General features: G+C 37.5%; 1 non-coding gene across 1 annotated transcript; it reads left to right on the plus strand.

Annotated features, from left to right (window-relative positions):
- The first annotated feature begins 126,187 nt into the window (after positions 1-126,187).
- On the plus strand, positions 126,188-126,260 carry TRNAC-GCA (transfer RNA cysteine (anticodon GCA)). Its single transcript has one exon. It is a non-coding gene; the product is annotated as a tRNA-Cys (tRNA).
- Positions 126,261-288,358: the final 162,098 nt, after the last annotated feature.

Raw genomic sequence — 288,358 nt, forward strand, 5'->3', positions numbered from 1 at the left:
ACAAAGATAATTATTGGACTATTTGGATTTGTTGATGAATCCTAGCAAGTATTTAAGAATATATAATATCAGTCTTCAAACTCTTCTAAAAAATTGAGGAGGGAGCACTTCTAAATTTAATCTATGAGGCCAGCATCAACCTCATAACAAAGCCAGAAATAGACACTACAAGAAAACTACAAATCAACATCCCTTATGAATACTTATGCAAAAATTTTCAACAAAATACAAGTAAACAAAATTCAATATCATATTAAAAGGAATATACATTATAAACAAGTAGAATTATTCCTATAAGAATACATATATATATATATATATGCTTAAAATAGCCACATGAACTGTTTCCTGCTCTAGCTGTTAATACTGTAGCATGTTAGTCACTCAGTTGTGTTTGACTGTTTGTGACCCCATGGCCTATAGTCTGCCAGGCTTCTGTACATGGAATTCTCCAGGCGAGAATATTGGAGTGGTTTGCCATTTCTTCCTCCATGAGATCTTCCTAACCCAGAGATCAAACCTGGGTCTCTTCATTGCAGGTAGATTCTTTACCAGCTCAGTTACCAGCCCCTATTAAAAAAAGTTGTCTCACTACTTAGTAAATGAACAATTACAAGAAATCAAATCACATCACCTCTAAAGAGAATACTCAATGCCTCTCTACAAAACAGAAATTAATTCTCTAGAATCATTATTAATGTATAACTATAGAACATGGGTCTATGATGACTTCTCAAATGTGAAATCAGCATGTCAAATGTTAGTAATGACCATTTTAACATTTACATTTAGAATTAATCTCTGGTTATATAATCAAAGTATAGGTTCATTTACTTTTAGGATAATGGTTTTAAATTCTAACTCTGTCTTGCATCTTATCTTTTGTAAATCAATATGTCTTATCAGGAAAAGCCCTTTCCCCAATGAACACCCTGAATTTATTAGCATCTACAAAGCAACCTTTCATTGTTTCTCTTCCCTCATTAATAAACAGGTGGTTCAAAAATTCACCATATAGTAAAATAGTTATCTTTTCCCATATTAGATAAATTGCACATAGGCAATTTAAACAACAGAAAATGTTATTAACTCTACCCTTATCCTTACAAAAAATCAGGGATGAAACAATAATAATTGGTCTTTTCTGGGTCTATATTATCTGTCTGTCCAAATGATGTCTATTAATTCTTAGTTTATCCTTTAGAGACTATCCTTTCCCCACTGATGTTCACAGTTCCATTATTAAATATTAGCTGACCTTATAACTGCTAACTTCAGGGGTTTTTTTTTTGGCTCATCTTGAAAACATATTCTTTTAGTCCACAGATGAGCCCCCCAGGCTGGACGGTGCTACTGGAGAAGAGTGGAGACCAATTACTAATAGCTCCAGAAAAAAATAAAGAGGCTGTGCAAAGTCAAAATGATGCTCAGCTGTGGCTGTGTCTGGTGGTGAAAGTAAAGTCCAATGCTGTAAAGAACAATATTGCATAGGAACCTAGAATGTTAGGTCCATGAATCAAAGTTAATTGCACATGGTCAAGCAGGAGATGGCAAGGGTGAACATCAACATTTCAGGACTCAGTGAACTAAAATGGATGAGAATGAGTGAATTAAATTCAGACGACTGGTACTACTGTGGGCAAGAATCCCTTATAAGAAATGGAGTAGCCCTCATAGTCAACAAAGCAGTCCAAAATGGAGTAATTGGGTGCAATCTCAATAATGACAGAATGATCTCTGTTTGTTTCCAAGGCAAACCACTCAACCTCACAGTAATCCAAGTCTATGCCCCAGCCACTGATGCCAAAGAAGCTGGAGTTGACGGGTTCTGTGAAGACCTAAAAGACCTAGGTGGTGGTGGTAGCCTGTCAAGCTCCTCTGTCCATGGGATTCTCCAGGCAAGAATACTGGAGTGGGTTGCCATTTCCTTCTTCAGGGACTTTCTAGAACTAACACCAAAAAAAAAAAAAAGTTCTTTTCATCATAGGGGATTGGAATGCAAAAGCAGGAAGTCAAGAGATATCTCAAGTAACAGACAAGTTTGGTACTGTACTAAAGAACAATGGAGGACAAAAGCCAACAGAATTTTTTTGAAAGAATGCACTGGTCATAGCAAACACCCTTTCACAACAAACCAAGAGACGACTGTACACATAGACCTCACCAAATGGTCAATACAGAAATCAGATTGATTATATTCTTTATAGCCAAAGATGGAGAAGCTTTATACAGTCAGCAAAAACAAGACCAGGAGCTGACTGTTGCTCAAACCAGAGCTGACTATGGCTCAAATCATCAGCTCCTTATAGCAAAATTCAGGCTGAAGTTGAAGAAAGCAGGGAAAAACCACTAGGCCATTCAGGTATGTCCTAAATCAAATCCCTTAGGATTATACAATGGAGGTGATGAATAGACTCAAAGGATTAGATCTGGTAGACAGAGTACCTAAGAAATATGGACAGAGGTTCATAATATTGTACAGGAGATGGTGACCAAAACCATCCTGAAGAAAAACAAATGAAAGAAGGCAAAGTGGTTGTCTGATAAAGCTTTACAAATAGCTGAGAAAGAAGAAAAGCAAAAGGCAAGGAATAAAGGGAAAGATATATCCAGCAAACTGCAGCGTTCCAGAGAATAGCAAAGAGAGATAAGAAGGCTTTCATCAAGGTACAATGCAAAGAAGTAGAGGAAAGCAATAAAATGGGAAAGACTAGACTCTCTTCAAGAAAATTGGAGATACTAAAGGAACATTTCATGCAGGATGGGCACAATAAATGACAGACATGTTAAGGACCTAACAGAAGCAGAAGAGATTAAGAAGAGGTGGCAAGAATACACAGAAGAAGTATACAATAAAGGTCTTAATGACCAGATGACCACGATACTTTGGTCACGCATCAAGAGCCTAACATCCTAGAGTGTGAAGTCATGTGGGCCTTCAGTCAATTCAGTTGCTTAGTCGTGTCCGACTCTTTGCGACCCCATGAATCGCAGCACGCCAGGCCTCCCTGTCCATCACCAACTCCCAGAGTTGACTCAAACTCACATCCATCGAGTCGGTGATGCCATCCAGCCATCTCATCCTCTGTCGTCCCCTTCTCCTCCTGCCCCCAATCCCTCCCAGCATCAGAGTCTCTTCCAATGAGTCAGCTCTTCGCATGAAGTGTCCAAAATTCTGGAGTTTCAGCTTTAGTTTCATTCCTTCCAAAGAACACCCAGGACTGATCTCCTTTAGAATGGACTGGTTGGATCTCCTTGCAGTCCAAGGGACTCTCAAGAGTCTTCTGCAACACTACAGTTCAAAAGCATCAATTCTTAGGCACGTGGGCCTTAGGAAGCATTAATACAAACAAAGCTAGCAGAGTGGGTGGAATTCCAACTGAGCTACTTAAAATCCTAAAAGATGATGCTGTTCAAGTGCTGCACTCAATGTTAGCAAATTTTGAAAACTCAGAAGTGCCCACAAGACTGCAAAATGTCAGTTTTTGTTTAATCCCAAAGAAGGGCAATGCCAAAGAATGTTCAAACTACTGTACAATTGTGCTCATTTTGCATGCCTAGTAAGGTTATGCTCAAAATCCTTCAAGCTAGGCTTCAGCAGTACGTGAACTGAGAACTTCCAGATGTACAATCTGGCTTTAGAAAAGACAGAGGAAGCAGACATCAAATTGCCAACATACACTGGATCATGGAGAAAGCAAGGGAACTCCAGAAAAACTTCTGCTTCACTGACTATGCTAAAGTCTTTTACTGTGTGGATCACAACAAACTGTGGAAAACTCTAAAGAGATGAGAATACCAGACTATCTTTCCTATCTCCTGCGAAACCTATATATGGGTCAAGAAATAATAGTTAGAATTGGACATGGAATGACAGACTGGTTCAAAATTGAGAAAGGTGTATGACAAGTATACATATTGTCACCTTGTTTATTTAACTTATATGCAGAGTACATCATGCAGATTTCTGGGCTGGAAGACTCACAAGCTGGAATCAAGATTGCCAACAGAAATACAAATGATTCCAGATATGCAGATGATACCACTCTAATAGCAGAAAGTGAAGAGGAACTAAAGAGCCTCTTGAAAGTGAAAGAGGAGAGTGAAAAAGCTGGCTTAAAACTCAACATTCAAAAAACTAAGATCATGGCATCCAGTCCCATCACTTCATGGGACATAGATGGGGAAAAAGTGGCTGACTTTATTTTTGGGGCTCAAGCCAATTTTTTCACTCTCCTCTTTCACTTTCATCAAGAGGCTCTTTAGTACTTCTTCACTTTCTGCCATAAGGGTGGTGTCATCTGCATATCTGAGGTGATTGATATTTCTCCTGGCAATCTTGATTCCACCTTGTGCTTCTTCCAGCCCAGCATTTTTCATGATGTACTCTGCATATAAGTTAAATAAGCAGGGTGACAATATACAGCCTTGACGTACTCCTTTTCCTATTTGGAACCAGTCTGTTATTCCATGTCCAGTTCTAACTGTTGCTTCCTGACCTGCATACAGGTTTCTCAAGAGGCAGGTCAGGTGGTCTGTTATTCCCATCTCAGTAAGAATTTTCCACAGTTTTTTTTGTGATCCATACAAAGAATTTGGCATAGTCAATAAAGCAGAAATAGATGTTTATCTGGAACTCTCTTGCTTTTTCGATGATTCAGTTGATGTTGGTAATTTGATCTCTGGTTCCTCTACCTTTTCTAAAACCAGCTTGAACATCTGGAAGTTCATGGTTCACGTATTGCTGAAGCCTGGCTTGGAGAATTTTGAGTAACCCTTTACTAGCGTGTGAAACGAGTACAATTGTGAGGTAGTTTTAGCATTCTTTGGCATTGCCTTTTTTTGCGATTGGAATGAAAACTAACCTTTTCCAGTCCTGTGGCCACTGCTGAGTTTTCCAAATTTGCTGGCATAGTGAGTGCATCACTTTCACAGCGTCATCTTTTAGGGTTTTAAATAGCTCAATTGGAATTCCATCATCTCCACTAGCTTTGTTCGTAGTGATGCTTCCTAAGGCCCACTTGACTTCACGTTCCAGGATGTCTGGCTCTAGATGAGTGATCACACCATCGTGATTATCCGGGTAGTGAAGATCTTTTTTGTACAGTTCTTCTGTGTATTCTTGCCAGCTCTTCTTAATATCTTCTGCTTCTGTTAGTTCCAAACCATTTCTGTCCTTTACTGAGCCCATCTTTGCATGAAATGTTCCCTTGGTATCTCTAATTTTCTTGAAGAGATCTCTAGACTTTCCCTTTCTATTGTTTTGTTCTATTTCTTTGCATTGATCACTGAGGAAGGCTTTCTTATCTCTTTGCTTTTCTTTGGAACTCTGCATTCAGATGCTTATGTCTTTCCTTTTCTCCTTTGCCTTTAGCTTCTCTTCTTTTCACAGCCATTTGTAAGACCTCATCAGACTACCATTTTGCCTTTTCTCATTTCTTTTTCTTGGGGATGGTCTTGATCACTGCCTCCTATACAGTGTCACAAACCTCCATCCATAGTTCATCAGGCACTCTATCAGATCTAGTCCCATAAATCTATTTCTCACTTCCACTGTATAATCATAAGGGATTTGATTAGGTCATACCTGAATGGCTAGTGGTTTTCCCCACTTTCTTCAATTTAAATCTGAATTTGGCAATAAGGAGTTTATGATCTGAGCCACAGTCAGCTCCCAGTCTTGTTTTTGCTGACTGTATTGAGCTTCTCCATCTTTGGCTGCAAAGAATATAATCAATCTGATTTCAATGTTGGCTATCTGGTGATGTCCATGTGTAGAGTCTTCTCTTGTGTTATTGGAAGAGGGTGTTTGCTATGACCAGTGCATTCTCTTGGCAAAACTCTATTAGCCTTTGCTCTGCTTCATTCTGTACTCCAAGGCCAAATTTGCCTGTTACTCCAGGTGTTTCTTGACTTCCTACTTTTGCATTCTAGTCCCCTATAATGAAAAGGACATCTTTTGGGGGGTGTTAGTTCTAAAAGGTCTTGTAGGTCTTTGTAGAACCATTCAACTTCAGCTTCTTCAGCATTACTGGTCGGGGCATGGACTTGGATTACCATGATATTGAATGGTTTGCCTTGGAAATGAACAGAGATCATTTTGTCATTTTTGAGATTGCATCCAAGTACTGCATTTCAGACTCTTTTGTTGACTATGACGGCTACTCCATTTCTTCTAAGGGATTCCTGGCCCACAGTAGTAGATATAATGGTCATCTGAGTTAAATTCACCCATTCCAGTCCATTTTAATTCACTGATTCCTAGAATGTCGACATTCACTCTTGCCATCTCCTGTTTGAACACTTTCAATTTGCCTTGATTCGTGGACCTAACATTCCAGGTTCCTGTGCAATATTGCTCCTTACACACACACACATATATATATATACACACAAATACATATATATACAAATAGATGTATATACACTAGTAAGGAGGTGATATTTCAGTCTTGCTCTCTTTAGTCATTTGTTAACCAAAGGCAGAGTATTCATACATTGGTAAATGTTTCATGTGCATTTACTATGTGCCAGGCATTAATCTAAGTGCAGGAAATACAGAAATGAATTAGAAAGACAAATTCACACCCTGTTGTCCTCACATTCTATTAGAGAAGGACAGGCAATAATCAAAATAAACACACAAATTCTATAAATATTATACAGAGAAAGTTAAACAGGTAAGTGCTGAGGTGGTTGTTAGGGTGCTATGGAAATATCTCACTGAAAGCATTTGATGTTGGAGGAAATACCTTAAGAAAATGAAGAAGTAAGCCATGCAGATAACTGGGGAAATACAGTTCTAGGTAGAGGAAGCAGAATGTACAAAGACCTTTGGGTAAGAGGATTTCCCAGGATCTGCACCAAGATCAGGGCAATATGAGTAAGAGCAAAGTGTTAGTCACTCAGTCATGTCCATCTCTTTGTGACTCCATAGACTGTAGACCACTAGGCTCTTCTGTCCATGGAATTCTCCAGGCAAGAATATTGGAGTGGGTAGCCATTCCCTCCTTCAGGATATCTTCCCAACCCAGGGATCAAATCTGGGTCTCCTGCATTGCAGGAAGATTCCTTACCATTTGAGCCACCAAATGGGAAAACAACTAATGATGAGGTTGGAAAGATAACAGAAAGCCATATTGTACAGGTTTGGTATTTACTCTGAGCAACATGGGCTGTCACTGGAGTCTTTGTTTTAAAAGGATCAATCTGGCTATTGTGTGAATAGAATGAAAATTAAGGCCAGGATGAAAGAAAAGAGAACAGTTAAGAGGATATGATCATCGGAGGTCTGAGATGGACAGTGATTTAGATGAGAGTAGCAGCAGTGAAGATGGTAAAAGTGATCACAATCTAGATATTTTTTGAGAGTAGGGCCAACAGGAGGATTTACTGATAGACTAGCTTAGAGGATGTGAGTGAAAGTAGAGTTAAGCATGTTTCCAGGATTTATTTTCCTAAGTACTTAAAAGGTATAGTTTCAATAACAGACAGGAAAGGTACTAGTAGACAGAAAATTATTGATTTTAGATGAGGAAATATTAGCAATTTGGTTTTAGACATCCTAATTTTAGATACATGGTAGATAAACAATCTCAGATAGAAACTTGGCAATTGTATATATGAGGCTAGAGTTCAGAAAAGTGTTCCTAGCTGGACATATAGATTCAGGATTTGTCAGTATGTAATATTGTCTAAAGCCATTGATGCAGGATGAGTCCATCAATAGAGTGATTGTGCACAAGGAAGACAAGATGTCCCAGCCCTGAACCCTGAGACACTCCAAAGTTAAGAGGTTATGAGGATGAGAAAAATGAATAAAAGAGACTAAAAATGATCAGATCATGAGATGAGAGAAAATTCAAGAGAGAGCTTTTGAGATCTGCAGACAAAATGAAAATATTTAGGGAGGATAAGTGTTCAATCATGCCCAATGGAATATACACTCTATACCATATATGTTATTTATATTCTAAGAAGCATGGCATAAATTACCATAGATAATAAAATCATGATACTATTCTACTAATCAGAATAATAACAACCTACTTTTATTGAGTACTTTCTATGTAACAAATGCAATAATTAGTTTTATATGCATAATCTACATGCATGTATCCTTGCAGCAACATCAAAATGGAGTAGATACTATTATTACTTCAATTTTGCAGATAACAAATAATTCATATAGAAAACAGTATTCTCATACTTTAATATTTATTATAAAACAATTACAATGAGCTTTTAGATCTAATGAATTTATTTTTAAAAACAAGTGTGTCATGACATCTCCTGTAATATGCTGAAATTAATTTTATAGTTCATCAAACCTATGTGTAATCATAATTAAAAATTCAATTTAATGCCTCATATATAACTTAAAGGTTAATTTAAAAAGTATACTATAATAAAATGGTAAGTGTTTCACTATGTAGATATTTGAACTCAGCTACAAAAGATAACACAATGACGTAGTTGTACCTATAATACAATGTCACTGCAAAAGCAACAGCTAAAAATGCAAACCAATTCAGGAATTTTGAATTGCCAATTTAAATATGTGTAATTTTCTGAATGATGGGCCTGTTATTATAAGTTTTAAACAAACAAGTGTACAATGTACATTTTTCCCCTCAATTATTCCAATTTACGTGCTACCTGCATTATTTAAAATGTTTATTAAAATCAATCAAAATCACTTTGTATGTCTCCTGGAGTTAGGTTCTAAAGTCACATAGTTTTCCAGGCTCAGATATTCATTTAGCACAGAAAATATCACATGTTTGAATGTCTAATAGGACATTCAAGATTTGTTCAAGACATAGGACCATTTTCTGTGGTTCCTGATCATCGCATTCTGTCAATGAAATACCAGTTGAGCCCACTCTCCCGTTTTCATGACTCAAGACTGTCTCCCACAAATTACCAAAATGATACCTTGGGATTAGTATCAGTTTTTCTGAGAATCACTGGACAGACTGAATGGAGAAGGCAATGGCACCCCACTCCAGTACTCTTGCCTGGAAAATCCCATGGATGGAGGAGCCTGGTAGGCTACAGTCCATGGGGTCACTAAGACAGACATGACTGAGAAACTTCACTTTCATTTTTCACTTTCATGCATTGGAGAAGGAAATGGCAACCCACTCCAGTGTTTTGCCTGGAGAGTCCCAGGGACAGAGGAGCCTGATGGGCTGCCGTCTATGGGGTTGCACAGAGTCGGACACGACTGAAGTGACTTAGCAGCAGCAGCAGCAGGATAGACTGAAATGTACTTTCTACTTTGTACTCTCTTCCCCATGCAAATGAGTCATAGAGGGCATTATAGCTAAGACATTAACTTTCATCCAATCAAAATGTCTTACAATAATAAATTCCTCCAGCTCCATCCACAGGACCCAGCAATCCCACTACTAGGTATATATCCTGAGAAAACCATAATTCAAAAAGACATTCATTGCAGCACTATTTTCTATGGCCAGGACATGGAAACAATCTAGATGTCCATCAACAAATTAATAGATAAATTGTGGTAAATATATACAATGGAATATTAGTTATAAAAAGGAACAAATTTGAGCCACTTGAGCTGAGGTGGACAAACCTAGAGCCTATTATACAAACTGAAATAAGTCAGAAAGAGAAAAACAAATATTGTATATTAACACACATCTAGAAAAAATGGTACTGATGAACCTATTGGTACTGATGAATAGAGACACAGACGTAGAGAACGGACTTGTGGACACAGAGTGGGAATGAGAAGGTGAGATGAACTGAGAAAGTAGCATTGAAATATATACACTACCATGTGTAGAATAGACAGCTAGTAAGCAATTGCTGTATAACACAGGGAGTTCAGCTCAGTGCTCTGTGATGACCTGGAGGGGTGGGATGGAAGGGTGGGGTGGGAGGAGAGAGGGGACATGCATATACTTATGATTGTTTGTTGTTGTAGAGCAGAAACCAGCACAACATTGTAAAGCAATTATCCTGCAATTTAAAAAAAATAATAAGTTCCACTAGCATGGAAATAAACTCAAACTAAAGCTATGAAACAAATGTTTGGTCAGAATGTGAATAACACAGCTTTCTCCCTAACTAAAAGCACCAAAACTAGTCTTGCCAAGGCATTCAAACAAAATAATTCTTTGCTGTCACACAGACTCACTGTAGGCTAAAAGCCAAATAAACTATTAACCTAAAGCAAAATTACTTGTATTTTTTCTAGAAATTCATAAACTATCTTCTAAACACAAACAGGGGCTTCCCAGGTGGCTCAGTGGTAAAGAATCAACTCATCTGCCAATGCAGGAGATGTGGGTTCAGATCCCTGGGTTCAGAAGATTCCCTGGAGAAGGAAATTGTAATCTACTCCAGTATTCTTGCCTTGGAAATCCCATGAACAGAGGAGCCTGGTGGGCTACAGTCCAAAGTGTCACAAAGAGTCAGACACAAATGAGTATCCAAATCATGCCAAGCACAAACAGTAAGAGAAGAACCTTAGGTTGTTGATATTTAAAAAATTTTGATTGGTTCATATACTAGAATTAAAATTTTATTTTAAAATTTCTGAATTGGAGAATAGGAAAATTGTTTTAACCTTATAGGCTGAATATCACAGATAAAGTTCTAGTGTCATAAAGATTTATTGAATTGAAAGGCCATGCTAAATTAGGATATTTTAAGTTTGCTTTTACTCTTTAGTTTTTAAAATGAGTCAATAATGATAAGGACAGTTTTGTAAAGTGCCCTTAAAAAGCTGATTATGCCAAGACCCATGATTATCTGGAGGAAGAGGTATTCCAAATGAAGACTTTTATTTTCAGGCAGTCATTATCTCTTTTTATTGACAGTATCTTGGATAAACAGACTCAAATGTTATACCCTATATAACTGTCAAGCTTTAGATGGTTTGCAATTTGATATATATTTCTAAGAGTATCATTTTCAGTGTAGTAAATATATCATCAATAGCAAAGTACAGATGACACCTTACCTGCCTCCTGAGAAATCTGTATGCAGGTTAAGAAACAACAGTTAGGACCAGACATGGAACAACAGACTGGTTCCAAATTGGGAAAGGAGTATGTCAAAGCTGTATATTGTCACCTTGCTTATTTAACTTATATGAGGAGTACATCATGTGAAATGCCAAGCTGGATGAAGCACAAGTTGGAATCAATATAACCGGGAGAAATATCCTCAGATATGCAGATGACACCATGCTTACGGCAGAAAGCAAGGAAGAACTAAAGAGCCTCTTGATGAAAGTGAAAGAGGAGAGTGAAAAAGCTGGCTTAAAACTCAATGTTCAAAAAACTAACATCATGGCATTCAGTCCCATCAATTCATGTCAAATAGATGGAGAAACAGTGACAGACTTTATTTTCTTGGGCTTCAAAATCACTGCAGATGGTGACTACAGCCATGAAATTAAAAGATGGTTGCTCTTTGGAAGAAAAGCTATGACAAACCTAGAGAGCATATTAGAAAGCAGAAACACTACTTTGTGACAAAGGCCTGTCTAGTCAAACTTATGGTTTTTCCAGTAGTTATGTATGGATGTGAGAGTTGGACCATAAAGAAAGCTAAGCGTTGAAGAATTGATGCTTTTTGAACTGTGGTGTTGGAAAAGACTCTTGAGAGTCCTTTGTACTGCAAGCAAATTAAACCAGTCAATCCTAAAGGAAATCAGTCCTCAATATTGATTTGAAGGACTGATGCTGAAACTGAAACTTCAATACTTTGGCCACCTGATGTGAAGAACTGACTCATTCGAAAAGACCCTGTTGCTGGGAAAGATTGAAGGCAGCAGGAGGAGCGAATGACAGAGGATGAGATGGTTGGATGGCATCACCAATTCGATGGATATGAATTTGAGCAAGCTCTGGGAGTTGGTGATAGACAGGGAGGCCTGGTGTGCTGTAGTCCATGCGGTCGCAAAGAGTTGACATGACTGAGCGACTGAACTAAACCAAACCTGTTATTTTTGTGGCTAAAGCTAGGAACTGCATGACCCCTATCCTTACCCTTGCCCTTATATCCTGGCCTTCCAAAGGATAGGCACTTTCTTTTAGATCCAGTGAATGACATTGGAATATTCAAGCAATGATATCCAGGTGGAGATGCAAAACATACATACTTGTGATGACAATTAAAGCTAGACACCAAAAGCACAGATATAAACTTCTAGCAATAAAATATATAGACCATGGGGGTGTAATGTACAGCACAGGGAATATAGTCATTACAAATTTGTAACAGTAACAAATTTGCATGGTGACAGGTGGTAACTGATCTTAATGTGTTGATCATTTCATACCATAAAACAGGGGTGCCCAACTGGGCTGCACAGCAGGAGGTGAGCAGTGGGCAGGTGAGCCAGCAAAACTTCACCTGCCACTCCCCATTGCTCCGTATCACTTGCATTACAACCTGAACCATCATTCACATTACCCCTCACTCCCATCTGTAGAAAAATTATCTTCCACAAAACTGGCCCCTAGTGCCAAAAAGGTTGGGGACCACTGCCATAAAAGATATTGTATATCTGAAACTAATATTGTTTGTTAATTATAACTCTATAATAAAAAATTTGATCTTAGACCTCTACCTCTGTATGTTCCCTGAATTAAACAAACAAACAAACAAAATTTTGGAACTTTATGCAAGGCAAAAAAAAAAAAAATGGGGGTGGGGGGAAGAACTAGTGATACAAACTAAAACATGGCCAAATCTCAAAATAACTATTCTGAGAAACAGAATCCAGACAAGTAGGATATTTTGTATGATTTCATTTACTGAAGTTTCTAGAAAATGTCAATTAATTGATGGTAACAGAAAGCAGATCAGTGTCTGCCTGGGGATGGTGGAGTGAGGACAAGGGAGGAAGAGTGAGAAAATGTGAAGGTTATGAAGAAACTTTGGGGGTAATAGGTATGTTCACTGAATGGTAGTGATAGTTTTATAGTATATCCATATGTCAAACTTAGCAAAATTTACATCTTAAATATATGCAGTTTATTATAGGTTAATTATATCTCAATCAGGTTGTTAAAAAATTGAAATGCTTTTTAAAAAAATGTGTCCTGGAGACCTAGCAATGATAAAACAGGTAGATAAGCCATTTTCATGTAGAGTTGCTATATTTTAACAAAAAGCATAATGAAGCTGCAGACAATGGCTTAGTTCTATTGACCAGTTTGTAACCTTTAAGTCATCTTCAGGTTTTTCGTAAGGCAATGCTAGTGCTTTGCTATACACAGATTTAATGGCAGGTAATGACAGGTAATTTCTACTTTCATATATGCAACAGGAATTCTGCTGGTGCCTTTTTGTCAACAATAAAGGAGACTGGACCACTTTCTTGGCTACCTTGCTTGTTTTCTTACATCACGAATTCCCAGCAATTAACATGAATTAGTAAACCATTCTTGAGCTTACTAAAATATGTTCCTACCACAAAGAGATAATGAAATTCCAAGCTAGCAATAATCTTTATTGAAAAGTGAACTTCAGGCATGAAATACACTTCTTTCAAAAAAGTTATCTTAAAATTGTCTTTGGGAAATGTACTCGAAATGCATGTGAAAGCCTTCTAAGATCTATTTGTTTGTTTTCCCAAGTTGAACCAAAATCTACTCAATTTGAATGAAAAAGTTGACTTTCCCCTTGAAATGAGCTTTGCCATATGGATGTTCTAAGCTACATTTTATAACATATTAAGGATATTGTTTTACTCCAGAGAAAAGATCTGTTTCAACACCCTACAAAAAAAAAAAAAAACATTAGAACAGGCTGTTTGTGATTATAACTATAAAAAAAATGAATCCAGAATGTTTAACAATGTATAAATGAATAATACACAGAGCATATAAAGTATTTAATAGTACCATTCAGAGTACCTTAAAAATAAACCTAACTGAAAATATCATTGATTAAACGTGGATCTGCCCACAAACTGCAAAGGAACTACTGAGATTTATGAAAGCCGTTGACTGTGTGGATCACAATAAATTGTGGAAAATTCTGAAAGAGGTGGGAATACCAGATCTCCTGACCTGCCTCTTGAGAAATCTGTAAGCAGGTCAGGAAGCAACAGTTAGAACTGGACATGGAACAACAGACTGGTTCCAAATAGGAAAAGGAGTACGTCAAGGCTGTATATTGTCACACTATTTATTTAACTTTTTTTTTTTTTCACTTACATTGTCTTTTTTTTAATTTTTATTTTTACTTTATTTTGCTTTACAATACTGTATTGGTTTTGGCATACATTGACATGAATCCACCATGGGTGTACATGAGTTCCCAATCCTGAACCCCCCTCTCCCACCCCATATCATCTCTCTGGATCATCCCCGTGCAACAGCCCCAAGCATCCTGTATCCTGTATTGAACATAGACTGGTGATTCATTTCTTATCTGATAGTATACATGTTTCAATGCCATTCTCCCAAATCATTCCACCCTCTCCCTCTCCCACAGAGTCTAAAAGTCCGTTCTATACATCTGTGTCTCTTTTGCTGTCTCGCATAGAGGGTTATCATTACCATCTTTCTAAATTCCATATATATGTGTTAGTATACTGTATTGGTGTTTTTCTTTCTGGCTTACTTGACTCTGTATAATAGGCTCCAGTTTCATCCACCTCATTAGAACTGATTCAAATGTATTCTTTTTAATGGCTGAGTAATACTCCATTGTGTATATGTACCACAGCTTTCTTATCCATTCATCTGCTGATGGACATCTAGGTTGTTTCCATGTCCTGGCTATTATAAACAGTGCTGCAATATGCAGAGTACATCATGAGAAACGCTGGGCTGGAAGAAGCACAAGCTGGAATCAAGATTCCCGGAAGAAGTATCAATAACCTCAGATATGCAGATGACACTACCCTTATGGCAGAAAGTGAAGAGGAACTAAAAAGCCTCTTGATGAAAGTGAAAGAATAGAGTGAAAAAGTTGCCTTAAAGCTCAACATTCAGAAAACTAAGATCATGGCATCCAGTCCCATCACTTCATGGGAAATAGATGGAGAAACAGTGGAAACAGTGGCTGACTTTATTTTTCTGGGCTCCAAAATCACTGCCATGAAATTAAAAGACGCTTACTCCTTGGAAAGAAAGTTATGACCAACCTAGCATATTGAAAAGCAGAGACATTACTTTGCCAACAAAGGTCCATCTAGTCAAGTCTATGGTTTTTCCAGTGGTCGTGTATGGATGTGAAAGTTGGCCTGTAAAGAAAGCTGAGCACCAAAGAATTGATGCTTTTGAACTGTGGTGTTGGAGAAGACTCTTGAGAGTCCCTTGGACTGCAAGGAGATCCAACCAGTCCATCCTAAAGGAGATCAGTCCTGGGTGTTCATTGGTGGAACTGATGTTAAAGCTGAAACTCCAATACTTTGGCCACCTGATGCGAAGAGCTGACTCATTTGAGAAAACCCTGATGCTGGGAAAGACTGAGGGCAGGAAGAGAAGAGGACAATAGAGGCTGAGATGGTTGGATGGTATCACCAAATCAATGGACATGGGTTTGGGTGAACTCTGGGAGTTGGTGATGGACAGGGAGGACTTTTAGTGCTGCAGTTCATGGGGTCGCAAAGAGTGAGCAACTGAACTGAACTGATGAGCTTAAATTTTTATGAGGGTACATTTGGAAATATATTTGTGCTAAAGAATCCAGGGCTATTTCTATTGAGCTCATATATTTTAGTTAAACCCATGATGTTGGATCTACCTGAAAAGTCTTGTGAAATTACTCCTTCTTAAACACTAAGGTCAATTTCAACATAAAAAGAATCATTTAAACTGCCAATGAGGTAAAGTCTAAAAATGAAGGTATTGACATTCCCATTTAATTGAAAGTGAATTTTTTTGTGAGTTGCAAATGTGTTATAAAACATAATCTGTGCTGAGATGATACTGGTAGCATTTATGTCTGAGTATGTCAAGGCTTGGAAAGAAAGTTATGACCAACCTAGCATATTGAAAAGCAGAGACATTACTTTGCCAACCTAGGTTCGTCTAGTCAAGTCTATGGTTTTTCCAGTGGTCGTGTATGGATGTGAAAGTTGGACTGTAAAGTTATGACCAACTGATGTTCAGCTTCAACATCAGTTCCACCAATGAACTGTTCTGTATATTATCACCCTGCTTATTTAATTTATATGCAGAGTACATCATGTAAAATACCAGGCTGGATGACTCACAAGCTGGAATCAAGATTGCCAGGAGAAATATCAATAACCTCAGATATGTAGATGATACCACCCTTATGGCAGAAAGCAGAGGAACTAAAGAGCCTCTTGATGAAGGTGAAAGAGGAGAGTGAAAAAAGCTGGCTTAAAACTCAACATTAAAAAAAAAAAACTATAGTCATGGCATCCAGTCCCATCACTTCATGGCAAATAGATGGGGAAAAAGTAGAAATAATGGCAGATTTTATTTTCCTGTGCTCTAAAATCACTGTAGACAGTAACTGCAGCCATGAAATTAAAAGATGTTTGCTTTTGGAAGAAAAGCTATGAAAAACTTAGACCACATATTAAATAGCAGAGACATCATTTTGCTGACAAAGTTCCATATCGTCAAAAGTATTGTTTTTCCAGTAGTCATGTACGGATGTGAGAGTTGGACCACAAAGAAAGCTGAGCACTGAAGAATTGACGCTTTCAAATTGTGGTGCTAGAGAAGATTCACGAGAGTCCCCTGGATAGCAAGGAGATAAAATGAGTCAATCCTACAGCAAATCAACCCTGAATATTCATTGGAAAAACTGATGCTGAAGCTGAAGCACCTATACTTTGGTTACTTGATGCAACAGTCCGACTCATTGGAAGAGACCCTGATACTAGGAAAGATTGAGGGCAAGAGGAAAAGGGAGTGACAGAGTGTGAGATGGTTAGATGCCATCACTGACTCAATGGACATGAGTTTGAGTAAACTCCAGGAGATAGTGAAGGACAGAGAAGCCTGGCATGCTGCAGTTCTGGGTTGCAAAGAGTTGGGCAGGACTTGTGACTGAAAAACACCCAAATATCCAGCAAGGCATAGTCAAAGAAATTCGTTTGTCAGTTTCAATTATCTTTTTCAATATGGGCTGACTCAATAGATATCTAATAATATGTTACAATTTTCCTCAGAGTAAGAATTATATAACTTACATGTATATAAACTTCATGTCACTATATATTTGGGTAGTAAAATAATAATTACTGTATTTGCCTTAACATGCAGTAGAAACTTTATGTATGAAAATATATATTTGTGCTCATATTTATTAAAATTTTGGAAAGAAAAAAGACTAGAACTTTTACTTCAGAAAATTCTAGGGTGTGCATGAAATGAAAACAGAGGAAAATAGTTTTAACCTGTGTATAAGGTACATTGCCAAACAGTGGGAAAGTTGGTATGACAGAGTTCTTAATTAAAGGTGCCTGGACCTCTAGGGAGACCATGGGTGATAAAAGTATCTTTCTCAAAAACTTTCCGATGTATACAATTTAGTGTATATACACTCATGCATATTTATATTTATATATTTTGGGTACTTTTAACCAAAACAATGAGATTATACTCTATACACTGTTATATAAACTCAACTTTTCACATGTATTTTAGGCATCTGTCTATATAAATGTGTAAAATAGACATCATAGTTTTTCATGATCCATGATATTAAATGGATGCACTATAATTTAACTAACTCCCTAATGATGAGCATATTGTTTTTTTTTCAAAATTATAGAAAATAATATAGTGAATTTCTATATTTAAACCTATATTTATAATTCCAATAGAAAAATTCCCTAGGTGTCAACTATCTATCTTAAAAGATATGCCCATTTTTATTAATACAAACATTTGATAATTATTGCTGAATTCACCTCCAAAAATACTGCACCAACATAAAATCTCACAGCTACTCTATCAGGTATCTTACTTCTCCATCGTCCTCTCCCCTAGGTATTATCATTCCTTTACATTTTCCTAATCTGATATGTAAAATAAATGTTTTTTTTGGGGGGGTTAGAATTGACTGTGAATATGAACTTTGGAAATTAAGGCTAGTCTGAATCCCATCTTTTCTTCTTGTTAGCTTGCAAACTACTTTAACATTTTGTTGTTGCTTTTTCAGAAAAAGGAAAATAGGTGGCTTAGGGCTTTCTGATTCTTTACTGTAGACTGGCCCCCATTTCAGTGTGTTTATCCTGCTTATAGAAGATTCATAGTCTCTATCTTTAAGTACCAGTCCTAGCACATGTTCGTGATGACTCAACATTTTGATTTCTTGCAAAATCTGAATATAGTATTGGTTTCTGTGTATGTTGAGTTGATATAAAGCCTGGTGTCTAGTTGCAATTTGCTCCCAAAGAATCAATTTTTATTGAAAACAATATTTACTATCAGAGTCTGAATCGGGCAGAGGATAACTGTAATTCTCCTGGATAAATGAAATTTCAAGAATGATAGACTTCAGGGGCTGAACTACTCACAGGAAAGACCATCTTGGTACTCCTGGGAAATTGCATGTCATTGAGTTTATGGGATGAGATGGAATTTAATGGAAAGAGATTGAAGTAGGGAGCACCTTTCATGGAATCATGGTAATGGTAACAAATCCTGTTTCACAATATACAGTTGACCCCCTTCTTTATCCATAGTTTCACTTTCTATATTTTCCATTGCCTATGGTCAACCTCAGTCTGAAAGTATTAACTAGAAAATTTCAAAAATAAGCAATGCATAGGTTTTAAATTATGAGCCATTCTGAATGGCATAATAAAAGCACTCACTATAATACTCCCTCCCATGGGATCCCCAACCATCAACACTATACGGTCTGAACATCCAACAGTTGACATCATCAAAGGCTTGATGATCCAGGATCATGTGAAGCAGATGATCCTTCTTTTGACTTATCTGTCATAGCATAATGCCTACATTGTTCAACTCACTTCATCCCACCACATATGCATGTTATCATCTCATATTATCACAAGAAGAAAGGTGAGTTATAGTACAATGAGATAATATTTTGCAAGAGAGACCACATTTACATAATTTTATTATAGTATATTGTTATAATTGTTCTATTTTATTATTAGCTGTTACTCTTTGTGCCTAATTTATAAATTAAACTTTATCATAGGTGTCTCTCTCTCTCTCTCTATATATATATATATATATATATATGAAAAAGGAAAGTGAAAGTGTTAGTCATTTGGTCATGTCCAACTCTTTGTGACTCTATGGACTGTAGTCTACCAGTCTCCTCTGTCCCTGGGATTCTCCAGGCAAGAATACTGGAGTGAGTAGCCATTCCCTTCTCCAGAGATCTTCCCAACCCAGTGATTAAAGCCGGGTTTCATGCACTGCAGGCAGATTCTTTACCTTCTGAGCTACCAGGGAAGCCCATGTATAGGAAAAAGCATAGTCTAAATAGGGTTTGGTACTATCCTTGGTTTTAGGCATCCACTGAGGGTCTTGGAACGCATCACACTTGGATAGGCGGAACTACCATATGCATGGTATTGTGGTCCAGATTGTTAATATAACCCCTTGCTTTAGGATGTGGAGATACTTGGCACCTATTGGACTGTTCTCAGCCGGTCTGCCTCTGCATAAACACTGAGATCGCAAGCATTTTTAAAAAAAAAAAAAGTATTTTCAACATGGCCAGGGAAACATGAGCTCTGTGATTCAGTTACTGTTCAGTTTCCATAGGCATGGTTTCAAGACCTCATTTACCCTCTGTTGTAGAAGAAGGTGGGATACAAATAATATAGAAACTCTGCTCTGGATAGGTTTGCAGTTTACTTGGAGAGACAGGCCAAGCATAGAGGATATAATTGAAGGGTAGCTCTGTGGAAGCTGGCTAAGTTTCTGTCATGATTGGTTCTGGGAAGTGGAATCCTGCTACTACTCTTGTTGCTGGGACTTGTTTTTGGCCTTCTCCTGTCGCTTGAGGCACTTGAATATGGCATTAGATTCTAGACAAGGCCAAATAAGCCTCAGAAATTTTCAATGGTTACACTAATTAGAATGAGAAAAATATTATTTTCTGTAAGTCATCAAATATGAAATTTGACTACCAGCCACCTTTGCAAAAACCACGTAATTTCTGAAAAAGAGCCACCTTCAGTGACCTACTAAAACATACATCTTTCCTAAAGGTCATCTCATAATCATTTCATCAATTTTCCATGTAGGCCCTGTCTGCTATCAAAAGAGAATCTTTACTCAAAATGTAAAGTACAGTGCCTCTGAAGCTATCCTTGTGCAGGAAAAAATGTCTGCCTTTAGAGTAAGACCATCTTGTTTTTGCGCCTCATTTCTGCTCAGACCAGGATTCACTAGTGGTAAAGAACCCACTCACGAATGAAGGAGACATAAGAGATGCAGATTCAATCCCTGGGTTGGGGAGATCTCCTGGAGGAGAAATAGCAACCCACTCCAGTATACTTGCCTGGAGAATCCCATGGACAGAGAAGCCTGGCAGGTTACAGTCCATGGGGTCACAAAAGAGTCAGACATGACTGAGCAACTGACACTTTCACTTTTTTCTGCTTCTTACTACTTAGGTGAGTTTAAATAGTGATTAAGAGGACAGAAACTAGAGACAAAGCAGCCTGATTTCAAATTTCAGCTTTGCCACTCTCGGCAAACCTTGAGCAAGTTACTAAACCTCTTTGTAACTCAGTCACTATATCTGTAAAGTGTGAATAACAACAGCTCCTACTTTGTAAAGTAAACGGGCTTCTATATGTAAAACACTTAAAAGAATGTCTAGTAACAGGTAAACACTGTGGATGTTTTGGCAATGATGATGATGACTATGATGATTATGGTGGAGCCAGGGATAATTTACAATGTAGAGCTACAGGTTTCTTATCTGGAAAACTTGAGACAGTACTCCCCATTTCCCAGAATTACTGCAGGGCTTAACAGATAAAGGTATAAAGGATTTAGTATTAAGTATCAACTAAATAAATGTGTTCCCACCACCTTACCCCAGTTATTCTTTCCTTTGTCTATGGAAAAGTGGGAATGGCAGATTCAGAAATTGAGAGCCTGGATTGTTTGTGTTTCTCTTAATGTCACTGAGCCTACAAGCATATACATGGTCTTTCAGTACCTATACTAGGTTAAGTGAAAGTTGTTCAGTTGTGTCCAACTCTTTGCAACCCCATGGACTATACAGTCTGTGGAATTCTCTGGGCTAGAATACTGGAGTGGGTATCCTTTCCCTTCTCCAGGGGATCTTCCCAACTCAGGGATCAAACCCAGGTCTCCTGCATTGCAGGCGGATTCTTTACCAGCTGAGCCACAAGGAAAGTTGATACTTAACATGTCCAACAAAGTATTTATGCTACCTCAGTTTGATAATGTAACATTCATTGGAGATATTCCCAATATCACAAACACCAAGTCACTCCTCTTTTCTTGGAAGGAATGTTCCTTAGAAAAGCCATCTGACTGGCCATTAAATAGGTCCACCCAATCTGACTGACAGACAAAAACTTCCCCGATCCATTCTTCTGCAAGTTAGCACCACTGCAAAATCTTCTAGCTATCAATAAACATCTACTGAATTTCTTCTACATATCTATCATTTTGTGATAGACATGAAAACATGTCCAAACCCTCCTTCAAGGAAGGACTTATTTGTTGACCAAGCTGCTAGAAGTGTACTCAACCCCTTCAAGGACTGTCCAAGGTCATACTCTTTTAGGGGAAGCCCAAATAATGGTGGGGGTTATAATATTATAATAATTTGGCTAATTGAGGGCCATTATAGTTCTAGAGTTCCCTGTGTGGTTGGGTGAGGCTCTGAGATCTGCAATGTAGCTCAATCTTTTCCTCTACTCAGTTCTACTTCTTTTTCCTTCCTTCTGCAGATTTAGATCCCAAGGCCACTTCCTAGCAAACATCCACCCCATTAAACTCCAACTAAACATCTGCTTTTCAGAGAATTTAACCTGAAACATACATGAATTTGCCAGGCACTCTCTGGAGGGTCTATGTATTTTTGTGTTTGGACCAAAAAAAGAAAAGCCCCTGCCTTCTAAGAACTTAGACTCTCACTATGGTTATAAGACAAGTCCACACAAAATAGCACTTCTAAACAGTCTCAGCATTCAAAAAGAGAGAGATTTCTCAGTCTAAATCAGTTAAGTAAGAGACAGCTTCAAGAATGTACTAGGCTTGAACAGGATGTTAAAGATAAATTAAATTCAATTAGTAAAAGAAAATTGGGAGAACATACTACTACGTGAAGAAACAGCATTAATGCAGGACAATGGGAGATACTGAAAAAATTACCAAATCATGTTGATTCTCTTATCCAACCATCTAAGATGCACACATTGAGAATGAAATAGATGATTGATGTTTAAGGTTCAGAGTTTGAGGATCTTTGCTTTGTGTATTATCCAATCTGAGTCTAAAAGTCTTTGGTTAGAAGCAGTATTTAGAACACTGGTTCTTAATCACGGTTGACATACCCCCAATCTCCCAGGGGACATTTGGCATATTCTGGAGGCATGTGTAATTATTATCTCTGGACAGAAACCTACTGACATCTAGTGGATAGAGGCCAGGGACAGGACAGACCCTCCACAACAAAGACCCATCTGGCCAAAAATGTCAATAGTGCTAAGGTTGAGAAACCTGACTTTAGTCTATTTTTGTCCTCAATGTATATGAACATTCATATCCAAAAGCACAAAATTGTACCTTCATCCTTTTCCAAGTAATACTAGCAGTTCAGTATTTCCATGACCATATATAAAGCACTCTTTATTAAAAGTTCCAGCTAGTCTGTCCATATAACAGATACTGAACAAATGTGGCTATTTAACAGTTGAAATATGGTTGATCCAAAATGTAATAAATGCAAAGTATTCACCAGATTTCAAAAATTTACTATTAAAAACTTAAAATATATCATAAATAATTTTAAATGCTTCTAGAGTGTTAAAATTGTTGTTTAGTCACTAAGATGTGTCTGGCTGTTTTGCAACCCCATGGACTGTAGCCTGCCAGGCTCCTCTGTCTATGAGATTTCCCAGGCAAAAATACTGGAGAGGGTTGCCATTTCCTTCTCCAGGGGATCTTCCCTACCTGGGGATCTTCCCAACCCAGGGATCAAATTTGACTCTCCTGCATTGGTGGGAAGATTACCACTGAGCCACCTGGGAAGCCCCAATATTAAAATTATTGCATGTTGAAACATATTGGGTTAAATAAACTGAATTCATTTTAGTTGTTTATAGTCATTTTTAAAGTATGCCTATTCACAAATTTAAAATTATATATATGGCTTATGTTATATTTCTATTGGACAAAGCTGATCTACATGACTGCTCATCTTTATCAGTTTCCATTTAGTCTCTGAACAGATCCAGATTCTCATGCCAATCATTTGGCATACCCAGAATCTAAGGGGAATCCTCTTTAATCTCCTAGAGCTGCTGTTCCAAACCCTCTGCCTACTGATTACATGAAGCATATGACACAGTGTTATACAATTGTTCTTGTCTGTCCAGAATTGTCCATGTTCTATCATAGTGACTTGATGATGAACTGCTGTTTCCAGAGTATTCCTCCTACAAATATAAATATTTACCTATATCTATCAGTTGTAACTTCTCCTTTTTCATTTCTAACTTTATCAAGTCTTCTCCTTTTTCTTTTTTCTTGATGAATCTGGCTAAAGGTTTATCAATTTTGTTTATCTTCTCAAAGAACCAGTTTTTAGCTAGTTTTACACTATTGACAATAGCCAGGATATGGAAGCAACCTAAATGTCCATCAGCAGAGGAGTGGATAAAGAAGATATTGTATAGACATACAATGGAATATTACTCGGCCATAAAAAAGAATGAAATCGGGTCATTTGTAGAGATGTGGATGAACCTAGACAGTGTCATACAGAGTAAAGTAAGTCAGAAAGAGGAAAGCAGATATCGTATATTAACACATATATTAATGTGTTATATGTGTTAATGGAATCTAGAAAAATGGTATAGATGATCTTATTTGCAAAGCAGAAAGAGACAGACATACAGAACAAAGGTATGGGTACCAAGGGGGGTGGGAGGAATTGGGAACTAGGGAACTAAATATGTTAAAAAAAAAAAAACTTATAAAATAAGGATAAACTTCTTATATATGTCTTATAAAGTATAAAAAAATAAGATCATGGCATCTGGTCCCACCAGTTCAGGACAAATAGATGGGCAAACACTGGAAACAGTGAGAGACTTTATTTTCTTGGGTTCCAAAATCACTGTAGATGGTGACTATAGCCATGAAATTAAAAGATGCTTGTTCCTTGGAAGAAAAGCTATGACCACCTAGACAGCATATTAAAAACTAGAGACATTACTTTGCCAACAAAGTAATCCCGTTATGACAGTCCTATTTTCATGGCCTCATCTAAACCTGATTACTTCCCAAAGCCACACTCTCCAAATACCATCATGGGGAAGGGGTAGGGTTTCAGCATATGGATTGGGGGCAGGGGCACAACTCCAGTCCACAGTAGTTAGTAACAGCTAAAGTGTCCCTAATACTTTGAAACCGTAGCAGAATATATACTATTAATATAAACCTGGTGCTGTTTAAATGGAAGTTACTTCAATGACTCCCTGTTGTTTATAGTATAGAGTTCCAATTTCTTATGCTCAATACACATATCCCCAGTCTGATCTCTTACTAGTCAACTTCATAAACACTGTTTTCAAAGTAGAGGATTCTCCTCATTGACACCTAAACACAGTTCACATTCTTTTCATAGCCTGAGTTCCACATATTTGTTCATTCAATTTGCTTAAAATGGTCTCCCTAATTCTTTCTCCTTGTAATAAACATTATCAAGAATTTTGATATTGAATAATTGCATTGAGCAAATGGTAAGCACACAATTGGTTTTAGTTATGTACTTATCATGGATTATCTCCTTTAATTCTTGCAACAACCCAAAGAGTTAGGATCCCTATTTTCACAGATATGAAATCTGCCACTATAAAGACTAAGTAACTTGTTCAAAGTCCCAGCACTATATATTACATGACGGAAGAACTTGAATTCAAACCGAGTTTTATCCTGCTATACGAACTAAGTTTTAACACTTGTATTATGCTTTCTGGAGTCAGAATTCTCAAAACAATTTTGTTTTCATAATGTGATTAATTAAAGATAGTGAATGGTTCCAGACAATCATTTCCACTGATGATGATTCAGTGACTTTATTATTTTTTAAGAATTGGAAAATATTAGATATTAGTTCTATGGACAAAAGATATCTAAAGGGAAACATCCACCACAAACAAAATTTATTCAACAGGCATTTCACAGCCAAATGGGCATCTTTTAAAAAATAGAATATCGCTGTAAGTTGATGGAAATAGCTTCTCAGACCTTCTTAAAGAAAGCTTCTCAGCAGCAAATGTTTGCCAGATTGTTTTAAAAAATTATAATTCCCATGATCTATTGATATCATTTAATTTTAGACAACATCAAGTAGATAGAAGTGAAATGTCTGCATTAGCACTGACTGCTTGGGACTCATACATCTCTCATTCTCAATCAAGATACTGAATGTACAACATGGACACATGTGCAAAGTGGCTACAATGTGCATAGATCTCTTTCAAGCATGATGGCATTTAAAGTCATACTATAACACCAAGTGAAATATTTTGTACCACAACACAATAACCATTTCTACACAGGCTAGGCACAGACTCCTTACCCAATAGTACATTTACTTAAATTAATAGGTGAATGTTATGAATGCCTACTATATACTCTCACCATTGAGGACAAAGTAGTGAACAAAAGATAGCAATTAGACAGCTATCAGTACAGAAGAAAAGACACAGTGTAAACATGTGATTAAAATGACTGAGATTAAAATTAACCCATGTAATTAAAATTACACAATTTTGTAGGTGTCTGTAACAGGAAGACCTGATGTAGTTGCGGATTCCTGGTTTTCTTCTTTAAGAAGTCATGCTTGAGCTGAAACCTGAAGGATGAGTAAGAGTTGGTCAGGGATGAAAGGGACTCACAGAACACAGGAATATTTCAGACAGAGGAAACAGCAGATGTTCAAGGGCCAGGGGAGGGTTTGGAACTTTCTAAGAATGGAGCAAAGCCTAGGATGGCTAGAACAGAATAGTACGTTTGAGTCAAACATGAGTGGAACTTGTAAATATATATTTGTGATAGTTCCTTTAGAGATCTGTAGGCTAAGTTACATATTTTATACTAAGACAAAGAGGAGGCCACTGAATTCCTTCTTAACCTATAAGAGAAAATGATGATATCCAGCTCCTTTCTCTCTTTCATTCTATAGGTGTTCACTGAAAATTGTTTAGGTCCTATATGTTTTATTGAAAATAGAGATTAACAATGTGGTTATTGTCCTCAAGATGCATACAGCCTAGTTTGAATACTTTTAGCGTCCGTTTACTCATTTGTAGAAGAGAAAAAATAAGATAAAAATATATCATAAACATAATGGGTAATAATAAAAAAGTTACACTTTAAGCACTCAAGAGAAACTGAAAGTACTGTTATACACCAATGATTAAACAGTAATTTTAATAACTTTGTATACAGTATTCCCTCTGAATATTTGAAGACTGAGTTCACCAGGTTGATGGGGGCTGGAGGTGGGGGGACAAGGGTGGACTTCTAAGCTACAAATTCCTCTGTAAAGATTTTTCCAACCCTCCAAACTGCCTTTGTTCCACTATTCTGCTTACCTCTCTTTTAGTACAAATCACACTTCATCACTATCATTAGTCTGTATTTATTGCCACTGTGAATAACTTGAGGGTTGAATTATAGCCTATTTATCTCTGTCTCCAGAATCTATCACATGGCCTTGCATCTAGTAACAATTCAGTAAATATTTATTCACTGAGAGAAGATACACACACATGACTCAATTATTAAAGATCAGTGAATTAATATCTAAAGTGGTATATTATGTACTTTAGACTGTAACAGAATCAGAAAAATAAAAGTGATAATGGTAGGCTATAATAAAGAAGCCCTCGCAGAAATGTTGGGATTTGAAATAAATGTTTAAATCATGACATGTTGTGGAAAAACAGATTTTCATAGATAGAGTGAGAAGCATGCTAGCTACATCAATGCTTTGGTAGAGTTTACATAGGTAAGTAAAAATTTGAAATGTTCAGGTCAAGCTATATTAGGGAGGATGGGGAAATATCCTTTTTAGGCATCTATTATACCCCATAGATTGTAACAGACTTTTTATTTACATTTGTATAACTTCACTTTTGATAATAAGAATCTATCTCAAAACCTGGTGATGTAAAAGATGTATTTAGTTCATGACTCTGCAAGTTGGGAATTTGGGCTAGGCTCATCTGGACAGTGCTGATGATCTTGGCTGGGCTCATTCATGTATCTGCAGCTAGCTTCTGGAAGTTAGCTTCTTGTCAACTGCAGTTATGTGGGTGAATTTTATCATGTTTCTCATCATTCGGCAGGCTAGCTTAGGCTGTTTACACTTTATGGCTAGGTTGCAAAGGAGAAGGAGAGGGAAATATGCAATGTGCAAGCAGTTTTAAAGCCTTTGCTTGAGAAGGAAGACCCTCTGCACCATGTTTGCTAATGTTATTTGATGAGTTTATCACATGGCCAATTTCAGACCAAGAAGTAGACAGATTCTACTTTTGATGGAAGGGGCTAAAAATTTGGGTTGAAAAAAATGGCATGCATGTGGAAGTAGGAAGAATTATTGAAGCCCTTTTTAAACAATCTGTATCAACATTTTCTCCAGTATTGAAAATAATCATGGAGGCAGAAAATGAACTTCAGAAAATTTGAATGACTTGCAAACATTACACATTAACAAAACACAGATTAGAGCCCGGCTCTAAATCCAAATCCTATGTTATTTCTTCCATGTGAGGCATTGTTCTGGAGAATAATTAGTTTCTAGTTGTTGAGAGCTATTATAGATCCTTGATTTTGCTGGTAATATGGTGAAAGCATTGTTCTATGAAGATTGCTCCATGGGTTGGAGGGAATGGAGTGAGATAAGGGAAATTTCTCTGTGTTGTTACCACATCCATGTATAGGATTTTAGGTACAAATTCAAGCAATCTTCTAGAACCCAGGGAACACAGCTAAATGCTCAGGACCCTACACACAGCTATTTTCTACCTTAATAGCAGAAAAAGCCTTAGTATATTTGCACAGTGAATAATTTTCTTCTCTAAAGATGCTTTTGGGGAGCAGGTTTAGAAACTCAAGTTCTTATGGTTCTCAAGTCCTTGTGTGGTCACAAATAATAAAATAAAACCCACCATAAATAATAAAAATTAGAACCTCATTAAAAGGAACTTATTTTATTGATAGACATGTAACTCACTCCAAAATATGCTGAATAAGAAATATTTCATACATCTTCTGTTTGAAAAAAAAAGTCAGTTTCTTTTAGTGAACAAAGTGGTCCTATTACAGAATACACATATATAGGGAGAATTAAGTTTAATATCCAGTTGTCCCCTGAAGACCCCTTTTCATAAATGTGTGCACATTGCTTATTGCATCTAAGTATTTGGTTCTGAGTAAATCATGAAGTATAAATATCTCACAATTCCATAAAATGAATAGTTACTTCCCTAGTGGATTGAGTTTTCAAAAGGATTTGTGGAAAATAGCCATCGACCTTCATTTCCTTCTGCTTCCCCTTTGTAGCCAGCATTTCCTATCTCAGGAAATAATTCTGTTTCTAAGCATAGAACTTTTTGTTAGTTTCTTTCCCACCCTGGTTCTTTGAGTTAATAGCTCAGCTCCTATCACTGTCTACCACACATACTCTAATTATAAAACACATACATAACTCATAGAGGTTTTAATTCATTTTATTTTCAGAGGAGCTAATCTCAGTCTCCAACCAGTATATCTCAGAGAGTTACTCACAGTCAAGGGTAGACAAATAAAAAGCAGTGCAGCAGTAAGAGTAGTTTGTTCTCTATTCCACAGTTTCATAGTTATATGTCCTTGAAGAAGATATCACCCTTTAGGGCTTTATATATCTATTTGTGAAATGGGAATAACAGCAAGAACAATAATAAAACTACCAGAAAAAGTTAAGCTGGATGTCTCAGAGACAAAGATGTACTCTGAGTCCTTTGAATCCATTAAGCTTATTAGTAAGATGGACTTCCTTGGTGGTACAGTCCCCTGCCAATGCAGGGGACATGGGTTAGATCCTTGGCCCAGGAAGATTCCACATTCCGTGAATCAGCTAAGCTTGTGCACCACAGCTACTGAGCCTGCACTCTAGAGCCCGGGAACTGCAACTACTGAGCCTACATACTACAACTACTGAAGCTCATGTGCCTAGAGCCTGTGCTCCACAGCAAGAAACTGTGTGTGTGCTCAGTCGTGTCTAACTCTCTGCGCCCCCATAGACTCTAGCTCGCCAAGCTCCTCTGTCCATGGAATTTTCCAGGCAAGAATACTGGAGTGGGCTGCCATTTCCTACTAGCACAACAAGAGAAATCATGACAATGAGAAGCCAGCAAACCACAATGAAGAGTAGCCCCTCTTACCACAGCTAGACCAAGCCCAGGCATAGCACTGAAGACCCAGCACAGCCAAAAATAAATAACTGCTTTTAAAGGTCATCAATAAGAAACCAAAGCAGTTACCCAACAAATACTACCATCAGCAGTATCAAACATTAGAAGGAAGTGTTTACTGCATGTTGAAGACTGAGCATTTCAGAGATGAATAGTGGTAAATGTAATTTCTAGTCACCATAGGAAGGCCTAGAACTCTGGAAAAAATAACACATCTTATAAGGATGGTATTAGACTTTTGACACTTGATCTTATATTCTGCCAGTTGCAGAATGAATTAGTGATGTTAGGAAGATGCTCATGGATAGGATTCCTAGGACCTGGATGCTAGTCTTGTCTCTCCACTCCCTGACAAGGAGATGTTGGGTTAATGTCTTCCTTCTCTGAGGCTGTTTTATCATCTGAAGTTAGAAGACAAAATGGTATTGTATGAGTATGACTTACTAAGCAGGATATTGCCTGCCATTGCAAAATAACTGGCAGCCTAATTATACCTTTTCAAGCAAAATTAGTTCCAAGCTTTCCCTTCCACAGTGTTACATGGTGAATATGCAGGTCAGATTGTTATAGTGTCAGCTCTCAGTAAGTCTGTGAGGTGAGGCAGGTAATTTCTGAGGGCTTATATGTGTACTTTCTGTGTTGTGTGTGTGCTAAGTCACTTTGGTCATGCCCGACTCTTTGTGACCCTATGGACTATAGGCTGAAAGGCTTCTCTGTCCATGGGATTCTCCAGGCAAGAATATTGGAGTGGGTTGCCATTTCCTTCTGCAGAGGATCTTTCCAACCCAGAGATCAAGCCCACATCTCTTATGTCTTCTGCATTGGCAGGTGCATTCTTTATCACTAATGTCACCTAGGAAGTATCATGTGTACTTTCTGATCAGGGCTATATGTGTACTTTGGACATGATTAGGCCCTATATGTGTAGTTTCCTCAAATCCAAAGCCTTTCAAGGTAGCCACTAGACTGTCCCACTCATTTCAGAGCTACATAGCTCTACTCAAAGATTACTTAAACTGCCATTTCCTAAAAAGGTGAGGATGAATAAATTAGCTGGTGGAAGTGAGGACTCTACTCTGGATGCAAAAGTTACTTGCAATATGCCCTGTCCCTAATCCTACATGGGAGAGTAGAAAATAGATATAAAGATGCTAATGAATAAAAAAAGTAGTATGCATCTTTATCATGGTCTTAAGAGAAATAAAATATTCTCACTTTTATGGTCAATAATTAACCAAAGTGTTAGATGATGATGATGATGATGATAATTATGATGGAAGAAAGTCCATCTGATCTCAAGTACTAGGTGTATCAGGTTTGCTGAAACTCAAATGACTTATTCCATTATAAAAAGTTTACAAAATCCATACAATTTTCTTAAACAGCTTTGACTGATAAAACTTGACACAGCACAATGATGATGTGTGCTGTGGTTTAAAATGCTCATTTTGTTTTTCCTTTCTATTTGTCAGCAACCAAACTGAATCTTCTGCCTTCAGACCATAAGACTTCTGGTAAGCTTTGTGTCTTCTGAAAAATTGGTTTTCCTGGGCACGTTGCTGCTAGTGTCTCATGCTGATGAATGACCCTGCTAGTGAAACACAATTTCTACTAAATCAACAAATAGTTGTTATAAAGGCTCTAAGTCTTACTCTATTCCTGCAACAAAAGCTTCCATCTCTTGCTCATTAATCCTTGTAAGTGAGATTCAAACAATGGGGAAAATTCCAATAAACTCTCTTCTCTTCTTAACTATTTTCTAGTTATTTCCTAAAATTCGGAGTAAGAGGCCTAATGCTAAGGAAGGAATGGTGAGACTTAAAGTGGGTTAGGGTATTTCTTAGGGGACATTTAGGGAGAAGGCAATGGTACCCCACTCCAGTATTCTTGCCTGGAAAATCCTATGAACGAAGGAGCCTGGTAGGCTGCAGTCCATGGGGTCGCTAAGAGTCAGATACGACTGAGCAACTTCCCTTTCACTTTTCACTTTCATGCATAGGAGAAGGAAATGGCAACCCACTCCAGTGTTTTTGCCTGGAGAATCCCAGAGACTGGGGAGCCTGGTGGGCTGCATTCTATGGGGTCGCACAGAGTCAGACACGACTGAAGTGACTTAGCAGCAGGATCATTTAAGTGTCATTTAAGTGGAAATGTCCTCCCATTAGGATATGCTATCCATAAGCCTATTAAATTGTATTTGATGAAGGAAGGGAGGGAAGAAGCAAAAAAAAAAAGAAAAAAAGAAGGATGGGGGAAGACTAATGTTCAGGGAGCATCATGTGATTGTTGGATTTGGATCTGTATAAAAATGAGTCATTCTTGTTGGATTCAAAGGACAAAGGTGTTTCTGTGTAGTATATTCTTTCTCAGTGGTGGCCATACCAGTGTTCTACTGTTTTGGAGATTAAAGGGGATCATCATCATCATTATTATTATTACATCAGTCCTAAGAATTATGCTTGGTCATATCCATTCAATATTTACTCCCTGTATTTTTCAGGAGTCACCCTGGTGTTTTGCACTCCTGAAATAATGGTTTTGTTTAGTCAAGCAATACTTTGTAAATGATGTGAGGGGTGTGTAGACAGGCTTCTGGTAATAATGATGTAACATCATACTGGTGGGTTTCAGGTCTTAATTAGCAATAAATTGATCATCTTTATTGAGGGGGTGGCTAACAAAAACAGCAGTTTCTCCTCATTCATTATGACCATGAGCTTTTAAATGGTAAGGGAGGATTGGTACCTGAGTGATCTCTCTATGAAACAATGAAGGTATCTTTCTGTCTAAAATATTTGAAAATTGTTGGTGGAGACCATACATTTACTGAACTCAACATTTTCCTTTTTTCCCCCAGATGCTGTTTTCCAAATAAGTAGACCCAATTTCTCTACACTTTTCTATGCCCCCACAGTATCTCAGTATTGAGAAGCTATGAAGAATAGTGTTCACTGCTACTGTGTCTCTGTTTTTATCAAAGGAAAATCCTAGGTCTCATTACAGAAATTTCTATATTATTGTCTCTTTTCTTCCAGACTTCAGCTTCAAACAAATGCCTTCATTTATTCATTATGTACAACTGTGAAGGGTCCCAGCAAGGTTCTAGGGATCTTTCCTTTGGATCCATCTCCCAAGGAGAAGGACTCCTGAGAGGTCTTCAGGTGAGCAGTCATTATTTTAATTATAATAAGAAGAATATTATGCAAAAGTACAGGAAAAAATAAAAAGATACAGCCTTTGCATCTCTCTACTCTAATAATGGGCTTCCCTAGTGGCTCAGATGGTAAAGAACCTGCCTGCCAATGCAGGAGACTGGAGGCCAATCCCTGGGTAGGGAAGATACCCCAGAGAATGGAATGGCAACCCACTCCAGTATTCTTGCCTGGAGAATTCCATGGGCAGGCTACTATCCATGGGGTTGCAAAGAGTTGGACACGATTGAGTGACTAAGCACACACATACTCTAAAAATACCTTCTGTGCAGTTCTAAGCTAGGAGAGAAAATCCAAGTCTGGTCCATCCTGAAATTATGTGTTCTGCAGTGTTCCAGCTCTAGGGGGATACACCATCAGATGATATGCCAGAAAATAACTGGCATCTAGTCACACAAAGCTCCTTCCTAAAGGTGGCTCATCAGAGCTAGAGCTTTAGCCTAGGGCCCTATAACACAAAACTATGCTTAGGTGGCAACAGAGGATGAGATGGTTGGATGGCATCACTGACTCAATGGGCAGGAGTTTGAGCAAAGTCTGAGAGCTGGTGAAGGACAGGGAAACCTGGCAGGCTGCAGTCCATGGGGGTTACAAAGAGTCAGACATGACTAGTGGCTGAACAGCAACAACAATGCTTAGTGAATATGAATCTCGCTTATTTAATTCTCTTATCCACAGAAATAACCAGGCAAAGTAGGGGACAATGGATCTTATCAATATCTGAAACAGAAACTCTGAAATAATCTTTCTATTAAATGCCTACAGTACAGTGATAATGCCTCAGGCTTTAGTAATCAACCATCAGATTACTAAATTTCTTCTGAAGCATCAAATGTCAAGAATAAAATAGTGTGCACTTATCATCAATAATATATGCACAGTGTAATCTACAGGAAACCTGGAATTTCATTCATAGTTTATTTTGCCCAAGGAACTAGCTTTTAAAATTTTATATTAAAATCTACCTTCCAGATAAAGAGATAAATACATTTCCTTCTGGCACCAAATTCACAAAACTAGAGGTACAAGTGGAAATATAGTAAACAGGCACAAACACACATACACACCATACACATAAACACACATACATGTGGAAAGGTGGAGCAAGACAGACAGATGTTGAAAATCAATGAGATATTCTCAGTGGGCCAGAAACTATGAGGGATCATTGAAAACTGGAAAGCAGACATTAAGCCTCCGAGGGAAGACAGAGTCTTGGAAGGAAGCTTTGGTCAAGGTTAAGGGTGAGAACATTGTGCTACCCAAAAGAGAGGATCAGTACTAACAGTGCTCCACATCTGGAAACAGAAGAAACTAGGAGCTTGCAAGGACTTAAGAAAAACTAGAAAGGTAATTAGATGGCTCTCTCTACACACTTACCCAGTGAATTCAGTCCCAATACTATAGATACCTGCTTCCTCTTTCAGGCCAAATGACAGAAATACTTAGAGATTATGGGAAAATTATTGAAATTAGAAACCCTCAAACCAAGTGTCAGTCTATTCAGACTACTTTAACAAGGTACTAAAGATTGGGTGGCTTATAAACAACATTTACTTCTCTGAATTTTAGAGACTAAAAATCTGAATCTGGGTGCCAAAATGGTTGAGTTCTGATAAAGGCCCTCTTCTCAGCTGCAGACTGCTGACTACTTCTCGTAACCTCACATGGCAGAGAGGAGAAAGGGGGAGGAAGCCCTCTTCTGACTTTCACAAAGGCACAGATTCCATCATGAGGCTTCCAACCTTATGTTTGTATCTAATCCTAATTACCTCCCAAAGGCTCCACCACCTAAGACCATCAAACTGGGGGCTAGAGTTTCATTATATGAATTCTGGGGGTGGGATACAAATATCCAGTCCACAACACTCTACCACAAGCCCCCTCAAATTCATGTCTTTCTCACAAACAAAATATTCCGCCCCTTAGTCCTCAAAGTTAACTTGATCCAGCATCAACTCTAAAGTCTGAAGTCTCATCTAAAAATAACAGATAAATCAGATAAAAAAGGGTCTTGAGTAAAATTCATCCTGAAACAAAAATCTTCCCCAGATGTGAACAAGTGAAACCAACAAATTATACAAAGCCAAACCAAAATGAACAGTATGAAAAGGTATGATACTGAAAGGTATGATACTGAAAGATGAACTCCCCAGGTCAGTAGGTGCCCAATATGCTACTAGAGAAGAGTGGAGAAATAACTCCAGAAATAATGAAGAAACAGAGTCAAAGCAAAAAAACAAACAAACAAACAAAAAAAACACCCAGTTGTGGACGTGACACGTGATAGAAGTAAAGTCCAATGCTGTAAAGAACAATATTATATCTACTACTGTGGGCAAGAATCTCTTAGAAGAAATGGAGTAGCCATCATAGTCAACAAAAGAGTCCAAAATGCAGTACTTGGATGAAATCTCAAAAACGACAGAATGCTCTCTGTTTATTTCCAAGGTTCTATACACATTCAATATCACAGTAATCCAAGTCTATGCCCCAACCAGTAATGCTGAAGAAGCTGAAGTTGAACAATTCTATGAAGACCTACAAGACACTCTAGAACTAAAATCCATAAGATGTCCTCTTCATTATGGGGGACTAGAATGCAAAAGTAGGAAGTCAAGAGATACCTGGAGTGACAGGCAAATTTGGCCTTGGAGTACAGGATGAAGCAGGGCAAAGGCTAATAGAGTTTTGCCAAGAGAATTTACTGGTCACAGCAAACACTCTCTTCCAACAACACAAGAGAAGACTCTACACATGGACATCACCAGATGGTCAATAGTGAAATCAGATTGATTATATTCTTTGCAGCCAAAGATGGAGAAGCTCTATACAGTCAGAAAAAACAAGACCGGGAGCTGACTGTGGCTCAGATCATGAACAACATAATGCCCAATTCAAACTTAAATTGAAGAAGGTATGGAAAACCACTAGACCATTCAGGTATGACCTAAATCAAATCCCTTATGGTTATACAGTGGAAATGACAAATAGATTCAAGGGATTAAATCTGATAGAGTACCTGAAGAACTATGGATGGAGGTTCGTGACATTATATAGGAGACAGTGATCAAGACCATCCCCAAGAAAAAGAAATGAGAAAAGGCAAAATGGTTGTCTGATGAGGCCTTACAAATAGTTGTGAAAAGAAGAGACACTAAAGGCAAAGAAGAAAAGGAAAGATATACCATTTGAATGCAGAGTTCCAAAGAATAGCAAGGAGAGATAAGGAAGACTTCCTCGGTGATCAGTACAAAGAAATAGAGGAAAACAATAGAATGGGAAAGTCTAGAGATCTCTTCAAGAAAATTACACATACCAAGGGAACATTTCACACAAAGATGAGCGCAATAAAGGACAGAAATTGTATGGACCTAACAGAAGCAGAAGATATTAAGCAGTGGCAAGAACACACAGAAGAACTATACAAAAGAGATCCTCAATACCCAGATAACCATGATGGTGCGATTACTCACCTAGAGCCAGACATCCTGGAATGTGAAGTCCAGTGGGCCTTAGGAGGCATCACTATGAACAAAGCTAGTGGAGGTGATGGAATTCCAGTTGAGTTATTTCAAATCCTAAAACTGATGCTGTGAAAGTGCTGCACTCAATATGCCCATTCATCTGGAAAACAGCAGTGACCACAAGACTTGAAAAGGTCAGTTTTCATTCCAATCCCAAAGAAAGGCAATGACAAAGAATGTTCAAACTACTGCACAATTGCATTCATCTCACACACTAGCAAAGCAATGCTCAAAAATCTACAAGCCAGGCTTCAATAGTACATGAACTGTGAACTTCCAGATGTTCAACCTGGATTTAGAAAAGGGAGAGGAACCAGAGATCAAATTGTGAACATCCGCTGGATCATGGAAAAAGCAAGAGAGTTCCAGAAAAACATCTACTTTTGCTTTATTGACTATGCCAAAGCCTTTGACTGTGTGGATCACAATAAACTGTGGAAAATTCTTAAAGAGATGGGAATACCAGACCATCTGACCTGCTTCCTGAGAAATCTGTATGCAGGTCAGGAAGCAATAGTTAGAACTGGACATGGAACAGCAGACTGGTTCCAAATAGGAAAAGGAGTATGTCAAAGCTGTATATTGTCACCCTGCTTATTTAATTTATATGCAGAGTACATCATGCGAAAGGCTGGGCTGGAAGAAGCACAAGGTGGAATCAAGATTGCAGGGAGAAATATCAATAACCTCAGATACGCAGATGATACCAATCTTTTGGCAGAAAGCAGAGAATTAAAGAGACTCTTGATGAAAGTGAAAGTGGAGAATGAAAATGTTGGTTTAAAATCCAACATTCAGAAAATTAAGATCATAGCATCTTGTCCCATCACTTCATGGGAAATAGATGGGGAAACAGTGGCTGACTTTATTTTTTTGGACTCCAAAATCACTGCAGATGGTGACTGCAGCCATGAAATTAAAAGATGCTGGCTCCTTGGAAGAAAAGCTATGACCAACCTAGACAGCATATTCAAAAGCAGAGACATTACTTTGCCAACAAAGGTCCGTCTAGTCAAGCTTATGGTTTTTCCAGTAATCATGTATGGATGTGAGAGTTGGACTATAAATAAAGCTAAGTGCTGAAGAATTGATGCTTTTGAATTGTGGTGTTGTAGAAGCCTCTTGAGAGTCCTTTGGACTGCATGGAGATCCAACCAGCCCATCCTAAAGGAAATAAGTCCTGAATATTGATTTGAAGGACTGATGCTGAAGCTGAAATTCTAATACTTTGGCCACCTGATGTGAAGTACTGACATTGGAAAATACCCTGATGCTGGGAAAGATTGAAGCCAAGTGGAGAAGGGGATGGCAGAGGATGAGATGGTTGTATGGCATCACCAATTTGATGGACATGAGTTTGAGTAGGCTCCGGGAGTTGGGGATGGACAGAGAAGCCTGGAGTGCTTCTGTCAATGTAGTCGCAAAGAGTTGGACACGACTGAGTGACTGAACTGAACTGAAACATTTCCATTTCAAAGGCAGTAACAGGAAAGAAGAAAGGTGACTAGTCTCTAGGAAGTTCAAAACCTCACTAGGCAAAATTCATGAGATCTTAAGGTACAAAGATAATCCTCTTTGGCTCCATACTCTGCCCCCCAGGCCACTGAAGCAGTAGTCCACCTATGTGGATTCCTCCAGGCTACTGGGATGACCACTGGGATGACCCCCAGGCCACAGGGATGGCAGTCCTGCCCCCAAACTTCGCCAGGCAGGGGTTATGCTCCAGGGCTCTGTGGAATTACCTCACTCTCAAGGTTTTAGGCAGAATTCCCTAGTCTGTTAAAAGCAAGGCAATATCCCACATTTTCAAACTGAGATGGCAGCCCTGTGATCTCTGAATCACCTTCAGGCTCATTCTTTCCTTGTCTTAAAGAAGAGCTTACTTTTGTAGCCAAATGCTCCTGTCTTATACTGGGTTTCCCAAGAAGTTCATTCTGGTTTTTCTATAATATCTTAAGAAAAACCTGAATGAACTTTTTGGCCAATCCAAAGAAAATTCAGCAAGTCCAACAGACTTTCTTCCTTCTTCTCCTACTTCACTTCTTCCCATCTTCTCCCACTTCACTTCAAACTGGCAGTTTTCTTACTGGGATGATAAGAACATGGCTGACATCCCTACTAATATTGTCAAAGGGTCATTTGGTCCCCTCCTTAGTGTTCTCAAACAAAAATGTTTCCCTATTTTTTTGCAACAGGGGTAGACAGATAATTTTCAAAACCTTTATGTTTTAGATGCTTTTTGCTTAACAATCCCATCTTTAAGTCATTTTTCTCTTTTCACATTTTACTATAAGCATTCAAAAGGAGAAAGCCATATCCTCAACACTTTGCTCAGAAGTCTTATCAATTAAATATCCAGTTTCATTGCTCACAAGTTCTACCTTCCATAAAACCCTAAAACATGAAGACAATGCAGCGAAGTTCTTTGTCACTTTATAACAAAGATCAGCTTTTCTCTAGTTTCCAATAACATGTTTCTCATTTCCATCTGAGAACTCATCATAATAGCTTTTATCATCCATATTTCTACCAAACTCTGTTCATAATTACATATTCTCTAAGAAGATGGAAGCTTTCCTTATTGCTGCTCCTCCTTTTCTTTCTGAACTCTCCACAGAATCACCTTTTAAATTCCCTTCATGGCTATATTGGCTTCTTCTAGCATGCACTTCATACAAACAACAAATTAATTTCTGACAGTACTAGAGGCTTAAACTCTGAAATTCTGGTAGGACTCTCTGATACATTACAGTCAGCTGACTTCTCATTGTATCCTCATATGGCTGAGAGCAGAGAAGGGGAGTGAGCACTCTTGAGATTTTTATTTCTTTTTTTTTATCTCAGTTTTATTTATTTATTTTACTTTACAATATTGTATTGGTTTTGCCATACAATGACATGAATCCTCCATGGGTGTACATGTGTTCCCCACGCTGAAACCCCCTCCCACCTCCCTCCCCATCCCATCCCTCTAGGTCATCCCCTTGCACCAGCCCCGAGCACCCTGTATCATGCATCAAACCTGGACTGGCGATTCGTTTCACATGTGATAATTTACATGTTTCAATGCGATTTTCCCGTATCATCCTGCCCACGTCCTCTCCCACAGAGTCCAAAAGACTGTTCTATACATCTAATTTACAAGTTTCAATGCAATTTTCCCATATCATCCCGCCCTCTCCCTCTCCCACAGAGTCCAAAAGACTGTTCTATACATCTGTGTCTGTTTTGCTATCTCACATACAAGGTTATCGTTACCATCTTTCTAAATTCCATATATATGCATTAGTATCCTGTATTGGTGTTTTTCTTTCTGGCTTACTTCACTCTGTTTAATAGACTCCAGTTTCATCCACCTCATTAGAACTGACTCAAATGTATTATTTTTACTGGCTGAGTAATATTCCATTGTGTATATGTACCAAAGCTTTCTTATCCATTAGTCTGCTAATGGACATCTAGGTTGCTTCCAAGTCCTGGCTATTATAAACAGTGCTGTGATGAACACTGGGGTACACGTGTCTGTTTCAATTCTTGTTTCCTTGGTGTATATGCCCAGCAGTGGGATTGCTGGTCATATGGCAGTTCTATTTCCAGTTTTTATTTTTTTATTAATTTTATTTTTACTTTATTTTACTTTACAATACTGTGTTGGTTTCGCCATACATTGACATAAATCCACCATGGGTGTACATGCGATCCCAAACATGAACCCCCCTCCCACCTCCCTCCCCATAACATCCCTCTGGGTCATCCCCATGCACCAGCCCCAAGCATGCTGCATCCTGCATCAGACATAGACTGGTGATTCGATTCTTACATGATAGTATACATGTTTCAATGCCATTCTCCCAAATCATCCCACCCTCTCCCTCTCCCTCTGAGTCCCAAAGTCCGCTATACACATCTGTGTCTTTTTTGCTGTCTTGCATACAGAGTCATCATTGCCATCTTTCTAAATTCCATATATATGTGTTAGTATATATGTATATATACAGTATATACTGTATTGATGTTTTACTTTCTGGCTTACTTCACTCTGTATAATCGGCTCCAGTTTCATCCATCTCAACAGAACTGATTCAAATGTATTCTTTTTAACGGCTGAGTAATACTCCATTGTGTATATGTACCACTGCTTTCTTATCCATTCATCTGCTGATGGACATCTAGGTTTTTTCCATGTCCTGGCTATTATAAACAGTGCTGCGAGGAACATTGGGGTACATGTGTCTCTTTCAATTCTGGTTTCCTCGGTGTGTATGCCCAGCAGTGGGATTGCTGGGTCATATGGCAGTTCTATTTGCAATTTTTTAAGGAATCTCCACACTGTTTTCCATAGTGGTTGCACTAGTTTGCATTCCCACCAACAGTGTAGGAGGGTTCCCTTTTCTCCACACCCTCTCCAGCATTTATTGCTTGCAGATTTTTGGATCGCAGCCATTCTGACTGGTGTGAAGTGGTACCTCATTGTGGTTTTGATTTGCATTTCTCTAATAATGAGTGATGTTGAGCATCTTTTCATGTGTTTGTTAGCCATCCATATGTCTTCTTTGGAGAAATATCTATTTAGTTCTTTGGCCCATTTTTTGATTGGGTCATTTATTTTTCTGGAATTGAGTTGCAGAAGTTGCTTGTATATTTTTGAGATTAGTTGTTTGTCAGTTGTTTCATTTGCTATTATTTTCTCCCATTCAGAAGGCTGTCTTTTCGCCTTGCTTATATTTTCCTTTGTTGTGCAGAAGCTTTTATATTTCCAGTTTTTAAAGGAATGTCCACACTGTTCTCCATAGTGGCTGTACTAATTTGCATTCCCACCAACAGTGTAAAAAGATTCCCTTTTCTCCACACCCTCTCCAGCATTTATTGCTTGTAGACTTTTGGATAGCAGCCATTCTGACTGGTGTGAAATGGTACCTCACTGTGGTTTTGATTTGCTTTTCTCTGATAAAGAGCGATGTTGAGCATCTTTTCATATATTTGTTAGCCATTTGTATGTCTTCTTTGGAGAAATGTCTGTTTCATTCTTTGGCCCACTTTTTGATTGGGTCATTTATTTCTCTGGAATTGAGCTACAGGAGTTGCTTGTATATTTTTGAGATTAATTCTTTGTCCGTTGTTTCGTTTGCTATTTTTTTCTCCCATTCTGAAGGCTGTCTTTTCACCTTGCTTATAGTTTCCTTTGTAGTGGAAAAGCTTTTAATTTTAATTAGGTCCCATTTGTTTATTTTTGCTTTTATTTCCAATATTCTGGGCGGTGGGTCATAAAGGATCCTGCTATGGTTTATGTTGGAGAGTGTTTTGCCTGTTTTCCTCTAGGAGTTTTATAGTTTCTGGTCTTATGTTTAGACCTTTAATCCATTTTGAGTTTTTTTTGTGTGTATAGTGTTAGAAAGTGTTCTAGTTTCATTCTTTTACACGTGGTTGACCAGTTTTCCCAGCACCACTTGTTAAAGAGATTGTCTTTTCTCCATTGTATATTCTTGCTTCCTTTGTCAAAGATAAGGTGTCCACAGGTGCATGGATTTATCTCTAGGCTTTCTATTTTGTTCCATTGATCTATATTTCTGTCTTTGTGCCAGTACCATACTGTCTTGATGACTGTGGCTTTGTAGTAGAGCCTAAAGTCAGGCAGGTTGATTCCTCCAGTTCCATTCTTCTTTCTCAAGATTGCTTTGGCTATTCGAGGTTTTTTTGTATTTCCATACAAATTGTGAAATTATTTGTTCTAGTTCTCTGAAAAATACCGTTGGTAGCTTGATAGGGATTGCATTGAATCTATAGATTGCTTTGGGTAGTATACTCCTTTTGACTATATTGATTCTTCACATCCATGAACATGGTACATTTCTCCATCTATTTGTGTCCTCTTTGATTTCTTTCACCAGTGTTTTATAGTTTTATATAATAGGTCTTTTGTTTCTTTAGGTAGATATATTCCTAAGTATTTTATTCTTTTCGTTGCAATTGTGAATGGAATTGTTTCTTTAATTTCTCTTTCTGTTTTCTCATTGTTAGTGTATAGGAATGCAAGGGATTTCTTGTGTGTTAATTTTATATCCTGCAACTTTACTATATTCATTGATTAGCTCTAGTAATTTTCTGGTGGAGTCTTTAGGGTTTTCTATGTAGAGGATCATGTCATCTGCAAACAGTGAGAGTTTTACTTCTTCTTTTCCAATCTGAATTCCTGAATTTCTTTTTCTACTCTGATGGCTGTAGCCAAAACTTCCAAAACTATGTTGAATAGTAGTGGTGAGAGTGGGCACCCTTGTCTTGTTCCTGACTTTAGGGGAAATGTTTTCAAATTTTCACCATTGAGGATAATGTTTGCTGAGGGTTTGTCATATATAGCTTTTATTATGTTCCTTCTATTCCTGCTTTCTGAAAGGTTTTTTTTTAATATCATAAATGGATGTTGTATTTTGTCAAAGGCTTTCTCTGCATCTATTGAGATAATCATATGGTTTTTATTTTTTAATTTGTTAATGTGGTGTATTACATTGATTGATTTGTGTATATTGAAGAATCCTTACATCCCTGGGATAAAGCCCACTTGGTCATGATGTATGATTTTTTAATATGCTGTTGGATTCTCTTTGCTAGAATTTTGTTAAGGATTTTTGCATATATGTTCATCAGTGATATTGGCCTGTAGTTTCCTTTTTTTTGTGTGTGTGTGGCATCTTTGTCAGGTTTTGGTATTAGGGTGATGGTGGCCTCATAGAGTGAGTTTGGAAGTTGATCTTCCTCTGCAATTTTCTGGAAGAGTGAGTAAGATAGGTGTTAGCTCTTCTCTAAATTTTTGGTAGAATTTAGCTGTGAAGCCATCTGGCCCTGGGCTTTTGTTTGCTGGAAGATTTCTGATTACAGTTTCAATTTCTGTGCTTGTGATGGGTCTGTTAAGATTTTCTATTTCTTCTTGGTTCAGTTTTGGGAAGTTGTACTTTTCTAAGAATTTGTCCATTTCTTCCAAGTTGTCCATTTTATTGGCATATAGTTGCTGATAGTAGACTCATGATTTTAAAAAAGGCTTTTATCCCTTTCTCTTGAGAGTCCCTTGGACTGCAAGAAGATCCAACCAGTCCATCCTAAAGGAGCTCAGTCCTGGGTGTTCATTGGAAGGACTGATTTTGAGGCTGAAACTCCAATACTTTGATCACCTGATGCAAAGAGCTGACTTATTTGAAAAGACCCTGATGCTGGGAAAGATTGAGGGCAGGAAGAGAAAGGCATGACATAGGTGAGATGGTTGGATGGCATCACTGACTCAATGGACACGGATTTCAGTAGACTCCGGGAGTTGGTGATGGACAGCGAGGCCTGGCATGCTGCGGTTCATAGGGTGGCAGAGTCGGACAAGACTGAGCGACTGAACTAAACTGAACTATCCCATTCGTGGCTTCCACGAGCCACCCTCGTGACATCTGCTGCTGCTAAGTCACTTCAGTCGTGTCCAACTGTTAGCGACCCCATGAACTGCAGCCTTCCAGGCTCCTCTGTCCATTGGATTTTCCAGGCAGGAGTACTGGAGTGGGGTGCCATTGCCTTCTCTGCTCGTGAACTCATCCAATCCTAATAACTTCCCAAAGGCCTCATTTCCTATTACCATCATATTGGGAGGTGGGGTTTCACCATATGAGTTTTGGAGGGGCACAAACATTCAGTCCATTATACCAAACCACTATCATCTCTTGCTGGACTTAACATTGTAGTCTTCTAATTTGTCTCCTTTCTCTCATTCTTCTCCTTGTACTTAAAACCTATTCTCAACAGAATAGCACAAGAACCTCTCTTACAATATAAATCAGATCATGCCTCTCCTCTATTCAAAGCACTGCACTGGCTGATTGTCAAACAAGAATAAAATCAATTGTCTTCCTGATGATATTTACTAATCTGCCCAGTTTCACCTCTTTATTTAACCCTAATTCTTGTCATTCTTTTCCTCCTGAGTAGGCTTCAGTCTCCGGAGAAGGCAATGGCAACCCACTCTAATACTCTTGCCTGGAAAATGCCATGAACAGAAGAGCCTGGTATGCTGCAGTCCATGGGATTGTTAAGAGTCAGACACGACTGAGCAACTTCACTTTCACTTTTCACTTTCATCCATTGGAGAAGGAAATGGCAACCCACTCCAGTGTTCTTGCCTGGAGAATCCCAGGGACGGGGGAGCCTGGTGGGCTGCCATCTATGGGGTTGCACAGAGTTGGACATGACTGAAGTGCAGATGGTGATTGCAGCCATGAAATTAAAAGACGCTTGCTCCTTTTAAGGAAAGTTATGACCAACCTAGATAGCATATTGAAAAGCAGAGACATTATTTTGCCAACAAAGGTCCGTCTAGTCAAGGCTATGGTTTTTCCAGTAGTCGTGGATGGATGTGAGACTTGGACTGTAAAGAAAGCTGAGCGCTGAAGAATTGATGCTTTTGAACTGTGGTGTTGGAGAAGCCTCTTGAGAGTCCCTTGGACTGCAAGGAGATCCAACCAGTCCATTCTAAAGGAGATCAGTCTTGGGTGTTCTTTGGGAGGAATGATGCTAAAGCTGAAACTCCAGTACTTTGGCCACCTCATGTGAAGAGTTGACTCTTTGGAAAAGACTCTGATGCTGGGAGGGATTGGGGGCAGGAGAAGAAGGGGACGACAGAGGATGAGATGGCTGGATGGCATCACGGACTCGATGGACGTGAGTCTGAGTGAACTCCAGGAGTCGGTGATGGACAGGGAGGCCTGGCGTGCTTCAATTCATGGGGTTGCAAAGAGTCGGACACGACTGAGTGACTGAACTGAACTGTCTGAACTGAAGTGACTTAGCAGCAGCAGCACCAGCAGCAGCAGGCTTCAGTCTCATTTCCCTTGTTACACATTTCCCCTCAGTGCTGCTGCTGCTGCTGCCAAGTCGCTTCAGTCGTGTCCGACTCTGTGCGACCCCATAGATGGCAGCCCACCAGGCTCCCTCATTCCTGGGATTCTCCAGGCAAGAACACCAGAGTGGGTTGCCATTTCCTTTTCCGATCCATGAAACTGAAAAGTGAAAGTGCAGTCGCTCAGTCGTGTCCGACTCTTAGCGACCCCATGGACTGCAGCCTTCCAGGCTCCTCCATCCATGGGATTTTCCAGGCAAGAGTACTGGAGTGGGTTACCATTGCCTTCTCCTCAGTGCAATTGCATCTAATTCCTCAGGTAAAGGCAGCATCCTCACTTGCACTTGATTCAAGCCTCTGCTCAATTGTCACTTTCTCAGAGAGGCCTTTCTGACCCCTCTAGAGTAGTATCTCCCTCACTTTCCATTCTCAAAGTATCCTTTTGTTTTTCTTCTAGCACTCATTAATATGTAACAGGCACGTATTGTTATATATTGTTATATAACATCATATGCATTCAATACATAGTTACTGAATAGTAATTGAATGGATTATACAAAAAAAATAGCACAAATAAATGAAGCAGAAGAGTGAAATAATGAATTGGAGAGCTAACTTGTGAAATTTTACCAGAAGATAGTATAAACAGATAGAGATGCCATATCAAAGAAAGATTTATGAAACAAACATATAATTCTCAATATCTTTCAAATCAAAGTTCCAGATGGAACAAATACAGGGAGTGGAGCAAAATAATATTTTTAGGAAAATAACTAGATAATTAGAATTTTCCATAAAGGAAGAAAGATTTGAATGCTTGAATGAATGCTGAATATCCTTTAGGACATGTCAAAAAACTTAAATAATAAACCCACATAAAGATACATTGTGATGGTATTTCAGAAATGTTAAATACTCAAGAATAAATCTAAGCAGAAGAATGCCAAATCTTTATTTTAAAACTACAGAAATTTAGTGAACAGTACCAATGGAACTTCCCTGGTAGCTCAGATGGTAAAGCGTCTGCCTACAATGTGGGAGACCTGAATTCAATCTCTGGGTCTGGAAGATCCCCTGGAGAAGGAAATGGCAACCCACTCCAATACTCTTGCCTGGAAAATCCCATGGACGGAAGATCCTGGTAGGCTACAATCCATGGGGTTGCAAAGAGTCGGACATGACTGAGTGATTTCACTTTCACTTTCCTTCACCAGTGGATACCTGTACATATTGAAAATTATACCATGGTCTTCCAAAGGAATATTCACATTTTATCATTTATATTTCTCTACTTAACTTGGATTTAATTTTCTCTTTTAGCTTCTAAGGTATAAGCTTAGATTATTATTTTTAAATCTTTCTTTTTATCTAATATATGCATTTAATGCTGTAATTTCCCACTATGCATTTCTTTTGCTGGATCCTACAGAATTTGAAAAGTTGTATCTTAGCTTTCTTTCATTTCCTTAAAAATATTTTAAAATTTCTTTTGAGACCTTGTCTTTGATCCAGGTGCTCTTATTCAGATGCTTGTTACTTAACCTGCAAATGTTTGGGCTCTTCCAACTATTTTAATGCTGTTGATTTCTAATTTAATTCCATGTGGTTTTAGAGCATACACTGTATAATATCTATTATTTTAAAATTGTTAGGGGGTGTTTTTGGCCAAGATGGTGTTATATATTAGTGAATGTTCCACATGAGCTAGAGAAAAATGTCTCTGTAAGGATAGCCTTTCTAAGAGGCGTGAAGTGGTATCTCATCATGGTTTTGAAGTTACCTGATGCTTAGTGATGTTGAATATCTTTTCACATACCCTTGGCTACTTGTAGGTCTTTGGAAAGATGTTTATTTACTTCTGCCCATTTTTAATTGGATTTCTTTCTTTCTTTCTTTCTTTTTTGCTGTTTTGTTGTATGGGTTCTTATCAGATGTATAATAGTTTGCATTTATATCAAATTTATCCAATATATAATGGTTTGCAGTTATTTTCTTCCACTGTATAGGATACCTTCTCATTTTGTTTTTCATTTTTCCATGCAGAAGGTTTATAAGTTTGATGTAGTTCCACTTAAATTACTTTTGCCTTTGTTGCTTACACTTTTTGGAATCATATCTAAAAAAGCTTTGTTGTTGTTAGTCGCTCAATCGTGTCCGACTCTGCAACCCATGAACTGTAGCCTGCCAGACTTCTACATCCATGGGATTTTCCAGGCAAGAATACTGGAGTGAGTTGCCATTTCCTTCTCCAGGGGATATTCCTGACCAAGGGATCAACCGAGGGTCTCCCACATTGCAGGCAGGCTCTTTTTGTCTGAGCCTCCAGGGAATGCTAACCCAACCCCCAACAACCTTGCAAAAAAAAAAAAAAGGCATTATCAAGACCAAAGTCAAGGAACTTTTCCCCCATATTTTTTTCTGGGCTTTTATGATTTCAGGGCTTATTGTAAGTTTAATTCATTTTGAGTTAGGTTTTGTGAGTGGTGTAAGATAGGTATCCAGTTTCATTTATCTGCATGTGGTTATCTAGTTTTTCCAACACTATTTATTGAAGAAACCATCCTTTCCCAATTGAGTGCTCTTGGCTTCCCTGTCAAATATTAGCTGATCTTACATATGTGGGGTGGGAGGGTTATTTTTTTCGTTCTTGCTTCTGTTTTAGTGGTCTATATGTCTATTTTTATGCCACTACCATACTGTTTCCTGGCTCAGTTAGTAAAGAGTCTGCCTGTAATGCAGAAGATCTGGGTTCAATCCCTGGGTTGGGAAGATCCCCTGGAGAAGGAAATGGCAGCCCACTCCAGTATTCCTGCCTGGAGAATTCCATGGACAAAGGGGCCTGGTGTATTACAGTTCATGGGGTCACAAAGAACCAGACATGATTGAGTGACTAAGACTTACAGTTTCATTTTCATACTGTTTATATTACTATTTTTTTATAGTCTAGTTTGAAATCAGGAAGTGTGATGTCTTCAGCATTGTTCTTTTTCAGGACTGCTTTGGTTGTTTGGGGTCTTGTGTGGTTCCATACATATTTTAGAATTGTTTTTTTGGCAAAAACAATACAATATTGTAAAGTAAAAATAATAATAATAATAGAATTGTTTTTCCTATCTCTGTGAAGTAATGCCTTTGGAATTTTACAGAGATTGCTTCAGATTTATATATGGCTTTGGGTAGTATGGATATTTTAACAATATTAATTCATGTAATCCATAAACACAGGATTCCTTTCCATCTGTGTCTTCTTTGATTTCTTTCACCAGAGTTACTCATGAGGCTGCAGTTAAGCTGCAACTGGGCATGCAGTCATCCGGAGAAGGAGGCTTGGTTTCCAAGTTCATAAGCAAAGTTGTTGGAAGGCCTCAGTTCCTCACCTTGTAGGTCTCCCATAGGTTTTTTGAAACTCCTTATAACATGGCAGCAGGCTTCCCCCAGAACATTCTTTACCACAGATCATTTTTAAAAGTACATGTTTTCTTTCTTTTTATAATACTATATGGCATATATGAATTACTTTCGGGAATGAAGAATGTTAAAAATAAATAATAAATAATGTAATCAATCTCATGAAAAATGAGCATGCCTGTCTTGTCAGGCATTACATTTTCTATTTAACACTTATTAAGTGCTAAGGCTAAGGCTGTGTTGTGGTGTAGTTTATTGCATATACTTTGTTGCCTCTCCAACCCCTTTTTACTCCTTGCCCAATTGCATAGCAGTCAGGTACTCTAGGTAGCATTTAATTTAGGAGGGATTCATGGGTGAGTGGAGAAGGCGATGGCACCCCACTCCAGTACTCTTGCCTGGAAAATCTCATGGACAGAGGAGCTTGGTAGGCTGCAGTCCACGGGGTCATGAAGAGTCGGACACGACTGAGCGACTTCACTTTCACTTTTCACTTTCATGCATTGGAGAAGGAAATGGCAACCTAATCCAGTGTTCTTGCCTGGAGAATCCCAGGGATGGGGGAACCCGGTGGGCTGCCGTCTATGGGGTCGCATAAAGTCGGACATGACTGAAGCGACTTAGCAGCAGCAGCAGCATGGGTGAGACCTAATTGGCCAAAGGCAATTATTTCAGTCACAGAGATTGTTTCGGGGGAAGCACCTGATTTAAGTTAATACATTCATGGAGAATATCGTGGAAATTTGATCAGTGTTTAGAAGTGACTTTATTTTATTTTATTTTTTAATATAAATTTATTTATTTTAATTGGAGGTTAATTACTTTACAATATTGTATTGATTTTGCCGTACGTCAACATGAATCTGCCACAGGTATACACGTGTTCCTCATCCTGAACCCCCCCGCCCCCCCCCGTACCATCCCTCTGGGTCATCTCAGTGCACCAGTATCATGCATCGAACCTGGACTGGCAATTTGTTTCATATATGATATTATACATGTTTCAATGCCATTCTCCTAAATCATCCCACCCTCACCCTCTCCCACAGAGTCCAAAAGACTCTTCTATACATCTTTGTCTCTTTTGCTGTCTTGCATACAGGGTTATTGTTACCATCTTTCTAAATTCCATACATATGCATTAGTATACTGTATTGGTGTTTTTCTTTCTGGCTTACTTCACTCTGTATAATAGGCTTCAGTTTCATCCACCTCATTAGAACTGATTCAAATGTATTCTTTTTAATGGCTGTGTAACTCTCCACTGTGTATATGTATTACAGCTTTCTTATCCATTCATCTGCTGATGGACATCTAGGTTGCTTCCAAGTCCTGGCTATTATAAACAGTGCTGCAATGAACATTGGGGTACACGTGTCTCTTTCTATGAGGCCACCATCACCTTAATACCAAAACCTGACAAAGATGCCACAAAAAAAGAAAACTACATGCCAATATCACTGATGAACACAGATGCAAAAATCCTTAACAAAATTCTAGCAATCAGAATCCAACAACACATTAAAAAGATCATACACCATGACCAAGTGGGCTTTATCCCAGGGATGCAAGGATTCTTCAATATCTGCAAATCAATCAATGTAATACACCACATTAACAAATTGAAAAATAAAAGCCATATTATTATCTCAATAGATGCAGAGAAAGCCTTTGACAAAATAGACGTGACTTTAGAAAACACTCCTTGAACTCTCCTACACCTAGAAACTCATTGAGTTGAATGGTACAATCAAAATCTTGAGGACAACTTTTTTCCTCTGGACTCTGTGTGAGGTTATAAGCTGCATGCAGTAAGGCTTTTTAATAGTGCATTTCTCCCACTCTCAAGGGCTAGAGAAGTTGCACATCTCTTTGTATTGGTTTTGTATGATACTCACTAATTTAGCTAATTAATTGCTTTGCTGTGCACATATCTTGCTCAACTCCATAAAATGCAGTCACAGAATGCTAATTGTGACTAACCCAAGGAGAAGGAGGAACCCTAGATACACATGGAATAAGCTTTTAAGGACTGATGTGGCTATATTGATGACAGGAAGATTCAGAAGCAATATTTCCAATTCAAATTTGAATGAAACTTGTTAGGAAATCAGCTATTCATTGGTCTCTTTGCAGATCTACACTATTTAGTGTGGCATTAGGAAACTCATCCTCCAAAACAATGGAAAAACAACTGATGGCTGTCTCAACAACAACAATAAAACAGAAAAATTTAAAAACTGAGTTATCAGCCACTTACCGAAGTAATGACTTCATATCATTCTGGAGACCTTTCAGTATTATTCTTCTCACATCGTGATTTATTAATGTTTCCACTAAATTATAAAAGCTTACTTGGCAAGTTATCATAGCAACAACTATGAACACTATATTCCTTCTAAACAAAGACTCATAGGATGCAGAAAATGTTGATTGTAAACAGAAAAAAAGAAATGATTTTCTAAAGGTACAATGACATTATTTCCATTGAATATGTATGGAAATCCCACCTTTTAAATGATAGTTTTAGAAGTATTCACCAAGCTAGAAAGCTATCAGAAAGAAACTGATAACATTCTACTAAAGCAAAACATATTTTGCTGTATTTATTTTTGATGTATCCAGATCTGAAGGAGGTCTTAGACAGCCCTTGTGAACCATGATTAATTTGGTGATATTGGAAAAATCATGGCCCTACACTTTCTCTTAGTACTATTTCTTTCAACAAACCTGACTACTAGAATCAACCTTAATCTAAGAACTGTATGGTGTACATGCCTAAATAGCACTATTCTCCCTGGTTTCTTATCTTCTAGAAGCAACTGACATCTAGTGTAGTACTAGAGGAATACTAAAGATTACTATATTACCATGGAAAGTGAAAGTGTTAGTTGCTCAGTAGTTTCTCACCCTTTGTGACCACATGGACCCTGCCAGGCTCCTCTGTCCATGGACTTGTCCAGGCAAGCATACTGGAGTGGGTAGCCATTCCCTTCTCCAGGGTATCTTCCCAACCTAGGGATTGAACCTGGGTCTCCTGCATTGGAGGCAGATTCTTTACCATCTGAGACACCAGGGAAGCCACACATTAGCATCAGTTCAGTTCAGTTCAGTTCAGTTCAGTCGCTCAGTCGTGTCCGACTCTTTGCAACCTCATGAATTGCAGCACACTAGGCCTCCCTGTCCATCACCAACTCCTGGAGTTCACTCACATTCACGTCCATTGAGTCGGTCATGCCATCCAGCCCCTTCTCCTCCTGCCCCCAATCCCTCCCAGTATCAGAGTATTTTCCAGTGAGTCAACTCTTCACATGAGGTGGCCAAAGTACTGGAGTTTCAGCTTTAGCATAATTCCTTCCAAAGAGACCCTAGGGCTGATCTCCTTCAGAATGGACTGGTTGGATCTCCTTGCAGTCCAAGGGACACTCAAGAGGCTTCTCCAACACCACAGGTCAAAAGCATCAATTCTTTGGCACTCAGCTTTCTTCACAGTCCAACTCTCACGTCCATACATGACCACTGGAAAAACCATAGCCTTGACTAGATGGACCTTTGTTGGCAAAGTAATGTCTCTGCTTTTCAATATGCTATCTAGGTTGGTCATAACTTTTCTTCCAAGGAGTAAGCATCTTTTAATTTCATGGTGGAAGTCACCATCTGCAGTGATTTGTAGCTCCCAAAAATAAAGTCTGACACTGTTTCCACTGTTTCCCCATTTATTTCCCATGAAGTGATGGGACCGGATGCCATGATCTTTGTTTTCTGAATGTAGAGCTTTAAGCCAACTTTTTCACTCTCCTCTTTCACTTTCATCAAGAGGCTTTTTAGTTCCTCTTCACTTTCTGCCATAAGGGTGGTGTCATCTGCATGTCTGAGGTTATTGATGTTTCTCCTGGCAATCTTGATTCCAGCTTGTGCTTCTTCCAGCCCAGCATTTCTCATGATGTACTCTGCATATAAGTTAAATAAGCAGGGTGACAATATACAGGCTTGAAGTACTCCTTTTCCTATTTGGAACCAGTCTGTTGTTCCATGTCCAGTTCTAACTCTTGCTTCCTGACCTGCAAATAGGTTTCTCAAGAGGCAGGTCAGGTAGTCTGGTTTTCCCATCTCTTTCAGAATTTTCCACAGTTTATCATGATACACACAGTCAAAGGCTTTGGCATAGTCAATAAAGCAGAAATAGATGTATTTCTGGAACTCTCTTGCTTTTTCGATGATCCAGCGGATGATGGCAATTGATCTCTGGTTCCTCTGCCTTTTCTAAAACCAGCTTGAACATCTGCAAGTTCACGGTTCACATATTGCTGAAGCCTGGCTTGGAGAATTTTGAGCATTACTTTACTAGCATGTGAGATGACTGCAATTGTGTGGTAGTTTGAGCATTCTTTGGCATTGCCTTTCTTTGGTCTTGAAATGAAAACTGACCTTTTGCAGTCCTGTGGCCACTGCTGAGTTCTCCAAATTTGCTAGCATAATGAGTACAGCACTTTCACAGCATCATCTTGCAGGATTTGAAATAGCTCAACTGGAATACCATCACCTCCACTAGCTTTGTTCGAGCTTTGTTCGTAGTGGTGCTTTCTAAGGCCCACTTGACTTCACATTCCAGGATGTCTGGCTCTAGGTGAGTGATCACACCATCGTGATTATCTGGGTCATGAAGATCCTTTTTGTACAGTTCTTCTGTGTATTCTCTCCACCTCTTCTTAATATCTTCTGCTTCTGTTAGGTCCATACTGTTTCTGTCCTTTATCGAGCCCATCTTTGCATGAAATGTTCCCTTGGTATCTAGGTCCTCTTAAGAACAATCTGGTTACTCCAAACTATTCTGTGAATAAGTAGACATTCTCAAGAAGCTGTCTTGATAACTTAAGATAATTTTTTACCAATGAGAAATGAATTACCTTAGGATGAATGCCTAAATGGATAAACAGGGTTAAATATCAGGAGTGAGCTGGTTAACTCCTGCAAGATTTTAGCTCCAAGGTGAAATTTGATTAGTTTAGTTAGTTAGCACTATGGTATGAATCATTTATTCAGGTCACTCATTTCACAGTCTGAACTATAGAACTCTAGAGGGGTCAGTGCAACCAATGACTCACATGAAAAATACCCATAAGGTCAGGAGAGAGACATACCCTCAACAATGGTTTTTACTATGAGAAAACTCTCCAAGAAAAAATAACACATAGAGATTTTTTTTCTCTTAACTCCTTAGCAAAGAAACATTTGTCTGATCAAAGAGGAAAAATACACAGTAGAAATGGGAGAGAAAGAAAATAAGTCTGGATAAAAGGAAAGTAGAAACATTTCAAATCAAGGAAAGAAATAACAGCATTGTACAGCATTGGTGATTCCATTTTCAAGCTATCAACTGAAGTCACTGAATGAGTTGGGAAGAGATGCATGACAGCATACCCTTATAGAGTATTTCCACCACACAGATGGAAGAGATATACATGACCTCAAGATACTGAGGGATAATTGTAAAGTTATAAATTTTGACTATTCATTTTCTTTGTTTTTAAAATAATTTATTCAATTGTAAACTTACATAATTTATATTTTAAAATAATAACTGTGTTTTATACTTGGCTTGTACAATTATTGAAAATTTAATAATAGGCCCTGCCATACCAATACAAGACAGCTTTAGCAAAGTACTGGTTACAGTAAGTGGAACAGGGGTAGTGAAATCTTAAAAACACAGTTATTATATTTGAGGGAATAGGTAAACTTTCTGAGCAAGACCATTTCCTTAATTCTCAATATTGGGCAGCTCATCCTCAATTTTGGAAGGAGAGCTTCAGAGGAAAATGTAAAATATGAATTAGACTATCCAAATAGGAAATCTGTTTTGACACACCATCTGGGAGTTGGTAGCTCAATCTTTTCTTAGAGATTAACATCTAGAATATTAATACCACAAAAGGTTTAAGAAATCCCAAGGTCTATTTTGAGTTATAATTCACAAAACATAATAAGAAAAGAAACTGGAGTGTAAATCAGTGGCTTAAATACTTTTAAAAATATTTTTTCTGTTGCTAAAAGAACAACAACAATGTGCTTGGCAACTTTTCACTTCTTTATCTTTTAAGTTTCAAAGCACATGCACAGGCATGGGTGGGGAGCCTGGAACCATACCTATCAGCCCCTGAGGTAGCCCTTGAGACCCCTTCATAGAATCCCAGGGTTCCACAGAACTACTCGAATACATAGGTAAGAATATTTGAAACCTACTATTCAAGGAGGCCTGTGGATGCTGGGAATCAAACACCACATATCTGGAAGTATTAAAGACACAGTTATAACTCATAATTTATTATCCACACGCAAATAAACATATTAGTCTTGTCACAGAACATTTACCTGCAGTAAGTCTAGCAGTGGAAAAGAGATAACACTTACTTAATCAGTAGGCTGATGTTGTTTTGCAGACATAAACTGCTCCATAATTCTGACAAGAGTTTCACATTTATATGTGGTTCAGTGCATATACACCCTCACCCCATACGAAGTACTTGCAATGACTAGAAGATCATAGATTTGGAATCAGTAGACAACACTATCTTTCCACAACAGACACGTTAATCAACCAAGGCAGCCTTTCTCATTTACTTTAAGACTGCCCCAGGATCTTGCTAAACACAGTTTTTTGAGGGGGCAGCTACAGAAAATCAGAATTGGCAGCCCAGCTGAAATCCATGTATTCTTTGTGGACCAGGAAACCATTCAGGTCACATGCAGCTATAATGTCTTAGCTCTGCACAAATATCAACCTTGTCTTTTCAATTCTTACTGCTGTTATTTTACTCTTTTTATTAAAGCCTGCATCACTTAAAGAAACAAACAAACAAATACAAATATTTAAAAATCTGGATACTTACAGAAAAGAAAAAAATATCATTAATTTCCCAGCAGAACATACAGAACATTTCATATGGTGCTAAGGCCTGCTCAAGATTAACGGAGAAAAAAAAATTCGGATCACTTCTTCTACCCACATCTGCCAAAAGGAATAGGGTTCACTCACTTCACTCATGGTGGTAGAGTTCCTAAACTGAATAATCACAGAAGGCCAGATGCCAAGGACTTATTGCATGCTTATAGAAAAAAAAAAATTAGGAATGCCCTGTGCATGGGTGATTATAAATTGGCTATGGGGTTTAATTAAGGGGTTTTCATTTCATCATCTAAACAACTGGGTTTTGGGATTAGCAGTTACTGTCTGTTCACATCAGTAACTGGCAGTGATTCTTCTAATCATATGAGGACATATTAGCATACTGTGAATTACAAGATGGTGCTCCCAATAAAAAGTGACAAAAGGTTACTGAACTCAGCATCTGTCTCCCAGAATGCATATATGATTTATTTGTAAAACATCTTTATTTCTAGGAGATACTTCTTTATTTTTGAGAAGCTCCTAAAACCTAAAACAACCAATATCCCAAGGGTACTTTGGAGAACAATCATTCGTTAATCATCATACAGTATTTTTGACTATATAGCTATGTCCACATGACAACTGAAAAATGTTTCATAAGCAGAAGAACTACAAAGTCAGTGTTTAGCTGAAGTAGTCTATTTACATAAGATTCTATCTAACATGTCTCTGCAATTTTGCTGTTGTCTCCATGCTTATTGTTGCATCTTAACAATTTCTCGCATCTGTGTATATGCTACCAATATAAATTTTACCAAAATGGCAGTTCTGAGTTACAGAGTCAATACAAAATATAAACATGATAACTAGTTAGCTGGCATTTGACAGAAATATTTGCTTAATGTAGCTGAGAAATATGTTCCATAAACATCAGCCCTTCAATATGGTTGTTCATTTTACAAATATTTAAAGGGCCTAATAGGTGCCAGGCAAAGCAGTGGATATGGAGATGTATCAATGAACAACAGACATAATCTCTACTCTTACAGAAGATCCACGGTCACGTAGGGGAACAGATAATATATAATACGGATGTCTTGTATAGATACAGAATTCATATTGACCTATTTAAGCCTCTGAGAAGTTCTACAATAAGAAACAAGCTAACAGCAACAACAATGATAAAATCTGTTGCTTAACTGGGTGTTTCTCAAGCCAATTCAAATGAAACAAGTGGTCTGAAGAGCCCACATGGGGACAACTATATGAAAAAAAAAATGCAACTGGGGAGGGAGGTGGGAGGGGGGTTCAGGATTGGGAACATGTGTACATCCGTGGTGGATTCATGTTGATGTATGGCAAAACCAATGCAATATTGTAAAGTAATTAGCCTCCAATTAAAATAAATAAATTTAAATTAAAAAAACGCAACTAGGTAAAAAGACCAAGAAATTCAATCCAGCTTTAATATTAAGTATACTTTATTACTTGAAGAATGCAATGAGATGACCAATTCTATAATAATCAGACTGTCTGAAATTATAGATGGCAGTTTATTCCATATGTACATGGACCTAAGCTACAAGAGGAAGCTACTATCAGCTATCAGCCACGAGCTCCAGGAATCACAAAGGCTGGAACATGTTGTATATCAATACAGATTCTCTACTGGACTGTCCTTGCTGGAGGGCTTGATAGATCTCCTCCCCCAACTGGTAGCCAAACACAGTCTTGGTGTTCCTCTTTCTCAGTGGTTAATTATATTTTTAACCCTCAATCATAAATAGGGAAAAAGGAGTAGTGAGGGATCTTTTTTTTTTTTTTTTGTAACCCACAAATGTCCTAATGCCTGGGCTGGAAGTCAATCTTATGTAAACTGAATGTCCCCAGGCCTTATAAGTATAAGGGTGTAATGAAGTCACACTGGCATCCATGCCCAAATTAGGCTGACTCACTGCTACTACTTGGCTATGCAGTCCATCTCAGGGACGATTTCTTGAGGTTTCTGGGATGGCAGTGGGACTCATTTTTTTTTTTTTCTCTTTTTTGGCATATCAGTCAGGGCCAATGTTTATTCCACAACTGCTGACATTTCTGGTCTCCCCACTCACACAGCGACTGCAACACACTCATACTAACTGCTGAATGTGGTCAGTGCTGTCTCTTTCTCCAGCTGAACTGAACTTTCCAATCCCACGAAGGTGCTATCCCTCCCTTTCAGTAAACGTAGACCAAAACCTTAGGCCTTGTCACCTTGCTACTTCCTCCATCTGAACATATTTTGTTCAAATCTCATGTCAAGTGTAACTTATTGGAGGAAGCATTATTTGACTAGACATAAGAGTTAGGGGCTCCTCTAGTGTGCTCATGGAACATAGTGTACTTTTTCATATTTTAGCACTTATATTGTTTAATAATCTGTTGGGAGAGAAATAGGTAAACAGCAAAAGCCTTATGGAGAAAAATTCTTTATTTATGTATTTAATTTTTTGAGAAAGTCTTTTTTATCTGTGTGCCTTAAGACTTGACATAGAAGCTTGCATATAATAGGACTTTTTATAGGAGGGTTTGAAGCTGCCCTTCTGCCATTTAGGAGATATTCTAGCTACAACTTGGCTATAGATGAGCCAATCTTGATTATCAGTTTTCAAACTGAAATCATACATACCAACTCTTTCCCTTTATTTCTCATATTTAAAACATCACTGTATAACCTACCCCTGGCAATTTTGTGATAGAGAATGATCTATTGACTTATTCTATTCCTTTAGGCACTCAGAGTCCTCATTCTGAGCTTTGACCACGTGAGGCCTCCCACAATTTTACCAGGTCATCCTAGACATTGCTTTGTACTCTGGATTTTCCTCCCCTATCATGTTTTTTTTCCTATCTTTGGTTTTAATTCCTTAGAGCCTTGCTTTCTGCTAAGTTGCTACTGACTCAAAGTCCTTATAAAAGCACATTTTAATTAACTTGTGGGAGGAAGACATTTTTTAAGATTCAGGATTAAGGAAGGCATATGCCCAGCCCCTTTTTTAAAGCTGGTGATAAGAAATGAACAGACTAGAGTAATATTCTGTACCAGGCCTTGCAGTGGTCAACATAGGACCCTTCAACTCTCATTCTCACCCTGGAACAAATGATAACACCCTCAAACTAAGATATATAGATGGTACACATGCATCCCTCTAGAAATTAAGCGTCCTTGCCCCCAGCCCCCCCTCATACTGCTCCTAACTTCTTCCAATCACAGTCTCAAGAGGAATCAAAGAGCCAGGGTCTCTGAATAATTTAAAGTGAATGACATTTCTGATTGTGAGCTACTCAACCATGGTTGGGATGAGATGACTGCTCCCCTGATTCAATGACAAGTACTGAACTATGCTTGATGAAGAATGCAGGGCAAAAAAGAAGAGGAAATGGTGGAAGACAGAACCTTTGACAGAAAATGAGCTAGTACAAGTGAATAAATAACATGTCTTAGAACAGGAGAAAGAGTGGGCATGAGAGCTGAGAGCAAGACAGGTAGAAGATGAGGAGAGGAGGAGGAACAAAGCGAGAGAGAGAGGAAGACATAGAGACAGGATAAGAGGGAGGGGGCAGGGAGAGATCAAGAGTGCAGGAGAGAAGGATAGACAGACTGAAAATCATGAGCATTCAATTAGGAAAAAAAAAAAAATAAGGGCAGGCATTATGCCAAGATCACTAATGGCGTAGAATAGACAAGACATCTTCAAACTACACCCTGTGACCCAAATCTACCCAGATGTCTGCTTTTGCAAATAATATTTTATTAAACCACAATCAATGGTTTATATATTGTCTATGGCTGTTTTATTGCTACCACTGAAATTGGTAAAGTTGACAGTGGTCTTAGAGCCCATTACATCAAATATTTAGCCTAAAAGATTTACTATTTGGTGCTTTAAGAAAAAAAAAACAATTCTCATTCAAGAAAAGAAAATTAGAAAAATAGTTCATTTCTCCAGTCATAGGGGTTGAGTTCCAGCAGCAGGCCCATAGTCTATACTTTAGGGAGTTCACAGACTAGAAACAAGAAACATGCAATCCTCATGCTCTGAGAGTGGGGAAGCGGTGGTGTGCCATAAGCCCTTTTAAGCCACTTAGCAGTCTAACCATAGTAAATAGTCTGCAAGTGTGCTAGTGTTAGTCGCTCAGACATGGCCAACTCTTCATGACCCCATGGACTACAGACCACCAGGCTCTTCTGTCCATGGAATTCTCCTGACAAGAATACTGGAGTGGGTTGCTAAATTGTTTTTGATGGTGATTCAGACACTGGTGAGACTTCTGCTGATGAAGCCACTGAATGTATTCTTTTCAGAAAGCCAACTCCACTTCAGTCTTTCCAGAAAGACTATGCCATAATTTTTGAACCCTCCCACTGACAAGGTCTCTTTCAATTTTGATGACCTTGAAGACACAGACTATGGGTTGCATAAAGGTACATTTCAAAAAATATTTCTAAAAGTTCATGGTCACTTGGGTTTATTTAGATGTGAAAAAAGGATTACTCTAGCTCAGTTCTACTGACTTCTGAATTCTCATCATTTTAAGTAGTTTGCCTCTGGTAGATACAACAGGGTTGTGTGTGTGTGCTTGTGTGTTTCACCATTTATAGCATTTGGAAGTCATTGATGGATTTGGATATTTTGAATATCTTTTTGTCTCCCTTGTTAGTTCAGAATTCTTTCTCCTTATCTATGAAAATCTTATCCTTATAGCAAAGATAAATTCAAGCATCCTTCTTTATCAAAGTTGCCACAAATGTATATACCAATGACTAGAAAATTTAGGAAAGTCAAGAAAGATAATATTTATATTTAAGCACCACTTAAGTACTGTTTCCCTGGTGGCTCAGATGGTAAACCACCTGTCTGCAATGCGGGAGACCCGGTTTTGATTCCTGGGTTGGGAAGATCCCCTGGAGAAGGAAATGGCAACACACTCCAGTACTCTTGCCTGAAAAATCCCATGGACGGAGGAGCCTGGTAAACTATAGTCTATGGCGTTGCAAAGAGACACAACTTCACTTTCACTTTCACTTTAAGTACTGTTAGTCAACCTACCATAAAAGGAAATGCTATAATGATATAATAATAGCAACAGCAACAGTATTGTTAAGACCCAGTCAGGGCAGTCAGTCATGTGCTCAAATATAAAAGCAGAGCCTTATAGGAAACCAAAAATTCTACTGAAAATTTAATTAGAATTAGTCCTACTCACAGGCTGTTGGGAGCTATTCTCCCTCTCTCTCTCTCTTTTACCATTTATGATATTTATAAAGAAACATGAGGTTCATAATAATGAACAGAAAACTGTTCACAGGTCTGTGACTGTTCCTGAATAGCAGAGACAGAACACATTGGCTTATTTTAAATCATTCCTCAATTTGGTAACCATAGAAATTCGGACACTTTGGAAGACACTGAGAATTTTACAATGTGAAGGGCATGAAGAATTCAAAGCAATGTAAGTTCACTAGAGACTGTTGTTGTATCTCAATCCAGTAAAATTTTAGCAAACTGACACGATAAGGGAATGGATATTCTAGTATTTTATTGGTAGCCATATTAGTAATTTTCATGGATTTTTGGCCATGGAAATATTTTCAGAAATTCAAAATATCAAAGAGCTAAAGCAGACCTGATCTGGTTGAAGCAATTGTAGACAAAGCATTCTGTCATCACGATGTTTCTCTTCTCGTGCTCTTTTGACACGTATCATTTAACATTGTGTCTGGTACATAGCAGACATTTAAGTAAGATTTTTGAATTAGTAAATGATTAAGTGAATGAGACACCTAGGAAGAATCACTAACGGTCTGTGAAACAGTTTTAAAATCTGCTCTATAACTCATTGGGCTTCCCTTGTAGCTCAGTTGGTAAAAAATCTGCCTGCAATGCAGGAGACTCAGGTGCAATTCCTGGGTTTGGAAGATCCCCTGGAGAAGGAAATGGCAATTCACTCCAGCATTCTTGCCTGGAGAATCCCATGGACAGAGGAGCCTGGAGGGCTACAGTCCACGGGGTCACAAGAGTCGGACACAACTTAGAGACTAAACGACCACTGTAACTCATTAGTTTTAAGGATGAGAAATACGGAAGATATAAGAAACGGTAAATATAGACCTAATACCATTCCACATTTGTTTGAGGATTCAGAAGGCCTTCTCATTCCTACTACTACGAAGTCGCTTCAGTCGTGTCCGACTCTGTGCGACACCACAGACGGCAGCCCTTGGATTCTCCAGGCAAGAATACTGGAGTGGGTTGCCATTTCCTTCTCCAACGCATAAAGTGAAAAGTGAAAGTGAAGTCACTCAGTTGTGCCAGACTCTTAGCGACCCCATGGACTGCAGCCTACCAGGCTCCTCTGTCCATGGGATTTTCCAGGCAAGAGTACTGGAGTGGGTTGCCATTGCTCTCATTCCTAGCAGAGCTTAAATACCAAGCATCATTATTTTAATGCTACAATACTCCAAAAGAGGTTTCCTATATTTTGGTTGTATAAAAAATGCATTTTATTATCAGACTCCTGAGCATAAATTGCATTTTCAGAAAAATGAAAAAGACCATAGCTATGTGATATCACACATGAAGACAAAACAACACAATTGACATCACGAATTTCATTTTATCTATAGATCTTGGCTTCACATATTCAAAATCTAAGTGGCTTTGAAACTGATGCATGCATGCTAAGTCACTTCCATGGTGTTCGACTCTACAACCCCATGGACTGTAGCCTGCAAAGTCATTCAGTTAAACTATTCAGATTATATTCCATTATAGGTTATTACAAGATGTTGAATATAATTTCCTGTGCTATATAGCAGATGCTTGTTTTTTATCTATTCTGTGTATAGTAGTTTGTATCTGTTAATCTTATATTCCTAATTTGTCTAGCCCTCCCTCCACCCTTTGCTAGTCATAATTTATTTTCTGTGTCTATTTTTGTTTTGTATATAGATTCATTTGTATTATTTTTAGATATGACATATGTGATATCATAGTATTTGTCTGACTTCACTAAGTATAACATTCTCTAGGTTTAGCTGCAGACAGCAATATTTCATTTTGTCTTGTGGCTGAGTAATATTTCATTGTGTATGGGTATGTGTATGTTTGTGGCATATATTTAGCCAATTATCTGTTGATGAGTACTTGGAATGTTTCCATATCTTTGCAATTGGAAATAGTACTGTTTGTTATGAACATTGGGGCCCATGTATCTTTTCAAAATAAAGTTTTCATTTTCCCTATATATCCCTTACCTTTTATAGCTAGAGGTCAGTTTTATGAGGATGATAAGTTTGTTTTGTTCACCTATGCCTAAAATGGTACTTATAATGATACATTTCATAATAGGCACTCAATAAATATTTATTGAATGAACAACAGAGAGTCAATAAATATCATCTAAAGCTAGAAAATCAATAAATAGAGGTTGACAGGTGTTCTTTAAATTTTCAAGAATATTTAAAGAAACATTCAATATTCAAGAAATTTAAATTCTCAAATTATCAGTGGGAAAAAAATCAAACACAAACCTTATGCATATGCAGGTACATTAAGTATGAGATTACTAGCTAAGATGATTGAATAGCATTTCAGTGATGTACACAGTACATTATACAGTGAAGTTCTAGTGTATGTCTTTATGCAACAAAATAATTTGACATTAAAATACATAAATAAAAATTTGAAACAGAAAGAAATAGCCACTGATGCTCACTGCTGTCCATTCCCAGGCCATCCCCTTTTCCTGCTCCCCTCAGCTTTATTGAGATATAATTGATATATAACTAAGGTATACAATGAGTTGATTTGATAAATTTACAGATGACAATATGATTACCACCATAGTGTTAGCTAACATTTCTATCATATCACATAATTACCATTTCTTTTTCATAGCTAGAAGATTTAAGATATATTCTCTTAGTAACTTCCAAGTATATAATACAGCATTATTATTTCTAATCACAATGTTGTACATTAGATCCCTTGGACTTATTCATCTTGTTGGAGAAGACTCTTGAGAGTCCCTTGGACTGTAAGGAGATCCAACCAGTCCATCCTAAAGGAGATCAGTCCTGGGTGTTCTTTGGAAGGACTGATGCTAAAGCTGAAACTCCAGTACTTTGGCCACCTCGTGCGAAGAGTTGACTCATTGGAAAAGACCCTGATGCTGGGAGGGATTTGGGGGCATGAGGAGAACAGGACGACAGAGGATGAGATGGCTGGATGGCATCACTGACTCAATGGACGTGAGTTTGAGTGAACTCCGGGAGTTGGTGATGGACAGAAAAGCCTGGCGTGCTGTGATTCATGGGGTAGCAAAGAGTTGGACACAACTAAGCGACTGAACTGAACTAGAAGTTTATACTCTTTGACCAACACTTCCCCATTTCATTCACCCCCAGCCCCTGGCAACCACCATTTAACTATATATCAATATGGCTTTTATAGATTTCACTTAAAAGGAATATTACACAATATTTTTCTTTCTATTTTATTTCACTTAAAATATCCTCAAAGACCATTCATGTTGTCCCATAAGGTACAATTTCCTTCTTTCTCATGGCTAAATTTATACATTTATCACAACTTCTTTATCTATTTATCTATTGAGAGACATATAGGTAATTTCCATATCTTGGTTATTATAAATAATGCTGCAAAAAACATGGTGTAGAAATCTCTTTGATACCCTGTTTCCATTTTCTTTGAATATATACCCTGATGTGTGATTACTGGATCATATGGTAGGTCTTTTTAAAATTCTGTGAAGAACTTCAATTCTGTTTTCCATCATGGCTGTACCAGTATACATTCTTACCAGCAGTACACAAAGGTTCTTTTTTTTCTACATCCTAAGCAACACTTATTATCTCTTATCTTCTTGATGCTAGCCTTGCTAACAAGTGTGAGGTGATAACTCATTGTGGTTTTCATTTGCATTTCCCTGATGTTTAGTGATGTTGAGCATCTTTTCATGTCATCCCCTTTATGCATACAGTCAAAATGATCAAAGAGGTGAATTCTTGTGCACCTCTAAGAAACATATAATGTGAATATTATTAATATATAAAACTTTCAAGATCAAAACAGGGCAAAATTCAAAATACAGTTTACAAATTTGCGACCCCATGAATCGCAGCACGCCAGGCCTCCCTGCCAGGACCAAGGTTTAGTTTATGTTTAATTAACTGCCTAATTAAAACTAACTACAAACCCTTACAAAAGGGTACTCCTTACATATATATACAATGGAATGTTACTCAGCCATTAAAAAGAATGAAATAATGCCATTTGCAGCAGCATGGATGGACCTAGAGACTGTCATATTGAGTGAAGTAAGCCAGACAGAGAAGGAACAATATCATACATCATTATTTATATGTGGAATATAAAATGAAATGATATAAATGAACTTACAAGTAGAAAGAAACTCACAGACTTAGAGTACAAACTTATGGTCACCAAAGGGAAGAGTAGGGGAAGGTATAGTAAGGCGTTTGGGATGGACATGTACACACTACTATATTTAAAACTGTCACGGACCTACTAAATAGCACAGGGAACTCTGCTTAAAGTTATATGGGAGCCTGGATGGGAGGGGAGTTTGGGGAGAATGGATACATGTATATTTATGGCTGAGTCCCTTCACTGTTCACTTGAAACTATCACAACATTGTTAATTAGCTATACCCTAATACAAAATAAAAAGTTTTAAAAAAGGATACCCACCAAAACATAGAAACTGTCTTTAAATATTATTCTCTTTCTAACTATGATTCAAATATCTTAAAGATAACATGAGAAGATGGAATCACGCAGTTAATTAAACATAAACTAAACCTTGGTCCTGGCAGGGAGGCCTGGTGTGCTGCGATTCATGGGGTCGCAAAGAGTCGGACATGACTGAGCGACTGAGCTGAACTGAACTGAAACCTTGGTCCAGTGGAGTATTTATAAAAACTATAAGGATAATTACATATTAAGAAATCACTATTTTAATTTACCATATCAGGAAGCCAAAGGAGGAAAAACTTAGTTATCCCAATGAATTACAAAGTGTATTTAATGTGATTAATATCTATTATGATTTTAAAAGCAAACCTTATAGAAATACAGTTGACCCTCCTTGAATAACACCAGAGTTAATCCACGTATAACTTATAGTTGACTCTGTATCTGTGACTCCTTCACATCCATGGATTCAATCAACTATGGACCATGTACTACTGTAGTATTTGCTAATGAAAAATATTGGTGTATAAATGGGCCTGTGCAGTTAAAACACACATTGTTCAATGTCCAGCTTTATTTACTTATCATCAGTGATAAATTATAAGCTTTTCCATTAAAATAAGAAACAAGAGAAATCTACTTACTAGCACTGTGTCAATTGAATAGGTTTTATAAATACTAGCCAGGTAATCAGACTAAAATAAGTCATATTGGCAAATGAACAATGGAGACAAAATTATCATTGTTTATAAATGATACTCTTTTGAAAATACAAGAGAATCAACTGAAAAGTTCTTAGAAACAAGAAAATCCAATAAGGTGACTGGCCATAAAATTAACACACTAAAGTAAATTATCTCTTCTATAAATAAAAAAAATAGTTTGAAAAGATTATGGAAGGAAGCATCTCACAGTAGCACAACATCAACAAAGTTTATATATATATTTAACTTGGAATGTCCATGGCTGATAAGAAAAACTGTAAAACCCTACTACATTATATAAAAAAGCTACTTTGTTCTTGTCTAAGATGATGGTCTATTCCAAATATTTAGTCTCTTTAATTTTTAAATCTAATATGATCCTATTAACATATTAGTAAGGTTTTTAATTTTTCATTGTGTTTTAGTCTTGGCAACATGAGTCTAAAATTATCTTGAAAAATAAATGTGAGAATAATGAGGATAAAAAAGAGGAGTAATGAGGCAAGACTAATTCTATTATATATCAGTTTGGTTATATTCCAAGAATAGATCAAACAACAGAAAAGAATAGAGAAACCAGAAACAGATACATGGAGATTCAGTGTATTCTAAATAAGTAAGAAAACATGGATTATTCAATACATTTTGTTGGGACAATTGAATGACTAGCCATTTGGGTAAAATCAATAAACTTGGATTTCTTTTTCAAAGCTTAAGCTGAGATAAATTATAATTCAGAAAAAAATAGTTCTAAAAATATGATTCCAAAAATGACTTCTTTGATCTGAGTTGGGGAAAAGCATTTCAAAATAAGACATGGAAACCATAAGTACATAAAAGATAAATATGTTACATGGAAATAACTTTAGCTGGGAAATAAAAGTGAATGAGTATCCTGACTTAAAATTTTAACCCATTAACCTTAGCCATTAAATCTATGTTAAATTGCTCGTTTGTCTATTTACCTCAATGCAAGAGGTCAGCAATCTTTCAGGACAATCCTGCACCCACCTTCATTAGGCTGACTCTTCTATACCAACCACTAATTCATTTGATATCCTTCTGGGACCACAGTTGGTCAGTAGAGAGTTTATGTGCATAAAGCTCAGAAATAAATCAGAAGCCTTGGCCAGAATTATTCCTTATTTTATCTCCCAGCTAAAGCTATTTCCAGCCACTATAATCAACATTTCCTCTCAGTGACTCTGCAGTGAGAATATAGGGCATTAGTAAAATACTCCAATAAAATACCAACCATAAGATCACCCACATTTGAATATGTTGTCCCATTATAAAATTCTGAAGGAAAAATAAAAGTCCAAAAATTAATTTTCCTAGAAAGGAAGTGTCCAAAGATATTAAAGTCCAAAATACATACTGCAAATTAAATTATTATGCTCTTGCAAAAAGTTCAAATCAAAATTTTCTCCAGTTTTTTCTTTTTCTTAGCCTCTAAATCTCAGACAGAGAGCATGTCAATATCTGAGTAGACTTATTAACATTCCTTTGGCATCTTCAACCTGGCCCCTCAGTGGAATGGAACATAATTTCTTTAGATCCTCACTTCATTTCCAAGTCTTTCATGAGCCTTCACTTTTAAATAATTCCAAGAGCTCAGAGGACACACGATTAGCAGAGTGCCAACCACAGACATGCCAATTTTTTTCAAAGTCTGTCCTATAGTAGCTATGCCAAGCAAAACCATGTTCCCTGAGTGTAGTATGTACTTAATGGCATCAAATATCACAACAAAGTCTCAGTGGTGTCTGAAGAATGAAGGGTAGAAAAAGACTTTCTTAATTTTTGTCTTAATACATTGGAGGCCAGTTGTACTAATTCTATTGTACAACCCATAAGCTTAACAGGAAGAAATATTCTTACAAAAAGCAAATTTTGGCACTATCCAAATAGACAGCTTCTCTAGGGAGAAAATTCACTTATACAAGTTGGCATCTCCCTTAGAGAGAAACATTGAAGATTTCTTAGCCCTTTATTCTAAGGTTTTATTTAAATGAAAATGTTTATACAGCAAAGTTGAAAAAATTTATACTGAACATTTAGATAACCAATGTCTAGATTCTACCATTAACACTTTACTATGCTTGATTCATAACATATCTATCCATTTATTCATGTATGGATGTGAGGGTTGGACTGTGAAGAAAGCTGAGCACTGAAGAATTGATGCTTTTGAACTGTGGTGTTGGAGAAGACTCTTGAGAGTCCCTTGGACTGCAAGGAGGTCCAACCAGTCCATTCTGAAGGAGATCAATCCTGAGTGTTCATTGGAGGGACTGATACTGAAGCTGAAACTCCAATATTTTGGCCACCTCATGTGAAGTGTTGACTCATTGGAAGACTCTGATGCTGGGAGGGATTGGGGCAGGAGGAGAAGGGGACGACAGAGGATGAGATGGCTGGATGGCATCACCAACTCGATGGACTTGAGTTTGAGTGAACTCCGGGAGTTGGTGATGGACAGGGAGGCCTGGCATTCTGTGATTCATGGGGTCGCAAAGAGTCAGACATGACTCAGCGGCTAAACTGAAATGAACTGAACTGATCTGATCCATTTTTTCATTCCTGTGTCCATCCATCAATCTATTTATTTTTGTTGAATTTCAAAGAAAGTTGTGAAAGTGAAGTCACTCAGTCGTGTCCGACTCTTTGCGACCCCATGGACTGTAGCCCTCCAGGCTCCTCCATCCATGGGATTCTCCAGGCAAGAATACTAGAGTGGGTTGCCATTTCCTTCTCCAGGGGATCTTCCTGACCCAGGGGTTGGACCCAGGTCTCCAGCATTGCAGGCAGATGCTTTAACCTCTGAGTAAGTTGAAGACATCACTATAACATACACTGGTAGCTTCCCAGGTGGAGCTAGTGGTAAAGAAGCCACCTGCCAATGCAGGAGATGTAAAGAACACAGGTTCAATCCCTGGGTCAGGAAGATCTCTTGGAGGAGGGCATGGCAACCCACTCAAGTATTCTTTCCTGAAGGATTCCACGGATAGAGGAGTCTGGTGGATTATAGTCCACAGAGTCGCAAAGAGTTGGACACAACTGAAGCGACTTACCAGGGCACAGTATATGCAATCATTAACAAGAATTCAGTGTTTGTTTACAGTAATTTTTCTTCTGATGTAAAATGTATTTGCAAAAAGCACATGTTTTAAGAATGTGATCATTAAGTTTTGACAAGTACATTCACCTGTATAGCCCAAATTTCTGTCAAAGTATAATATATCAGGTGGGCCTGGAAAATCCTGTGGCCACTAGAGCAGACTTCTTCCTGCCCTGCCTTGGGGACGAGCCTGCATTGTGCTCCTCACAAGTGGACTCCAGTCTTCCCATTGCCCTTCTATTAATCCCAGTGGGCCTCCAACCAGCCAAAGGTGCGTGCCTCCCAGTGTAGGACACCTGGACTGGGGCATCAGTGGTTCAAACCCATTTACTCGCCTGGATGGGTGTCCACCTGTGTGAACTCCCTTTACTTCTGTGTCCGATCCCAAGGGCATGGGTTCCGATTTGAGTGCTTTTCTTTCCTTCTCGCCTCATGACATGTGTACCTTTCTTACAGTCTGACTGCCAGTTTCCAGTTAGTTTTCAGTGAGAATTGTTCTATATGTAGATGCATTTTTGATGTGTTGGTGGACGAAACTGAGCTCCATATCCTCTTACTCTGCTCTCGATCTGACCTTGATCTGAACCCCTCTATCAATTTTGTATATCATTTCCAAGAATCAGCTTTTGGCTTTGTTATTTTTTTCTGTTGTTTGTTTTCAATTTTACTGATTTTTTTCTCATATGTTTACCATTTTCTTTCCACTTTCTCTTCTTTTCCTATCAAAAATCTAAGTTCATTTTTCGATTTGTCTTTTTTCCCATATAAACCTTTAATGGTATAAATGTTTGTCTAAGCACTGCCTTAGGAGTATCTCATTAATTTTGATGTTTCATTTTCATTACATTTTAATAATTCATTTTGAAATGTTTTCTAATTTCTCATGATTTCTTCTTTGACCTGTGGATTATTCAGAGGTGTTTCTACATAAATAGATTTGGTGTTTGCTATACATTTTATTTTTATTTACTTCTAATTTAATGTAATTGTTGCAAGAGAACATACTCTACATTTCAGTCCTTTTAAATTTATTGAGATTTGTTTCATGGCTTAACATAGGATCTATCATCACATCTTTGTAGGTGGGCCATATTCACTTGAAAATAATTATATTCTGCAGTGTTAGGGTATAGTGTTTATAACAATTAGGTAATGTTAATGATGAAAGTGAAAGTGGAGAGTGAAAAAGTTGGCTTAAAGCTCAACATTCAGAAAACGGAGATCATGGCATCCGGTCCCATCACTTCATGGCAAATAGATGGGGATACAGTGGAAACAGTGTCAGACTTTGTTTTTTGGGGCTCCAAAATCACTGCAGATGGTGACTGCAGCCATGAAATTAAAAGACGCTTACTCCTTGGAAGAAAAGTTATGACCAACCTAGATAGCATATTCAAAAGCAGAGACATTACTTTGCTGACTAAGGTCCGTCTAGTCAAGGCTATGGTTTTTCCAGTAGTCATGTATGGATGTGAGAGTTGGACTGTGAAGAAGGCTGAGTGCCGAAGAATTGATGCTTTTGAACTGTGGTGTTGGAGAAGACTCTTGAGAATCCCCTGGACTGCAAGGAGATCCAACCAGTCCATTCTGAAGGAGATGAGCCCTGGGATTTCTTTGGAGGGAATGATGCTAAAGCTTAAGCTCCAGTACTTTGCCCACCTCATGCGAACAGTTGACTCGTTGGAAAAGACCCTGATGCTGGGAGTGATTGGGGGCAGGAAGAGAAGGGGACGAAAGAGGATGAGATGGCTGGATGGCATCACTGACTCGATGGACATGAGTCTGAGTGAACTCTGGGAGCTGGTGATGGACAGGGAGGCCTGGCATGCTGCAATTCATGGGGTTGCAAAGAGTCGGACATGACTGAGTGACTGAACCGAACTGAACTGAACTGAATCAACAGTATTAGTTAGATCATCTGTGTTTTTATTGATTTTATTTATCTTGGTCTACTGTTTGCTGGGAGATAAATGTGTTAGAATCCCCAACTGTATTCATGTAATGCACTATTTTCCCCTATGAGTGAGTGAGTGAAAGTTGCTCAGTCGTACCTGACTCTTTGCAATCCCATGGACTGAATTCTCCAGGCCAGAATACTGGAGTGGGTAGCCTTTCCCTTCTTCAGGGGACCTTCCCAACTCAGGGATCGAAACCAGGTCACCTGCATGGTGGATTCTTTACCGGCTGAGCCACAAGGGAAGCCCATTTTCCCCTATAATTTGGGCAAATCATGCTTTATGTATTTGGAAGCTTTTTTTAAATCAGACACAGGTGCATTAATGATTTTTATCTTTCTGATGAATTGATCTTTCTATTGTTATACAGTCTCACTTTATATCTCTTTATCTCTATCTTGAACTTTTACCTATTATCCATATAGCTCCTCCAACCTTCCTATGCTTATACTGTATAACCTTTTTAAGAAGTTTATAAATTTACAGAGTTGTGAATCCTATTCACCAGATCTCACTTGAGACTGCTTGTTCAAAACATCTTTATTCACATTTATATTTTGAATCTGTGTTTCTTCATTAATTGGAGTCTTTCTTACAATGCAGTGTAAATGTTGTTTTGTAAACAGGAATTTTCAGTGCTAGGTCACAGTTGTAACTTCTATTGCTACTTGATAAAGAATAGCTTAATTGTCTAAAATCTATCTAACAGAGAAGACTTTTCCCCCTTTATAGTTAATCCAGATTCATGCTGAGACTACAAGTTTGGAAATGACTCTTGAGCCTGTGGACTAGCTCCAGGAATCCAGATGTGTCTCCTTCACTATTGTGTCTTGGGTGCTGAATACAATAACTATCGGCCTGCCTTTATAAGGCCATAATTTTGTTTCATATGAAACTCTAGAACTTCATAAGGTCTGGGGAATTCAGCGGTATTTTCAGTTTAAAAGCAACAAATCTTGTTCTATCAATGGCTAAAAAGTCTATATATGGAAAGACTCTCATTCTCTCAAATTTGAATCTTTGCCTCAGTTGACCCCACTCACCAAGGCCTTAGTACACAGTAACAGCTGCCGAGGCTTCTTCAGCTCTGCATACATGTACTAGTGAAGTGAAGTGAAGTGTCCGACTCTTTGCGACCCCATGGACTGTAGCCTACCAGGCTTCTCTGTCCATGGGATATTCCAGGCAAGAATACTGGAGTGGGTTGCCATTTCCTTCTCCAGGAGATCTTCCCAACACAGGGATTGAACCTGGGTCTCCTGCATTGTTGGCAGATGCTTTACCGTCTGAGCCACCAGGGAAGTCCAATAAGACAGTTCAAATCACGTTCTAGTCAGCACCCTAAATTACCCATCATTTTGTTAAGGTGGTTCACTAAGTATGAGACTCTTCTGAGACCCATATCTTTGCTGAAGCCAGTTTAGCTAGCATTTGTTTGCGAAACCCCATGTGACCCTTATTTACTCAGGCCAGTCCATGGCTGGTGGCCCCTGTATCCTTTCTTTGCTGAGGTCCAAAAGCTCTAAAATTTTCTACTTATGCCTTTGATGAAATATAAAGCTCTAGATTTCTGTGTTTACTCAAAGCTTGGTGCCTGCAGCACCTCTAAAGAAACATTTGTTTATGAAAAGGCTACATAAGCTATATTCACCTGCCAAGGTCAAAATGCAATATAGCCTAAGATCACAGCAGTTAAAAATCTACCTTCACAATATAGGCCACTGTAAACTTCAATCAAGGGCTTCCCTGACAGCTCAGTTGGTAAAGAATACATCTGCAATGCAGGAGACCCCAGTTTGATTCCTGGATCGGGAAGATCCGCTGGAGAAGGCATAGGCTACCCACTCCAGTATTCTTGGGCTTCCCTTGTGGCTCAGCTGGTAAAGAAGCCGCCTGCAATGCAGGAGACCTGGGTTCAATCCCTGGGTTGGGAAGATCCCCTGGAGCAGGGAAAGACTACCCACTCCAGTATTCTGGCCTGGAGAATTCCATGGACTGTATAGACCATGGGGTCCCAAAGTGTCGGACACAACTGAGTGACTTTCACTTCACTTCACTTCAAACTTCAAGGTCAAAAACCCATGTGTGCTGCACTTATATAATGCTCCCAAAAGTTAAAGTCATCCATAAAGAGCATGTGAGAAGCCGTAATCTCCAGGAATTACCTTTCCCCTAGAAGTCTACTACTCAGTATTTCTGGCTGAACCAAGTGGAAAATAAGACAAAAAAGAAAGAAGATGGGGCTCAAAATATAACCTTTATTACTGAAAACTGATGTTGGAGAAGGTGAATATTTATGAATAAGTGGGATTCCTAATATATATTCCACTAGAATGCAATGGCAAATGATTCTGATCAAGGAGGGGAATTTCAGTGTTAAAGATTATAGAACTGGAGTGGTTTCTGATTTCCTAATACTGATATGCCAGTTGTGATAGACTGCCCCTAAAGTAGCAGGAGAGTACTCTGCTAGTGATAAAAATTTTCTCCCTCCAAAAATCACTAATCATGTTAAATTATTCCTCATCCCCTAAGGCAAAATGAGTAAAGAAATGGGAAGAAACCAAGAATGTTATGCTAATATATGTCTCTTCACATAAAAGGAAACATTAGAAATGAGGAAGAAGCATTTTCTCCCAATTCCAAATCCAAAATATATTATTACAATGTAAAAGCAAATTGTAAGTGTGTTTTGGCCTTATTTGTTTAAGTAGGAAAGAAAATGCATACAGATAAGGCAAGTAGAAAAGAATAAGGTCTTAAAGGATAGCAGTTTGTTGAGAAATAAGTTCATGTATTTTAGACGACTTTCTCCTTATTTGGTCATGCAAGAATGAAAAAAAAAATATCAGAGTATATTGAGGGCAGCACAACCAAAGCAATGTTCATTTAGACTGGGGAAGATTCACTAGGGCTTCCCTGGAGGTTCAGCTCTAAAGAATTCACCTGCTAATGCAGGAGATGCAGGTTTGATCCCTGGGTTTGAAAGAGCCCCTGGAGAAAAAAAATGGCAACCCATCTTAGTATTCTTCCCTGGGAAATCCCATGGACAGAGGTGCCTGGCAGGCTACAGTCAATGGGGTCACAGAGTCAGACATGACTTAGTGACTAAACACACCCCTCACACACACACACACACACACACACAAGATAATCATTATGGCTAGCAGAGAAAGACAATATCAACGCTAAAGAAGAGACTGAAGACTTGAAAGGAAAAAAGAAATTACTGTTGGACTCTCATTTTCTCCTTTCTAGGATCTTAATACATACATATTCTATGGAGTTTAGTTTTGGGGAAAAATAGAGTATTCATTACTTGAAACAGGTATAAAGAAGTGTTAGGAAAAAGTGGAGCTGTAAGTCTTTAGGTAAAGAAGAAAAACATAAATCAAGGTCATATTGATTGCAGAAAACATTGTCTTCTATTTTCCTTAAAAAGGCAGGCTAAAAATGTTGAAAATTGTACAACTGGGGAACTTGAGAATGACAGTGAATTTAGAACTACTGTAGCAAAACAGTTTTATGATGCTTTCTGTCTGCAGCTCCCTTTTCTTATAACTGATACTACCCAAATCTACTGAAGCCGTCAGCTTAGATGAGCATGTTTGTAATATTATTTGCTGATTAGCTACTCAAGCCAATCAAATATGCCATCTCTTCACTAGAAATTTAGGTTTGAGACACTGAGAGACTATTCCAGGTAGCTGTGAGAATCTGAGGGGATAATAGTATACTGAACAAAGAGAAGCAGAGAAAGAAGATCAAGTAGGCTGAGAGGTAGCCAGAGACAGAGAGGATGAAAGAGACAGAGAAAGTCACTGCCAGAGTTCATGATAGCATCCAATTACCAACTTTGAGCCACTTTGAGTCCAAATATATTAATTTCCATGGGGTCTCTGTACTTTTTCAATACTTTATTCATCCCTAGTTCTTTCAACTTAACTTGGACTTTTTAAAACCAAGCTAATTTTTTTTTTTTAAATGAAACACCAGAATTGAATGAAATAATTACTTAATGATTGGGTTTCCCAGGTGACACAAGCAGTGAAGAACCTGCCTGCCAGGGCAGGAGACATGAGACACAGGTTCGATCCGTGGGTCAAGGAGATCCCCTGGAGGAGGGCATGGCAGCCCACTCAAGTATTCTTGCCTAGATAATCCCATGGACAGAAAAGCCTGGCAGGCTACAGTCCATAGGGTCACAAAGAGTCGGACATGACTGAAGTGACTGAGCATGCAGACATAGAGGTTCTACCCGAAATATTGGAAATGATATATTTTCACTGGAGTCAATCACCATGTGTTGTGTGACATTCTGAGGCACTTTGCCGAAGCGCAAAAGTAGTCAAAGAGAGAAGAGACATGTTGACTAAAAGGGGTTTTAGACTAATTGACTGCTGCTGCTGCTGCTAAGTTGCTTCAGTTGTGTCCGACTCTGTACGACCCCAGAGACAGCAGCCCACCAGGCTCCCCCGTCCCTGGGATTCTCCAGGCAAGAACATTGGAGTGGGTTGCCATTTCCTTCTCCCATGCATGAAAGTGAAGAGTGAAAGTGAAGTCGCTCAGTCATGTCCAACTCCTAGTGACCCCATGGACTGCAGCCTACCAGGCTCCTCCATCCATGGGATTTTCCAGGCAAGAGTACCGGAGTGGGGTGCCATAGACTAATGGACTAGGCATATACTATAGGAAGAAAAAGAAATGCAAGTTGCTAGTGAAAGTGCTCTTTAAGAAGCTTATCATAAATATTTAGGCAATAAAGGAAGTTATTGAAAGGAGGGGTAAGAGTAGATTGAAAGTTTTGATGGAAAAAAAATAGTCTATTGAAGGTGCAAGAGTAGGAGAAGCTAAAGGGTAAAAGAATGTGTTGAGAGAGAAATTTCATTGTTAAACATTATAGAGGTATCGGTAGAATTGTTATGGTTGATGACAATTTCTAGTGATTTTCATTGTTAGTGAATTGCAGAAATAGAACGTGGAAGATGGTCAAGAAAATTTAAGGGAGTCATGGACTTCCTTAACTGTGCCATCTGTTTTTTAGTTGCAATGCCATAGGATTCCTGTGGTAATGAAGAAATATGTAGCTGTAAAAATGATGCCAACATGTGCAAAGATTGTGGGAGAGTGACTTGAAAATGAAATTGGACAGGAAGAGGGTAGTTTTGTAGGCTTCAAAAGAGTATGAGATATTGAACAAAGGTCTGAAAAATAGTAAAGGGGAATCAAGTGTATTCCAACCCATCTCCCTGGATCTAATATATGTCCACAATGGGAGAATGAGGAAATATCAGTTGATAATATTATAGGGGAATCATTGTCCATGAAGGAGAACCAGGTCCCAATCAAGGAAAAAATAGTGATGGATGGAGAAAATAGTCCAGAAAAAAGTTAAATATATTAACATGTATCTTTAAAACAATTAGGTTAGAGGTTGTAGGTATGACATTATTAGTATAGTTTGAAGTCTTATATATGCTTTAAATTACATTTACTTTGAAGAACATACTCTTTCACTAAATAAGAGGCTTTTCTCCTCAAAGCAATCCAATTTATTGAAACCTCAAGGCACTGATCTTTCCTGTCATTCATGTAGCCATGTAGTACAAAGCAACAAATTAAATTAATTGAAGTTAGAATCCAATTTTCTCACCAATAAATTTGGAAATAAAAAACTCATCCAACTCCATTTAAAACTTATTCAGATCACATGGCTTCAACATGAGTTGAAATCATATATTCTTTTTTTTATTGTTTTATTATTTTACTTTACAATACTGTATTGGTTTTGCCATACATCAACATGAATCATATATTCTTAAGTTCAATTAATCACCTTGATTATGTAACACACTATTCAGCACCTGTAAAGTTAGGCGCCTTAGAGATAATTAGCAAAATCTACAATTTGCATCAAATTTTCTCCTTTTTCTTTAAAGGAGGTAATAGACGCAAAAGAAAAAGATAAACTATATAGTACACAATAGATTTATGCTAACAGATAACATCATCATTAGTATTAGTAATTTTATTGTCAAAGGATATAAAGTAAAAGACTATTGAGTTGTTTATCAAAATGTCTGGGTTATACCTCTGATCTTGTCTTCTTTGGACCAGTCCCTTTACCTATATAGACTTTAGTTTTCCCATCTATCAAATGTACAGGATAATCTGAATCATTTCTATATGATCTTGCAGCTTGACACTGTGTTGGCTTCTCTCACTTTGCTCTTCGGTTTGCTCAAAATATAAGAAAAAACACAAAAGCAGCCGTTATATTGGTCAGGGTTCTCCAGAAAAATAGAACCAATAATATATATATAGATGTGTTTATTATATTTAATATTTTATATCATATTATATATTTAACCGATTGATTTCATATTTATATATTTTAGGTATATAAATATTTGTATATATTTTTGATATAAAACCCAAATATATATAATGAGATATATTATAAGGAATTGGTTCATGAGATTGTGGAGGCTGAGAGTCTCAAAATCTGCTGTCTGCAAGCCAGAGACACAGGAAAGTGAGTGCTATAAATTCCAGTTCCAGTCTTAAGGACTGAAAACCAGGAGTGCCGATGATATAAATCCCAGTCCCAGAGCAGAAGACTAAGATCTCAATTTACACAGTCAGGCAGGAAGAGAGAATTCTTCCTTCCTCTGCATTTTTGTACTATTCAGGCCCTTAGTAGATTAGATAATGCCCACCCACCTTGGGGAGAGCAATGTGGTTTTCTCTGTCCCCTAAGTCAAATGCTAATTTCTTCCCAAAACACCCTACAGACATACCCAGAAATATGTGAGTATCTCTTTGCCAAGATGACAAGGGATAGAACTCTTATGGCTAACTTTTTTTTGTCAACTTGGCTGAGCATTCATGCCCATCTCCTTAAACCGTGCTTAATCTCCAAATGAAGACAATTCTAATTCTAATGTAATACAACTACCCTACATACAATAAAAAATGCACGAACCACTTCCCCAGAATAGGAAGTAAAGTCCTTGAGTGGTTTACTCTTCTTTTTGATATCCCATAACTTAAATATCTTGATGTAAAATTAACAGTGTTTAAATTGTGTGATATAAAGTTCATGATTCTTCTTACATTACATGATAAAGGAGTGAAAAGGGAAAGAAAACAAAGATATTTGACACACACACAAATATATCCATAAAAAAGTGAGGAAGAATTACAGTTTCTGCAACTGGTCTCATAGTCATAGCTGGTATTTATAACTACCTTTTCCCAGTACTCTTTCTGCGTTCCCTTTGCCTTCAAAAAGAACCTCAGCTGATTATGGTTCTTTGTCTGATGTGGTGACCTAAACCCTTATTCCTAAAAATGCTGGGATGTTAGTCATCCTCCCTGGATTGAGTTGTAGTTTTCCACTGACCTTAGTCACAAGGCATGGTGATATTAAGAGACACCCTAAGGGATTTTCTGTATTCCACACATTCTTCTTTACCACCATTGTGGAGTAGTAATCCAATTTCCCCTTGGTAGCTGAGATCCATCACCCCAACCAGCACAGTAACTCCCTTCTTTTACTGTTGATTCAGGGCATGAGGAACCCAAAGTGGCTGCATGGAAGCCTTAACTTTCAGTTTAATAGAGTCATTGTTGTGTCTCCAAGTGGAAGAAAATTTCCCTTTAGAACTAAGACTTCTAGTTTAGCAGAGCATAGTGTCCCCAAAACAGGCAGCAAATATATTGCTGAAGGGTCACTAAGGGTTAATAGTGAGTGGTGTCATTCTCATTTCTACCCCCTTGATTCCTGGACCCATTGATCCTATCATAGAAACAGCACAACATACTGACCACTCATTCAGAGCATATACAGTCTTCTGGAGAACCTTGGCCCAGCTCTAGAAGGTGTTGCCACCTAGCTGGCACTGTAATGGAGTCTTCAAAAGGCCATTACATGATTGAGTCTAGGCAGCTGCTTTGGATCATGGGGAACATGATAAGCCCAGTGAATTCAATGAATATGGGCATGTTGCCTCACTTCTATTGCAGTGAAGTGAGTTCCTTGATCAGAAGCAATGCTGTGTAGAATACCATGACAGTGGGTAAGGCAATCGGTAAATCCGTGGAGGTAGTTTTGGCAGAAGTATTACAGGCAAGGAAGGAAAATCTCCATATTCAGAGTATGTCTGTCAGTAAGAACAACATGCAGCCCCTTCCATGATAGAAGCAGTGCAGTATACTCAGCCTATCGCTAATAGCTGGCCAATCACCCAGGAAATGGTGCCATATAGGGAACTCAGTGTTGTTCTCTGCTGCAGGCAAACTGGACACTCACTGGTGGCCATTGCCAGGTTATCTTTGGTGAGTGAAAGTACATGTTACTCACCCTATGTACAAGTCCTCTGGGGGCACTAGTTTTTTAGATCCCTCCAGGAATTTTCTTTTTCTATTTTTCTTGGTTTTGACAGTCATAGTGGCTTCCACTTGACTTCTACTACCATAATAGCACTCACTCCACAGTTCAAGGGACCATTGTGAGGGATTTCTGTCAGCTTCTAAGTATATATATTCCAATTATATATTCTAGAACTGTGGAAACAAACACAAGAGGGGTTCAGGGACCTCTCACAGGGATACTGTGAGATGTGTCTGAGCTAAAGCTCCATTGATAACCTGATTTCCATAAATCCCTACTCTGGTGGAACATAGTGGCATTTTGTCTTCTTAAATTAGTGTCAGTTCAGAGTCAATGTCCAGTAGTCCCTGAAAGGTCTGATTATTTCCTTTTCTCCAATTCTCAGTTACCCTGCTAAAAGGACATAGGTCCCTTTGGAGAAGGCTGGGGCAAAAATTAATAGTTATACATTTTTGATAGTGTATCAGAGTCTCCAATTCTCAGTTACCCTGCTAAAAGGACATAGGTCCCTTTGGAGAAGGCTGGGGCAAAAATTAATAGTTATACATTTTTGATAGTGTATCAGAGTCTCCAATTCTCAGTTACCCTGCTAAGAGGACATAGGTCCCTTTGGAGAAGGCTGGGGCAAAAATTAATAGTTATACATTTTTGATAGTGTATCAGAGTCCTCCTTCAGTGGGACCCAGCCTCCCTTTCATTTGTGGGGGTTTCTGTGCCTATAAGCTCTCTTTAGGAATTGATTAAGGGGTGTGACTTTCTGTTTTTATGATTCAGTTTAGACTTTTTCCACTTGATCTGGAACTTTTCTGTTTATACACATCAAGTAAGACTTTACTAGGCTTCTTATTTCTTTCACTTCTAGGAATAGCATGATTAGCTAATTTCATAGGTCTACATGACAGATTATTCTGATTGCTGCTTTGACAATGCTGTCCATTATGGTAACCATGCCCCCCTTGCCTGTAGCTATTGAATGCCACCACTTTACCCCTGCCGACTGGTATCCAATTACTTCCATTGCATTTAGGTTTCTCAATTCAGTGTCTGCCATTCCCACTGTAGGATTGGGCTTATAGAGTAGAACAATCATGGAGCTCTTCAAGGATGCTCAGGCTTCCCTCATAACCTCATAAATTTATTTCTCACAGCATTGGTTATAGCTATGTCTTCTGGTCCCTCCCGGTGTGGGTTGTGCTGTGCTGTGCTTAGTCACTCAGTCATGTCTGACTCTTTGCGACCTCATGAATTGTAGCTCACCAAGCTCCTCTGTCCATGCGGATTCTCCAGGCAAGAATACTGGAGTGGGTTGCCAAGCCCTCCTCCAGGGGATCTTCTCAACCCAGGGATCAAATCCAGGTCTCTGGCATTGCAGGCAGATTCTTAACCACCTGAGCAACCAGGGAAGCCCCCAGTGTGAATTGAGTTCAGTTCAGTCGCTCAGTCTTGTCCAACTCTTTGCGACCCCATGAATTGCAGCACGCCAGGCCCCTGTTCATCACCAGTGTGAATTAGTAGTTCTTAAATAATTAATCCATTTAGACATTCCAGTCTCCCTAAGCCTTTGAATCCCTTTCTCTACTTTAAACCAAGATATGTCCTATATATCCACCAAATTCACCTTTTCATCCATCAGCTAACCATCCAAACCTTTAGAGCTTTTACTAATTTCCCAATCTGGAACATTAAATGCAAATTTTCTGCTTAGTGAGCTCATGTGAATAAATTCAACCTGATCCAAGTTTATCTTCCTTCCTCTATTATCTCAGAGTCTCTGAGTCCATTCCCACACATTTCCCTGGATTTTTGTTTGTATAAATCAGAAAACTCAAGTAATTCTTCTGGAGTGTGTTGTACCTCCTCATGGGTGACACTGAGTACCTAACTTTTAGCAGGTCCACTGAGATATTAGTCTTGTAGGTATAGAAGCAAATAAGGATGGTGGCGGTGGGTTCTGAAGAGAATCAGCATTGTTTTACATAACAACTGCCTCAGGGAAAGCCATTATACTTTCTTCAGGCAGTTCAGGGTTCATTCCCTCAGGCAGAAGTGGAAAGGCCAGTAAGACTGGGGGTAGAGAGGCTGACAGCGGGGAGTGGAGGGGGAGGGCAGGGGTGGTGGTGGATGCTGCTGCCACTGTGGGTAGAGAGGCTGTTTCTGTGGGGGTTGGGAGGCTACCTCTGCTAGAGTGGGGAGACCACTTCTACTGGGTGTGAGGAGGTCTCATCACAGACACACACAGAAATGTTTAACCAGATATTCTGGGTAACCCTCGGTCCATTCAAGTTAATACATAAAATTCACCAAAATTGTAAATCAGCTATCAATTCACTTCAGTCGCTCGGTCGTGTCCAACTCTTTGCGACCCCATGAACAGCAACATGCCAGGCCTCCCTGTCCATCACCAGCTCCCGGAGTTTACCCAAACTCATATCCATTGAGTCGGTGATGCCATCCAACCATCTCATCCTCTGTCATCCCCTTCTCCTCCTGCCCTCAATCTTTCCCAGCATCGGGGTCTTCTCAAATGAGTCAGCTCTTCCTATCAGGTGGCCAAAGTATAGGAGTCTCAGCTTCAGCAACAGTCCTCACAACGAATACCCAGGACTGATCTCCTTTAGGATAGACTGGTTGGATCTCCTTGCAGTCCAAGGGACTCTCAAGAGTCTTCTCAACACCACAGTTCAAAAGCATCAATTCTTTTGCACTCAGCTTTCTTTATACTCCAACTCTCACATCCATACATGACCACAGGAAAAACTATAGCCTTGACTAGACAGACCTTTGTTGAAAAAGTAATGTCTGCTTTTGAATATACTATCTAGGTTGGTCATAACTTTCCTTCCAAGGAATAAGCATCTTTTAGTTTCATGGCTGCAACACTATCTGCAGTGATTTCGGAGCCCCAAAAAGTAAAGTCAGCCACTGTTTCCACTGTTTCCCCAACTATTTGCCATGAAGTGATGGGACCAGATGCCATGATCTTAGTTTTCTGAATGTTGAGCTTTAAGCCAACTTTTTCACTCTCCTCTTTTACTTTCATCAAGAGGCTCTTTAGTTCTTCTTCACTTTCTGTCATAAGGGTGGTGTCATCTGCATATCTGAGGTTATTGATATTTCTCATGGCAATCTTGATTCCAGCTTGTGCTTCTTCCAGCCCAGCATTTCTCATGATGTACTCTAAGCAGGGTGACAATATACAGCCTTGTCTTACTCCTTTTCCTATTTGGAACCAGTCTGTTGTTCCATGTCCAATTCTAACTGTTGCTTCCTGACCTGCATATAGGTTTCTCAAGAGGCAGTTCAGGTGGTCTGATATTCCCATCTCTTTCAAAATTTTCCACAGTTTATTGTGATCCACACAGTCAAAGTCTTTGACTAGTCAATAAAGCAGAAATAGATGTTTTTCTTCAGTTTAAAAAGGTAACAGAAATTACGATTCCAAATATCTTCCATAATTTCTTCCTTTGACCTTTTAATTTTTGTTAGGCATATTATCCATTTACATTGCCAATTACTATAATTTTATCTTCTCTTCTTGGATAAAAAAAAACCCATAAATTACTTGACCTTAAATATGTATTTTCTTTAAGGATTCCTGCAGGTTCTTTCATACCTGAGTCACAAATACAAGAGCTGACTTTTAAATTTTGATCTACTGACTAATTGTAGAAAATATTTCAAACCATGCTTGTGTGTACTGTTACTTCTCAGTACAATTTTTTTATGTTGACAATATTCTTTGTCAAAATTTTCATAATATTAATACAACAGTAGCTTGATTAGGTACGAGATTCTTGAGTCATACATCTTGGCTCTCTCTACCTTCCCATTCCACTGTAGTTTTATTTTGGCAATGGTTTTTTTCTGTGAAGTTCTGAAGCCAGTCTCAAGTTCAGGTGATTTTTATTGCCTGGATATTTAAGAGGATACATGCTTTGTATTTAAGCTTCAGCAAATTATGAAGAATACATCTAAGTTTAATCAGCCTTCACATTTTCAAATAGACTTTATATTTAGAACAGTTTTAGATTATAGAAAAACTGAGGAGATTGTACAAAGAGTTACCATGTATCCCACACACAATTTCCTTACTATTAACAACTTGCCCCATTGTGGTCCATTACTTGTATTTACTTAATTAATATTATATACATATATATATATATATATATATATACATATATATAATTACTAACTAAACTCCATTCTTCATTCAGACTTCTTTCAGTCAGTTCAGTCACTCAGTCGTGTCCGACTCTGTGATACCATGAATTGCAGCACACCAGGCCTCCAGGCTGAAAGAAGCACAAGCTGTAATCAAAATTGCCAGGAGAAATATCAATAACCTCAGATATGCAGATGACACCACCCTTATGGCAGAAAGTGAAGAACTAAAGAGCCTCTTGATGAAAATGAAAGAGGAGAGTGAAAAAGTTGGCTTAAAGCCCAACATTCAGAAAACGAAGATCATGGCATTTGGTCCCATCACTTCATGGGAAATAGATGGGGAAACAGTGGAAACAGCGTCAGACTTTATTTTGGGGGGCTCCAAAATCACTGCAGATGGTGACTGCAGCCATGATATTGAAAGACACTTACTCCTTGGAAGGAAAGTTATGACCAACCTAGATAGAAAATTGAAAAGCAGAGACATTACTTTGCCAGCTCCCAGAGTTCACTCAAACTCATGTCCATTGAGTCAGTGATGCCATCCAGCCATCACATCCTCTGTCGTCCCCTTCTCTTCCTGCCCCCAATCCCTCCTAGCATCAGGGTCTTTTCCAATGAGTCAACTCTTCACATCAGCTGGCCAAAGTATTGGAGTTTCAGCTTTAGCATCATTCTTCCAATGAACACCCAGGACTGATCTCCTTTAGGATGGGCTGGTTGGTTCAAGGGACTCTCAAGAGTCTTCTCCAACACCATAGTTCAAAAGCATCAATTCTTTGGCACTCAGCTTTCTTCACAGTCCAACTCTCACATCCATACATGACCACTGGAAAAACCATAGCCTTGACTAGATGGACCTTTGTTGGCAAAGTAATGTCTCTGCTTTTCAATATGCTGTCTAGGTTGGTCATAACTTTTCTTCCAAGGAGTAAGCATCTTTCAATTTCATGGCTGCAGTCACCATCTGCAGTGATTTTAGAGCCCCAAAAATAAAGTCTGCCACTGTTTCCCCATCTATTTCCCATGAAGTGATGGGACCAGATGCCATGATCTTCACTTTCTGAATGTTGAGCTTTAAGCCAACTTTTTCACTCTCCACTTTCACTTTCATCAAGAGGCTCTTTAGTTCTTCTTCACTTTCTGCCACAAGGGTGGTGTCATCTGCATATCTGAGGTTATTGATATTTCTCCTGGCAATCTTGATTCCAGCTTGTGCTTCTACCAGCCCAGCATTTCTCATGTACTCTGCATAGACGTTAAATAAGCAGGGTGACAATATACAGCCTTGACGTACTCCTTTTCCTATTTGGAACCAGTCTGTTGTTCCATGTCCAGTTCTAACTGTTGCTTCCAGACTTATTTAGCATTTACCTAATGTCTTTTTTCTGCTTCAGGACCTTATTCAAGAGGCTACAGTATATTTAGTTATATGTCTCATTTGGCTTCTCTTGGCTGTGTCAAATTTTCGAATTTCCTTGTGTTTGAAGAACTTGATAGTTTTGAGGAGGTCAGGTATTTTGTAGAATGTCTCTTAATTAGAATTAATGTGATGTCTTTCTCATGTTTAGACTGTGGTGATGTCTTGTTGCAAGGAAGACTACGAGGTACAGTGCCGTTTTCATTGCATCATATCAAGCGTACATACTATTAACATAATTTGTCACTGTTAATGTGACCTTGATAACTTGGCAGAGGTATTTTTCCTGATTCCTCCACTGTACAGGTACTTTTAAAAATCTTTCCATATTGTACTTTTTGGAAGGGACTCATTGTACACATCCTACACTTAGAGTGGTGAGTATTAGCTACTTTATTTTCCAACTTTGGCCCTTGGGAGCAATTTAAATTGTCTCCTGTGTCCCTCTGACATACTCTCATCAAAGTAGGCACTTCCTTTTGGAGAATCTATGTACTTTAAGAAATTATACGATGTTCTAGATTCATTTTCTGTATTTCTTCTAATAGTCTTAGACTCAGCTGTTTCTCCAAAAAGTCTTCATTTCTTTTATTAAAAAATGGTATGATAAATCAACACCTGGGCACTAAGTGTTTGATCTTACTTAGGTACCATTTATGCTAGGAACTTTCAAGTGACAGAGCAAGAAAATATGTGTATTAACCTGTGTATCTACATATATCTATAAATGTTTATCTATATAGCCTTCTGTGTGTATATTAAGCTGAATATGAGTTCACACTGATATCTCCAACTCTAATCCATTAGCACATGGATCATTCCAGCTTCCTGTTCATACCATATGAAAATTCCCACTTTAAAAGTGAAATAATTGGCTCACAGCACATGTAATTCATGTATTAAATTATTCAGGGATACTATATTATAAAGCAGTACCTGTACCCCTCTGAGAAAAAAATGCACCCACTACAGTGGAGTGAATTTCATTTGCTTTTTCTTTCATACTCTACTCATTTTCAAACTACAATAAAATTGCAATCATTTCACATGCTAGCAAGATTATGCCCCAAATCCTTCAAGCCAGGTTTCAGTAGTATGTGAACTGAGAAATTTTGGATTACAAGTGGGATTTAGAAAAGGCAGAGGAACCAGAGGACAAATTGCTAACATCCATTGGATCATAGAAAAAGCAAGAGAATTCCAGAAAAACATCTATTTCTGCTTTGTTGACTACACTAAAGCCTTTGACTCTATGGATCACAACAAACTGTGGAAAATTCTTAAAGAGACGGGAATACCAGACCACCTTACCTGCCTCCTGGAAAACCTGTATGCAGGTTAAGAAGTAACAGTTAGAACTGGACATGGAACAATGAACTGGTTCAAAATTGGGAAAGGAGTACATCAAGGCTGTATATTATCACCCTGCTTATTTAACTTATATGAAGAGTACATCATGCAGAATGACGGGCTAGATGAAGCACAAATTGGAATCAAGATTACCGGGAGAAATATCAATAACCTCGGATATGCAAATTATACCACACTAATGACAGAAAGTGAAGAAAAACTAAAGAGCCTATTGATTAAGGTAAAAGAGGGGAATGAAAAAGCTGACTTAAAAGTCAACATTCAAAAAGCTAAGATCATGATATCCAGTCCCATCACTTCATCACAAATCAGTTCAGTTCAGTTGCTCAGTCATGTCCAACTCTTTGCAACACCATGGACTGCAGCATGCCAGGCCTCCCTATCCATCACCAACTCCCGGAGTCTACACAAACTCATGTCCATTGAGTCAGTGATGTCATGCAACCATCTCATCTTCTGTCATCCCCTTCTCCTCCCACCTTCAATCTTTCCCAGCATCAGGGTCTCTTCAACTGAGTCTGTTCTTCACATCAATGGCCAAAGTATCGGAATTTCAGCTTCTACATCAGTCCTTCCAATGAACACTCAGGACTGATCTCCTTTAGGATGGACTGGTAGGATCTCCTTATAGTCCAATCATTGCAAATAGATGGGGAAAAATAGAAATAGTGGTAGATTTAATTTTCTTGGGCTCCAAAATCACTGGATGGTAACTGCAGCCATGAAATTAAGACATTTGCTCCTTGGAAGAAAAGCTATGGCAATCCTAAACAGCATATTGAAAAGCAGAGACATCACATTGCTGACAAAGTCCCATATAGTCAAAGCTATGGTTTTTTGCAGTAGGATTTGAGAGCTGGACCATAAAGAAGAGTGAGTGCTGAAGAACTGATGCTTTTGAACTGTGGTTTTGGAGAAGACTCTTGAGAGTTCCTTGGACTGCAAGGAGATCAAACCAGTCAATCCTAAAGGAAATCAACCCTAAATATTCATTGGAAGGACTGATGCTGAAGCTGGAGCTCCAATACTCTGGCCACCTGATGTGAAGAGCTGATTCATTGGAAAAGACCTTGATGCTGGGAAAGACTGAGGGCAGGGGGAGAAGGAAGTGAAAGAGGATGAGATAGTTGGATGGCATCACTGACTCAGTGGACATAAGTTTGAGCAAACTCTGGGAAATAGTGAAGGACAGCAAAGCCTGGCATGCTACAGTCCATGAGGTCATAAAGGGTTACATGACTGAGAGACTGAACAACAACAGAGCCCCTAACATGTTAATCACAATTGTTTTATTTATTTTTTTTAAATTTTTTTATTTTTTTTTAAATTTTAAAATCTTTAATTCTTACATGTGTTCCCAAACATGAACCCTCCTCCCCTCCCTCCCCATAACATCTCAGTGGGTCATCCCCATGCACCAACCCCAAGCAAGCTGTATCCTGCGTCAGACATGTACTGGCAATTCAATTCTTACATGATAGTATACATGATAGAATGCCATTCTCCAAAATCATCCCACCCTCTCCCTCTCCCTCTGAGTCCAAAAGTCCTTTATACACAGCTGTGTCTTTTTTCCTGTCTTGCATACAGGGTCATCATTGCCATCTTTCTAAATTCCATATATATGTGTTAGTATACTGTATTGGTGTTTTTCTTTCTGGCTTACTTTACTCTGTATAATCGGCTCCAGTTTCATCCATCTCATCAGAACTGATTCAAATGAATTCTTTTTAACGGCTGAGTAATACTCCATTGTGTATATGTACCACTGCTTTCTTATCCATTCATCTGCTGATGGACATCTAGGTTGTTTCCATGTCCTGGCTATTATAAACAGTGCTGCGAGGAACATTGGGGTACATGTGTCTCTTTCAGTTCTGGTTTCCTCAGTGTGTATGCCCAGCAGTGGGATTGCTGGGTCATAAGGTAGTTCTATTCGCAATTTTTTAAGGAATCTCCACACTGTTCTCCATAGTGGCTGTACTAGTTTGCATTCCCACCAACAGTGTAGGAGGGTTCCCTTTTCTCCACACCCTCTCCAGCATTTATTGCTTACAGATTTTTGGATCGCAGCCATTCTGACTGGTGTGAAGTGGTACCTCATTGTGGTTTTGATTTGCATTTCTCTGATAATGAGTGATGTTGAGCATCTTTTCATGTGTTTGTTAGCCATCTGTACGTCTTCTTTGGAGAAATGTCTATTTAGTTCTTTGGCCCATTTTTTGATTGGGTCGTTTATTTTTCTGGAATTGAGCTACAGGAGTTGCTTGTATATTTTTGAGATTAGTTGTTTGTCAGTTGCTTCATTTGCTATTATTTTCTCCCATTCAGAAGGCTGTCTTTTCACCTTGCTTATAGTTTCCTTTGTTGTGCAGAAGCTTTTAATTTTAATTAGGTCCCATTTGTTTATTTTTGCTTTTATTTCCAGAATTCTGGGAGGTGGATCATAGAGGATCCTGCTGTGATTTATGTCTGAGAGTGTTTTGCCTATGTTCTCCTCTAGGAGTTTTATAGTTTCTGGTCTTACATTTAGATCTTTAATCCATTTTGAGTTTATTTTTGTGTGCGGTGTTAGAAAGTGATCTAGTTTCATTCTTTTACAAGTGGTTGACCAGTTTTCCCAGCACCACTTGTTAAAGAGATTGTCTTTACTCCATTGAATATTCTTGCCTCCTTTGTCAAAGATAAGGTGTCCATATGTGTGTGGATTTATCTCTGGGCTTTCTATTTTGTTCCATTGATCTATATGTCTGTCTTTGTGCCAGTACCATACTGTTTTGATGACTGTGGCTTTGTAGTAGAGCCTGAAGTCAGGCAAGTTGATTCCTCCAGTTCCATTCTTCTTTCTCAAGATTGCTTTGGCAATTCGAGGTTTTCTGTAGAGCTGGAGCGGTTTGTGCACCGCAAGAAGGGACAGGTCAAGCGGGGCGGAGACACTGTGTGCACACGACAGTGCTATTTGTTTGCAGCATCCCCCCTCCCCCCTCCCCACAGCACGACTGAACTAGTGAGCCTAAAAAACCAGCAAATGGAAGAAGTTAAACAGAGGGAACCACCTTGGAAGTGATCCCACATGGCCCAAAACATCAGAGAAGGGCCAGATATATTTTTACTATTTTTAAAATCATTCCTTTTTTTTTTTCTTTTTTCTTTTTTTTCTAACTTTTTTTTAATTGTTAAGTCATTTCTCCTCTAATTTTTATTACTATAACCTACTATTACTATTTTAAAAAAAAAAAGTTTTTTTTTTTGTTTTTTTTTTTAAGGCAAACACAATATATAGCCTTTGGATGGTTGTTGGTTTTTTGTTTTTTTTTTTGTTTTGTTTTGTTTTGTTTTGTTTTTTTGTTTGTTTTTTAATAATTCTTTTTTTTTTCTTTCTTTCCTCCTTTTTCCTTCTGCTTCTTTTCTTTAATATTGTATTTTTGAAAATCCAACCTCTACTCTAGATTTTTAATCTTTGCTCTTAGGGTTTTTGTTGTCAATTTTGTACTTTTAAAAACCCAAACTTCACTACCCAAGTTTACCTGAGAGCAAGATTACTGGCTTGACCACTCTCTTCTCCTTTGGACTCTCCTTTTTCTCCACCAGGTGGCCTCTGTCTCTTTTCTCCCGCATCTCTTCTCTATCCAACTCTGTGAATCTCTGTGTGTTCCAGACGGTGGAGAACACCTAAGGAACTGGTTACTGGCAGGATTTGTCTCTCTCCTTCTCATTCCTCTCTCTTATCCTCCTGGTCACCTCTGTCTACTTCCTCCCTCTCCTCTTCCCCGTATAACTCCATAAATACCTCTGAGCAGTCCAGACTATAGAGCGCACATTAGGAACTGACTACTGGCTAGCTTGCTCTCTCCTCTTTTGATCTCACTGCATCTCATTCCAGTTACTTCTAACTACCCCCTCCATCTTCTCTTCTCCTTGTAACTCAGTGAACCTCTTTGAGTGTCCCTCAATGCGGAGAAACTTTTCATCTTTAACCTAGATGTTTTACCATCGGTGCTGTATAGATGGAGAAGTCTAGAGGCTACTGTAAAAATAAAACTGAAAACCAGAAGCAGGAGGCTTAAATCCAAAGCCTGAAAACATTAGAGAACTCTTGAATTAAGGGAACATTAAGCAATAGGAGCTCATCAAATGCCTTCATACCTACACTGAAACCAAGCTCCACCCAAGGGCCAACAAGTTCCAAAACAAGACATACCACTCAAATTCTCCAGCAACACAGGAACACTCCCCTGAGCTTCAATATACAGGCAGCTCAAAATTATTCCAAAACCTTTGATGTCTCATAACCCATCACAATTGTTTTAAATTGTTTAAGAGTCTGGGACTTATGCTTTCTTTGTAAACTAGTGGGGTTTTATTCCCTTGCCTGTCACACGCCTTATATCTTGGGTGAAAGCCAGATGTGATGCATTGAGTAATAGGAACTAAGATAAAGGATCTTCTGTGTGAGGTTCTATGTTAATCTGGCTAGGAGTCTGGCTATGTTTAATGACTTCTCAGGTTGTAAGTACTAGAGGTCTTAAATTCCTCCAGAGTCCTTGTTTTTCTCTCTCTAGTCTTTGGGTCTCTGTATGAATCCCTCTTTAAACAGGATCTCTGGCTTTCAGTTCTATTCATTGCAACCCACTATTACTATAATGCTGCTGCTAAGTCGCTTCAGTCGTGTCCAACTCTGTGCGACCCCATAGATGGCAGCCCACCAGGCTCCCCTGTCCCTGGGATTCTCCAGGCAAGAGCACTGGGGTGGGGTGCCATTTCCTTCTCCAATGCATGAAGGTGAAAAGTGAAAGTGAAGCCACTCAGTCGTGTCCAACTCTTCACAACCCCATGGACTGCAGCCTACCAGGCTCTTCCATCCATGGGATTTTCCAGGCAAGAGTACTGGAGTGGGGTGCCATTGCCTTCTCTGATTACTGTACTAGTGCTCTGTAAATGTTAATAATGTGTGAGGAAGGGGAATCATTCTACAATCTTATTATCAAATAACAGTGTTTCATCTTTTGAAGCACTTCTTAGACATTTTCCCCCACACTTATGCAAGATATGAAGCCCCCAGGGGGCTAGAATTAGTTAATTGCCCTTCCCATGGGTTAGATAACGCTCTGGTAAAGACTTTTTTCCTTCGAGAGTTGGCCTTTTTATGGAGAACACTCATGGTATATTTCAAAATGGTTACTTTTCCCCTGTCCTTGACTGAAATGTGAGGGGATTTTTCTTGGATACTTCCATTGTGAGAACCCAGAGGAATACCTGGAAATAAAACCCACATAATGTAGGAATACTCTTAGGACTGCACGTTGAAAAGTTTCTCACTCTCAAGTTAGTCCACACTTGGCCTTCAGTTATTTCCCAAAATTACCACTTTAATTTTACCATCAAATTTTGACGCCAGTAGCCTCTTTTCTAGGTAGACTGATGTCTATATTTGCCTGTTTATCAGAGTTTGAATGACAGCTTTTCCTGTAATTTCAGTTATCTGAGGGCCCAAGAAAAGTAGTCGATTTTAGGTTTGTTCAACTTTTTCTTTTTTTGCTGTAAGAAGTAGAGATTTATTAGCTGAAAATGACCATCACTTTTTTTTACTGAAAAGCAATACCACTTGATTTGGAAAGTAAAGTCTTAATTTTTCTCCTACCACTTTTATGAATGCTTTTATATCTAGTTTTGTCAGGTATATAACTTATGTGTACTTCGGACATCTCAAATTAATTTGATCTCATCTTTTTCTCAAATATGCCTGATTCTCTCAGGTCTTTTAACTGTAGCACTGAATCTTTTTGTAGCAGAATATGCTGCAAATCTTTTTTTAAAATTAGTTTATTTACTTTAATTGGAGGCTAATAACTTTACAACATTGTAGTGGTGTTTGCTTTACATTGACATGAATCAGCCATGGGTGTACATGTGTCCCGCATCCAGAAACCCCCTCCCACCTCCCTCCCCATCCCATCCCTCGGGGTTGTCCCAGTGCACTAGCTTTGAATGCCCTGTTTCATGCATCAAACTTGGACTGGTGATCTATTTCACATATGGTAATATACATGTTTCAATGATATTCTCTCAAATCATCCCACCCTTGCCTTCTCCCACAGAGTCCAAAAGTCTGTTCTTTATATCTGTGTCTCTTTTGCTGTCTCACATATAGGGTTATTGTTACCATCTTTCCAAATTCCATATAGATGTGCTAATATACTGTATTCATGTTTTCCTTTCTTATTTACTTCACTCTGTATAATAGGCTCCAGTTTCATCCACCTCATTAGAACTGATTCAATTGTGTTCTTTTCAATAGCTGAGTACAATTGCACTCATCTCACACGCTAATAAAGTAATGCTCAAAATTCTCCAAGCCAGGCTTCAGCAACACGTGAACCGTGAACTTCCTGATGTTCAAGCTGGTTTTAGAAAAGGCAGAGGAACCAGAGATCAAATTGCCAACATCCACTGGATCATCGCAAAAGCAAGAGAGTTCCAGAAAAACATCTATTTCTGCTTTATTGACTATGCCAAAGGCTTTGACTGTGTGGATCAAATAAACTGTGCAAAATTCTGAGAGAGATGTGAATACCAGACGACCTGACCTGCCTCTTGAGAAACCTATTTGCAGGTCAGGAAGCAACAGTTAGAACTGGATATGGAACAACAGACTGGTTCCAAATAGGAAAAGGAGTACATCAAGGCTGTATATTGTCACCCTGCTTATTTAACGTCTATGCAGAGTACATCATGAGAAACACTGGGCTGGAAGAAGCACAAGCTGGAATCAAGATTGCCAGGAGAAATATCAATAACCTCAGATATGCAGATGACACCACCCTTGTGGCAGAAAGGGAAGAGGAACTAAAAAGCCTCTTGATGAAAATGAAAGTGGAGAGTGAAAAAGTTGGCTTAAAGCTCAACATTCAGAAAATGAAGATCATGGCATTTGGTCCCATCACTTCATGGGAAATAGATAGGGAAACAGTGGAAACAGTGTCAGAATTTATTTTGGGGGGGGGCTCTAAAATCACTGCAGATGGTGACTGCAGCCATGAAATTGAAAGATGCTTACTCCTTGGAAGAAAAGTTATGACCAACCTAGATAGCATATTCAAAAGCAGAGACATTACTTTGCCAACAAAGGTCAGTCTAGTCAAGGCTATGGTTTTTCCAGTGGTTATGTATGGATGCTAGAGTTGGACTGTGAAGAAAGCTGAACACTGAAGAATTGATGCTTTTGAACTGTGGTGTTGGAGAAGACTCTTGAGAGTCTCTTGGACTGCAAGGAGATCCAACCAGTCCATTCTGGAGGAGATCAGCCCTGGGATTTCTTTGGAAGGAATGATGCTAAAGCTGAAACTCCAGTACTTTGGCCACCTGATGCGAAGAGTTGACTCATTGGAAAAGACTTTGATGCTGGGAGGGATTGGGGGCAGGAGGAGAAGGGGATGACAGAGGATGAGATGGCTGGATGGCATCACGGACTTGATGGACGTGAGTCTTAGTGAACTCCAGGAGTTGGTGATGGACAGGGAGGCCTGGCGTGCTATGATTCATGGGATTGCAAAGAGTCGGACACGACTGAGCGACTGAATTGAACTGAACTGAATATTCCATTGTGTATATGTACCACAGCTTTCTTATCCATTTGTCTGCCGATGGACATCTAGGTTGCTTCCATGTCCTAGCTATTGTAAACAGTGCTGCGATGAACATTGGGGTACACGTGTCTTTTTCAATTCAGGTTTCCTCGGTGTGTATGCCCAGAAAGCAATATGTTAGGCAAATGCTAACAAGTATGAAAGGGGAAACTGACAGTAACACAATAATAATGGAAGACTTAATACCCCACTCTCACCTATGGATAGATCAACCAAACAGAAAATTATCAAGGAAACATAAACTTTAAATGAGACAATGTACCAGTTAGACCTAATTGATATCTATGGAACATTTTACCCCAAAACAATGAATTTCACCTTTTTCTCAAGTGCATATGGAAGATTCTCCAGGACAGACCACATCCTGGGCTATAAATCTAGCCTTGGTAAATTAAAAAGAAAAAAAAAACTGAAATCATTTCAAGTGTCTTTTCTGATCACAATGCGGTAAGATTAGATGTCAACTACAGGAAAAAATCTATTAGAAATACAAACACATGGAGGCTAAACAACACACTTCCGAATAACCAACAAATCACAGAAGAAATAGCAAAAGAAATCAAAATATGCATAGAAACAAATGAAAATGAAAACACAACAACCCAAAACCTATAGGATTCAGTAAAATCAGTTCTAAGGGGTAGGTTCAGAGCAGTACAAGCTTACCTCAAGAAACAAGAGAAAAATCAAATAAGTAACCAACTTTATACCTAAAGCAACTAGAAAAAGAAGAAATGAAGAACCCAGGGGTTAGTAGAAGGAAAAAAATCATAAAAATTAGGGCAGAAATAAATGAAAAAGAAACAAAGGAGACCATAGCAAAAATTAAAAAAAAAACTATACTGTAATTCTTGATGTATCAAATATAGATTTTATTTTTGATAGTTAATTGTTTTCTTCACGTTTTCCATGAGAAAAGGATGATCACAAACCTCTTGTGTAGATCTGTTTTTTACATCACTACTCTTATACATATATATATATAATCCTATTAGTGTCCATGTTCTGTTTAATGACAAAGTATTTTTATATAAATATTCTATGATCAGTTTTCTCATGAAATTATTTTTTAAAGTATATTCTTTACATACTCTTGTTTACCCTGTTCCTTTCCTTAATTCCTCCCATTCCCTTTTAATTTCTGAGTACTAATCCATTGTAAAGATTTGTTACAATTTATCACATCTGTTGATCATTTATTTTGTTTCCAGTTTTGGGCTATTATAAATAAGTCTGCTATGAACTCTGTAGATGAGTCAGTGTGGACATATACTTTCATTTCTCATAGGTAAATACCTAGGAGTAGAATTCTACATCATATAGTAAGTATATGTTTAAGCCTAAAGAAACTGCCAAATGACTTTCAGAAATTGTTTTACCTGTTTACACTGCTATCAGTAATGAATGAGAGTTCCAAATCTTTGTCAACACTTATTATTTGCAGTCTTTTAAATGTTAGCCATTTGAGTGAAAGTGCATTGGTATCATATTGTGGCATGAATTTGAATTTCCCTCTTTATAAATGATGGTGATAATTTTTAATGAGCTTATTCATCATTCATATGACTCCTTTGTGAAGGGTCTATTCAAACTGTTTGCCAATTTTCACTTGGACTGCTTGTCACCTTACTGACTTATAAAGGTTCTTTTTGATCTGAGTCTTCTGCCAAATATATGAATTCCTGGAGTAACTATTTCTGAAGCACATTTTTCACATGCTATTGTTTGCTTAAGTGTTCCTTTTCTTACATAATTTACTTTCTGTCATGATCAAGATAAAAATGGAGAAGGGCAAAAGCAGTGAACAAAGCTAGCCAGAACTTCAATTTGAGGATGTTGTCATGGATTGTTGTTTGTCTTATAGTTATTTGTGTATCCATCCCCTCACTAAAGTGAGTTTTCTATGAGTAATTGTGACAAATTTTTAAAAAAATTTCTCAAGCAAACCTCGTCCTGGCATCCATTTCATGCCAGTTGATTTTAGAAAGCAGTTAACTCAATAGCAGCCATTAAGCAATTAGAACTTTGACTTCAAATCCTACCTACAGTTTAAGATGACTCTTGCCATAAAAGAAATTCTACCATATGAATTTACTGTGGCTATCTATCATACCTGCAAAAGTGTTAGGAACAGAAATTGGCTTTAAAAAAAGCCATATTTTCAAGGAGATACTTGGCCATCTCTTAGGGGAAACCTCTTAACATAAATTATTGTGATATAAAAAAATCTTTCTAGCTTTCTACATATCACTAAACAAGTTATCTAAATTTGATATCATATTCAAAGAATCTAATAGACATTTCAATAAATAATGATAATGGTGACGATGGTGATAATAAATACTACCAATTGAACTACTCATACCACCTGATTAGAGAAAGTGATTGTAGAATTCAATTGGAATGTTAAACTTAATGGTAATTCAGAATATAGTCATAGCATTTATACTAAATTTAACAACTCACATGTAGTCAATTTGCTTCTCTGAAATGTCAAGACAAATTTTTTCAATTAGCTATAACATTTATATATACATAACAAAGGAATCTGCTTTTGAACTCAAAACTTTGTAAGAAAGTATTCTGTAAATTACTCTTCATCCCAATATTCATAATAATCCACTGCAAATTATGGTTCAGTATCACCCCAAATGGCAAAGCTAGAGAACATGGGAAGAGGGACAAGGTTTCTGTTTGTTACAAAAATAAGTGCTTTAGCACTTCGATAGTGATGGGAACATTTCTTAAAGGCCAGTAAATATGAACTGGCTATAATTTCCACACTGTGTCAACTAGCAAAATAACATGATATCCAGGAGAAATATCCTGGCAGAATTGAATCAGCTTCTTGCAGGCCCTTACTCCTCTATTGTATTACAAGAACTGATATCATGTTGCCTTCCAAATACTCTCATCTAAAGGGTTACAAAGAAAGCCAACAATCTTTTCCACACCTAATTCAAGACATACCAAGAGGGAAAATATTTAATTATCTCAGCAAGACTTTGCATATTCTCTGTGATACTTCACTCACACCCTCCTCCGTGACTCAATCACTTAACATGGTTTTGAAAACAAGCTAAATAATGAATGTGATCTTTACTGTAAAGTAAGCTGGATAAAAAGGCAGACCAGAGTTGATCAATTTGTTCCCCAAATAACATAATTACAAATAGTTATATGGAGCTTTGTGGACCAAAGATCAAGCAGAATCATCAAGCAAAGATCAAAGATCAAAGATTGTTAGCTGTTTCATTCAATGTATTGACATTGTAAAGACACAGCCTCAGTGGAAGGGTTTTGTTTTCAAAAACCAGAGTCTAGTATATGGTATATAATCAACAAATTATAGCTATTGTTACGAATAAAGTGAGGTTTAAGAGATTTATGATAGCTATCTGTATAAGTCCCAAACCCTCATTTATCCTCTCTCCAGTCCAAATCTTAGAAAGACTTCATTTAAGCATGCAAAAGAAATGTTCTTAATGCCTTGTATGTGCTACAAAATGTACTGGTCACTGGGGATGAAATAATGATATAATTTGCCCATTCAAGGAAATCAGCATATTATAATCTCCCTTTCACTTTTCTAAGAACAATACTAGGGTCAAACATACTATGCTTTTGGGATAGTAGGTGTGGTCGTGAGAAAGAAGCAGAGGTTTTCTAGATGAGGCAATAGGGATACAATGAGGAATTTTATATAGAAGAACTGTGGTGTTGGAGAAGACTCTTGAGAGTCCCTTGGACTGCAAGGAGATCAAACCAGTCAATCTTAAAGGAAATCAACCCTGAATATTCATTGGAAGGACTGATGCTGAAGTTGAAACTCTAATATTTGGCCACCTGATGTGAAGAACTAACTTATTGGAAAAGACTTGGATGCTGGGAAAGATTGAAGGCAGGAGGAGAAAGCAACAGAGGATGAGATGGTTGGCTGGCATCACCGACTCAATGGACATGAGTTTCAGCAAGCTCCAGGAGTTGGTGATAGACAAAGAAGCCTGGCGTGCTGCAGTCCATGGGGTCTCAAAGCGTCAGGCACATCTGAGTGACTGAACTGAACTGATGTAGAAGAAAATGATCATATCTGTGTTTTAGGAAGATCACTCCATTATCACTATGGGGTATGAATTGGTGAGGGTTATACAATAGGCAGGAAAGGGTATTGCAAAGCTTCAGAAAAGAGTTCTTATTGACACAGTCTAAGGAAATGGTGCTGGGAATGTATATATAGGGAGAAAAATAAAATAAGGATATTTAGGAGGCAGGATTCAAGGATTTCGATTAAGTGGATGCACAGAATTTGGGAGCAGCTTCTTAGTTTCTGAAAGGTGGACTTCAGAAAGTTTTCTCTGAGCTAGTCCGATAACACATCTAATCCCAGATTATTTCTTTGAAGAGGGCAGACTTGGGGGTAATGATAAATGTCAATGTTAACATTCATCTTCCTTTATTGACCAATTAAAGAGCATTCATAAATAGGTTCAGGTAAATTGATAAGATATAGTTTCCCTTTCCGATGTTGGATACTATAATTCTTCCATTTACATGTATAATATTGGTCTCTGCTTATTTGGACAGATTTTTATTTGTCTGGAATTTACTTTAGCTTTCATGAGGATTGATTTTCCCAATATTTTGAGATTTGATGATCAAGGGTCCCCCTTTCCCACCTCCATATATATTTAGGAAATTTGGGATCAATAGGATGTGTTAATAATTTGTTAGAAAAGGGTCCTTTCACCATCCTGCCTATTAGCACTCAATTTCCTGTTTTATTGTTGGAATAATTACACCTCTAAAGGAAGCATAATGGAGGGAAGCATGAAGAAGTGTACATGGCAAAGGAAATAAAATATATTTAATAATCTTAGCTCCTTCCGTAGTAAAGATACATTACTACTACTGATGCAGCTTCAGGTAAATTTTTCAAAAAACAGAATATTTCCTAGTACTAAGTGTGCACCAGCATCTTGGATTAACATATGACAAAAAATATATGCATTGCTCACTGCTCAGTGAAAACTTATGGGGCCTCTTGTATCACTAAAGTATAAGTCATGATTATAAGCTTAAATTAGTAGTGTTCATTAATTAGTGCATTTCTAAAAGAAACAGTGAAAATGTTCAGTGTAGGAAAAATTGTGAATAGTAGCCTTGGGGGAGATTCAGTTTGTAAGTTTGCACAAGGATAGTTAGCATGAAGCAGAGAAATCAACTTTAATCTGGGAGAGAAATGGAGCTCATAGGTTTGATAGGAAGGCTGCCATGGTTTCTATTGGAATACCACACACACAAAAAAAAAAATCTGTCCCTTCAAAGGTCCGTTCCAGTCTGGATATTCTTTGTATCTGAAGTTCTAGAATGGGGCTCTAGAAACAAACTCTAGAAATAAAGTTGATACATTTCAACATTTTGTCAGGCCTTGTAACTACCCTATGACATGGGGAATATCTCTATCCGTTTCATAGATGAGAAAACCAAAATGAAAAGAGAGGTGAAATCCAGGGTCTTACATTTAGTAACTGTTATAATAAGGTTGTTTGATTTCCAAGTCTGTGTTTTTAAACAGTATACCACACTGTATAAAATGCCACGGAGAAATTTCATATATACATCAGCATTTAACCCAGAGGGATGGGATGGGGAGGGAGGTGGGAGGGGGATTCAGGATGGGGAACATGTGTACACTCATGGCGGATTTATGTTGATGCATGGCAAAACCAATACAATATTGTAATTAGCCTCCAGTTAAGATAGATAGATTCTTTTTGGAATTTAGAAAGATGGCAATGACGACCCTGTATGCAAGACAGCGAAATAGACACAGATGTGTATAACGGACTTTTGGACTCAGAGGGAGAGGGAGAGGGTGGGATGATTTGGGAGAATGGCATTCTATCATGTATACTATCATGTAAGAATTGAATCGCCAGTCTATGTCTGACGCAGGATACAGCATGCTTGGGGCTGGTGCATGGGGATGACCCAGAGAGATGTTATGGGGAGGGAGGTGGGAGGGGGGTTCATGTTTGGGAACGCATGTAAGAATTAAAGATTTTAAAATTAAAAAAATTTAAAAATAAATAAATAAATAAAAACAAAAAAAATAAAATAGATGAATTTATATTAAAAAATAAATAAATAAAACAATAAAAAAGAGTGATTCTCTCATTTTTTAGTACACTATGATGAAAAGGAGAAAGAGGTGGTTTCACTCTAAATTACATTTCAGTGGTGAAAACTGAGGCATTTGTTAATCCATTCAATAAACAACTTTGGGATCCTACTCTGTACCAGCTGTGGGGTGGGGTGGGGTTTGAGAATACAAATTTTTACAGAGCATACCATTTATCAGGTAAGATAACTTCGGAATTGTCATTTTCTACCTTTTACTCTAATCTTTTTCTCCCTTTCTGCAGTATAAGTAGTATACTAGTGAACATGTTAGTTTGTATGACATATGTGATTTAAAGATGGAATCATTAGGAAAGGGCTCAAAATCTTAGAGGGCCTTGAATTTTAAACTAAGGAATGTAAATTGTATCCTGAGGCCAATGCAGAGTGATTGAAGAGATTTGAGAAAAAGTGAAACATTGAGTTTGGTATTTAGTTTAGCTTGCTTTTGTTTGACTTTATATATCAGTTTGACTAAGTGTATAAGGCTGGAAGTGGGTAGAAAAAACAGGTAATGTATGAGGCTATTGCACGGATAAAGTGATGTGAACCTGGAGCAGATAGTAGCAAAAATGGAAGGTAAGGTTAGATATGGAAGAATGGTAAAGATATTAAAGCTCTTTAAAGATATTACCTATTCTAATACAGCCTGTGTGCTGAAAAAAACATGATGGATTCTGAAGTTTGGCACACCCAGTTTTGTTCTCCTACCTGTCAGTTATATAACTTTGTCCTAGTTATCCAAAATCTCATACATCTAACATGGAGATGATTATGTATATTTTATCTTTAATTTTTTACAAAACACCTGCAAAATACTGGGTATATAGGAGATTTTCAAAAAGCATCAATTTCTGTCTCCCTTCCCTAACCTTTATCTTTTCACTCCAGAGATAATAACACAAGAAATAGAGTATTACTATTATTATCTATGTTTTTAATAGTAAGTGTCGTAGAAATTTAGAGGTAAGAGAACTCTAAGGGACAGAGTAATCATTCAATGATGCATCTAATCCAAGAAACAGTTTTAAATATTCAATATTTATAGACAGTTTTCCTGGTGCTGTCGATACAGTAGAAGCTTGGGAAAATATTACTGAATAAAAGTTATGGTACTGGACCTTGTAGGACATGGAAGATGAGAATTGTTAGGGAAGGAAGAATATTCTTTGCTGGGGTATAAAAAGTATTAAACTAAGGGAGATATGGATAGGGAAATGGGAGACTAGAAAGAAAAATGCCGAATACTTTAGCATTTTGGTAGATAAAATGAAATCAGCTCCTAGAAAAATAGCATGCCTGAGTGCTCAGCCGCTCAGTCATATCAGACTCTGCGACCCCATGGACCATAGCCCACCAGGCTCCTCTGTCTATGGGATTTTTCCAGGCAAAAATACTGGAATGGGTTGCCATATCCTTCTCCAGGGGATCTTCCCCACCCAGGGAACAAACCCATTTCTCCTGCATTGCAGGTGAATTTTTTACCGCTGAACCACCAGGCAAGCCCCAGAAAAATAGCATATATAAGGCAAAAGAAAAAAAAAAAAGAAGCAGGATCAACATTGACAAGTTTTCCAGCTGAGATGAGTGGATTATAATTTATTTTCCCTGTGCAACCAAGAAAATGAGGTAAAGTCACCAGTTAGAGGAAAAGTTAATGAATTTATCACTGTATATATCAAAAATGAGATATTTTAAATTCCAATTCAACTTGATAAACTAGTAACACATTTTTGCTAAACTTTTTACTAAGTTCTCATCAAGATGGTCACAAAATATATAAAGATACAAAAACTGACAACCAATATCTTTTACAATGTAAAGGTGGACCATATGGAGTAAAATATAAACTATCTGAATCAACTTTGCCAGAGTTCTGGAAAATAAAGTTTTATTGCCATCTTGTACATATCCAATCAAGAAAAAGCCATCTTTAAAATGGCAAGAAATTTTGTGACATTTTCACTAGCCTTTGCCCCACCCCCTACCTGGCATGACAGTCATTTTGGTCTTCAAGCTCTACCAGCCTGGTTCTCCATTCCCTCCCCAGAGCTGAGCTGGAAAAGCAGACCTAACCTATACATTGTTCTGTATATCTATTCTAACCTACCTGAGGGATACCCGAAAGGCTGATGTGTGGTGCTAGACTCTGTTTTGCCTACATCAGAACTCAGACAGGAAAAGCCGTGAACACTGTCCACAAAAGCTGTAAGGTAAACTATAGACCCCCAGATGCTGGGAACAAGGGATTACTGTAAATACATAATACAGACCATTCAAGGCAGGGAAGAGAAGCCACATATATGCTCAGATACTATGCATCCTGAGAAAAGATCTGACAAGGCCTTAAGCTTTTACCTAAGGCAGATCCATAAGCCCAGAGCAAGCTTAACTGAAAGAGTGCACCAGAAGAAAGACATCCCTGGTGTACAGTGGCTAAGACTACACTCCCAATGCAGGGGGCCCAGGTTCGATCCCTAGTCAGGGAGCTGGATCCTGCACGCTGCAACCAACACCTGACAAAGATCAAAGATCCTGGGTGCTGCAACTAAGACCTGGTACAGCTAAATGAATAAATATTTAAAAACAAGAAAAATTGAGTGCACCAGCACAGAACCAATCTACAAAGATTGCAAGAGGTTGTTTTTCTTCTTTTTGTTTGTCTCCTTTCTTTTTTGTTTTTAAATTTTGATGTATTGTTTGTTTAATCTCCTGCCACTCAAGGAGATTGAACAAACTGAAGAAAGTTTATACAACTTCTGAACTGTATCTATATTAACCAGTCTGCTATGGTTTTCTAAGACCTAACACACTGCCCTCACAACATTTTAAGTGCCAATTGATTCCATAAGTGAATTCTATCAAACTTTCAAGAGGCAGAAAATCCTAATGCAATTACATTTTAAGAGAACAGAGAAAAATAGAAAAAGCATTCAAGTTATATTTTCATTTTTATCCATATCTATAAAATATAGAATTTAAAGGATAAATTAATTTGCAATATGAATATTGATGCAGAAATCATGAATAAAAGCAAATATAATTCAAAAACTGTAGTAAAATAATAATTGACTGAAACTAAGTGATTTTCTTTGCACTACAGAGATATACATATGGCTCAACATTGGAAAATAGATTAATATAATTCACCATATTAGGCATAAAGAAAGGAAATGCATACTTATTTCAATAAATTCTAAAGAGTCATTCAGTTATAGCTAAACTTCATTCATGAGTAGAATGAAAAAGAGAAGGAAGTAAGGCAGAAAAGGAGGCAGGCAAGCAGATAAAAGGAAGAGTATCTGTAGTAAATATTAAAATATTTACTATTTTATTATATATATGTACTTTTTAAATATATATGTACTTACATAAAATATATGTATTCAGGCATAAAATGCATAATTATAAAATATGTCTATCATATTAAGCTTAATGGAAGAGGACTAGAATTGCTTTGTATTAAAGATGAGAATTAGGCAGGAGGACAATTAGCATTATTACACTCATCACTTCTTACCCGGAGGGAGTAACTCCAGGACCCCTGCAGATACCAAAACCCATGGATGCTCAAGTCCTTATATAAATTACATTGTATTTGCATATAATCTAAGCACATCCTCTTGTGTGCATTAAATCATCTCTAGATTTCTTATAATGCCTAATGCAATGTGAATGGTATGTAAATACAATGTAAATCCTATGTAAATAGATGCCAGTATGGGGCAAACCCAAATTTTGCTTCTTGACACTTCCTGGAAATTTTTTTTTTAATATTTTTGATCCATGGTTCTTTGAATACACAGATGCAGAAGGCCAATTATACTTAAATGTTTCCTGAAACTTTGGCTAATTATTAAGAGAAGAAATAAGCGACAGAAATGGTATAAAAGAATAAATTGGATATGACCATCTATAAGTGTGTAATTGTGTTCTTGGGCTACACAATTATTATGGATCGAATTGTGTTCCTTCAAAACTCATATATTCAAGCCCTAACTCTGACCCCATGTGTCTCTGTTTGGGCACAGGACCTTTAAAGGAGTAATTAAGAGACCTTGGTTCAATCCGTGGGTTGGGAAGATCCCATGGAGAAGGAAATGGCAAACCACTCCAGTATTCTTGACTGCAAAAGCCCATGAATAGAGGAGCCTGGCTGGTGACAGTCCATAGGGTCGCAAAGAGTCGGACTTGACTTAGCAAGTAAACTAAATCTGAATGATGTCTTTATAAGAAACGGAAGAGAAACCAGGATAACTATGAGGTTTAGAATGTATATGAAAGTGTTAGTCACTCGGTCATATCCAACTCTTTGGACTGTAGCCTGCCAGGCTCCTCTGTCCATGGAATTTTCCAGGCAAGAATTAGTATGTATCAGTTTATGGATTTTGCCAAATTTGTAGATTTGTATATTTCATCAAATTTATCCAATTTTTAAAGACTTAAAAAAAATTATTCCTGCCCCTTAGTCTCTCTCCTCTCCTCCTTAAACTCTCATAATTTGAATATTAGTAAGTTGGATGGTGTCCCACAGGTCTCACAGAGTGGTACATTTGGTACAACTGATGAACCTACATTGAAACCTGATAATCACCCGAAGTCCATAGTTTACTTTAGGGACCACTCTCGGTGTAGTACATTCTATGGGTTTAGACAAATGTATGGTGGTATGTATCCACCATTATCGTATCACACAGGGTATTTCACTGCCCTAAGAACCTTCTGTGCTCCACCTGTTTATCCATCACAACCCTCTATGCCATGGCAACAATAGATCTTTTAACTGTCTCCATAATTTTGTCTTTTTCTGAATGGCATACAGGTGGAATCATACAGTATGTACACTTCTCAGATGTTTCTTTCACATAGTAATAAATAAATAATAAAGTTCCCCCCATGTCTTTTCATGGCTTAATACCTCATTTCTTTTCAATGGTGAATAATATTCCATTGTCCAGATATATGAGAATTTATTTATTCATTCACCTACTGAAGGACATTTTGGTTGACCATGTTTTGACAATCGTCAATAAAACTGCTGCAAACATCCATGTGAAGGTTTTCGTGTAGACATATGCTTTCAACTCCTTTGGGTAAATACCAATGAACATGATTACTGGATTTTATGATAAAAGTGTGTTTGAAAAGAGAAAGTGTTTGTTGCTCAGTCATGTCCGACTGTTTACAATCTCATGGACTGTAGCCCACCAGCCTCCTCTGTCCATGGGATTCTCCAGGCAAGAATAATGGAGTGGGTAACTATTCCCTTCTCCAGATCTCCCCAATCCAGGGATCCAACCAGGGTCTCCTGCATTGCAGGCAGATGAGTCTTGTAAGAAACTACCAAACTGTCTTCAAAATGACTCTATCATTTTGCATTCCCAGCAGCAATGAATGAGAGTTCCTGTCAGTCCACATCCTGGCCAGCATTTGGTGTTGTCAGTGTTCTGGAATTTGGCCATTCTCATAGGTGTGTGCTGGTTGTTTTAATTTGTATTTCCACAATGAACTATGATATGGAGCATCTCCACATATGCTTATTTGCGATCTATATATCTTGAATGGTGAGGTGTCTGGTAAGATATTTGGCCTGTTTTTAAACAGGTTGTTTATTTTCTTATTGTTGAGCCTTAGAGTTTCTTCAATAGTCCTTTATCAGAAGTGTCATTTGCAATTATTTTCTCCTAGTTGTGGCTTTCTTCTCATTCTTTTGACCTATCTTTCACAGAGTAGAAGTTTTCACAGAGCAGAAGATGTCCAGCTTATTGATAATTTCTTTCCATGCTTTTGGTGTTATACCTAGGAAACTCACCAATATACACATACAAATTTTACCCTATTTTTTCAGAAGTTTGATATTTTTGTTTTAAATTTAAGTATCTGCTCCATGTTGATCTAAAGTTCATGCAGGGTGTAAGGTCTCTGACTGGATTCCTTTTATTACATGTGGACATACAGCTGTTCTAGCATCATATGTTGAAAAGGATATCTTTGCCCCACTGCATTGCTTTTGCCATTTTGTCAAAAGCCAATTGAGGATATATACGTGTGTCTATGTCTGTACTCCATTGACCCACTTTTCAATTATTTCAACTATATCACACTGTCTTGATTACTGTACATAATAAGACTTCAGGTCAGGTGGTGTCAATCTTCCACCTTTGCTATTCTCCTTCAATATTGTGTTGACTACTGTCTTTTGCTTTTCCAAATAAACAATAGGATCAGTTTGTATGTAGCCACAAAATAACTTGACTCTGACCAGGATTATTTTGGATACATAGATCAAGTTGGGAAGAACTGACATCTTTACCGTATTGAGTCTTCCTATTCATTAAAATGTAGTCCCTCCCCATTATTTTAGTTCTTTGATTCTGTTTATCATAGTTTCCTTCATATAGGTATTATATACTATATATTTTTGTTATATTTATACTTAAGTATTTTATTTTGGTGGTAAATTATTTGGGGTAATTTGGGGGTAAATTAAAAATAAATTTAAAAAATTGGGGGTAAATTAAAACATAAATTATTTTATGTTTTTAATTTCAAATTCCATTTTTAATTGCTAGAATGTAGAAAAGCTACTGATTTTGAATTAATAACATGACCTCCTGCAGCCATTTTATAATTGCTAATTAATTCCAGGAGTTTTTTTGTTGATTCTTTTGAATTTTCCACAAGATCATGATTTTTCCAAAGTTATCTTCTTTCATATTTTCATATTTTCCTCAACCATGTGTTATGACTAGTTTCCAAGTATTAGTTCCCAATTCATAAATTATTTTATCACCTTTGTCAAGTATAGAGCTAGTTCCTTTTATTGTCTTTTTTTTTTTTCTCCTGCCTATAGAAGGCAGGAGAATCAAGATGCCAGAGTAAGAAAACATGGAGCTCACCTCTCCCTAAAAACACATCAAAAATACATCTGCAGGTGGAATATGTCTCACTGAAAAATATCTGGAAACTGGCAGGAAGACTGGTACACAATCAAGACTGTAGGAAAAATCCATATGTAATTGTGTAAGAAAGGAAGAGAAGCGATCAGGTTGGGACCTGTGCTCCTGGGAGGGGACTCAGAAGAAAAGGGAGACATACTATATGGGTGGGCATCCATCCTGGGAAGTAAGCAGATCAAGCCACAGACTCAGCAGCCCAGTCCTGGGCTCCTACATGGGGAAGACAAGCCCAGTGACTGGTTGGAAAACAGCTGGGACAAAGAGAAGGGCTAGAGAAGCTCAGATTCCACTCATGAGGAGCCCACACACCCTGGCTAGCCACGTTGCAAGGTGAAGAGAGCAGCTGTCAGGTCCCTTATAAGCATCTTGCCACATGCTCTAGCCTGAGCTGAGCAATGGTGCAGCACTGGATCTGGAGCAGCCATGACCTGGAAAAAAACTTGGCCAGGGAATGCGAAGGTGATCAGTTTCAAAGCAGAGTCCAAGTGGGGCAGCATTGGCCAGTGTCAGTACATAATCAAGTGGGACCTCAGAAGCTGTTCAGATCTCTGTCAGTAGCCAGTTCACCATGGGTCACTCTTAATGTATGGAGAGAAACCACAAGGGACCCACCTATCTTGGGAGCGAATCCACAACACGGCAGAAGCAACAGAGGCTGAGAACAGTGATCAGTTGCAAGAGACAAAGGGGAGTTCCCCCTGAGGGAGGGTGGAAAGAGAGCTGCCCAAATAGCGGCTAGGTTTTCTGCCCCACTGCATTCCATAGCCTGAGCTGAGGAAGCGTTCCAGCCTCACTCAGTCCATGACCAGGGAAACTACTCAATCGCAGGACACAGTGACAGCATGGCCTGGAGCAGAGCCTGATGGGGTAGTGGTGGCCACTGTTGGTGCTTACTCAAGAGGGGCCTCAGAAGCCACCCAGATTACTCATAAGCAGCCACTCTACCACAGCGAACCTCCTGATATATACCAAGAGCACACGTGTGCCCCGCCAGCCCTGCAGAGTAGTATCACAGAACAGCAGAGGCAAAGGAAAGCACTTGTTAGTGAGAGACAAAGGAGAATCGCATCTGAATCTTTGTCTGAGTACAGCCATGGAAACCTATACAGGTAGTACATTGAACCTCTGTTGGAACATGTCCCTACTTCCTTCAGCACTGCCCTCTTCTGGGGCGAAGGTATGGGTACAAAGAGAAAGAAAATCACATACTTGAAAGGAACAGAGCTAGCTCAAGTCCAGCCCTCTGGGCTTCTGCTCTAGGAGTATGGGATCAGACTCGGCCCTTGACTGGGCAGTGATGGCTGCTAGCAGACAGGAGGTCTGCTCTCATACCAGTATCACCACTGCCTCTGGTACTGGCATCTCAAGCCCTAGCCCCTCCCAAGGTGAAAGCTGCCAACACACCCTGAAGAAAGATATGACTTGAGTCCATATCAAATTCAGCTCTCCTATCAAAAGCACTGAGCATGTACTGTCTACATAGGGCTGCTCTCACAAAAGAGGCTTTTCAAACATTTAAAAATGTATAAATTGTCTTCAGTTTGTTGGCTGTATAAAACATATAGTAAGTTATAGTTAAACTTATTTTCAGTTCAGTTTCAAGTTGCTCAGTTGTGTCTGACTCTTTGCGACCCCATGGACTGCAGTATGCCAGGCTTCCCTATCCATTACCAACTCCTGGGGTTTGCTCAAATTCGTGTCTATCCAGTCATTGATGCATTCCAACCATCTCATCCTCTGTCGTCCCCTTCTCCTCCTACCTTCAATCTTTCTCAGCATCCAGGGGTCTTATCTAATGAGTCAGTTCTTTGCATCAGGTGGCCAAAGTATTGGAGCTTCAGCTTCAATTATCAGTCCAACCCTAATCAATATTCAGGGTTGATTTCCTTTAGGATTGACTGATTTGATCTCCTTGTAGTCCAAGGGACTCTTAAGAGTCTTCTTGAACACCACAGTTCAAAAGCATTAATACTTCTGTGCTCAGCTTTCTTTATGGTCCAACTCTCACATTCCTACATGATACTGGAAAAACCATAGCTTTGACTAGACGGACTTTTGTCCACTAAGTAATGTCTCTGCTTTTTAATATGCTGTGTAGGTTTGTCATAGCTTTTATTTCAAGGATGAAATGTTAAACATATTATTAAGACTTGGTGCAATTTTAATTTGCTCAATTATTTGAACTTTCTTCTACATAAATTCATTTATTTCTCACCTTCTGAGTAGTTGTATTTCTTAGTGTTATCTATTCTCCTATACTTTGACATTTTATTTAGAAGGCTCATCTTGAGTGGAATTTTTTTTTTCTTTTTCCTTCACTCAGAATGACATCTTGTATCAGTGACTTGGGACTCATGAAGCTATGGTGATATAGAAAATATAACAATTCCAATATGTGTCAAACAGTTTTCATCTGACTTCTCAGATTCTCTTAGTCTCAACTGTCTTTAGGGTCTTTGGTCATTCATTCTAGCCAAAGCTGCCACTGAGTAACCAACTTCAAATGAAAACTGTCTGAATGTTCCTCACTTCATTACACCCTAGATCCTTTATTTTCTTTGCTAAGGATTCTTGACACAGAAATTTACATTAGCACATGCTCCACCAAAGTGTTTGAATTAAAACTTCCAGGGCGAAACTTTAACCAGCAGGAGATTGGAGGTGGCATATAATTCTTTTCACTTTCTCTCCAAGATGGGTTTTCCTAAGAAGCAATTATTTGGTCTTCTCCAAGAAGGTTCTGTATGATTGAAACACTAGTTGTATTTAGTATCAAGTGGTAGCAGACTTGGTATCTCACCCTGACATAGATACACCTCTCTTTATTGTGCTTTACTTAATTGCACTTTGGAGATACTGCATAGAAAAAAAAATTATAGGTTCATGGCTAACCTGTTTCAAGCAAGTCTACTGGCACCATTTTTCCTACAGTATTTGCTCACTTTGTGGTGTCTCTGCCTCACATTTCAGAAATCTCACAATATTACAAACTTTTTCATTATTATTGTATTTTTATGGTAGTCTGTTATCAGTGATCTTTAATGTTACAACTATAACTTGCTAAAGGGTCAGATAATGGTTAGCAGTTTTTAGCAATAAAATATTTTTAAAATTAATGTATGTACACTGTTTTTTAGAAATAATGCTATTACATATTTGATAGACTACAATGTAGTATAAACATAACTTTCACATGCACTGGGAAGCCAAAACATTCAAGTGACTCACTGTATTGAAATATTTTCTTTCTTGCAGTGGTATGGAACCCAACCTTCAATATCACCAATTATGCCTGAAATTAATTTTATTTTTTGCTACCTTCTAGTCTTCTTTTTCTTTTATTTCTCCTCCTACAATTGTACTCCCTAGTTTACAAAAAAAAAAAAAAAAAAAGCACTCTGCCTCACAATGTTTTCCGTGGAATCCTGGGTAAAACACAGTCACTAAGCTTGTAGTTGGCTAGTTAAGGTCCTTTTTTTCTGTGACTTTTCCTACTTACACCCACCACTCCAGTTGTTAAACTTTATAAAAGCTACTGTCCAGAAAAACAGTAACAGGATTTGGAGGGTGGGGTTCTTTTCATCATAGGGAGAATATCACTTCAGGTTCCTAGTTTCACTTAATGAACATTTCTGTAGCCCTACCAGCAATATTTTTGTCCTCCATGGTAATTGATCTCTGGGCCACTTCTACTTGCTTTCAACTGCAAAGCTCATTAGACCATGCTTTTATCCTTAGCTTACAACTGTGTATTTATTTTCAATTTCTGATCCATAGGAACCACTGGCTTGTTTTTCAGTGTCATTTTAAAGATATTTTAAGACACCATCTTTCATTGCTGCATTTACAGATGAGAGAGTCTAAGTCTAATCTGAAAATATCTTACTGAATGAAAACTACTAAACAGACATGCATGCGCCCATATTATTGACAAAGCTTATAATTTTCTCATGATTGATAAGGTGAAGAGTCTAAGAAATTTATTATTTTGAATAAATTCCAAGTTGTACATTCTCTGAATGCAATAACCGTCTACAATTTTTGGTTATATGTCTACAGAGAGCTGCCTATCTCTTCCTGAATTCTGTACTATTTCTTCATTAAGGACCTACTTTTAGTTGAAAGGTAAAAAAAAAAAAAATACTTTATAGATGTAATTAAGTATCTTGACATGGGGAGGTTATCCTAGATTATGCCAATAGTCTCAATGTAATCAGAAGGGTCTTTATAAAGTTAGAATGGAAGATGTGACAACAGAATCTAGAGACTGGAGTGACATGACTGATGTACCATAAGGCAAGGAACCATCATCCTATAGAGGATGCGAGAAGCAAGGAAATAGATTCTCCCTTCAAAGCCTTAAAGGTTATGAGCTTGGTTTGGAGAACGAATATCTCTTATCCATACCTTTGTTTTTACTTTTAAGATTCATTGTGTTTACAATATCTGACCTCCAATCTATAAGAGCATAAGTGTGTGTTGTTTAAAATTATTAAGTTTGTACTAATTTTTTACAGTGCCAATACATAAAGCTACACCAATGCCATATATTTTCTTCATTCAAAGTCCCACAAATCTATCAATTTATTGTTTGAAATTTAGATACAGGATACACAAAAGGGCACCTCAAGACACACCAAGGGTTGCATACTTAAAGGCCATATTTAATATGATAAATGTCAATCACTACCAAACTTTAGAGTTGGTAAGACAGCTAAAAGCCATGTAGATGGTGAAAGAGTGAAGAGTGCATGCATCTCAAAGGCTATTACTCAGTTCCAGCCAAATATTGTTATGCACCAATGCAGGCCCAATGCACCAGATCTTATATTTTTCTTGTAAAAATTTTTTTTTGTGGACTGGTACATGAAATTTCCTGTTTTTAAATATGTATAAGTAAATATGGGTTTCCCAGGTGGTTTGGTGATAAAGAACCCACCTGCCAATGCAGGAGATATGGGTTTGATCCCTGAGTCAGGAAGATCCCCTGGAGAACAAACTGGCAACCCAGTTCAGTATTCCTGCCTGGGAAATCCCATGGATAGAGGAACTGGCAGTCTGTAGCCCATGGGGTTGCAAAAGAATCAGACACGACTTAACGACTCAACAAGTAAATAACAAATTAGAACTTTGTATAGACTAGCACAGTATAGATGAACATATGTAACCAGCTGCTTTGTTTGATTATACTATGGCTAGTCTACAATCTCCATATTAGGCCTCATGAAACAAACTAGTCTATCACCACTTTGCAATCAATTTTTTCCTTCAGTAGATTAAAGATGGGGATGATGTATTTCAATGTTCAATGATAAAAATAATCTAATTAGTCACATTGTTTTACTATTTTAACAAGTGACTTGTATAAACTTGAGTCAAACTTTAAAAGCCACATCATTTTGTTTGAATAGAGTGTGCCAGAGAAAACTACATACCCTATGTGACCAAGGAGCCACAGACATTTTAGAAAGGTCACAGAATATTCTTATTCTCCATAGAAAATATTCCTGTGAAACTTCAGAACACAAGGAACTGAAGAGTAAGCCTCCTGGAGAGAGAAGGGAAGAAAGAGAAGAGCTAATTGGTGATGGCATCACAGCAGGTATTCTACTCAAGGACAATGATGACACTGCTCATACATTCAGAGACAACTTCATGTGCTCCTTGGCAAGCTTACACAGATTTGGTTTTTTGTAAACAAGTCAAGTGTCTACATCTGTGACAAACAGATCCGTGCTTTAAAGAGCACTTCACAGCCTAAAGGGCCCTAGAAACAAAGCCAGAATAAAACTTTATCAAGTAGGTAACATTCATGTTGTGCCAAGTGGGCTTAAAAGCTCAGGTGTGGTCAGATGATAGGAAAGATGAAAATGACTCAGAGGTATTAACAGAGGAATCTTGGCAGCTATTGAGTTTCATAAACATAAACTAAGAAATACCTTTGATGGCTTAATATTCATCACTGCATAGTTACTCTCTGACAGGGTAGGAACTGTAAACTGCCAGCCTCGGGAATCAGCACATGCTCTGGTCATCTGCTGACAGTGTCTGAAAGTATGCATATGCTCCATAATGTTCCTTCTTCAAAGTGAAAATTACTCAAAATTACTTCAGTATCTATGGCTGAAGCATAGAAAGGACTAGCATTTAAAAGAGGAAGTGTTACTTATAGTTGCCAGAGGGAAGGGTTGGGGGAAGGGATAGTCAGGGAGTTTCGGATGGACATGTACACTGCTGTATTTAAAATGGATAACCAACAAGGACCTACTGTATAGAACAGGAAACTCTGCTCCATGTTATGTGGCAGGCTGGATGGGAGGGGCATTTGGGGAAAAATGGATGCAAGTATAAGTATGACTGAGTCCCTTCACTGTAAGCCTGAAACTATCACAACACTGTTAATCAGCTATACCTCATTACAGAAAAAAAGAAGTATTAATACAACATTGTAAATCCATTATACTTCAATTAAAAAAATAAAGATGAAGTACAACTTTTTCCCCTCATTTGGGTGGGGCCACATTCACTTGCAACTAATGTTTTTTTTTCTCAGTAACTCAAGTTCACATAAGTAAATCCTTTGTGTTCCCCTGGAACTATTAGCTACAGTATTGCTAGAAAGAGGCAAATCCTGGAGCTAAACGCTAGAGTCATGAAAACCTTCATTTGTTAACTGTTATTTGTGAATTAGAGACTATGGCTGCATTTTAAATGTCCTCAATATATTAAAGAAATGCTCAACCAAAAGTTACATGGCAAGGACATTGATTATGGGATTAATTCTGTCATTTGGCAAATTATATGTGAATCCTATATTATATGATAGGGGAGAAATTGTTCAAAAACAATAGACATGTTTGCAAATGTAGGCTTTACAAGTCTAGGACAAGTAACAACAATAGGAATAATCATCATTTATTGCTTATAATGTTGAAGCACTTATTAGCAGTACTACATACATAATCACATTTAATCACTAGAGTGACCTTACAAGACAAGAATCATCATGTCCCTTTTAAAAATACTGAGTTTGACACAACAAATTAGTGATTTATCCCAAGTTACACAGTAACTACAAGTAACGTACAAGACCTTCTAGAACTAACACCAAAAAAAGATGTCCTTTTCATCATAGGTGACTGGAATGCAAAAGTAGGAAGTCAAGAGAAACCTGGAGTAACAGGCAAATTTGGCCTTGGAGTACAAAAGGAATCAAGAGTTTTGCCAAAAGAAGGAACTGGTCATAGCAAACACCATTTTCCAACAACACAAGAGAAAACTCTACACATGGACCTCACCAGGTGGTCAACTGAAATCAGATTGATTATGTTCTTGGCAGCCAAAGATAGAGAAGCTCTATACAGCCAGCAAACACAGGACCGGGAGCTAAGGTGGCTCAGACCATCAGCTCCTTATTGCAAAATTCAGGCTGAAATTAAAGAAAGTAGTGAAAGCCATTAAGTCATTCAGGTATGACCTAAATCAAATCCCTTATGATTATACAGTGGAGGTGATGAATAGATTCAAGGAATTACATCTGGTAAACAGAATGCCTGAAGAAGTATGGATGGAGGTTCCTAATACAGTACAGGAGGTGGTGACCAAAACCACCCCAAAGAAAAAGAAATGCAAGAAGGCAAAGTGGTTGTCTGAGGAGGCCTTACAAATAGCTCAGAAAAGAAGAGAAGAGAAAGGCAAAGGAGAAAGGGAAAGATATATCCAACTAAAGGCAGAGTTCCAAAGAATATCAAGGAGATATAAAAAGCCTTCTTAATTGAACAGTGCAAAGAAATAGAGAAAAACAATAGAAGGGGAAAGACTAGAGATCTCTTCAAGAAAATTAGAGATTCCAAGGGAATATTTCATGCAAAGATGGGCACAATAAAGGACAGTAACAGCAAGGACCTAATAGAAGGAGAAGAGATTAAGAAGAGGTGGCAAAAATACACAGAAAAACTGTACAAAAAAGATCTTCATGACCCAGATAATCATGATGGTGTGATCACTCACCTAGAGCCAGACATTCTGGAGTGTGAAGTCAAGTGGCCCTTAGGAAGCATCACTACAAACAAAGCTAGTGGATGTGATGGAATTCCAGCTGAACTTTCAAATCCTAAAAGATGATGCTGTGAAAGTGCTACATTCAATATAACAGGCTGGAGAACTCAGCAGTGGCCACAGGATTGGAAAAGGTTAGTTTTCATTCCAATCCCAAAGGAAGGCTATGCCAAAGAATGTTCAAATTACCATATAATTGCACTCATTTCACATGCTAGCAAGATTATCCTCAAAACCCTTCAAGTTAGGCTTGAGCATTACGTGAATCGAGAACTTCTAGATGTACAAGCTGCAGTTAGAAAAGGCAGAGGAGATCAAACTGCCAACATTCGCTGGATCATAGAAAAAGTAAGGGGATTCTAGAAAAACATCTACTGCTGCTTCTTTTACTACGCTAAAGACTCTGACTGTGTGGATCGCAACAAAGCATAAACAATTCTTAAAGAGATGGGAATACTTGACCATCTTACCTGCCTCCTGAGAAACATGTATACAGGACAAAAAGCAACAGTTAGTACTGAATATGAAAAAATAGACTGGTTCCAAATTGGGAGAGGAATACATCAAGGCTGTATATTGTCACCCTGCTTATTTAACTTATATACAGAGTACATCATGTGAAATTCTGGGCTGGATGACTGGGTGAAGCACAAGTTGGAATCAAGATTGCTGGGAGAAATATCAACAATATCAGATATGCAGATGATACCACTTTAATGACAGAAAACAAAGAGGAACTAAAGAATCTGTTGATGAAAGTGAAAGAGGAAACTGAAAAAGCTGGCTTAAGACTCAACATTCAAAAAATGAAGATCATGGCATCAGGTCCCATCACTTAAGGGCAAATAGATGGGGAAAAAGTAGAAAGTGACAGATTTTACTTTCTTAGGCAACAAAGATCACCTGTAGATGATGACTGCAGCCATGAAATTAAAAGACACTTGCTCCTTGGAAGAAAAGGAAGGACTAACCTAGTCAATGTATTAAAAAGCAGAGATATCACTTTGCCAACAGAGGTCCATCTAGTCAAAGCTATGGTTTTTCCAGTAGTCATGTATAGTTATGAGAGTTGGACCATAAAGATGACTGAGCTCCAAAGAATTGATGCTTTCAGACTGTGGTACTGGAGAAGACTCTTGAGAGTCCGTTTGACTGCAAGGAGATCAAACTTGTCAATCCTAAAGGAAATTTATTCTGAATATTCATTGGAAGGACTGATGCTCAACTACAATACTTTGGCTACCTGATGCAAAGAGCCAATTCACTGGAAAATACCCTGATGCTGGCAAAGATTGAGGGCAGGATGAGAAAGGGATGACAGAGGATGAGATGTTGGATGGCATCACTGACTTAATGGGCATGAGATCTGAGCAAACTCAGCGAGATAATGCAGGACAGGGAAGTCTGGGCATGCTGCAGTCTCAGAGAGTCAGACATGACTTGGTGAGTGAACAACAGCAACAGCAGCAGCAGCAACAACACCACAGTTAGTTGCAGAGTTTTATTAAAACTGACATTGTTCTGACTAGCCCCATGACAATAGAATTTTGTCTTCTCTTTGTTAAAAGGACAAACTTTTCTTTAATTACTGTATGAAATGTTTATTTGTTAAGTAACTCATTTAAGAAACAAAGATTTGGTTCTCACCAAAATAATTTTCTGAGTTTTATGTTGTCTTTATCAGGTCTTTAATTACTTAAGAAACTGAATCTTCTCTGTTTAAAACAAAACAAAAACTACAGTTCCTCTTACAACTATAACTTTGTATTTGCTTAATCATCACTTTGATTAAATGGATAACTTGATATTTTTTCACAGCAACATGTGGTTATGTTTAATCAAGTGCTTTAAACCTTGTGACATTTTAGATAACATCCTAAAACCAAATTCTAAATGAAGTCATTTTGATCTTGAACTAACTTTGTGATTTTCCAGATGTCCCTGGATAATCGCAAAAGAATTGGTTCCCTCTCCTTATAAAAGGAGAGTTATTAAACTATTTGAAGCTTATTTTATATGTTAAAATACAGGAATATTTTCAAATAAGAAATGAAGCTAAACCTTCTTTAGGTTATATATGATTATAAGTGTATTAACATGTGCTCCAGGAATTGTAGAAAATTTATATAAATTTGTCCTTACTATTCATGTAATCATAGTTTCAAATATTATCTTAAATGTTGTATATCACAGAAATAGCCGAATTTCCTTGTTAGTTACATTATACTTTATCTTCACCAGATCTTCATCCATGGCCATTTTGAACTCTTTTGTTATTCACAGTTATTGTTTTATTCTGATGCTTTCCCGAAAATTATTGCTACAGACAAAAGGAATCATCCTCAAAAAGAATAATGGGAAGAGCTTTGACAAGCATAGGATTTGGATAGCATTAACATCATCTCACTGAACTAGTAAAGAACTTCCAGTGCCCTAATGGAGAAATTGATTCAGAAACAGCTAACCCAGGATCAAGCAAAACAAAAACTAAGTTGGAGTCAAAGAATCAGTGAGGATAATTGTAATTTTATGACCTCTTGTTTAAAACATTATTAACAGTTTGATTTCTAAATGTAAAAAATCCCTTTTTCTTAAGCTATCTATACCTTATAGATATTTGGTAAATTATAACTGTGTAAATAGAACTGAACTATTTTTTCCCACCTGATCCCTTTAGAATGCACACTCATATTGAATACTCTTATTTCAATAGAAATGTCATTATTTGCATAAATTTAATAAGAAGCTGTTCTCCTTACAACAGGAACACAATTGGAAATGTTTTCCATTTTATTAAGACTTTGACTAGAAAGTCAAATTTGAGAATGTGCATTGAGTCAGATATAACCAGATTGCTTTAAGGAACTAAGGTTTACTTCACATAGTCAATAAAGTCATTTGAGAAGGAGAAAACAAAGGGCCTGTTACCTGTCTTACAAACTTCACAGTTTACAGTATGCTGTGGAAGAACAATTCCTAATGGTTCCAGGAACCTGAGGATACATGAGGGACCTTGAGAAGGGAAGAAATCACGCAAATCCACAGGTGGTGCAGGTGAAGTTTGATGATAAGTCCTTGGCTTAACATTCTAGAAATGAGAGATTTTTAAAAGCTCAGTCAGATATTTCTTATTAAATGTCCTAGCAAAGTGGATTTACAAATGACCTACACGGTCAATTAGTATTCTTGCTGTAGTTGTTTAAATAATCAGGCCGAGTTTGATGATATTGGACCTATTTTGCAAAAACATAGTCTGATTATCTTTGGTTAAAAGAAAAGGGGGGGCATGATTGTAGAAGAAAAACTATGTTTCAATAGAAAAGTATAGAAAACTAGTGTGCTTAGTCGCTCAATCATGTCTGACTCTTTGCCACCCCATAGACTACAGCCCGCCAGGCTCCTCTGTTCATGGGATTCTCCAGGCAAAAATAACAGAGTGGGCTGCCATGCCCTTCTCCAAGGGGATCTTCGCAACCCAGGGATTGAACCCACGTCTCCTGCATCTCCAGCATTACAGGCAGATTCTGAGCCCCCAGGGAAGCCATAAAAAAATATAGTGTACTCTTATAGATATCAAAATCTAGTTCTATTAACTGTCTCTGAGGTTTATTTTCTCTCTGTAAACTGGACTAGTTTCTGAATTCTACTTTTCCCCAATACTGTCAGGCTCAGTTCAATTCAGTTGCTCAGTTGTGTCTGACTCTGTGACCCCATGGACAGTGGCACACCAGGCCTCCCTGTACATTGCCAACTCTAGGAGTTTACTCAAACTCGTGTCCATTGAGTCAGTGATGCCATCCAATCATCTCATCTTCTGTCGTCCCCTTCTCCTCCTGACTTCAATCTTTCCCAGCATCCCGGTCTTTTCAAATGAGTCAGTTTTTCACATCAGGTGGCCAAAGTATTGGACTTTCAGCTTCAGCATCAGTCCTTCCAGTGAATATTCAGGACTGATTTCCTTTAGGATGGGCTGGTTGGATCTCCATGCAGTCCAAGGGAATCCCAAGAGTCTTCTCCAATACCACAGTTCAAAAGCATCAATTCTTTGGTGCTCAGCTTTCTTCGTAGTCCAACTCTCACATCCATACATGACTACAGGAAAAAAAATAGCTTTGACTAGACAGACCTTTGTTGGCAAAGTAATGTCTCTGCTTTTTAATATGTTGTCTAAGTTGGTCATAACTTTTCTTCCAAAGAACAAGAATCTTTTAATTTCATGGCTGTAGTCACCATCTGCAGTGATTTTGGAGCCCAAGAAAATAAAGTCAGCCACTGTTTCCACTGTTACCCATCTATTTGCCATGAAATGATTGGACCAGCTGCCATGATCTTAGTGTTCTAAATGGTGAGATTTTAGCCAACTTTTTCACTCTCCTATCTCACTTTCATCAAGAGGCTCTTTAGTTCTTCGCTTTCTGCCATAAGGGTGGTGTTATCTGCATATCTGAGGTTTTTGATCTTTCTCTCAGCAATCTTGATTCCGGCTGGTGCTTCATCCAGCCCAGGATTTCTTATGATGTACTCTGCATATAAGTTAAATAAGCAGGGTAATGATATACAGCCTTGACGTACTCCTTTCCCTTTTTGGAACCAGTCAGTTGCTCCATGTCCAGTTCTAACTGTTGCTTCCTGACCTGCATACAGATTTCTCAAGAGGCAGGTAAGGTGGTCTGGTATTCCCATCTTTTGAAGAATTTTCCAGAGTTTGTTGTGATATACACAGTCAAATGCTTTGGCATAGCCAATAAAGCAGAAGTAGATTTTTTCTGGAACTCTCTTGCTTTTTCAATGATTCAGTGGATGTTGTCAATTTGATCTCTGGTACCTCTGCCTTTTCTAAAACCAGCTTGAATATCTGGAATTTCATGGTTCACATATTCCTGAAGCCTGGCTTGGAGAATTTTGAGCATTACTTTGCTACCATGTGGGATGACAGCAATTGTGCAGTAGTTTGAACATTCTTTGGCACTGCCCTTCTTTGGTCTTGAAATGAAAACTGAACTCTTCCAGTCCTGTAGCCACTGCTGAGTTTTCCAAATTTGCTGGCATATTGAGTGCAGCACTTTCACAGTATCATCTTTGAGGATTTGAAATAGCTTAACTGGAATTCCATCACCTCCACTAAATTTATTCATAATGATGCTTCCTAAGGCCCACTTGACTTCACATTCCAGCATGTCTGGCTCTAGGTTGTTGAACACACCATCGTGATTATCTGGGTCATGAAGATCTTTTTTGTACAGTTCTGTGTATTCTTGCCACCTCTTCCTAATATCTTCTGCTTCTGTTAGGTCCATACCATTTCTGTCCTGTATTGTGCTCATCTTTGCATGGAATTTTCCCTTGGTATCTCTAATTTTCTTGAAGAGATCTCTAGACTTTCCCATTCTATTGTTTTCCTCTATTTTTTTTGCATTGATCAGGCTACAATGCTTCAAATTAATATTTCAAATTTTCTTCCACTCTTCTGACCTGGAGTGAGTTAAAATTAAAACTACTTTTCCCCCCAAGCTCTGGTAGCTGAAGCGGGATGACTTGATATAAACTTCAGAGAAATCACTACAACAGCTAAGTATGAAAACCTTCATACATGTTGCTGTAACAAGCCACTCAGGAAGTTCACCAGAACACTGATATTAGCATGAAAGACATTCAAATGGGCACGGATGCTTTGACTTCAAATCTAGAAATCTCATCTGTTTTCAGATTCAGATATACATTTCCAACTATTAACCTTTTCTTCTTTTCCATAGAAACATGTCTTATTAAGTACATGATTGCTCACACCATACAGATGCCTAACTTTGGTGGCAGTGCACCTGTAACATCTCCTGAAATCAGACTCAACTGTTGAACTGATCTCACCTGTTCCCAGGAATAATAAACTACTTCAGTGATGCACAGGATAATCTACCAACTTACTTTCTGGACTGTGAAACTTCTTAAGGAGGTTTCAAAGGCAGGAAATGTAAGGGTGGCAAAATATACCACCCCAGAACAAATCTCTTCACCATAAGGATCATGGTAAGGGGAATATTTTGAGAAACAACAGAAACAGCAGAAGCTCTAAAATCAGATTATAATTCATTCTTTTATAAGGGAAATGAACAATTATAAAAATAAGTCTCCACATGTAAAAGTATTGACCTCTCTGTGCCTGGGAAACAGATGAACGATTAAATCACAAGTCATTCATTTCAGTGGAGAAGAAACTGATTTAAATCTGTATAACAAACTTTCTTTTTGCTTACCTGTTTTCCTGTTCATTCTATAATCTGCACCCCAACAACCAGAATAGCTTAAGATATTTAAATCTGAATTCTAAGCCATCTCTTACACAGTTTATCACTTTACCCTCTGTTTCTGCCAAGTATACATGAGATACACATGTTAAAAAACTTGTTTGTTATTTTATTTTATTTAACAAACAAGTTTTTTAATATATATATTGCATGTATGTTCTGCTGACTGTAAAAAAATAAATAAATAAAATATGAAGGCTGAAACACACACACACAAAATAAATTAAAAAACTTGTTTGTTTTAAATCTGTATAAGTAAATAAATAGTTTCATTTAAAGGAATATTAAAAAGTAAAATATTTTAGAATAAATTTAAGAAAGGAAGTATAATACTTATAGAATAAAATCTATAAAATATAGTTGAAATATATTAAAGAAGACTTAACTAAATGGAAAGAAACAGTATGTAACAATTAGAAAATCTAGTATTGTTATTATGGAAATACTCTCCCAAATGGTGCCACAGATTCAATGTACCCTCAATCAGTATCACAACTGGATTTTTTAAATATACTTTTTAAAGGTTACACTCCATTTAGTTATTAAAAAATATTGGCTATATTCCCTGTGTTGTACATCAGTGTAGCCTATCTTACACTTAATAGTTTGTACCTCCCATGTGACCTCCCCGCTATAATGCTGCTCCACCATCCTCTGGTAGCCATGAGTTTGTTCTCTATATCTAAGATTCAAATTTTTTATGTGATATTCACTAGTTTGTTAGATCTTTTAGATAACATATAGTGTTTTTCTCTGTCTAACTTATTTCACTAAGCATAATATATATTATTTGAAATTATATGCTAACATTTCTTTATTTTCTGGAATAATATCCATTAATATCCATTATGTTGGGTAATGCTTAGGTAATGTTTGTTGAGTGCATGATTATGATCTTTTCCAGGACAAGAATTATGCTTTAGAAAAATTCACCCTGAATAATTCAAGCATTTTCCAAATATTTTTCTCTGTTCTTTTAGTTGCTTCAAAGATCAACATTCCACTTGGGAAAATGATACAGTTATCTACATGATACTATATGAGATCCCTAAAGGGCACAACTCTTCTTGCCTCAGGGACTAATTTCAGAGAACTTGAAATACCATGCATTTACCTAATAATATTAGTGGTAAGCCTTTAATGAACTAGAACTACTTCTCTGTGCTATGCATTAGTTGAGCACTTTAGATCCTATTTGACCTCTTCATACTCATCTTACCAATTTGGTTTTGGAATTTTTTCCTTCATGATTATCATTTCTTAAATAGGGAAAGTGAGGTTCAGAGAGGACTAACACATTGCCAAAGGTCACATAGTCAGTAACTGAACAGGTGCATAACCAACAGGCTAAGTAACATTTTAATTTGCTACTGTGTACCAAAATGTGTACTAAACATATTTCAATTCATGACCAAATCATCATCAAAATCAACATCAAAACTTGGAGAGTTTGGCTTCTCACATACCCTTCAACCAAGTGAATTCATTTTTAAGCTTTATACAGTTTATCTATTATGCTCCCTTGTGATATGGAGGGTTCAGTGGGACTTTAGATATTTTAGTTAACTGCAAAAGAATCATTGCAAGAATGACAGCAGTATTCTTTTCCAGAAAAGAGAATGTCAATTCACCTCTGGGGCAGGTTCTTTGGGAAAAGCTTTTCTTTTTAAACAAAAACAAAAGTAAAAACAAAATCTCCTTTGGTTTTAATTATAGTTCTGAATAAAATTTTTTCCAACTGAAGATGTATGTTAACATTTTATTTTCAGAATTTACCAAATCTAAATTATCATAAGGATCTATTTTCTAGTTTTACTTTAAGGAAATACAATGTTTCCAACATATATATGAAGTTTCTTCATATTTCCATATTACAATTGGCTGTTCCCTCTTCTCTGTGACTCATATTTTAGAGTTAATCTAAGATAGAAATTAGCAAGGCCATTTCCATTTTAGAAATGGAAATCAGTATCTAAAGTTAGTTCAAGCTAATATCTATTCAACTTTTGCTATGACATTCTTTTTAATTTTCTATTGAGTTATGATTATATTCAGTATACACACAACTATAAAGAGTACACTTTGATTAGTTTTGACAAATATCTACACCTGAATCCAATACCTCAATCAAGATGTAGATGGGCGAGGAGTCAGGATGGAATAGGAGGATGGGGAATTTGTCTCTGCTCACAAGTATATCAAGAATATATCTACAGGAACTTCCCTGGTGGTCCAGTGGTTAAGCATCCACCTTCCAATGTGGGGGACTTAGGTTTGATCCTTGTTCGGGGAACTAATATCCCACGTGCAATGGAGCAACTAAGCCCACTAGAAGCAACTACTGAGCCCACGTGTTCTGGAGCATGAGTACCACAATCAGAGAGCCTGTGTGCTGCAACTACTGAGCCTGAATGCTACAAGGAAGATCCCAAGTGCCACAACTAAGACTTAATGCAGGCAAATAAATATTTAATAAAATTTAAAAATTGCAAAAAATTAAAAAAAAGAATACATCTACAAATGGAACAATTCTCACAGAACACCTGCTGAACATTAGTTAAAGACTTTGGATACCTAAAGAGATAAGAAAAATCCCCTCACAACTGGTTAGGATGAAAGGAAGAAAAAAAGAAAAGAGGAATAAAAGTCCAGCAATTGTGGTGGAAAGCTGAAGGTGAGGAGAGTTTCTTGTAATCAGAAAGAAACACACATGGTGGGGAAATCAGCTTGGATAGAAAGGGACTTTGGGGGGATTGAGGAATGCAAAGGACAGTCTGTGGAAGGCAGGACAAAGTAAGAACTGAACATATGGTCTGTGCACTGCACACTCCAGCCAGAGTCATAGGTCTCCTGTCATGGAATGGGGCTAGTTGCTGGGAAGTAGGGTTTGGAACGTGGACCCAGGGAGGCAGCAGCTATTGGCTGTGAAGAGACAGCCTGAAGGAACAGGAGTAAGGAGCTCCACAACTGGGAAAGCTTGCAGAGGAAGTCCAGGACACCATAGAAGCAATGTTTGGGTGAGTGGTGCACAAGGGAGGGGGAGGGCTGCCACTGTAATCCTCTTCCCAATCTGCAGGCTTCAGCCTCCACAGGCATTAGAAAAAGCATCCATCTGAGCTGGCTCACCTCAAGTTGCCCCTCAAGGCAAAGCCTCCTCTACTCACAGAGGCTCCAGGGTCTTGAGCGTCACTAACCCAAAGCCTCAAAACTGCCATTGTTTGTAAATGACATGACAATAAACACAGAAAATCCTAAAGATCACACTAGAAAACTGCTAGAGCTAATCAACGAAATTTAGAAAAGCTGCAGGATACAAAATTTAAACAGAGAAAGTGATTGCATTCTTATACTCTAACAACAAAAGATCAGAAGGAGAAATTAAGGAAACGATCCCATTTACCATTACAACCAAATGAATAAAATACCCAGAAATAAACCTACCTAAGGAGGCAAAAGACCTGTATGCAGAAAACTATAAGATAATGAAACAAGTCAAAGATGCGCAGTTGTTCTTTGGTGTGTCTGGAAGTGTTGTACCGTTCATTGTGTCTGTCCTGTAAGGATGACCCCTGACCCAGCAAAAAAATCATGAGGATGAGCATTATTTATTAGTGTGTTAGAAGGGAGAATAGTTGTCCGTGTAGTTTAAAGACCAGCGGTGGAAGATGGTGGAGGAATAGGATGGGGAGACCACTTTCTCCCCCACAAATTCATAAAAAGAACATGTGAACACTGAGAAAATACCACAAAACAACTTTTGAATGCTGGCAGAGGAGATCAGGCACCCAGAAAAGCAGCCCATTGTCTTCAAAAGGAGGTAGGAAAAAATATAAAAGAAAGAGAGACAAAGGAGGTAGGGACTGAGCTTCATCCTGGGAAGGGAGTCTTAAAAAAGAAAGAAACTTCCAAACACCAGGAAACACTTTCACTGCTGAGTCTGTGGTGAGCCTTGGAACCACAGAGGGCAACATAACTGGGACGAAAAATAAATAATTAATTAAAACCCATAGATTACATGCCCAATGGCAACTCCCCCAGCAGAGAAGCAGTGCAGATGCCTGCACCTGCCACTAGCAAGCGGGGGCTGGGCAGGGAGGCGCAGGCTGCATTGCTTAAAGTAAGGACGGGGCCTGAATGCCCCTAGGGCAATCTGAGGGGACTAACTAGGGATAGCAAACCAGACTGTGGGATAGCTACCCCGTGAAAAGCCCTAACCTAAAACACTGCCAGGCCCACTCACAGAACAAAGGACTGACTAGAGCTAGCTGGCTTCAGGCTGGCCCATCCCCCTCTCGAGATAGGCAGGTGAGGGCAGCCAGAGCCTGAAGGGGGCAATAGCGGCCCAGAGAGGCACCATCTACCAAACTGCATGCAGTCTTCGCTGCTAACCAATACTTTTTGGGATTCTGGACAGTCAACATCCACCTGAGAAGGTGCACCAGTAGTACACCCAGAAAACTGAGTGGCAGGGATGGGGGAGGTGATAAGTCACAGCAACAGCACTCGCCAAACACCTGGTCACATGAGCTGCTCGAATCTGGGAAGGGCACAAAATGCAGGCCCAACCGAGTCTTGAGCTTCCCTGGTGGCTCAGATGGTAAAGCATCTGCCTGCAATGCAGGAGACCCGGGTTCGATTCCCGGTGGGGAAGATCTCCTGGAGAAGGAAATGGCAACCCACTCCAGTATTCCTGCCTGGAGAATCCCACGGATGGAGGAGCCTGGTAGGCTACAGTCCATGGGGCTGCAAAGAGTCGGGCACAGCTAAGCGACTTCACTTTCACTTTCAACCGAGTCTGTGCCTCTGAGGACTACCCGAGTACCTGAACCTAAGTGGCTTAGACCTGGGAAGTGCATACAACCCAGGGCTGGCCTCAGATAGTTGCTGGCAGAGCAACCTAGAGCCTAAGCAGTGTAGACAGGGAAAGCACACATGCCGTGAGCGGGGGCAAACCCAGTGTGGCCGAGACAGTGCACACTGTGAACATACGACAGTGTTATTTTTTTGCAGCGTCCCTCCCTCCCCACAGCACGACTAAACAAGTGAAACTAAAAAAGTGTACACCACTGCCCCCTTGTGCCAGGGCAGAAATTAGACACTGAAGAGACCAGCAAACAGAAGAAGCTAAAACAGAGGGATCCTCCTTGGAAGTGACAGGTGCAATAGATTGAAACCCTATAGATAGTACCAACTACATAGGAAAGGGCCTATAGATCTTGAGAAATATAAGCCGGATCAAAGAACCGTCCAAAAATGAATTGACCCCACACTGCCCGCAACAACACCAAAGAAAGTTCTAGATATATTTTTACTATTTTTACTATCATTCTTTAACTTTATTTTTTTTTAATTTTAAGCCTTCTATTATTCCTTTAATTTTCATTTTTATAACCTACTATTACTTTGTGGAAAAAAAAAAGAAAGACCCTATTTTTTAGAGCAAACTTCATATATATATATATTTTACAATTTTTGTGACTTTGTTTTTTTTTTTCTCTCTTTTTCTATAATATTGTATTTTTGAAAATCCAGCCTCTACTCTAGATTTTTAATCTTTGCTTTCTGGTATTTAATATCATTTTTGTACCTTTAAGAACCCAATCTTCATTACCCATTTTTACTTGGGAGCGAGATTACTGGCTTGACTGCTCTCTCCCCCTTTGGATTCTCCTTTTTCTTCACCAGGTTGCCTCTATCTCCTCCTCCCCCCCCCCCCCCCCGCCTTCTCTCCTCTACCCAACTCTGTGAATCTCTGTGTGTTCTGGACAGTGGAGAAAACTTAAGGAACTGATTACTGGCTGGATCTGTCTCTCTTTTTGATTCTCCCCTTTATCCTCCTGGCCACCTCTGTCTCCTTCCTCCCTCTTCTCTTCTCTATATAACTCCATGAATATCTCTGAGCAGTCCAGACTGTGGAGCACACAGAAGGAAGTGATTACTGGCTAGCTCACTCTTTCCTCTTTTGATTCTACCTCATCTCATCCTGGTCACCTCTATCTCCCTCCTCCCTCTTCTTTTCTCCATGTAACTATGTGAACCTCTCTGTGTGTCCCTCACTGTGGAGAAACTTTTCATCTTTAATCTAGATGTTTTATCATCAGTGCTATATAGATAGAGAAGTCTTGAGGCTACTGTAAAAATAAGACTGAAAACCAGAAGCAGGAGGCTTAAGTACCAATCCTGAAACTCCAGAGAACTCCTGACTCCAGGGAACATTAATCAACAGGAGCTCATCAAACGCCTCCATACCTACACTAAAATCAAGCACCACCCAAAGGCCAACAAGTTCCAGAGCAAGACATACCACACAAATTCTCCAGCAACACAGGAACATAGTCCTGAGCTTCAATATTCAGGCTGCCCAACGTCACTCCAAACCCACTGACATCTCATAACTCATTACTGGACATGTTATTGCACTCCAGAGAGAATATGTCCAGCCCCACCCATGAGAACACCCACACAAGCTTCCATAACCAGGAAACCTTGATAAGCCACCCCTACAAACCCACACACAGTGAGGAAACTCCACAACAACGAGAACTCCACAAACTGCCTGAATACAGAATGGCCACCCCAAACACAGCAATATAAACAAGATGAAGAGACAGAGGAATACCCAGCAGGTAAAGGAACAGGATAAATGCCCACCAAACCAAACAAAAGAGGAAGAGATAGGGAATCTACCTGATAAAGAATTATGAATAATGATAGTGAAAATGATCTAAAATCTTGAAATAAAAATGGAATCACAGACAAATAGCCTGGAGACAAGGATTCAGAAGATGCAAGAAAGGTTTAACAAGGACCTAGAAGAAATAAAAAAGTCAATATATAATGAACAATGCAATAAATGAGATCAAAAACACTCTGGAGGGAACAAATAGTAGAATAATGGAGGCAGAAGATAGCATTAGTGAGGTAGAAGATAGAATGGTAGAAATAACTGAATCAGAGAGGAAAAAAGAAAAACGAATTAAAAGAAATGAGGACAATCTCAGAGATCTCCAGGATAATAGTAAATGTCCCAACATTCGAATCATAGGAGTCCCAGAAGAAGAAGACAAAAAAAAAAAAGACTGTGAGAAAATACTTGAGGAGATAATAGTTGAAAACTTCCCTAAAATGGGGAAACACCCCAAGACACATATTAATCAAATTAACAAAGATCAAACACAAAGAACAAATATTAAAAGCAGCAAGGGAAAAACAACAAATAACACACAAGGGGATTCCCATGAGGATAACAGCTGATCTTTCAATAGAAACTCTTCAGGCCAGGAGGGAATGGCAGGACATACTTAAAGTGATGAAAGAAAATAGCCTACAGCCCAGATTACTGTACCCAGCAAGGATCTCATTCAAATATGAAGGAGAAACCAAAAACTTTACAGACAAGCAAAAGCTGAGAGAATTCAGCACCACCAAACCAGCTCTCCAACAAATGCTAAAGGATCTTCTCTAGACAGGAAACACAAAAAGGGAGTATAATCTTGAATCCAAAACAATAAAGTAAATGGCAATGGGATCATACTTATCAATAATTACCTTAAACGTAGATGGGTTGAATGCCCCAACCAAAAGACAAAGTCTGGCTGAATCAATGCAAAAACAAGACCTCTATATATGTTGTCTACAAGAGACCCACCTCAAAACAAGGGACACGTACAGACTGAAAGTGAAGGGCTGGAAAAAGATATTTCATGCAAATGGAGACCAAAAGAAAGCAGGAGTAGCAATACTCATATCAGATAAAATAGGCTTTAAAACAAAGGCTGTGAAAAGAGACAAAGAAGGACACTGCATAATGATCAAAGGATCAATCCAAGAAGAAGATATAACAATTATAAATATATATGCACCCAACATAGGAGCACCACAATATGTAAGACAAATGCTAACAAGTCTGAAAGGGGAAATTAACAAAAACACAATAATAGTGGGAGACTTTAATACCCCACTCACACCTATGCATAGATCAACTAAACAGAAAATTAACAAGGAAACACAAACTTTAAGTGATACAGTAGACCAGTTAGACCTAATTGATATCTATAGGACATTTCACCCCAAAACAATGAATTTCACCTTTTTCTCAAGCACACACAGAACCTTCTCCAGGATAGATCACACCCTGGGCCATAAATCTAGCCTTGGTAAATTAAAAAAAAAAAAAAAATGAAATCATTCCAAGCATCTTTTCTGACCATGATGCACTAAGATTAGATCTCAATTACAGAAGAAAAACTATTAAAAATTCCAACATATGGAGGCTGAACAACATGCTGCTGAATAACCAAAAAATCACAGAAGAAATCAAAAGAGAAATCAAAATATGCATAGAAATGAATGAAAATGAAAACAAAACAACCCAAAACCTGTGGGACACTGTAAAAGCAGTGCTAAGGGGAAGGTTCATAGCAATACAGGCATACTTCAAGAAACAAGAAAAAAGTCAAATAAATAACCTAATTCTACACCTAAAGCAACTAGAAAAGGAAGAAATTAAGAACCCCAGGGTTAGTAGAAGGAAAGAAATCTTAAAAATTAGGGCAGAAATAAATGAAAAAGAAACAAAAGAGACCATAGCAAAAATCAACAAAGCTGGTCCTCTGAAAGGATAAAGTTGACAAACCATTAGTCATACTCATCAAGAAACAAAGGGAGAAATATCAAATCAATAAAATTAGAAATGAAAATGGAGATATCACAACAGACAACACAGAAATACAAATGATCATAAGTGACTACTATCAGCAATTATATGCCAATAAAATGGACAACTTGGAAGAAATGCACAAATTTTTAGAAAAGCACAACTTTCCAAAACTGAACCAGGAAGAAATAGAAAATCTTAACAGAACCTTCACAAGCACGGAAATTGAAAATGTAATCAGAAGTCTTCCAGCAAACAAAAGCCCATGTCCAGATGGCTTCACAGCTGAATTCTACCAAAAATTTAGAGAAGAGCTAACACCTATGCTACTCAAAGACTTTCAGAAAATTGCAGAGGAAGGTACACTTCCAAACTCATTCTATGAGACCACCATCACCCTAATACCAAAACCTGACAAAGATGCCACAAAAAAAGAAAACTACAGGCCAATATCACTGATGAACATAGATGCAAAAATCCTTAACAAAATTCTAGCAATCAGAATCCAGTTCAGTTCAGTCGCTCAGTCGTGTCCAACTCTGCGACCCTATGAATCGCAGCACGCCAGGCCTCCCTATCCATCACCAACTCCCGGAGTTCACTCAGATTCACGTCCGTCGAGTCAATGATGCCATCCAGACATCTCATCCTCGGTCGTCCCCTTCTCCTCCTGCCCCCAATCCCTCCCAGCATCAGAGTCTTTTCCAATGAGTCAACACTTTACATGAGGTGGCCAAAGTACTGGAGTTTCAGCTTCAGCATCATTCCTTCCAAAGAAATCCCAGAGCTGATCTCCTTCAGAATGGACTAGTTGGATCTCTTTGCAGTCCAAGGGACTCTCAAGAGTCTTCTCCAACACCACAGTTCAAAAGCATCAATTCTTCGGTGCTCAGCCTTCTTCACAGTCCAACTCTCACATCCATACATGACCATAGGAAAAACCATAGCCTTGACTAGACGGACCTTAGTTGGCAAAGTAATGTCTCTGCTTTTCAATATGCTATCTAGGTTGGTCATAACTTTCCTTCCAAGGAGTAAGCGTCTTTTAATTTCATGGCTGCAGTCACCATCTGCAGTGATTTTGGAGCCCCCCAAAATAAAGTCTGAGACTGTTTCCACTGTTTCCCCATCTATTTCCCATGAAGTGATGGGACCGGATGCCATGATCTTCGTTTTCTGAATGTTGAGCTTTAAGCCAACTTTTTCACTCTCCTCTTTCACTTTCATCAAGAGGCTTTTTAGTTCCACACACATATATATACGTATATATACACACACATACACACAACTATACCCATATACCATGAAAGTCTCCCATTTGCAACAATGTGGATGGCAATATTATGGTTAGTGAAATGTCAGAGAGAAACAAACACATACATGTAATCTTAAAGATTATACAGATATAATGCAAATAAGAACTCACAGATCTGGAAAACAAGCCAACAAACTAGTGGATACCAGTGGGAAGAGTGAAGAGAGGAGGGACAAGACAGAGGTATGGGATTAAGAAATACAAACTACTATGTATAAAAGAAATAAACAACAAGAATATATTGTATAGCACAGGGGAATATAGCTATTATTTTATAACTGTGAATTGAATATGATCTATAAAAATATTGAATCACTAATGTGTACAACTAGAACTAACATAATATTGTAAATCCACTATACTTCAATAAAAATCCGCTATACTTCAATAAAAATCCACTATACTTCAATAGATACACTTCTATCTATTTACACTCTGTGTAGTATCAATATACTAACACCTCACAACTCAGAGCACAGAGGGAAGCATCTTATCAGACATTTTGAATGCATTCACCCCCAGACCTTGGAAGTTTCAGGGAAAATGTAAGCAAGATTCAAATAGGAACATGGAATTTCTGAAAGAAAAAGGATAGCCACTCTTCCTAGACGTTCAAAATTATCAGTGCCTTGACCTTTGAATTGGGTAAGACCTAAAGAAGATGCAAGACTGAGGGAAAATGCAATATATCACATTCAGCATATTTCATACCAGGGCTGTGTCACTGGAGGGATGTATGATCTACTGACTGTGCACCATTAGTGCTAAAATGTAGCTGACATCAGAAATCTTGAAACTCTGGGAAACTTTTCAAGCAAAGAGACCTTCAGATATATAAGTTGAAAGTGATATTATTAAACCTGTAATCTCTGAGGCTGGGGAAATCTTATTTTTGTGTATTTAGAGCTAGAATGGGATGAAGGCATATGCACATTTATTCCTTGACAAACCACTAGAGGGAGGAAGGGTAGAAATGGTACATAGATCCTTTTACCGAACTACTCATACTTCTTTGTTGTTTGTTGTTTAGTCACTAAGTTGAGTCCAACTCTTTTACAACCCCATGGACTGTAGCCTGCCAGGGTCCTCTGTCCATGGGATTTCCCAGGGAAGAGTACTAAGGTGGGTTGCCATGCCCTCTTCCAGAGGATCTTCCTGACCCAGGAATTCAACCTGTGTCTCCTGAACTGCAGGTGAATTGGTTTTGGGAAAACGGGCATTTATTCTGCCAAAGTGGGGGGAACCATGGCAACAGTAAGAACTGTATGTATGTAGGGCTTCCCTGGTGGCTCATGGTAAAGAATCTGCCAGCAATGTGGGAGACGTGGGATCGATCCCTGGGTTGGGAAGATCCTCTGGAGGAAGGCATGGCAACCCATTCCAGTATTCTTGCCTGGAGAAGTCCCATGGACAGAGGAGCCTGGCGGGCTACAGTCCATGGGGTCACAAAGAGTTGGACACAACTGAGAAACTAAGCACTGCACAGTACAGAGTATCACTGGATGTGAAGGTGTTTGCTTGAGCTTTCTGTTACTTCCTTTGAAAGGATACAAATCAATTATCTTTTTAACTCATAATTTTCCTTCTGAGTTGGGTGCCTTTGATGAAGCTACAGAGCAACATGCTGTGCATTTTTGTTCTTTACTTGCTTCTTGTCTTTTCCAAGGTCCTACTTAAACAGAATCATTGCAGCAAACTTATCATCAAAAAGCCACTCATCTGAGAAAGCAGACACTGTTCTTGCATGTGCTGACATAGCACAGATGTAGCCAAAAATCCCTCTCCAGCTTCAAATATACAACATCAGCATAAATGACACTGGGGTTCATATTCTTCCAACATCCTGTAGAATCTCTCTTCTGATTCTGACCTTTGAATACCAAGTTTTCCAGTTCTCCAGTTACTATTTCTTCTGGATATTATATGGTAAATAATGTTTTCTAGAAACAAAATTGTATTTTCACCTTTACCAAGGAAAGTTATCTTGATTTCTGAAAATGATTTTGTGTAGTCTAAAGAGAAGTAAGCTCATATGGGAATATAAGGCAGGAATGGGGTGGTCCCAGTAGGAACTAAGTGATCCTCTCAAGTAAATCTGCTATCTGGACCGAAGAACTGACAACACATTCATGGACTGAAAAAAGGACCATATACACCCCAAAATACCAATATGTATGTACAAATACAAAGACAGAGAAATAAACTGTAGGACAGAGATAAGTGAAAGGAGTTTAGTGGGGCTAATTGTAAAAGGCTTCATGGAAGGGATAAATTACTGCCAGGTTTTGTGAGATGTAAAAATATGTGAATTGCTAATGTGGTCCTTCCTGGATTCCCCTTCACTAAGTGATACATGAAATATTTGGGATACTTCTGAGGAGGGAACAGGAGAACCAAGCTAGATCTCTGCTAGCAGAGTGTGAAGAAAATGAACAGGAGTGGTGATGGCTTCATTGCTAAGAGGCAAGATTGATCACCAAAAACTTGATTATACAAACTGAAGAAGTTATGGATCAAACCTCATTTAATTCAGATACCTGTCAACAGGTATGGTGGGCTAGATGCCACATTAAGATTTCTGACAGTGATAGACCTCAGCATCCAGTGAAAAACAGGTTACTATACAGCTGTAACTCATGAAAGGAATTGATGAATAATAAAAAGTTTTTGTAATCTCTAGGAGGAGTCTGAGGGCTCTCTGTGAAACAACTAGTGCCCATCCAGTTGAGGGAAAAACAAAACCAGATGTCAACACCTGAAAGCAAATGTCAAAGTAAGCAAATTGACTATGGTCATCTTTGTACAGATAACAGATTCAATAAATGAAACCTTGGCTCCCAGGGCCCCGTTCAACTCTATGTCCTTGTCTAATTGGTATTTGGCATCCAAGGACTATATCTACATCCTATTTGCCAGTTTGGAGGAGACATCTTAATAGTTTATGGAGCAGTCTTCAATAAGAGATAAGCAGAAAGGCATGTGGGTTTCTGTATCCATGCCTTGGGTACTCAGAATTCATTTTAGCAGTTTCTTGCTTATTCATCAGATTCAGATGGGTGTATGTGAAGTGAAAAGCCAGTTCTCTTCCATGCTCTGCATTTAAGAAAACTGGATTAATACATGCATGCTTTTAATACCAATCATCTGATACTACTTCCTCCTGGACCAAAGAAAACATTTTAAGCCTTCTCTTTTTTTTTCTTCCTAACTGCATTAATCACTTGTTGCATTAAACGTGTTACTTGACATGAATTGCAAATATTATGCTCATTCTTCCATTATCTTTTAAAATTATCAATTGCACTAACATATTTGGAGGCCTTAATTTGTATATATGCCCTATTTAGTTTAACCAATAAGATTAACTCCAGTAATAATTTTGCACACATTTACTTTAAAAATGAACATGTTGAAATAACTGTTAAATTAGTAAAGTATTGCTTCAGATATTTCAAACTGGGGCACAGCTAAATCTTCGCTACATATTGTATTGCAATTCAAATTAAACTACTCCAAGAACGTTATTTGTTTTCTATAGAATAGATTTAGGCAAAGGAAAACTAACTTGCATTCCTTTCTAAATTAACAAAGAATCTCAGAGAATCATAAACTATTAAAAATAAATTGGACCACTACAATATTGTAATTAGCCTCCAATTAAAATAAATAAATTTATATTAAAAAAATAAATTGGGCATTAAGAGCTATTATCCCCATTTACAAATTATGCAGCCTACATCTAGGGAGGAAATAACTGGTCTAAGATGAAATAAATTAGTAGAGGAAATAAGGCAAGAACCCAGGTTGCTTGAAATCCAGCTTACCTTCATCTTTCATACAATTTGTCAACATTGTAGAAGGGTTCCTTTAAGGTACTGAGGTTGGGGGTGGGGAACATTAGTATAGTATATTAGTATAGACTGGGCAAATGGATATCATTTAACAGTACCCGCATATTCCAAAACTGATTAAGGTCATGCCAAATCCAGGATAAGGGCTAACCCTCCAACCTGTATGTATATCACTTTGGGCAGGCATTATTTGATTTTGTGGGTAGGTTGACAGAGGAGCCTAACAGAGAAGAAAAGACTGTAGAAGAAGGATGTGTGTGGAGGTAGGGTGGAGAAGGAGGGTGGTAAAAAAAAAGTAACTAGGCATCAGCCAGATTTTTTTTAATCTAGATTGGCAGCAAAAATGCACATATTTGATATGAGTATCTTCTATTCTCTCCATTAATCCTTTGGTTACAATCCACTAAACACAAGTGGGCCATTATCCTTCATCATCATCACCATCCATAACATTGTGATTGAATGAAAAGGTGAATAACTACTACTCATAATCAAGCTGGATGGTCTTGTTAAATTTAATTTATGAATCATTTCAACATATAGCAAAGGAACAATTCCTTGAGGAGAATATATTAATCACAAAAAGACTGACTCTTTGAAAACATGGAGGGGGTGGCGGATAAACTGCCTTCTGTCACTGAAGAAGATGATTTCTATGGAATGAATAATGGATGTCAAATATTAGAGATAACTAGCAATGTTATGGCATACCCACAGTCCAAAAATGAGTTAGAAAAATATTACTTCCTTTTATGTTAATTCATACTCTGGCATGATGGATTACTATATTTGAGGGCCATTTGACTCACTCATTTATTAAACATATATGTGCTGATTGTCTACGCTATGAGCAAATGTTAGTCTAGATGCTGGACATATAATAGTGAACAATAAAGACATAATTTCTGTTCTTATAATTTCTACCTTCTAACAAGAGAGATAAAAAGAAACATGTTTTACACACATACACACAAAGACTTGAATGAAGGGGATGAAAATAATAGCAACTAGCATATCTTCAACATTGTATGCCACACCACACACTTGCTAAGTGTTTAACATCCATTATCTCATCTATTCAGTCCTCTTAGATGAGGCTTTGAAGGGAATATTATTCATCCCTACTTTATAGATGAAGAAACTGATGTTCAGAGAGGTGAAGTAATCTCCCTAAAGTTTCACAACATATGGTAGAGATGGCATTCTAATCTTGATGTAACAATGAAGTTTAAATTCTTGAGCATAATTTTAGGATTTGTTCAAATCATATTCCTGCCTCACAGAAAATGGGGGCCAGATAAAATTTTTCCTTGTTAGGCAAACTGTGTCTTTGGTTAGTGGGGTTTTCTACATGCTTAAAATACACTGTTTAACAGCTCTGTCTACCTGGGCTCTAGGAAAGTTGTAGTAGCTTATAGATCAATGCTAACAATTTTTAAAAGGCAGATGGTAGCAGTTGTGTCTTGCAAGCAAAGTAAGGCTTCCTGGGCTACAGCAAAAAGGGAGCATCAATGCATGAGTGAAGTCTAATAAAAAGCTTTGGACTGGAATCCAGGTGTCTTGAGTTATAAATCTAACTTATTTGCTTATATGCTATGGACATGGAGCAAGTCTCTAAAGAGTTATTACTCTGAAAATTACAAAGAACAGACTAGATATTTTTTCCTCTTATAATCTTTTGTTTATCAGTCACATAAGAGAAGTTACAAAGACTAGGCATTTGCCTTCCACTCCAGTTAGGTTTCTTTCTAAGAAACAGCTTGTTCCTTTCCCTACCCTTTCCTTTCTGTTTCTGGGTTATCAGGGGAGGAAGAGACAGTGAGGTGAGGTGAAAATCAATCATTTCTGCACATTGATGAGCTGACAGATGGAATATACCTGGGCGTTTGTTTCTTCAAGTCTCACTCTAGGGAAGTACTCTTTGAGTTACACTTTTGGAAATGTGAATTTGGTGAATCTCAGGGCAGGCCAAGTATTGTGTCAATGGTATTTGGTAGTACCCCAGAGTAAGGTAAGGATTTGGGGTCTGGCCCATTATGGATGTTTATCAGCTGACATCTGTTCAACTGTCATTTACTGGTTGTTTCATTTTAATTCATTGACATTGTTGCTAGCCTTAACACAGGGGCCCTTTACAGACTAGGTCAAGTCTCTGATGTAATGAATGGGAAAGCATTTAGATCATGACTTTAAGAAATAAGAAATAACTCTCATTATCTATCATGTGTCTTAGAAAAGGAAAACGAGTTTACATATGTCAAACAAAATGAGAGGCTGGGGAACAGAAAGGCCTCCATGGCTGAAAATGAAATACGAGGTTGCTTCCTAAAGAAGAGGATACAAATGAACTTACAAAACAAATACAGACTCACAGACTTCGAGAACTAACTTATGGTTGCCAGAAGGAAAAGATGGGGGGACGGATAGTTAGGGAGTTTGGGTACATGTACATACTGCTGTGTTTAAAATACATTACCAACAAGGACCTGCTATATAGCACATGGAACTCTGCTCGGTATTATATGGCAGCCTGGATGGGAGGGGAGTTTGGGGGAGAGTGGATACATGTATATGTATGGCTGAGTCCCTTTGCTGTTCACCTGAAACTATCACAACGCTGTTAATCGGGATCTTCCCAACCCAGGGAGTGAACCTGGATCTCCTGCATTGCAGGTAGATTCTTCACTGTCTGAGCCACGAGGGAAGCCCCTAATCAGCTATGCTTCAATACAAAATTAAAAAGTTAAAAAAAGAATAAAAGAAGAGAAAAACTACTTTATGAAACAAATGGAGGAAGAGGTTAAAATTTTATATCCCCTAGTTCAAAGGATGGAAATCAATTTCTGTTTACACAAGAGAAACAGAAGAATCTATTTTTTTTCCAAGAACTCTCACTGCAAAAACATACCTGGTGATTCTCACAAAGAACTTCCATATAAAATAGACAAGGGATTCATGGATGCAGAATTATAGACATTGCATCTGGTGAAATCCACCTACTACATGCCACATCTGAGGATAATTATCCCCCAAAAGGTGAAGGGACTTGTCCTGAAGTGCACAGCCATGAAGTGAGAAAGTCAGGCCAAAACAAGAGAGTGATTCCTAGTTTAGTTTTCTCTCCACTTTATCACAATGCCTTGTTTTTCCCACTGAAAGATAGGGGAAAGGAAGGGGAAATTATATTTTCTCTTGTTGATCCTCATACGTCTGGTTTTATTCCTCTTAGAAAAAGTGACCCAATTCAAGTTCCCTACTTGCAAAGATGTTAAAGGAAGGTCACAAAAGATTCGATTGCTGAATGTGATTCATTTCATATGGAGGTGTATATCTGACTCAGAGGACTGCATGTTCTTGAAGGCAATCATGGGTGTGCTTTCTTGCCTTCTCTGCTTTTCTTACTGCCATAGTGTGAAATATTTAAGTACAGCAAATTTATATAAGTGAGTAAATTAACTAGCATCCTATATATGATTTTGTATTTATACATTTTACAAATATTAAATGGAAATGGGATGGTTTTTTTCAGAGAAATCCTATTACAGTATTAGTAATTCTTGCAATCTTCAAGGTTAGAAGTGTGTTAAAATGATATATGATTATTGACTAACATTTAATATGGTCCAGTTTATATACACTAAAATATTCTCAAATAATTTCTTACCATTTACCTTTACTATAGTTTTCCTTTGAATTCATATCATTTTGTTAAATCCCCAAATAACAAAAGTGGATCAATGTTGTAAAACTTTGTGCATCAAAACATGAAAGTAATGATAAAGATAATGATATAAATGCTACAGCTCAGAAAAATCACAAATGCAAATTGTCCTTTTATATATTTGTGTATATATACATATAATGGGATTATGTATTTGATAGTATATGATAGTAACATGAGACTTTGCAAGTGTGACGATTTTAAGGAAGTAGTAAAAAATGATGAGGTGGGTTAAAGATGAATTTGCTCAATTGGCACACCTCAGCAGGGACCCATTATCACAAATTTCTTATATATCAGTTATCATTTCAGGGATATATAACATATAATTTCAAGAATAAGTTATCTTGCTTATTTCTATGTTGAAGATAAAATTACAGAGCTGTATAAGAATACTCAGCTGTGATGAAAACAGTTTGATTACCAAGAGTTTGACTATTTTGGAACAATTGGTAATATTCTTTACTCAGAGCAAAAATATAAATAACACTTATTTGGGCATACTTAAAAGCCAAATATACATGTTTCAAAATAATACTGAAACACATTCCCTAGAACTGAAAGAAACCTGAGAATAGATTGGCAATCCATTTATAGCTAGCTATCAGGCAGTGTGAACATGCAACCATCCAACTTTTGCTTATGATGTATTCATTAACTTAGCTATTGACAAGTACTGAAAGTATTCTTAAGCTGGAAGTATCTTTTTAATAATTTGGGATCTAAGTTGGGCACAAATAACTACCAATTTTTGATGGAGTAATGATACAACTATATTTCATAAGGAATATTAACAAGTGAAAAATTTTAAATTTCAATAAAATTAACAGTCTCCAAAAAATGACTCAACATAAAATCTGACCTATTGGTCAAACTATAATTGAGCAGGCTATGGATGCATATGTGCAAGTCTGAAACCAAAAAATTAATTGGAAATAATACTTTTGAAAATCATAATTTCTTTTGTACTTCCCTTAAAGTGATAGACTTGCACATAGCAAATATCCTTCAACTGTTGACTATACCTAAATTTCAGCAAACACGGATAGATGAATCTCTTATTCAGTCAAACTCACTGTTGATTCTTTTCTGTCACGTTTCTTCCATGTCAAAATCTTGCTTCTCTTGAATTAGTTATCTTAGGTACTAATGCCAATTTTCTATTCAAGTTTCAAACTTTCTTCAATTTAAACTCATATCCTCTCTGTACGTATGGGCATAACCTCCTGTTGGACATGAGGTATCTAACAAAAATGTACGCACAAATGGATTCATTGATATATTCCAGGGTTTTTTTTTTAAACCTCTCTCTACCACTTTGCCTTAGCTAATTTTGAGTTCAACATGGTGTGTGTTCAAGAAATGGTGTTGACTATCTTATAACAAATACTCTGGGCTATCAGAGTTAGGTAATACCGGATTTTAAAAAATGACAGATTCTTCATGTAGGTCAGTTAAAATTACACAGAGAAAACCTATTTCTCTATCTTATATTATACCCCTAAATGAGATCAGCTGTCTTACCAATGCCTGAAATTTCACTTCCCCCTTATCTTACTAGGACATGACTTTAGACACCATAAGAATATTATTATAATGAGTAAAATGGTTTTACACCCAGCTTTCTATGTTCATACAGTTTTCCTCATACTACTTCATTTTTTCACTGCCCAGTTGACTCCCAGCTTGTTTAAATATGATCCATAGGATGACCCTTAAACAAAAAAAAATCAATCTTGCTACGCTTCTCATACGTTCTTAAAATAACCAGAAACATGTTTTGTCCCCAAACATATAAGCTCTATACCAATGGCTGTTCTACCTTCATCCTTCTCTTTGACACTGAGATGGTATGATCACTCACCTACAGTCAGACATTCTGGAGTGTGAAGTCAAGTGGGCCTTAGGAAGCAACATTATGAACAAAGCAAGTGGAGGTGATGGAATTTCAGCTAATCTATTTCAAATCCTAAATGATGCTGCTGCTAAAGTGCCACACTCAATATGCCAGCAAATTTGGAAAACTCAGCAGTGGCCACAGGACTGGAAAAGGTAAGTTTTCATTCCAATCCCCCAAAAGGGCAAACCCAAAGAATTTTCAAACTACCACACAATTGCATGCATCTCATGCACTAGCAAAGTAATGCTCAAAATCCTCCAAGGTAGGCTTCAAAGCACACGAACCAAGAATTTCCAAATGTACAAGCTGGATTTAGAAAAGACAGAGGAACCAGAGACCAAATTGCCAACATCGTTTGAATCATAGAAAAAGCAAGGGAATTCCAGAAGAACATCTACTTCTGCTTCATTGACTATGCTAAAGCCTTTGATTATGCAGATCACAACAAACTATGGAAAATTCTTAAAGTGATGGAAATACCAGACCACCTTACCTCCTCCTGAGAAACCTATTTGCAGGTCAAGAAACAATAGTTAGAGCCAGACACAGAACAATGGACTGGTTCAAAATTGGGGAAAGAGTATGTCAAGGCTGTATATTGTCACCATATTTATTTAATCTATATGCAGAATACATCATGCAAAATGCTGGGCTAGAAGCACAAGCTAGAATCAAGGTTGCTGGGAGAAATATCAATAACCTCAGATCAAATGACATCACCCTTATGGCAGAAAGAGAAGAGGAACTAAAGAGCCTCTTGATGAAAGTGAAAGAGGAGAGTGAAAAAGTTGGCTTAAAACTCAACATTCAGAAAACTGAGATCATGGCATCCAGTCCCATCACCTCATGCCAAGTAGATGGGTAAACAATGAAAACAGTGATGAACTTTATTTTCTTGAGTTCCAAAATCACTGGATGGTGACTGCAGCCATGAAATTAAAAGACTCTTGCTCCTTGGAAGTAAAGCTTTTACAAACCTACACAGCATATTAAAAAAGCAGATACATCACTTTGCTGACAAAAGTCCTTATAGTCAAAGCTATGGTTTTTCCAGTAGTCATGTATGGATGTGAGAGTTGGAACGTAAAGAAGGCTGAGCACTGAAGACTCTCAAGAGTCCCTTGGACAGCAAGGAGATCAAACCAGTCAATCCTAAAGGAAATCAAACCTGAATATTCATTCAAAGGACTGAAGCTGAAGCTCCAATCCTTTGGCCACCCAATGCGAAGAGCTGAATCATTGGAAATGACTCTCATGCTAGGAAAGATTGAAGGCGGGAGGAGAAAGGGATGACAGAGGATGAGATGGTTGGATGTCATCATCAATTCAATGGACATGAGTTTGAGCAAACTCCAAGAGACAGTGAAGGACAGGGAAGACTGGCATGCTTCAGTCCATGGGTCACAAAGGGTTGGACACATCTGGACAACTAAGCAGTCTTCACCACTCTTTCTTAATAGTATTGACTTCTTGGCTTCCATAGTAACACTTCTTTTCTTGTAGGACACAGATTATGTAATGAAAAAGTACATACCAAGACAGTTCATGATCAGAGCTACATCTTTATTATCTTATTGTTTTATTAATTTATTACTTTATTACCTTATTACTATGTGCACTCAGTTCCAGGGTGGAACCAACTGAAAGTAAAATATTTTTCTCAGTTTCTGGCTACTTGTCCCAACTGAAGAATAGAAAGTCTCTGGGAAGAAGTCCTGAATGATTTGCATAGGCTAATAATAGATGATAATTATCTTTGTAATGAATATCATTTTGCTGAGCAACATGCGCATATGAAGCTGACAGGGAAAGAAAGCACAATGAGTTTCCAAAACAAAAACAGAGGAATTAATTGTGAGAGAGAATGTCTTCTTCAAAACTTCTGTAGACCCTTCCCAAACAGTGGACATAGTTACTGCTGCTATAATCAAGGAAGAAAGTGAAAGTGTTAGTCACTCAGTAATATCTGCCTCTTTGTGACCCCGTGGACTGTAAACCATCAGCCTCCTCTGTCCATGGAATTCTCCAAGCAAGAATACTGGAGTTGGGTTGCCATTGTATTGCTAATAATCTTGGAAAGGAATGGTCTTTACTTTAAAGCAGAAAGTTTCCACATTCAGGAGAAAGGGGCCAAGTGCTTTGGAAAACTTAAAAAAAAAAAAAAAAAACACCAAGGAACAAAGCTCCTTCTGGTCGTTATTGCCCTCAGCCTTACAGAACTTCCTTGGGTGTTACATTTGACCATTTGTTCCCCTAACCAGCCCAGCTGCTCTCACCAGGATATTTTTCTGTCCTAGGAAACTGCCTGGTGTGTATTCTATTTTAGAAGTGCACTTATCATTGCTCTTGAAATGCCATTTTGCCTTTGGAAACACTCACAGGAACTAGCATTCAGAAGGTGAAAAGATTTTTGAAAGCTAAAATATTTCCCAGTAGGAGTTTTGATTTTCAAAAAGCCATTAAAGAACACAGGCTAGGTCATTGCTAATACAACAGTAAAAGTTGAAAATATCTCTCAAACCATAATATTGAGCTAAAAATATTATCGTAAGATGGCAAAAAGTAATTAGTAATAATATCTGCTGCCATGCATCGGTTTCTGCTTTTCGCCAATGCTTTACATTGATTATCTCAATTAATATTCACAGCATTTATATTCTGTATAAATGTAGAAACAGAGACTAAGAGAGGTTAGGTAATTTGCCCATGGTTACCCAATTAATAAGTTGGTCAAGATGAGACTCAAACCCAAGTGTCTTTCTCCCACCACTCTGATTTGCTTGAGTCCCTTCCATTAATGCAGCCTAGCCCTTAAAACAAATATCAGTGTGATGGACCCGCAAAATAAGCAAGCTGAGCTCTGCATTTACATGTGAAGAAAGCAGTTTCTTCTGACATTTTGTATCTGCTGTTTTACCTACATATATTTTCTGCTTTCAAGTTTTCAAGAGAAAATGGTGCAAAGTGACAGAATTCTGAGAAGATGCTAATAATTGATTTGTGCCTGCTATATGTCAAGTACTTTACATATAAAACTTATTTTCAGGACAGCCCTTCAAGTTTTATAGTATCATTGCCACTTAACACATGAGAAAACCAAAGCCTACTTTAGTATTCTAGCGATTGGAGGCATTCTGTGCTCATATCCTCTTCCCCAGTCCTCCCCTCTTCTGAAGCATAATGTCATAAATGATTTTTAAATTAAAATGAAATGGAAAAAAAGACTACTTGTAAAACCCTTTTCAGAATTATTAGAGGCAAAACTATGAAATCCTACCATTAGTCAGACTGTGAATATGCCAAATTTAATTTTTACCAAATGAAACAAATCATTATTTAATATTTTAAAGGTATCAAGCCATACTTCACTTTATTTACCAATAGCTGTATTAGTGAAATGTACCCATATCAGATACAGTAGCTCAGAAAAAGGAAGCTTCTTCATTATCTGTGGGCATCAACTGCCAAATGATACAGATTTCTCCCTTCATCCCTCCCTTGATTATACACTAATTTGTTTCTACCTGTTATTTATTGCAACAATAATGCTGTGTAGCAAATCACCCCAAAACTCAGGAACTTTAAAACACTAAATCTTTATTTAGGTCAGGAGTCTGTGGGTTGATAATCTAAGCCACACTCAGATGGATGATTCTGATGTTAGGTAGGCTTACTCACATGCCTGGCAGTTGGTAAATGATACTTAGGTCATAGGGGTGTCAGGGACACATGTCTTTCATCATGCAGCAGTCTAAACTATGAATGTTATTATGTTGAAAGGAGAGTACCGAGAAAAAAAAGGCAGAAGCAGACAAGCATTTTTTAAAGGCTTCGCTTATATTAAATTTTCTACTTTCAAATTAGCAAAATAAAGTCACAAGGCCAAGCCCAACATCTACAAAGATCAATGGTATGGGGAGGTCTGATATAGATGGCCTTTAGTGCAATCCATATATCATAGTTCACTCTTGTAATAATTATTCACAACATTCCTACATGCAAAATATGCTTTCCTCCAATGAGGATCTCAAAACTTTCATTCAGTCACATCGGACCTAGAATCCAGTATCTCATGATCTATGATCAGGTGCTCACATGGCTCCTCAGATGAAGATCCAAAGATCGACAGATTTAAATGAAAATTATCAGCCACCCACATATCCAACATTCAGTGATGACAGTGGCACTGGATACAAAAATACTCGTCCAGAAAGGGAAAGAAAATGGGAAGCTGCTAGCCCTGGTATACATCTATAGCAATTCCCACTGGGTATATATGACCAGAACCCTACAACGCAGGAATGGGGAATGCTTCTTACCTATGTTCCATCATGACTCCAGACAGTGGCTCACCTGTCCATTGTTCTCCATGGCTTTTAACTTTATTCTCTGAAATACTATTCTTTTTCCATTCTGCTCGGTCACTTCTGAAGAGAGCACTTATAAACATAATTTCTGAGTAACTTTTTAGTCTGCCTCCTGCTCACTGAACATTGAAGGACTGGTGCTTTTCTGAGTTTTCCACAATCTCATTCTCTTTTAAACCAGGCTGGTTGCACTTTTGCCCACACAATGCCCTTATTTTTCAAGTTCACTTCATTGGCAAAAGCCAAAGTCATAATTATTTTTGAGATAGGCCTCTGTCTCTAAATTTTGTTAGTGTTTCTTTGGAGATATCAGGCTGCTGCAAGGCAATACCCTTAAGATTTCTCCAAATACTTTTGTCTAGTTGAGAGTGTTTACTTTGTTGCTGTTCAGTTGAGTAAGTCATGTCCAACTCTTTTGTGACCGCATGGACTGTAGCCTGTCAGGGTCCTCTATCCATGGGATTTTGCAGGCAAGAATACCGGAGTGGGTTGCCATTTCCTTCTCCAGAATATCTTCCCAACCCAGGGATTGCACCTGTGTTTCCTTCATTGGCAGGGGAGATTCTCTACCACTGAGCCACCAGGGAAGCCTGAGGATCTATTTAGAAATTCCTTAATTCTATCAAATATCTTAACACAATCTTACAAAACTGTTTTGGTCTTTAGTACTAGATCACATCTTTCTGGGTGTTCCCTGGATTTAATCTTTTACTAGTATGAGAGGCTATAGATGAGAAAAAATGTTTCTTCTAATCCAGTGAGTTGTGGTGTTCTCTAAATTTTATTTAAAAACTGGCCATTTCTTTCTTTAACTCATTTCTTTCTTGTTATACACAGCAAGTAAGAGCCAGGTGATATTTTTAACATTCTATCTGGCAATATCTTAACTCAAGTATAAATGCTAATTTGGTATATTTTCTATATTCTATTATAACATTTTATCAAATGTTTCACTAAATAACATGGTTCACCATTTATCCAAGTGCTATAGCAGCTTTCTCACCATTGTTTCAGCCTCCATTCTTTCAACACTGTCTTCCTAGTCTCTACCTACTGCCTTTCCCAAAGCCAAGGACACATATTTCAGATTTTTATTATAATATTTTGCTTCTAAAAGGAGAAATATCTCTATTTTTTAGCTATATCTACAATAATGCTATATAACAAAACAAATCAAACTCAAGAACGCTAACCACTAAGCATTTGTTAGCTCACGAGTCTGTGGGTTAGGGATTTAGAATGAACTTCTCTGGCCCATGCTTCTGGTCTGAGGTGAACTCCCTCACATGTTTGGAGGTTGGCTGCCTGTCAACCAGGACAAAAGCTATCACTAGGCCAGCCGGTGTCTCACATCATCCAGAAAACTATCCAGGGAATTTTACCATGGTGAAGGCAAAGAAAAATAGAAAAGTGGAAACACTAAGTACTTTTTCAAACTACTGATGGCATCAAATTTTCTAGTGTTTCTCTGACCAAAACAAGTTTCATGATCAAGTCAATATGAGAAAACACTGCCAAATGATGTTGACACATAGAGACATGAAAAATTAAGGCCATTAATTCAATCAATCAAAGACACTTATTATATAATTGCCTTAAATATATTAGCAGTTTTTCATCCCAATAAGATGACAGCCATCTCTAGGGAAAGGAATTACTATGCCTTTTTTGTTTTTGCTAAGAAAACATATTTTTGTAGTGAAAGATATGGAAAACAGGAACAATTCAAAGAGAAGAGGACTTTAATGAGGATTTTCAATACCCAATGCCTCCAGGATTCTGGAAGGTAGTATGATTACTGAAGCCAGTGGGGACAGGAAATGATGGGCCATGGCAGGGATTATGATGAACTATAAAGCCTTATGTAAAAGCAGCAGCTACTCTTCAGTTCCAACAGATCACTGCCCTAAGTATGGGCAAATTATTGCCAGATGCTATAATTTTTTTCAAAAGAATGAGAAATCCAGATTTTTTTAAAATGTGAAATCTCTTGCTTTTTAATTATTGGTGACTAAGTCAATGAAAATAAATAAAATATTGAGGAGACCACTACTGTATGGTTTCCCAAAAAGTCCACAACTCCAAGCTGAATCTGAGCTTAGGTTGCCAGTTTGTGGCCTGTGCTTTAGATCTTTGTAGATAGATGTTCTTAACTTTTTTCCAGCTTTGCTGACTGAAGTATAATTAACACATAAAAGTATAAGATATTTAAAGTATACAATGCAATAATTAGACATATGTATACATTGTGAAAGGATTCCTCCCATTGAGTTAACACATCCATCACCTGACATATTCAACTTTTACTGTGTGTTGAGAACATTTGAGTTCTACTCTTGGAACTTCCCTGGTGGCCCAGATGGTAAAGTGTCTGCCTACAATGCCGGAGACCCAGGTTCGATCCCTGGGTCAGGAAGATCCCCTGGAGAAGGAAATGGCAACCCACCCCAGTACACTTGCCTGGAGAATCCCATGGATGGAGGAGTCTGGTGGGCTACAGCCCATGGGATTGCAAAGAGTCGGACATGATTGAGTGACTTCACTTTCACTTTTCACTTTTAGCAAACTTACATTATATAAGAGTAATCAACTATAATCACCATGTTATATATTATATCCTCAGGCCTTGTTCATCTTATAACTAAAAGTTGATACTCTTTTACCAATCTCTCCCTATTTTGCCCACTCCCAGCCCCTGTCAACTGCTTATTTTTGGCTATGATTTTGACTTCTTTTTCTTTTTTTTTACTACATACAAGTGGTACCATGTGGTATTTGTCTCTGTCTGGCTGGCTTATTTCACTTAGCATAATGCTCTCCAGGTTCATATTTTCTTTATCCATTCATCTGTCAAACGGACATTTAAGTTGTTTCCATACCTTGGCTATTTGTGAATAATGCTGTTTGAACACAGGGGGATGACAGATGGTTTTTCATTTTAAATTCAATACATCACAAATAAATCTAGCCTGAAAGTCAGTTGGAAATTAGCACATGATCCAGTACTTTTTGCCTTTCAATGATATTACATTTGCATCTTGATGTTTCTTTTGCTTTCATGTGTGTTGACCATGCAAATAAACAGTTTCTAAAGGTTCATCTGTGCCAAAGCCAAATTCAAAATGGTATAGGCTTAATGAGAATCTAGCATAAGACCTGATTTTTTTTCTAGCACTTCTTATATATAGACTTACTATCCCAGTTTGCTGGGGATTGAGGGAGTTCCCAGAATGCAGGATTTTCAGTGCTAAAATTAGGAAAACAAACCAAGACAAGTTGGTCACCCTAGGGAGAACTTGAATCCATGTTGTAGAAAGAAATACTGAGAGTTTCAGGACATTTACCCAGGAGAAGGCATGATAAATTCTTCTGTGCATACTTAAAGACCCTATTATTTTCTTCTTTATAACCCCAAGAAGTTACAAGGATCAGGAAGTAAAGTTACACATTGTGGTTCAATATAACGACAATAACAACAAAAAAGACTTATAATCCAAGCAGCCTAAAGGTGAAATGAGATAGATCAAGACATTCATGAAAATTCTCAGGTTATGGGCAGCAGTTGGTGTAAAGATATACAAGGAATGTTGCAGAGAGGATTCAAATTTTGGGAAGAGGAGAAGGGGAGAAGGGGTTTAGATTAGATGGCCTTTATGATTCTTTCCAATTCTGCTTATAACTTCTATGATTCTATTATGATCATAGGATATTTAAGATACAACCAAGTCTGAAGAGGAAGTTTGAAAATTTTACATTCATTTCCAAAAAGTAACAGAAGAATTTTGAAAGAGCAAAATAAGGAGAATGATAGGGCAGGAGAGAAACTGAAATTAGTCTGAGGTTAGTGTAACAGGTGATATAAGCTGTCAAGTCATTTCTGAAGCAGGCAGCCTCAGATAAGAGATCAGCCATGGGTGAAGAAAGATCATTTTAGAAGAGAATGAGAAACAGTCACTGAGGATGGTAAAGTAATTCAAGCATTAAATTAATTCTTACATGTTTACCAAAGGGATGACAAAAAATATGCCTACTCCTCTTTGTCTCAAGAAAAGTGTTTAAGTTACCAGGGTGACTGAAATGCCAAGTATCCAAACAAGATCAGTGCCAAGTATCAACCCTAAGTTTGCCTGCACCAAATTTCTATATCATCTAGCACAGAAACATTAAGCCCATCCTTGACACTTTGCTTTTGGGTTAAGTAGCACCAGGAACTAGCAAAATGGAAGTCAGAGTTATGCCCCAAGTACTTTCATCTATTTGGGACCAACCGGTTTTAGTGCCCAAGGGATAGAAGATTGAATGAAAAAGAATGGGCTGAACCTCCAGATCCTAAGGCCCTAATACAAACCTGAATTTTATTTTCAAAACCTTGCTTTTACATCATAACACAGTCTACTGTGGTCATTTTTTGATCATTTGCAAAACTTTTCTACCCCAGTTTCTTATCTATGTTAAGGATGAGTTTTGTCTTCAAAATAATCAAGGCATGATACAGGGTGCTCGGGGCTGGTGCACTGGGATGACCCAGAGGGATGGGATGGGGAGGGAGGTAGGAGGGGGGTTCAGGTGGGGAACACATGTACACCCATGGTGGATTCATGTCAAGGTATGGCAAAACCAATACAATATTGTAAAGTAAAATAATAATAAAAATAAAATTATTTTAAAAAATAATCAAGGCATGAGAGTAAATTGCAGTGGGATCCAAATAAAGTTATAAACACAGAATAACAGTTACACTTATTGAATTCTCCCTGAAGGCATAGTTCTGCACTAATTATAAAAATTGAAAAGCAAAGTTGCTCAGTCGTGTCCAACTCTTTGCGACCCCATGGACTGTAGCCTACCAGGCTCCTCTGTCTATGTGATTTTCCAGGCAAGAATACTGGAGTGGGTTGCCATTTCCTTCTCCAGGAGATCTTCCCGACCCAGGGATTGAACCCAGATCTCCTGCATTGTAGGCAGGCACTTTACCGTCTGAGCCACCAGGGAAGTTCACATACTAATTATGGAGGGACTACAAAGAAAAAATAGCTGCATCCCCTGATTTCAATGAATTTACAGTATCTGGGACAAGGCAGGACAAAATATTCCAATTTGACAAATGTTAACTAATAGGGTTTGATACTTTCACACACTCGTCTTTAAATGGATACTGTCCACATTTTATAAGTAAAGCAATATGAACTGCCTATGAAGTAACCACATGTACCTTTTTGCCCTGGCCAGTTCCAGTTTATATCTATTGTTTTGGTGTAAATTTTAACAGTATCCATCTTCACTCTCCAGATTTCCTCAGTTTTGATTATCAATTATATGTTCACCTCACAGTAGTACATGACACACCTGAGATGAAAATAATGGTCTGCTAATTTCTTGTGCTCTTTTGAATGTGGTCTTAAATTGGATATTCTATGGTGAGAATGTAACTGAGCAGGATCCTATGGGGCCATCTCATGAGAGACCCCGCACCCATGTCCTCTGTTTTAGCTCCTGTCTGAAGTACCTAGACAATAGTATTTGATGTACATTCTCTGAGTTGATTTGCAGATATAACCCCTGCCCCCTCAATAAAGGGAGATGTTACCCAATTGATGATCATGTTTGCATAGCCCCCAGGCCTACTAGAGATTGAGGACTGATAAAGTTAATCCCTGTGACACAGCCCTGCTACCGTACCATCAGTCAATCAGAGAATTGTGCACGAGCTAATCACTTATGTACCCTGCAACCCCCGTCCCTCACCTGGGTTTTAAAAGTGCTTTGCTGAAACCCTTCATGGAGTTCAGGGCTTGTAGAGCATGAGCCACTTGTTTCCTTGCCTGGCTCTGCAATAAACCTTTCTCTGCTCCAAAAGCAGAAGTTTCCATTAGTTTGGCCTCACTGTGCACCGGGCACATAAACTTGCATTAACAAGAATATGACAGGCATGAATGGCTGTCTTGTGAAAGTCCATTGCTAACACTTTCATTTCCACACGATTACTCATTCATACTTAGGTAAGCATCCTTTGTGGCCTGCTACTTGCTCATTCATCCTCATCTATCCTTTTCTACTGGATCATAGCCACTACTACACATTTTCAACGTGGGACTGTAGAACCTCAATATCTCCACCGTTCATGCATCTAAAACCTTGGTCTTAGGCTTTCTTGATTCTTTAAAATCACAATCAATCCACATGGGACACCCATTCCCATGATCATTTATTGAATGATTAACAGGAACTATACCACCTCTTCAAAACTAAAACTTCAATATCATACATAAACCAAAGCTTCCTTTTCTTTCAGTTTTCCTACCATCATTCCTGCCTAACCAACTTCCTTTAGTCTCATTCATAGTTACTGTTTGCTGACCCTCCTCCACCCCTATGATTTCCGCTGGATCATCTAACTATTTGTGACTTTACTTTGTTTTCTACTGAGCTTGGACTCCATAAAAATCTCATCCACTCCTATGATTTTCATTTTTCATATTCAAATAACATGAAAAGAGGGTCATTCGTTTGTAGCCATAGCACTTCACATAAAAACCAGAGTTATAATGCATACTCAACAAATATGTGTTGAATAAAGAAATTATGATGGGGTATTACCTGCTCTATGTTAAAATTTCTCCTTTAAATTTTCATAACAAAGTTATAAGTAGCGTATCTGAAAGGGCTAGGTGGTATAGCAACTGGTCTAATGAGGCTGCAGTAATTAGTCACAACCTCAGGTGAACCAGGTTTGTTTTGAACTACTATATGAAAATAAAATAACACCCTAATCTTTGATCAGCTATGCTACTCACTATTATTTTTATGATTATATTTTATAATATTAGTGTTATAAATATCTTTATTCCCTCCTAGGTACTTGGCAACTTATTTTAATTGCTGGCTAGTAGGTATTCAGTGGCTCCCAGCCTTTGGGATTATGCCCCAAATAGCAGGATGTCCTATAGGAATAGTCAGTTTATAGGCAGAGTTAGAATTACACACTGCATATAAGAAGTGCTTCATAATTCACTGGTTTAAATAAGCATATTTTATCACTTACATATGCACAGAAAAAAAATTAAACATAATTACAGAAAAAGAGCCAATGAAAATATTTGAAAACTATTTTTTAAAAGTATGTATCATTCATCAACCAATATTTTCAAAATATAAACACTTTCATACAATGAAATACCTTATTTGTAAACATTTGACTGCTTTAAATGACTCTCTATTATAAGTAGGTTTTTGCAAAATTTATTTTTTTACTCACCTGAACTTTTCTTGAATTCCAGCTTTGTTCATAGTTGTGGAAAATTCTTCCAGAGATGGGAATACCAGACCACCTGACCTGCCTCCTGAGAAATCTGTATTCTGGTCAAGAAGCAACAGTTAAAACTGGAAATGGAACAACAGACTGGTTCCAAATCAGGAAAGGAATACATTAAGGCTGTATATTGTCACCCTGGTTATTTAACTTATATGCAGAGTACATCATGAGAAATACTGGACTGGATGAAGCACAAGCTGGAATCAAGATTGCTGGGAGAAATATCAATAACCTCAGATATGCAGATGACACCATCCTTATGGCAGAAAGTGAACTAAAGAGCCTTTTGATGCAAGTGAAAGAGGAGAGTGAAAAAGTTGGCTTAAAACTCAAAATTCAGAAAACGAAGATCATGGCATCCAGTCCCATCACTTCATGGCAAATAGATGGGGAAACAGGAACAGACTTTATTTGGGGGGGCTCCAAAATCACTGCAGATTGTGACTACAGCCATGAAATTAAAAGACGCTTACTCCTTAGAAGAAAAGTTATGACCAACCTAGACAGCATATTAAAAAGCAGAGCCATTATTTTGACAACAAAGGTCTGTCTAGTCAAAGCTATGGTTTTTCCAGTAGTCATGTATGGATGTGAGAGTTGGACTATAAAGAAAGTTGAGCACAGAAGAACTGATGCTTTTGAACTGTGGTGTTGGAGAAGACTCTTGAGAGTCCCTTGGACTGCAAGGAGATCCAACTAGTCCATCCTAAAGGAAACCAGTCCTGAATATTCATTGGAAGGACTGATGCTGAAGCTTCAATATTTTGGCCACCTGATGTAAAGAACTGACTTATTTGAAAAGACCCTGATGCTGGGAAAGATTGAAGGCAGGAGGAGAAGTGGACGACAGAGGATGAGATGGTTGGATGGCATCACCAACTCAATGGACATGAGTTTGAGTAAACTCCAAGTGTTGGTGACGGACAGGGAGGCCTGGCATGCTGCAGTCCATGGGGTCACAAAGAGTTGGACATGACTGAGCGACTGAACTTTCTGATGCAACCTCTCTCCAGCTTTTATTTCATTTGTCTTTGGTAGACTTATGCTTCTGATGGCAGCAGACTAGTTACTTTCAGACCAATCCATCTACTAGGACACCAAAAATATCTGCATAGAACATAATTGTAAAATTTTTATTTAAAATAGTATAATGTAATATAAATTAAGCACAATGAGTTTATATTCTGAGTATCATGTATATGTATGTATACATATATATATATATATATATATATATATTTATAATTATTTTATACTAAGTAAATGTTAGTCGCTCAGTTGTGCCCAAGTCTTTGTGACTCCATGGACTGCTGCCCCCAGGCTCCTCTGTCCATGAGATTTTCCAGGCAAGGATACTGGTGTGGTTCACCATTTCCTTCTCTAGGGGATCTTCCCAACCCAGGGATCGAACCCAGGTCTCCTGCACTGCAGGTATATTCTTTACTGACTGAGCTACAAGGGAAGTCCAATTTTTATACTATGAAAAAAAAAAACAAATTGTAGTTCAAGGGTAATAAAAGAAGATTTATGTTAAACATATAAGGTTTTCAGTTGAGAATTTGAAGCTCTTTGTGTTTCACTACTACACTACATGGATAAGCAAATCACTAAAAGTACATTCAACCTTCTATGGATTATGGAAATCTGGGATTGCTAGTGCTTTCACCCAGCTATTTCTCAGAATGAAAATTAAATCATCTCTGGAGGAAAAACACATCAAATTTATCTAAAATATTATACAAAATTCTTTGGCTTTTGATAAAATAGAACCAACCTTGTACAAATAAAGGATTTGACAAGTTAATGAAAAAATACATACTACAAATAGACAAACAAGAGATCCATATGTTTAAGTTATCAGACAAGGGCTATAGAATAATTCTGTTACTGTTGAAGAATTTCAAGAAAATCAAATTTGCCACAGAGCTAGAAACTAAAACTTAAGAATCACATGGGACTTCCCTGGGAGTCCAGTGGTTAGGACTCCATGCTACCACTGAAGGGATTATGCGTTCAACCCCTAATCTGGGAACTAAGATCCCATATGCTATATGGCATGACCAAGAAATTGAAAATATTTTTGATTAAAAAAAAGAACCCCTCTAGTTTGTCACAGAGCACCAAATTGACTGAACACACACACACACACACACACACACACACACACACACGCAAACAGAGCTGTTCAACAGTATCAGAGTGTACTGACCAGACTTGATGTATCAAGGTCAAGAGAGAATGAAAGCACACTGAAGTAAACCTTAAAACTCTGTCTCTTTTCTCTTTAAAGGCATTTCACAAGTCTTGCAAGGAGCACAAAGGCTCGCAGAAAACAGATTCCCTGAGCTTGTAGCAGTCTCACTGGGCATAGAGAACAAGTTAGCATTTAGGGCTCCCAAAAGGCCATAATCTAAGGGCCAATATTTCATAGAAAAGGGAACCACACCAAAGTGAGTCTAACATTCTACACTCAGTTTTCCCTTGAAGTAGTTTTTTAAGTTTCACGCTTTACTTGTATGGAGAATGGTTCTGAGAATCCAAACTAAAAGAAGCTGTAGGAGGTGAAAAGGCTAAGAAGAGATTCCAGCAGTGTCATGGCACTAAGGAGACAAAAACATCGAGGTTAGAACCTACAAAGGAAGAATCACCTGGTAAATGAGCAAAGTCCTCTGGTAAGACTCTGAAAGAGATGTATCCTAGAGAATGGACAAAATGCAAATACATCAGTTGGAGTAGGAGCAAGGCAATTTGACCATACTCTATGCTCCTGTAAGAAGAATAATATATCCTCTCTAAAGGAAAATAATGAGATGTAGAACCTCTAAATTTTTCTTGTGCAATGTCTATTATTCAATATAAAATTAACAGGTATGGAATGAAACAGGACAAACTGACTTAAATCCAAGAGAAAAGGCAGTCAATAGAAACAGATCCAATGGTGATCCAGACACAAACTTATAAAGAACTACAATGAATATCTTCAAGAAAATAGAAAAAAATGGAAAATTTCACAAAAATAAATAATAATCAAATGGAAATCTTAGAAGTAAAACGTAAAATGAAATAACACTTAAAAATTTTAAGTAATCTAAATTAGTAATTTGATAGACAAGTTTAACAGCAAATCATTCCAAGTAGAATGGATGAATAGTAAACTTGAAGGTAGGTCAGCAGAAAATGTACAGAATGAAGCACAAGGAGAAAAAGAAAAATGTAAAAAATCTATCATACAGGTAAATGGAATCTAAGAAAAAGAGAAGAGAGAAAATGGATCAGAAGAATATTTGGAGCAATATCAGCCAATAGTTTTCCAAAAAATGATAAACACCATCAACTATAGATAAGAGAATATCTATGAATCCCAAGCAGTGTGTGTGTGTGTGTGTGTGTGTGTGTGTGTGTGTGTGTGTGTGTCTCCACGCAAAGGATATCATGGTAAAGCTTCTGAAAATCAAAGACAAGATAATATGAAAAATCAGCCAAAGGAATTTAGAGTTCCATTACTTTTCAAACAGCACCATTAGACTAATAGCTAATTTTTCTAAAGAAAGAATAAAATAGGAGTTCTTTAAAGGACTGAAAGCAAATAATGCAAATTCACATTACAATTTATAATGAAAATATCTCTACACATACAGACAAAATAAAACATATTCAAACAAACAAAAGCTAAAAGAATGAATTACTATCAAATTTTCCCTGAAATATACTAAAAAGAAATGTTTATGAGAGGGAAATGATCTAAGGTAGAAGTACAGTAATGTGGAAAAGAATGATGAACTCCTGAAAGGATTAATTTAAATGAATATTGACCTTTTAAAGCAATAATAGTGTTAAATTGTGTGGCTTTAATATTTGCAGAATTAAAACTTTTGGCAGCAAATCACATAAAAATGTAAAAGAAGTGTGAATAGAGGTATAATATTAGAAAGGTCCTTGCATGTTTGGAAAGTAATAAAAGCACTTATTTTGATTGCATTTTAATGAGACAAGGATGCATGCTGTAATCTCTAGGGTAACCATTAAACAACATGAAATATTTATTATTAACAGGGCAACAAAGGAGAAATAGGATTTAAAAAAATATTTGATTAATTCAAAAGAGTCCAAAACAGGAGAAAGAAATCGCCAAAATAGGCCAAAAAGAAAGTATATAGCAAAATGGTTCATATAAACTCAGAGACATCACTAACTACTTTATATATAAACGACCACAGACTCCAAATAAAAGACACATATTGTCAGTCTAAAAATGAAAATAAAACTCAATTTATTAGTTATTAGAGACACACCTTAAGTGTACAGAAACATAAAACATGAATGTAAAGAGTGAAAAAAAAAATACACCATGCATACAACTAACCCAAAGGAAGCTAAATTAAGAAAATGAAAGGACACCAATCAGAACGGCCATCATTACAAAATCTACAGATAACAAGTGATGGAGGGGTGTGAAGAAAAGGGAATCCTTGTACACTGTTGGTAGGAATGTAAATTGGTACAAGTATTATAGAAAACAATATGGAGATCCTTAAAAAATGCTGAACATAGTGTTACCATAAGATCCAGCAATCTTATTTCTGGGCATATATCCATACAAAACCACAATTTGAAAAGATATTTGCACCCCTATGTTCATAGCAGCAGTATTTACAATAGTCAGGGCATGGAAACAATCTCCATGTCCACTGAAAGATGAATGGATAAGGAAGAAATGATATAATACAAACACAATGGAAAACTACTCATCATACAAAAGAATGAAATCATCCCATTTGCAACAACATGGATGGACCTAGAGATTTTAAGTAACCTTGAGATTATCATACTAAGTGAAATAAATCAGAAAGACAAGGACAAATACCATATGATATCACTTATATGTGGAATTTTTCAGATAAACTCAGAGACATCAGTAGTTACTTTTTAAATATAAACGACTAAAGACTCCAAATAAAAGAAACATATTGTCAGTCTAAAAATGAAAATAAAACTCAAATACATGCTTACCAGAGACACACCTTAAATATACAGAAACATAAAACATTCTATCGTAAGTCATGATAGAAATGAATTTATCTACAAAACGGAAAAAGACTCACAAACACAGAGAACAGATGTGTGGTTGTCAAGAGGGAGTGGTGTGGGGGAGGAATGGTTTGGAAGTTTGGGATTAGCAGATGCAAACTATTATATATATAGAATAGACAGTCAACAAGGTCCTAGTGTATAGCACAGAGAACTCTATTCAATATACTGTGATAAATCATAATGGAAAAGAATATGAATATATATGTGCAACTGAATCACTTTGTTATACAGTAGAAATTAGCACAGCATTATAAATCAATTATACTTCAATAATTTTTTTAAAAAAAGAATAAGGTAGGACATAAAGGACAAATTTAATAATGATAAAATGTCAACTCAACAGGCAGATGAAAAGTGAAAGTCACTCAGTCATGTCTGACTCTTTGCAGACACGACTGCATAGTCCATAGAATTCTCCAGGCCAGAATACTGGAGTAGGTAGCTTTTCCCTTCTCTAGGAGATCTTCCCAACCCAGGGATCGAACCCAGGTCTCCCGCATTGCAGAAGAATTCTTTACTGGCTAAGCTATCAGGGAAACAGTAAGGTACATGCACCCAATAATATAGGTTAAAATATGTAAAGCACGCATTTTCAGAAGAGAAACAATATACGACCTGCAAACAAATCAGGCAACATTAAAACACCTGTCTCACTAAAACATAAAACAAATGAATAAAAAATACTGATGATCGGGCAGATGTAAATAAACTGGCTTAATTTGGGTTTTCCCAGAAACACATTTGGAGACAAGGATTTAAATGCTAGTTATTGCTTTGAGAAGCCAAGGGAATACTGGTAGTAGACAGGGGAATTGTTAACGGAAAGAAAATTCAGCTATTGCTATGTGCTGCTGTGGGCATGGGAACTTATTCTTGTCTGTCAACTTTCAGACAAAGTTAAACCAAAGAAAAACACTTCCTCAGTATTATCCCAACTAAGGAGTAATAGATTAGAATATTTATACACATACACCCACTCCCAAGAGTCATCGATTATAGGGCCAGTCTCTAGGGGAATAAATTCTCGAGCACCTCTGGTCTATAGTGTACACATGGTCAGCATGATCTTCCATCTTTCTGCTTTCAGTCATAAAGTTGTAAGTTGTGGGCAATTTGCAATCAGCCAGAGCACACTAGAGTGTTCTAAGGACATGAGTGAGGCACTGACAGCATCTGCTACAATAGCTAACAAGAATGGCCTAATTGATATTTATAGAACACTGTTCAGTTCAGTTCAGTCACTCAGTCGTGTCCGACTCTTTGTAACCCCATGAATCACAGCACACCAAGCCTCCCTGTCCATCCCAACTCCCAGAGTCCACCCAAACCCATGTCCATTGAGTTGGTGATGCCATCCAACTATCTCATCCTCTGTCATCCCCTTTCCCTCCTGCCTTCAATCTTTCCCAGCATCAGGGTCTTTTCAAATGAGTCAGCTCTTCACATGAGGTGGCCAAAGTATTGGAGTTTCAGCTTCAGCATCAGTCCTTCCAATGAACGCCTAGGACTGATCTCCTTTAGAATAGACTGGTTGGATCTCCTTGCAGTCCAAGAGACTCTCAAGAGTCTTCTCCAACACCACAGTTCAAAAGCATCAAATCTTCAGCACTCAGCTTTCTTTATAGTCCAAATCTTACATCCATACATGACCACTGGAAAAATCATAGCCTTGACTAGACATACCTTTGCTGGCAAAGTAATGCCACTGCTTTTTAATACACTGTCTAGGTTGGTCATAACTTTCCTTCCAAGGAGTAAGCATCTTTTAATTTTATGGCTGCAATCACCATCTGCAGCGATTTTGGAGCCCAGAAAAATAAAGTCAGCCACTGTTTCCACTGTTTCCCCATCTATTTCCCATGAAGTGATGGGACTGGATGCCATGATCTTAGTTTTCTGAATGTTGAGCTTTAAGTCAACTCTTTCACTCTCCACTTTCACTTTCATCAAGAGGCTCTTTAGTTCTTCTTCACTTTCTGCCATAAGTGTGGTATCATCTGCATATCTGAGGTTATTGATATTTCTCCTGGCAATCTTGATTCCAGTTTGTGCTTCATCCAGCTTCTCATGATGTACTCTGCATAGACGTTAAATAAGCAGGGTGACAATATATAGCCTTGATGTACTCCTTTTCCTATTTGGAAACAGTCTGTTGTTCCATGAACCCTGTACATTATAGCAAAACTGCAGCATACACATTATTTCCAAGTGCACATGGAACATTTATCAAAATACACCATATACTGCGCCATAAGACAAGTCTCAGCAAATGTTGACGTGATTAAAATCATACCGAAAATGTTCATTGACCACACTGAAATTGAACTAGAATTTAATAACAAAATGATATCCAGGGAAATCCACACATGTCCATATATTGAAGACTACACTTATAAATAAACCATAGTCCTACTTTAAGGAAAACACTCAATGACATAAATCAAAGCAAGATCCTCTATGACTCACCTCCTAGAGTAATGGAAATAAAAACAAAAGTAAATGAGTGGGATCTGATTAAACTTAAAAGCTTTTGCATAGAAAAGGAAACTATAAGCAAGGTGAAAAGACACCCCTCAGAATGGTAGACAATAATAGCAAATGAAACAACTGACAAAGGGTTAATTTTCAAAATATACAAGCAGCTCATATAACTCAATGCCAGGAAAACAAACAACCCAATCAAAAAGTTGGAAAAAGACCTAAACAGATATTTCTACAAAGGAGACATACAGATGGCTAACAAACACATGAAAAGATGCTCAACATCACTCATTATTAGAGAAATGCAAATCAAAACTACAATGAGGTATCATGTCACACCAATCAGAATAGCCATCAGGGTGTGGAGAAAAGGGAATGCTCTTGCACTGTTGGTGGGAATGGAAATTGACATAGCCACTATAGAAGATGGTATAGAAATTCCTCAAAAAAACTAGGAATAAAACCACCATATGACCCAGCAATTCCACTCCTAGGCATATACTCTGAGGAAACCAAAATTGAAAGAGACACATGTATCCTATTTTTCATTACAGCACTATTTACAATAGCTAGAACATGGAAGCAACCTAGATGTCTATGGACAGATGAATGGATAAAGAAGTTGTACATATATACAATGGAATATTACTTGGCCATGAAAAGGAATGCATTTGAGTCAGTTCTGATAAGGTAGATGAACCTAGAATCTATTATACAGAGTGAAGTGAGTCAGAAAGAGAAAGATAAATATTATATTCTAACACATACATATGGAATCTAGAAAAATGGTACTGAACAATTTATTTACAGGGCAACAATGGAGAAACAGACATAGAGAATAGACTTATGGACATGGGGAGAGGGGAGGAGAGAGTGAGATGTATGAAAAGAGTAACATGGAAACTTACATTACCATATGTAAAATAGCCAACAGAAATTTGCTGTATTGCTCAGGAAACTCAAACAAGGGCTCTGTGTCAGCCTAGAGGTGTGGGATGGCAAGGGAGATAGGAGGGAGGTTCAAAAGGGAGGAGGTATATGTATACCCATGGCTGATTCATGTTGAGATTTGACAAAAAAAAAAAACCAAACAGCAAAATTCTGTAAAGCAATTATCCTTCAATTAAAAAAAAAAAAAAACACAAACTGATGTTGTCAGCTATGGCAGGGAAGGCCACCTTGAGGTAGAAAAATGTATGATAAGACCTGGGAATCAGAGAAGAAGGGTATGTTCCATACAGAAGGAATAATATCTCTAAAAGTTATTTTTTTTAAATGGAAGGCTTCTTGGAGGAGGCATTTTGAAATGGGCCTTAAATGATTACTGAGATTTGGCTGGCCAGAGGGAAAATGAATAAAGGATATTGCAGGTAGAAAGAGCAATATGAGTAAAAAGAGGTATGAACATGACATGTTAGAGTCCATGAACTTTAATGAAATCTAGCTTCTTTGATGTGTAGCCATGGGGACTTGAGTTGGAGAAATAGGATGAGATCAGACAATGGTGTGGAGAGCAAAGATTTTTGGCTATGGGTCAATACACAAGAGATGAATGTATACTTATGTAGCAAGCTTCCTTTATATGGCAAGCTTCAGTAGAATATTTAAAAACCTAAATTTAATTCAAAGAGATATTAAAAGCCACTGAGTAATATATCCCTTTAATAGCACATGTAAAAGTGGTCCACCTTCTGTTCCAGGGAAAGCATTCTTCTGTTCAGTATATATTGCAACAGCAGGTTGCTATCAAGCCCAATATTATTTAGTAACAGATTGTTACAGTATAACAATCTAACTCAGGCCATTCTTGGTCTTCCAGCAGTCCAACAGGAATGGACTGCTTCCGTTAATTGAATATTCTGTACATTTGTCATGCAAATACAGAAGGTTTAGCAACATTTACAAAATCTGAGTACAACTCAAGTCACTTAACACAGATTAAGAACTCAAAATCCATGTGCTCAAATTATCTTTCAGTTCATTTCAGTTTATCTTTCTTTGATGATTCAGAAAACTCTCTGGGTCTTAAGGGGTCATCTGTAGAAATATTTTCTTATGTGTTCAGAAATGCTTAGAGTAGAAGTCCAGCCAGGCGGTGCTGGAGAAAATGATTTCTTGTAAGGTGATACTCTAATTCAGTATGGGGGGGAGGGAAGTATAATAGGGTATTGGAAAAACCTAGAAGAATATCCTGCCAACAGTTGTACAGATTTGGAAAAGGAGAATGTCTCCAGTGCTGGGCATGAGGGATGTAGGACTATGTATTCCTCTTTACAGTCTCCAAGATACTGCGTCAGGCTTAAGTCATAATAGCTACATTCTATAGCTCTGTTCATTCACAATGATTGCCCTCTACATCACCAGCCTAGGGAAAAGGAGGCATTACAATATATGCAGGATGGTATGGAGAACTCAGAATATAGAGACAAAATATACTCTACTGTTAAACTAATTTTGAGGTCCAGAAAATGTTGAGGAGAGAATTCACATTTAGTAAGGCTGAATCTCCACAACAACTATTATTCATATATTATAATGGTGAAATTATTCCAATTTTACAGACAGAGAAACTGAACTTCACTGGGATTAGCTAAACTAATGTATAGGTTAGCTAATAAATCTTTAAATCAGTATTTAAACTCGGTTTTGTCTCATTCCCAAACTACTAGCTTTTCAGTATTCTACTTACTCTCACATTCATTTTGGCAACAGCTATATGTCAGGTAGGGAATTAAGCACTTCCCATGTATCACCTCATCTCGGAGTTTTAGAGACTGAGGTCCAGAAAGCTTAGGTAACATGTCTAAAGTCACACACTAAATGGCATAATCCAAGATTTGAACCTAGACTCTGATTTCAAAGTCTCCTTTGTTAAGCACTGTGATACATGTGACTAAAAGCAGACCATACATATCCCAACCTGATTTTTGCCACTCAAAGTTAGAATGCCCAGTGTTCTTCATCCAACTAGGACATAGATACCCAATTAGGAAGCTGAAATTAGTTTTCTTGGTTTTGCCCCCAAACAATCCATTATTAATACAGCAGTCCTTAACCTTTTTGGCACCAAGGACCAGTTTCATGGAAGATGATTTTTCACAGAATGGCAATAAGGCAGGGGGTAGGGATGGTTTTAGGATGATTCAAGTGCATTTTATTTATTGTGCACTTTATTTCTACTCGAACCTTTGTCTCCTGCATTTCAGGTAGATTCTTCACCATCTGAGCCATGAGGGAAATCATGGTATTATTACATCACCTCAGATGAACTGGCCTTAGATCCCAGAGGTTGAGGACCCCTGCATTAGAAGATACTACAGTACCTAGCAAAGGAGAGAAGACAGTGTTTTCATCATGGACAATGCCACTTGGCAAAAGGCTACCTCCTGGGGCATCTAGTGCCTGTTTTGAAGGGGCACTATCTGGTTCAGAGCTGAGAGTAATATAGGGATTCAATTATGTCAACTTATGTCACATGGCCCCAGATGATCTCACTAGATTCTTCTGAACTGTTTCATCTTCTATAACCTTCCTTAGTATGTGCTTTCATTTCTCATAGAACTCCACCCTCAACAAACAATTCCCTATTCTTTCCTCTCCTCTAGGAGAGAAATGCAGTAGCGAATTGCATATATTTGTTATCAAGTTTGTGATGTGCCAGAGGGGTCTCAAAGTACTGCCTGACTTTAGAAATCCAGTTCATGAAAAAAAAAAAAAAAAAGATCAAATCTCTTACTATATTAATGGAGTATCATGTTAGCTATAATTACACTAATTGTAGAAAGGTCAGGGTTTGAAATGATACAGAGAAACGATTCCTCCTACTCACACACTGCTGCTGCTGCCGCTGCTAAGTCGCTTCAGTTGTGTCCGACTCTGTGCAACCCCATAGACGGCAGCCCACCAAGCTCCATCATCCTTGGGATTCTCCAGGCAAGAACACTGGAGTGGGTTGCCATTTCCTTCTAAAATGCATGAAAGTGAAAAGTGAAAGTGAAAAGTGAAAGTGAAAAGTGAAAGTGAAGTCGCTCAGTCATGTCCGACTCTTAGCGACCCCATGGACTGCAGCCTGCCAGGCTCCTCCGTCCATGGGATTTTCCAGGCAAGAGTACTGGAGTGGGGTGCCATTGCCTTCTCCAACTCACACACTACTCATCTATAATACTGTTGTCAGAAGGGAAGGCCTGACACCTGTGTTCTAATTAACCTGTGACCTATAACCCTTCCACCAAGGCAGTGGTCTCCAAAATTTTGGCACCAGGGACTGGTTTTGTGGGAGACAATTTTTCCACGGACTGGTCAGGGGTTGGGGGATGGTTCAGGCAGTAATGCAAGAGATGGGGAACAGCCGACGAAGCTTCACTCACCTGCCACGCAGGAGGTGAGCAGCCCAGTTCCTAACAGGCAGTGGACCAACTAGGGGTTGGAGACCCATGTACTAAAGAATTCTTACTTAGGGGATACTTTCTAATCTGTGGAATGTCTAAAACAGATACGAGGTAATAAGGTAAGACACCCTGCCTCTAGCCAATAGCTCTCTAGATGCAGGAATAAATAAACCATGGCATATGGACCAAATCCAGACTGCTGTTTATTCTTGCAAATAAAGTTGTATTGGAACACAGCCACACTTGTTTATTTAGGTATGTCTAGTGGTAAAGAATCTGCCTGCCAATATAGGAGATGCAAAAGATGCAGGTTCGATCCCTGGGTTGGGAAGATTCCCTGGAGGAGGAACTGGCAACACACTCCAATAGCTTTCCCTGGAAAATTCCATGGACAGAGGAGCTGGTGGGCTACAGTCCATGGGGCTGCAAAGAGTTGGACACGAGTGAGCACAGCACATTCTGTTCTACATTCTACTTTGCCATTGTTGTTGATGCTCTTCACTCAGTCGTGTCCAACTCTTTGTGACCTCATGGCCTGTGGCATGCCAGGTTTCACTGCCTTTCACCATCCCTTGGAGTTTGCTCAAACTCATGTCCATTGAGTCGGTGATGTGACTGAACCATCACATTCTCTGTCATATCCTTCTCTTCCTGCCTTCAATCTTTCCTGGCATCAGGGTATTTTCTAATTAGTTGGCTCTTTGCACTAGGTGGCCAAAGTAGTAGAGCTTCAGAATTGAATAGCTGTTCTAGATAACATGTAGCCTACAAAGCTGAAAATATTTACTACCTTGTTCTTTACAGAAAAAAAAAAAATTTGTAACCCCTGGTCTATTGGGAACAGTTGACTTGGAAACTACAATGAACACAAAATCAACCCATACAGATAAATGCCCCTCAGGTACCTTCTGTTCCCCACTACCCCTCCTATTGTTTTCCCTCCAAATTCACAGGAGAACTGAGAGGGAAGGTACTCTATGAAAACTAATGTGAGTTCTTTAGGGAATTTTGGGTTTCAGCAAATGGGAAAAAAAAAAGAGTGGGATAAAATTTCAGCATACAGAACACTTAAAAGTGGTAGGGCTGAACTGAGAAGATGGCAAATTTAGCAGAGTTTAAGTTAGCATGAAGACATTTAGGACCTCAGGAGAAATATTTTAGAGCATGACAGTTACCTAGGGCCTATTCATTTTTATATTTTTACTACAAACTTCCTGATTCATTCATAGCAAATAGAAAGTAAATACCTCTTCTCTAGTCCCTATTCTCATTCCATTCATTCAAAGTTTTGAGCAAGATACTAAACTGGATGCTGAGAATGTAGCATGAATAATCAGAGTTTGTTTTCTATTCTCACGGGGCCTACAGTTTAGTGAGAAAAATAATTAAAGATAAGCTCACAAGAATTTATAATTTTGATAAGTACCACACAGGAAAACTATAGGATGCTCTAAGAGTCCAAATCTAGACTGGAGGGGTGGGGATAGTGTTACAGTAACAGCAACACTGATAAAGAACACTTAAGACCTGAAGAGTGGAGAGCAATTTATGTGAAACGCTCTTTCTCCTATTTCTATTTTTGCCTAGGATAGGAATCTGGCGTCTTCAAAGACTTGAAACAAAACTAGATTCCTAAGCAAGGATAAAAGAAATAGAACATTAGGTTCAATATACAGGTAGAGTACAAATCACACTGGACAATGAAAGCTCTAGAATTTTATTACAATAATAATAAAACACAACTTAGAAGTAACAGGGACCATGATTTCACCTACAGTTTGCTCTATCGATTCAAGAAGAAGGTAGAGAATAGACAAAAAGGGAGGGAGGTCATAGTTTTCATGGGCAAAGTCTTAGGGGGCTCTTGTAGTATCTTGTGTCTCTCCTCACTTTTAGTCATCTTTTTTTTCCTTTCCTATACTCTCTCCTTTTCTGCTTATTCCTTTCCCTTGCCTTCCTCTCCTCTAGTATCAATGGTCCAGTGCCCTTGGTTTTCAGCTCTCAAGCTCATGCTATTAGTTTTATTGCTTTAGCAATCAAATCAGCTCTGTGGACTGGCCTGGGAAGTCAGACATTGCTTAAAGTGTTAGAACATATATTGTGTGCCAGGTTGAGTTTGTACATAGGGCAACTTGTATCTGGAAGCTGGAAAACATCTGTACTATAGATCTTGGTTCGGTGGATGCCCAATGCTTGATTACTCATAGGTTAACATGAACACCTTTGCCCCTCTTATTTCCAACGTAACTGTAACACTTAATCCCTTACCCAGCATTGAACACCCACATTGTGCTCTCTCTGACTTTCTCCTCCCATATTTTTTCTTTTCTTCTTTTTTTAAAAAGCATTTTCATAGCATTTTTCTAATTGAGGAACAAGCAGTTTTATCTCTAGCTAAACAACTGTGCCATTAGCAAGCAGATCAAGGGTAGGGGGAAACATCTTTTGGTAAAAGGGTCCTTTCAAGCACAGCCGCAACCTCACCATATTCACAACTGACTGCTTAGGCTACACAGAAGGCTGGACTGTAGCAAACATATACAGATACAGACTACAAGACCACAGCCTACTGTGATTTAATCATAGCTGCCCATATACTTCATACATCACTGCTGCCCATCATCATAAAGTTTAGCCATTACAGCCATAACTTGAATAATATTGTGATGGAAATTTCTGTTTAACAAAGATTTTCAAGCCTTGAGTGATGGCCTATTTATTTCAAGCAATTTACATTTATATAACTTTCATTTTCTGTCACCTAGAAATGAAAAGCCAGGGTACCAGCGAACCATCTATTAGGATTAAGCTCTCTACATTTTGGTCTTGGGGGTTTGTACTTTATCAGACCTCCTTCTTCTTCTCTCCTCTGTTGCCTGGTGATAAGTTCCATGCTCACAGTGAGAAGAAAATGAATATACAAGCACAGAATAGTATCTGCATTGTACTGGAGCTCCTGAGAGCGATCCACTGAGGCAGTCAATTTCCAGCTGAGATATCCAGGTGCCCCTCAAGGCAACAGAACCCTCAGTTGCTCTGGTAACTTGATGTATTGCTTTCCTTACCCCACCTGTGTCCTAGTCTAGCTTGACCCTGGAGCTGCTGTTGATTCTACCTCTGTGTGTCCATGCAATGCCATCACCACTTTCAGAAAGGAAGCCTACACTACTCTCTTTGATGTTGCCTTTTGATTTCAGATTCATCCTAGTTTATATCTTGGCTACAAGCTTTCTTCAGGTGTTACATATTTTCATCAGCCTCTGGCCCCTTTACTTTATACAAGTTCAGTTTATTCTTTTTAAGATTGGTATCCCCTTAAAGAGTGAGGCGGCACATCATGGTCAATTAGAGCAGTGCTTCTCACAGTTTAACGAACGTAAGAATCATCTGGGGATCTTCTTAACATGCAGATTCTAATACAGTAGGTATGAGTGGGGCCTAAGAGTCTGCATTTTTAATATGCTCCTAGATAATGCTGATAGATCCTGGTCCACAGGAAGATTAATACCTAACCTACAGAGTTGTGTATTAGGTAAACCAACCAAGCGAAAGTGCCTGGTAAGAATGAAGGGATCGAACCCAGGTTTCCCTCGTAGCAGGAAGATTCTTTACTGACTGAGCCACCAGGGAAGCCCAAGAATGAAGAGAATCAGCATTTTTTGAATACTTACTTTGAAAACTACTATGAGATTCTCATCCATGATTTAATTTAAACCTCACAAGAACGCTATTAGGAAGCTACTATTAGCGTCATTTTCATGATAAAGGCACAAGGTTGATACCTTGTCCAAAGTTCCGAATGTGTCTGATACAATGTTCAGGTTCTTAACCATCATATAAATAAGTACTTGGCAAGTAAAAGCTAGACTTTTTGATCCAAGATAGAGCCATATAATCAGGGGTGCTCACGAGAGGTTAGATAGTTATGAGTTTGGTGTACAGGCACTTCATTATCAAAAAAAAAATGGTTGAACAAGAGTGAAGATTGTCTCAACAACTAAGACTCTATGATGCTGTACTTGGTAATGGTTGCATTTCAGGTGAAAAATATTTATCACTTCTGGATTGAGAACGGGGGAAGCCAAATAAGCAGCTTTATCCATGGTAAATCTAGATTTGAAAAATAGATTTGATTCAAAAGCTAAACTTGGACTTCCTACCCCCTCAACACTCCTAATTTTAAGACAGTGACCTCCACTAAAGGGCAGGAATGACTTACTAACCTAAGTGAATAAATGGTTAAAAAAAAAAAAAAAAGTAGAGTAGTAGTTGGGAGTCACTAGAACTGATCTGTTTACCCCATAAAGATTGCAAGCACATATGAAGTTCACGTCGCCTGAGTACAAGGAATCCAAAAGAGATAGGATAGAGAGAGAGATTGAGGTAAGCCTGAATTGTCTTCTCAATACATCTATTCTGCCTTCTGATTAAAAGAAAATTCTTGGGAAGGAGTGTGTACGATTTGAAGATAAACTGAAAATATTCTCTCCAAAATAACTCTCCATATCCCCCTAACTACACAAAAGAGAAACAGAAGTCCCCTTATATATAGTACCAGGCAAGAATCATGGAACAGGTAAAAATACGTCATCTCTCCAGGTAATGATAAACATGTATTTTCTTGATTTGACAGCATGGAGTAGAGGTTAATGGGTTGGAGGTGGGAGGGGGGTTCAGGATTGGGAACTCATGTACACCCGTGGCTGATTCATGTCAATGTAGGGCAAAACCAATACAGTATTGTAAAGCAAAATAAAGTAAAAATAAAAATTAAAAAAAAAATTACAAGGGCTTAATTCAGGCTTTGCTAATTACTCTGTAACATTAACAAAGTCACTTAATCTGTGCGTCAGTTTCCCCACATCTAAAATGGTAATAACAGGAAAGAATTTGGGGGAGTTAGTGGAAACAGCAGCATTCTTCTTGGATCTCCCTGAATTTGAAAATAAAATAAAATAAAATAATACGGAACAACTAGATATCACAATAAAAAATTAGGAGCAACATTTACAACAAAATTAGGTAATAAGATACCCTCACAATCTCAAAATACCAGCAAATGAGCAGGAGAGATATCAACATGCAAAACTAGCATGGTATCAGGGAATGTGGAGAACAGAGTAGAGGGAAGCAACAGGGCATCTCATGGACCTCAGAACAAAAGAGCCCCAACATAGTTTAAAAGTGTTTATAGGAAATACAGCAGAGTAAATTGAGAATAGCAACAGAAACTGCATGTAGAATACAAGAAAGGAGATAAGCAGAAGAGGTTAAGTAAAAACTTTGTAGCCCTGAATTGGATGAAATAAGAAATATACATACGAACTCCTAAGGTTTCCCTTCTTCCCTCCCCCATCTCCTCTCTCCCCCTCCTTTCCTTCTTTCTATCTATCTATCTTCACCAGCTCTACACATGGCAAAGGCATAGAAACACTGGCCAAAGCAAACAGTAGCAAGTTGTCTAACATACAACTTGTGACTTGAAATACTGTGTTCTATCAAAAGAAACTAGGGCATCTTAGAGAAATAACTGATTCTAGGTCAGCCATATTTTTTCATATAAGACAATATATATGTTATGAAAAACTATTAGAGTCATGTTAAAAGAACTCACGGGCCAGTTTGAAAGGGATCTTACTGACCATATATGGAAAAGTTTGAGATTGAAAAAGGACTACATTAGCAAAATTGCATAGTAGGCAGCTCCAAGCTTTCATTTCACCAAAGAAACATCACAAAATCACCAGAAGTTTTCAGAACTCTAGAAAACAGTCAAAGGTTTAGAGCAATCAAGTAAACACTGAATCAAGAAAAAAAAATCTGAAACAATAGAAAAATTTTATGGAATCTATACTAGCCCTTGAGCCACTACTTTCCAGCATGGTGGCAGTTTTTCTATTAAAGATAGAAATCTGATTTCCTGGTGTGGGATCCTGATATCTGGATCCAAAGGGAGAAGACTAGGCCTTGTTCACAAATTATTATATATGTGTATTCTAACTCATTTGGAGGATACCTGAAGGACAAAGGTAAGGCAATTAACTCTGTTTCAAATAACTAAGAATTTAGGCTAGAAAAGTGGTAGCATTTGCTCAAAAGTGCTACAAGCTGAAATAACAGTCCACAGATGCTTGATGACAAAATATAAAATAGTCCACCTAAGGCCCAGGAGACAAAACTTGAGTTTCTTGGGGAAATTAGTACACTCAAAAGGATCTGTATATATAGGGAAATTTAGAAAGCCATGTGAATGCTCAGTAAAAGCTGAAGAAGATACAGTTTTCAACTAAAGCTAATCCTCCAGCTCAGTTCAAGCCTGGCCAGTTGTGGAAGGAATGTCCTCACACAGAGCAAACCAATAAGGAATAGGAAAAGTATTTTGTGTTTTAGGGATTTTTCTCTTTTTTTTTTCTTTGTTGTTGTTGTTGTTGTTTTGGCTCCTGGCATTCAAGAAAATCTGTCAAAATATTACCTGAGCACATACTAAGGAAGAGAGACTTCACTGACCACAAACAATGAATATAGTATACAAAAATAGTTTTAGAAAGTCATTAAACAAAATAACTAGTGTATCCCTCAACAATGACGACAACAGAAAGCAAATCCTAGGGAAGAGAGAAAGTCTGATTTCAAGAGTTATCATATTATAATATTCAAATTTCCCATTTTCAACAATAAAACATATCAAAAAGCATATAAAGAAGTGGGAAAGTGTGACCCATTCAGAGAAACAAAACAGAGTGACAGAAACCACACCTGAGGAAGTTAAGACATTACACCTACTAGAAAAAGACTTTAAAACAACTATCTTAAATATGCCCATATGGACCTGCTGTATAGCACAGGGAATGCTACTCAATAATCTGTAATGATCTACATGGAAAAAGGAACCTACAAAATAGTGGATATGTGTATATGTAAAACTATTCACTTTGCTGTTCAGCAGAAAGAAAGCAACATTATAAATCAACTATACTCCAATAAAAATGAAGAAAAAAACAAATAAAATGGCAGTTTTGCATCAGTGTAACAAAGTGAACAGAACAACATGCACATCATGTGAGTCCAAGAAGGAGAAGAAAAGGGAAGAAAGAATATATGAACAAATAATGGTCAAAAACTTCCCAAATTTCGTGAGATATATGAATCTATATGTTATCTACAAGAGATCCAAAGGTATAAATATTTTGAAAATGTGCTATGCTCAGTTGCTCAGTCATGTCAGTGTCTTTGGAACCCCATGGAGTGTAGTCCGGCATGCTCCTCTGTCTATGGGGATTCTCCAGGTAAGAATATTGGAGTGGGTTGCCATGCCCTCCTCCAGGGGACTTTCCCAACCCAGGGATCAACCCATTGCAGGTGGATTCTTTACCATCTGAGCATTGCAGGTGGATTCTTTACCATCTAAGCCACCAGTGAAGCCCATCTTGAAAACAGACAAATGAAAAAAGACTTTCTATCTAAATAGTAACCCAAAGAGATCTAGGGTGTCTATACTAATATCAGAAAAATATACTTCAATTCCAAAACTGTTACAGGAGAAAAAGGACATTATAAAAGACTCAATTCATTCATAAGATATAATAATTATAAAAATATGGTTATAAGAAATGATAAACCAAATAAAAGCTCTCAAATGAATCAAACATTGAAAGATTGGAGAGAGAAATAGATAATTCTACAATAATAGTTGGAGGCTCCAATACATCACATACAATAATGGACAGAATGACTATATACATCAATAATGGAATAGAGGATTTGAAAAACAATATAAACCCATGATGCATAATAATCATTCTACCAGACAACAGCAGAATAAACATTCTTCTCAATTGCACATAAACATTCTATAGGATAGACCCTATGTTAAGTTATAAACCAAGTTTCAAAAATTTAAAAGATTGAAATCATACAAAGTATCTTTTCTGACCACAGTGGAATGAAGCTAGATCAGTTCAGTTCAGTTCAGTCGCTCAGTCGTGTCCGAATCATTGCAACCCCATGGATCGCAGCATACCAGGCCTCCCTGTCCATCAGCAACTCCCGGAGTTCACTCAGACTCACGTCCATCAAGTCAGTGATGCCATCCAGCCATCTCATCCTCTGTCGTCCCCTTCTCCCCCTGCCCCCAATCCCTCCCAGCATCAGAGTCTTTTCCAATGAGTCAACTCTTCGCATGAGGTGGCCAAAGTACTGGAGTTTCAGCTTCAGCATCATTCCTTCCAAAGAAATCCCAGGGCTGATCTCCTTCAGAATGGACTGGTTGGATCTCCTTGAAATTCAAGGGACTCTCAAGAGTCTTCTCCAACACCACAGTTCAAAAGCATCAATTCCTCAGCACTCAGCTTTCTTCACAGTCCAACTCTCACATCCATACATGACCACTGGAAAAACCATAGCCTTTACTAGATGGACCTTTGTTGCAAATAATGTCTCTGCTTTTGAATATGCTATCTAGGTTGGTCATAACTTTTCTTCTAAGGAGTAAGCGTCTTTTAATTTCATGGCTGCAGTCACCATCTGCAGTGATTTTGGAGCCGAAAAAGATAAAGTCTGACACTGTTTCCACTGTTTCCCCATCTATTTCCCATGAAGTGATGGGACCAGATGCCATGGTCTTCGTTTTCTGAATGTTGAGCTTTAAGCCAACTTTTTCACTAGATCAGTAATAGAAGGAAAACTTGTAGGTTCACAAATATATGGAAAATAACACATTGCTAAACAATCAATGGAGAAGGCTATGGCACCACACTCCGGTACTCTTGCCTGGAAAATCCCATGGATGCCTGGTAGGCTGCAGTCCATGGTGTCGCTGAGGGTTGGACATGACTGAGCCACTTCCCTTTCACTTTTCACTTTCATGCATTGGAGAAGGAAATGTCAAAGCACTCCAGTGTTCTTGCCTGGAGAATCCCAGGGATGGGGGAGCCTGGTGGGCTGCCATCTATGGGGTCACACAGAGTCGGACATGACTGAAGTGACTTAGCAGCAGCAGCAGCAAACAATCAATGGTCAAAGAAGAAATCACAAGAGGTATTTGATCATACTAAGAGATAAATAAACATGAGAACACAATACACCAAAAGTTATAGGATGCAGCAAGGGCAGCATTCAGAGGGAAAGCCATAGCTGTAAATGCCAAAGGCACAAATATCTTGAAAATGTGCTGTGCTTAGTCACTCAGTCATGAAAAAAGAAGGATCTATCATAGATAAATTAAATTTATACCTTAATAAACTAGAAAAAGTAGAATAATTTAAAACTAAAGCTAGCAGAAGGAAGAGAATAATAAAGACTGGAATAGAAAAGAATGAAAAAGAGAATAAAATAAACACAGATTTTTAAAAAATAGTTGGTTCTTTGAAAGATCAACCAAAGACAAACATTTAAGTTAGACTGTCAAAAGAGAGATGACACAAATAACTAAAACCAGAAGTGAAAGTAGGAGGAACGTTATTTACAACCTTACAAAACAAAAAGGATTGTTAAGAAAAAACCATGAACAGTTGTACAACAAAATTAGGTATCCTGGATGAGATGGACATATTTCTAAAACCACAAAAATTACTTAAACTGACTCAAGAAGAAACAGAAAAGCTCAATAGTTCTTTAACAAGAGATTAAATCAGCAATCAAAAATTAAAAAAAAGAACTGGACCAGATTGCTTCTTCACATATAATTCTCACGAAATATTTAAATAAGAAATGACCCAATCCTTCTCAAACACTTCCAAAATGTAAGAGTAGGAACCAATAACTTATTCATTTGATAATACCAAAGCCAAAAAAAGACATAACAAAAGAAAGTTACAGACCAATATTCCTTATGAATACATAAGCAAAAATTCTCAACAAAATGCTAGCAAACTGATTCCAAGAGTATATTTAAATGATTATACACAATTACAAAGTGGCAGTTCTCACAGCAAGGCAAGGATCATTCTACATAAGAAAATCAATGTAATATACTACATTAAAGAACATGGGGAAAAAGACACATTTCTTTCAATTGATAAGAAAAAAGGCCTTTGACACAATTTAACATTCTATCAGGATAAAAACATACATATAACTAGAAAGTAGATAGTGGTGATAGCTACAAAACACCATAAATATAATGCTATTGAACTGAACTGTACACTTAAAAATGCTTAAAATTTTAAATATTATGTGAAATATACATATAAAATTTCAAAAATGATAAAATGAATTGAAATCTATTAAATATGTTAAGTCCATGAGTATTTAATGATATTAAATAATAAATGATTTGTTCACTTTTGGAAGTTCACCTTTCTTTATGTTAAAGTAGGTAAATAAAAGGAAAGATAATGCATGTGTCCTTCCTCTTCTATGTAAATTTTACTTCTCATTAAACAATTTGTAGAAGATACATCTATTCTAAGTATACTATCTATAAGCAATAATAGAATTATAATTTTTATCATTTCCAGTCCCTAATTGATTATTTGATATAAGCATTGACCATAAATAGCTGCTAACATCACAAAAAGAGATGGAACAAAACATGTATGTCTCATTATTAAAAATATAACTCTGACTGTAGTTTACTGAAGAGAAAAAATAAGAGTTTGAAGCAAGCTTCAGATTGATCTGCCAATTTGCAGGAAATACTAGGGTAGAGGAACACATTTAATTACACCATGAGCATGCAACATATTCTTTCAGTTCTTCATCAGATATTAATAAAGCTAACAGGTGTAAGGGGACTCCAGAATGAAATAATTATTAAAATATAAAAAGTTTAATAAAAATAGGCAAAACTGTAAATACATATGAGGAAAAGATTACTGTAAAACCAAGATGGAAATCACTGTGGGGAAAGAGAGAGGTTTTGACTTGATGGGGAAATTGAAGGGCTTCAGGGTGGCTGCTATATTTCTGTTTCTTGACCTCAGTTGGGTACACATGGGTTTACCTTATAGTAACCCTTCATGCCATATATTTGTTCAGTGTTTTCATAGTCTATGTTTTATTTTACAATAAGAACATTAAAATTGATTAAGGAGAGAAATGCATGCACAAAATTTTTTTTTAATGGTAATATTAGCATTTGAAAGACCAAGACTTTAACTGTGTGGATCACAATAAACTGTGGAAAATTCTGAAAGAGATGGGAATACCAGAACACCTGACCTGCCTCTTGAGAAACCTATATGCAGGTCAGGAAGCAACAGTTAGAACTGGATGTGGAACAACAGACTGGTTCCAAATAGGAAAAGGAGTACGTCAAGGCTGTATATTGTCACCCTGCTTATTTAACTTATACGCAGAGTACATCATGAGAAACGCTGGGCTGGAAGAAGCACAAGCTGGAATCAATATTGCTGGGAGAAATATCAATAACCTCAGATATGCAGGTGACACCACCCTTATGGCAGAAAGTGAAGAGGAACTAAAAAGCCTCTTGATGAAAGTGAAAATGGAGAGCGAAAAAGTTGGCTTAAAGCTCAACATTCAGAAAATGAAGATCATGGCATCTGGTCCCATCACTTCATGGCAAATAGATGGGGAAACAGTGGAAACAGTGTCAGACTTTATCTTTTTGGGCTCCAAAATCACTGCAGGTGGTGATTGCAGCCATGAAATTAAAACACGCTTACTCCTTGGAAGGAAAGTTATGACCAACCTAGATAGTATATTCAAAAGCAGAGACATTACTTTGCCAACAAAGGTCCATCTAGTCAAGGCTTTGGTTTTTCCAGTGGTCATGTATGGATGTGAGAGTTGGACTGTGAAGAAAGCTGAGTGCTGAGGAATTGATGCTTTTGAACTGTGGTGTTGGAGAAGACTCTTGAGAGTCCCTTGGACTGCAAGGAGATCCAACCAGTCCATCCTAAAGGAGATCAGTCCTGGGTGTTCATTGGAAAGACTGATGCTGAGGCTGAAACTCCAATACTTTGGTCACCTCATGCGAAGAGTTGACTCATTGGAAAAGACTCTGATGCTGGGAGGGATTGGGGGCAGGGGAAGAAGGGGACAACAGAGGATGAGATGTTGGATAGCATCACTGACTCAATCAACATGATTTTGAGTAAACTCCAGGAGTTGGTGATGGACAGGGAGGCCTGGCGTGCTGCAGTCTTTGGGGTCACAAAGAATCAGACACGACTGAGGAACTGAACTGAACTGAACTGATTAGTAGTACCTTAAATGGAAGACTATGACAGTTAAGTGAAAAGTATATTCAAAGCACTTCGACATGCCTGGTATGTCTAAAGTTCTTACTATCAGGTCATGCTTTATTTTTGATTCTAAAATTAAGTTTTAAATCTAGGTAGTTGTAACACCAATTTAAACACGTTTGTCATCTCACCATCACAGCAAGCATAGAGGTGAGGTACTCATTTTTTTGTTTCAGGGGTGTAACTGGCCATTGCCTTAATATGTTAAAGTGTCTGTTTTGCAATAATAATGGTGAATTGGAAAATTAATTCTATTATGAGGCCACTGACTTTGAGTAAGTTACTTTCGTCATTTATGAGCTGTGCTAAACTGTGTGTGCAAGAAATACACTTCTATTTGGTTAAGTCCTGAGTTTGGGGAGGACTTATTCATATTACAGCAGCTAGAATTATCTTAACTACGACATTTGGGCATATTGTTTAACATCTTTGTTTTTCGGGTTCAGTTCAGTTCAGTCACTCAGTCATGTCCGAGTCCTTGCAACCCCATGAACCGCAGCACACCAGGCCTCCCTGTCCATCACCAACTCCCGGAGTTCACTCAGACTCGCGTCCATCGAGTCCGTGATGCCATCCAGCCATCTCATCCTCTGTCATCCCCTTCTCCTCCTGCCCCCAATCCCTCCCAGCATCAGAGTCTTTTCCAATGAGTCAACTCTTTGCATGAGGTGGCCAAAGTACTGGAGTTTCAGCTTTAGCATCATTCCTTCCAAAGAAATCCCAGGTTGATCTCCTTCAGAATGGACTGGTTGGATCTCCTTGCAGTCCAAGGGACTCTCAAGAGTCTTCTCCAACACCACAGTTCAAAAGCATCAATTCTTCAGTGCTCAGCTTTCTTCACAGTCCAACTCTCACATCCATACATGACCACTGGAAAAACCATAGCCTTGACTAGACAGACCTTAGTTGGAAAAGTAATGTCTCTGCTTTTGAATATGCTATCTAGGTTGGTCATAACTTTTCTTCCAAGGAGTAGGCGTCTTTTAATTTTGTGGCTGCAATCACCATCTGCAAAATGGGTATCAGTCTCTACCCCAAAGAGTTGTTGTGAGGATTAAAAGGGTTCAGGTTTATAAGTGTTTTGAACAATAGCAGGCAGGCTCTTTCATTAACAGCTTTCTGGCCGCTTTTTGTCAGAACTGGCTCAAGGACTGGGCACCAATGATCCTGATGTTTGCAGAAAATTCTCAGGATTGCAGCTGACAGCTTGGGGCGAAAACTCGTACACATGTGCTTTTGGTTATCTTTTTATATTGCTTAATTTATATCTGTGCTGACCACACATTCAAAACACCTCAAACGTTTTCTTTCCCTGCTTTACTTCTTAATCATGTATGCTGCTTGATAATTTATTGGCTTTTCTTTCCACTTAAGCACAGGGGACCTGTCATATACAAAGTAGTTCCTCCTAGAAGCATTTCAGAAGTTAATAATTCCAATAATATTAACCTGAGAGAATGGCACTGTTTGACTGAGGCTGCATGGCCATTCCCTTATGTGTCACTTGCTGCTTGCAATATGCTAGGAACGATGCCTTGTTATAACTGGGCCTGCTTTCAACTCTTTCTTTATGGTCCCTCAGGTAAAATAGGTAATACGTCAAAGTAATTAATTATGGCTAAAACCAAGAGCTGTATTCTCCCAGCCTGAACTCTTTGGGAATGGGAATATGAGGACATTGTCCTCTCTGGGCAAATTTGCTTATGTTTATATATTTTTTAAATTGCTTATCCCTGAAGAAAAGAAATTAAGTCTCACAGTTACGGATTGGAAAGTCATGAGGACTTTCTATTTTGAAAAGAAGAGCTAATATGAGTGGCTAGAAGTAAATGCCCCAACTTCTCTTAGCACTGCAGTTTTTAGAAGGCAGGACTAATATCTACCTTAACAGCCATCTAGAGTTGAGAAGACTCTTGCTGTATAGAGTTATAGTTTAGGGATTCAAAATGTGACCTTTAGAATAGGCCCTGTCTTGTAAGTGGCTAGAAACATCAGTCACAGGCATAAAATGAGGGTTCTGGACTTTTCCATTACTACCCATGTATTCTTGGGTAGGTCAATCACAATTCTAAGTATAACGCAGCCTCACACACATGTTATGAACATGAAATATGGAAGGCATCATGCCAGGTATTCCAGTGACAAAGATACATAGGACTAGGTCCTTTTCTCTCTCTTATATGGGTAAGGATATTGAAGCCATTGGACTTTGGGGTCTCTAAAGCTCCTTTCAATCCAAAAAATTCTTCTATGACCATGTCTGATGTTTCATTTATTTTGAATTATTGTGCTATGCTTAATCACTTCAGTCGTGCCTGAGTCTTTGCAACCCCATGGACTGTAGCCCATCAGGCTGCTCTGTCCATGGGCTTCTCCAGGCAAGAATACTGGAGTGGGTTACCATGTCCTCTTCCAGGGGATCTTCTCAACCCAGGGATCAAACCTGCATCTCCAGCATTGCAGGCAGATTCTTCACTGCTGAGACACCAGGGAGGCCATTACTAGAAGCTTCAAATGTAGTATTTAAAAGTTGCAGCAGTTTGGGTGGATTTTCTTATTATTTCCAATGATCCAAGACTTCTGAAATGTAATGGGAAAGGCAGAAAATTTAGCCATTTCCCAAATTTGGGATCCTATCAGCACCTCTCATGTCCCCCACTGTCTCTGATGAGATACCGGGTGGCTGATTCCAAATCAGAAAGATCATCTTTTATGTCAATATGAGCATTGTTGCTATTAGGGTTTGCTACCTTCTTAACACCAAAGGACCATCTCTAAATGAGGACTATTGCTAAGGTGATCATTTGGAGTTACGGCAGGCAGAAGTGTAGGTTAAACTGCGGTGATATATTTCTTAACTTAGGTGCTTCAATGTGCAAACATATATCTTATATCAATGTGCACAGGAAAATAGAGGAGAGAGCCTGCACTCTGGACTCTGAGAGGAGAAACAAGACAAAAAAAATAGGCAGGTTCTATGTCACTAAAATGATATTTCCTTCCCTGGAGAAGGAAATGGCAACCCACTCCAGTATCCTTGCCTGGAAGATTCCACGGATGGAGGAGCCTGGCAGGCTACAGTCCATGGGGTCACAAAGAGTTGGACATGACTGAGCGACTTCACTATGTCACTAAAGGAGGAAGTCAACTTGACTTTTGAGACTACTTGATGGGAAATTAAATAATACTTGTGAAGGTCAAGAAGAGCCAACCTTAGCTAATGGCCAGGTTCACTCCATCTGTCTTAACTGAGTAGGCTTCTTTCCCAGGAAGGCTCCAAAGGGCCATCCTAAACATCTCAAGAAGTGACATCACAGTAACCTAAGTAGAATGCCAGAATGGCACTTCAGAGATAAACATGGAGATGGAATGGTAATTTTTTCATCTCTTAATGGAAAATCATAGTAACAGTATCTACTTCATAGACTGATGTGACAATGAAAGAAATTCATACATGAAAGGGTACACAGTAAGCACTATAATAGTTTGTGAAACAACAATTTTAAAAAAGGAAAAGGAATGCTACCACTGAAGACTGAATCAGGCTATAATTTTCCCATGGTTTTATTCTCCAAAGTGAGTTCAAACATACTTGTCACACACATTTGTATATTAATGTACACGTGAGTACATTTATAGTATGGCTAAGTTGGTGGGACTGTAGGTATACATATGTGTACATGAGCAGGGAGGGGGTCAAGTATAAGAGGGAGTATGTGGGTACTTAGTACAAAATTACATTGTACTTGAACATGATTGACATGGCATCATTTTGCTTATTCTGCTCCAAAACATGTTTTATTGCAACCTGTTTACTTACACATCCAGCTGACTATCTATTCTACCACTTTAATTCCTATTCTAATAATTTCCCCAGTATTCTAATATCCTTATCATTTTTGTAAAACAAACTATTTGATAAAAGAGACTGCCTGCATTGTTCCCTATGCACTAAATTTTTAAACCTCCTAAAAATGGATGGCTTCCCTGTTGATTTTTCTCACTAGCATCACGTCCTGAAGATAATCTCTTTTTACTGTGCTGGTTGACACATAGCAAAGAGGGACTTTAATGCGTTTTCTTGCCAGCTAATCTGAGTCTCCATCAAGCTGAAAGTTACTCTCTTTGTTTATCAGGAGATATAAATCTAATAAACATTTCCACTATCTTGAAATTGATATATAACAATGATACCCTAGGTCAAAATGAAAATTAAGGCAGTCATGATAACTATGTAGGAGATAGCTTCCTTATGATAACCCTCCCCATCTGTACAAAGATATGTTAAAGTTTCACCAATCCAGGGAAACAACCCTATATTCTTTTAAATTGCTTTTGGGAGACCGAAAAAAAGATTCAATTTTTTTAAACTTGGTCATTACTGATTGATTAAATCGTCACATTTCCCTTGTAAATAATGTATTGTAGCTACATTGTAACAGAGGGCACCACTATGTGTGTTTTTTAACATCAGAGTAATTGCATCAAGAGTCATGGCACCATGATGAATTATTAGGATTTCTTACAACTGTCTCAGGTTACTGCGCCAAGGATCAGATGTACTCAGTTGGAATAATGGTAGTTAGATTTTGTGATAGAATACTAAAGGTGAATAGAAGCATTTCCAGAGATTGTTTTGTTCATACAAAGACCTGCCATTCGAAAAAAAAAAAAAAAAAAAAAACCATCCCAATGAACAAAGTTCAGTTCAGTCTCTAAGTCATGCATGACTCTTTGTGACCCCATGGACTGCAGCACACCAGGCTTCCCTGGCATTAATCTATCTCCTGCAGTTAGTCTATCACCAAATCCCAGAGCCTGCTCAAACTGATGTCCATCGAATTGGTGATGCCATCCATCTTATCCTCTGTCATCCCCTTCTGCTCCCGCATTCAATCTTGCCCAGTATCAGGTTCTTTTCCAATGAGTCAGTTCTTCACATCAGGTGGTCAAGTATTGGAGTTTTAGCTTCAGCATCAGTCCTTCCTATGAATATTCAGGATTGATTTTCTTTAGGATTGACTGGTTTGAACTCCTTGCTGTCGAAGGGACTTTTAAGAGTCTTCTCCAACACCACAGTTCAAAAGCATCAATTCTTCGGTGCTCAGCTTTCTTTATGGTCCAACTCTCACATCCATATGTGACCACTGGAAAAATCATAGCTTTGACTAGACGAACCTTTGTTGGCAAAGTAATATCTCTACCTTTTAAAATGCTGTCTAGGTTGGTCATGGTTTTTCTTCCAAGGAGCAAGCATCTTTTAATTTCATGGCTGCAGTCACCATATGCAGTGATTTTGGAGCCCCAACAAAGTCTGTCACTGTTTCCATTGTTTCCCCATCTATTTGCCATGAAGTGATGGGACCAGAGGCCATGGTCTTAGTTTTCTGAATGCTAACTTTTTCACTCTCCTCTTTCACTTTCAACAAGAGCCTCTTTAATTCTTCTTCACTTTCTTCCATAAGGGTGGTGCATATCTGAGGTTATTGATATTTCTCCCAGCAATCTTGATTCCAGCTTGTGCTTCATCCAGACTGGCATTTTGCATGATGAACTCTGTGTACAAGTTAAATAAGCAGGGTGAGAATATATAGCCCTGACATACTCCTTTTCTGATTTACAACTAGTCTGTTGTTCCATGTCCAGTTCTAACTGTGGCTTCTTGACCTGCATACAGATTACTTAGGAGGTAGGTAAGGTGGTCTGGTATTTCCATCTGTTGAAGAATTCTCCAGTTTGTTGTGATCCAAACAGTCAAAGTCTTTGGCATAGTCAATAAAGCAGAAGTAGATGTTTTCTGGAACTTTCTTACTTTTTCAATGATCCAATGGATGTTGTCAGTTTGATCTCTGGTTCCTCTGCCTTTTCTAAATACTGCTTGAACATCTGGAAGTTCATGGTCCATATACTGTTGAAGCCTGGCTTGGAGAATTTTGAGCGCTACTTTGCTAGTGTGTGAGATGAGTGCAATTGTGTGGTAGTTTGAACATTCTTTGGCATTGCCTTTATTTGGGATTGGAATGAAATCTGACCTTTTCCAGTCCTGTGGCCACTGCTGGGTTTTCCAAATTTGCTGGCATACTGAGTGCAGCACTTTCCCAGCATCATATTTGAGGATTTGAAATAGCTCAACTGGAATTCCATCACCTCCACTAGCTTTGTTCATAGTGATGCTTCCTAAGGCCCATTTGACTTTGCATTCTAGGATGTCTGGCTCTCGTCCAGTGATCACACCATCATGGTTATCTGTGTCATGAACAATAGAATGGGAAAGACTATAGATCTCTTCAAGAAAATTAGAGATAACAAGGGAACGTTTCATGCAAAAATGTGCACAATAAAGGACAGAAATGATATTATCCTAACAGAAGCAGAAGATATTAAGAAGAGGTGGCAAGAATACACAGAAGAACTATACAATAAAGATCTTCATGACACAGATAACCAATGTACCAAAGATCAAGATAAACTTAGATTAGAAATTCTATAATAATTATCCCAATGAATTATATAAGTATGTAAAGTGTGTCAAGCAAGCTATGCTGCACTCAAGTCAATGATTCTGCCATATTAAAGGTCAGAATTGGCAAAGATAATATGAATCATTTACCTCCTATAAATTTCTTCCTTTTTCCCTCCTCTCCTTTCTTCCTCCCTTCCTCATTTCATTCAACATTTACTGAGCACTTGATATTTACCAGGCACTGTGCTCACTGCTATTGACAAGGGACACAATGAAGAATAATTTATAATCCCTCTTCTCAAAGAGCTCACAGTCTACTGTTCACATACCTCCTGAGCATCACTATTAACTGACTGTTAGGCAAGGGTATTACAACAGGGAGCACTGGTTGGTAAGAAGGCACATATAAGTGACACATAACCCAAATTTAAAAAAAACAACTGAAAAAGCAGTTCTAATATCTTTGTCTCTCTGTTAAATCAAACTGTCCCTCATAGTGGAAGTACTGATTTCAGCTCAATATATTAGAGAGTTTTCTCCTGCCCAGTTTTCTGAAAACAAAATGGGCTATGACTTGTATAGAATGATTATCATTTGAATAATCAAATATATGTTTATGTCTCTTTGTTTAGACTTAAACAAGCTGGAGACTGGATAACATGATGTTTAATGCCATTTCAAACTGTATTCAGTTCAGTTCAGTTCAATTCAGTCACTCAGTCATGTCCGACTCTTTGCGACCCCATGAATCGCAGCATGCCAGGCCTCCCTGTCCATCACCATCTCCCGGAGTTCACTCAGACTTGCGTCCATCGAGTCCGTGATGCCATCCAGCCATCTCATCCTCAGTCGTCCTCTTCTCCTCCTGCCCCCAATCCCTTCCAGCATCAGAGTCTTTTCCAATGAGTCAACTCTTCGCATGAGGTGGCCAAAGTACTGGAGCTTCAGCTTTAGCATCATTCCAAAGAAATCCCCGGGTTGATCTTCAGAATGGACTGTTTGGATCTCTTTGCAGGCCAAGGGACTCTCAAACTGTATAAAATGACTATATTTAAATAAAATAACAGAGCTTATTCAATCCCTGCCCCCTTCAGTTCAAGCACTGCAAATTGTTTTGGGTCAGGACCCACTGAACAAATAGTACCATCATCCTCCATGGTAAGAAGTCTATAGTACTAGGAGGCTCCTTCTTCTTCAGTGTGTTCAGTCTCAAAGCTCAAAATATACCAAAGAAATATATTTGTTGTGGGGGTTCATATTACCCTACATTTGATATCTGGCAATGACTCTAGGTATCTGAAATGGAGTCAAACTATTTTGAAAATAAATAAGAGTTATACAAAATCACTATAAAATGTATTATTTTAGACCTTGACAAGAAACATTTAGGGAAAACAAACTCCTTGACATAACATTACTACTACTGCATTTGCTTCATTTGAAATGCAGAAAAAAATTTCAGTTGAATCAAAACTACATTTTTCTGTTGATGCAAGCATACAGTTATGTTTTTTTATTTGTTGTGGGTTGCTGTTGTTGTTTATTTCTTTTTGGCAGCTTCTTCCAAATGTGACATCTAGTCAAGAGAATGATTTTCTTGCAAACTTTATGCCATTATTTCCAAGGATAATAAAATAAGAAAAAGAAAAAAGAAGATCCTATATTCACTAAAAGTACACAGAAATGTAAGCTTTCACCCATAGACACCACAAGATTCCACACACACACATACATACACATACATGGAGAGAAAAATAGTTAAAATATTTTTAAAACAGACATTTAACATCTAGTTTTAAAATCTGGATATTGTCCCCAAGCTCTGGTCCTCATTATACTATTATTTCCTGAAGAGATTTCTCCCTTAGTGATATCATCGTCTTTTACCATTTCAACCATCATTCCCCTCCATCTGTCTTTTCTATCAATCATCTTAACCTGACTTGTGCAATCTCCATCTTGATGTCTCAGTAACATATACAAATAAATTCGAAGGTACAACTCCTCTCCGTCTTCCTTATTTCTACTACTGTAAAGGAAAATCCTTTCCCTAATCACTCAAGTTGTAAACATTTGATCTCTTGCCCTTCATTTTGGCCTTTCTTATGTAGCCAATCTTTTAATGATGCTAACTCTTCACAATGGCTATCATCTTCCTTCTCTTGCTCATGGTTTCTACTCTATTTCAGGGATTTACCATCTTTAGTCTGAAGTATGGTAATAATCTCGTTCAGTTCAGTCACTCAGTCATGTCCGACTCTTTGCGACCCCATGAATTGCAGCACACCAGGCCTCCCTATCCATCACCAACTCCCAGAGTTCACTCAAACTCATGTGCATTGATTGAGTCAGTGATGCTATCCAGCCACCTCATCTTCTGTCGTCCCCTTCTCCTCCTGTCCTCAATCCCTCCCAGCATCAGGGTCTTTTCCAATGAGTCAACTCTTTGCATGAGGTAGCCAAAGTATTGGAGTTTCAGGTTCAGCATCAGTCCTTCCAATGAACACCCAGGACTGATCTCCTTTAGGATGGACTGATTGGATCTCCTTGCAGTCCAAGGGACTCTCAAGAGTCTTCTCCAACACCACAGTTCAAAAGCATCAATTCTTCAGTGCTCAGCTTTCTTCACAGTCCAGCTCTCACATCCATACATGACCACTGGAAAAACCATAGCCTTGACTAGATGGACCTTAGTCGGCAAAGTAATGTCTCTGCTTTTTAATATGTTATCTAGGTTGGTCATAACTTTCTGGGCTCAATTCAGACTCTCTTCCCAACCTACTTCACAAAACACCAGACAAATTCTACTGAAAATAATATTTACACATGTCATATTTTCCCCAAAACTTTCAATGGCATTCCCAATTATTTTAAGAACATTGTATGAAACCTATAACCTAGAATTCAAGTTCCCACATATTCGGGCTCAGGTGTTATTCTTTTACATTGATCAAAGTGGCAAATTGTTTAGCATCCCTTACCACACTTAAGAGGAGACTGAAATTGGAGAAATAAAATATTGTACAATAAACAAGAATACAGGATCTTCAGGCTAGTTCTGTGCCTCTCTGCCTATGTCTCTGCTTATATCATTTTTTTTCTACCTGCAAAACCACCTTCCTTGCTCTGCATATGCCTACTAACCCAAGCTCTCGTGTCCATATTAATCACTCTACTTGATCTTCTCTAGAGCTATCCTCTGTGTTATTTGCATTTAGCATCCTCTGCCTTATACTGGAATGATCTCTCTCTCTGGGTATCATTTTACTCCCCATTTAGTCTGTCAGCTAATGAAGGTCAGAAAAAGGCCTGGCACTTCTTTGATAACCCTTGTGAACACTAGCCAGGCACTCAATACATGCTGGTGTTTAATATGGAGCATTTACCATAATTGTGTCTTTGTCTAGTTTAGGGTAAAATTCTTGACCTGACTCAGTCCTTTATTTTACTGACGCCAGTTTGTGTATCAGTGTGTAAACCTAGCCCCAATTGGTCTGCTATTCCTGTAAATTATAACCTGCAGGGCCATGTACCTAGCCTTTCTCTGCAGATTGACTTTCAAACTGTGACTGCTTCTTTTAAGCATATCAGTCAAAATCCTGGTTCAGAGTTATTTAAAGTGGTTTGTATTTTATGGTCCTATGAAGACTTCACATTGCAACTGCTGAGCTTTAAAAACACAGAAACTAGAAAGAGGGTACAAGGAACTGCCATCTGTCCCTATAAGCAATTATCGGCCAGCCATCTGCCCTTATACTGGGTAATGATGTTAATGCTGATAATATCTGACTGAAATATTCTCTCTCCCTGGAGCCAAAGAAAGGGAACCCATTAAAAAGTGCTGATCCTTCTAGTTGTTGTTTGTGACTGTTTTCTCCCATAGAAGAGCCTATCATTTCATTTGAATCTCTATGTTCTTCCTTATGTATTGAAAAGTTATTCTTCATGACCCATCTACAAACACTGCAGCTTATCAAACAAATAGGTGCTTCTTCTTACAAATTACCAGAAAGAATTAATAGAACTGTAGAATATCATTTAAAACCATTCAAAATGAACCAAAGTGTTGAATATAGTATAAAAGAGAGCTAATAGTAAAGGGATTAATGATTAACCTCAGGTTCAAGCCAAGCAGAAATGAAAACCAGTTTTATGTCTTTCAAAATCAACTCCACAGAAGTTCACAATTCAATGTAATCCTTCTAATGGGTTCACTGCTTTATTTTTCTGTGATCAAAACTGAGGTAAATTAACATGTGAGTGATAATGAATTATTCTTTTAAGGTAGGGGACAGCTATTTGACAATGCATGGATTTCTACACGTGTGACTTAATACACGAAATCAAAGTCCTGTTTGTGGTATTAACTCTAAATCATGGTTCATTCAACTCATTCCTGTTTTATACACAATTGTCCTAATAGTTTGTAGCTTTTATCAATAACGTAAATCTCAAGGTTAGGAATATTACCCAAATGAGCAATGTGGGTTTTCAGTCAGTACCATTTCTTGAGAGACAAGCATTAACTAAGTTTCAACCCACAGTGTCCTATACTAACTCATTCGTCCTGAAATTATTGTTATTCAAGTGTAGACTCAATTTTTTAATAAAATAGGTTTCAATAAATGTGTCATTTCATATATTTAATGTGAGACAGAGATCTTGCCAACAAGTTTCATGTCTAAATTAATTCTAATAATTTATACTTAAAGAATTCAATTATGTTCAACAATTCGTTGCCTTGCTTTTAATTGTTTATTATGTTCTTTCCTCTAAGAAGCATGGCTTCTCAGAAGTCTGCCTTAAGTAATGGGAGAAGAGCTCCTACAATACTGGCTAACCCACTGAAACTAGCTAGGAAATTTTCAGCTAGCTGATAGAAGGTATGAAAAAAGTAATTCTCAGACACCCTGTATAATTTGAGCTTTGCTTGGTAAATGATGAGAGAACTTTTGCTGCAAATTTTGGATCTGGATCTACAAATAAGTATCACACCCATAGAAGCTTCAGGGACTGAGAATTTTAAGGGCTGTTAAAACCCTAAGAAGAATGCATGTTCCTCTAGAAAATGGCCAGCTTCTTTGACTTGACAAATGATGCTGGACAATGTATAAAATAAAACCTCAGTTTAGAGCTCAGAACTATTAATGAGGTGTAATTTTATTTACATTTTAGTAAACAAATTTAAAAAGAGATCAATCATAAGTCTTTTTACAGAAAAATATGAAAACAAGGCACATTTTTATTATTGCTGCCTTAAAATGTATGACTTTCTTTGTTCTGCTGTACCTGACAATTTTAAACACATGAGTTATGCTACTTATATTATAATAATCACAACATGTTGTTTAAGAATAAAAGGAAAACATAAATTTCCACATCATTCAACTTTCATTTGAAATCTTTGCTATTTTTTTTTCTAAGTCTTTTCTTGGAAAACAGAAATTTGTCATCATCTTGACACTTCAGGTGCAAAAAAGACATTAATAAGGCAGATATTACTGTCATTGTCCCACTAGGAGTATGAAAAGATAATGAGTGAATCTGGTAAAAGAAAAAAAGTGGAAACAGAAAAGAAAATCTATAGGTGACAATTTATTCACCAATGTCAATTGATGACTCATTCCCCCTAGCTAGCTCTGCAGCTTGCCAAGGAACTTTGCTGGAGAAAGGACTCCTTCTGGGCTTGGTTACTGCAGTGCGTTTTTGCTTGCTGGTGTTAAATTCCTGCAGTTGTTGCTTTTTCCTGCAGAGGGGCTGCCACTATAAAAACTCAAATGCTACTGCAGTAGCAGTATGTATTGGACTCCCAGAAAGTCTTTGGTAGAACAGTGAAGAAAGTGAAATAAGCACCTCAGCATCAGGATGAGCCAAGTTCTTGTACCAGATCATTTGCAAATTAGCTGTGAGACCCTTACTAAGTCATTTGCCTCCTGTAAATATCACTCTCCTCACCTGTAAACCAAAAGATGTGGATTCAACTACATAATTTGTACTCCTCTTACTTTATGACCCTAGGAATAGCTTCTCTGTATTTGTATTCATTAAATGGAGGATTCTTAAGATATTTAAAGAAGTCTATTTTTTTTTCTTTGGTGTGGGTACTCTTGCTTAATAACTGATGGATTTGTGACTTAAAAGCTTTTCAGACATAACTACCAATATAAATACTATGGTGATCTCAGGCCTTTCTTTAAAAACAGAATCAATGCCTGTACAACATATTTGAATACTTAACACAATATTCAGGGATTCCCTGGAAGCTCAGTCCATAAAGAAACTGCCTGCAATGCAGGAGACCACCTGCAATGCAGGAGACCACCTGCAATGCAGGAGACCACCTGCAATGCAGGAGACCACCTGCAATGCAGGAGACCTGGGTCTGATCCCTGGGTTGGGAAGATCCCATGGAGAAGGGAAGGCAATTCACTAAAGTATTCTTGCCTGGAAAATTCCATGGACAGAGGAACCTGGTGTGCTACAGTCCAAAGGGTCATAAGAGTTGGACACTACTTAGTGACTAAACCATCAAACCAACACAATATTTAATCCCATGTCTTACTTATATTTTGCCTACTTAGTAATCATTTCCTTATTTTTTGTTACCCATTTCCAATTTTTTTCAGCTATTGGGTGGCCAAATGCTCCAAGGATCTGCCCTCTTCTCTCTCAAGGGGTTCACTGTGATTAGCCTAAACCAATCAATGTAATCCTATTTCTCTTCTTAGAGAAATTTAAGGGTAGGTGTTCTTGGATAGGCTTACTTAACAAAAAAAAAAAAAAAAAGGATTTTCAAAACAAATATGTGAGAATGTGCCTGGATCACAAAATGCCACAACCATTTTACAAACACAAGCAACCAAATTGCTAAGAATGGTAGAATAGAAAGAACGAACTTGGATTACTATTGACATTATATAGTCTCTTAACTAACCAATCCTTGATAGTTCATAGTTTCATAGTTCTTAAGTGAGATAGTAAAATGTCCTTTCTGTTTTAGCTATTTATAGTATTTTTATAATTGCATCTATAAGCATCCTGATAAACATACTTAAGTAAAAGAAGATATTAAATAAACAATAGAATATATTATAGCCTCCACTCTCAAAATGATACATTTCTATTTGAAAGTTTGAGAATCTTGTTTTCTTTCCTATTATAGCATGTAAAGGACACCAAAAGTTTATAATGTACTCATTTATATTGATAGTTCCAAATAATGATATCTGCATTGTATTTGATGATGAAGTACCTGTTAATGTTTAACCAAATTTTAATAATTTGCTTGAATGTTATGTCTCTACTATCCCACATATTCACCATTATTGAATTTTATATGCAATGTGCTAAAATGACCAGCTATTTTGGAGTTCTGTATTATTTATTATAGAGACACAGTTCCAAAGTACTTTGTATCATCTTATATTTAATTCACAGAAACGAAAAACAGTAATATAATATGTCACTAGATAAGAACATCATGAGTTATGAACAGACAGTGCCAGGTTTCTCAAATGACAGCTCAAGCCATCCACCTAATTTTTTTCATAGGAGTTAGGTATGAGTTTCACTCTCAGCCAAGGGCTTGAGTTAGATCATTCTATATATTTCCCAGTATGAGAGATTCTCAGAAATGAGATCCAGACTGTCAACAGATTTAATGCCATCCTGGCCCAGAATTCTGGGATCTTCCTTTAATACTCTTTGCTCCACCTCTTCATTGGACAAGTCTCAAATTTAGTTAGAATTTAAGTTCTTTTTTTTTTTTTCATAAATTGCTGAACACTGCACTAAATTTAAAACCTAAATTTAGAGCTAAGAGCTATTAATGAGGTGTAATTTTATTTATCATTTTAGCAAACAAATTTAAAAAAAGATCAAATCTTTTTATAGAGAAAATGAAAATGAAACACATTTTTATTATTGCTGCTTTAAAATGTATGACTTTCTTTTTTCTGCTGTACTTGGTAAGTTTAAATACATGAGTTGGATGCTGGGTTTTTAATAGTGAACAAGATACATGAACTTGGTAAGTTTAAATACATGAGTTGGATGCTGGGTTTTTAATAGTGAACAAGATACATGAAATTCTGGTCTGCTGAAGTTTATAGACTAGTGCTGTCATCCTGTGTCTAGTATTATACTCTAGACCATCATTCTAGTATAGACAATTTTATGTCCTCCATACAGTCTCTTGATTAACCCATATATTACAGAAACTCGGAGAAGGGTTTTGTCAGACAATCCAGGGTAGAGTTTGGAATTTTTTAAAAGATGAATTTACCAGCAAATCCCTTGATCTTAGCCTCAAGACTCTTGAAATTTCACCCAATTCTACATGTCCAAAATGCTTTTTCCAGCATCATCTTACACAAGTCATAGCATTAGCCAGGCTGGACTATTCGTTATCCTCAGAATTGGCCACAAGCATTTGTGATATCCTGAATTGTAACTCAAACTGGCTTCGCTCATAGAAATAAATCACACTGGCAGTTAGGTATTTGTGAAATATTGCTCTAAGTAGATATATCGAGTATATTGCTGGTTAAATCTCTAAAACTTAAACATCAAGCATTTAGAACACTGGAACTCAGAATTCATTTCACCATAGAAACAAACTATTCCATTAAAGATGAATTTTGGGAGCACAAGTAATTAGTAAGCATTAAAAGTTTATTCATGTAAGATGTCATCATTCTGATTTTTGAAAAGATTAAATATCAGTATTTCTACTTTGACTATATTTTTCTAAAAGTACATGTTACCACTAAGTCTTGGCAAATGCTCAATAATGTTATGGAATAGTCTACCATGAGCTTGTTTTATTATGCTTTGCCTCTTTCTAAGTTTAAAATTCTCTCAAATTTAGTTAATTAAAATATTCTATTAATTGCTCTCAGAGTAATTAGAATTTTACTATCTTTACAAGGTCAAGATTAAACTGACTTATTCAGAAGAAACTGCTATCAATGAATGTTACAACCATTTCCCACTCAGCTATTTTGTAACAATGTTTCCATACTGGTTCCTGCCCTATGCTGTATTTCTTTGCCATCGTTTTAATTTCTGAACAGAGAATAATTTAGGGTATTTGAATAAAGAAGATGTACTCACCCCTGGGTGACAGAAAAGGGGAAATGCTTTAGCTACAAGAACTCTTTTGGTTAAAAAAAAAAAAAAAAAAGAAAGAAAAGAAAAATGGACCTAAAAGCTCTTCCTGACCTTAGTAAAGTTCAAGTCAGGGAAAACTCCAAGGATATGAAACAGCTCTGTGTGAATGTTTACATATAATGTATGGCAAAACTAATACAGTATTATAAAGTAAAAATAAAAAGTTAAAAGTTAATATGTGGAGAGTGGGAATCTTCCTAGTCATCTCTATTCACTAATGCCCCAGAAAGACACATAAAATCCACAATCTGATTTTGCTTGATAAAGGCAGCAGATTCATTCATACTTAGTAGTCCAATCTAGAGACTACCTTGCCATCAGTCCCAAGCCTCCGGCTAGCATGCTGCAAGAGTTTCTATCTTACAATCCCACCCCTCCCCCACTAAAGACTCAAATAAGCACCAGGAAGCACTTACGTAAATAGCAACTCATCAGATTCCATCCTGAAACAGAATTCTTATGATTCCAAATCCATTCTCCTTCCCGCCTCCTAACATATGTCTTTAAATTCACTTATCTGAGAGCACCATGAGTAAGCATGCTGCTTCACAGATAAAACTTGTATAAGAGGATTAAGAAATCCCCACATTTTGTCTCAGTTAAAAGAAACGGGGAAGATTTGCTTCAATTTTCAAAATCAATTCACTCTCTTTGCCTTTTTACAAATTCATATCAACAGTAGTTAAATGATGTTTATTTTATTCATATCATTTTATTTTAACCCATTTCATAGAATTTCCTTAATGTATAGCTCAGAATAAGGACCTTTTTAGTAAGTTCTGTCTTACTTGTTAAGGGAGAGCCTCATTATAGATTTTCAATTTCTTTCTGAACCAATAATTTTCACTAAATTCAGAGATGGACTGTAGGCTATTTTCATGTGACACCACTTCAATTTATCAAAAACAGAAAAATATCAATACATTCACTGACTGCTTTACATAACAAGACCCAGTCAATTAGGTAGAAAATAATGAGTGACTTGAATCTGTTTTAGGAACAGTTATGTGAGAAATAAACTGTTGCATTTCCATTTCGATAAACTGTTGCATTTCAGATTGGTTGGAAAAGTAGGTATTCATTTTGCTTTTTCAGAGCATTCTTCCAAACTTTAATCTGATTCCAGTCGTCTCACATTTCCCACATAACTGTTCCTAAAACAGATTCAAGTCACTCATTATTTTCTATCTAATTGACTGGGTCTTATTATGTAAAGCAGTCAGTGAATGTATTGATATTTTTCTATTTTTGGTAAATTGAAGTGGTGTCACTTATGGAGAAGGCAATGGCACCCCACTCCAGTACTCTTGCCTGGAAAATCCCATGGATGGAGGAGCCTGGTGGGCTGCAGTCCATGGGGTCGCTAAGAGTCGGACACGACTTCACTTTCACTTTTCACTTTCCTGCATTGGAGAAGGAAATGACAATCCACTCCAGTGTTCTTGCCTGGAGAATCCCAGGGACAGGGGAGCCTGGTGGGCTGCTGTCTACGGGGTCGCACAGAGTTGGACATGACTGAAGTGACTTAGCAGCAGTAGCAGCAGCAGCAGCAGGACACTTAACATGAGATCTACCCTCTTACTAGATTTTCAGCGTACCACATAGTATAATTATCAAACTGAGATTCTTAATTAAAGAAACATACTAAAATGAAATGAATGAGGGGAAATATGACCATACCATCCACCTATGTCACAAGGATGGGGTGGGTATGTGAATCTATGCAGAGACTTTTGCACAGTTGTATTGTGATGGGCAGACATCTAAATGGTGGAAAGTTTTAAACTATATTTTGAATCTCATCTCTCACTGGAGTCAAAAGTGTATTTATTAGAAAAAATTTATTACCTCCTAGTGTGTTAAAAATTATTGGTAACTTCTATACTTATAATGAAGTATTTGTGGAAGAACATTACCTAATTTGGCAATCAACACAGTTTCAATGTATGTTTATTGTAATTTTAATCCATCAATGAGCTCAAGTCAATAAGAATGCAATAAGTTTCTATTACACACAAATATGTACTGAGTAGAGGGTGAGTGAAAGAAAATGCACAGAGATGGCAAGACACAGGTTTTGCCTCCAGGGGCTAACAGTCTACTGGAAGAGACCTTCAACTTACTGCTACAGAAAACAGAATGAAAGTGAAGCTATAAAGGAGAATAAAAAACATGATATGAAATTAACATCTTTTTTATGGTAGAGTTATCTTATTAACCCCACACAGAACTACATTTTACACCCTGTGAGGAAAAAAGATGGGTATTATAACTATTTTTGAATTTCTAACAGTGCCTTTCATATAACTGGTTATTAATAAATATCCACTGAATTGTAAACTGCACTCAAAACAAATTTTGTGGTCTTGACAACAATAGAAGGCTGTCTTGCTCTTTATAGTGATGCTACAGTCTGTGGTATGTATAGCTTAAATCTTCTGACTTTCTTTACTTGAGTGTGCAGTAAAACAAACAAGTAAATATAGTAACTTTTCAAGTCTTGTTTAAGAAATAGCTAGGAAGAAAATCAACAGTAAAAATAAAGCCAACTGCCACCTTCCAATTTTGAGCCAGTCACTTTCCTTATCTTGACCACAGTTTTTCCACTTGAGTCCTTCCATATCCAGCAGTTTGTGATTCTCTCCCCTGACAGCAAGTATTTCCTCAAGCTACTTCCTCATTTCCCTGCTTCTCAGCAAATTTTCTCAAAACTGGGCTAATATTTACTATTAATATAGTAGCAAATATCCCTCACTTCCCAGTCTTTCACCAAACCCACTTCAGTTAAGATTTTCTTTCCACCATTTCACTGAATCTACTCTTTTCAACATCAACAGTGACCTCCAATTTATGAAACCCAACAGCTACCTCTCTGTCCTCATCTTCTGTACCTCTTAGTAGCATTAAATACTTCATCACGATCTCATTCTCAAAAGTCAGCCTTCATTTGTTCTCCATGACACCTCCCTCTTGGCTTACTTCCTTGTTTTCCTGCCCTGCTCAGATTCCTTTCCTTGCTTGGCCTCCTCTAATTGAGGGCCCTGCACTCATTCCTAGATTGTCTGCTCATTTATGTCTAGAGTTTCACACTGTGTGATTTCAACAAACCCAATGGCTCTCAGTAGCATGACATACCAAGGACTCTTTATATAACTGCATTCCTGAACAGCATACTTGTTCACAAAATATCATACTTGAGGTCTCTAGTCTATGCCTAATAGGCTACTGCGAGTTAATTTGATCAAAACTAAAACCTAATCCAGGGCAATTATCTTAAGGCTGTATTATCTTTCTCTTCACTGTTCACCTCCATGGGGTTGATGACTAAATGACTATAATATTTTTTTACAAACTAAAAATTTTGAAAATGGAATTTACCATAAAATAACTTTCTAAGCATACTGCCAAGAAACTCATTTTTTCCCCTAGTTAGTAGCAGATCTGTTTTCAGCTGTGAAATTTCCATTTTTTTCATAGTTATAATTCTCTGCTGAGAACTAGTCTCTTCCCATTCATTTTAAGAGCATTCACCTTTTCTTCATGGAGTATGCTCATAATAGCTGCTTTGAATACTTTATTTTATAATTTTGACATCTGGGTCATTTTAGGATTAGCATCTGTTTTCTTTTCCCTTCAGAACTGGCCACTTTTCCTGGCTCTTCATACAACAAATAATTTGGGATTATAGCTTAGATTCTGAATATTATGTTGTAAGATTCTAGGTTCTGTTAAAATTCTCTGGAGATGTTGATTTTGGTTTTGTTTTTGTTTCAGCTGGCAATCAAGCTGATCATGTTTAGACTGTAGGTTGTTTCTCATTTTATGCAGGCAATGATTCCAATGTCGGTTTTTGGTTTTCAAAGACTTTGTTACACTTTTCAGCTGTATTCTGCACATGAACATCCCAGTGGTTAGTCTGGAACTCGGGTGGCATTGTGTATTGCAGTTCCATCCTTAAAGCCTTTCTTGTTTCTTTGGGTCTGTTGCATGTATGCATAGGGGAATGTTGGGGATGGGCCTGGGACTTGATTAATTCATACACGGAATTTGGAGTGCCCTATTTTAGTTCTATCTTCTTCAAGAAACCTTTCCTCTCAACTCTTCAGGTCATCCGGGCTCCTTTTTCTCTCAGGACTACAGGTGCCCACATGGCCTCCTTTCCTGCCACTATAGCTGTGCAACTTCTTATCTGGGACTTGCATTGTGACAACGCCCAGGGAGAAAAGAAAAGGAAAGACAAACAACTCAAGGATTCTTCCCACATTTTTTTGTTTGTTTAGATTTACAGAATCTCCTTTCCCTAGCTCTCTGGCTAAAAAGAGGTGGTTTCTTTCAGACTTCTTGCTTTCCCCACTCAAAGTGCAGTTCTGAGGACCTTCTCTGGTGGGTCAGTGGTTAAGAATCCTCCTTCCAATGCAGGGGACATGGGTTCAATCCCTGATGGAGGAATGAAGACCCCACATGCCTTGAAGTAACTAAAACCATGCACTATAACTTGAGTCTATGGCTTCAGAATCTGTGCTCCACAGCAAAGATCCTGCATGTTGCAACTGATGCAGCCAAATACATAAATAAATGAACATTTGAAAAAAAATTTTTTTTTTAAAAGTGCAGTTCTGAGGCTTGGTTTACCCTTGGTTTAAAGCCAGGCAATAAAGAAGGGGGGAACAAAAAGAACATTCCTGTCATTATTTTCAGCATCTTTAGGCAGCTGCATTTTGGCTGTAATTAATTGGGGAAATAGATTGTAGTGACTTTCTCTCTCTTAGCCAACACCGAAAGTGCCACTATCTTTCTCAATCATTCTTTGTTTACCAGTGAAAATGTAATGTCCATATAGGCTCTCATAATCACTGCTGAATTCACAGAGCCAAGAACAGTACTCAGCACATAATGAACTCTCAGTATGTATTTGTTGAATGTATTAATCAGCTAATTAATGTGTATTTATATCCTTTCATTAATTTTTTTTTCCTGGAATGATGCCAACTACAAGAATATGGATTTCAGGATCTCTTATCTAATGATGCTGTTTCCCTTGTCATGACACTGGAAACTAGTCCTTCCATGATGTTCAAGGGAGGAGGATAGAAGTTAAGCTGGAGGGTCACTTGACAATTTTTTATGGAAGGGATGCAAAACTGAAATAAAACTGAGCTGCTCTCTTGTCTAAGCCCTAAGTCAACCTCACTGTGCTTCTATTAGCATTACAATATATTGAAAAATCTTTATGATAGTAACTCAAGACCCCTAGAGAATTTAAAAAATTCTAACGTTTTCTTAAAATTACTTCTCAGAAGCCAGCATTTTAGTAAAATACCCTTTAACAACTTAAACATTATGTAAGTTGCAATTTACCAGTTCTGAACTTTCTTCCTTTTTAGAGATAAGGTATTAAAATGGCCTGTAATTTAAAGGAAAGAACACTGTGCCTATCTTTGCCCTTGTTATGCACTGAGGCAATTGAATTGGCTTTCCATGGGCACACACTGATCATTAGGCTAGCAGTAGAGCAAGAACAAAATGAACTGAATTTAATGAGTAGCTGAGTATTTGAGAAATGCAGCACTTCTAATAGCAAGTATCATAGGACAGTATCAACAAATCTTTTCTAGTATCTGATGAATGAACATACCATCCAAGCAGTGCTAAAAATGCTTAATAGTCCAGAGGTTGAAAGGATCCAGAGCACCTACCTGGAAACACAGTATAAGGTCCTTCTACATTTAACACTTCAGCTGTCTCTATCAGGGCCTATTTAATTTATATAAACTATTTCTGGAGTTCTACTGGAGAACTTTAAGATATAGATTTAAAGTAGTGCTTCCTATAATATAAATGAATCATATAATTTATAGTCTATATAAGGACATATTAAAGAAAGGGGGTGCTATTGATAATTATGGTAGGAAAATGGGAACAAACTGGGACCCTCCTGGACAAACCAGGATGTGTGTTTTTGTGGTCTGTCTACATGATATAGAAGGTATGATGTACCATCTGTAAAACTGGTCCAGCTACACTCCCTGAATTTATGGGAAGTAAAACTCACAACAATAAAAATTCTATTGAATATATTAAAAAGCACAATCCTAATGATGTTCAAAGAAGAGAAAGCAAAAAATGCTGCTATTGTAGGTAGGGATCCAATGCTACCTTCAAGATAGATAATTCAATTTAAAAAAATTAAGAATTATTCCAGATTTAATAGCATGAACTGTCTTTCAGAGGAGCCAAATAATCCTCATTTATGAGTAAAAGTTCTTCCTCTCAATAGATTTCTTGCCAATACATGTGGAAGAAATACTAGAATTATAAAAATTATTCTTTTGGAATCCCTAATGAATTAATATATTCAAACAATAATCATCAGTGAATGAAATCATTAGATGAAAGGTTTTTGGAGAATTTCATAACAGAAGAATTATACTGGCATCTACCAACTAAGTACTCAATTCAGTAAGTTTAGGAAAACAAGGCATTATTTGCCTCTTGATGTGATGTGATATGAATTATAAAACACTATCTGCTGCTGCTAAGTCACTTCAGTTGTGTCCAACTCTGTGTGACCCCATAGATGGCAGCCCACCAGGCTCCCATTCCTGGGATTCTCCAGGCAAGAATACTGGAGTGGGTTGCCATTTCCTTCTCCAGTGCATGAAAGTAGAAAGGGAAAGTGAAGTCACTCAGTCATGTCCGACTCTTCAGCGACCCCATGGACTGCAGCCTACCAGGCTCCTCCCTCCATGGGATTTCCCAGGCAAGAGTACTGGAGTGGGGTCCCATTGCCTTCTCCATATAACAGTACCTATGATATACCAAAATAAGTTGAATCTAGAGCTAAGTAATAAATGATTTAAAGGAAATAAGGCGGTAGAGGAACAAGTTAAAAAACATCACAGGGAAGCAAAAACATCTAGATTATGAGACTGTTACAAGATAACTTGGCTTGATTTTTCAGCAAGTCATTAGAATGAAGAAAGAAAAAAAAACAAGGAAGGGAGAAGTATTGTTGAATAAAAAACATTAAACCAAATATAATGTGTTAGAATCTAATTTAAAAAATCATATCCTATCTCAAACAATCCAATAATATCTATCTTAGGGAATATGCTATTTGAGCAATAACCAATACAAGGTGTATACACTCCTGCTGATATATTTTATTTACCTCTCCTAATCCATTCTCTGTGCTTCTCTGGTGGCTCAGAAGGTACAGAATCTGCCTGCAATGCAAGAGAACCTATGTTTGATCCCTAGTTTGGGAAGATCCCTGGAGAAGGAAATGGCAACCTAATCCAGTGTTCTTCCCTGGGAAATCTCAAGGACAGGGGAGCTTAGTGGGCTATAGTCCTTGGGTTGCAGAGTCAGACAAGACTGAGCAGTTAACACTTTCAGTCCATTCTCTACTCATTTTCTGCCCATGGAGGGTAACCTGTATAACTTATATAAAAAGGTACTGTTGCTCTTAGTTTCCCATTTGGTTAATCCATCGCAAGGTTCTAGCTCAAGAGCAGAGGATTCGCCATGCTGGATGTATACCTCCACCAAAGAGAACTCATTGTCAAAGGGACCTATGTGGTCAAACCATGCCAGCTTTCCTAGGATTTTTCCAGTTTTAGCATCAAAAGTGTCACATCCAGAAAATGCCTCAGTCTGAAGGAAAATCTGGATGGTTGATCACGAGGGGTGAATCTCTCCATTTAGCTAGATTCTCAAGATTTTTCTAGTTGCTTCTTTCTCCTTGACCCTTTAGGGCTACAAGTGGTAATGGGTCCCTGATGCCATTAACTCCAGAGTAATTGTTGTTTTTCCCTATCCTTCCCCTATGCATTTGCAAACAATATTTCTATTACAGTTTGTTTAACCCTTTTTGAGGCTGTGATTTGTTTCTGCCCATGCCCTGAGTGTATGTAAAATAAGGAAATTTGTCAGTCTTCAAAACTGTGATAATGACATTTTCTTGTAAAGAAATATCCATGGTTTTGAAGATGCATACTAAAGTATGTTGAAGCAAAATTACAAGATACCTGGGATTTTTTTTTAATGTTTTACTAAAATAAGGGGAGTATAGATAAAGCAGGAGTATCAAAACTTGGTAATTCTAGAATATGGATTCTGGGTATAAGGAGGTTAATTTTACTGTTCTTTATATTGTGAATGTTTGAATTTTTACAAAAATTAAAAAGAGGTAATTCATGAAATTTGAGTTACATGAGGAAAGTTACTAGTTAGTCATATTCTAAGAAAATATTAGGTCAGTGCAAACGTAATTGCTCTTTTGGATCATGAATTACAAAATAATTATAACTAGGCTCAAACTCTTTTTATTAAACAAAATAAGAGCCATTACAATCAACACATTTTTGCCAATGAGAAATAAGTTTGTTTATTCTTGTAGCATAAAAATCTGTGCTTTGGGATTTGAAGAACTCTTGGAAAGCATTTTCTGCCTCCTGCTGGCTGTGGAAATGTTTCCTTGCAAAAAGTTGTTAAAAAGCTTGAAGAAGTGGTATTTGGTTGGCGAGAGGTCAAGTAAATATTGCAGATGAGGAAAAACTTCATAGCCCAATTCGTTCAACTTTTGAAGTGTTGGTTGTGTGATGGACAGTCAGGCATTGTCACGGAGAACAGGGCCCTTCCTGTTGACCAATGCCAGATACAGGTGTTGTGGTGTTCGGTGCATCTCATCAAAATTCTAAGCTTACTTCTCAGATGCAATGGTTTCACCAGGAGTCAGAAAGCTGTAGTAGACCAGATGAGCAGCAGACCAGGACACAGTGACCATGACCTTGTTTTGGTGCAAGTTTGGCTTTGGGGCTGTGCTTTGGAGCTCCTTCTTGGTCCAGCCAAAGAGCTAGTCATCACCAGGCATCATATAAAATCTACTTTGCTTCACAGTTAATAATCTGATCAAGAAACTGCTAATTATTGCATAGAGTAAGAGAAGGCAACACTTTAAAATGAAAATTTTTTTGATTTGCGGTAAGGCCATGAGGCACAAACATACCCAGCTTTTTCAGCTTCCCAATTTGCTTCAAATGCTGAATAACTGTAGAATAGTCGATGCTGAGTTACTAGGCAACTTCTTGTGTAGCTGTAAGAGGATCACCAGCTGGAATCAAGATTGCCGGGAGAAATATCAATAACCTCAGATATGCAGGTGACACCACCCTTATGGCAGAAAAAAGCCTCTTGATGAAAGTGAAAGAGGAGAGTGAAAATGTTGGCTTAAAGCTCAACATTCAGAAAACAAAGATCATGGCATCTGGTCCCATCACATCATGGGAAATAGATGGGGAAACAGTGGAAAGAGTGTCAGATTTTATTTTGGGGGGCTCCAAAATCACGGCAGATGGTGACTGCAGCCATGAAATTAAAAGACGCTTACTCCTTGGAAGGAAAGTTATGACCAACCTAGATAGCATATTCAAAAGCAGAGACATTACTTTGCCAACAAAGGTCCATCTAGTCAAGGCTATGGTTTTTCCAGTGGTCATGTATGGATGCAAGAGCTGGACTGTGAAGAAAGCTGAGAGCCGAACAATTGATGTTTTTGAACTGTGGTGTTGGAAAAGACTCTTGAGAGTCCCTTGGACTGCAAGGAGATCCAACCAGTCCATTCTGAAGGAGATCAGCCCTGGGATTTCTTTGGAAGGAATGATGCTAAAGCTGAAACTCCAGTACATTGGCTACCTCATGAGAAGAGTTGACTCACTGGAAAAGACTGATACTGGGAGGGATTGGGGACAGGAGGAGAAGGGAACAACAGAGGATGAGATGGCTGGATGACATCGCCGACTCGATGTACATGAGTTTGAATGAACACCAGGAGTTGGTGATGGACAGGGAGGCCTGGCGTGCTGCGATTCATGGGATCACAAAGAGTCGGACATGACTGAGCTAGTGAACTGAACTGAACTGAACTGAAGAGGATCAACTGTGATGATGGTTCTCAGTTGGTCATTGTCAACTTCTGATGGCCAGCCACTTTGCTCCTCATCTTCAAGCTTCATCTCCTTTGCAAAACTATCACTGCACCATACGTTTGTTAGCAGTTCCTGTGCTAAATATGTTGTTGATGTTGCAAGTTGTCTCTGCTGCTTGAGGACACATTTTGAAGTCAAATAAGAAAATCACTCGAATTTGCTTTTTGTCTAACATCATTTCTATAGTATAAAATAAATAGCAAGTAATAAATAGAAAGGAATGAACAACTGAAGAGCTTCTTGATGAAGGTGGAGGGGAATGAAAAAGTTGATTTAAAACTCAATATTCAAAAAACTAAGATCATGGCATCCAGTCCCATCACTTCATATCAAACCATGAGAAATTCTTAAAGAGATGGGAATACTAGACTGCCTTATCTGCCTCCTGAGAAATCTGTATAAAGGTCAAGAAGCAACAGTTAGAACTGGACATGGAAAAACTGACTGGTTCAAAATTGGGAAAGGAGTATGTCAAGGCTGTATATTGTCACCCTGCTTATTTAACTTCTATGCAGAGTACATCAGGCAAAATGCCAGGTTGAATGAATCTCAAGGTGGAATCAAGATTGCCAGGAGAAATATCAGATACGCAGATGACACCACTCCAATGGCAGAAGGCAAAGAGAAACTAAAGAGCCTCTTGATGAAAGTGAAAAAGGAGAGTGAAAAAGCTGGCTTAAAACTCAACACTCAAAAAACTATGAACATGGCATCTGGTTCCATCACCTCATGGCAAATAGATGGGGAAAAATGAATACAGTGACAGATTTTACTTTCTTGGGCTCAAAAATCACTGTGGACAGTGACTGCAGTCATTGGAAGAAAAGTTATGACAAACCTAGACAGCATTTTAAAAAGCAGAGACATTATTTGCCGAAAAAGTCCGTTTAGTCAAAGCTGTGGTTTTTCCAGAAGTCATGTATGGATGTGAGAGTTGGACCATAAAGAAGGCTGAGTGCTGAAGAACTGATACTTTTAAACTATGGTGTTGGAGAAGACTTGAGAGTCCCTTGGTCAACAAGAAGATCAAACAAGTCAATCTTAAAGGAAATCAACCCTTAATATTCCCTGGAAAGACTGGTGCTGAAGCTGAAGCTCCAGTACTCTAGCCACCTAATGTGAAGAGCTGACTCACTGGAAAAGACCCTGATGCTGGGAAAGATTGAAATCAGGAGGTAAAGGGGATGACAGAGGAAGAAATGGTTGGATGGCATCACTGTCTCAAAGGACATGAGTTTGAGGAAACTCTGAGAGTTACTGAAGGACAGGGAAGTCTGCAGTCCATGGGGTCACAAAGAGTTGGACATGACTGAGCAACTGAACAACAACAATAAATATAAGCCTAAACTGATTATGAACATGTAAATTATTACTAGTCTTAGAAAAAGCTTTATATTGAATTAATCCAATTTTCTCCAAGTCTCCTTATGACCAGGAATAACATGTGTAGAAATATTGGTCAATAATAGAGACTGTTATCTCTATTGTTATCAACAACAGTAGATATTATTCAACAATAGATATTGTTATCAACAATAGTAATGACGGATATTGAGTCACAACTATTTTTTATATGTATCAGAGAAGAAACCACTTTTAAAGGTAATAGACATTCATTATTGACAATTTAAAAATTACAAAGTACTACTGAAAAAATAAAATTCCCTCATAAATTGACCATCATATAATAGTAACTGTTAGTTGTCAGAATACTGATATATAGTCTTAAAAAAGTTTTAATATGTGTACACATAGCACACACTTGTATTAAACTCATTAGTTTAATAGTCACATTAGTTATCACAGTGAAGTTATACTTTTACTGTTTTAATGCAAATTTTCATATAATATGAATAAACCAAAAGTGATCAAATAAAAATAGGTTAAAATAATATTAATACTTAATGATACAATGTATTCTATTTTGTAAATATTCTCTATTTTACTTAAATACTGACATAATCTCGGGCATTAAGATTGTTCCCAATTTTTTTTTTAGTTGTTATACTTTAGTAAATATACTTTTACATAAACCATTATATATGTGTCTGATTATTTTCTTAAGATGAATTCCCCAAAATAGAATTGCTAGGTCATAAACATAAACATTTTGAGGTTATTTTTATATATTGGAAAGTTGCTTTCGAAAAAGTTTTAAACTTAATTATCATCCAGTAATAGATGAGAATATCAATATTACTCTGATGTACTATTTGAAGAGAACTATTGTTGTCTTAGTTGTCTACTCAGTACTACTTCTTAGTATGTTTCTTCTGATTAGGCTAGGCTGATAATAGCCTTTCCTCTTCCTAGAAAGAAGGATCCGTTCAATTGACTTAAGAAGGCAAATTGTATTCCTTCCTGTTTCCTGTGATTGTGGTTTTCAGTCAGTCTGCCCTTGTTGGAGAAGGGTAAGAGGCTTATGAAAGCTTCCTGAAGGGAGAGACTGACTGAGGGGGAGACTGGGTCTTGTTCTGATGGGCAGGGCCATGTTCAGTAAATCTTTAATCCAATTTTCTGTTGATGGGCGGGGCTGTGTTCCCTCCCTGTTATTTACCTAGGGCCAAACTAAGGACTTCTCTGTAGCTCAAATGGTAAAGAACTTGTCTGAGATGCCAGAGACCAGGGTTCAATCCCTGGGTTGGGAAGTTCCTCTGGAGAAGAGAATGGCAATCCAATCCAGTATTCTTGACTGGAGAAGAGAAGTCCATGGACAGAGAAGCCTGGTGGGCCCCAGTCTATGGGGTTGCAAACAGTTGGACACAACTGAGCAACTAACACACACACACACACACACACACACACACACAAACTATGATGGAGATAATGAAGATAATGGAGACTTCCTTCAAAAGCTCCCACGTATGCACTGCTACACTCAGTGCCCCCATCCCTGCAGCAGGCCACAGCTGACCCATGCCTCTGCTGATGACTCCTGGACAGTTACAGGCAAGTCTGGGTCAGTCTCTATGGGTCACTGTCCTTTCTCATGGGTCCTGGCGCACACAAAGTTCTGTTTGTGCCCACCAAGAGTTTGTTTCCCGGTCCTGTGTAAGTTCTGGCAGTTCTATGGTGGGGTTAATGGCGACCTCCTCCAAGAGGGCTTATGCCATAGTCAGGTCTGCTGCACCCAGAGCCCTGCCCCTCCGGCAGTCCACTGCTGACCCTTACCTCCACAGGAGACACTCAAACACAGTTCTGTCTCAGTCTCTGTGGGGTCTCTGGGTCCTGGTTGGCACAAGATTTGTTTGAGCCCTCTGAGCATTTCTGGTGGGTATGGGGTTTGATTCTAAACATGATTTTGCCCCTCCTACCATCTTGCTGGGGCTTCTCCTTTGTTCTTGGACATGGGGTATCTCCTCAAAGTCGCTCCCGCGCTGCACAGCCACTGCTCCTTTAAGTCCCAGAAACTCTGTCACAGCTGCTCTTCCTAAAGGCACTTCTTTCCATGTGGCCAGAAGTACCTGTACTCTCTTCCCTTACATGTGCTCAGGTTTCACTTAAACACCACAAACACAGAGATCTCCATTAGAGGGCAGACCGACTGAAAACCACAATCACAAGAAACTAACCAATCTGATCTCATGGACCACAGCCTTATCTAACTCAATGAAACTATGAGCTATGCCCTGTATGGCCACCCAAGATGGACAGGTCATGGTGGAGAGTTCTGACAAAACGTGATCCACTGGAGAAGGGAATGGCAAACCACTTCAGTATTCTTGCCTTGAAAACCCCATAAACAGTATCAAAAGGCAAAAAGATAGGACACTGAAAGATGAACTCCCCAGGTCAGTAGGTGTCCAATATGCTACTGGAGATCAGTGGAGAAATAATTCCAGAAAGAATGATTGATAGAGCCAAAGCAAAAACAACACCCACTTGTGGATGTGACTGGTGATAGAAGTAAAGTTTGATGCTGTGAAGAGCAATATTGCATTGGAACCTGGAATGTTAGGTCCATGAATCAATGCAAATTGGAAGTGGTCAAACTGGAGATGGCAAGAGTAAACACTGACATTTTAGAATTCAGCAAACTAAAATGGACTATATCTACTATTGTGGGCAAGAATCTCTTAGAAGAAACGGAGTAGCCATCATAGTCAACCAAAGAGTCTGAAATGCAGTACTTCCATGCAATCTCAAAAACGACAGAATGCTCTCTGTTCGTTTCCAAGGCAAACCATTCAATATCACAGTAATCCAAGTCTATGCCCCAGCCAGTAATGCTGAAGAAGCTGAAGTTGAATGGTTCTATGAGGACCTACAAGACCTTCTAGAAGTAACACCCAAAAAAGATGTCCTTTTCATTATAGGGGACTGGAATGCAAAAGTAGGAAGTCAAGAAACACCTGGAGTACAGGCAAATTGGCCTTGGAGTACAGAATGAAGCAGGGCAAAGGTTAGTAGAGACTGGCCAAGATAACGCACTGGTCAAAGCAAACACACTCTTCCAACAACACAGGAGAAGATTCTGCACATGGACACCACCAGATAGTCAATACTGAAATCAGATTGATTATATTCTTTGCAGCCAAAGATGGAGAAGCTCTATACAGTCAGCAAAAACAAGACTGGAAGCTAACTGTGACTCAGACCATGAACTCCTTATTGCCAAATCCAGACTTAAATTGAAGAAAGAAAGGAAAAGCATGAGAACATTCAGGTATGAACTAAATCAAATCCTTTACAATTATACAGTGGAAGTGACAAACAGAATCAAGGGATTAGATCTGATAGATAGAGTGCCTGAAGAACTATGGATGGAGGTTCATGAAATTGTACAGGAGGCAGGGATAAAGACCATCCCCAAGGAAAAGAAATGAAAAAAGGCAAAATGGTTGTCTGAGGTCTTACAAATAGCTGTGAAAAGAAGAGAAGTGAAAGGCAAAGGAGAAAAGGAAAGATATGCTCATTTGAATGCAGAGTTTCAAAAAATAGCAAAGAGAGATAAGAAAGCCTTCCTCAGCGATCAGTGCAAAAAAAAAAAAAAAAGAGGAGAACAATAGAATGGGAAAGTCTAGAGATCTCTTCAAAAAAATTAGAGATACCAAGGGAACATTTCATGCTAAGATGGGCACAATAAAGGAGAGAAATGACATGGACCTAACAGAAGCAGAAGATATTAAGAAGAGGTGGCAAGAATACACGGAAGAACTGTACAAAAAGTTATTCATGACCCAGATAATCATGATGGTGTGATCACCAACCTAGAGCCAGACATCCTAACAAAGCTAGTGGAGGTGATGGAATTCCAGTTGAGCTATCTCAAATCCTAAAAGATGATGCTGTGAAAGTGCTGCACTCAATATGTCAGCAAAGTTGGAAAACTCAGCAGTGGCCACGGGACTGGAAAAGGTCAGTTTTCATTCCAATCCCTAAGAAAGGCAATGCCAAAGAATGTTCAAACTACTGCACAATTGTATTCATCTCACATGCTAGTAAAGTAATGCTCAAAATTCTCCAAGCCAGGCTTCAACAGTACATGAACCATGGACTTCCAGATGTTCAGGCAGTATTTAGAAAAGGCAGAGGAACCAGAGATCAAATTGCCAACATCCTCTGGATCATTGAGAATGCAAGAGAGTTCCAGAAAAATACCTACTTCTGCTTTATTGACTATTCCAAAGCCTTTGACTGTGTGGACCACAACAAACTCTGGAAAATTCTTCAAGAGATGGGAATACCAGACCACCTTACCTGCCTCCTGAGAAATCTGTATGCAGGTCAGGAAGTAACAGTTAGAACTGGACATGGAACAGCAGACTGATTCCAATTAGGGAAAGGAGCACATCAAGGCTGTATATTTTTACCCTGCTTATTTAACTTATATTTAGAGTACATCGTGCTTGACTGGATGAAGCACAAGTTGGAATCAATATTGCCAGGAGAAACACCAATAACCTCAGATATGCAGATGACACCACCCTTATGGCAGAAAGCGAAGAAGTAAAGAGCCTCTTGATGAAAGTGAAAGAGGAGAGTGAATAATTTGGCTTAAAACTCAACAGTCTGAAAACCAGGATCATGGCATCTGGTCCCGTTACTTCATGGCAAATAGATGGGGAAACAGTGGAAACAGTGCCTTACTTTATTTTCCTGTGCTCCAAAATCACTGCAGATGGTGACTTTAGCCATGAAATTAAAAGACTCTTGCTCCTTGGAAGAAAAGTTGAGACCAACCTAGACAGCATGTTAAAAAGCAGAGACATTACTTTTTCAACAAAGTACCATCTAGTCAAAGTTATGGTTTTTCCAGTAGCCATGTATGGTGTGAGCATTGAACTTTAAAGAAAGCTGAGCACTGAAGAATTGATGTTTTTGAATTGTGTTGGAGAAGGTTCTTGAGAGTCCCTTGGACTGCAAGGAGATCCAACGAGTCCATTCTAAAGGAGACCAGTTCTGAATATTCATTGGAATGACTGATGCTGAAGCTGAAAATTCCAATACTTTGACCACTGACGTGGAGAACTGACTCATTGGAAAAGACCCTGATGCTGGGAAAGACTGAAGGCAGGAGAAGAAAGGGATGACAGTGGATAAGATGGTTGGATGGCATCATTGTCTCAATGGACATGAATTTGAGTAAACTCCGGGAGTTGGCATTGGACTTGGTGGCCTGGCGTGCTGCAGTCCATGGGATTGCAATTAGTGGGATATGACTGAGTGACTGAACTGAACTGAATTGATTCCTTCCTGTGGTTGACACAGAAATACTGGGTGAAACAAGTTTTCTATTTTAAGTAGAGCTGCTAAACTGGAGTTTCTGGCATTCATAATCAATACAACTTCAAGAGGTCCCATATATAGCAGGAACAGATAAAGGAAGAACACAAAGCAAAACAGAAACATGACACACAATTGTTAAGTCCAAAGACAAGAAAACTCAATGTCATCAAGACAGAGGTTCTCATCAAAATTATTAAACTATATGCAAGTAACTTAACCTTGTCTTAACATGTTCAATGATATGTAAAGAAATGCAATAATATTCAGCATGGAACAAGGCAAAATTCACCATGTCTGGCATCCAATCAAAAATTACACGTCGTTCAAAGATGTACAAAAATATGACACATGATGAGGAGAACATATCAATCACTTGAAATTAACATAGAAATGACAAAATGATGACAGAATTAGTTGGACATTAATAGTGATATTAAGCCAGTTACTATAATTATATTTCTATATTGAAGAAGCCAGGGGGGGACAAAAATGTTAAGTAGCAAAGGAGATAAACACATAAAAACAGACTTTTGGACTCAGTGGGAGAAAAAGAAGGCGGGATGATTTGAGAGAACAGCATTGAAACATATAGATTACCATATGTAAAAGAAATAGCCAGTGGGACTTTGATGTATGATGTAGGCAACCCAAAGCTGGTGCTCTGTGATAACCTGGAGGGGTGGGGTGGGGAAGCAGGTGGGAACGGGTTTCAGGAGGGAGGGGACACATGTATGCCTATGGCTGATTCATGCTGATGTATGCAAAAACCATCAAAATGTTATAAAGTAATTATCTTCCAATTAAAGTAAATAAATTTACAAAAGCAAAGTAATAGATGTTATATAAAAAAGAAACCTCAACTGAACTTACAGATGTGAAAAATACAAAATCTTGGAAGACAAATTCTTAAAATGGGTTAACAGCAGATTAGACACTGAAAAATAAAATATTAGTTAAGTTGAATGCAAAGCAATAGAATACTAAATTAAACAAAAAGTGAAAATAAATACAAACAATGAACAGAGCATCAATGACCTTTCACAATGTCAAAAGTCCCGATGTATATACCATCAAATATGAGAGGAGAAAAAATAAGAGAAATATGTCAAATAAGTAATAATATTTGAATAAATAACAAATTCATCAACTTTAATGAAAATTATAAACCCACAAATCCAAAAGTTTGAAGAATCCCAAGAAAAAGAGTTATGAACAAAAGTACATCACCACATCATAACTGAATGTTTTTAAAATACGATAAAGGAAAAAAAATTCTTAAAAGCAGCCATTGGGGGTAAAAGAAATCACATTACAAGAGCAAAGATAAAGAATGATGTTACACATATGATTATTAAATAAGTCTGTTATCTGACCACAATGGATTTGCATTAGAAATCTATATCTAAAAATCCAGAAAATCCTTAAACATTTAGAAACCAACAAAATACTTATAAATAACACTTTCCAATAATCTAAGAGTCTAAGAAATAATTAAAGAGAAGACAAGGATGCATTCTGAATAAAATGAAAATGAAAATATAGCATGAAAAAATTTTATAGCATTTAGAGCAATACTGAAAGGGAAACCATAGTACTATATGCCTATATTACTAAAGAAGAAAGTTCTCAAAGCTAGGAAAAACACTAAAAAGACAAGCTAAACCCAAAAAGAAAGCAAAAATAATGCAATACAAAACACAAAAGCAATGGATAAAATCAATAAAACCAAAATCAGGTTATTTGAGAAGACCAATAAAATTGATAAAATTCTTGCTAGGCTATTAAGTTAACAAAAGGAGAATCACAAATTGTCAATATCAAGAATTAGAGGGGATATCACTGCAGATACCAAAGGCAAAGATAATAAGAGAATATTATAAATAATTTCGTGTAAATACAATTGATAATGTAGGTGAAATTGACAAATTCCTTAAAAGCCACAAACTACCAAAGATTACTCAAGAAAAACCAAGTAACATACATTGTTGTTGTTGTTGAGTCTCTAAGCACCATCCAGCTCTTTGCGACCCCATGAACTGCAGCATTGCAGAATAGCTATGAAAAATATTCAATCTGTGTTTTAAAACTATCACACACACACACACACACACACACACACACACACACACACACACACACACACACGCCCCTCGAAGCCCAGATGGTTTCACTGTGGAATTCTATCACACATTTAAAGAAAAAAATACCAACTTTACAAAAAATGCCTACTAAATATTGAAAAGACCTCATTTCAAAATTCATTCTGTGACCAGAATTAACAGACAAATTCATTACAAGAGAAATTACCTACAGATCATTATTCCCCACAAACATAGTTGCAAATATTCTTAACAATATTTTAGCACATGTAATCCTACAGTACATAAAATAAATAATACATTATGATCAAACAGGAATCTTTCCTGGGAATGCAATTTAACATTCAGAAATCAATCAATGTAATTCACCATATCAATAGACTAAAGAAGAAAAATCATCTGATTGTCTTCATAAATAGAGGAAAACATTTCAAAATTCAGCATCTATTCTTGATAAATACTCTTGGCAAATTAGAAACAAAAGGGAACTTCTTACATCACACTTAATTGTGAAGGACTGAAGACCTTTCTTCTAAAATTGTAAATTCTAAGAAAGAAAAAATCTTTCTTCTAAGACTGTCTCCACTCAAAACTCAACATCATAATGGATGTCCTAGCCAGAGCCATAATGCAAGAAAAAGGAACTAAAGGTACATGCTAAATATATTCATAGATGGCATGATTGGAAATGGAAAATCCCAAAGAATCAATAAAAACCACAAAAGAACTACTAAAAGCAGTAAGATCTCAGGATAAAGGTTAATATAGAAAAGAATCAATCATATCAACATCATAGCCATCTAGTAATGGGCAATTAGAAGTCTATTTTTAAAGTACAGTTTATAGCATCACTAAAAATCAAAATAGATAATAAGCTAACAAAATATATACAGGATCTATAAACAACATATAAAACACTATGAATGAAGTCAAGAAGCTAAAAATGAGATATAGTCTACTTATGAATTTGAAGACAGTGCTAAGATGTCCGTTTTTTCCAAATATATGCATACATTCAACGTAATCTTAAACAGAATTCCAACAGGACTACTGCAGAAATTAGCAAGACAATTCTGGAATCTATATGGAAATGCAAAGGAACTGGAATAGGCAAAACAATTTTGAAAAATAACAAAACTGTACGACTCACAATTTTAAGACTCACTATAAAACAGTATTTCATACAGTTTTGTTGCAAAAGGTAAAAGGATAGATATATATTTCAGATGAAAAAATTGTAGTGAAATAGACCAGCAGACATATGGTCAATTGATTTTTTCTTTGTTTTCAATCACACAATACATAATCTATTCTTGTAAAAACTCAAATGTAGATAAATCAAAAGTCCCTCTCAAAATCTTGTCCCAGTTCTACTGACTTAACCGGTACTCACTCCATCTGTGGGTTAGCAGTATGCCAGACAAAGCCAGACTGTGCTACAGGTTCTGGCATAAACAAACATGATGCTTGATTTTGAGCCTTTTTAGGTTCAAAGAAAAGAGGCACACACACATGAGTATGTTTCATACTAAGAATACTTAAAGGAATACAAAAGGATAGCAAAGAATTAGAATGTCATATCTAGTCTCACAGAGAACTGTAATACCATCTGGAACACAGCTCAGAGTACCAATCCAGTTCTTCTTTGGTGTCCTCCACAGTAGGGATCCATTACTCCCAACTCTGGTGCTCTCCACTACAATGAACCAATAGGTTATTCCTATTTTCAATTCTCCTAATATTTTCTTAATTCTTGACTAACACTTTCTTAATTCCCAATTCTCTTCTTGCATATTTTGCTCCTGCCTTCTGTACCTCTTCAATCTACCCTTCCTAATTTCCCCCTAGTGTCTGTCCTTTCTGTTAGGGCTTTTATTTAATCTCCTTTAAAGAAAGTTTCTGATTGGCCATTATATAGTAATAAGACTTTTTTGGTGTGGTGGTAAAGCCCTCATGCCAGATGATCTCAAAGGCTGCTCACCAGCCCACAGGTAGCTATTATGGTCAACTGAGTTTTTGACCAGGGTGTAAATGCAATTAAATACCTCTTGTTGGAACAACTGGATACCCAAACTCACAAAAAAATCAAAGCAAACAGAAAGCGATTCAGCAATCCCACTTCTGGGTATATATCCAAAGGAAATGAATTCACTATCATCAAGAGTTATTGGCAACTCCCATGTTTATTTTAGCATTATTTACAATAGTCAAGATATGGAAACAACCTAAATGCCTGGCAATGGATGAATGAAGAAATAAAATATAGTATATAAATAATGGTATATGACTCAGCCACAAAAAGAGTAGAAAATCCTAGCATTTGTGATAATATGCATGGACTTGGAGGGCAGGCAGTATGCTAAGTGAAATAAGCCAGACAGAGAAAGACAAATACTGCACAGTGTAACTTATATGTGGGGGAAAAAGTCAAACTCATAGGAAAAAAGGCTCAATCCATTCTGCACCCCGTATATTAAAAAAAAGTCAAAATTAGACCATGGACCTAAATATGAAATCAAAAACAATAAAACTTCTAGAAGAAAATATACGATAGTACTTTTGTGAATGCAGATATAGCAAAAATGTATTAAGCATGATCCAAAAGGATAAAATAATATAAATTGAACTTCATCAAAATTAAGAATTTTCACCTTTATGAGACAGAGAATGAAAAGAAAAACCAGTATACTGAGAAAATACATTAGCAAATCACATATCAAAGAATTTGCATCCAAAATATATATTCAGTTCAGTTCACTCACTCAGTCGTATCCAACTCTTTGGAACCCCATGAACCGCAGCGTGCCAGGCCTTCATGTCCATCACCAGCTCCCAGAGTCCACCCAAACCCATGTCCATTGTGTCGGTAATGCCATCCAATCATCTCATCCTCTGTTGTCCCCTTCTCCTCCTGCCTTCAATCTTTCCAAGCATCAGGGTCTTTTCAAATGAGTCAGCTCTCCACATCAGGTGGCCAAAGTATTGGAGTTTCAGCTTCAACATCAGTCCTTCCAATGAACACCCAGGACTGATCTCCTTTAGGATGGACTGGTTGAATCTCCTTGCAGTCCAAGGGACTCTCAAGAGTCTTCTCCAACACCACAGTTCAAAAGCATCAATTCCTCAGTGCTCAGCTTTCTTTCTTTCTTTTTTTTAAATCTAAGAGAAATGCAAATCAAAACCACTATGAGGTATCATTTCACGTCAGTCAGAATGGCTGCTATCCAAAAGTCTACAAGCAATAAATGCTGGAGAGGGTATGGAGAAAAGGGAACCCTCTTACACTGTTGGTGGGAATGCAAACTAGTACAGCCACTATGGAGAACAGTGTGGAGATTCCTTAAAAAACTGGAAATAGAACTACCTTATGACACAGCAATCCCACCACTCAGCTTTCTTTATAGTCCAACTCTCACATCCATACCTGACTACCAGAAAAACCATAGCCTTGTTAGACGGACCTTTGTTGGCAAAGTAATGTCTCTGCTCTTTAATATGCTGTCTAGTTTGGTCATAACTTTCCTTCCAAGGAGCAAGTGTCTTTTAATTTCATGGCTGCAATCACAATCCACAGTGATTTTAGAGCCCAGAAAAATAAAGTTAGCCACTGTTTCCCCATCTACTTCCCATGAAGTAATGGGACTGGATGCCATGATCTTAGTTTTCTGAATGTTGAGCTTTAAGCCAACTTTTTCACTCTCTTCTTTCACCGTCATCAAGAGGCTTTTTAGTTCCTCTTCACTTTCTGCCATAAGGGTGGCATCATCTGCATATCTGAGGTTATTGATATTTCTCCCAGCAATCTTGATTCCAGCTTGTGCTTCTTCCAGCCCAGTGTTTCTCATGATGTATTCTGCATAGAAGTTAAATAAGCAGGGTGACAATATACAGCCTTGACGTACTCCTTTTCCTATTTGGAACCAGTCTGTTGTTCCATGTCCAGTTCTAACTGTTGCTTCCTGACCTGTATATAGGTTTCTCAAGAGACAAGTCAAGTTGTCTGGTATTCCCATCTCTTTCAGAATTTTCCACAGTTTATTGTGATCCACACAGTCAAGGCTTTGCCATAGTCAATAAAGCAGAAATATATGTTTTTCTGGAACTCTCTTGCTTTTTTGATGATCCAGCAGATGTTGGCAATTTGATCTCTGGGTCCTCTGCCTTTTCTAAAACCAGCTTGGATATCTGGAAGTTCACGGTTCACACATTGCTCAAGCCTGGCTTGGAGAACTTTGAGCATTACTTTACTAGCATGTGAGATGAGTGCAATTGTGTGGTAGTTTGAGCTTTCTTTGGCATTACCTTTCTTTGGGATTGGAATGAAAACTGACCTTTTCCAGTCCCGTGGCCACTGCTGAATTTTCCAACTTTGCTGACATATTGAGTGCAGCACTTTCACAGCATCATCTTTTAAAATTTGAAATAGCTCAATTATACATATATTTTTTATGTTTAGAATTTGAAATAGCTCAAATAAATATTAAAAGGTTCCAAAACTCAGTAAAAATAAAAATTTTTAAATAGCCAAAACATTAGCACAGACATATCAGTAAAAAACTACAAATGGTACAAATTTCAAATGGTGCATAAAACAATGTGCAAAAATATTAGTCATTGGGGAAATGAAAGTTAAACTTCACTTAGAGATATCTCTAAATATTATTAGATCCGTTAAAAACATCACTGGTAATACAAAGTGTTGGCAAAGATGTGGAACAATTATAACTCTCCTACCTTTCTGTTCAACCTGCTGCAGCTAGTTTGAAAATTATTTCACCCTTTCCTATAAATGTAAACATTCATTAAATATTTGATTCAGCATTCCCACACCTAATATTTATACAAGTGAAACAAAAACATATTCACACCAAACATGCATGTAAATATTAGTTATAACAGCTTCTTTATTCATAGTTGCCCCACGTTAGAACAATCCAAATTCAAACGACTTTCTTCTGCTGGGGAATGCATATCTATATAATGGTGCTGTATATTGGATTGAAATTATTTCAAATCCGGTTGCTTATGGCTTGAATGAATTTGTTTAAATTCACATGTTTATAACACAGATAGCAAAAACAAAAAAGTTGTTTTTAGAAGTCAAGTTGTTTTCTATAAGAGTGAAGGAAGTTGTGTCAGAACATCATCATCCCATCTGTTGTCACTGATAAGCACTTAGTAGCTCAGCTGCTAGGGCTTCCCAGGTGGCATTAGTGGTAAAGAACCTGCTTACCAATGCAGGAGACATGGGTTCCATCCCTTGGTTGGGAAGATCCCCTAGAAAAGGGCATGGCAACCCACTCCAGTATTCTTGCCTGGAGAATCCCATGGACAGAGGAGCCTGGAGGGCTACAGTACTTAGGGTTTCAAAGAGTCGGACACAACTGAAGTGACTGAGCACACACACACACACACACACACACACACACACACATGCACAGGTCAGTTGCTAAGAGGCGCAGCTGGGTCTTATGGATAAGAATACGTGGAGAACCAACTGTGGCAAAGGGATATGTAGACTACAAACACTACAGTTTGTAAGGGATACTCAAGAGATTTAGTCTGGGTTATGTCTCCCCTTTGCTGATCTGGCTATCCAAAGATCTTGAGACACTTGCTCCTGCTGTGGCCAGGCTCCTCTTGGTCAGCAGTGGTGTGAAACCATGCAGCAGTCTCAGGAAGAGAAGGGACATCGGTTGCTGCATTGGTGAGGCACTCCTGCAGGCACTCCCTCAGAGCAGCCTAGCCTGCCACCAACACCCACTCACACCTTCATTCTCTAGCAACAGGGAACTTCCATTTGCTGAAACTCACTCTTGATTGCTTAAGGCTGCTCTCCTGAGAAACAAAACTCATAAAAGGTACATCTCAACTTAATTTGGACTTCTCTGCCATCTTCCCTTGCCTGAGACAATAGTGTAATTAATCTATCATTTGTTTGGGGTACACTTCTTTATAGGCTTATTGGAACACATTACCCTGTATGTTACTGGTTTGTAAAATTCCTGAAGTGAACCTCTGCTAAATATGCTATCTCAGCCTCTGAGCATAATTTACCCCCTGCCCCAAATAAAATAAATAGAATACTCCTCAGCAACAAAAAAGGAGCAAACTACAAATGCATGCCACAATGTGCATAAATCTCCAAAGCATTATATTGAGTAAGAGAAGACAGATTCCAAGGGACATAGGCTATCTGTTTCCTTTCATGTGATATTCTGGAAAAAGGAAGACCTATAAGAGATCTCAAGCAGATCAGTAAAATTTTTATGAGGCTAAATATAAGCAACTTGAAATAGTTTCCATAATCTCTCAAATGTTTCAAGTTTCATCATATGTGGTGTTACAGTGGCAGAAAGTGCTAATTGTCATGGGCTCAGAATTTATTTAATTTTAAATAAATTAATTTTATATGACAATTTCACAATAAGCTACTTAAGACCTACCATGCACTCTGAGTTGCTCAATTATTCAAAATTTGCTATCTCACTTTTTATTCACCGGCATCCCACTCTTGTTCAGAAGTAGAATAAAGAACACTGAATTGTTATGAATCCATATTGGGTCCCAGAGTCAAATGTACTCTTAACCCAGTGATAGGTCACTCAGTTGGTAAAGAATCCAGCTCCAATTCAGGAGACCCCGGTTCAATTCCTGGACTGGGAAGATCCACTGGAGAAGGGATAGGCTACCCACTCCAGTACTCTTGGGCTTCCCTTGTGGCTTAGCTGGTAAAGAATTTGTCTGCAATGCAGGAGACCTGGGTTCAATCCCTGGGTTGGGAAGATCCCCTGGAGAAAGGAAAGGCTACCCACTCTGGTATTCTGGCCTGGAGAATTCCATGGACTGTATAGTCCATGGGGTCACAAAGAGTTGGATACGACCAAGCCACTTTCACTTCACCTCACTTCAGGCCTTAGACCAGTTTGTTCCTTAGTATTCCAATCTATAAGATAAAGATTTGCAAAATCATTCTTCATAGAACTCTCAAAGTTCAGTAAAACTGACAGATTACATTAGGAGAGTAAGCAGGCAGAAATCTAGATTCCCAAGCTATGTTTCAAGTAATCTATATTGCACATTATTATTGTATGTAAGAAAAGGGCTACCTGTGAAATAAATGCTTTGAGAACCAGCCATCTAAATGTTCCTTTCTGCCTCTATAATTGCTATTGCAAATATTTAATAAACAAATTAGTGTGCAGCCCCATGCAGATACATAATTTAGACACACAACAGAAAGAAAGCAAGATGTTCCTGGTGCTCTCTCTCCAAATAAAACAGTATGAAATGATCAGGCTTGAAACTCACAAAGTATCACCTTGGACCTTCTCTTAGGTGATGTGCTAAGTAAGATTGTTGGTAGAGGGAGGCATGTATGCAATTACCAGAGGCCACTTCAACACAAACAGAGACTACTCCGCATATCAACAGTCTCCTCACATATCTGGGCAGGTAATCAGGAGAAACTCACTGTTGACAGAAACGTAAATTAAGTGAGCCATTTTGCACTGATTTGCATTCCACCAAAGGTGAACTTACAAAGTGCATCTCAGTTCAGAACACTTATAAGAATTCCAATGTTTAATACTTTCTGGACTAGAATGAAGAAGTTACTGAAAGGCCAGAATAGCTGGTCCATGGCAAGAGATCTGGTAAATATTAGGTGTAGAAGGAGGTCATTTCACCCGCATCCTCTGGTAAATATCCAGATAGAGTACATAGTCTTTAGAGATGTCTTGCTGTATCATCTTACCAAAATAAAGCCTACTGGCCAAAAAAGAAGAGAACTAAAATAGTACAAATGAAAAGCTATTAAACTGAGTTTGACTCTTGGCCTTCACCAAATGACTCTTAGGCAAGTGATTTTCTGTCTCTAGGCCTCAGTTTTCTCTGCAAAATGAAGTATGAATAATCTCCAAATTCCTTCCCATATCCAACATATCTTCAATCTGAGAAAAGAAAATGACTTGAGTGTATGATGCTAAATCTCCCCATCTATCTATCACCAATCAAATACAGTATAGGTCAAGAATCAAAGCATGATTGTAAAATAATCTTCTTCACATGTTACATGGCCAGTTGTGCCCAGTGGCTACCTGATGGAAAACACCTCACTGTGGGCACGACTCCACAAATCAAACTGTATGCTTTCATTACAACTCAAAGACAGTTATACAGCAGTGTTTGATAAGTAACCAACCCTAATCTTGGTCAATATTTCTAAAATCTGCTAGAGGAAGGAGAAATGTATGCTTAGTAGTTCAGAAAGATCTGTACACAATACACATATTCAGAGATTTTGTTTAAGATTTTACAAAGCCCTGACCCACGTCTGATTTCTGAGGCCTGAGAAACCTTCAGTAATCTTAAAGGTGCCAGTCATTCTGGTTCGCAGATAATGTTTTAACCTACTTTGACTTGCCTAAAATTTCCACAAAATTGGGAAATAAAAAAACTATATCATTGTTACTTAGATAGCATATTATTCTGCTTTTTGAAGCTGCAAAATTTTTTTCTTATCAAATCAAACTGGAAAAGTTACATGTGGTGAAAGTGTGTTTTTAAATTCAAAATGTGTTGAAAAAATAATGGTGTTTAGAAATACTATTAGATTGAGATATACAGTCTCATAATAAGGAGAACAAAGGCCAGAAATCTGAATCTCTCTACAAAGGTCATCAAGTTATTAAATGCAAAAAAAGAGACAAGGAAACTATGTTAAACAACTTTCCACAATGAGCAAACATGTTTTCTATTCATGTACAGCCAACAGGAGGGAAAACCAGTACAGTGTCAGATTTGGGGAGATGGTGGTCACCTATACAGATATCTCCAATGGAATGATGAAGCAAACACACTTTTAAAAAAATCAACTCCATTTATTTAAGGGCATTGGGAATATTATTTACTTCAGATGAATGCAAGGTTATCTACATGGAAAATTTACACAATCAGCTCCTTGCTAGAATTTCTACTAGGATACAATTGTGCTTCATCACAATTACAAAGATACATGAAGTTGTAGAAAACTATTGGTAAAACTCAAATCATGCTTTAAATTGTAAACTTTTGAGCTTCTGGGTTGTTTTCACTGAGGAGCTTTGGTTGCTCCTGTGCAGTATTAAGTAACATTCCCAGGAATAAGGATTGGGTGGATAGAGGGTGGAGAATAATACTTATCCATGAGACTAGGCCAAAAGGCAATACATGTATACTGAGCACCTATGATGAGCAGTGGAGAAGGCAGTGGCAGCCCACTCCAGTACTCTTGCCTGGAAAATCCCATGGATGGAGGAGCCTGGTGGGCTGCAATCCATGGGGTCGCTAAGAGTCGGGTACGACTGAGTGACTTCACTTACACTTGTCACTTTGATGCATTGGAGAAGGAAATGGCAACCCACTCCAGTGTTCTTGCCTGGAGAATCCCAGAGACGGGGGAGCCTGGTGGGCTGCCGTCTATGGGGTCGCACAGAGTCGGACACGACTGAAGTGACTTAGCAGCAGCAGCAGCAGCAGCATGATGAGCAGGCCCCTGTGGTTTTAGATTTCAATTTAACTGGAGTCTTTGAAGGCATGTGATTCCACACCTTCTATGGTCACAAGAACCTGCCATATTGGAGCTATATATATTGGAGATAAGAGCATATCAGCTCTAAGAGAAATTTGTCTAACTTCAATCTTTCCTGCTCTCTCCCAGAAATGAATAGGAAGAGTGACCCAGAGACATTTCAACATAGCTGACTTCAACTGGAATGAGCATGGTAAAAGACAGGACATGGAAACCGATCTATCTATGGAGACATGAAGGACACTGAAGAGCAGGGTTTGAGAGGATAGAATAGATGCAGATGCATGGTAGGGGAGGAAGCCTAGTTCCATGGCTAGACCTCATTTAAATGGCAGTTAAAAATGCAAATTTTGTCCGAGCCAAGCAGTGAGCATGGGAAGAGAGAAACAAACATAAGGTGATGGGGTGTCCTGCCTAGAGCAGGGCCAAATACAGTTAGTGGGAATCCAGGGATAGAAGGTACAGGTAAGCTAGAGCAGTTGCACCAGCATACAGTCAGATATAAGGGGAATCACTCTGGGGTTTCAGCATTCCAGCCACTGTGCTAGGCTTAGGATAAAACTAAGCTGTCAGATAATATAAACTGGAAGAGCAAAGCAAAGAACAGTTCTAGGGCAAGGGTCAGGAAACATTTTCTTTAAAGGGCCAGACAATAAATACTTTAGGCTTTACAGGCCACATGGTTTCTGCTGCAACTGCTCAACTGTACTTTTTGTGGCATTAAAGCAGTCATAGACAATGGCACCCCACTCCAGTACTCTTGCCTGGAAAATCCCATGGGTGGAGGAGCCTGGAAGGCTGCAGTCCATGGGGTCACGAAGAGTCGGACACGACTGAGCGACTTCACTTTCACTTTTCACTTTTCACTTTCATGCATTGGAGAAGGAAATGGCAACCCACTCCAGTGTTCTTGCTTGGAGAATCCCAGGGATGGGGGAGCCTGATGGGCTGCCATCTATGGGGTCGCACAGAGTCGGACACGACTGAAGCAATGCAGCAGCAGCAGCAGACAACACATAAATGAATGGGCATAGTTGCAGTCCCCCAAAAAACTATTCACAAAAGAAGTTGAGCGCTAGAAGTCTTGGAAACGCTTGGTAGGTTATACAACAGAAACTTAAGAATAAGAGGATAAGGCTCTGATAGAAAACCAGAGAATGATAGGAGTAGCTGAGTTTCCAAAACAAGGCCCAGTTATTATTAAGTGTGGCATGAGATCAAGGCTGGCACAGCAAGAAGGGCTATACGATTGTCCTGGAATGTTTGCTTGTAGCTGTGGAAACTCCTCTATCCTGTGGTCAGATGAGTTCCAGAGTCTGGGGCAATGCTGAGCCTGCAATTTTGCAAAGTCATGAATCACAGCAATCGAGAAGGAAGAAGCAAACACTTTGAGCCAGACAAGGTCTGCTAGAAAAAGCCTGAGATAGCTCTCTGAATCCTTCAGTTTGCTCTCTGTCCACATTTCCCCTAGCACCAAAAGAGTCACATTTATAAGTCTGTCCCACAGGAAAGCACAGCGTAACTGCTGGAAAAGTTAAAGAGACTAAAATCTGGGAAATACTGATTCCAAATCCTGAGATCTACTCTTTAAATCACTGTGTTACACTGTAAAACGAAGATTGTCTTAATCCCTGAGAACAATCTTTCTTATAGTATTCTTATAAGGAACCAATGAAAATTAGAGATGAGAACATTCTTTGTAAACTATGAAGAGCTCTCCATACCCTGGTTATGAAGATCCAATTTATGATAAACAAGACTCTGGTTTAGTCATGAATTGCTCTCATCTCTGCATTCTTCTTAAATCACAAATGTCACTAAGCTAAATTGTAATACACAATCAGACAAGGAGGACTTAAAGAATAAGCTGTCTATCTTAACTAATTCAGTCAAGAAATACAAGGTGAGTAGAAGGGTCCTACCCAATATTATACAGTTGGTCCAGTTACAGTCAGTTGCTCATTTCCCCAACATATTTGTGCGTAATAAGGGTATGCTACTAAGTCACTTCAGTCGTGTCTGACTCTGTGCAACCCCGTAGATGGCATCCCACCAGGCTCCGCCGTCCCTGAGATTCTCCAGGCAAGAACACTGGAGTGGGTTGCCATTTCCTTCTCCAATGCATGAAAGTGAAAAGTGAAAGTGAAGTCACTCAGTTGTGTCCGACTCTTCGAGACCCCATGGACTGCAGCCTACCAGGTTCCTCCATCCATGGGATTTTCCAGGCAAGAGTACTGGAGTGGGGTGCTATTGCCTTCTCCAATAAGGGTATATATAGCCATAAATAATGTAACACAAGTAAGTAAAATTAATTAACAAAAGGAAATTAAAATGAGGAGAATTTAATCTAGACTCAGGACAGTAAAGAAATGACAATTGATAGCTTTCTTTCACAGAGATATCCCACTCTATATATCCAAATAAAGACTTTCCAGGTAGCGCTGGTGGTAAAGAACCCACCTGCCAATGCAGGAGACAGAAGAGACGCAGGTTCAGTCCCTGGGTCAGGAAGATCCCCTGGAGGAGGGCATGGCAACCCACTCCAGTATTCTTGCCTGGAGAATCCCATGGACAGAGATGCCTGGTGGGCTACAGTCCATAGCATCACAAAGAGTCGGACATGAGTGAAGCAATTTAGCATGCACACATGCATAGATCCAAATTAAAGTTTTCCTAAACTGAAATTGGGAGAAGAGTTGCTGGTATTTTCTGTCTGATGTCATTTCGTGACAAGGGGACCACCCCTATTTCACCCCGAGTTTTAAATGGTGGCAAATAGGAGATGGTAGTTATGATATCATGTTTAAGACCTCTCCCGCTCTGCCAGCCCCCCGCATTGCAGAAATCATGAGAAATATCTGTTTCTATTTCTCCTCCTTGGCACCAATCTCCATGCCCAGTGGCTGTCATGGCAGGTATGGAAACACAGAGGCAGTGATTGCTGCCTTAGGTGGCCAGTTCTCTCCAGGACCTGAGCAATCATGAAGGTGGTCTGGGACCAGTGAATTAAAGCCATCCGTCAGGCTTGTTGCACCACACTGAGCAACTGCTTCTGCTGACAACAGTGAGAATGGAGCTCTCACAGGGGAAATGGAAATGCAAGAACTGGAGATTTAAAATGAGGAAGGATTTCAAGAAGAAGACCTGCCAAGACAAGAACCATTATTCTATCAGATTCTGAAGCCACATTCAGGCTTTACCTAGAGACACAGCCTCATTTGTCAGGAAAAGCACTGCTATCCTATGAGATTACAGGGAGAAAAAAAGTTGGGAGCGTTTAAAGTTTTTGGCAAACATGAAAGAATGGAGCATGGCATCTTTGATCAGCACTAAACGGGCCCACTTTAATTACCCAAAACAGCAATCTTGTCCATATACTTGCTGTGCTCTTTAATCTACACTCCCAGGTGCCCAAGCCTGTTCATTTGTCAGACAGTTCCACTCTTACGCAGAGGCAAAAGATGTCACTGGGGCCAAGCTTGTGACCTCTCTATTTTCCAATCCAGTCAATCTCTGCACATTTATTGTTTCATTACAAGGAGAATCAAAAATGATAATCACGGGAAATGAATTAATACAAGGCAATGTGGATGCTTAGCTATAATGCATTGTTTTGTAAACTCTGCTTCTGCCCCAACTAATAAAATGGGTTTGATATATTTCTTATGGGCTTCCTTGATAGATCACTGGTAAAGAACCCTCCTGCCAATGCAAGAGATGAGGGTTTGATCCCTGGGTCAGGAAGATCCCCTGGAGAAGGAAATGGCAACCCACTCCAGTATTCTTGCCTGGGAACTCCCATGGAAAGAGGAGCCTGGTGGACTACAGTAGATGGGTTCACAAAAGAGTCTGACATGATTTAGCAACTAACAACAACAAAAACACCTTCACATCTGGTAGGAAAAGAATGGATTATGCCTTTCTTTCTAGATGCTAAATCAGTTGCACTTTCTGTACATGTCTGTCAGACTTCCAGGAAAGCTTCCACTTTAAATGGTTATGACTGTAAACCCCTTCCTATGCAGTGACATACCTATTCCATATGTAGCTCCACTCAAACCCAATTCTGAAGGTCTTTATGGCAATAAGAAGTGATTCATGAAATATGGTATTTGAGAAGCAGAGTAAACAGACTACCCTAATCAAAAATATCTCATGTCATGACCCTGATAATGATGTTTTATGATGCTGCTTTGACATTCATTCATCCACAGAAATCCATGGAGCAACTCCTCTGTAAATTTCTTTGTGTTCCCTACTGTGCGAGATGCTAGGGATACAATATTGTGGAGGAGGAGGGCAAGTGAATCAGTGTTTCAGCTGTGTCATAAGTGCGCCAAGAGATAAGAAGAGTGCTGTGGGAACACAAAGGAAAGAGACATGTAGCATGAGAAAGCAGCACTGATTTGTCAGAAAGGGTGGGCTAGAGACACAAAATACCAGGCTTTCCTGATTCAGAATTCAATGAGGGCCAATACTGGCAGAAATGTTGCTATCCCCAAATCACTCATTTCAGGCTGCTACATGTCTACATAGGTTTTTATAGCTAGACTGCAGTTTTCTGATAGAACTGTCTCCAGATACAGAAATGGTTTCTATCTGTATTGCCCAATATGGTAGCCATTAGCCACATGTAAATATGTAAGCATTTGAAATATGACCAGTGCTAAGGAACTGAATTTCTAATTTTTTGTAATTTTAATTAAATTTAAGTGTACATTGTCATACATTACACAGCACAAGCCTAGACAGTGTATGTTAAGGTGGGGGAAAGCAAATGGTATGTGGATCCTCACCATTACAAAAGCTAAAGCCATTCTTTTCTGGTCTTACTGCACTACCAAATTTAGCACCCTCACCACATTACACCTAAACTTCTGAGTTCACTGAATTGATCCTTCTGTCAACACTTTTCTTCTGTCATCTTCCCTTAATTCACCATATCACTACCAGATTACTTTCTAAAATGGGAAATTATGTAAAAAATGGAAGACCACAGAAGTTTACAAAAGAGTAAATGGAAATATCAAAATCTAAAATCTTGTTTCTTAATCTGATCCAACATGATTTTTCAAAATTATTTCCCATTATACCAATCATGTGGTATACTGATTCAATGGACATGAACTTGGGTGAACTCTGGGAGATGGTGAGGGACAGGGAGGCCTGGCATGCTGCCGCCCACAGAGTCACAAAATATTGGACACAACTTAGCGACTAAATGACGATGACAACAGCGACAACATACCACTCATGTAGCCTAAGCTCCAATGTAATACATTCTAACCTCAAACGTAATGAGACCTCTCACCATATTTGAAATACACCCAGCATTTCACTTTTTCAATACATTCAAGTGGTCTTTTTCTGGAATAGTCTTGATCACTTCTCACTTTTAAAATTCTCAAGGCCAAACAGAAATGACACCTCCAATTAAGCCTTCCCAGAGTTCCCTCATGTAACAGCTGAAATTAATTTCTTACTAATCTATGTTGCATATCCTATAGAAGCACAAATGCAAATAACCAACAGTTTCAGTTTCAGCCCAGGAAAGTACAGATACTAACATTGATTTCCCTTAAGCCTGTGTAAGGACCTTGGACTTCCCAGGTGGCACAAGAGGTAAAGAACCTGCCTGCCAATGAAGAAGACATAAGAGATGTGGGTCCAATCCTTGGGTTGAGAAGATCCCCTGGAGGAGGGCATGGCAACCTACTCCAATATTCTTGCCTGGAAAATCCCGTGGACAGAGGAGCCTGGCGGGCTACAGTCCATAGGGTCACAAAGAGGCAGACATGACTGAAGCAACTTAGCACGGATACATGGACCTTATGTTATAAATCTCTCAACTAACAATTTTATTTCAGCTATTAAATTCATTAGGTTTTACAACATTTTAGGCCTATTTCTATAATGCACATGTAAATAAAAAAGAGTTCCATAGCCAAATAAATTTTAGAAAGCCGTTATGAAAAAAAGTCACTCTTGGAAGTTTCAATGTGCAGGACTACAGAATGTCTCAAAACCTTTAACAGATTAATGGAATTCATTTAAACCAGACATTTTAAAACTTGAGTAATCATGAAGCTTTATATTGCACAGTCTGGCTATTAACATTCTATGGCACACTATGCTATAATGGAATATTTTAGGAAACACCGTCATTATAAAATGGAGACTCATTTGAAAATATTTCTGAAAATAATGGACATTTAGGCTTAGAGTTACTATATTAAGCATTGCTGTGTTATATTCAGAGACTGGAAACACTTGCAAGACAAAGCAATTAGTGTGCACCTACTCTAGCCCATGCTCTGTGCTAAGTGTTAGAGGAGGTATGCAATAGCATGAGTGGCGAGGATGGAGAAAAATGAGATATAGCTAAAGCTGGATGTCAAAACCTGATCCCTCTAGATTTTGGATGTCTACAAATTTCCATGTTAGTTTTCCAAAAGCAATGAGTTACTTGAAAAATATGACATATACTGCAATTAAATGTTGAAAAAAAAAAAAAAACAGAATGTTGCTCAGTACAGTGTTTTATTGGCTTTTGTCGCGGTGGTTGTTTTCTGACACTATTCTTAGTATGATTATATGGTTGAAAGGACATAATTGGGAGGAAGGGATTGAAGAAACTATAAGTTACTACTGTGAAAACAGAAGGGGATACTGACATGGAATGAAGAAGAGCAGAGATGAAGTAATCATACCCTGGAGAATTACAAAGCCTCAGTGACTGTGTGAAATGTCTGATGGCTCCAAAATGTGATTATTTTCTAGTAACCACACCACCTGGGATGGCCTAATTGCTATTCTCCAAGTCTCAAAGGAAAAAAAAAATGTGTACACAAAGACAAGTTGGCAGGGCAGTTTGGAAAGCATGATGCCTCTACTTGAACAGCAGTCAGAGCTGAGCCATGCAATTTGGAAAGGAAGCCTCAGTGTTGAATAAACACAATAAACACACAGTTTATTTATTGCTCCAATGTTTCATAAATATTATTTATTTTGGAAGGGGAGCATAATGGCAGAGTAATAAGGAATAATTAGTACTGTTAGCAAAATAAAATGGAGCCATCCTGAGAAGAGCTGGTGAGAAAGGGTGCTATTACATTCCTTTGTAGCCTTTAAGTTTAAATTTTAATCAAGGGGAATGAGGGAATCAGTCAGGTGAGAGCAACTCATCATTAAAGCCCAGCCACCTATTGGACATTGTCCATTTTAAAACATAAGTCAATCTTGGTCGTTGCTTTATTTACAAATATTTTCTCCCATTCTGTGGGTTGTATATGGATGGACCTAGAGATTGTCATACTGAGTGAAGTAAGTCAGACAGAGAAAGGCAAATATTGTAGGATACTGCTTTTATGTGGAATCTAAAAAAAAAAAAAAAAACAAATGAACTTATTTACAAAACAGAAATAGCCACATATGTAGAAAACAAACTTATGGTTACCAGTGGGAAGGATGGGGAGAGGCATAAACTGGGATACTGGGAATATTCCACACTACTACCCATATACACACTACTATATATAAAATAGATAATGAATAAGGACCTACTATATAGCCCAGTGAACTTAATACTCTGTCATGGTCTACATGGGAAAAAATAAGTCTAAATTAGAGTGGATATATATGTATAACTGATTCACTTTGCTGTATAACTGAAACTAACTAACACAACATTGTAAATCACCTTTGAAGGAAACTTCAGCAATGCCATAACTGTTGCCCAGGACCACATTTGAAAACTTACAAGAATATGGCAGTATTTATTTTTTTTTCCAAAAGGAGCTTAGAATTTGTCACAATCATAAGTTATTAAATTTATGTTAAGTTTAAAACATTCTTATAATTACACAGGGCTAGGTTAGCTTAAAACTTCACCCAAGAGACTATAGCAATAGTAGTCGACCTTCTCCTTGTTTCCATGGAAATAACATTAAAGAAAATGTATCTATTTTTAATGAACTTCTGATTCTACAGGGCTATTGAAAACTATAAAACTATTTAATAAATTTAATGACTGAAAGAGGAAACATGATTTTCTAAGCAGCAGTTCACAAAAGAGGGGTTATTTTATCCTCCTTCCTCTAGGACATTTAATACTGTCTAGAGACAATTTTAGTTATCACAGTTAGGAGTAGGTAGTGCTTGCCACTGGCATCTAATGGTTAGAATCAGGGATATTGCCAAACATCTTACAGCATCTTACAGCATAGCCCTCCCCTGATGATGTGCCCTTGCCAAAAAAGTATCAAGCACAAAATATTGAGAGTGATCAGGTTGAGTAACTCTAGAAGTTTCTGTATTATTTTAACTTCTTTATAACTAATAATATATTTGAAATATTTTAATTTTATTGGGATATATTTTTATAAGGAAAACAATAAATAGTGGTAATTTTTCATGATAAAATAGTAACACAATAGAATGAGAGAATATTATAAATAATGGTATGCAAATAAATTTGAAAATTTGAATGAAAAATGAAAAAAATAGTGGCAAAAATCACTTAAAAACTGAGATGATAGGTTCATATAATTGCCTTGCCTTTTACTATATACGTGACCTTAATTACATTCCAGAACCTCTCTATGTCTTTCTTTGCTCTTTAAAAATGGATTGTGTGAGAATTAGGAAACTGCATATGAAAGGACTGAGTATAGTACTTGATAAATAGAAAACATTTAGTGCATTCTGTGAATAAATGAAATAAATATTTATTTTTAAAACAAACACCATTTTATTTAAAGGTTATGTCACACAAGCTGAGAAAGAAACCATGTTAGTCAATTTAATGCTAATTTTTTTGACACTTTAGGGGAGGCTTGGGAGATATAGAATGGTGATCTTAGCAAAGGTCAAGTGCTTTCTATAGTCATCAATTGTGTAAATTGTGGCATTTCTTATTAACAATGAAGAAAATGCCTCTTTTTGGAGTGAGAAGCTTCCTATATACAGGTCACAATTCATACTGAAGGATTCAAACAGATTTTTGCCTTCATGTATAATGTAACAGGGCTTCCCTGGTGGCTCAGATGGTAAAGAATTTGCCTGCAATGTAGGATACCTGGGTTCAATCCCTGGACTGGGAAGATCCCCAGGAGGGCATGGCAACCCACTCTAGTATTCTGGCCTGGAGAATCCTCATGGACAGAGGAGTCTGGCGGGTTACAGTCCATGGGGTTGCAAAGAGTCAGACATGATGGAACGACTGAAGAACAAGATGCTATTTGACAGATCAGTTCATTTGTGATTTGAAAACTGGTTGTTTAGGATTAAATCACAAGTGGAACATTCTCAGGCAGAGGTACTTTTAGTTACATGGAGAGTGTTTAAGATTCATCATCATAATTCTGCATAATTCATTGCTTTTAGAGTATAGTCAAAATTGATCAACACTGGGAGACAAACTCATTGTGGTAGCATTCTCTAAACAGTAGATCAAACTCTTTTTGCCAGTTTTATTGTGTACTCTTTCATTCTTCTGCCTTTGTATTGTGGAACCCTCCATCTGCAGTGCCAAATTTTTGTCTTTCTATCCACCACTGAACTGCAAATTCATCAGTAATACAGTTGCAAAGTGTTTTGCCACTATCATGTAAACAATACTTTGGCTAATTGTGGCCTCTGTCTCCTAGTTTGTTTTGGAAAATGTCACTAATACAGCTTAAAAAGCAGTAGGAAAAAATAAAAAGGATGTCAGCCAGGCAATCATCATTTTCATACAATGGAGTGATATTTATCATTTCATTTACTTGAGTCAAATGATTATTTCTGTTTTATTCTGAGTCTAGTTGAAAAATAGATATGCAGCTCCAGCTTGGTTAGAGAGTGGTATGATGACATTAGGGTTGGTGCATGGGGATGACCCACTGAGATGTTATGGGGAGGGAGGTGGGAGGGGGGTTCATGTTTGGGAACACATGTAAGAATTAAAGATTTTAAAATTAAAAAAAAAAAAAACTGTTCTAGAAAATATCTTCACAGAAAATTCTTTTCTATGCCCAAGCTGCTCCTCATTTCTTTGGAGACAATGAAGTGATGACTCCTAAACTTATTGAGATGGAAGAAAAAGCAGTGTCAATAATTTTTGGTCACTAAAATAAAATATGCTTTGATAAAAATTTCCTTTACACATGTTAAAAGTCACTGCCCATATATGCCCTCTTTGGCTTAAACTTTCACGACTGTAACATAATTAGCTATCTGGAATTACCCCCAACTCTACTCGATTCACTTTGCACCATAGAAATTTATGGCTGCATATAGTCTATGGTGTATCTTGATCATTCTCTGTTGTTGTTTAGTCACTAAGTCATGTTCGACTCTTTTGTGACCCCATGGACTTAAGCCTGCCAGAGTCCTCCAACCACAGGATTTCCCAGGCAAGAATACTGGAGTGGGTTGCCATTTCCTCTCCAGGGGATTTTCCTGCCCTAGGAATTGAACCTGTTTCTCCATCTCCTGCATTGGCAGCCAGGTTCTTTACTGTTGAGCCAACAGGGAAGCTGATCATCCTCTATGATTCCATAAAATTTTAGACCACAAGGGGGAAGGACTATTATACCACCAGCCTTGAACAAATTCTGTTTTTGGAGATCTTTGAATAGAAGTAGCTATGTGTGCCTCAGGAACTTGAGCAAGTGCTCAATCTCCACTGACTCGAAATATTCTTTCTGTGTGTGTTTTTACAACCACTGGTATCATGTTGTTGTTGTTCAGTCGTGTCCAACTCTTTGTGACCCCATGGACTGCAGCACACCAGGATTCCCTATCCTTCACTATCTCCTGAGTTTGCTCAAACTCATGTCCATTGAGATGGTGATGCCATTATACCATCTCATCCTCTGTCACCCCTTTCTCCTCCTACCCTCAGTCTTTCCCAGCATCAAGGTCTTTTCCAATGAGTAGGCTCTTCACATCAGGTCGCCAAAGTCTTACAGGTTCAGCTTCAGCAACAATCCTTCCAATGAATATTCAGGGTGATTTCCTTTAGGATTGACTGATTTGATCTCCTTGCTATTTAAGGGACTCTCATGAGCAAGCATCTTTTAATTTCATGGCTGTAGTTACCGTCTGCAGTGATTTTGGAGCCCAAGAAGATAAAGTTTCTCACTGTTTCCATTGTTTCCCCATCTATTTGCCATGAAGTGATGGGACCGGATGCCATGATCTTTGTTTTTTGAATATTAAGTTTTAAGCCAGCTTTTTGACTCTCCTCTTTCACTTTCATCAAGATGCTCATCAAGAATGCCAGCCTGGCATTTTGTGTGATATACTCTGCATGTAAGTTAAGTGAGCAGGGTGACGATATAGAGCCTTGATGTACTCCTTTCCCAGCTTTGAACCAGTCTTTTGTTCCATGTCTGGTATTGTTTTTTCTTGACCTGCATACAGGTTCTCAGGAGGCAGGTAAGGTGGTCTGGTATTCCCATCTCTTTAAGAAATTTCCACCTGGTATCATAAACTCTTTATATTAAAAAAAATTGCTATTGCATTTTGATGTAATTATGTAGACTTGGACATATTGGTCTATGGTAGCTTTGTGGTTAATGTCTTGCTTGTTTTAAGTGATATAATGATTTTAGAGAGATTCCAAAATAAATGATACAAATCATACCCTTTAGCACTGACTCTATCTCCTCAGGTCATGTGCTCTTTCATGTTTGAAAGCAAATTGCTTTAGGGAAAGCACTGCATGCAATTATAGCTTGGAGAATGACTGCATTGTATGCTCCCTTTGACATGCTTCTGAAGTACCATGCATTATTATTTTCAAATCAGCGAATAAATGGAAAATTTCTCTACATCAATGACTTTTAGTTGAGGAAGAACATACCTAAAAATAAAGCTGTTCCAATAGGTAAATTTTGGCATGTCTTTAATCAAAAGAATAGTGACAGGAGTGATTGGAGGATTGAAGGAAATAAAGTTATTTTTAGACTTTTAAATATATCATATGACTCAACCTATTTAATATACCTTAGAAATCATATAAAAATCTAAACTTGGGTCTATGGTAGTAGCTTTCCTCTTGTGTAATCTTTTTTTCTATTGCAATATTGAATTAACTAAGAAACTGAAAGTATTACATAGCCAAATGTTACATATTCAATAGATAATTGAATACATCTGATTTAAACTCAGCTCAAGAATCATTTCCTCTTGTTATTTAACATGTAGCACTGGAATGTGAACAGTACTGGAGAGACAGCTTTGCTTTTTCCTGTAAGTTGCAGAGGAATTCATATAACAGATGGGAAGTGATTATTTTAAAAATCAAAGGATTTTTCAATGCAGCAATATATAAATTAACTTTATAAATCCTCCATTATGAGCAATTATTATTTTGGTATAATCAGATAGCAATTCTTAAAATATACAACAAATTTTATTAAACCTTCTTGTTGACTGAAAATTGCAGTAGGATATATTTTCATCTATTTAAAAACAGCTAATTCTAGAGATAATATAAAAGCAGTGCTTTCAGATTTCAGAAAGAGTACAAAACTATGCAGAAAGGTCAATCTATGTTCAGAAGCAGTGTGTTATTTGACCAACGGACTGGCAGCATCTAGCTAAGCATTGCAAAACCCATAGTACTACTTGCATTCTTACACTAGAGAGACAAAGCCATAATTAGGAAGAAATGACAGAACCATTACACACACACTCACACACACACACACACATTTACACACTAAAGATGAGACCAGGGATCAAGATGCTATCATCATAAGAATATCTAAGAAGACTCATGAAAATAACAAAATCAAACCAAATGCTCTAAAAATTTCTTTTTAATGCATAAATCATACTGTCATACTTGGAGTAACTTTCTTTAGACTAGACATTCTCTGAGGGCAAGAGTCATTGTTTTGCTTGAAGAGAATGATGTAATTCAAAGTAGAGATAATACACCTTTAAATGAATTTAAACTCAAAAGTGTGTTAGAGCTAGTTCAAATCATCTCATGAGAATTTAATGATAAATTTTCAGAAAATTTGTAAACATATTCCCATTATTTAAAATTAAATTATATAGATCTGACATCAGCAAAATGGCAGAGTAGACAGCTCCAAGCTCTCACCTTCCATAACAACACCAAAACATAAGCACTGTAAGACTCAACTTTGTCATAATTCTGGAAAAGAGTCAAGGTTTACAGTAATCAAACACTGAATCAAGAAAGAAAACAACTTAAGATTGGCGGGAAATCTTTGTAGCATTTTACTTGCTCTTCCCTGATCCCTCCCTGGCTTGATAGCAGTCTTGAAGATGACAGCCTTCATTTCCACTGTGGCACCCTCTGTCAAGTTACAGAAGGAGCAGATCAGGTATTACTCATAAATTATTGTGTATGTTGACATTGAACTGTCTGCAGGCTATGTGAAATATTAGTACTAGGTACTTGTCTCTGTTTCACCAAACTCAGAACTAACAGGCCAGAAAATTGGCAGTCATTTCTTGAAAGCTTTGCAAGGTGACCAGAAAATGCTCAGGAAGCCTGGGGCAAAAGATTAAAGTCAAGACACATAATAGACCAACTAAAGTTTGGAAGGAAAAATCTAAGGAGAATTTCTTTGAAAAATTAGGTCATTCAAAAACACCCATGTCTATAGGGGAATTTGGAAAACTACAGGACTTCCCTTGCAGTTCAGTGGTTAAGACTGTGCTTCCATTGCAAGGGCCATGGGTTCAACCCCCAGTTGGGGAACTAAGATCACACATGCCTTGTGACCAAAAATAAAAAAAAAAGAGAAAAGAAAAGAAAAGAAAGCCACAATCAAGAACAGGGTAAGACACATGCACACATTAAGATCTTAGAAGACCCTAGACTTTTACTTCAAGCTAATCCCTAGGCTTAGTACAAGCCTAAAAAACTGTTAGAGAACTCTAAAGTGAGAATCTGGAAAGAATGAGAGAGGTGCTTTTCACATCCCTTCATCAAGCTGTCCACATTTACCACTAGATGCTTTACATATAACAGTAGTTGTTTTATTTTTCCCACTTTACTGAGCTGTAATTAGCATATAAAACTGTGTATATTCTAGATGCACAATATCATGTTTTGATATATGCATACATTTTGAAATTACTACAATTAAGCTAATTAACATATCCATCACCTCATATGGTAGTTATTTTCAAATTCTTACCTGATAGTTTCAAATTCTGGCTCATCTGAGTCTGTTTCTATGTATTGCTTTATCTCATAAAAATGAATGTTTTCCCCTGAATTTGCTATGTGTCTTTTAATAGAACACCAGAATTACTATCTAGAAGAATAACAAAGACTGAATCAGGTAGTATTTATTACCACAAATGGTTGCACTTCTTTTGTCTAGCCACTAGTTGAGGGAATTGAGTAATGTAGCAAGTACTTGAGTTGGGTTGTTATATTACTACTTTCAGTATAACAGAGTCTTCCATTTTATTCCTCATGATAAGCAGTTGTTATTCTGTACTGAGTGTGACGCTGGATTACTGAGGAGTAATATTTAGCATTCCTGCTTCAGCTTTCAACAATTCCTTCCTACTTGTTTCACTCTTGCCACACATGCAGAGTACTCTTGTTACTTGGTGCTAGGCTTGTTGAGTTAGCAACTAGATTCCCACTTTTCCTCATCAAATCTCATGTTTTAGGCAGGACCTGCACACTTTGTCTTTGTGGGTGAGGTCTTAACATTCCCATCCCTTTCCCCTTGTATGAGCAAATTCTGCTGTGCACCTGGGCAAGGTCTTTGGTAAGAGACATTTTTAAGCCCCTCCCACACTGGCAGATGACTTATGCTGTGAACCCCTGCTCCAGAAGCATAGAATCTGTCTGCATTCTGCAGGCTAGAAAGAAGATTCCCTACCCTTTCTCAAAGGGTTGGTGGACTTTCTTATGTCCTTCCCTCAAAATGTGAGGTTATACCTGAATTTTATGCTAGAAGAGCTGTGGTTCTACCCCTCATTCAGAAGAATTGAATCTTTGCCTGAATACTGGGGACAAGATAGCTTGGATTTTCCTCTCCCAGTGGTTTAAGGCAATTTCTTCACATAAGAGAAGGATTCAAGAAGGAGTATGGTGTTTTTACTAGCCTAGGAGTGGAGCCTATACCTCTGGTTCCCTGGTGGTTCACATGGTAAATCGTCTGCTTGCAATGCAGGAGACCCAGGTTCGATCCCTGGGTCAGGAAGACCCTCTGGAGAAGGGAATGGCAACCTACGGCAGTATTCTTGCCTGGAGAATTCCATGGACATAGGAGCCTGGCAGTCTACAGTCTGTGGGGTCGAAAAGAGTTGAACATGACTGAGCGACTTGAACACTTTCACGTTCACAGAGTTTTTCTGGCCTTGCAGTGGAGCTTACACCCCTGCACCAACAATTACTCTTAATCTTGCCTTCTTCCCAACCCAAACCTTTCTTGTGGGTAACCAGTAGAGGACCATGTAGAAGACTGGTAAATCAATCTCATTCCCCTTGTATAGGGGGCTCCAGGCTAAATCAATATGTTAGGCCATACTCAACCATTTGGAATTTGTTACAATTTCAGCTGTTTTATTGTTAAACATTTCTATGCCTGCTTCTTCTTCCTCCAGTGAAATAGTTTGTTTCTTGCTTCTCCTGAGAGAGTTGTGTCATTTTTGGGAAACAAGATTTTTGCATTTGCCTTGTGAGATTTGTTCTCTGGTACTTTCAAGAAGAGTTATGATTTTGTAGATTTTTTGGCATTTTTTTCATTATGAAAATAGGGACAAATTCTCATAAAAATAACACTATATTGTGTGGTTTAAAACGACTGAGTACGTATGTGTGAGGGCTATGAAAGTGACAAGTAAAAGTGAAGTCGCTCAGTCATGTCTGACTCTTTGCAACCCCATGGACTATAGCCTACAAGGCTCCTCTGTCCATGGGATTTTCCAGGCAGGAATACTGGAGTGGGTTGTCATTTCCTTCTCCCGGAGACCTTCCCGACACAGGCATTGAACCCGGGTTTCCCACATTGTAGGCAAACGCTTTACCATCTGAGCCACCAGGGAAGTCCAACACAGTAAATATACCATAAACCACTTAAGCGTACGATTTTAAAATGCTGCATTATATGCTATATGAAATATATTGCAAACTTTACAAATGTTTTAAAACTCAATTCCAGGCAGAGAAATGGCTAATGCATAAAAGGGGAAAGTATACACATTTAGATGATGAATAAGACAATATTTTTATGATTTCAACTTGAGGGAAAGATGTGTTAAACTGGATGAAAACAGCCATATGCATGAAGGAAATATCGATAAACTCAGTTACATTAAACTTAATCTCTCTTCATCTAAAGCCACAATAAAACTGTTGGAAAAGTTAAAAGAAAATAAGGAGAGGATGTTTACAACGTGCATATTTAATCAAATATATATATATTTATGTATAAATTGACAAACAAAAAATACAAGAAGACATTAAAAACTTCAAATACCAGTTTTTGAAAATGGGTCTAAAGATTCACTAGACTTTACAAAAGAAGAAATATCAATTATCAGGAAACATATAAAAATATATTTAACTTTATTAGTAAATCAGACAAATTCAAATTAAAATATCAACTCAAATGGTAAAAAACTGAAAGCATTCCCCCCACCCAAGAACAGGAACAAGTCAAGGGTGTCCATTTTTCCCACTATTATTCAACATAGTTCTGGAAGTCCTAACTACAGCAATTAGAGAAGAAAAAGAAATAAAAGGAATCCAGATCAGAAAAGAAGAAGCAAAGATCTCACTGTTCGTAGATGACATGATACTGTACATCAGTTCAGTTCAGTTCAGTCACTCAGTCATGTCCAACTCTTTGCGACTGCATGAACTGCAGCACGCCGGGCCTCCCTGTCCATCACCAACTCCTGGAGTTTACACAAACTCATGTTCATTGAGTCGGTGGTACCATCCAGGCAACTCATCCTCTGTCATCCCCTTCTCCTCCTGCCCCTAATCCCTCCCAGCATCAGAGTCTTTTCCAATGAGTCACCTCTTCACATGAGGTGCCCAAAGTACTGGAGTTTCAGCTTCAGCATCAGTCCTTCCAATGAAAACCCAGGACTGGTTTCATTTAGGATTGACTGGTTGGATCTCCTTGCAGTGCAAGGGACTCTTCAAGAGTCTTCTCCAACACGACAGTTCAAAAGCATCAATTCTTTGGCACTCAGCTTTCTTCACAGTCCAACTATCACATCCACACATGACCACTGGAAAAACTATAGCCTTGACTAGATGGAACTTTGTTGGCAAAGTAATGTCTCTGCTTTTGAATATGCTATCTATGTTGGTCATAACTTTCCTTCCAAAGAGTTAAGTGAAAGTGAAAGTGAAGTCACTCAGTCCTGTCCAACTCTTAGCAATCCTCTGGACTGTAGCCTACCAGTCTTCTCCGTTCATGGGATTCTCCAGACAAGAATACTGGCGTGGGTTACCATTTCTTTCTCCAGAGGATCTTCTAGACCCAGGGATCGAACCCAGGTCTCCCGCATTTAACCTCTGAGCCACCAGGGAAGCCCTCCAAGGAGTAAGCGTCTTTTAACTTCATGACTGCAATCACCATCTGCAGCGATTTTGGAGCCCCCCAAAAGAAAATCTGACACTGTTTCCACTCTTTCCCCATCTATTTCCCATGAAGTGATGGGACCAGATGCCATGATCTTCATTTTCTAAATGATGAGCTTTAAGCCAACTTTTTCACTCTTTTCTTTCACTTTCATCACGAAGCTCTTTAGTTCTTCTTTGCTTTCTGCCATAAAGGTGGTGTCATCTGCAAATCTGAGGTTATTGATATTTCTACCGGCAATCTTGATTCCTGCTTGTGCTTCTTCCAGCCCAGCAGTTCTCATGATGTACTCTGCATAAAATTTAAATAAGCAGGGTGACAATATACAGCCTTGACGTACTCCTGTTCCTATTTGGAACCAGTCTGTTGTTCCATGTATAGTTCTAACTGTTGCTTCCTGACCTGCATATAGGTTTCTCAAGAGGCAGGTCAGGTGGTCTGGTATTCCCATCTCTTTCAGAATTCTCCACAGTTTGTTGTGATCCACACAGTCAAAGTCTTGGGCATAGTCAATAAAGTAGAAATAGATGTTTTTCTGGAACTCTTTTGCTTTTTTGATGATCCAGCAGATGTTGGCAATTTGATCTCTGGTTCCTCTGCCTTTTCTAAATCCAGCCTGTATGTCTGGAAGTTCCTGATTCATATACTGTTGAAGCTTAGTTTGGAGAATTTTGAGCGCAGCCTTGCTAGCATGTGAAATGAGCACGATTATACGGTAGTTTGAACATTCTTTGGCATTGCCCTTCTTTGGGATTGGAATGAAAACTGACCTTTTCCAGTCCTGTGGCCACTGCTGAGTTTTCCAAATTTGCTGGCATATTGAGTGCAGCACTTTCACAGCATCATCTTTCAGGATTTGAAATAACTCAACTGGAATTCTATCACCTCCACTAGCTTGGTTCATAGTGATGCTTTCTAAGGCCCACTTGACTTCACATTCCAGGATGTCTGGCTCTAGGTGAGTGATCACACCATCGTGATTATCCAGGCCATGAAGATCTTTTTTGTACAGTTCTTCTGTGTATTCTTGCCACCTCTTCTTAATATATTTGGCTTCTGTTAGGTCCATACCATTTCTGTCCTTTATCGAGCCCATCTTTGCATGAAATGTTCCCTTGGTATCTCTAATTTTCTTGAAGAGATCTCTAGTCTTTGCAAATTCTGTTGTTTTCCTCTATTTCTTTGCATTGATCACTGAGGAAGCCTTTCTTATCTTCCTTGCCATTCTGTGGAACTCTGCATTCAGATGCTTATATATTTCCTTTTCTCCTTTGCTTTCCGCCTCTCTTCTTTTCACAGCTATTTGTAAGACCTCCTCAGACAGCCATTTTGCTTTTTTTGCATTTCTTTTCCATGGGGATGGTCTTGATCCCCGTCTTCTGTACAATGTCACGAACCTCCATCCATAGTTCATCAGGCACTCTATCAGATATAGTCCCTTAAATCTATTTCTCACTTCCACTGTATAATCATAAGATATTTAATTAGGTCATACCTGAATGGTCTAGTAGTTTTCCCTATTTTCTTCAATTTAAGTCTGATTTGGCAATAAGGAGTTCATAATCTGAGCCACAGTCAGCTCCCAGTCTTGTTTTTGATGACTGTATAGAGCTTCTCTATCTTTGGCTGCAAAGAATATAATCAATCTGATTTCGGTGTTGACCATCTAGTGATGTCCATGTATAGAGTCTTCTCTTGTGTTGTTGGAAGAGGGTGTTTGCTATGACCAGTGCATTCTCTTGGCAAAACTCTATTAGCCTTTGCCCTGCTTCATTCTGTACTCGAAGGTCAAATTTGCCTGTTACTCCAGGTGTTTCTTGACTTCCTACTTTTGCATTCCAGTCCCCTATAATGAAAAGGACATCTTTTTTGTGTGTTAGTTCTAAAAGATCTTGTAGGCCCTCATAGAACCATTCAACTTCAGCTTCTTCAGCATTACTGGTTGGGGCATAGGCTTGGATTACCATGATATTGAATGGTTTGCCTTGGAAACGGACAGAGATCATTCTGTCATTTTTGAGATTGCATCCAAGTACTGCATTTTGGACTTTTTTGTTGACCATAATGGCTACTCCATTTCTTCTAAGGGATTCCTGCCCACAGTAGTAGATATAATGGTCATCTGAGCTAAATCGACCTATTCCAGTCCATTTTAGCTCACTGATTCCTAGAATGTCGACGTTCACTCTTGTCATCTCCTGTTTGACCACTTTCAATTTCATGGACCTAACATTCCAGGTCCTATGCAATATTGCTCTTTACAGCATCAGACCTTGCTTCTATCTCCAGTCACATTCAACTGGGTATTGTTTTTGCTTTGGCTCCATCCCTTCATTCTTTCTGGAGTTATTTCTCCACTGATCTCCAGTAGCATATTGGGTACTTACCGACCTGGGGAGTTCCTCTTTCAATATCCTATCATTTTGCCTTTTCATACTGTACATAGAAAACCCTAAAGATAGTATCTGAAAATTACTAGAGGTAATCAGTGAATTCAGCAAAGTTGCAGGATATAAAATGAATACACAAAAATCACTTGCATTTCTGTATACTAACAATGAAAATCAGAAAGAGAAATTAAAAATCAATTCCATTCACCACTGCAACAAAAAGATTTAAATATCTAGGAATAAACTTACCTAAGGAGACAAAAGAACTGTACGCAGAATAGCCAAAGCAGTCTTGAGAAAGAAGAATGGAGCTGGAGAAATCAACCTTCCTAACTTCAGATTATACTACAAAGCTATGGTCATCAAGACAGTATGGTACTGGCACAAAAACAGAAATATAGACCAGTGAAACAAGATAGAAACCTCAGAAATAAACCCATGCACCTATGGGTACCTTCATTTTGACAAAGGAGTCAAAAATATACAATGGGGCAAAGACAGCCTCTTCAATAAAGGGTGCTGGGAAAACTGGGACAGCTACATGTAAATGAATGAAATTAGAACACTTTCTAACATCATACACAAAGATAAACTCAAAATGGATTAAAGACCTAAATGTAAGACTAGAAACTATAAAACTCTTAGAGGAAAACTTAGGCAGAACACTCAATGACATAAATCAAAGCAAGATCCTCTAAGATCCACCTCCTAGAGTAAATGGAATAAAAACAAAAGTAAATGAGTGGGACCTGCTTAAAATTAAAAGCTTTTGCACAGCAAAGGAAACTATAAGCAAGGTGAAAAGACAACCCTCAGAATGGGAGACAATAATAACCAAATGAAACAACTGAGAAAGGATTAATTTCCAAAATATACAAGCAGTTCATACGACTCAATGCTAGGAAAACAAACAACCCAATCAAAAAGTGGGAAAAAGACCTAAACAGACATTTCTACAAAGGAGACATACAGATGGCTAACACATGAAAATATGCTTAACACTGCTCATTGTTAGGGAAATGCAAATCAAAACCACACACCAGTCTGAATGGCCATCATCAAAAAGTCTACAAACAATAAATGCTGGAGAGGGCATGGAAAAAAGGGGATGCTCTTGCACTGTTGGTAGGAATGTAAATTGATACAGCCACTATGGAAAACAGTATGGAAATTCCTTAAAAAACTAGGAATAAAACCACCATATGACCCAGCAATCCCACTCCTAGGCATAAACCCTGAGGAAACCAAAATTGAAAAAGACACATGTATCCCATTGTTCATTGCAGCATTTTTTACAATAGCTAGAAAATGGAAGCAACCTAGATGTCCATGGACAGAAGAATGGATAAAGAAGTTGTGGTACATACACACAATGGAATATTACTCAGCCATAAAAAGGAACATATTTGAGTGAGTGAAGTAAGTCAGAAAGAGAAAGATAAATATCATATTCTAACACATATATATGGAATCTAGAGAAATGGAACTGAAGAATTTATTTACAGGGCAGCAGTGGAGAAAAAGACATAGAGAATAGACTTATGGACATGGGGAGAGGGGAGGAGAGGGTGAGATGTATGTAAAGAGTAACATGAAAACTAACATTACCATGTTTAAAATAGATAGCCAATGGGAATTTGCTGTATAGCTCAGGAAACTCAAACGGGGGCTCTGTATCAACCTAGAGATATGGAATGGGGAGGGAGATGGTAGGGAGATTTAAAAGGGAGGGGATATATGCATACCTGCTAGTAAAGTAATGCTCAAAATTCTCCAAGCCAGGCTTCAGCAATACCTGAACCGTGAACTTCCTGATGTTCAAGCTGGTTTTAGAAAAGGTAGAGGAACCAGAGGTCAAATTGCAAACATCCGCTGGATCATCAAAAAAGCAAAAGAGTTCCAGAAAAACATGTATTTCTGCTTTATTGACTATGGCAAAGACTTTGACTGTGTGGATCACAATAAACTGTGGAAAAGTCTGAGAGAGATGGGAATACCAGACCACCTGACCTGCCTCTTGAGAATCCTATATGCAGGTCAGGAAGCAACAGTTAGAACTGGAAATGGAACAACAGACTGGTTCCAAATAGGAACAGGAGTACGTCAAGGCTGTATATTGTCACCCTGCTTATTTAAATTTTATGCAGAGTACATCATGAGAACTGCTGGGCTGGAAGAAGCACAAGCTGGAATCAAGATTGCTGGGAGAAATATCAATAACTGCAGATATGCAGATGACACCACCCTTATGGCAGAAAGTGAAGAGGAACTAAAAAGCCTCTTGATGAAAGTGAGAGAGGAGAGTGAAAAAGTTGACTTAAACCTCAACATTTAGAAAACGAAGATCATGGCATCTGGTCCCATCACTTCATGCCAAATAGATGGGGAAAGAGAGGAAACAGTGTCAGACTTTATTTTGGGGGGCTCCAAAATCACTGCAGATGGTGACTGCAGCCATGAAATTAAAAGACACTTACTCCTTGGAAGAAAAGTTATGACCAACCTAGATAGCATATTGAAAAGCAGAAACATTACTTTGCCAACAAAGGTCCATCTAGTCAAGGCTATGGTTTTTCCTGTGGTCATGTATGGATGTGAGAGTTGGACTGTGAAGAAGGCTGAACGCTGAAGAATTAATTCTTTTGAACTGTGGTGTTGGAGAAGACTCTTGAGAGTCCCTTGGACTGCAAGGAGATCCAACCAGTCCATTCTGAAGATCAGCCCTGGGATTTCTTTGGAGGGAATGATGCTGAAGCTGAAACTCTAGTACTTCGGCCACCTGATGCAAAGTGTTGACTCATTGGAAAGGACTCTGATGCTGGGAGGGATTGGGGGCTGGAGGAGAAGGGGACGACAGAGGATGAGATGGCTGGATAGCATCACAGACTTGATGGACGTGAGTCTGTGTGAACTCTGATGGACAGGGAGGCCTGGCATGCTGCGATTCATGGGGTCGCAAAGAGTCGGACACGACTGAGCGACTGAACTGAACTGAACTGAACTGATGCCTGATTCATGATGAGATTCGACAGAAAACAACAGGATTCTGTAAAGCAATTATCCATTAATAAAAAAAAAATTTAAATAAAGAAAACTACACTATGAACCAGCAATCTCACTACTGAGCCTATACCCTGAGGAAACCATAACAAAAAGATACATCCACCCCAATGTTGATTGCAGCAATATTTACAATAGCCAGGACACGGCAGCAACCTAGATGTTATTAACAGATGAATGGATAAAGAAGTTATGGTACATATATACAATGAAATATTATTCAGCCATAAAAGAAAAAGATTTGAGTCAGTTTTAATGAGGTGGATGAACATAGAGCCTACTATACAGAGTGAAGTAAGTCAGAAAGAGAAAAAACTTATATATTAACACACATATATGGAATCTAAAAAGATGGTACTGATGAGACTCAGACATGGAGAACAGATTTGTGGACACAGTTAGGAAAGGAAAGCGAGGGATGAATTGAAAGAATAACACTGAAACATATACATTACCATATGTACAATAGATAGCCAAGGGGAATTTGCTGCCTGAGGCAGGGAGCTCAAATCTGGTGCTCTTTGACATCCTGGAGGGTTGGGATGAAGTGAGACGTAGGAAGGAGGTTTAAGAGGGAGGGGACATATGCATACTTATGGCTGATTCATGTAAACCAACACAATATTGTAAAGCAATTGTCCTCCAATTAAATATATAATAAAAAAGAAAATATCAATTCAACATCTCAATGCATACACATTAGATCGGCAATTACTGAAAACTCTGATGACACTAATTGATGGTAAAATTGTTAAACAATGGAGAACGTCATTCATGCTTCGTAGAGTGTAAGTTGTTCAACTATGTTGTAAAACATTTTAGCATAATCTTCTACTTTAAACAAACAACTGACTTGTAATATAGCAATATCCTATCTAAGTACACAGATTAGAATGTCTGTTACACATGCTCACTAGTAGATATGTAAATAGCATTTGCAGCACCAGTGTTTGTAATAATTTTCAATTGGAAAAAACTTCAAATTTCTATCAATAGTAGAATGAACAAATTTGGAGATATTCATACAATAGAATAGTATATGGCAAAGCAAATGAAATAACTATATGTATATTTAATGATTCTGACAATGTTGATCAATAAATTAAAAAGTAATAGAGTAGTATGCTCAAAATCAAGGAAAAATATATTTATAGACATATTCATAAGTAGCAAAATTATTTAAAAAGCAAGGTAATAATTATCATAAAATTAAAAATATTTAGAATGGGGGAAATGATGGATACCTGAGGGATTTCTGAGGTGCTGAAAATGATCCATTGTTTTCCCCTTTGTTGCTACAAACTACACATACTTCGTAAATATTCTTTACATTGTGTTTTATGCAGTATTATTTATGTAAAATGTATCTCAAAATAAAAATAGATAGATAGATGATGCTAGAACAATCTTCTGGATGGGGGGAAATTAGTTTCTATTTCCTTCTCAGAACATATATAAAAATTAAATTGTAGGTATATTAAATACTGACATTTGAGAAGCAAAATTTAATAATTTTTTAAAAATTCAGGTAAATGTCTGTATTCAGCCTAGGAAGGCTTTCTTATATAAGAAACATATATTACAAACATTTAAGGAAAGCAATAGTAAAAATAGTACTTGAAAGTTTTGACTCTTGCTGTCATGCTATTTCCAATTTTCTTATACAATTTATTTTTGATAAGGTAATACATTCTTAAGATTCTCTCTCTCTCGCCTACCTTCCTGTAGGTCTTTGTTTGGCTTTAGTATCATGGTAGTGATAGACTCATAAAATGAGTTTGGAAGTGTTCCCTCCTCTTTAATTTTTGGAAGATTTTGAGAAAATTGGTATTTTTTCCTATTAATTCACTAGTGAAGCCATCTGACTTAGGCTTTTCTTTGTTGGGAGGTTTTGGGAAAGTTAAGGGATATTAAAGAATGGTTAAACAAATAGGTGGGGAAAATCTCCTGGAGAAGGAAATGGCAACCCACTCCAGTATTCTTGCCCAGAAAATCCCATGGATGGAGAAGCCTGGTAGGCTACAGTCCATGGGGTCTCAAAGAGTTGGACACAACTGAGTGACTTCACTTTCACTCTAAACAAATGGAGGAATAATTTATATTCCTTAATTGAGAGACTATCACTGTGGTACTGAAGAAACTGGCAATTAGATTCTACAATTTATGCTACAGAAGAGCCAGTATTAGTTTTCAAAAAGAGAGTGATATTATGGGACATTTACTACCAGATATCAAGACTTACAAAAAAGCTTCATTAAGACAAATGGTATTGATATAAGGATAGATGAATCAACTAATGGAATAAAATAGAAAATTCAGAATCATACCTAATTTTATGGTCACTTGACTTTCTACAAACATATTTAACATATTTTTACAAATTCATGGGGAAAAGAAAGTCTTTCTTCACAACAAATGATACTGGGACAACTGGGTATCATTTGGGCAAAAAAATGACTTTGGATCCTATCTTATTCAATACACAAAATTTTATTTATAGATGATCATACACATAAGCATAAAAACATAACTTATATACCTGCTGGAAGAAATACAAAATATCATCTTTGAAACCTATGAATATAAAATAAAAACTTTCTAAGTAGGTAAGAGTTGAGAGAATTTGTCTGAAATGTACATACAATATAATAAATGATAAAAGAAGTTCAGTTGGCTGTAGAGAAATTATATATGACAGAAAATTGGAACAGTAAACACAAAGTAACAGCAAAGACAAAATAAACACAAGTACTGATTCAGTTAATAAATAGATGAACACTAGAATCAAAAAGCAGAGATTGTCAGACTAGATTTAAAAGCAAGACTAATCTATATCGTGCTTAGTAAAAATGATTTAATAAAAAAGGCACACAGTGACAGCAAACAGTTAAAATTATAAAAAACGAATATGAATCATATTAAAGTTGATGTAAAAAGCTATATTGACTAAAAACTGACAGACTATAATAGACAAATCAGTACTCAAAGAAATTAACTCCCTCTCTCAGTACCTGATTTTTAAAAAAATGTAGGGAAAAAAATCAGTGAAGATACAAAAAATTGAAAACCACTATCAACTTGATCTAATTGATATTTAAAGAATGTTAGACCAACAACTGCAACATACATGTACAAGTGCAGGGAACATTCATCAACATAAAAGGTATGTGGAGCCATAAGACAAAGTCATCAACAAATTTAAAAGAATTGAAACTATACAGTAACACTGGATTAGTTTCCTAGACCCTGCCATAACAAAGGGCTTCCCTGGTGGCTCAGATGATAAAGAATCTGCCTGCAATGTGGGAGATGGGAAGATCCCTGTAGGAGGCAAGGAAATCCACTCCAGTATTCTTGCCTGGAGACTCCCCATGGACAGAGGAGCCTGGTGGGCTACAGTCCATGGGGTTGCAAAGAGTGGTACACAACTGAACGACTAAGCACAGCCATAACAAAGTACCACAAACTGGTACCACAACAGAAACTTACCATTTCAGTTCTGAAGGCAAGAAGTCTGAAAACAATGTGTCACCAGAGCCAACTTCCCTCTCAGCCTGCAGGGTAACTCTTCCCTTTCTCAGCTCTGGGGCTTTGTCAGCAGTCTTTGGCATTCTTTGGCTTGTACCTGCATCACTCTGCTCTCTGTCTTCATATGACTTCCGCCTTATGTTTATCTTCACATGGCTATCTTATAAAGACACCAGTCATATTAATCAAGGGGTTACCTGATTCCAATATGACCTTATCTTTAATTATATCTACATTGATATTGTTTCCAAATAAAGTCACATTCTGTGGTACTGATTGTTAGGTCGTCAGCATTTCCCTTTTTACAAGTGGGAACATATCTCAACCCATGACAAACAGCATGGAGAGATTCCCAGAATTTGGAATTTCTACAGCATGTATTAATGATACATGTATCAAAGAAGAAATCACAAGAAAAAATAGTGACTATTGTGAGCTGAACACCTACCACATATATCAACAATGACTATCAAAGTATAAAATTTTACGGTATGTAACCAAAGCAATGCTTAGAATTTTATCAATATAAATGCATGCTAGAAAAAGATTTAAAAATTAATGACCTAAACCTGAACAATAAGAGCACTAGTAAAAGAGCAAATTCAGGCATAAACTAAAGAAAACCGAGAAAAACAATAGACCAGCCAGGTATGACTTAAATCAAATCCTGTTATGAATTGGCAGTAGAGGTAACAAATAGATTCAAGGGACTAGAATCTAGTTAACAGTGTGCCTGAAGAACTATGGACAGTGGTCCGTAATATTGTACAGGAGGTGGTGAACAAAACCATCCCAAAGAAAAAGAAAAGCAAGAAGGCAAAGTGGTTATCTGAGTAGGCTTTACAACTAGTGGAAGAATAAGGGAAAAGCAAAGGAGAGAGGGAAAGGTATATACAGTTAAATGCAGAGTTCCAAAAAATAGCTAGAAGAGACACGAAGGCCTTCTTCAATGAACAGTGCTTAATAATAGAAGAAAACAACAAAAGGGGAAAAACTAGTGATCTCTTCAGGAAAATTGGAAACATCCAGGGAGCATTCCACCCAAAGATGGGCACAAAAAAGGGCAGAAACGGTAGAGACCCAGTAGACACTGAAGAGATCAAGAAGAGATGGAAAGAATACATGAAGAATTGCATTAAAAAGATCTTAATGAACTGGATTGCTACAATGCTGTGGTTAGCCACTCAGAGCCAGACATTGTGGAGTGCAACGTTAAGTGGGCCTTAAGAAGCACTTCTGTTAATAAAGCTAATGGATGCGATGAAATCCCAGTACAACTATTCAAATCCCTAAAGGATGATGCCATCAAGATTTTGCATTCATTATGTCAGCAAATTTGGAAGACCCAGCCATGGCCACAGAACTGGAAAAGCTCAATACTCATCCCAATGAATCCTCTCAAAATATAGAATTAAGGGAAAAACAGAAATTATGATAGCCAAGGTACTGAGCAGTGTCTTTGAAACATGAATGTGGATATAAATTACCAGGTGATCTTACTAAAAATGCAAGTTGTGATTGAGTAAATGTAGGGTAGAGCCCAAGATTCTTCATTTCTCATTGGTTCCCAAGAGATGGAGTAGTTACTGATCAGTAGATTTTACTTTAAATAGCAAGGATACAGAGAGCAAATATGGAAGAACATCTTCATTCTGACATTCACACAAACACACACACACACACACACAGCATTTATACAACAGGGTTTCCATAGGAAAATATGGAGGCTTGGAGGAGAAAAAAAAAGCAGTCAAGTCCACAATAGAAGAAGGCATTTATTTTGAGGTGAAAGCACTTACTGAACATGGGACAGAACTGTTTTTGTGTGATATTTTCTAAAAACATCATATTAAATACCTTAACTAAAAAGAGTAAAGTAAAAAGAGCAGAAAGATTCATATGTGAAATGAATTGCCAGTCCAGGTTTGATGCATGATACTGGATGCGAGGGGCTGGTGCACAGAGATGACCGAGAGGGATGGTACGGGGAGGGAGGAGGGAGGGGGGTTCAGGATAGGGAACACGTGTATACCTGTGGTGGATTCATGTTGATGTATGGTGAAACCAATACAATATTGTAAAGTAATTAACCTCCAATTAAAATAAATAAATGAAAAATAAACTCATTTTTGGAACCAGAAATCCAATAAAACCTTGGATACATCCTTAAAAATTTGGGGACCTGGCAAAAGTATATGACTTCTAAGTCAAGCTAACAGTCTGTGATGTAAAACATATCCATTGTCCTGTCTTGAAAAAAGTTAAATGCCTGGATGATTTTTATAGGACTGACTTTTGGCAGAATATAAAAAAATATATTAATTATTAATATATAACTTGATTTTCTATGGATTAGGCAGTGATATTTAGTTGAATAGTAAAATATAGATATATATATATAATTCATAATTTATGAATATTCATTTCATTCAATTTATTTTTCCTGTACTTTAGTGTTGTTAAAATACTTTCATATTAGTAGTAACACTATAAAAGATTGAAATGTAAAAGGTGATCATGTTCAAAAATACAAATCTTAAAATTTATGTTCATAAAATTAAATTACTATAAAATATTAAAACAGTTAATATATGCTTTCAATATACTTTATATCATATTCAAAAATTTTAAATTAAAAGTCAGATAAATTAATATATCTTAATTGTTGAATACTAAAATTGTTGTTAAATTTAAATAAAGCTGAAATGTATTTTTTTGAAAATTTATTCAAATCTTTTCAAATATTATTATAAATGCAAAGATATTGGCAATTCTACCTTTTAATGCCCACCTACTTGCCAACATAACAAACTACATACAGAAACATTTAAAAAGAATATGAACTGTTAAATATATTTAGCAAAATGTTTCTCAGCTGTGTTTTGTTTCTCAGTTGCATTGTGTGATTATAAAAACCATGTGTATATCTACAGAAACAAGATTGGAACACAAAGAAAAGAAGCAAAGATGCTTGGCACTACTGTGAAATAAAACTCCCTTAAACAAGAATCTATTGGATTCATATTATCTGAGAGAAAAGATAGAACAACTTAACTAATTTGCTTTTTCTGTTACATAAGGTATTTAAATGTTTCTCATATCCTGAAGTAGCATCTGTATCCAACACATAACACTGCTGGGTATTTGGATACATTTCAGCACAGGGCAAGAGGTGGGAAAATGTTTTTTCTTGGATCTAAACAATATTAGTCACAAGACAGCTTGCTTAGCATTGCAGGTCTGAGTGGCAGATGCTAAGGGACAGAAGTTGCTAGATGTTCTTTAATAAGTTTAATTTTGTGTGTGTTTATAAGCACGATCATCCAAAACATAGATATCAGGACAGGTTACCCTCTTGTCCTGTTATAAATGTGTTGCTGAATATATGAATGTGGTACCTAAAAAAGAAATACAAGTTGGTCTTCATGGGAAAAGCCCACTGAGGGTCTATCTCTGAAGTAAGAACTTATAGAGGGATACAGAGATATAAATTGAATGACTATTAAAAAATTATGCCAAGTCTCTGCCATCATCCCATTCTATCCAATTCTTCCACACAGAGACATGGTGAAAAGTGAGACAAGATATTGATTTTAATATCTGTCTATAACCGTCTATGGAGTAACCATCTATGGAATCCTGATCAGTCTCTAGCCTCATCCTTATCCTGCCCTGCTCCTCCATACAGAGTTATGAAATGGGAAGGCCATTTCCTTGCCACTAACCAGGCTTTAACTCTTTGCTTTGGAAAAAGCACTACCTCTGGAACCAGAAAACCTGGACTCGAGTCTCAGTTCATCCCACTATAAGTTGTGTGACTTCAGACAAGTCACTTACCTTCTCTGAGCTCACTTCCTCAACTGTACACTTGGAACAAAAATCTCTCTACATACATTTTAAAAATGCAAAAACGAAAATGAGATATCATGTATAAATTCCACAGCCTGGAACTTGGGGAAACTGAGCCAAACATTCTAACTTTTCATACAGGCATTTTAAAATGAAGCTTGCCTTTCAAAATGTCCAAACTTGTCTCCAGAAACAAAACTTCCAATCAGATGAGAAGCCTGTCAGGAAACACATATGCCTACACAATAGCAGAGAAAACCAATTTCAATTTACCTGCAATAATTATTCTGCAGTACATGAACAGGCAACTAAAATTTAACACCTACAATAACACTCAACAGAATAAGACGTTAAGTTTAAAAACAAGAAGCAGAATATTGAGCCCAGAATATACTTCAAAAAAAGAGAAGAGACAGTTTAAAATAATCTAATTAGTATTCTCAGAGAAATATGAGAACATCTTATATTGTTGGTAGGAATGTAAAATGGTACAGTTTCTGGAATACACTCTGAAATACAGCTTGAGTTTCTTAAGTAAATAATCATGCAACTACCATACACTAGCAATTGCACTCCTGGGTGTTTATATAAAAGAAACAAAAATTTATACAAACAGCTGTACATGAATGTATATACTAGCTTTAATAGTAATAGCCCCAAACTGAAAACAATGCAGATATCCTACAATGGACAATTGGTTAAACAAACTGTGGCACATCTATACCATTAAATACTAATTAGCATTAAAAAGCAATCAGCTAATTATGCATGCAACAGCCTGTATGAATCTCCAGAGAATTATGCTGAGTAAAAAGAGCCAAATACACAGTATATAAATGTTGTATTTATATAAGATTTATATGAAATTTTTGAAAATTAATTCTACAAAATAATAGAAAAGAGATGGACAGTCACCAGGGATTAAGAAAAGGGTGAGGTGGGAGGGAAATTGATATGACTATAAAAGGGGAACATGAGGGATCCTTCTGGTGATGGAAATGTTCTATATCTTAACTGTATCTATTGCAATATCTCTGTTGTGATATTATAGGTTTGCAAGGTATTATCACTGGGAGAAACTGGGTAAGGAGCATATAGGATCTGTTATTTCTTAAAACTCATGTGAATTTAACTTTCACAAAATGAAAAACAATTTAAAATGAAATTGAATGCTGTAAAAAAACATCAGAAAAAAAAAGTCATTATTATAATGAAGGAAATCAATAGAATTGCTGGGAAAAATGCTGGAGAAATACATACGTTTCCATAGAAAGAAAGAAAATGTGAAAGCAACAGTAGGAACATAGGGATTTAATCCCATAGAGAGAATATTTTACTATTAGAAATGCTAAAATCTTAGAGGAAATGATATTAAATGATATTAGATATTAGAGGATATGATAGTAAATCTTAGAGGAAATGATATTAAAGAATTATATTCAAGAATTAGTATAAGTAAATTTCCAAAAGCTGAAACTCATGAATCTTTGGAATAAAAGGAAAATGTTTGGTCTTCTTTCTCATTTTCTTTGTATAACTTTAGTTTATTCCAAAATAAAATTAAAGCTCTTATCTGTTTTAATATGCATCTTTATATTTCTATTTGCAATATATCATTTGAATGCTACTGATGTATTTTTATTTCTAGTCTAATATTAATTATCAGATCAAATTATTTGAAAGCATCTTTAATTTTATATGTTTCCAATATTTATATCTCTTTCTTTTTCTTAATGCACTGGTTAGGTATTCTAGTAAAATAATTATAGTACTGATAGTGTTATTCCCCATTTGGGATGAATTATTAATATTCTACCAGTAAGTATGGTTTTTGCTCTAGGTTTGATACATTTATCTAATGATATTTTCTTCTTTCTTAATTTGCTCTGAATTTTTAATATGCATAAGGATGATAGTTCAAATAATTGCTGTTAGTTATTGAATTTATTTTACTTTATAATATTTTTGTAATCTAAATGACAATATATTTTTATTAAAATGGATTTACTTTCCATATACAAAACATTACACAGGGCTGTACAAAAAATTGATTGTGAATTTTAAATAGCATGATAAATTTAGATTGTACTTAGTGGTACAAATGGCATTTTAAATTTAAAGATATATAAAATAAAACAGCTGGTACAGAAGTATTAACAGATTTCAAACATTTTCATTAAACTGGAAGTTCTAGTCTTAGGAAGGCATCTACAAATATTTGACACCAGATAATATTTTCTACTCCAATCCAGATTTATTTACTTGTCATTTAATAAAGGATGGGCTGGACTTGCCTGACAGCACTGTCAAGGAAATTAAGTTTGTAAATTCAGTATTTTAAGTATGTATAAGAAACTCTTAAGTTGTAGCCACAGTTTCAGTATTCTGAATCTATGCAACCCACTCTTCCTACTTTGTTATATAGATTTTCTTCATATTCTTCCCCAACCTACACAGCTCTTGATGTCAAGAAAGTTGTTTATCTGACCTAACAAGTCAATCAAGTATTTGTAAGTGAATAAAAGGTTAAGTTGCGCCTGCCCACCCTTGGGAGACCTTAGAGCTCTGTAGTTCAGACGGTAAAGCATCTGCCTACAATGCAGGAAACCTGGGTTTGATCCCTGGGTCAGGAAGATCCCCTGGAGAAAGAAATGGCAACCCACTCCAGTATTCCTGCCTGGAAAATCCCATGGACTGAGGAGCCTGGTAGGCTACAGTCCATGGGGTCACAAAGAGTCAGACTGAGCAACTTCACTTCCACTTTCACTCTTGGGAAGGTGAAATTAGAAAGTTAATTTAGACAGGAAAATAGGATAAGCTCTGCTACCAGTGATTCTTACAATCTTTAAAACCCTTTTGCATTTTTAAAAATTTTCACACATATATCCCCTTTTTTGTTAATCTGTAAATGGTTGTTGACTACACAGTCTATACAGAGGCACTTCAGGCAAATACTACTTCATCAGGAAGAACTGTGGATCAAGTATCTGCACTAAGTTATTAGAAATAATGATATTTATACAGGAAGTCATCAATGACAAATTGGCACTTGCCAGGAGCATTGCAAATGACTGAACAACAAGGACATTTGTCATCTGCCTCTGTTGGAGATTCAACCCTGTGCTGCTTCAGCTATTGACCTTCAACACTCCCTGAGGGAGCTCAGGGTAGAGTGAAGAACTAGTGCTCCAGGGAATCTGGTGAGACAGGTCTTTAGATAGTTGAATGTTTTTTAGGAACAGATTTTATGATCCCAATCCTTGTTATTGTTATTCAGCTGCTCAGTCCTGTCTGATCCCATGGATTGCAGCATGCCAGGCTTCCCTGTCCACCACCATCCCCTGGAACTTGCTCAAACTCATGTCCATTGAGTCAGTGATGCCATCCAACCATCTCATCCTCTGTTGTCCCCTTCTCCTGCCCTCAATCTTTCCCAGCATCAGGGTCTTTTCTAATGAGTTGGCTCTTTGCAACAAATGGCCAAAGTATTGGAGTTTCAGCTTCAGCATCAGGCCTTCCAATGAATATTCAGGACTAATTTCCTTTAGGATTGACTGGTTTGATCTCCTTGCAGTCCAAGGGACTCTCAAGAGTCTTCTCCAACACCACAGTTGAAAAGCATCAATTCTTCAGTGTTCATCTTTCTTTATAGTCCAAATCTCATATCCATACATGACTACTGGAAAAGCCATAGCTTTGACTAGACAGATATTTGTCAGCAAATGATGCCTCTGATTTTTAACATGCTATCTAGGTTGGTCATAGCTTTCCTTCCAAGGAGCAAGTATATTTTAATTGAATGGCTTCAGTCACTGTCATCAGTGATTTGGGAGCCCAAGAAAATAAAGTATGTCACTGTTTCCATTGTTTCCCCATCTATATGCCATGAAGTTCCAATCCTTTCATCTCCTCTTATCTAGAAAAGCACTAAATCCCTTCATGATTACATCAGATCCTTCTGCCAGGAGAAAGCCTCTTGTAAAGTAAGCACTTGATTTGCATTGAACTCCCCCTTCACCTAAATCTTATATACTAGCCTTCCCTGACTGCCTCTTTGGAGCAGTCTCTCAGAGCTGTCTGAGGTGCCATCGCCCAGACTGCAGTCCTCATTTTGCCACAAATAAAACTTAGTTTGCAACTCTCAAGTTGTGAATCTTTTTTAGTTGACACAGTTCATATAACAATGTAAGCAGTATGAGAAAAAATAAAATTTTAAGAGAGCCTTCTGAAAGACAAATTAGCAGAACAATTCACAACATCATATTCCTCTTTCCATGCTTTGTTAAAAAGCCTTAATTTATATTTGCTTCATGTTCCTTTCAGGAAGATGAATAAGTTATGCAAACCAAAGTACATCAATATTTTAATTATATAGAAAAAGGTTTGAAAATAATTTGACAATGAGATAAGCAAGAGGGTCCAATTAAACAAGCCCTTTGGCAAATTACTATTTCTTTTACCAACTCAATTTTTGTCATCTATAGCAGGAAAAAAAAAATTCCCTGACCAGCTAGGTGTTTCTATTTTAATTTTAAAAAGCAATATTTATTAATAACACTCCACAGCTCACCATTCTAAACTCCTATCAAACTCAGGAAAGAAATTATTTAAATTCATAAATGTGCTTTCATTGCATTTTAATGGAAATGAAATTAGATCTGCCTTATCAGAGGCAGGACTAGTCAACACTAAAAGAAGCAGAAGTACTGCCAAATAGTCAATTTACATAAATAAATTTGCCTCCTTTACAAATCAGGAAGTCTTTTCATGGGAGCTTGAAAAGCAGCATCACTCCCCAAGCTGACTTTGAATTGATGGACCAGTGGTGAGTCTGATAAGATTTAACCAAAACCTTTCCTCTTTCTTCTCCACACTAGGTAAATTTTAAGCATTGCTTTTCCAATGATACCTATCTAAATGTTAATAGTGCACATCCTTTCCATACTGTTACTGCAATCCTAGGGAAGACATGCATATCCTGTACACAGCAATTTTGTTCAGTCTGAAATAATAGATATTTGGAAGTACAGAGTCCTGAATAATTCATTTACACAATCTACAAAATGATGATTGCAAGGCTTGCTTTTAAAGGATTTTACTAACTTTTATTGAAAGATACTATATAAACTGTCTAGATGGTACAGCAAATCTTATAGTCCAGGAAGGTACACGAAGGGGACCTCTATGGCTTTTGTAGAAGTACTCACTGAATCATACAAAAAATTGTTCTTCAAGTGAGAATAAATTTTTGAAGGTCACCCAAGCCAAACTCTTACCTGACTAAAATTAATAAATTTCTTTTCTTGCATAACTACCAAGAGGCTATTTATTATCCACTGGAATACCTCTAGTAATGGTGTATCCCCATGTGCTACTGGCTACTGACCAGGTGTTCACACTCACCCTCTGCTGTCTTGACCAACTTTAGTCAGGTTTGTTTCTTCACTAAACGTTTCTGAACTCTGCTTATCCTCCAACCTGATCAAGCACTGAAAAGCCAAAAATAGCCCGTTCTCAGCTTATCTTGAGAATCGGCTAATTACAGTGAGACTCATTTCCTGACAGAGCCCTCCAATCATTTTCTCTCATTTGCCTGACTTGTCCATACTTACTGCTCACCCCTCTCTATAAAAGAAAAGTCTTTCTGCTTGCTTTTGAGACACTTTCAGATTTCTGAGATCTGAGAGCTCTCCCTACTGCAACAGTCTTTCTTCTTAGTAAAGCCTCTCCTTATCTAACTCTGGATTTGTTTTTATACAACATTCTTATTTTTAAAAAAATATGTGAAAGACTAAAAGATGGTACTTTAAATAATTTATATGCCTCAACTCTTCTTTTTTAAACCATGTGCTATTTGTATTTCCTTTCCACTTACTCCTTTTCTTCTAGTTTCCCTTCCATTATATAAAGTCACAGAATTAAACTCTAATACTCTTATAGATGTAAAATTCTAAATCATGAGTTCCTTGGATCAACCTCATGGCTCTTCATGACATTTCAACTGAAATATTGCTTTTTCACATCTTAATCATTATATGTACTTCTAATAGAATCAAATTTCCTAAAGTATGTTCCATTAAGCTGTGTTACCTTGATAAGTAGCCATTAATATCTATTCATTGTCTATCAAATGCCCATATTCCTTTTTTTTTTTTTTGCTTTTGTTTTTAGTGCCCATATTCTTAAATTTGACTTTCACTAACTTGAAATTTAAGTTCTTCCAACAATGGAGCAGCAGAATAGTCCTCAGGGTATCTTAAGTGCTATGTTTTATTATATAGGAATACTTTAGATGTGTGTATATACAAAGATATAACCGTACAAGAACAAGACAACTATGATTCATTTAGCTTGAATGTACCAAAAAAGTAAGTTAAGCTAGGTTTCTGACTTGTAGGTGAACTAGAACTGATGGCTTTGGCTCAAATGCATTGCAATAATGGCATTATAGCTAGGACTATAGAAATTTACTTAAAATCCATCTAATGATTTGTTTCTTTACATATACCCTATGGAGAAGGAAAAAAGAGAACCCTGAAACCAACATCATACATTTTCACATACTATATATATAATCTCAGAGTCAGAAAACTTCCTAAAGTAAATATGAAAAATCAACATTATAAAGATAATTTTAGGACATCTGCTTCTGGTCATGATGGACTAGCTAGGTTAGATAAACCTTGGATTGTAAATATCATTAGATAAATATTGACTTGTAGAATTAGTAAGGCTCAGGTTACAACTGGTTTATCCTGTAGGTATGTTATAGCTCACTAGAAGGTCCCAATGTAAGTCTGGTATGTTGTTCATTGGAGTCCCTTTTGTTGATGGTTCATGAGCTTTAGCCTTCAGCACAGCAAGATTATGGAATTTTTGTGGTTCACATGTTTTTTGTTTGGTTTCTTAGTGTGCTACCCACCACAGGTTCAGAATATAACCAGTGTTTTCAGAGGACTTCAGATGTCTATGGGTCCTGAACTCTACTATTTTGTTGCTCCCTTGTGTAAGACTCCCAAGAATTCTATTGGCTTCAGTCTTACAATCTCTTCCCAATGTTCTATTTCTTAACTTCTTCCTTAAGTTGAAATTGGCAAATGCTACTAGGGGGAAAATGACTGAATGACTGTATATCATCACCTTATGTTTACATGTTTCAACTTTGCACAGAAACTTATCCCCTGTTCTCTGATGCCTTTAAGCAGATTTGCAAAGAATTTAGCTGATATTTTCCACTAGTTCTCAGAGGGACGCAAATCACTTCATCCTATGCATAAGCAGATGCTAATTGGGAAAAGTTTCTACTAGATATTCAAATTATGACATCAAACTCATTAGTATAGATAATTATTCAGATTTTCCATGTCCTCTTGTTTCGTTTATTCACATGTATTTCTAAAGAAACTTTCTCTTCTCATCTAGTTAAAAATTTTATCTTTATAAAGTTGTTCAAATTACACTGCTAATGTCTTTATATTAATTCTTAGAATCTACAGTGATGCCCATTTTTCATTCCAGGTACTGGTTATTTCTTTTCTGCCTTTTTTTTCTTCCTTGATTGGTCTTGACAGAGTGAAAAAAAATCGAACATAGTGTAAATGAGCCACTATTTGGCTTTATTTATTCTCTATTGCATACTTGCTTCATATCTTATTATGTCTCTCTTGACTTGACTTCATTTCCCTCCTGTTTCAATCTTAAATTATCTTTTCTGTTTTTGTGTTCTCAATTTACTATGAAATACATGTTAAAATCTCCACTTAAGACAACAGATTAATCTATTCCTTCGGTTCTGTTACTCTTGGCTTTGTATGTTTGAGATTATTTCATTAGGTTTATACAAAGTTAGAATGTGTCTCTTTCTACTCTCCTTTCTCTTCTCTCCTGTCTCTACTGTCTCCTTATGAAGTACTGTTTATACAGGCAAGACTATACAGTGAACAGGATAGCAAGACTATACAGGGAACAGCTATTCTAAGTATTGAAGAACTGTTGATTTTTGTCTATGAAAATTTTCATTTTAATAATTTGTATGTTGATTCCATAGGGTTTCCTATATGTAAACGAGCCAATTTACATATATTACCTATATAAATGATTATCTATATGAAATGAAAGTTATTTTTCTTTTTTTCTAATCTACATATTTATTTTTTTCTCATTCTAATATTTGTGAAAGAATTACCTATGTTAACCAGTGATGGAAGTAACAAGCAATACCTTATTTTAAAGGATATTATATGAAATCTCTCCTATTAAATAGATTTACATTAGGCTTTTGATAGATAATCTTTATCAAAAAAGTCCTCCTCTACTCATATTTGCATGCAGATTTTAATAACAAACATTTGCTGAACTTTCTGAAAATGTTTATGCAGAGAAAATGTGTGGTTTATATACACTATCAAAAACACAAGTCATATTGTTAATTTTAACATTAAATTACACTTACATTACTAAAATGGGACATTTAGCAAAGAAAACAACCAGATATCAGAAAAATAAAGTAAAATTGTGTTTGTCTTTTTGAGAAAGACAGAGAGAAAGATATCATAGACATTCCTTCCTTTATTTTCTGATAATTTAAAATATAATAAAATTTGGGCTTCCCAATACATATAATCAACTAACAATGTATTTGGTACTATTTGCTGGAGTATTTCACATCAGAGAACTGTATGAATGCCATTTTCAGACTTTTGCCACAGGTGATGAAATTATCAAATAAACATGCATTTTAGCTAATTTTAAGGAAAAATAAAGTCCTGATGGCATTCAGGAGTGTGGAGAGCAGGGGAATATATATATCCCCAAATAGGGAAGTTTTTGTTGATTAAAACCTGGCTCATACTTGAAAATACCTGCCTTTTGAAAATAATACCAGTTAAATATTTCCCTTGCCTTTAAAAATAACATTTATTTATTTCTTCTCATACCTTTCTTACATTTCTCTCAATGAGTGTGCATTTCAATAGCCCATGATGTCTTATTTTTTAAGAAATAAAGACTGTACAAAATTACCACTATTCCCTTCAGGTATTACAAACTGTAATATTCTAGCAAAGACAATTGTGAGTGGTCCCACAATCTGATCATTAAAGCCCATGTTAATACATGATATGAAAATGCACTGGTTCACTTCACACAGGCACATTTCTAGGGCCTCTAATAACTGAACTAAATAAGAATACCTCTTTCATCATGCAGAAGATGTAAAGGCAATGCTCGTGAGAAAAAAGGTAAAAGCATAAAGAAAAATATGATATTTAATAAGACAGCAATCAGAACAGAAAGATTAATTCAGACTTCCTAATGCAGATGAAGCAGAAGAGGCAGCCACCTGGAATAAAACAAATTAAGAACAGTTTCAAGGACTTGTCTGCCTCCAAATTTTGGATAGATTGATCTGTTCCAATACTTAAAATCCATAACGTTAAGGTTATTTATTTTAGTTAAGACATTGACTTCCCAGAAAGGCTTAAGAAGATGCATTTTTGCTTTGCAGGATGGATGAACCTGTTGGAACAGATTTGTCCTTCAGCTGAGCTGTTACCACTCCAGTAGACAGGGTACTTGGTAAATTTGAAATAGAGATACAAAAATTCCTTTTGTGTACTGCTTCAATCTTTGGGCACTGTGTGATTATATCCAAGTTTCTCACACTCAGTCCATAACCACATCCCATTTGAAGATTATCTGTCATATGGTCATGCCCTCAGAACTTTACTAAGTGCTAGCCATTTTATTCCCTTAGTATAAATTTTCTAAAATTGTTTTCATTTCAAGTAATTTCAGACTTTCAAAGCTAAGCTAAGCTAAGCTAAGTCACTTCAGTCGTGTCCGACTCTGTGCGACCCCATAGACAGGAGCCCACTGCCCCTGGGATTCTCCAGGCAAGAACACTGGAGTGGGTTGCCATTTCCTTCTCCAATGCATGAAAGTGAAAAGTGAAAGTGAAGTTGCTCAGTCATGCCTGACTCTTCGCAACCCCATGGACTGCAGCCTACCAGGCTCCTCCATCCATGGGATTTTCCAGGCAAGAGTACTGGAGTGGGGTGCCATTGCCTTCTCCGAGACTTTCAAAAATAGTACAAAATATCCCCTTATATCCTTTACTCAGGTTCCCCTAATATTAATATTTTACATTGTCAAAGAGAGTAAAGAGATAAAATCTTTAAATGCAATGCAAATCAGCACACAAACACTTCCTTATCTTGTTCTTTTTATATTGGGCTGAAAAATTAACATTTGAGTATCTAATAATTCTAATTCTGCCCCTGCTTTCTGCTTTTAATAGCCCATGTGATTTATGACATATGCCTCTCCGGATATTCCAGAATAATCTCCCTTTTAATTCATTAGTAACTTGAATTAGATTTCCAAACTCCTTTTGTCTTGAAATGTAACATATCTACAGGAGTAATACCACAGGACACAGATCATGAAAGCCACAATTCTGCCTACCATGGAAGACTCAATATCAGTTCACCCCAAATTGATGTGAGATCCAATATAACCCCAAATAAAATTCTCACAGGCTTTTTTTTAAAAGAAATTGACAAGTTGATTCTAAACTTTACATGGAAATACAAGAGACATGCAATAGCCATTATAATTGTGAAACAGAAGAAAAAAGTTAGAAAGCTTACACTACCTGACTTTTACTTATCATAAAGCTACAGTAAAGAAAAAAAGAAAAAATAAAAGCAGACATATAGATTGATAGAAGAGAACTGAGAATTCAAAAATGGGTACATGTATGGTCAACCATAAAATGGTGCGGAGATAATTTATGGGGAAAGAAAGGCTTTTCAGCAAATCATGCTTACACAAATGGATATCCACATGCAAACAATTTAAATAAAATAACCCTAACTACACTGTACCAAAAAATTGATTTGAAATGGAACTTAAAGCTAAAATTATAAAACTTCTAAAAGAAAATATAAGAGAAAATTTGTATAACTTTGGTCTATATGAATATTGTAAAACAAAGCATATATAAATTGGAATAGATCAATACTAAGAACGTCTGATCTTCAAGAATAAAGAGGCAAAGAGATTAAGAAAAATTTTGCAGAGACTTTCATCTGATCAAGGTTTTATATACAGAATGTATACCAAAAATAACTCCTATAACTCAATAAGACAAAAAAAACCCTGATTTTTAATAATGGGCGAGGGATTTTAACAGAGATGTAATGAAAGAAGATAAACTAATTATAAATAAGCTCACACAAAGTACATTAGTGAATTACGAATTAAAAATTTAGTATGATAGTACTACATATTGCAAAATGACTGAGAATAAAGACAGACTAAACTGTTTATGTGAGGACGTGAAGCAGTGGTAGTTCTCATATATTGATAATGGAAATTTAAAAGGGTACAGCTCTTTTGGCAAACAGTTTGGCAATTTTTTATAAAGTTAAAATAAAAATTACAAACAACTCAGTAATCCTGCTCTTAGTTGCGTGCATGCTCAATTGCTTAGTTATATCCAACTCTTTGCAACCCCTTGGACTGCAGCCCACCAGGCTCCTATGTCTACGGAATTTTTCAGGCAAGAATACTGGAGTAGGTTGCCTTTTCCTCCTCTAGGGGATCTTCCCAACCCAGGGACTGAATCCATGTTTCCTGCACTGGTAGGTGAATTCTTTACCACTGAGCCACCAGAGAAGCTCACTTATTTACATAGCAGAAATAAAAACATACATCCATACAAAACTTGGATGGGAGTTTTATTGCATGGGCGCTTTATTCACAATAGTCAAATACTTGAAAAACCCAAATGTCTATCAATTGGTAAATGTATAAAAGATTGTTGCATATCAATACAATGCAATGCTACTCAGAATTAAAAAGGATTATATTACTGGCATACTTAACAAGATGGATGAATATCAAAAGTATTATGCTGAATGAGAGACATCAGACACAAAAGTCTACATCTTCTATGTTCTCATTTATATGAAATTTTAGAAAATGAAACACTATGGTGACAGATCAATGATTGCCAAGGGATATGGATGGGAGGAGAGGACTAAATTAAATCACTATGGAAATTTTTCTGTTAAAAGAAATGCATTATATCTTGACTGTGGTTGTGGATACCGGTCTGAATATATTTGTCAAAGCTCATGAAATTGTAAACTTAAATGGGTGAATTTTATTATATGTAAATTATACTTCAAAAAGCTCACTTTTAAAATTACCTATATATTTCAAGGGGAAATTTACAATATTTCTGAAAAATATCTGCTTAACTACTTTATTTCCTATCTCTTGCATCTGCATTTGCCTCTCCATTTCAGTTGTTCCTTCTCATCCTCTAAAACACATAAACAATGGTGGTGTTTAATTGAGCCATATCACTTGACTCTTCAGGAGATAACTTTCTATCAGATAAAGAAGGAAGCCCCATTGGGAGTATTCTACCTTAAGCCCCTCAGATTAATGTGATTTTGCACAAGTCATTGAGAAAGAAAGCTCAGATCTTGGATCAATATTCCTCCCAGAATCGAAGCTTCTGAGACACAAGCGTCAGCTGTGTTCATTGGATATTTACAATCAGGTTTTTGCTTACTTCTGCACAATCAGTAATTTTTCTCTTACACAAAGTATACAAACTAAAATTTTCCTCCCACCCCATATACTTAGAGATCTAAAAACTCTGAAATCTTGGATGATAGGATTTTATAAAGATCATCTAATAGAAGGAACATTTTGTCTCAAGTTTGACCAATCTCCAAAGGGTAATGTATTTTTAATCTAGCAAAGCCTGCTTTATCACAGAAGAAAATGAATTTTATTCCCCAATGAGATATTCCTTATTAAAGCTAAAACTAGCCCTGCAGGCAGTATTTGAAACTTTATAATTAGACTCACTCATTATCACGACATTTCTCAGTTTACAAATGTATCACCCAGAAACTTGAGACATCGCTACATTTGGAAATATGAAAATATACATAGAGATCATCTCTGCTTAGAAGAAGCACAAAAACAAGTGTTCTAAATTACAGATGGCCCACATAAGGCATAGGAAAACATCAGTTATTCAGGAGAAGAGGGGAGGTGACTGCAAAATAATAGCAATTTCTTATATGTATGCTGTACTTATAATGTGCAAAGTAGTTTCTTAATTTTATCCTATTTCATAATTTTAATGACTTTGTAGTGAGGAAATTAAAGCTAAAAGGAATGACTTCCATAGGTTTAAAAAAGTAGCAAAAGGCAATGTTAGATTTCAGCTGTTCAAATTAAACAGCATTTGGACTGTGGGAGTTATTCCACAAATATGCTAAATACCTGGGACTTAAACCTATGGCTTCTAACTCCTAACCCTCTATACTGCCATGTCACCACTGTATCCTGATGCTTCTATATATTTGCATAAGAGCCAATGCAAAGTTTAAGTTGAGGCAAGAGTGATACACATTAAATCAAAAAAAGGAATGCAGAAAATAAACTTTTTCACCAAATTGTAAGATACCAGCAAAATGCATATGTTCTAAATACATATGAAAATTTTGTTACAGCTCTTACATTCATGAAGGTATGAAGAGAAACTATAATGTTCACATCTTTGGGTCATTAACAACAAGGAGCATAACCAAGTCCTACTTACATGCTGTTAGGCAATAACTAGTAGTGGATACCTCATGGTTATAATAGAAAATGATGTATCTCCTGTCTTTTGTTCTAATTTTTAGAAATGGATCGAGTCTCCCAAACTATACATAGGTATAACACGTTCAATTTAGCAAGTTATTTGCATTGAAGGAAAAACATTTTCATATTGGTCAAACTCATATTCTGTCTATGCAGAATTTCTTTTAACAAAAACGCAACAGGATATTTGGGAGATGTGTTATATGTGCCCTTGATGAGATGGTCAAAAAAGTTGGTAATTAATTTAAAAATATATTAGAAAGTGTTCAAGATCTCTAATAATCAAGTAAATGCAATTCTTAAGAACCGGATATCATGTTTTGCCTATTACATTGGCAATTTTAAAAATTAATAATTCCAAGTGTTATTGGATTGCTTATCTCTTTTGTGTGTGGTTTTGGGCTAAGTGATGATTACAAAACAAAGTCTATATAAATTGGAATACATCAAAGTTAAACACTTCTGATCTCTGAAAGACTTATAAGAATAAAGAGGCAAACAGATTAAGACAAAAATACTTGCAAAAATTTTTATCTGATTAAAGTTTTATGTACAGTGAAGTGAGTGAACTGAAAGTTGCTCAGTCGACTCTCTGCAACCCCATGGCAGCCATGCAATTCTCCAGGCCAAAACACTGGACTGGGTAGCCTTTCCCTTCTCTAAGGATCTTCGCAACCCAGAGACTGAACCCAGGTGTCCTGCATTGCAGGTGGACTCTTTACCAGCTGAGCCACAAGGGAAGCCCAAGAATATATACAGAATACATATCAAAAAACTCTTACAACTCAGTAATAAGGCAAAAACTAAGACTGATTTTAAAAAGTCTCCATGTGAGGTGACTTCTCTTGATTAACAATATCAGACTATTGCCTTACCCCTTCTTCCTACTCTGAAGAATGATATGCCTCATTGAAAAGTAAGAGTTATTGGTATATGTTTCTTCATTGTGTGGAACTAATATATTAAAAAATAATAAAAATTGGTGATTTGCTCCATTTTTTTCTTCTCATTTTTTTCTAGACCTAAGGCAGTTATACAGCTATCTCTTGGTATCCATGGGGGATTAGTTCCAGAACTTCCTCATATACCAAAATCAAGGGATGTTCAAGAATATTCATGCCACAATCAAAAATCACCCATCATATAAAGTACAAGAAAAATTACAACATGAATGAGAAAAGACAATCAATGAATACTAACAAAGATGCTAACACTAAAATGAATCAGATATTGAAATTCTGTCACAAGTATTTTAAAGAAGACATCATAAAATGCTTAACAGGCAATCACAAATTATCTTTAAAAAATTCACCAAAGAAATAGAGGTTATTAAAGAGAACCAAATAAAATTGTAGAACTCAAAAATGTGACATCCTTATTTGTAATCATCAAAAACTGGAAGCAAGCGCAATGCCTTTCAAAAGGTGAATGGATAAGCAAACTTTCATTCTTTACAGTGGAATTCCACTTCTTAGAATTGAATCTTATTCAACAGTACCAAAAAAAAAAAAAAAATTGACTCACTAAGCTATGAAATGACATGAAATGAAGTAAAAGTCGCCCAGTCGTGTCCATGGAATTCTCCAGGCCCGAATACTGGAGTGGGTAGCCTTTCCCTTCTTCAGGGGATCTACCTAACCCAGGGATCAAACCCAGGTCTCCCGCACTGCAGCTGAACCACAAAGGAAACCCCATGAAATGACATGGATAAACTTTAAATACATACTGTTAAGGGAAAGAAGCCAATTTGAAAAAACTACATACTGTAATATAATTTCATATTCTGGAAAAGGCAAAAATATACACAAGTTTAAAAAAAAATCAGTGGTATCCAGGAGTTCAGGTAAAAGGGAAGGATTAAATAAAAGAGCCACAAGGGGATTTTTAGGGTAGTAAAACTTATTCTGACTAATACCATAATGGTAGGTATAAGACATTAAGCATATGTCAAAGCTCACTGAATTTCATAGCACAGAGAGTGAACCATTGTGACTGTCCAAGCAGCCCATGTTTACTGGGGCCCCTTAGTTGAGGGTGTGCCAATACCTGTCAGTGTCCCAAAGGGGAGGATCTCAGTCAGCACCTAGATTTGGGCTGATTGGATAGCAGATCCTCAGGAAGTGATTTTTAAAGTCTGCAAATATGTACAATCCTGTGCACATTTGATCCGTGGGTTGGGAAGGTCCCCTGTGGAAAAGTATGTTAACCCACTCCAGTATTCTTGCCTGGAAAATCCCATGGACAGAGGAAACTTGTGGGCTACAGTCCATAGGGTTGCACAGAGCCGGACGCAACTGAAGCAACTTGGCACAGACAGGGAACCAGCAAACAAAAGTCCCATAGGCTATGATCTAGGTGATCTAGAGGTGTCCCCTGAATGGCAGTCACCAAAACTGGGGCTCCAGATGAGGGTACAATGTCCTTTCTGGAGGCCCCAGAAAGCTGAAGTGAGACAAGCAGAAAGTGGAAAGAATCCACTGGACTCCGTCCCCTGAGAGATCTTCAGAAGTCCCTTAGATGTGTGTAAACCAGGTGCATAGCCCTCAGGTCAAAGCTCCAGGACAAGCAAATAGGTCTTTACCAAAAAAGGACTCAGGGTATGTTTCAGTCTCTGAGCAGTACCCTGAGCATGGCAGCCAGCAAAGAATTGACTCTCTGATTGTTACACTCCTGTAGGAACACAAGCCCTCCAGCCTCCAGAGCCAAGGGATCAAGGGTATCCCTCTCTCAGCAGTGGAAAAAACAGATACATGCAAAAGCTCCCTTCTGGGAGACACTGTGCTCTGGAACCTGGCAGAAGAGAGCGCAAAGTTAGTACCCTCCCTCCTAGGTCTCTGGAAGGGATTACAGGTACATTCTGGGACCTCAGGCTACAGCTATAAAGATAAACTCATATCAATGAAAGCTTGGGTTCATGGGTCTGTCTCCTCTTGCTGTGCCCTTGGGTAGTAGCCCTTTAAGAATTCCTTAATGATTACACTCTTTTGGGGCCAGTAAGCATAAGACTTCATGGCAACTATGGTCTTTTAAGCACAAGCACATGCACATCAAAAGAAAATTTTAAAATGACTGAAAGCAGAGTAAAAAAGACATAGGCAACAGAAAACAGTACAAGGAAATACAAATTGTAGCTTCCATGCTTAAAAAAATATAATTAAGCAATATAGAGGCAAATCTAATACTGTCTCTTCTGCCCTGCATTCTGCAAAATTATGAATGAAGGCAAAAAATGAAGTATAAATGAGTAAACAAGCACAGACAATGGCGATCAAAGCAATAAAGTTTGTGTTCCAAAGAGGGAACAAGAGCATTTGAAAGGAAGAACCAAAAACTGGGAATAAAATTTTCTGGACCTAAAAAGTAATGCTTAAGAATAGAAAGAAAAATATTTACTTGCTTTAGATAAATTAAAGAAAATAGAGTTGTACATAGACAACAAATTAATAAAATTTGAATTTGCATTTGAATATGGACAAAACATCATGTATTCAAGGAAACAAAATCAAGTTTTGCTTTTGGGAAAACACCCCCATATTTGCCAACCTGATTTGTATTCCCTTCTTAAGGCAATGGTATAAGAAGAAGAGTTCCAAATCTTTACCCCTGACTCTGCTTGTTGCCTAGAAACAGACACATATTAGCTAAAATGTGCAAAATCCTGTTGTGGAAATTGGGCAAAGATGCTCTTCAAATGACACAAACTACAAGAAATTTTTCTTTGAAATAGGTAAAGAAGGCCTGACTGAAAGATATATTTCATTTACTTAAATCCTTTCTTGGGAAAAGCAGTGTGGAATCACAAGAACTGTATTGATCTTGGAAAAACACCACAAATACCCCTAATATTAAGACATGAGGATTGGTATTTTAGACACTGGAAAATATCATCCTGGAATATTTTAGCCTTGCAGAAACTTACCAAAAGCAGCTACTTCCAAGTATTTTAAAGGCAAGTGTGGCCAAAACAAATAAAAATCTTTGGTATCTCCCTAGCATAGTTGTTTCTTGATATGGTTGACATATTCCCTAAAAGGTAGGATTATTTCAATTTATTGTGTGTTTTGCTTATGTTGTTCTTTAATTGCCCTACCCCAATTTTTACTTATGAACAATTTCAGATATTGAGAAAAGTTTACCAGATTTTACAGACAATAACTGTAATAACTGTATATCCTCCTGGATTCTACAATTATCATTTTACTATAACTTCTTCCAACTTTCATTATTAAAGCATACTTTAAATATAGGAAAATTCACCCATTTTGGTATATAGTTATACCAGCTTTGTCAAGTGCCTATATAGTTATATAATTATCACAACAATAAAAATACAGAGTATTTCTTTTATCTCCTTAATTCCCCCTACTCCTTTGTATTCAATCCCTCCCCTACCCTTGGATTCTGGCAACCATTGATTTATTTTCTATCCCTAGGATAACCAGATTTAGCAAAGAAAAATATGCACTTGGGGAACACTTACACTATTATGTCACTGTTTATCTGAAATTCAGATGTAAATGATAGCCTGTATTTTATCCAGCAGTATACCTGTATGTGGAGAAGGCAATGGGAACCCACTCCAGTACTCTTGCCTGGAAAATCCCATGGACAAAGGAGCCTGGTAGGCTGCAGTCCATGGGGTCGCTAAGAGTTGGGCACGACTGAGAGACTTCACTTTCACTTTTCACTTTCATGCATTGCAGAAGGAAATAGCAACCCACTCCAGTGTTCTTGCCTGGAGAATCCCAGGGACCCTAGTGGGCTGCCATCTATGGGGTTGCACAGAATCAGACATGACTGAAGTGACTTAGCAGCAGCAGCAGCAGCATACCTGTATGTACACTTTTGGTGCCCTAATTAAACTTATGTAACCAACCCCATAGCATACATTTTATCTTGTGTTTTCTTCTAAAACTTTAAATGCTTTTTTTAAAAATTTTACAATTAGGGCTATGATCCATTTTGAGTTAATCTTTGGTTTTTGTATAAGATATGAGGCGTGTCAAGTTTCCTTTTTTTGTTTTGAATTTTCAATTGTTTCAGCACATTGTCTTGAAAATATACTTTCTCCATTTAATTACCTTTACACCTTCATCAGAAATATGTTCATATCTATGTCAGTCTATCTCTGATTTTTCTATTTTGTTTCATTCATCTGTCACTTTGCCAATACCACATAATTTGATTACTTTAACTTTATGGGAAATCTTACAAATAGATATTGTCCAAAACTGTTTTGGCTATTCTACTAATTGTGCCTTTCCATATGAATTGCAGAATTAGTTTTTCTAAACAAAGATCCTGCTAGGATTTTGACTGGCATTAATTTGACTCTATGAATCAATTTGCAAATTATTAATATCTCCAAAACAATCAGTCTTCAAATCCACAAATAAGGCATGTCTTTACATTTATTTAGGTCTTTAAAATCATTACTTAATATGTCAAGGTTTTCTCTGGCATTAAAAAAAAATTATGGTTTTCTCCATAAAAATGGACCATAGATTACAATGTACCTGAAGCAAAAGTCAGGCGAAGGAGAAAACTAGATGCAGAAAGTGAATTGTTGAAATAGAATCTATGAAAAAATAAAATTGCTGTATAGGGCTGCTCACTGCAATAGCATCCCACCACTACCATAAGGTTACTCAATCAAAAGACTGATAACAGAACCTTATTTTAATCAACTTTAAAATTAAAGACATAAGCAAAGGATACTATGAGTATCCTAGAGACTAATGAGGCAACGCAGAGAGAATCCACCCACATTTTTGGCCAAATATCAGGCCACATTCAAGTTTCCAACAGAAAGAACTAACAAGTGGGCCAAAAGATTTTTCAGAATAATATAAAGAAATAAAAGTAACACTGAAGAGAACATAGTTTGTTAAAATGATTGCTAAAATAAGAGGAAATTTTAGCTAGCATGTGCATCGTGCTGACAAAAAGAAGCAAATTCTGTAGAGGAGATGAAAGCTACATTGATGAAGTGAAATATAACAATAAAGGATACAGGTAATATAATGAAAAAAGTGTAGAGGGAAACAAATACTGTAACATATTTCAAAAAAGCATTACAAACAAGGATTATTATTATAACATAAATTAGTTATGTGCACAGCACCTAAAACAGCTTTCTGGGATTGTACAGAAGAACAAGGCAGAAAATAAAGACAATAAATGAGAGGTGATAGCATAGAAGATGGAATATAAAGAACAAATTCACAAGTGTTCCAAAAGAAGAGACTTCAAATATATAAAGGAAGTAAATATTTAAAATGAAGAGAGATTTGAAATTGCAATTAGAAATGGATAACTTAAACAAATAAATAGGAGCACTGCAGGGAGACGAGAGGAAATGCAGATGCTATTTTAAGGATATTAAAAGTATATTAATATGTGGATTAATTCTAGAAGAATTAGAGTCATGTACTCTGATTCTAAACAAATTATAGTAAAGTCAAACAAATTTTATCATCCAACATATAAAAGGAATAAAATAAAACAACAAAAGAGAAAACACAAACTAAGCTGGCAGGAATAAAGCCAACTATATCAGTAATCACAGAAATTTTAATTGGATAAAATTATCTATTGCAAGACAGAGGTGCTCAAAATTGATTTTTTTAAAGTTCAAGCATTAGTGTTCATAAGAGTGGCAACTTAAAAAGCAAAAAGGTGGAATATAAATAAAAATGTGGATCAAGTAAATGTTAAAATAAAAGCTGATGTAGATAAAATGGGTTTTACTATACAAAGCATTAAGTGGGAAAAAGTAGGATATTGTATAGTGGTAAAAGTCATGAACATTAAGTATCCAACATACTTTTGCTGCTGCTGCTGCTGCTAAGTCGCTTCAGTCGTGTCCGACTCTGTGCGACCCCATAGACGGCAGCCCACCAGGCTCCGCCATCCCTGGGATTCTCCGGGCAAGAACACTGGAGTGGGTTGCCATTTCCTTCTCCAATGCAGAAAAGTGAAAAGTGAAGTCGCTCAGTCTTGTCCGACTCTTCATGACCCTATGGACTACAGCCTACCAGGCTCCTCTGTCCATGGGATTTTCCAGGCAAGAAGCAAATTTACTTTAGATGACAGAGGATGAGATGTTTGGATGGTATCACTGACTTGATGGACATGAGTTTGAGCAAGCTCTGGGATTTGGTGATGGACAGGAAAGCCTGGTGTGCTGCAGTCCATGGGGTCACAAAGAGTCGGACAAAACTGAGTGACTGAACTGAACTAAAAGCAGATATTGACTGAATCTCAAGGGAGACTTTGTCAAATGTTTAACAATAGGAGACCTGGGTAGATCCTTCTCAGAAACCAATAAATCAGATAAGAAGTTTTATAGAGGACTTCAATAATACCAAATTAACAAGTACAATGGGGAAAAATATATAATCTTTATTTGAAGTTAGGATAAAAAAATTTTGGGAATATTTTCAAAAGTTGACAAAGAATGTCTTAACTAATTAAAAGTAATCACATTGTACTGACCCTGTCCACATACTATAATTCACCAAATTTAGAAATCAATATTCAAAAGGTGGTCCCTAAGTCCTATGTAACTCAAAAATTAAAAGAAAAAGACAGTTGTAAAATAGCCTTAGTTAAAGAGAATTTGAAGAATAAGTGTTTAAAAAAATTAGAAATAAATGATAATACAAACACTATGTGTGAGATGTAGCCAATTGAATATTAAGAAGATGATGTATGTACTTTAAAATAGGAGATTGGAAATACATGTATAATGTATTGAAATGTAAAACTAGAAAGAGAATTGCAAAATGAACACAAATAAAGGTAAATAAACTAACAAATATAAAAGCTGAAAATGAGAAAATAGAAAAATCAGTGGAAATTGTCCATAAAACAAGGTTATTTCAGAGAACTAATTAAAAATACAAATGTTGACAAGTGTAAACAAAAGAAGAGAGAAGGTAAAATACAAAAACATTAGACTAGTACATCGAAGACTAATGTGTACATATTTATGACAATATATTTGCACACATAAAGTGGACAATAATTTAGAAGCAAAAGTATACCAGAATTTCCAAATAAGAAGTAAAAACCTGATTAGACCAATAAGCTATAAAATATATAAATCTTTGAAAGAATATCTTTTACTACCATTTCATGTCTTCTGTGGAATATTCAAACAAAAACTTCAAGGAACATATAACTTTCATCTTAGGTACAATGTTCCAGAGCTTAGGAAAAAAGAAAAGACTAAACTCTCTGCCTGCCCATGCAGGAAAACAGAGTTCAATCCCTGGGTTAGGAAGATCCCCCAAAGAAAGGAATGACTACATACTCCAGTATTCCTCCCTGGAAAATTCCATGGACAAAGGAGCCTAGCAGGCTACAGTTCATGGGGGTCACAAAAGAGTCAGATGTGACTTAGTGACTAAACAACAACATAAACTCCTTTTGGGGGTTAACATAATCCTAATGTCAAAATTGAACAAGTGGTGTATTTATATAATTATTAATCAAACTCAGGTATAAGCATAAAAGTAAAAATCCTAAACAAAATACCAGCAAACTGATTTCAGGAAAGATTTGAAATAGCAAAAAAGGGGGCGACAGAGGATGAGATGGTTGGATGTCATCACTGACTCAGTGGACATGAGTTTGGGCAAGCTCCAGGAGATGGTGATGGACAGGGAAGCCTGGCATGTGGTAACCCAAAGTCGCAAAGAGTTAGACACGACTGAATGACTGAATCTATTTTGAAATAGTAAAGTCAAATGTATCGTGTGTGTGTGTGTGTGTGTGTGTGTGTGTGTGTGTGTGCTTAGTATCTCAGTTGTGTCCGACTTTGTGACCACATGGGCTGTAGCCTGCCAGGCTCCTCCAGCCTAGAATACTGGAGTGGGTTGCCATGCCCTCCTTCAAGGGACCTTCCCAACCCAGAGATAGAACCCAGGTCTCCCACATTGCAGGATGGCACACAGATTTGTTAATCTCACTAGAGAAGTAGATCACTTCTTTAACAGATTTAAAGGAAAATTATTAACATCTCAGTGAATTAAAAAAGACTCGATGAAATTCAATGCATCAACATTACAAAAATGTCTAGCAAAATAAAGGAAGAACTTCCTAAACTAAAAGATGACTACAAAAAAAGAAATATGCATGAAAGATAATCTTTCTGATAAAACTTTCAAAGAATTTTTAATAAAGTCATAAATAAACTAAAGATATAATTTCTACTATTAAGCATTTTAATGATGGTCCTAGCCAACACAATAAGCAAACAGAAATAGATACAAAGTGTAATGATTAGAAAAGATTAGATGAAACCCTACAATTTAAATTTATTTTTCTTATTTCTTTATTTTTCTGGACAGACATGTTATTACAAATAACACTTGCCAAATAAATAAAAATCCTACGAGAGAAGTTCAATAATAGGGTGGGAATAACAAATGATAAACTCAGTGAACTTGAGGACAGATCAGTAGAATTTACCTAATCTAAATACAGAGAAAAATGCAGGGGTGGGGGGAGCATGAATAGAGTCTCAGTGATCTGGGAAACAAAAATGTTTCAGAGTGCCAGAGGGAGAGGAGAAAGTAGGACTAAATATTCAAATAAATAACAGCTTTAAAGTTCCTAAATTTGATGAAAAACAAGAACTTACAGGTTCACAAAACTGAGCAAATATAAAATAGAATAAATTCAAAGATACACCTGACAAGAAACATCACCATTAAAATTCTGAAAACTAAATCAAAGAAAAACATTTTGAAGGCAGTCAGAGAAAAAACATAAACTATAGGAAAACACCAATGCAAATGACAGTGTATTTCTCATTTGAGACCCTGGAGGCCAGAAGGAAGCTACAAAAATTATTTCAAACACTAAAAGAACAGCTTACCACTTTAGAAATGAAGGGAATATAAAAGCATTCCCCATATAAGAGAAAACAAAAAGAAATTGTCACTAGTGGATTTATCCTTTATTGTCAGCTTTACTGAGGTATAACTGACAAATTTATATACATTTAAAGTATACAACATGATGATTTGACATACATATACTTCATGAAATGATTTTTACAATCAGGTTAATTAACATATCCATCACCTTACATAGTTATCTTCTTTTGCATGTGTGTTGAGAAAAATAATAGAGTGTGGCTCAGCAGGTAAAGGGCCTTCCTTGGTGGCTCAGATGGTAGAGTCCACCTGCAATGCAGGAGACCTGGGTTTGATTGGTGGGTCAGGAAGATTCCCTGGAGAAGAGAATGGCAACCCACTCCAGTATTTTTGCCTGGAGAATTCCATGGACAGAGGAGTCTGGTGGGCTATAGTCTATGGGATTGAAAAGAATTGGTGAGAATGCTTAATGTATACTCTCTTAGGAAATTTTAAGTATAGAACACAGTATTACTAACTAAAGTCACCATGCTGTACATTAGATCCTCAGAGATTATTTAACTCACAGATGAAGTCTTGTATCCTTCAACCACTAGTGCATGTGTGTGCTCAGTCATGTCCCACTCTTTGAGGCCCTGTGGACTGTAGCCCACCATGCTTTTCTGCCCATGGAATTTTCCAGGCAAAAATACTTGAGTGGGGTGCCATTTTCTAGTCCAGGAGATCTTCCTGACCTACAATCTAACCTGAGTCTCTTGCATTCCCTGCATTCGCAAGTGGATGGGACCATAAAGAAGGCTGAGTGCCTAAGAATTGATGCTTTTGAACTGTGATGTTGGAGAATACTCTTGAGAGTCCTTTGCACTGCAAGGAGATCAAACCAGTCAATCCTAAAGGAAATCAACGCTGAACATTTATTGGAAGAAATGATGCTGGGAGCAGTCCTAAGATGGTGGAGGAATAGGATGGGGAGACCATTTTCTCCCCACAAATTCATCAAAAGAACATTTGAACGCTGAGTAAATTTCACAAAACAACTTCTGAAAGCTGGCAGAGGACATCAGGCACCCAGAAAAGCGACCCATTGTCTTCAAAAGGAGGTAGGAAAATATATAAAAGAGAGACAAAAGAGGTAGGAACAGAGATCCGTCCCTGGAAGGGAGTCTTAAAAAAGAGAGAAGTTTCCAAACACCAGGAAACACTCTCACTGGCAAGTCTGTGTGGAGCCTTGGAACCACAGAGGGCAACATAACCAGGAGGAAAAATAAATAATTAAAACCCACAGATTATGTGCCCAACAGTAACTCCCAGTGGAGAAGCAGGGCAGACACCCACATCCCCCATTAAGAAGCGGGGTCTGGGCAGGGAGGCGTGGGCTGCATTGCTTAGAGTAAGGACCAGGCCTGAATGCCCTGAGGGCAATCTGAGGGAACTAACTTGAGATAGCAAACCAGACTGTGGGACAGCTATCACCGGAAAAGCCCTAACCTAAGACACCATCAGGCCCACTCACAGAACAAAGGACTGACTAGAGCTAGCAGGCTGCGGACTGGCCCATCCCCCACTGAGACAGGCAGGCGAGCGCAGCCAGAGCCAGAAGGGGGCAATCGCAGCCCCAGAGAGGCATCATCTACCAAACTGCAAGCAGGCTTCATTGCTAACCAAGACTTCTTGGGATTCTGGATGGTCAATATCTGCCTGAGAAGGTGCCCAGGTTGTACACCCAGAAAACCAAGCGGCAGGGCCAGGGACTGTGCTCATCAAACACCTGGTCACCTGAGTTGCTAAGACCTGGGAAGGGCACGAAATGCAGGCCCAACCGAGTCTGCACCTCTGAGGACTACCTGAGTGCCTGAACGTGAGCAACTTAGACCTGGGAAGTGCATACAACCCAGGGCCAGCCTCAGACAGTTCCTGCCAGAGCAACCTAGAGCCTGAGCAGTATAGACTGGGAAAGCACACACGCCATGAGCGGGGGCAAACCCAGTGTGGCCAAGACACTGCGAACACACACCAGAGTTATTTGTTTGCAGCGTCCCTCCCTCCCCAGGCATGACTGAACGACTGAGCCTAAAAAAGTGTCCACCACTGCCCCCTTGTGTCAGGGAAGAAATTAGACACTGAAGAGATCTGCAAACAGAAGAAGCTAAAACAGAGGGAACCACCTTGGAAGTGACAGATGGATAAGTCTTGAGGCTACTATAAGAATAAGACTGAAAACCAGAGGCAGGAGGCTTAAGTCCAAATCCTGAAAACACCAGAGAACTCCTGACTCCAGGGAACGATAATTTATTGGAGCTCATCAAAGGCCTCCATACCTACACTGAAACCAAGCACCACCCAAAGGCCAACAAGTTCCAGAGCAAGACATACCAAGCAAAATCTCCAGCAACACAGGAACATAGCCCTGAGCTTCAATATACAGGCTGCCCAAAGTCACTCTGGCAGTTGGTAATGGACAAGAAGGCCTGGTGTGCTGCAGTTCATGGGATTGCAAAGAGTCGGACATGACTGAGTGACTGAACTGAACTGAAAGTCACTCCAAACTCACTGACATCTCAAAACTCACTACTGGACACTTCATCGCACTCCAGAGAGAAGAAATCAAGCTCCACCCACCAGACACCAACACAAGCTTCCCTAACCAGGAAATCTTGACAAGCCACCCACACAACCCCACCCACAACAAGGAAACTCCACAATAAAGAGAACTCCACAAAATGCCAGAATACAGAAAGGCCACCCCAAACACAGCAATATAAAGAAGATGAAGAGGCAGAGAAACACCCAGCAGGTAAAGAAACAAGATAAATCCCCACCAAACCAAACAAAAGAGGAAGAGATAGGGAATCTACCTGATAAAAAGAATTCTGAATAATGATAGTGAAAATGATCCAAAATCTTGAAAACAAAATGGAGTTACAGATAAATAGCCTGGAGACAAGGATTGAGAAGATGCAAGAAAGGTTTAACAAGGACATAAAAGAAAGAAAAAAGAGTCAATATATAATGAGTAATGCAATAAATGATATAAAAAACATTCTGCAGGGAACCATCAGTAGAATAATGGAGGCAGAAGATAGGATAAGTGAAGTAGGAGATAAAATGGTAGAAATAAATGAAACAGAGGAAAAAAGAAAAACAAATTAAAAGAAATGAGGACAACCTCAGAGACCTCTGGGATAATGTGAAATGCCCCAACATTAGAATCATAGGAGTCCCAGAAGAAGAGAAAAAGAAAGACCATGAGAAAATACTTGAGGAGATAATAGTCAAAAACTTCCCTAAAATGGGGAAGGAAATAATCACCCAAGTCCAAGAAACCCAGAGAGTCCCAAACAGGATAAACCCAATGTGAAACACCACAAGACACATATTAATCAAATTAACAAAGATCAAACACAAAGAACAAATATTAAAAGCACCAAGGGAAAAACAATAAATAACACACAAGGGAATTCCCATAAGGATTATAGCTGATCTTTAAATAGAAACTCTTCAAGCCAGAAGGAATGGCAGGACATACTTAAAGTAATGAAAGAGAAAAACCTAGAACCCAGATTACTGTACCCAGCAATAATCTCATTCAAATATGAAGGAGAGATCAAAGGCTAGAGTGAAACCTAGAACCCAGATTACTGTACCCAGCAAGAATCTCACTCAAATATGAAGGAGAAATCAAAAGCTTTACAGACAAGCAAAAGCTGAGAGAATTCAGCACCACCAAACCAGCTCTTCAATAAAATTAAAGGATCTTCTCTAGACAGGAAACACAGAAAAAGTGTATAAACTTGAACCCCAAACAACAAAGTAAATGGCAATGGGATCATACTTATCAGTAATTACCTTAAATGTAAATGGGTTGAATGCCCCAACCAAAAGATAAAGACTCGCTGAATGGATACAGAAACAAGACCTCTATGTTTGTTGCCTACAAGAGACACATACAGACTGAAAGGGAAGGGCTGGAAAAAGATATTCCACGCACATAGAGACCAAAAGAAAGCAGGAGTAGCAATACTCATATCAGATAAAATAGACTGTAAAACAAAGGCTGTGAAAAGAGACAAAGAAGGACACTACATAATGATCAAAGGATCAATCCAAGAAGAAGATATAAAATTATAAATATATATGCAGCCAAAATAGGAGCACTGCAATATGTAAGACAAATGCTAACAAGTATGAAAGGGGAAATTAACAAGACAATAATAGTGGTAGACTTTAATATCACACTCACACCTATGGATAGATCAACTAAACAGATAATTAACAAGGAAACACAAAATTTAAATGATACAGTAGACCAGTTAGACCTAATTCATATCTATAGGACATTCACCTCAAAACAAGGAATTTCACCTTTTTACAGTACACACGGAACCTTCTCCAGGATAGATCACATCCTGGGCCATAAATCTAGCCTTGGTAAATTCAAAAAAACTGAAATGATTTCAAGCATCTTTTCTGACCACAATGAAGTAAGATTAGATCTCAATTACAGGAGAAAAACTATTAAAAATCTGAACATATGGAGGCTTAACAACACGCTGCTGAATAACCAACAAATTACAGAAGAAATCAAAAAAAGAAATCAAAATATGCATAGACATGAATGAAAATGAAAACACAACAACCCAAAACCTGTGGGACACTGTAAAAGCAGTGCTAAGAGGAAGGTTCATAGCAATACAGGCATAGTTCAAGAAACAAGAAAAAAGTCAAATAAATAACCTAACTCTACACCTAAAGCAACTAGAAAAGGAAGACATTAAGAATCCCAGGGTTAGTAGAAGGAAATAAATCTTAAAAATTAGGGCAGAAACAAATGCAAAAGAAACAAAAGAGACCATAGCAAAAATCAACAAAGCCAAAAGCTGCTTCTTTGAGTGGATAAATAAAATTGACAAACTATTAGCCAGACTCATCAAGAAACAAAGGGAGGAAAATTAAATCAACAAAATTAGGAATGAAAATGGACAGATCACAACAGACAATACAGAAATACAAAGGATCATAAGAGACTACTATCAGCAACTATATGCCAATAAAATAGACAACTTGGAAGAAACAGACAAATTCTTAGAAAAGTACAACTTTCCAAAACTGAACCAGGAAGAAATAGAAAATCTCAACAGACTCATCACAAGCATGGAAATTGAAACTGTAATCAGAAATCTTCCAGCAAACAAAAGCCCAGGTCCAGATGGCTTCACAGCTGAATTCTACCAAAAACTTAGAGAAGAGCTAACACCTATCCTACTCAAAATTTTCCAGAAAATTGCAGAGGAAGGTAAACTTCCAAACACATTCTATGAGGATACCATCACCCTAATACCAAAACCTGGCATAGATGCCACAAAAAAGAAAACTACAGGCCAATATCACTGATGAACATAGATGCAAAAATCCTTAACAAAATTCTAGCAAACAGAATCCAACAACACATTAAAAAGATCATACATCATGACCAAGTGGGCTTTATCCCAGGGATGCGAGGATTCTTCAATATCCACAAATCAACCAATGTAATATACCACATTAACAAATTGAAAAATATAAGCCATATGATTATCTCAATAGAGGTAGAGAAACCCTATGACAAAATTCAACATCCAATTATGATTAAAAAAAACAAAAAAACAAAAAACCCTCCAGAAAGCAGGAATAGAAGGAACATACCTCAACATAATGTGGTGGCCAAAGTACTGGAGTTTCAGCTTTAGCATCATTCCTTCCAAAGAAATCCCAGAGTTGATCTCCTTCAGAATGGACTTGTTGGATCTACTTGCAGTCCAAGGGACTCTTAAGAGTCTTCTCCAACACCACAGTTCAAAAGCATCAATTCTTCAGCACTCAGCCTTCTTCACAGTCCAACTTTTACATCCACACATGATTACTGGAAAAACCATAGCCTTGACTACATGGACCTTTGTTGGCAAAGTAATGTCTCTGCTTTTGAATACGCTATCTAGGTTGGTCATAACTTTTCTTCCAAGGAGTAAGCGTCTTTTAATTTCATGGCTGCAATCACCATCTGCGTGATTTTGGAGCCCCCCAAAATAAAGTCTGACACTGTTTCCATTGTTTCCCCATTTATTTCCCATGAAGTAATGGGATTGGATGCCATGATCTTCATTTTCTGAATGTTGAGCTTTAAGCCAACTTTTTCACTCTCCTCTTTCACTTTCATCAAGAGGCTTTTTAGTTCCTCTTCACTTTCTGCCATAAGGGTGGTGTCATCTGCATATCTGAGGTTATTGATATATCTCCTGGGAATCTTGATTCCAGCTTGTGCTTCTTCCAGCCCAGCATTTATCATGATGTACTCTGCATAGAAGTTAAATAAGCAGGGTGACAATATACAGCCTTGACGTACTCCTCTCCTGATTTGGAACCAGTCTGTTGTTCCATGTGCAGTTCTAACTGTTGCTTCCTGACCTGCATACAGATTTCTCAAGAGGCAGGTCAGGCGGTCTGATATTCACATCTCTTTCAGAATTTTCCACAGTTTATTGTGATTCACATAGTCAAAAGCTTTGGTATAGTCAATAAAGCAGAAATAGATGTTTTTCTGGAACTCTCTTGCTTTTTCCATGATCCAGCAGATATTGGCAATTTGATCTCTGGTTCCTCTGCCTTTTCTAAAACCAACTTGAACATCAGGAAGTTCATGGTTTACTTATTGCTGAAGCCTGGCTTGGAGAATTTTGAGCATTACTTTACTAGCATGTGAGATGAGTGCAATTGTGCAGTAGTTTGAGCATTCTTTGGCATTGCCTTTCTTTGCGTTGCCACCTCATGCGAAGAGTTGACTCATTGGAAAAGACTTTGATGCTGGGAGGGATTGGGGGCAGGAAAAGAAGGGGACAACAGAGGATGAGAGGGCTGGATGGCATCACTGACTCGATGGGCGTGAGTCTGAGTGAACTCTGGGAGTTGGTGATGGACAGGGAGACCCAGCATGCTGTGATTCATGGGGTTGCGAAGAGTTGGACATGACTGAGCGACTGAACTAACTAACCTCAACATAATAAAAGCTATATATGACAAACCCACAGCAAACATGATCCTCAATGGTGAAAAATTGAAAGCATTTTCCCTAAAGTCAGGAACAAGACAAGGGTGCCCACTCTCACCACTACTATTCAACATAGTTTTGGAAGTTTGGCCATAGCAATCAGAGCAGAAAAAGAAATAAAAGGAATCCAAATTGGAAAAGAAGAAGTAAAACTCTCACTCTTTGCAGATGACATGATCCTCTACATAGAAAACCCTAAAGACTTCACCAGAAAATTGCTAGAACTAATCAATGAATATAGTAAATAGGCAGGATATAAAATTAACACACAGAAATCCCTTGCATTCCTATACACTAATAATGAGAAAATAGAAACAGGAATTAAGGAAACAATCTGATTCACCCTGCAACAAAAAGAATAAAATACTTAGGAATATATCTATCTAAAGAAACAAAAGACCTATATATAGAAAACTATAAAACACTGGTGAAAAAAATCAAAGAGGACAATAATAGATGGAGAAATATACCATGTTTGTGGATCAGAAGAATCAATATAGTGTAAATGAGTATACTACCCAAAATAATCTATAGATTCAATGCAATCCCTATCAAGCTACCAATGGTATTTTCCACAGAGCTAGAACAAATAATTTCACAATTTGTATGGAAATACAAAAAAAACTCATATAGCCAAAGCAATCTTGAGAAAGAAGAATGGAACTGGAGATATTAACCTGTCTGACTTCAGGCTATACTACAAAGCCACAGTCATCAAGACAGTATGGTACTGGCACAAAGACAGAAATATCGATCAATGGAACAGAATAGAAAGCCCAGAGATAAATCCATGCACCTATGGACACCTTATTTTTGACAAAGGAGGCAAGAATATACAATGGAGAAAAGACAATCTCTTTAACAAGTGGTGCTGGGAAAACTGGTCAACCACTCATAAAAGCATGAAATTAGAACAGTTTCTAACATCATACATAAAAATAAACTCAAAATGGATTAAAGATCTAAACCTAAGCCCAGAAACTATAAAACTCCTAGAGGAGAACATAGGCAAAACACTCTCCGACTTAAATCATAGCAGGATCCTCTATGACCCACCACCCAGAATACTGGAAATAAAAGTAAAAATAAACAAATAGGACATGATTAAAATTAAAACTTGTGCACAACAAAGGAAACTATAAGCAAGGTGAGAAGACAGACTTCTGAATGGGAGAAAATAATAGCAAATGAAGCAACTGACAAAGAATTAATCTCAAAAACATACAAGCAACTCCTGCAGCTCAATTCCAGAAAAATAAATGACCCAAACAAAAAATGGGCCAAAGAACTAAACAGACATTTCTCCAAAGAAGACATACAGATGGCTAACAAACATCAAAAGATGCTCAACATCGCTCATTATCAGAGAAATGCAAATCAAAACCACAGTGAGTTACCATTTCATGCCAGTCAGAATGGCTGTGATCCAAAAGTCTACAAGCAATAAATGCTGGAGAGGGTGTGGAGAAAAGGGAACCCTGTTACACTGTTGGTGGGAATGCAAACTAGTACAGCCATTATGGAGAACATGTGGAGATTCCTTAAAAAACTGGAAATATAACTGCCATACCACCCAGCAATTCCACTGCTGGGCATATACACCGAGGAAACCAGAATTGAAAGAGACTCATGTACCCCAATGTTCATCACTGTACTGTTTATAATAGCCAGGACATGGAAGCAACATAGATGCCCATAGCAGATGAATGGATAAGAAAGCTGTGGTACATATACACAATGGAGTATTACTCAGCCATTAAAAATAATACATTTGGATCTGTTCTAATGAGGTGGATGAAACAGGAGCCTATTACACAGAGTGAAGTAAGCCAGAAAGAAAAACAGCAATACAGTATACTAATGCATATATATGGAATTTAGAAAGATGATAACGATAACTCTGTATGTGAGACAGCAAAAGAGACACAGATGTATAGAATAGTCTTTTGGACTCTGTGGGAGAGGGCAAGGGTGGGATGATTTGGGAGAATGGCATTGAAACATGTATATTACCATATGTGAAACAAACAGTTGCTGGCTTGGGGCTGGTGCACTGGGATGACCCAGAGGGATGGTATGGGGAGGGAAGTGGGAGGGAGGTTCAGGATGGGGAACACATGTACACCCGTGACAGATTCATGTCAATGTATGGCAAAACCAATACAATATTATAAAGTAATTAGCCTCCAATTAAAATAAATAAATTTATATTTTAAAAAAAGAAAAAAAGAAATGATGCTGAAACTGCAAAACTTTGGCTACCTGATGTGAAGAGCTGACTCATTGGAAATGACTTTGATGCTGGGAAAGATTGAGGACAGGAGGAGAAGGAGGCAACAGAGGATAAGATGGTTGGATGGCATCACTGATTCAATGGACATGAATTTGAGCAAACTCTAGGAGATAATGAAGGACAGGTAAACCTGGCATGCTGCAGTCCATGGGGTCATAAAGAGTCGGACACGATTTAGGAACTGAACAGCAACAACAACAAAACCATCTCCCCATCCTCTCCATCATCCAGCCCATAGTAGCCACTATTATGCTCTCTGTTTAGAAGATTTGTTAGAGAGATGGCTGAAGGAAATTCTTTAAACAGAAAAGTAATGGTAAAAGAAAGAAACTTTGAGCATAAGGTAGAAAGAAAAGACAACTGAAAGAAAAGAAATATGGGTACATAAAATTGACTCTGTCTTTGTTTATGAGCCTTATAAAATATATTTGATGAGTAAAACAAAAATTATAGCACCATGTGATAATAAAAGAAATGGTATTTTTAAATGGGGAAGACTAAGCATCCTGAATGAAATTGAATATTTTACCTTCACATAAAGTAGTAAAAAGCTGATTCCAGTAGACAATGATAAATTATCTATGCATATTTTAATAATCAGGCCAGTTACTATAGAAATTACAAAAATATATTGAAAAACACTATAAATAAGTCAACATGGAATCCTAAAAGTAGTATTCAAGTAACTCATTAGAGGGCAAGAAAACAGAATTGGAAGTACAAGAACCAGAGGAAAAAACAAACAATAAAATGACAGACACTAGCATATCAAGATTTGCTTTAAATGTAAACAGCTCAAATAAATAAATCAAAAGACAGAATTTGGTAATTAGATCAATAAAAAATGACTAGACTTTATTCACAAAAAAACTCACTTCAAATATAAAAATTTAAGCAGGTCAAAAGTACTAGAATGAAAAAACATAAAGCATGCAACATTAATTCTATGAAGGTAGTAGTACCTACATTCATATCTGTAAAGTGGACTTAGAGCAAAGAAAATTAATGGAAAAAGAGAGAGATTTTACATAATGGTAAAAAAGGATCAACCCCATCTTATTATTCTTAGTCACATCAGTACTAGAAGTTTTAGTCACTGTCATAAAGGAAGAAAAATAATACAGATTGGAAAGGAAAAAATAAAACTACCTCTATTTTCCTATGGCATGATCAACTACAAATAAAATCCCAAGTAATTTTTCAAAAATATTCCTAGAATGAGTAAATGAGTTCAGCAAGAAAAAGGACACAAGATCAACTTGTATCAATTATATTTATATAGACTAACAATCAATATGTGGAAAACAAAATAAAAAAGAAAGTACCATGTAAAATCTCTCAAAGAAAATGAAACATTTAGGTATAAACAAAATATGACATATTTCAAAGTATGTTAAAAATGACAAAACACTGGGTAAAGAAATGAAACAAAATTAATTGGAGAGACTTATCAAGTTCATATATTAGAAGACTCAAGATACTAAAGATATCTATTCCTAAATTAATCTATAGGTTTAATGCAAATCCTGTCATTTTTTCAGTAAATTTTTTAAGACAGTGACAGGTTTATTATAAAATTTATGTGTATGGCAAGGATTAAGAGTAACTACAATAATTTTGATAAAGAAGAGTAAAGCCACTCTTTACTCACTCTTCCCAATATTAAGGCTTAATATGAAGCTACAATTACTTAGTAGAAAGTGGTATTAGTGGATGACAGACACATTGACCTATGAAAATCAGAAACAGACCCACACAACTATGCTTAGCTGATTTGTGACAAGGGTTCAAACTCAATTCAGGAACAAGGAATAGTTGTCAACAACAGTTTTGGAGCTATGAAGTGTCCATAAGAAATAAAGGAAAATCAAAACAAGTCTTATATTTTATATAAAAATTAAGTAAAAGTTGGATCATGATCTTAAATATACAAACAAAAACTTAAAATCTTATAGAAAACAACAATAACAACAACAACAAACAACTGAGGAGAAAAACTTTAGGATCCAGAACTATACAAAGAATTCTTAGACTTGTTATGAAAAGCATGAACCACAAAAGAAAAAACAATTTAATTGGATCTCATCCAAATTAAATTTTTTTTCCTCTGCAAAAGTCCATACAGAGAGGTGAAAAAACAAGCTACAGAAAAAATATTTGAAAACCACATCTACAGCTAATATCATAATATATAAGGTTATCTCAATATTCAACAGTAACAAACAATCCAATTACAAAATTGGGAAAGGATGTTAACACATTACTGAAAAGAATATATGGATGACAAATATGTACATATAATTATGTTCAAATCATTAGACATTAAGAAAATGCAAATAAAATCCATAGTGTGTTATCACTACGTGTTATCACATCTACACAATGGCTAAAATTTTACAAAAGAACAAAACAAAAGGCTACTGAGAATGTTTAGAAACTGTATCACTGACACATTGGTGGGAATGTAAAATAATAGTCACAAGTTAATATTTCATATAAAACTAAACACATAATTACTATATGACCCAGTAATTGCACTCTTAGACATTTATCACATAGAAATAAAAACATATGCTCACATAAAAAGATATACATGGATATTTAGCATATGTACAGCAGCTTTATTTATAATACTAAAAATCATAATACATCTCCAGTGCCCTTCAACAGGTGAATGGCTAAAGAAGCTGGTATATCCATAACATGGTATACTACTTAGTGATGAAAAGGAACAAAGTATTGATACACTTAAAAACTTGGATGTATCTCTAAGAAATTGTCCTATATGAAAAAGCCAATATCAAAAGTACACACACTGTATTTTTATATTTGTACAATTTTAAATGAAAAATAAATGTAAAAATGGAGAGCATATTAGTGATTCACAGTGGTTAGGGATAGTGGTGGAGAAGTATGATGGGTGAAGTTATAAATGGGTAACATGAGGGATCCTTGTGCTTAAGGAACTGTTCAGTATCCTCACTGTGGTCATGGACATACGAGTCTATATATGTAAGATAATTTTATAAAACCAAACGCATACCAACACAAAAAACTACAAGTGGGAAAAACTACATAAGATTGGTGGACTGTATCAATGTCAATACTCTGGCTTTGATATTACAGTATAAATTTGCAAAATAAAGTAAAGGATATGAGGGGGGAAATATATCTATTATTTCTTATAACTTCTTGTGAACCTACAGTTATTTAATACAAATTTTGTTAAAATATAGTGGTTAAATATAAAAATCAAAACAAAATATAATTTTTTATATACTATAATGAATCATTTAAAATAATTTCGAGGAAACTTATTACTGGTATTTAATGGTAGAAAATAAATAGTTAAATATCATAGAATAGATCTATCTAGGAATGAATAAAATCATTACAGAGAAGTTATTCTGTGTCATTAATGATGTGCCTAAAATAAGATTTAATTCATGGATGTATGAAGTCAATATTTATGGATATCAATTTTCTTCAAATGTATCAAAAATTAGTACATTCACAATATAATTCTCTATAATATTTTTTATTAAAATCAATTCATAAAGTCACATTTTATATGAATTTATATGGAGGAATAAATAGCCAAGATGATTCTGAAAAAGAAAATCACTGAAAGAAGACTTGTTTTATCATCTATAAGATATATATATCTTATATACATATATGTATATGTATCTTATATGTATATAAGATATATATCATATATATGCTTTAAAGTTATTGTAATTTATTTATTTTTTTGCATGAAAGATCATAAAATTAGTCATTGATTTTATTCTATCAGATGGAGACTTTAATATGTGTGAACTAAAGAGCAGAATAACATGAATTTAATGAGAAGATCTGATATAAAAATATACAAATATGTCTAAAAAAAGACCCATATAAATGTGGGAAATTGGTGTTTTATATAAAAAGAACACTTGCCTGGTGCCTTGGCATAAAGAATCCACCTGCCCAGCATGAGACATGGTTTCAATCCCTGGGTCAGGAAGATCCCCTGAAGAAGAAAATGGCTAACCACTTCAGTATTATGGGAAATCCCATGGACAGAGGAGCCTGGAGGGC

Source organism: Capricornis sumatraensis, chromosome X, assembly GCF_032405125.1.
Source record: "Capricornis sumatraensis isolate serow.1 chromosome X, serow.2, whole genome shotgun sequence".
Taxonomy (NCBI): Eukaryota; Metazoa; Chordata; class Mammalia; order Artiodactyla; family Bovidae; genus Capricornis; species Capricornis sumatraensis.